This window comes from Lissotriton vulgaris, unplaced genomic scaffold (assembly GCF_964263255.1).
Source record: "Lissotriton vulgaris unplaced genomic scaffold, aLisVul1.2 SCAFFOLD_348, whole genome shotgun sequence".
Classification (NCBI taxonomy): domain Eukaryota; kingdom Metazoa; phylum Chordata; class Amphibia; order Caudata; family Salamandridae; genus Lissotriton; species Lissotriton vulgaris.
The window spans coordinates 501,200-789,557 of NW_028253059.1; positions in this window are offsets into that span (position 1 = coordinate 501,200).

The window sequence follows — 288,358 nt, forward strand, 5'->3', positions numbered from 1 at the left end:
TGAGAGCCATTAGGATTGCCTGTCTAATCTTGATTGTCCATGTTCATATGCTTATCAATGCAGAAAAAGAGGAAGTGGAAAAAAGGAGGGATCGATATCTAAATATTTGACTAAGAGGGGACTAAAAATTCTCCTATCTTTGTGACATTTGTCCACTGATCTATTACTATCAAATTACAATAACCATCACTACTATGAGAGGACGTGATTACATATCTTATTTGTTGTAATCACACGGAATTATTCTCCGCAAGTTTCTGTATCAAATTTTACACTATAAACAAATAAAGATAAAATACATCAAATGTATATAAAAAAATAATCACAAATAATTTCTTCTTCACCTTGCAAAGTACTGCTAAAGCAACGGCTAGATGTCCTCCTATTCAATCTAGGGGGTACACTCCGAGGTAGTCAGACACAAATGGTTCAAAAAGTAATTAAACAGAACCCAAATCAAAAAATGTGTCAATGGCAATAAATTCCCAAAACATTTCTCATATCAACAGTCTCATATCTCCACAATTATATGCTTAACACTGGTGTCCTTTGGCAGTGTGATTAGAATGGCATCCGCTTTGTCTGCATGCTCCAAATGGCATATCTGGACAATTAAATCGGTATGTCTTAGATGGATAAATGTTAGCTCCCCTCCAAGAGTCTCTCGTACTAGCAATATTATGGTGAGAGATCCCTGCCCTAAACTAGCAGCATTATTTTCTTCCTCCCTCAGTTATTACCCTATACCCAGCCCCCTTTGGCTCTCTTATGTTGGCAGGCCCATACCAAAGAGTGGACACACAGGCTGTGGCTTTCATGGTCTGCCTAAAGGCAGCATTAGCTGTCTCGCCAGCCTCATGTTTCCAAAACATATCATACAAAAAATACAATAAAAGGTGCTCCCAATCAGCACTCTTTTGTCATTGATCTGTTGACATTTCACTCAAATTATACTCCCTTCCATCCCAGCAGAAGGTATAGATCAACAAACCAGCCCACTCCAGCCATTGGATGGCTTCACTTTGAGGGACTGCATTTTCCCCTTGCAAATGTAATATACACCTAAAAAAATAGTTCAATCAAAACTAGAACACTTGCACTTCCCAATGATTGATACTCCCTATGTATAGTAAGGTTACATCAACTATTTTCCTATCTCTCAAGATATTTATTCCTCATTATAAACCAGATTTGGAATATTTATTTATCCTAGGGAAACGGAGCACGAGTCATTAGTGTAGCTAAAGTGTGTATGCCGCTTTTTAGGCTGAAATCACACCCCTACAGGTTTGTGATTGACATTTCAACAACTTGAGAAAGCCCTACATTAACTCTTGCGGAAACCCCTAATGGAATGTTGAACCTGCCCTGTTAGTATGCAGAAAAAACTCCTCTCAACTCAGAGACAAAGCTTAGGCCTACCTGGAATAAACAGCAAAATAAGCTATCTAAATGTACTTGTACTTACCAGTGAATAAACGTTGCTCGAAATAGTAGGGTGTGATCAGAAACTTTAAAAAAAAGTATTGAAATCTCTCATTTTGACTTGTTATTAAGACCAGCTTTGGCAATTAATTAATCAGATGGTTAACAAGCAGAATCGAGTAAAATTGCAAAAGTGTGCATGCAAATTTCTATAAGAAAGCCACACCCCCTCAGTTTGGTGCAGGTCATTTGAAGCAGTTTCTTCTGGCTTGAGCTGGACCTGTATAAACGACAAGTGGAAGTGCAGCCTCATGTAAAAACGTCAATGCTTTGATTTTGACCTGCAAGGGACACCTAGTAACTACGAGTCAAACTGCATCTTCATATAATAATTTCAATGCATTTGCATTCTGCAGTGGACGGACACCTAGTGACAGCTATTTTAACTGCAGCTTGATGTAAGAGTTTCAATGCTTTTGCATTTGACTTGTGAGGGACACCTAGTAACGACAAATTGAAATGCAGCTCCATGAATTCAGTTCAATGCTTTTGCGTTCGAGTTTGACTAACACATAGTGATAACTAGGGGAACTGTGGCTTGATGAAAGAATCTGAAAGCTTTTGGATTTGACTTGTGAGGGACACCTAGTAACTACTTGTTGAACTCCACCTTCACAAAAGAAAATAAATTATTTTGCATTACATTCTGCCGGGGTCTTGAGGAACTGCAGCTCTAGGCAGGAATTTTAAAGATTTAGCATTTGTCTTGATTTGATTTGAATTGATTTGATTTTAGGATTTATAGAGCTCACGAATGCCCGAGGGCGTCTTGACAGGGACAGCTAGTAACAACTTAAGAAATAGCAGGTTTATGTGTATGTATCTAGCTGTTGGCTTGCATTTTGCTTGTTCCTACCGCAGTCCATAGCACAAGGCCATGGCCTTTTTACTGGGACATAAATATAGAGTCACTCATAAAAACTGTTTTCCAGCAATACGGTACAAGGGACTTGACTTAACCACCGATTGCTAGTACCTATATATACAAGGTTGTCTTTATAAGTGTTTAATAGTAATCAAAACACTTATTGAAAGTTGCAATATGATTTATCACCAATTATAAGCTTTGCCATATTTACTTATCCTATTAAAATCAAGCACAATTTATCAGAGTAGCTAAAGGGGATAGCTACATTTTTATGTTGAAAACCGCACACCATAACCTTTGCACATGACATTTGAAGCAATTGCATCTTACCGAAGAGGGACATTTGGAAACAACATGAGTTATTACAGTTTTGTGACAGATATATTAAGCAGTTGCTTCTGACTTGAGAGGAAGGTCTAATAAAGTTCTGAAGGGCTGATGTCTTGTTAAAGACTTCCCACTGTTCCTGCTAACTCAAAAAGGACCTCCAATAATTACTTTAGTTACTGTGACTATGTTAAAGGTCAAACTGTAAGCTTTGCCAATGCTTGTTCTTTGATGGTTTAGTCTTGAAAGAATGCTGTGATTCTTCATGGCCAACTGCCAATTTTGAGTACAGCAAACAGACTGTGTGGGCTCTTTCTATTGACAGATCAGTTGTTGCAAGTCTGTCTCTACTTTTGTCTAAGAATAAACTTTAGAACATCAATAATCATGGAATCAAGTGTGCTATGGGCCTACTTTCTACCTTTTAGGTATCCCTACAATTCGAAGGATTTCTCATTGAGATCTATTCTCCAAATTCTAACACTTCCTATTTAGGGCCCGATTCTGATGCGGGTTGGAAAGCTTTCCCACCTAGGGCCTGATTCTGATGTGGTTAGGAAGGCCTCCTAACAGCATTTGCTACTTCCAAATCAGATCGGGAACGACCAAGGGCCCAATTAAGATGCGGTTAGGAACATATGCTCCCATTGAAGTCAATGGGAGTTCAACCAAATCGTATCGGGAAGCATCCGGATGCATTGTACTCCGTCGGTCAGACTGTCCCGATCCGAGTGGGTTGGAAACCATTTTCAACCCGATTCAGTCGGTAAGCATTTACAACCCGCATCAGAATCAACCCCTTAGTGTTTTAAATTGATTTTTGTTGTTGCTTTAGGTTTCCATCGTTGTCAGATTACATTTCAACACATATCTCAGTAATGGACTAATGGATATTGATCTCTCATCAGTTGCTTCAACATTTTGATTCAGTGCTACTTGCATCTTCAGGGTCAAATCTGCATTTATTTTCTAATAGCCTTAATGTTAGAAAGTGGGATATTTGTAGTGGTAATATGCAACTACCTCTGGAAATAAGGACACTGACACATTACAGTGCTCAGTACAGGTCTCAATAAAGTATTCCCATGCTCAGCTTGGCTGTGAGCAGGTAGGCTATATTTAGGAGACATGTATGTAAAGCATTTAAAAACACAAACTCAATAAAAAATTAAAACACAACACACAATAAAAATCCCACAACAATTTATAAAAATAGGAAATATTTTTATCTTTACACTGACACCAAAATAAAACAAATTCCAATGTAGAGAACCGGAAATATGAATTTGAAAAGATTTAGCACTATAAAGCACTTAGAGACCTATGGTGCCACATTCAATCAATCAATCAGGAGTTTATATAATGCGGCTACTCACTTGTGAGGGTCTCAAGGTGCTGAGAGGGAAGGCTACTGATCCATCTGGGTGTGGAGGTTCAGTCGATGAGCCAGGTCTTGAGGTCCTTCCTGAATTGGGTAATTGGGACATCTGGCTTCGCTTGACCGAGACAAAGTAAAAGTGTCAGGGTGACTAAGATGGAGCTCTGCTCTGATACTCCTCACGGTAGGCCACGGTCGAGATTTTACCTTCAGACTTAGTAACATTTCTGGAGCTTTATCTGCTGGGGTCCCTTGATGCTCTTCACCAGTCCGGGTTCGGTGAGGATTCCCCAGCTTCCTTTCTAAGGAGCTTCCTTCAAACTCTGGAAGTCAGACCCCAAGAGCTTTTAAGCATGATGAACCAGCAGGGCAGGCAGGCCAGCTCGCAATTGAAGGATGACGGCTTGGCTTTCGCCGTTGAGTCTGTCCCCCTCTGAAGCTTTTATTCCAAAGTTACTCCAAACTTCAACCAACTTCTGAAACTTCTTCCTGAAGTTCCTCTCAGAGTCCTGAAGTGTCAAAACACAATCCAAGGGTCAGAAATCTCCCAGATAGTCCTTGAAAGTTTGGGACTTCAGTTCCCACCATCTGTAGTACTGGGCCTCAGCAAGGCCTACCAGTGCTAGGGGTTCTCCCTTCTCTACACAGAGTCCTCAGACCAATAGGAAGACGTTGGCACAGAAACTGGAATAGAAAAGACAGAGTTTATTAAACCTCATGAGGTGAAACTACATTCACACAGCACCCTTCGGTAATGTATGAAATAGCACACTGAATGGAAGGAGCTTGGTCCTTTTATACCCACACAGGGGTTCAAATGAAGGCGGTACAAGTACAAAATGCTGCTTGTAGGTACATATAAGGTCATATAGAAAGTATACAGGCAACAAGTGGGAGGAGCTAACAGTTTGCTAATTCTGGTGGACACATCCTGACAGTTACAGATTACAGCAGCTGCAAGCTCAACTGAGCATGTGTGAAGGTGGAAGATGCTAAATACAGTAGTATACAAAGAATAGTCAGTAGCGTCCAGCCCCAAGTAATAAAGAGTGTCCATATCCAGTTCGAAAATGTCCATGTACCAGTCTCTGTGTGAAATTCTGCAGCAATCTTATGTAGTTTTGAGATTGCATCATTTACTGAAGGTGAGTGATTTGGTATAAATACGCAACAACTGCTACCGATTATGCGACATGCACCACCTCGATCAGCCAAAATCACATCAAGCACCATTCTGTTTTGGAGTGCTGCAATCCTTGCAATTTGCAGTTCCTCTGTAATATTCCCAAGTGCCATTGCTGTTTGATTGGTGACAGGTTCCACAACACGAGTCAATCGCCTTATCTTTCTGCTATTTAATGCAGCACCCACAAAGAAGAACAGTCCCAAATTGAAATCAACATATTGTTGCAAAGTGGTATCCATCTGATCGACCTCATCTGTACTTATTGTTCGTTTGTATCTATTCTTGGAAATGTCATTATACAACATTAAATTATGGTAATACGATGGAGGGGCCAAGAACACAGGTAGTAACAAAAATGATATGTAACATACCCCAGACCACCCAACCGGTAATTGATAGTATCCTTTATTACCACACACAAAATACGTGGTATGTGAAGATATGAAACTGCTTTTATTAGCACCTTCAATAGTCAATGTCAAAGTACATTCACTCCGTCCCACTGGAATTCTTCCAGCACTGCCAATACACAAATCTACTTTAGCTCTGGTCACAGAAATTACAAAAGGTCCAGTGTTCTTGATGTTCCTCATATTCGTGAAGACATATGGTGAAGGAATATTGTCCGGTTGATACTCTTCCCATTCCCATTTAGTCCCTTCAGCATGAGGAAAACCATCTTTATCCTGATAGCATACTTTATTTAAGTGAAAGATAATTCCAAATACTGAAGGTTTCCCGGAAGCAAACAGAAGTGCATACCAAGCTTGACAAGAACCATTATAGGAAAATGGTATAGGAATAAAAGGTGTTCCTCCTTTCTTTTGGTGTGCAGGTATCATCCCACACACCTGACAGTTGGTAGCATTCGTGGCACTGTGCGTATGATGCACCATCTGGATAAATGTATTATTTAGGTAGGATTGTCGATGCTTCTGCTCATAATAGGGAAGCGTGAAGTAATGATGTTCCACTGGAGCTGGAGTAGTGGCAACAAAAAGCTGTCGAGCAGGAGCCACTTTCTCAACAAACCAGGGGATTATTGCCATAACCACCAGAGTAAAAACAAACCCTATAGCACAAATGATTCTTTTGTTATTAATTTCAGCAACAGCGATAATTGATGTTTCTAAAAACTTGTTGAAAACAATCGTTGGAGCTCTTATCCCTGGGCAGCCATTGATTTCTTCACCACGGGCCAAGACGGGTGTCACTACACTACGCAGGACTGATCCCATCCTTGCCACATCGGCGTTCCGTTTCACTATCCCAGGGCAGTGGCTCAACCAGTCTTTTTTGGCAAAGCAGATTCTTTCCTTGGTCTCAGCTGATATTGGGATTCTCCAGCGATCGTGTGGTCCGGGAAGACTACTGCAGATTCGTCAGGTGAGATAGCTTGACCTTTCTCCATCTCCAGAATCTCTCGATGGTCGGTCAGCACAGCAGATTCCACCAAGGCAGGTGACACACGTTTGCAGTGTATGCTATGGACCTAATTCTTCTAGTTCGTCACTTGAACTGCTGTCCTTGTCGCAAGGAGCACCTGCTCTGGTCCTCGCCACCTCGGCTCCAAGCTGTTCGATCTGTCGAAGACCTTGACCATCACGTGGTCGCCAGGACGGAGTTTATGGGCCTCACCTGTAGACCTGTCAGGAAGCGCTTCTCGAACCTGTTGATGAATAGAGATCAAACTGTTGGTTAACTGTGCCAAATAATAATTCAACAAACACAAGGAACATCATGTATGGGGAGTGGTTTAGGAGCTCCCCAAATGTTCATCGGTCTCCCAAATACTATCTCATACGGTGTAAGCCCAGATCGTGAGTGTGGCACCGATCTTATGGACAACAATGCCAAAGGTAGTGCATCTGGCCATTTTAAAGACGTGGAAGCCAGTATTTTCGCCAACTTCAATTTTAAAGTAGCGTTGTACCTTTCCACTAATACTGCTGATTGCGGGTCGAAGACTGTATGGAATTTCTGTTTGATCCCTAATCATTTCAGGACATAATCTACAACTTGCCCAATAAAATGAGGTCCGTTGTCACTCCACAAAAGCTTACAAACACCATTTCTAGGGAAAAACTCCTTTAGAAGCACCTTTGCAGAGGTGAGAGCAGTATTATCCTTTATAGGGTATGCCTCTATCCATTTGCTGAAGGCACATACCATTACTAGGACATATTTCAAATTATTTCAGCGTTCAAGTTGAATGTAATCCATCTGCAAAACTTCAAAAGGTGCGGTTGGTGTAGCAAACCCTCATGTAGGAGTCCGTGTCCCTTTTCCAGGATTATACTGACAACAGATCAACCAGGACTGTACTACTATTTGAGCTGTGCTGGCAATTTCAGGATGCTCCCAAACTTGCGTAAGCAATTTAGTTATTGCTAGAGCTCCAACATGTGCAAGGCAATGTGCCATTTGAACCATAGGTTTTAAATAGGCTGCAGGCAATTTCCACTTATTCATTTCTTTGTTACGCCAACAACCCTCATCGTCCAATATTCCTTCTTTAGCCCATTGCTCAAGTTCTGCTACAGAAGCAGATCTCTGCATATCCAATACTCCTTCTCTAGCATCATGCCAATGCTCAGCTTGTGATTTTACTACGTACATGGATGTAGTGATTCGCTGCATCGCAGTCTCACAAGCTACGCGATCTGCAAAGGCATTGCCTTGTCCTATTTTGTCAATGATTTTCTTGTGTGCGCTACACTTCATAATAGCAACTTTCTTTGGGTATGTAAGTGCATTCAAGAGATTATGTTCTAATTCTCCGTGCATTATCTGCATCCCGTGGGATGTAAGAAAACCTCTTTCCTTCCAGTGTAGGTCAAAATCATGAACCACTCCAAAAGCATAGCGACTATCAATGTAAATGTTCACGCACAGGTCAGTGCGAAGTTCACACGCTTGTGTCAAAGCTATTAGTTCAGCTGCTTGAGCCGACTTCTGAGGTATGCGAGCTGTTTCCACTACTGTCTCAAGTGTGGTAATTGCATAACCAGCTGAAGTCGTGTCATCTGGTAACTTCAAACAGGACCCATCAACCCACAGTTCCCCATCTACATCTAAAATGGGCATATCTTGCAAATCGATGCGACCCTTTGTCTGTTCCTCAGTAAGGAATATACAATCGTGAGGCTCCTTTGAATGAGACTGAGTCGCAGGATATGGCAACAAAGTGGCTGGGTTCAGTGTCTCACACCTCTTCAAGGTAATAAGAGGTGATAACAATGTCAATTCGTATCCTGTCAGACGAGCACTAGTTAAGTGTTGTTTCTTAGTCTGATTCAAAAGGGCATCTACTGCATGGGGTACTAGCACCAACAGTTTGTGTGACAAAACTATCCCTTCCCTCTGACGTATGGACACAGCTGTCGCTGCAACTGAATGGAAGCACCCAGGCAACGCACGAGCAACAGGATCAAGGACAGCTGAAAAGTATGCGCAGGGACACTGCTTGTCCCCGTGAGTTTGTACTAAAACTGACAATGCACAACCATCTTTCTCGTGTACATAGAATGTAAAAGCCTTCGTATAATCTGGTGTGCCTAACACTGGTACAGAGCAAAGAGCTTGTCTTAACTGACGAAAAGCGTTTTGGCATTCATCTGTCCGTGGAAGGGGATCGGAGTGTTTTTAGTCAAAAGCGCTAGCAGCGGTTTAACAATGTGTGAAAAGCCTAATATCCATTGCCTACAAAACGAAGTCAAACCAAAGAAGACAGGGACATCTTTCTGTGTGGAAGGTACTGGGGTGTCTAAAATTGCTTGAATGCGATCTGGTGTCAATGCACGTCCCTCCTTAGACAGAAGGTGACCTAAGTACGTTACCTTCGGTCTACAATATTGCAATTTCTTTAGTGTTACTTTATGATGGTGTGTAGCAAGAAAAGAAAGCAAAGATAAAGTACATTTTTCACACTGCTCAGGCGTATCAGCTGCCAACAAGATGTCATTGACATATCGTATGAGAGCCACTCCTTCAGACAAAGTAAAGGAATTGAGTTGTCGTTTTAAGGCTTGACTATAAATACTCGGACTCTCAGTGTACCCTTGAAGAACTCTACAAAATCTGTATGATCGATTATTCAGAGTGAAATCGAACAAATATCGGCTATCAGGATGAACAGGAATCGAGAAGAAAGCATTCTTCAAATCGATTACAGAAAATGTAGTTGCTGTTGGAGGGTCCAGAGTAAGTAATGTTATTATGTCAGAAACCACAGGGTGCTGCAGTACAACAATCCTGTTGACTTCTCTTAAATCAATGATGAATCTATAAATCCTGGTGTCAGTATATTTTTTCCAAATGGGAAGAATCGGAATATTGCAAACATTTTAAGGAACTTCTTCCACAACGCCCACTTTAATCAAATCATGAACAAGGCGTGTAAGTGCTTCTTCTCCTTCTCTAGAAATTGTATACCAAGGCAGTCTTGGCAAAGAAGCACCCTCCTTAACACTAATATGCACTGGCGGAATAACCATTTGCCCTATATCGGTGTCTGAAGTAGCCCACAAAGTACTAGGTAGTGAAGCTAATGCAATGTCCCTTTTACCAATACAGGATTTCTCAATCACAGGGTAGTTGTCATTCAAAATAACCCGCACTCCTTCAGGAGAACATCGTATTGTAGCCCTGAAATATTTGAGCATATCAAGACCCACAATATTATCTGGTGTGTTTGGAGAGAGCAAAAACGGACATGGAGCAATAAACTTATTAACATGGAATGCAAGTGGTTGCGATAGTGGGCTAAGGGAAGGTGTTCCATCGAAACCTATCGATGTAATCGTTAAGCCAGACAGGGAAGCCCTAGGAACTAGTTGTTTAGACAAGGTGCTATGAGTAGTTCCTGTATCAACCAGAAATTGATCAGTAGAACCCAAAACATGTGCTGTAACATAGGGACCTCTCTGATCTACTGGAACTTCAACTGATTCCTTACCCCATCCGAGGCAATCCTATGCATAAGCGAAATCTTGTAAATCAGACGGCACATAGTTGGACATTTGATATTGGTTCCTTCTATCAAAAGTGTTAAACCCATCCTGCCGACATGCATTAGCATCAAACCTAGCATGATCATTTGTGCTTCCACTAGGCCCTGAATAGCCTGAGCGATTTCTCATTTGTCTCCGACCACGTGGACACTGCTGAGCACACAGTACTGGACAATCAGAAATCCAATGTCCACATTTCTTATAGTACGTACACTGATCAACAGACAAATTCGAATGAGTATAGGAAGGAAAGAACGAACCATAAGATCCACGTCCACCTCTATCATTACCTCTAGAAGGCGGGCCATAAGCTTGGGCCAACATAACCTTCGTTTTCAACTCTTTAGTCTTTTTATCCTCATTACTTTTAGCTTCTAATTCTTGTTGTTATTAATAATAATGAGACATTGTTAGGAGAGAAACCGGAGAAGAGGTAGTCCGTGAACTCTCACTGGCCTTCAGGCGAATAGCTATTCCTGGCAAAAGAGTTGCGACATATTTATCGACAAACAGATGCCTACCCGTGTCATCTGTCAATGACTGGCCACTAAATTAGTGGAATGCTTCTTCAAAGCGTGTGAAGAGGTCAGAAACTGATTCATCTACCTTTTGCTTGCAAATTGCTAACACTGTCCAATCTATCTTTTTAGGGGGAATGATAGTCTTTAACTTAACTAATATAGCTGCTGTAAGATTTAAAATTAACTGACATGGTTTCTGTGCAGGCTCTCTATCTTCAGATAACTGCTCTAAATCTTTCCACAATGCTCCAAATGTCGCACGATCATCAACTTTACGAACAGTTCTCCACATATCAGGCGGTAATATTAGTCCAAAAAACAAATCAATATCAGGCAAAGTCATAGTACAAGAGCTAATGGCACCCTCAACTTCCTCATAAAAGGCTGCTGGATTCTTTCGCGGATCAGGCAATGCATTTTTAAGGGCCATAACATCTGCTCTATTCCAAGAAGTGTGAACCCAAGTCTTATCATCACTTGTACCCGTTCCTTTAGGAGGAACATATAAAGGCGCTGCTTCCCGCATGGGTTTCACATTAATTACAACATTCTTATCTGTTTCAGGAGTAGAAGTTCGTGCCATGCTGATTTGGGATGTTTGTGCAGCTGCATCTGCTGCCTTTTTCTCCTCTCGCAAACGGGCTGCTTCAACACGCACTTTAACCAAGCGTCTGATCGTGTCAGCCACCTATGAGAAGACAAAAAGACCTTCACATAGTCTTTTACAAACAACTGCTACATCATCGGGCTCCATTTTTGCCGAATATTTTCTAAACCGTTCGATAACTTCTGCTGAAAATGTATCGGTAAAATATATTTGCTCCCTTTCCTGGCAACCTTTTATACTATCTAAAAGTTCAGAAGCAGTGGCAGTACTACGAACGGCTTTACGCGCAGCAGATCATATAAGGTCATACAGAAAGTGTACAGGCAACAAGTGGGAGGAGCTAACAGTTTGCTAATTTGGGTGACACATCCTGACAGTTCCAGAAGGTGGAAGATGCTAAATATATCTCGTCTCTAGGCAGATTTCAAGAGCGGTTAACAGAAAGGTAGGGCAGAGCACATGGCGTGCACATGGCAAACAAAAAGGCTGACAGAAATACAAAATGGATTCCACAAAATGGACAAGATAGTCTCTAAATACAGGATGTCTTCTGCTAATGTTTAACCTAATTGCTGCCAAATTACAACACATCCACTCGGACAAAACCCTTGAAAATCCACTGGATGTACTCCAGGCTGGAGATTCTTGGTGGTGATGGTCCAGGCGAGCTCTGTTAACCTGTAGCTTGCAGGGAGTTCACTCTTTATTCCTCTTGAAGCAAGGTACATCCAAAAGGTTGTTGTTAAAGATAATGGAGCAGGCACAGTCAGTCAGAATGCAGGGCCTGATGGTGCAAATCGAGTTTCCAGTTTGGCAAGCCTTCTTCTTCTCTTAGTTTCAAGCAGCAAATCTGCTGCACCTCTCACATATTTATTCTGTGGTTTCTCTGGTGAAGTAGGAGAGCACTCCTATCCAATAAGGTGCAGGGCAACACCCCAGAGCATGACCACTTCCTCCAAAGTGTACCATAATCTTCTCCTAGAAAGCACTATTTCTCCAAAATTCAATATGGCTGAACTTGCAGCTGAGGAGCAAGAACTATTTAAACCAACCACCAGTGTGGCCCATTTCAATAGATCTCATCCCCCTAACATCTGAAAATTCCAGACTTGGGCTTGCCAACTGGCTGGGTCAGAGGGCTGGGGGATATATGGACATGGTATTCTCTGCCTGTCCTATCCCCCTTTGAAACGCAATGGTTTACAACCCCTCACCCCTGCTCTGGCATTCCTGGGTAGCAGAGCTCTTTCTAATAGCTAGCCTCTAATTGGGTGAACCACTTATCACTTCATCAAAGCAGCGCGGCTAATACTCTTAACTCTGACCAATCATGGGAGACCACATGAATGCTGAATTTTGGCTTACTGACAAGAACGTCTTATTACTTCTTTTCTGTATACTTTATGATAAATTCAACAATAAAACATTGTTGGATTTATCAATACCATTCTCCTAAGTCATTGAATGATATTTAACTTCGATTCCTATCAATAGTTATGCATTAATAAACTATAGCCATGTTAACCTCCGTGGCTGGGGATCTACAATGGGGAAAATAAAATGTGTAATTTCTCCAAAATCAGGGCCTACAAAACATCTTTTGAAAGGACCCTGATTATAGCTACAGGATCCCCTGCCCCTGAGACACCCAGGTGAGACTTTAGAGGTCCTGAATATGCACAAATAGTGTAGATCGTCACTCCACAGTGCTCCGGGCACAATAGTCGATTTTGGGAAGCACTTTACTACAATAATGGAAGTGAAGTGTGCAATTTCTATGATTTCAGGGCATATAAAATTTCTTTTATAAGGGTCCTCCTTATAACTACGTGACCCGCCCCTACCCCTACCCCTGGGATACATAGGGGAGACTCGAGGGGTACCTAATATGCAAAACTATTGTAGTTTATCCATTTTTAAGTGCACCTACCACCAAAGTCGAATTTGGGCACAATTTATATTTAAAAGCAGTGCTGCAACACAGGGTTTTTTTCAAAATGGGTGAACAGTCACAATACCGAGAACAAAAATATCGACTGTACATAATATTGAGTTTTCAATATACAATGGACAGAATATCAAATTTAAAAAATATAGTGGTGCAGAAAATCGAAATTCAGGTAAGAAATATTTATTTTAATATTATCGAAGTTAGTAATATCGACAGTCATAATATAGTTGTTAAAAGTCTTGTGTTTTAACTGTTCGTATATGTGTTTAAAGTATGTATTATTTTTTAAATGTATGTTTGCATATTTTTTAACTAATGAATTTTATGATATTTAATTTTTGCGTAATTTAATTCTGTAGCAGTTTGTGGGTTTATAGGGGAATAGGGTGGGAAATAATTTAATTATAGTAAATTCAATATTAATTTTTAGGAATTATTAATTATTTTTAATTTAATTTTGCGTTTTAGTTCTGTAGTGCGTTGTGGGTTTACAGGGGAATAAGGTGGGGAGTAATTTAATTGTAATTAAGTAAATCTGTATTTTTATTTATTGGTATTGATAATTAATTTATTGTTAATTAATTTTAATTAATTGGTAATACATTTTAATTAATTGGTAATTCATTTTTATTGATTGATTAATTGATAGTTATGTTAATTGTATTCATTAATTATTTTGAGCGGGTTGTGGGTTTATAGGGGAATAGGGTGGGATGTAATGTAATTGTAATTAGGTAATTATTGAAATTATTTTTGTGTATTGATAATTAATTTATTGTTAATGAATTATTAATAGGTAATTAATTTTTAATAATATTTATTGCTATTTATAATTAGTTAATTATTAAATATTTTGTAATTGGTAATTAATTTTAATTAATTTGTTATTGGTATTGAAAATTACTTTCTTTTTATTTAAATATTAAATCATTACTTTCCCTATTGTTGCACTCACTAGAGAGGGAATAGTAAATGTTACCCCTACGCTATCCAACGCTTTCCCTACTGTTGCACTCACTGGAATGGGAATAGCAATTTTTACCCCTACGCTATCCAACGCTTTCCCTACTGTTGCACTCACTGGAGTGGGAATAATAGTCATTTTTACCCTCCCGCTATCCAACGCTTTCCCTACTGTTGCACTCTCTGGAGTGGGAATAGTAATTTTTACCCCTCTGCTGTCCAACGCTTTCCCTACTGTTGCACTCTCTGGACTGGGAATAGTAATTTCTACCCCTTCGCTATCCAACGCTTTCCCTACTGTTGCACTCACTGGAGTGGGGATAGTAATTTTCACCCTCCCGCTATCCAACGCTTTCCCCACTTTTGCACTCTCTGGAACAAGAATAGTCAATTTTACCCTCCCGCTATCCTACGCTAAAAATATTGAATATGTTTTATTAATATTAAGGTAATATAGATATATGTATTAAAAAATAAAAAGGCATGTTTATGTTTTTTAAACTTATATTATTTATTGATTTTTAAGGTTATTTAAGTATTTTTAAGTATGTTTTAATTAATTATATTTATTATTTCATTAATTTTACATTACTTTTAAAACATTTAAAAAATTTGATATTTTAACAAACTATATTATTTACAACAATATTTTGGATTCAATATTTTTGTACTTACCTGTTCGTAGATAGGAGTTCGATATTCTGGCATTCTATATTTTCTCCACGATATTTTGGCAGGTCGATATTTTGCTCCACGGTATTCTGTCAGTGATCCTACAAATGGCCTCGTGCTCTCAGCAGTGCATACATGCAAGTGCAGAAATGGCTGCTGTCCACTAAACTGCCATGCCCTATTATATACGATGGACCTAATGTTATACTCACCCTGCCCTATTTTGTACTAGGGATTTAAAGGGAAGATCATACCATCTATAAGTGTGCCCTAATATATAGTCTACCCACACGTATGTGTGGGTTTTACTGTGTTTTCACCATAGCACAGGCCCTGGGTCTGGTTAGGCAGAGCCCAGGGACAGTCAGAGTCACTTACCACCAGTACCAGTCAGCAGAAAATGGTAGTGCCCAGGGCACATGATGACTTTGCAACACTTAACCTCTTAGCAGGCTACTCTTAAGCATAGCCTTGATGGATGCCAATATAGAGGCTGAGGATCGAGAACTACAAATCTCCTCTTGGTCTTCTGAGTCCTCTATAAAAGAAGTGAGATATTTAATGGCACAATGAGTCTTCTGCAGATAACCTCCTCAGTCTTGCTGTTGAAAGAAATGTTTCAGTATTAAATGTTTTGTCCTCATATATTAACAATAACATGCCCCACACAAATATTTCTACATATTTACCATGCTTAAACTTGTTTGACATTTTTTATTGAGAGTTTTTTGTCTTCATAGTACAACATAGTGCATATGCAAGTTAGACGTTATGTCAGGTACATAAAGACAAGCAAATAATATAGACACATTATATACCCGCCATCCCATTATACATCGCCCACATCGACTGAGAGTTATCCCATCGGACAACTATATTTCTCTGCTAGAAAGACTGTGTGGGATGGAGTGGGGTGGCTGCCGCTGTGTGCCTGGCTGAGTGGGTTTCCGCGGTGGTGCGGGTTAGTATGTAGTCCCCTACTCCATATTAGTGCCCTTCCTTGCTTAATGACCAGTTGTGTGTTTCCAATGTATAAGTTTCCACTTTGCAGTGTCAAAAACGTGAACACGAAACTGTGAACAAAGAATGGGAATGGGGGGGCGGTTCAGGGCCTGGGGGGAATCTGGGGAATTTGCCCAAAAAAAAAGGGGGATGAGAAGCACAGAGAAAAGGGGGGATATGGTGTGTCCAGTGTTTATTCTGCATTAGGTACCAGTATATCCGTGAGATGGCTACAGTGTCAGAATCGGGATGGGGGGCTATCTACAGTGAGACTATGTTTCCCTGCAGTAGCCAGTGAGCCTATCGTGCGGGCTCCCGATACGAATCTATGACAGAATATTGACGGACACAATATCGACCTACAGAACATCGACGATGGAATATCGAAGGCAAGTATATCGACACCCTATCTACAACATGGTAAGTAAGTACAAAAATAGCAAAACAAAAATATCAATGTTAAAAATATCGTAATTAAAAATATTGGTTTTTTTTCTGTTAAATAAAAGTAAAATAAAGTAAATAATACTTATAAATAAAATAAACATATTTAAACATATTTAATAATGTTTAAAATTAATAAATAATACATATTTAATAATATAACTTTCATTAAAAATAAACATAACATAAAATATATACTTACCTAATAATACATGTTATTAATTATTTTAATTACTTATAAATTATTAAAGTATACTATAAATTACAAAAATATCTACACATAAAATAGCAACATAATAAAAATAAACAAATATATTTAATACATTAAAAAAATTAAATATACTTTCAATATTTTTAAACTTACTTAAATTCAACAGTATCAAAAATAATACAAAAAATATTAAATACATAAATAAATAAAACTACTATTTATGATTCCGTTCCGGTAAAAAGCGCTCCGAATTGCTGTTCGGAGCGTTTTTCCCCGTACGAATCGTACCTGAAGGCGTCCCCGTACGAATGTGCAAGTACGATCACAACCTAATGCGTCACTCGGTACGCCACGTAAAAAACGCCGTACAAATCGAAAGTCCATACGAATAGCAGTCGGCTGACGCTCGACGCTACGTCCGAACGTAAATAGACCGCGTCTCCCGAACCACAAAGTACGATCCGTGTTCTACACACTCCGTACGGCTCTTTTCCTACGAGAGCTCAAAACTACCGTAAAACCACACTCCAGCACGACCCGCACCCCGGTACGCGACAAGCAGGACATGGACGCCATCGTCCGTGTAATCCCTATCCTGTACGCCCACCACCTCGTACTGAGAAACCCACGACGGCGCAGAAGGTGAGTACAACGAAGTTTACATACCTGTACGTCTTGCAACACGCGCACATCTCCATTTCACGATTGTAATGTCTGGGCATGTTGCGCCACACACTCCCGCACATCACCAGTGAAATACGGTGACCGGACGCACCTACGTCATCGACCACGGGGTACGACTGGTCACCGCACTACACCAGTGCAATACGGAGACCGGCCGCACCTACGTCATCGACCACGGGGTACGACTGGTCACCGCACTACATCAGTGCAATACGGAGACCGGCCGCACCTACGTCATCGACCACGGGGTACGACTGGTCACCGCACTACACCAGTGCAATACGGAGACCGGCCCCACCTACATCATCGACCACGGGGTACAGTACGTCACCGCAGTACACCAGTGCAATACGCCGCACCTACGTCATCGTCCACGGGGTACGGTACGTCACCGCACAACACCAGTGCAATACGGAGACCGGCCGCACCTACGTCATCGACCACGGGGTACGGCAGGTCACCGCACTACACCAGTGCAATACGGAGACCGGCGGCACCTACGTCATCGACCACCGGGTACGACTGGTCACCGCACTACACCAGTGCAATACGGAGACCGGCCGCACCTACGTCATCGACCACGGGGTACGGTACGTCACCGCAGTACTGTTAAGTAAAACAAAGTATTCCTTTTGGGGGTTAGGAATAATTGCCAGCTGAAGCACTCACTACATGCAGTCACTTACTCACATTCGATTTTATATGGTCAACACATTTGGGAAAGGCTCTATAATGAAAACAAAAACAATTATACACAGTATACAAATTTATTTAAAAGAGACATATAAATTAATCAACAATTTCATTTAAAACAATTACATACATAATAAAAAAGCCACCTAATGTGGTGAAGGAGAAATATGAACCGAGACAGTAAACTTTGTCTTAGTGTTTGTTAATTCGGACACTTTGTTGGCAACAATGGGAAGATATACATTTCTTATACCCAACCGTTTGTTGACAACTCCAAATTTAAACGTTTTTGTTAGCGTCGACGCGTTTCGGAGACTTATGGTGATTATGGTCTCCTTCTCCAGGACAATGTTTTATTAAAATTTCTCCAGTTTGTAACGTTTCACCTAGTGTATATAAAATATTTATATTAGCTGACACATCTTCAACTCATATTTATAGACAAATTGCTAATGTCATAAACAGAGAATTCCTGTATGTTGTTAAAGCAACCACATTACTGTATGTTGTTAAAGCAACCTGTTGACTTTGTCAACGTTAATTTAAAATGCATAGCCCACATAGAGCAAATGTAACAACGCCCGGTTTGTTTGTATTTTATTTCACATGCAGCCGCGAGCATATATACCCGGATGTGCCTGAATTATAAACGGATCGAAAGCCGCCTGACAAGGTGAGAGCTTGTCAAACTTAATGTAATTAAGTCTGTTGATATAAACAAAATAAAATAACAAAACGGTTATCATTTCTGTTTTTTCACAGAATGGTTGATTTTAATTGAAAGACTTTCAAATAGACGGGATCTTTAAAAGACCGAGGAGCTAAGAGAGGTAACCCTCTGTGAACCTTTATGTAAACGAAACAGTGCTAACACGTATTTTAAATAGATAACAACTTTGTCACGTTTTCACTGCAGGAGCAGAACGAGGGCTCCAGAATCAATACGAGTGATAACTTGATGCACAATAATGGTCTTTTAACTCGTAACAATCGCGCTCTAGGTAAAAATAAGCTAGTAATTGGATCACATGGGTTGTTACTCCACTCATGTTAATATAATTTTCTAATAGGCCGTTTTTATGATTCTTATCCACTAACAGCGTGGGAGTCTAACCTTGAAGATAAAGTAGACTCGGAGCGGACGTAAATTACAGTCTTTTCACCCAGATGCTTTTGCATAGGTGAGTTAATATTGAAAACCCCTTGCCTTGATTGATTTATGAATGATATTTAAAGGATGTCTGTGAGAATGAATGTATGACAAGAGTTGGGAAGGGCTGTCACTAATGAAAATAAAACGAGCTGTTCTCCTCTTCCTTAAATATTTTTTTAACTGTTCCCCGATATGTTTAGAACACAAAGTATCTTTGAGAAATATTAATACAAATAATAACGAACAGAATTGTAGTTTCTATTGTCGTTTTATTTCCGTTTTAAATTTTGGTTTTTTTCTGTAACGGTTTGAAATGAAGAATATGTTTTGGTATAGATAAGATGCTTAATGTCAGTTAATGTCAACTATATGTCTAGTTTATTATGGTAAAAATGTTAAAACATTGACAAAGTCAACAGGTTGCTTTAACAACATACAGTAATGTGGTTGCTTTAACAACATACAGGAATGTGGTAGCTTTTGGTTTGTATTTTAGACTTGACGGATCAACAACTTTATAAAGGTTGAAGAACGAGTGGGTTCGCTCATAGGAATGCATTATTGTTAGGTAAACCTCTTTGAAAAGTGAGAAAAAATACTAATACATGGATAGAATATATGATATATAACGATAAAAAAAGAATCTGTAGTCGCAGTATATAGGTACATAGAGACATATGTTTGTTCTAACAGCATTCCCTGTTTATGACATTAGCAATTTGTCTATAAATATGAGTTGAAGATGTGTCAGCTAATATAAATATTTTATATACACTAGGTGAAACGTTACAAACTGGAGAAATTTTAATAAAACATTGTCCTAAAGAAGGAGACCATAATCACCATAAGTCTCCGAAACGCGTCGACGCTAACAAAAATGTTTACATTTGGAGTTGTCAACAAACAGTTGGGTATAAGAAATGTATATCTTCCCATTGTTGCCAACAAAGTGTCCGAATTAACAAACACTAAGACAAAGTTTACTGTCTCGGTTCATATTTCTCCTTCACCACATTAGGTGGCTTTTTTATTATGTATGTAATTGTTTTAAATGAAATTGTTGATTAATTTATATGTCTCTTTTTAATAAATTTGTATACTGTGTATAATTGTTTTTGCTTTCATTATAGAGCCTTTCCCAAATGTGTTGACCATATAAAATCGAATGTGAGTAAGTGACTGCATGTAGTGAGTGCTTCAGCTGGCAATTATTCCTAACCCGCAAAATGAATACTTTGTTTTACTTAACAGTTATTTGGAACTCCATTTCCTTTTGGGTTACACGGAGTCCCTCTCTTTGGTTTGAGACGTCACCGCAGTACACCAGTGCAATACGCCGCACCTACGTCATTGACCACGGGGTACGGTACATCACCGCACTACACCAGTGCAATAGACGTGTGGCACATACGCCTGCCATGTGATTGTAAGTGTAAGTGGTGTGCAGAACACCCACCAGTGCCCAGCATCAGAGTGTGTGGCTAACACCCCCCCCCACCAGTGCCCACCAGTGCCCAGCATCAGAGTGTGTTGCTAACACCCCCCCTCACCAGTGCCCACCAGTGCCCAGCATCAGAGTGTGTGGCTAACACCCCCCCACCAGTGCCCACCAGTGCCCAGCATCAGAGTGTGTGGCTAACACCCCCCCACCAGTGCCCACCAGTGCCCAGCATCAGAGTGTGTGGCTAACACCCCCCCACCAGTGCCCACCAGTGCCCAGCATCAGAGTGTGTGGCTAACACCCCCCAACCAGTGCCCACCAGTGCCCAGCATCAGAGTGTGTGGCTAACACCCCCCCCCCCACCAGTGCCCACCAGTGCCCAGCATCAGAGTGTGTGGCTAACATCCCCCCCCCACCAGTGGCCAGCATCAGAGTGTGGCTAACATCCCCCCCCACCAGTGCCCACCAGTGCCCAGCATCAGAGTGTTTGGCTAACACCCCCCCCACCTGTGCCCACCAGTGCCCAGCATCAGAGTGTGTGGCTAACACCCCCCCCCCGCCTGTGCGCACCAGTGCCCAGCATCAGAGTGTGTGGCTAACACCCCCTCCCCCCACCAGTGCCCACCAGTGCCCACCAGTGCCCACCAGTGCCCAGCATGAGAGTGTGTGGCTAACACCCCCCCCACCTGTGCCCACCAGTGCCCAGCATCAGAGTGTGTGGCTAACACCCCCCCCCACCAGTGCCCACCAGTGCCCACCAGCAGAGTATGTGGCTAACACCCCCCCCCCCACCAGTGCCCACCAGTGCCCAGCATCAGAGTGTGTGGCTAACACCCCCCCCCCACCTGTGCCCACCAGTGCCCAGCATCAGAGTGTGTGGCTAACACCCCCCCACCAGTGCCCAGCATCAGAGTGTGTGGCTAACACCCCCCCCCACCAGTGCCCACCAGTGCCCAGCATCAGAGTGTGTGGCTAACACCCCCCCCACCTGTGCTCACCAGTGCCCAGCATCAGAGTGTGTGGCTAACACCCCCCCCCCACCACTGCCCACCAGTGCCCACCAGTGCCCAGCATCAGAGTGTGTGGCTAACACCCCCCCCACCAGTGCCCACCAGTGCCCAGCATCAGAGTGTGTGGCTAACACCCCCCCCCCCCCAACAGTGCCCAGCATCAGAGTGTGTGGCTAACACCCCCCCCCCCATGCCCAGCTGTTACACAAAAAACACATACCATTGTGAACCGCATTACCATCTGGAGATTGACACATATGAACATACCTAAATTACAACTTGACACCAGCTCCCAGGCACACAGCAGTCACAGACATTATCACACAAAGTCAACTTCAGAAAATAACAAGAATTGCTTTATTCAGCTGCTCCAAAAAAGAAACGCAAATAAGAGTCCCTGCTCATTAAAGGCCAATGTCCAGTCCAAAAAAGTCTGAGCAACAGTTTGTACCTCCATGGGTGTGGGCACACCCAAACTTGCCTGCACATGGCGTTTAATCCGCAGTGGAAACGATGTGGCCACCATCTGTGGAATCCTCCGGCACCGCATGGACAGGCTAGGGAAGGACAGGCGGAGTGGGTGCAGGTCTAGTGGATTCAGCCACACTGGCTGGTGTATTGCCAAAAGTAGCTTCGAAAACCTGGCTGCACACCTCAGCCAGTGCGGAAAAACTACCACCTGAACCCGGGGACACATTGGGGGTGGAGGTAGAGGGCTGTGAGTCTGTACTCCTGGGTGTGTGGATGCGTGTGTGCGTTGTGTCCCCTCTCCCTGTGTGTGTGCCTACATCCCCTTAAGATTGGGTGGGTGGAGCTTTGAGCTTTTTCTGACATGTGGGTGTGCTGGGTGTGTGTGACCGGTGGCGTCTGCGTGTATGTTGTGTAGATATGCCAGAGGCAGAGGTCGATGGGTCTGCAGGATGGGGGGGAGACGGTTGCTGCTGGGTGTACATTGCTGCCATCAGTGTTGACTCTATGGCAGCCACACTCCGACGTAGATCAGACATGGCCGATGACATGCCCTCCATGAACGACACCAACTGTGTAATCAGTTGTGTATGTCCATGGAGGACAGTCAGTATGGATGTCTGACCTACTGCAATCTGCCGGAGTAGGTCCACAGTCTCAGCACTGAGGGCAGCAGGGGACACAGGGGCAGGGGCTGCGGTGCCGGGAACAAAGGAGACAAGGGTGCTAGCACGGACCCTAGGGACACTAACGACTGGGAGGGTGGAGATGGTACTGGAGGAGGGGAGGCCAGCCAAAGATGATGGAGTGACCATTGCTGCATATTCCCCCTCCTCCTGAGAGTCTGACTCGGAGTCGTCAGCATGGTAAGATGTGTCAGTCACATGTCGTCCGGCCTGCAGACTCTCGTCACCCTCCGTGCCACTGCCTCCCTCTGACTCCTCAAAGCAGGTGGCACTGTCGGTGTGTCCCTCTTCCTGGTCCGCGCCTCTGTCCCCTCCAGATTCAGATGATGATGCTGTGGCCAAGGAGAAGAATAAAAACATATCAGTCACCTGTACACATCAGACATGTCAGCTACAATTCATTAGGCTTCATTTCTGAACATGGCATGCATCATGAGTCACATGAGACTGAACACTGCACAATGATAAGTCTAGTTGTGGCCAATTGCGAGAGACACTACGCATAATGTATAGTAGGATACAAGCAACAGTGAAGGGAAAAATCTATCATGAGCGACACAATGATGATTGACTGCCTGACAACAGGATAGCTGATGAAGCATCACAGCTCATTTACACACCCTGCCACCCAAACCCAGACCTGCACATGTTGAATTTCCTTACACCTTGTGCCACATGGGAAAAGTCCTTCCTGAACTGACATGTGATGCCATCCTGGGACCTGAACCAAGTGTAACATCACCTCACACTGGCATCACAGCTGTTGACACCCCAAGCCTCATTGTGTGACTGACCATCAATAGTAATTACAAACAACATTCGACTTATGTGGCAACTATGCACACACGCACTGCCCAGTGTGAGTATGCATAAGCCCAAAATATTGCACATGTACATTGTGCACCTGTAGCCAACACATGACTATTTGAAAGAGTACCATGGACAAAGGCCACTGAGGCTGACTCGAGCAGGACACATGTTTAGACTCAAGATCAGTGCCTAAATAGGAAGAACGGCAGACACAGTGCACATGTGGTGCCACATGTAAGGTTCCAACAGGTGTCACAGACCCCCCTCCGACATGATGATGTGCAAAGGAAGATGCATACAGAGACATTGCACCATAGGAGTACATGTGAAAAACAAACATCATCCAAAGCGCAGGTCAAATGTGGATTAGAGCAAGGCATGTAAAGAAGCAGCTGCAGAAACTGGGACATTCTGATGCCAATGCATGGAGTGCCTGTCTGACCACAACACTCAAACTATGGGAGTGTAACCATGCCTTTGAGCACTGCAGGGAGCATGTGACACACATCACAGCAAACAGACATAAACCTACCCACTACTTGCTGCTGTCCCTCCTGCAACTGCCTATGGAGGTCTGGGAACACCACTTTCAGGACCCGGAGCATGTTGGGGGTGAGGTGACGGGTGCTGCCATGCCGGCGTGGAGCTTCCAGCTTTAGCTGTACTCTGGCGATGCGGCGGGTCCAGCACCGGATGTCCTGCCACCTCTTCTTGATGTTCCGGAGCCTCCTGCGAGGCCCCCCCTCACTCCTGACAGTCCTGGCGATGTCCAGCCAGATTTCACCCTTCTCATAGGCAGATACCTGTCACAAATGTAAAGTAAAACAGCATCAGTACACCTGGTCCATGTTCCAAACACACACATATGTGCACAAAAAACTTGATGATAACAGGGCATTGTAAGCTAAACACATTAGCATTTTTGGCCACGAGTATGTGGCCTGTGAGCAAACACCACTGCATGACATGCCATTGAAAGGCTACAGATGACATGACGGGTGCTAAACACTCTTCGAGCATGGCACTCACAGACCTATGTATGCAACATGTGGGTGCAGCACGTGACACGCTGTCACACACCCCACTGCAACAAAGAACCCTCTAGAAACAACACTGTACACCCTGGCACTCACTCCCAACAACATTGCATCTAGACACTATACATACACAGTGGCTATAATGTCACACACACACCAGGTGCACACTCCAAGGTATTGCACACATCACTCACCTGATCCTCTGGTCTCCCATACAGCTTGCTGTAGTTAGGCAGGAGGGCATCCAGCAGGGCCTTGTTCTCACCATCAGTGAATGCAGGTGCCCTCTCCATGCTAAGCCAATCAGGGTCCAGAGGATTCAGAGACAGCAGCTGTGGTTACCACACCAATATTGTGCAGGCAAGTGCCCTCCCACAGCCACATGCTGCATTATATCTGTGCTGCAGAGGGGATGTGAGTCCAAGGAGTAGTGTTTGATAGGCCACCATAGTTAGCATCCTACGTTCCATCCAATCACATCACACATAAGGACATGACACACATATGCATGGTTTGAAAACTGAGCCTGAGCCGAACAACAACTTTTGCAACATTGTATACTTTTGCCCAACTGACTTTTCTAGAACACCTGTAGGAGGCTCAAAAAAATCTGTATCCATGACAACCTGGTTGCATTTTGATCAGTCCACTGTTCCCCTAGATGTTCCCTATGTATTTAATCAAATACCCACACAAGTAAGGTGACATTGCCATTGCCAATGCAACCCATTCAATGGTGTAACGAGGCGTACACACGCACGTACCATTGGGGTACGCCTTGCTCGCGTATGGCTGAAATGCAATAGGGAAACGAGGCGTACACACGCACGTACCATTGGGGTACGCTTTGCTCGCGTATGGCTGAAATGCAATAGGGAAACGAGGCGTACACACGCACGTACCATTGGGGTACACTTTGCTCGCGTATGGCTGAAATGCAATAGGGAAACGAGGCGTACACACGCACGTACCATTGGGGTACGCTTTGCTCGCGTATGGCTGAAATGCAATAGGGAAACGAGGCGTACACACGCACGTACCATTGGGGTACGCTTTGCTCGCGTATGGCTGAAATGCAATAGGGAAACGAGGCGTACACACGCACGTACCATTGGGGTACGCTTTGCTCGCGTATGGCTGAAATGCAATAGGGAAACGGGGCGTACACACGCACGTACCATTGGGGTACGCTTTGCTCGCGTATGGCTGAAATGCAATAGGGAAACGAGGCGTACACACGCACGTACCATTGGGGTACGCTTTGCTCGCGTATGGCTGAAATGCAATAGGGAATCGAGGCGTATGTACAGTGCGTCAGACATGCTCAAGTGAACGATTGTGTAGGCTGCGTTCCTGACCTCCTTCATGTCACCATTGGGAGAGTGACTCCAGGAAATCACATAGCAGGGATGTAGTCTACCCTCATGTTGACGATGTGGATGCATACATCAGCATGGCATCCTCACATCAGCATACCCCGGGTGTGGCAGACATTGAAGAAGCACAGGGACTGTGACCTAGTGCCTCAGTTGATGTGTGAAGAGCTGGCAAGACTTATCATTACTCCTTTAGCACATGTGCATCACATGCATACAACACTTTGCACTGGCGTAACGTCTACAACTTATTGTGATGCACATCAACACTGGACTGGCACACCATTCAGTACAGGGAACTGGCACATGATGACAGCAACATGCCCACTGTGACAGAGGTGTAATAGACGCACAGCATGACCCTGAGTCACCACGTCATGTGTGTGCCATATGTGACATTGTGCCTGCTGTTTGCATATGAAATGTTCAGGACAGTATCATATTACTCACCTTAGAATATCCCTACGTGTCATCCTGGACATGGCAATTTCCGCTCAGTAGTACACTTGTGTGTCGGTAGGCATGTCCTGCGGCTCACTGTGTGCTGTTGGCGTTGTGTGTGCCGTGATGACCTTGTCTGGGTACTCATACGTGACCTCAGCGTGCTCACGTCAGGTCCTCTGTATTAACAACACCTGCGCTGGTCCCGTATAAGTGTAACCTAACTCATTTTTGAAACAAGATCATAGTACGATCACTTCTGACCATTTCACTTGGATTGTCTGACTCAGGACGGTGCCAATAGGGATATCCGTTTCAAAGCCTGTGAGGATTGCAACCCTCTCATGTTGGTGACTGACCCTCACCGTCGGTGTCTCCACAGTGTTCACGTCAAGCAAGACAAGTAGAGCTGCTCCGACTGCCGGGACCAGACATATGAATCCAGATGTGATTGGTCACACAAGCCGCTCAGACTCCAGCAGTTGTCCCTGCACCACAATGGCTCATGGTCTGGACGTAGGAGGAGTGCCTGGGCGTGGGTGTTGAGACATCATAGCCCCTGGATTTGACATCAGTCCTCCAGGGCCAAGTCGTCAGGTAACCCATATATGTGAAAGAGATGTCATCACACTTCCAAATCACCACAATGCACGTGCAATGCTGAATGGGATTCGGGTGACACCGCCCGCGCGGCTCTGTCAGATTTGCAGCCGTCGTAGCCTGCACCACGACATGTGGTCCTCATGTCCACGATGTCCCTCACACCACCAAAGGCCTACGCAGGGGATTCTGGCCCACCGGACCCGACTGGGGGCACTAGCGCGTCTGGTGATTTGCCCCTGACGCCATCACTCACTTTGTCCCTGACGCAGGCGGCGCATTTGTGCCAGACCCGCTGGGACAGAACGGATCTGAATGTTGATCATGGTCCTCGCTGGTTCACCTCACAACCTCACTGGCAACTGTCCCCCAGGTGCCAGCCTTGGCGCCGTTCTCGGGTGGTGGTGTCCCCGATACCACACCCTGTATGGCACTGGCGTGGGAACTGTTCGGCAGTATACCGCCATTAATGCTGCAGGGGGGGTTCAATTCCTACGAGCCGGGCACAGCTCATGACAAGCCTGATTATCAGGGAATGGGTGTCAATGAGTATTGGGAGGGTCTTGAAGACCCAATGACACATGAGTGTCGGTCCAAAGGTGACAGGACAGGTGGACTGGGGCATGCAAGTGGTCTGGACACCTAGCCAGACACTGGTGATGTCTCTACTCCAAACGTGTTAATGGATGAGCGGCCAACGTACAGTGTAATGTTTATGTGGGCGGCCAGAGCCTTGCCCATTCATTTCCCCGTTGCCGCGGTGAGGACCCACCTCCTCACTGAGGTCCTTCAAGTGCAGTCACGCTCCGCTGAGCCTCTGCAGGCCTATCCTGAGGAATGTACTGTATCTATATTGTTCTGCATGTACAGGCACGCTGCATGTTTGGCTGTAGATAGGCACGTTGTCAGACGACCACACCCCTCCCCGGACTGACCATGTTCCCTGTCCTCCCACCCCACCCCAGAGAGCATGGCCATCCAGCCCGCCAAATCACTGACCACATTCCCCGTAGCTCCGCTGTAGAGGGTATCCAAGAGGTCTGAGCAGTACGGACAGATGTCATCATCCTCCCTGAGTCTGGGACTGAGGTCTTCCAACATCACATGCCTCTTTGTCCGCTTCCCACACTGTCTGTGGGACATGGTTGTGTAACTGCTGGCAGAGTGTGCGTTGTAGGTACGGGCAATACTTGGCCAAGCACTTGTAGGATGCCAGTCAGCAACACCGTATTTCATCCAGTGATGGCTCAATATCCCTGACTCACATAGATGGCATCCAGGGAGGCAAATTTGTCTAAAGATTGGTATGTATTCAAAGTCAGGGATATGCTACTTACTACTGTTCCATTATGATATTTTGTTACAAAAGGTAAGTAACCAGTTCATACATTTCAGTACATCTGCTGTAGGAGCATCCATATTGTGTCCTTGCCGTGATTACAGGGTTTCTAATGTACGCACACCATGCCACTTGTGTTAATGAAGCCCTCATATGTGTGATTGCATCACAGACCATTTGTGACTAATCAAACATTAATGCAGTATGATGATGTTCATGTAATAGTTAGGGAAATATCACACCGCAACATGACTATGTCAGAGCTGTGCAAATGATGCCACATTTGGTGTGTGTGTATTGCTGTAAGCTGTCTGGATGTGCAGACAACCTCCTACTGACATTCACATACCGTGTGTCACTGACATGATACATTGTCATGCTCAATAAGACCTTTCCATCAGATATTTTGTATGCATGTCATATCCATTCCACAGACCACAGGTCTTTTACTGTTCACGGAGGAGTGGCTGGGAGATGGAACATGTTACAACAGTGTGTCTCCCACGCCACACTCACACTTGTCTAGATTTGTTGAAGCAGTGTTGCTTGTGCCATGTACATTGTTATTGGCTTAGTCAGACAGTTGAACACATTTTCTAATATTTGTGTATTGCAGGGCACCCCCTCTGGAACGGCCGTTACCTGACTTGGAAGCCATGAGGGAACGCAATTGCATCCGTCGTTATCGCTTCACCAGACAGATGATCATGGACCTGACGGACAGACTGGAGGCTCACCTGCAACCACGACACAGGTATCCAACGGCGCTGACACCCAAGGTAAAGGTGATGGCAGCCCTCCATTTCTTTGCCACAGGTATGTTCCAATTGACCATAGCTGATGTGGGAGGGATGTCTCAGACCATGTTCAGCCGTGTATTGACAGATGTTTTGGCAGCGATGTTGCTCCACCTTGAAGAATTCATCACATTCCCTACTCCAGAACAGTTGACAGATGTCAAGGGGGAATTCTATGCCCTGGGACGCATGCCACATGTAATTGGTGCAATTGATGGTACACATGTTATTCTGGTGCCACCACAGGCTCAGGAGCAAGCGTATCGCAACAGGAAACACTACCACTCAATAAATGCCCTGGTGGTGTGTCTTGCCAACATGATTATCTCACATGTCTCTGCACGTTTTCCAGGATCGTGCCACGATGCTTTCATCATGAGGCGTAGCAGGGTACCACAGATGATGCTGCAGCTGCACAACCACCGGGCATGTCTTGTTGGTGAGTATACTCTATCAGCTATGTATGTCAGTATGTCACACCTTCTTCATCTGAATCATATTACACACTCATTTCCATGATGTGGGTTTGCAGGAGGCGCTGGATATCCAAACATGCCGTGGCTAATGACTCCACTACGCAACCCCAGGACAGCTGCAGACCAGCGGTACAACAATGCTCATGGGAAGACCAGGCGGGTGATTGAGCGGACATTTGGAGTCCTGAAGAGCTGGTTCAGGTGCCTGGACAAGACAGGCTGAGACCTCCAATACAGCCCACGCAAGGTGTGTGACATCTTCACTGTGTGCTGCATGCTTCACAACATGGCAGTGGAGAAGGCCGTGCCGCTCTACCTTGACCCTGATGAGCTGGAACATCCGCCCATAGAGGATGAAGGCCTTGCCCAGGATACCAGTGATGAGGAGGTAGAAAATGATATCTGGAGTCACCTCATCCGCAACTTCTTCTCATAATGGGGAGTCATAGCTGCTTTTATGTAATACATGTACTACAGAGTTGCATGGGTAGCATGATGTGTATGCAGCAGACTGTATGCAATGTCACTTGGATGTCTGTAGTGCTGTGTCACACAGGTGCAGATGTAATGCAACACACATACGTGCTATGTGTGTACTTGGAATGTACAGGTGTACTACAACATCTGGATATTCAACAGGACATTGTCTGAATGACATTGTACAGAACTTGACCCCTTGTGTGCCACTCTCATCCACAGCTCACCCTGCCTGTTGTCCGTTTGGGTCATCGTGGTCACCCTGCTATTGCTCATTATGATTGTAACGTCAGCCTAATCAACGGAGCATGCATGGACATGTGGAGAAGTCATTTTGAGTAAGGACTCATACGAGGCTGTTTACCGTTGGTATGTGTTGAAACGTGTGGTACATGTTCATGTGCATGTAGTGCGACCATGAATACATGCAACAACAATATGTTACTTATTACATGTATGCCCACTCCCATGACAGGATAGTCACCCTATCTGACAGTCATCTGTTGTAGTTGTATACTCTGGTGGATGCATCAATGTGTGTAGACATTGACACTGCAACATTGCATATACCATGGTTTGACATTGTGTCAGAGGTCTCAAACACGGACTCTGTGGGGGATTGCAGCATCACTGTGTGCATTTGAATGTGACTGGATCCTCACCTCCACCTTGTGGGACAGTCCAGTTTGGTTGCCATTCTACCATGTCGTGTAGGTGTTGCCCACTGTATGTTCCACATGTCCTGAGAACTGTCCTGTGAATCTGTGGACATGGATGCATTGCCCCTTGTTGCCCTATTTCATGTCACTGTCATGTCGTTACCTCCGTGCAGGTTGAAAATACTGCTCCACCAGCCTTCACAGTGAGTAGCACTTCTGTATTGAATCACATGATGCCATGTATGTTTTGCTTGAGACATGACAATGTTGGGATGATGCATATGTTAATTATTGTGTTGCACCAGTGGAGTGCGGTCATTCACATGATTCTCGAGTCCCGTGCAGCATTTATGTGCAATGGTAGGGTATCATTTTGTGGTTTGGTTCAACTTCACTTGCAGTTGATATTTCTTCTAACAGCATCTCATGTTTAGCTTAGTAATGCTATGTTGATAGATCAAAAGACTGGCTACAGAGTGCCTTCATTGCATGTAGGTCATTAGCTTCCTCATCATATGTGATTCTTACAGCTGTTGTGGGTGAAGTAAATTTTGCCTACATGGCCCTTATGGGTACACATGATCAAAAACAGATATTACAGTCTGCGTAAGTAGCATTGCCAACTGTTTTCATTTGTTTGTGAGGTCCACCTCATCTGAGCCAGTGAATGATTTTTTAACAACATAGGTCTCATTGCATGGTCGCTCACTTGTGAGCGTTTCACAATACTCTAATGGATCACAGACTGTCCTAGGTTTTATGTGTCCGTGTCATAGCATCGGATCTGATGTGATAGCATGATGACTAATGTAATGTTGTCTCCAGTCATTTTACTTCACAGGTGTGACTGGTACAGTGTATCACATGAGGTTTTTGTATTAGCAGTGACATGATAATGTACTCCTAATGGTTATTTGCCTCTGTTTCAGGTCTCCCTTCCAGCAGTTCCCATCCTCTCCTTCCGTCGCCTGATCACCCTTTTGTGTCTGTCATTTGTACTCAGACCAAGGGGCTATTTGGAGGTGGAACCCTTTGAGCATCACACCACTCTGATGAAGAAAGGTACGGCCAGTCCTTGACAGGCTTGTACCCAATATTACTGCTGCATTACAGGTGACATCATTAATAGTGTCATTTTGAGTCCTTGCCAATGCACATGTATGTTTGACAGTGCTCCATGGGCTCACAATGTAAAAAACTCATGTTGTTCATGACGTGTGCTTTTTTTAAGATTCTGCCGCCTTCATGTCAACGGACATGTCCTTCTAATGTGCATGTTTACTATTTGGCATGTAGTATGCTTATGCTTGTTATGTGTTGACGTGTCCAGCGGGCACAAGCATGGTGTTTGGGAAGGCTGTAATACTATATTTTGTGTAAGGTCGATGGCTTTGTAGCAGCTGTTTAGCTTTCCACACACTAGCTGTAGTCTACACCTGCTGACGCTGTGTGTCCTGTGCCCCACTTGTCTGTAAGGGCCCTGATACAGTGACTGTGATCTTTGGTCATTACTGTGCCATTTTATTTGCAGTGACCCCGAGTGAGTCAGACACTCCTGCCTTCACATTCACATGTAACTATGTGGCTTGCAAATGTCCTTGCGGTATGTGCCCATTTGGCAAGTTGTCACACCCCTCCTGCCGTCATGTCTTCACTCATTGCTGCTGCTGCATGCACAGGCACGATGCAGCACACACGATCCAGGTACAAAGACACCTACAGGATGACCCTCCTTCCATCCTTTTGTAGAGCATACTCCTGCCACCCTACACACAGACAACACCAGACAATCACCCTCCTGGTATCACAATGCTTCTGACTCAGCCACTGCAGCTTATGTGTCTGTGTGTGCAGCACATACTGGCACAACTATGCAGATTCACATGACATTGGGTCTACGTATCACCAGGTCATGTACTGTGTACAGCACACACACACCTTCCATAGGCACAATATTGTACAGTGTTACCTTGTCAACACCACAGCAGGAAAAATCATCTTGCTAACAGTCACGTGGCAGTACACAACCTGGTCACACCACTTCAACATAGCTGTCACAGTCAGTCAAGTTGCCACAGGGGACACACACCATGACCACGTCTCTTGGGTGTGGTGTGATTTACCCAGTCTGGTGTAGGTATGTGTCAGACGTGGGTAGTTGTTCTGTATGCGTTGCTCCCATAACAGGAGTCTAGTACTTGTAGCTACATAGGGGTAGGTCACCTAGTCAGGTGTGCTTGTGTAGAGTGCAACAGCCCATTGCCCACAGTCTGTCCTGCCACCCTTGTCCTGTGCGCCATTCATGACATCCACAGTACTGCATCATGTTGATGATAGTTCACATAACCCTAGGACACAATTGTAGGTACTCCCTACGTGGACAACTAGTTTTGTCACAATGATCTGTACACCTCAATGTGACTCTCCTGGGCCTGGCTGTGATAGCAGTTTGGCATCCAAACCCCCTCCAGCATTTACTATCCCACACAGGTGTGTCTTGCCATCCATGTATGTAGTTGTTAGTGATTTCTGACCGATGTGTGTCCTCACATGGAATCTGATACAAGTGTGTGGATTGCTGCTGTTTGTTGGATACCCTTGCATTGTATACATTTGCACACACATATCATTTTATGCTGTGGTTCAAAGATAAATCGACAAATGCGTATGAGGTTCAGTGTATTTATTTGGGGATCTTGTGCAGGAAACGTGAATAGGTGCTGTACATAAAGGGGTTGAATCCAAAGTTCAGTGGTGGAGATGATATGCCTTACAGTTACTGTCAACATAGTCCAGGCCACAGTGCTTGGCATCATCGGGTAGACTGTGACCAGCAAGTCCATGTGGGAGAGTCGCATAGGGGATACTGTTGCACCCAGGGGCAATATGCCAGGTCCTGTGTCCTGGGAGGTGTGCATGGCCCACTGCCCCTCAACGTCTTAGCCGTGGACGACCCACCTTCCATGGGGGACCCTCAGGTGCAGGCCTGGACGATGCATGGGACGCTACGTCAGAGAGTTCCTCCTCCTCCTCCTCTCCCCTCCCTGCGGCTGGTGTCACACTTTGCCGTGATGTTGCTGGCCTTGTGACACAGGGAGGGTGCTGCATGCTGGCAGCTATCTGACGTAGCGATTGGCTCATTTCCCGATGCACCGTCAAGAGCTGAGCCAGACTTTCCTCCACCCGTCCATAATGTTGTTGTTGCCTGGCTATTTGCTCTGCCTGCTGTTCTTTCACCTGGTTGAGGACCTCCGCAAGCAGGCCTACCTCCCTGGTGTCCCGCTGGTATGCCTCCAGGATGTTAGTGAGTTCAGGCATACCGGGCCCTGCAGCTGGCTGGCCTGATTCCCGCCTCCGCCTTGCACCTCTCCCACCACCCTGACCCACATGAGCACCGCCTGCGCTTGTGGGCACATCCGGTCGACGGGCCCCCCGAGTGCTGGCAGAGTGGAGGTTGTCTGCCACCTCAGGGGCGCCCGACAAAGGGTGTCCCTCATCTTCAGACAGGCCCTCTGATGGATTATGTGCAGGGCTCTGACCTGTCTGCTGTGATGTGTTGGGAATGGTTCCGGTGGTTGGCAGAGATGTAGCTGGTACAGTTGCTGCAGGTGTTTGGGATCCAGAGGTGCCAGGTTGGTTGGGGTCATCCACAGTGCGTTGAGTGGCGTGGCTGTCGGTGGGGTCTGTGTCCGGCTGAGCCTGGGACTGGGATCCTTCTCCCCCCTGTGTGTGGGAGAGAGAGACACTGTTAAGGCACTATCAAGTGACATCTTGTTTATTTATCCATTATCTGCATCACAGTTCCACATGCTTTAGATTGTTGTCATTGTTCAGTTGTGCCTGTAGTGGTAGTAAATTGACATGTACTCAGGGGTATTTTCATTCTTCCATTCTCTTGACAATGACTGACACAGCCATTGCTGTGTCTTGTCTTGCCGGCACTACACATGTTAAGCATTGCTCAGGTTCACGCAACATCCAGGATACGGTGAAAATCCTTATGCCTGCGTCAAGCATGCACAGAGTTTAGATGCAGCATGTTGATGTAAGAGACAGGGCATCATTAATTTGCATGACATCAACTACTTTGGATGTATTTTGCTGTTCCGTGATGGCCACACAATGCCAACACCCCTGGACCTGTACACACACTTATTGATCATGGCTTTTGAACGTGTCACTTCTCTAAGACGCATCACCTTGTCAATACCCATGTCCATGTTGTTACTTACGTGCATCCACATCAGTCATGAGATGGGGCACGTGCATTGTTTGAGAGGCACAATGGACTGGAGCTTCTGCAATGTGCATGTATTACTTGTATGCGTATTCATATGAGTGAGTGTTTAGTTGTGATACATGACAATTGTGACATTGTTGCACTCCTATGCTTGTCCCCAGGGGATGAGTTTCTGTAAGGGGGGTGTATGACAGGCCATGTTAGTAGTTTGCATGTGATTTGCAAGCGTCCATCGTTCATTATTTGGCAGCCCCCTGATGTGGCATGCTGGCATATTTGTGATTTTGGGTTCATGCACAGGATGTGTGACCTTGTCCTGGTGTTTGTGTTTGCAGTGATCACATGAGAGACTTGTGGTGCCTACACCTGTGCCCATTGTGTACTACAGAGCATTCCCAAATGTGTGTCCTGACACAGTACATTGTCCACTGCAAATGGTGGGTGTGTTGCAGGCAATTAGTAGATGACTGCTATCCCTACACATTCAGCTCTATGGTGTTTTGAAGGCCTGTGCAGTGCTTGGGTGCAACTGTCTGCGTGCCCAGGGGGCTGAGGTGAGGTGACTGAGGCAGGTAGACAGAGAGATGGAGGGAGACAGAGGGAGGGAGTGCAACAGGGGGAGGGGGCGACAGGGGGAGGGGGCGACAGAGGGAGAGGGCAACAGAGGGAGTGGGCGGCAGTGGGATTGGGAGGGAGAGGGAGACAGGGATGGAGCCAGGTTGTTTGTGCTTGCTTGCTCGCTACACTTCCTTACTGTGCCACAAAATGTTGCTTCTCTGGAAGGTGTGTCCAACACATGAAATTGTTTGGCAACTGTAGTATACTATCTTGTGTGATATTTCCCTATCCCTGTGCATTGGGCATGGTGCTTGGGTGTGTCCCTGGGACATATGGGATGGGAGTAGCCTCCTACCCCCCACCTTCCACCCTTTGTGCCTCCCCCTTGCATCAATCCCCATGTTGTTTAGTCATGCTGGGACTCATGGCCACCCACCCCATGTTGCTGGGCACTGTTGTAAGTCCACCCCTGTAACATGTTTTTCTTGTACACTCACCAGGCTCAACGGCTCCTCCTATTCCGTGTACTCCCAACGGTGCCAGCAGCTCCATGACTTTCTGCTCCCAGGGATGGTATACAGGAGGTCTGCGGGGACCACCACCTCCAGTGTAGTGTGCATTGGCGTAGTCCTGGTCCATCTTCTTCTTGATCATCCTCACAGATCATACCACCTGTTCTGGCATTCTCCCCTGGTGCGCCTGATGGGTGCAACAGCATTGACCCGGTCTACGATCCTCTCCCACAGGCGAGTTTTTTGTGCCATGCTGGTCTGTCTGACCAATGCCCCAAACAGCTGTGGCTCGACTCTGATGATTTCATCTGTAAGGATCTCCATCTCCAGGTTAGTGAACTTTGGATTCTTGTGTGTGGTCATGGTGTGGGGTGTATGTGATTGAGGGGGTGATGGTGTGTATGGATGAGGGTGTGTGGTTCTGATTGTGAAGGGGGTGGTGTGGGTGTAGATGTGATAGGGTGTATGTGTGAAGGTATGTTGCTGCAATTGTTGGTGTGCTCTCAGTTTCTTCGCAATAATGGGTATGTTGCAAAGGATGATGGGTTGTATGTGTGGACCCTTTTATTGGTGAAAAAGTGGGTGTGGCTTATTTTGAATTGGTTGTGTGTGTCATATATGGGGTGGGTGTCAGTGTTGACCTCTGTTTGCCTGTTTAGCTGTGACCAGTATATTCTTACTCAATGGTCTGTACACAGGAGACATGTTTGGTGTTGTTGTGCTGGTTTGGGTGTTGGCGTTGTGTGTGTGCGGTACTTGTGGGTGCGATCGAGTTGTACGGGCCGTTGGCGGGTGGGGGGCTCGCGTACGCTTGTTGGGGGGGTGCGTGCGGTACTTGTGCGTGCGATCGAGTTGCTTGGGGTGGTGCGTGCGGTACATGTGCGTGCGATCGAGTTGTACGGGCCGTTGGGAGGGGGGGCTTGCGTACGCTTGTTGGGGGGGGGTGCGTACGGTACTTGGGCGTGCGATCGAGTTGTACGGGCCGTTGGCGGGTGGGGGGCTCACGTACGCTTGTTGGGGGGGTGCGTGCGGTACTTGGGCGTGCGATCGAGTTGTACCGGCCGTTGGCGGGTGGGGGGCTCGCGTACGCTTGTTGGGTGGGGTGCGTACGGTACTTGGGCGTGCGATCGAGCTGTACGGGCCGTTGGTGGGTGGGGGGCTCGCGTACGCTTGTTGGGGGGGTGCGTGCGGTACTTGTGCATGCTATCGAGTTGCTTGGGGTGGTGCATGCGGTACATGTGCGTGCGATCGAGTTGTACGGGCTGTTGGGGGGGGCTCGCGTACGCTTGTTGGGGGGTGGTGCGTACGGTACTTGGGCGTGCGATCGAGTTGTACGGGCCGTTGGCGGGTGGGGGGCTTGCGTACGCTTGTTGGGGGGGTGCGTGCGGTACTTGTGCATGCGATCGAGTTGCTTGGGGTGGTGCGTGCGGTACATGTGCGTGAGATCGAGTTGTATGGGCCGTTGGGGGGGGGCTCGCGTACGCTTGTTGGGGGGTGGTGCGTACGGTACTTGTGCGTGCGATCGAGTTGTACGGGCCGTTGGTGGGTGGGGGTCTCGCGTACGCTTGTTGGGGGGATGGTGGGTACGTTACTTGGGTGTGCGATCGAGTTGTACGGGCCGTTGGCAGGGGGCTTGCGTACGCTTGTTGGGGGGGTGGTGTGTACGGTACTTGGGCGTGCGATCGAGTTGTACGGGCCGTTGGCGGGTGGGAGGCTCGTGTACGCTTGTTGGGGGGGTGGTGCGTACGGTACTTGGGCGTGCGATCGAGTTGTACTGGCCATTGGCGGGTGGGGGGCTCGCGTACGCTTGTTGGGGGGGTACGTGCGGTACTTGTGCGTGCGATCGAGTTGCTTGGGGTGGTGCGTGCGGTACATGTGCGTGCGATCGAGTTGTATGGGCCGTTGGCGGGTGGGGGGCTCGGGTATGCTTGTTGGGGGGAGGGTGCGTACGGTACTTGTGCGTGCGATCAAGTTGTACGGGCCGTTGGGGGGGGCTCGGGTAGGCTTGCGCGAGGGGTACACGTGTGGTATGTATTGATTGCGCTTGCTGTGAGGCATGGGATCCCGTACGAATCCATCTTCATGCGCGACTACTTTGGCCCGTACGAATCGCGTACTGGGTTCCCCAACTGGATCGTACTTGTGTGGTTGTACGGCAGGTTTACAAATCGTACGGTTTGATTTCCGACGCTGAGTCGTACGGGGCTTCAACTTTTGTTCGTACGGATGGATGATATTCGTACGGGAATAGGCGCAAATGGATCGTACTACGCAGGTCGGACGGTTTTTTTCTATTCGTACGGATTCGGCTACAAATACGAATCGTACGGGGGATTTTTTTACCGGATCGGAATTGGCGCCTTAAAGTCCAAAAAAACTACAGTAATGAAAATATTGGATAGCGTAGAATGTAAAATTACTATTCCCACTCCAGAAAATTAAACAGTAGGGAAAGCGTTAAATAGCGTAAGGGTAAAAATTACTATTCCCACGCCAGAGAGTGAAACAGTAGGGAAAACGTTGGATAGCGTAAGGGTAAAAATTACTATTCCCACTCCAGAGAGTGCAACAGTAGGGAAAGCGTTGGATAGTGTAGGGGTAAAAATTACTATTCCCACTCCAGAGAGTGCAACAGTAGGGAAAGCGTTGGATAGCGTAGGGGTAAAAATTTCTATTCCATCACCAGAGAGGGAAAACATTGGATAGCGTAGGGGTAAAAATTACTATTCCCACTCCAGAGAGTGCAACAGTAGGGAAAGCGTTGGATAGCGTAGGGCTAAAAATTACTATTCACACTCTAGGGAGTGCAACAGTAGGGAAAGTGTTGGATAGCGGGTGGGTAAAAATTACTATTCCAACTCCATAGAGTGAAACAGTAGGGAAAACGTTGGATAGCGTAGGGGTAAAAATTACTATTCCCACTCCAGAGAGTGCAACTGTAGGGAAAGCGTTGGATAGCGTAGGGGTAAAAATTACTATTCACACTCCAGAGATTGCAACAGTAGGGAAAGCGTTGGATAGCGGGTGGGGAAAAATTACTATTCCAACTCCATAGAGTGAAACAGTAGGGAAAACGTTGGATAGAGTGGGGGTAAACATTACTATTCGCATTCCAGAGAGTGCAACAGTAGGAAAAGCGTTGGATAGCATAGGGGTAAAAATTACTATTTCCACTCCAGAGAGTGCAACCGTACGGAAAACTTTGGATAGCGTAGGGATAAAAATTACTATTTCAACTCCAGAGGGTGTAACAGTAGGGAAAACATTGGATAGCGTAGGGATAAAAATTACTATTCCAACTCCAGAGGGTGTAACAGTAAGGAAAGCGTTGGATAGCATAGGGGTAAAAATTACTATTCCAACTCCAGAGGGTGCAACAGTAGGGAAAGCGTTGGATAGCGTAGGGGTAAAAATTACTATTGCAACTCCAGAGGGTGTAACAGTAGGGAAAACATTGGATAGCGTAGGGATAAAAATTACTATTCCAACTCCAGAGTGTGTAACAGTAAGGAAAGCGTTGGATAGCGTAGGGGTAAAAATTACTATTCCAACTGCAGAGGATGCAACAGTAGGGAAAGCGTTGGATAGCGTAAGGGTAAAAATTACTATTCCAACTCCAAAGGGTGCAACAGTAGGGAAAGCGTTAGATAGCGTAGGAGTAAAAATTACTATTCCAACTCCAGAGTGCGTAACAGTAAGGAAAGCGTTGGATAACGTAGGGGTAAAAATTACTATTCCAACTCCAGAGGGTGCAAGAGTAGGGAAAGCATTGGATAGCGTAGGGGTAAAAATTACTATTCCATCACCAGAGAGTGAAACAATAGGGAAAACGTTGGATAGCGTAGGGGTAAAAATTACTATTCCCACTCCAGAGTGCAACAGTAGGCAAAGCGTTGGATAGCGTAGGGGTAAGAATTACTATTCACACTCTAGGGAGTGCAACAGTAGGGAAAGTGTTGGATAGCGGGTGGGTAAAAATTACTATTCCCATTCCAGAGAGTGCAACAGTAGGGAAAGCGTTGGATAGCGTAGGGGTAAAAATTACTATTCACACTCCAGAGAGTGCAATAGTAGGGAAAGCGTTGGAGAGCGTAGGGGTAAAAATTACTATTCCCACTCCATAGAGTGAAACAGTAGGGAAAACGTTGGATAGCTTGGGGGTAAACATTACTATTCCCATTCCAGAGAGTGCAACAGTAGGGAAAGCGTTGGATAGCGTAGGGGTAAAAATTACTATTCACACTCCAGAGAGTGCAATAGTAGGGAAAGCGTTGGAGAGTGGGTGGGTAAAAATTACTATTCCATCACCAGAGAGTGAAACAGTAGGGAAAACGTTGGATAGCGTAGGGGTAAAAATTACTATTCCCACTCCAGAGAGTGCAACTGTAGGGAAAGCGTTGGATAGCGTAGGGGTAAAAATTACTATTCACACTCCAGAGAGTGCAATAGTAGGGAAAGCGTTGGATAGTGGGTGGGTAAAAATTACTATTCCAACTCCATAGAGTGAAACAGTAGGGAAAACGTTGGATAGCTTGGGGGTAAACATTACTATTCCCATTCCAGAGAGTGCAACAGTAGGAAAAGCGTTGGATAGCATAGGGGTAAAAATTACTATTTCCACTCCAGAGAATGCAACCGTACAGAAAACGTTGGATAGCGTAGGGATAAAAATTACTCTTCCAACTCCAGAGGGTGTAACAGTAGGGAAAACATTGGATAGCGTAGGGATAAAAATTACTATTCCAACTCCAGAGGGTGTAACGGTAAGGAAAGCGTTGGATAGCATAGGGGTAAAAATGACTATTCCAACTCCAGAGGGTGCAACAGTAGGGAAAGCGTTGGATAGCGTAGGGGTAAAAATTACTATTGCAACTCCAGAGGGTGTAACAGTAGGGAAAACATTGGATAGCGTAGGGATAAAAATTACTATTCCAACTCCAGAGTGTGTAACAGTAAGGAAAGCGTTGGATAGCGTAGGGGTAAAAATTACTATTCCAACTCCAGAGGGTGCAACAGTAGGGAAAGCGTTGGATAGTGTAAGGGTAAAAATTACTATTCCAACTCCAAAGGGTGCAACAGTAGGGAAAGCGTTAGATAGCGTAGGCGTAAAAATTACTATTCCAACTCCAGAGTGCGTAACAGTAAGGAAACCGTTGGATAGCGTAGGGGTAAAAATTACTATTCCAACTCCAGAGGGTGCAAGAGTAGGGAAAGCATTGGATTGTGTAGGGGTAAAAATTACTATTCCAACTCCAAAGGGTGCAACAGTAGGGAAAGCGTTGGATAGCCTAGGGGTAAAAATTACTATTCCATGTCCAGAGGGTGCAACAGTAGGGGAATTATTGGATAGCGTAGAATTTAAATATTACATACTTATAAATAATTGTTATATTTAAAATAATGGGTAATTAAATTTTAAAATAGATCTACATCATTTACAAACAATTAATAATTATTAAAATCAATTACATTTGAATGATTAATTAACAATAAATTAACAACAAATACCAATAAATATTAATTAATAAATAATACTCTCCAAATAATAAATATTAAACAATAAAAAAAAATTCATTACAAAAAAATATTACTTAAAATTAATTCTCAATTAAAAATTATTAAACAATACAATTATTTTTTATACCGAATAATACTTTTTATAAAACATTGATTACCAATTAATTACAAGTATTTTCCAATTAATAAGAAATAATTATCAATTAAAAATATTAATTGCCAATTAACAAAATTATTTCCCAATTAAATAATTAATTACCAATTACAAAAATTATTTCCCAATTACAAACACAAATTACCAATTAAAAAAATTAAATAACAATTAAAAACATTAATTACCAATTAAAAAAATAAATTATCAACTTAACTATTTAATTGCCAATTAATAATTAATTATAAATAAAATAATTATCCATAACAAAAAAATTATAAATCATTAATTAATTACAATTAAATTACTTCCCACCAAATTTCCCTATAAACCCACAACCCGCTACAGAAATAAAAAAAATTAATTAAAATTAATTTATAATTCCTAAAAATTATTAATTAATTAAGTATATTTTAATTACTTCCCACCCTATTCCCCTATAAATCCACAACCCGCTCCGGTACTAAAACATAAAATGTACTTACAAATAACATTATTAATATATAAAAATAATACACATATAATTAAAAAAAATATTACACATACATAATTAAATACATAAAAATAATACAAATATCCATATTAGTAACATCGAAATTAGTTACATCGATATATATGCTATCGATATTACTAACTTCGATATTACTTACATCGATATAAATAAATTCAATATTACTTACCTAAGGGTCGATATTCTGTCCTCTGATATTCTTGACATGGAAATTCTGTACCTTCCATATTTCCAAATCGATATTTGTGTAGATCGACAATTAGGAATCGATATTTAGACTGCGTACCTCCCGATACATGAGCTGCTTTTTATATGGATCAGCTACTATGCCATGATATGTGCTAATTCTATCGGGGCAGGGGTGGGGTTTGGGACTGGGCTGGCGTGTTACTGGGTGAATCGACTTGTGTGGTCTCTTGCGTGAACTGGAACAGGAGTTGCACCCACTCCATTGAGATGGGGTGTTTACGAACCCCCATCACCCCTTCCTCTCTCAATACAGCTTCTCCTGCTGCCCTCCATTTTTTAACCCCTCCAATCCAGGCTGCCTCTGAGGGTCCTGCTGGTGCCCTCCAGTACCAGACTATCCCTTGCTTTGCCACGAGTAGGGCTAGGGACGCAAAGCGACACTGCACTTTTTCCGTCTTCCACCTGCTGAAGATCCCCAGAGCACAGGCCTCCCATGAGGTGATATGCATCAGATGGACCGTCGCCTCTAGAACCCGGTGTATACAGCCCCAGTATGATTGAATCACGTTACAGTCCCTGAACATGTGCTTGAAGTTTGCAGCAGGCGTTTGGCACCTGGGGCACTCAAAATGTGTGTCCAGGTAAAAACGGTGAAGCTTATGCGGTGTTAGGTAGGCTCGGTGTAAAATGTTAAATCGTATGTTTTTGAATCTCGCATTCCGCAACACTTTCTTTGGCTATTCTAGGGCCTTTTCCCATTCCTTATCGTTAAGCACTCAACCTATCTTGTCTTCCCATTTCTGACGTAGGGCCTGTAATGGGACCACTATCATTTCCTTTATTGCTTTATAGTGCCAGGTGACTAGGTGTCTGCCCCTGCCCATTCGGAGGATGGTATGTAGCACTGGGTGTGTTGGTGGTTCCCCCCCCAGTAAGGACCCAATATTGCCGCGCACTACCTACTAGCTGTCTGTGCAGCAGGAATTGCCCCGGGGGAAGATCATAGCTATCGTACATTTGAGCATAGGTTTTAAGATACCCGTCCTCAAACAAAGCCCCTATCTCTGTCACCTCGCATTCCGTCCACACCCGAAAGGCACCGGATGTGTAGTAGTTCTCATTCTGTGGGAATCCCACTTAAGGGAGCAATGGGGAGTATAGAGGCGTACCCTTTGAAAGGCGGTGTATGTGTAGCATGCATTTGCGGGCTATTTTCACCTGTAAGGGGTATGTGCACGTTGATCTGGTTCCCGGCATGAGCAGTCTATGGATCGCCGGAGAGGTATCCGGACGTCATTAGTAAATGTTTCCTCTATATAGCGTTCTGCCATCCAATGGGGTATCCACTTGATCTGAGTCACCAGAAAATAGGCCTCGAAGGATGGAGCTCCCAGGCCCCCCTGTGTTGTGGGCAAGTAGAGGGCTCATAAGGCCAATGTCGTGAGTAATGTTTCTAGTTTTTGGAAAAAGGCCCGGGGTTGTATCACCGGGAGATTGGTAAAGGAGTAGAGTAGCCTGGGAACCATTATCATCTTCGCCAAGGCTACTCGACCTATAGGAGCCAAGGGAAGGATCTTCCAGGCTACTGCCGCTCGAAGTCCAGCCAACGTCTTATGGTGGTTCCCCTCGTAGCGGTCTTCAGGCGAGTGATACAGTCTCACTCCGAGGTATCTGGGTGCCGCAGCGCTCCACTCAAGTCTCTGCATTCCTATCATGATCTCCGAGGGGGCAAGGCGGGGGCTGAGCGGAAAGACCGTTGATTTCCCCCAATTAACTTTAAGGCCGGAGACCTCTGCGAAGGTATGTAGTATTGTCCAGATTGATGTGAAATCACTTGTGATATCTCGCACATAAATCAACAGGTCATCAGCGTATAACGATACGCAATGCATCGTATCTGCAATTGGGATACCCCAGGCTTCACCCTCCTGACGCAAACGAATGGCCAAGGGTTCCACTGCCAAGGCAAAGAGCAGGGGGGATAAGGGGCACCCCTGTCTCGTACCCCTCTCCACCGTAAGCGGGTTCGAAATGTACTTTCCCACTTTCACCCTAGTGAAGAGGTTCTTATAGAGGAGTTGCGTATATGCCATTAGAGTCGGGCCAACTCCTAACTTATGGAGGGTCGCGAATAAATAGGGCCACGTGAGCATATTGAAGGCTTTTTCGAGGTCTAAAATAAGGCATGCAGCTCGCGGGAAGTGGTCCTGTATATGGAAGAGCATACGTATGTTCTGGGATACATTATGCCTGGGAAGAAAGCCATTTTGGTTTGGTTGGATCAGCTGCGGGAGGATCTGGATGTAGCGGTCTACTAGTATTTTCCCTAAAATTTTGCAATCTGCATTAAGTAATGTGATGGGCCTGTATGATGCCAGGAGTGTGGGATCTCTGTTAGGTTTGAGGAATGCCACCAGGGTAGATTCCCTGAGCGAGCTGGGGAGTTTGCCCCTCTTCAATGCGTCGTCGTACATGACCACTAGTTGTGGCGACAACTGTCTCGAGAAGGCGGAATAGTATTCAAGGAGAAAGCCGTCCATTCCTGGAGCTTTCTGGCATGCTAGCGCTCTGATGGCACTAGTAACATCCAGGGAGGTTATCTTTGTGTCTAGTGCCTTTCCGTCTGCCGGTGGAATGCCCGGTAAGGCAGTGGATTGGATGAATTGAGATAATATCTGGTGCGGTAATTGTGGCAGGGCACTGTAAACGCCTGTGTAATAGTCGTGAAAGATGCGAAGTATATCTGCTTGTGATTGTTTAAGAGTACCAGTCCCGTCCCGTAGTGCTGTGATAGGTGGCATGTCCGTGTTTTGTCTCGCGAGCCAGGTGAGAAGTGTACCTGCTCTATTCCCCTCTCTATGTGTCCTGGCAGCATATTCTCTGAAGTTGTATTTGCGAAGGTCACCTACGGTTTCTGCATATGTAGTTTTCGCAGTCGCCACCTGTGCAGGGGTAGCCTCCCCGGCATCTAGCTTTTTGGTAAGATCCGCTAATCGTATTTCTGCGGTCCATAGTGCCCGCTCTAATACCTGCCAAACCCCTACTATGTGTTGAATACAGTGTCCCCTTGCCTCAACTTTGAATGCGTCCCATTCCACCGATCTAGATGAGGCTGTGTTCGCGTTCAGTAAGAAATATTACTGAATATGTTCACAGAGTGTGTGACTGAAAGCCTGATCTGTGAGGCATTCCCGGGGTAGTTTCCACGTGGGCACCGGGGGATGTGGTGGCCTCCATCCAAGGACCACGGTGTGTGCATCATGATCGGACAAAACTCTGCCTTGGTAGTCAGTGTGTCGTATTTGAGGGAGTAATGCCTCTGAGCAGAGGAATCTGTCAAGTCGTACCCTAAGCTTGTGTGGGATGGAGTCGAATGAGTATATCTTAGCGTTTGGATTCCTGACTCGCCTGGCATCCACTAGTGACCACTGGGTAACCCAAGCTTTAAAAAGCTCTGTCTGTTTCCGTGCAGGGGAGTGTGTCGGAGGGGGATGCGATCTGTCTAGCCCAATGTCTAGGGTGCAATGATAGTCTCCACCCAGTAACCATGGTAGTGTAGTGTATTGTGCTAATACCTCAGTGAGGCGGGCCCAGTACAGCTCCTGCTCCACATTGGGAGCGTATATGCTTCCTATCAGTATCGCCCTCAAGGTGCCCTGCTATTAGGGAGTATCTGCCTTCCTTGTCTACTACCCTGGATTGTTCTTTAAAGGGGATCCGAGGCCTAATCCAAATTAGGGTTCCTCTGGCAAAAGCCAAGTATAATGTGGCGCATATTATACCACGCCATTTTTTGCAAAGGCGGTCCACCTCCGTTTTTGTACGGTGTGTCTCCTGGAGGAGTACTATCTGGGCCTGATGTCTTTTCATATATGCATAAATTGCATATCGCTTGTTTGCTGTTTGCATGCCCCTGACATTTAATGTTACCACTTTCAGGTCTGTGTTAGGGAGCCTAGCTGTCATAGTACCTGATGTCTAGGCAATGTTTTACATAGTGGGGCACCCCCTTCTGTGCCCGTGTCCTCCTCCCTCCCGTGTGATTACCTCTATGACTCCTACCGATGTCTTGCGTGTTGTGTATTCAGTTCCCCGGGGACATGTTTGGGAAATGAACCAGGGGGAAAGTAACATTAACAAACAGGAGACTATCCCAACTAAAAGGACATATCGCTCGGGCGATACGTCCAAACTGCACAACATGTGCTAACTTTAGTTCGTTTCACAGCAGCCGATCTGTTTCAATGTTGTCCTGGTGCCCAAATGAGTCTACAATAACCAGTGTTGTGTAGTCTGATGCGGCTATGGGTTGTCCAGCCGTCCCAACGCAGGACCACTGGCCCTGTCCTGATGTGGTGACCCTACGGGAGTAGATAGTTCAAGGATCTCAAACGGTTCCCTACATTTTCTTCGGAGTAGGCACTGGCAGCCCTGCAAGTTCAAATCAAAGTGTCCGCCGTTTGGGGGGGTCACTATTGTCGGAGTCATGGAACCATCCCCCGGTGTGTTCACGTCGCTCCCCTCTTCTTCTGACGTGAATATGGCGGGCCCCTTTCGCCGTCCGAGCTGTCCCCCGGGAGCCCCACTTCTGCAGCCGCTTGGAGTGCTTTTTGGCATTCTGCGATGATCTGGGCAAGATCTGGAGAGTTTTTATTGGAGGAATCTGAGCGTGAGTTGAGTTGGGTGAGTGTGACTCTTTTCTGCTGGCGCCGTTGGCGGCCCGGAGGTCTATTTGTTTGTGATTGTCTGGGGTTCATCACATTTGACAGGTGGTGTTCAACCTAGTCATTGGCCGACATGGGATCTGTGAAGAAATGTGTGGTTCCGTCGTGGATGACCTTAAGTCTGGCTGGGAACAGGAGCGCATATTTGACATTCTTCCGGCGTAGGACCCGTTTGACCGCTAGGAAGGTGGACCTTTGTTGTTGTACTGCCCTTGAGTAGTCCAGGAACAGCATGACCTGTTTGTCCTCCACTCTGATCATGCCTTGTTTCCTAGCCGCCCGGAGGATGGTATCTCTATCCTGATAATGGAGCAGTTTCAGGAGGAACGGTCTTGGGGATGACCCCGGTGGCGGTTTCCGGGCCGGGACCCTGTGTGCTCGCTCAATAGAGAAGAAAGGAGTCAATTCCCCTGCTGGGGTGAACGTCACAATCCACGTCGCGATGTAGCGGAGAGGATTGGTTCTCTCCACTCCTTCCGGTAAATTGATAATACGGATATTGCTTCTACGGGAACGTCCTTCCAAATCATCCGTTCTGTCTTCCAGAGTCTTCATCTGCCCTTGCAGGTTTTTCAGGACATCATGTTGTTGTTGCACTTGCGGTTCTAGGGTTTTCAGCGTTGATTCCCCTTGTTTCACCTTGTCCGCCAGTTTTCTGAGGTCGTCCCTGAGCAGGTTGAGATCCGTGGCCAGCTCCCTGAACTCGTGCTCCATGGACTCTCTTGATTGTTCAATCACCGCCAGGACTTTGTCTGATTTAGCCGACATCAAGTCTGAACTAGTCAAGTTCCCTCCTTGTCATGAGGTTTGCAGCGTCGGGGACGGCCCCCTTGGGGGTCGTGTGACCTGTGCAGTGATCGTCGCCCGTTGGCGTCCCATTCTTGTTGCGTCCTCCGTGGATCACCGACGGTGAACACCGCAGCACTCCCTCTGCGTGCCGGACCCGTTTGCGCTATCCGGGTGCCTGTCCCCATCATTACGATGTGCCAGGAGCGCCTCCCCCACCCAAGGCATAGCTGCTGCTTGCCGCTCCAACCTGAATCCCTCTCAGTCCCACCCGGGGTGGCCCCGGAACCTCGCCTCTGGGTCTCTCAAGGATGGTCGCCTATGGATATAGCAGCTATATCATGCCCCACGGGCCATGCACTCAGCTACGTAGAGATGGGGCATCACTGTGGCCAGGAGATGTTATAGGTTGTTGAGGTGGGTTGAAACCACCAGCTCCTGTTGTTCCCTGTATGTAAGCCTTCCCCCGAATGGGTGATTTCCTCGGGTGTCACAGGGAGGGGGTCCCCCCACCTCCCCGTGGAGAAGGGTGTCACTGCAGCAGTCCGCCAGACTGGTACGACATCAGCGTTGTGGCCCTGGGTGGTGTAATGGTGGTACGCTGAGTTGTTTAGGCTCTGAATGGCTCGGGGTTCCATAGATGGCAGAGGCTCATTTCCGTTCCCCCATCCTGGTCCCCAGGGGGCACTGGGACACACTCAGGTCTGCTGCTGGCACCGCTTCCATCCAGAGTGCTTCCAATGGTGAGTCGCAGGGCTCTTCTGGGATGATCACTGGCAGGGCATGTAATCAAACGATTCCCCCCAGGCTACCAGGGAGACCCGCTACATCTAGATGCCCCCTCGGATGATCCAGAGAGTCCCTGCGTGTCGTTCCATGTGGGCGCGCCTGCAGGGCCGGCCTGTTGTGCTCGTCACCTCCCCTATGCGCCTCGAGGCCCGGCGCTGCTGCAGGGGAGGGGTGCCACTAGTGCTCAGAAATTAGCACCCGTTAGGTGCGCCTGCCAGCTACCCACCACCGCTACACTCCCCGCTGTGCTGCCTGATGCATTACGGGGGGCTCCTGCTGTGTCGAGCAGCGCGAGCGGGTCTCTCCCGCCCGGCAGGGCCGCCATCCGCACTGGAGATCTGGTAGCTCAGGGGCTCGTTGTCGGCCGCAGCGGCGCTCTCACCTGCCCTCCTCAGCTGGGTGGCTCCTCTTGGAAGGTCTTCGGATCCCTCCCAGGGATCACGAGTAGATTTGGGGAGGAACCGCAGCCGGCGGGCCGCTCCCCCACCCCCGGTCTGATCTCAGGAGTGCTCAGGCAGTAACAGACGCTGCCATTTTGCGAGCCGAACCCCGAGCCACTCCGTGAGCTCCCACATGGTCATCCGAGGCTCCCGGGCACCCCAACGGGACCGGCAGACTCCTCCTGTCATCACCTGAGCTGTGCTGGGGCTTGCCGTGCTGTTTGGTCAGTTTAGGGCATAATTGGGGCAAGAATCTCGGGCTGCCTTACGGAGCACTAGAGGAATGCTGCCAACATCTTGGCCTGCTTGGCCATGCCCCCATGCCTAAACTTGTTATAGTTTATGTAGGCTAGTGTTATAAAAAGAGCTCTTGTTACTTTTCTTCTAAAACATGGACATGTATTTGTTTATTAAAAAGCTGAAGCAACATTGAAAAAACGTAATGCCTATTTTTCTCCTTTCTCATGCAGAGAAGATTGTTCTTTTGAGACTGTGGTGAAACTTAGTTGAACAGAGGCCTTGCAGAATGCAAGCAGGCCGTGTGACTTATCTGCTTGTTTGTAGGTCACAGTCAAAGCCTGTTTGTCAGAAACTTGTATAATTTATGGAGAAAGGAACTCTATCTCTCTGTCTTCACTTGATTAGTTGGCTGTTCTGAGAAGTTGCTTGTTAGTGATAATGTTAGAATTCTGATGTTTTAGGAATTTGCAGAACTTTAGATTCAGATACTCATTTAACTTCCTCTAGAACAGATTCCCATTTAGCTTCTTTCAGAACAGATCCCTTTCTCGCTTCCTTTAGAACAGATGCACTTTTCCTCCTGCCTGAAGGAGTTTCACCTACTCCTGGGCAGAGGCCTTCCCCGCTTGCTAAATGAAGCTTTATATGATTTTTATACCCTGCCTTTCAGAGGCTGTCCATGCTGCCACCCCCTGCCTGAGTTCCCCTAAATATTCCTTACTTTTTCGTAGCCGAGCATAGATTTCCCTTCATGGGAAAAACAAGTTTGCTTTGATTTATTTTGTGACAACTTTATAACAGTTTGAATTAGCATTTATGACTTTGAGTTGCTTTAAATTATATTGACTAATGAATCCAAGAATTGGCTATTGACTCACAACTAATTTGATGATATTAATTTGTAAATTAGCTAATCTTTTAATATAACCTTCATGGTTTGCAAATCCAATACTCTCTGTCAGCTTTGTGGGGGTCAAATATGCTTCACAATATTTAGTTGTATTGATTGCTGTGACCACCTCGGTCCAGAACTAAAGATCTATTGGAGCGTAGCCTTAATCTAAATTTACAACAGATATTGCACGGGGGAAAGTGCTGCATTGCTCTTGATTTTCAACTTCTATGATTTCACTTATTTTGACTGTGTAGATAATATTGATTGCTTACTCGTCATTGTCTCTACAGAGTTCATAAAGTTCAGTAGGTTTTCCTGTGAGGCCTTTACTCTGAAGATTTTCTGTCAAGGGCAAAAGTACAAGGCAGCAAGGAGTAATACATTGATTTTGACTCTTCGTTGATTTGGAATTGACTGGCAAATTTGCCACATTGTGATTCATTTGTTCAGATCTGGAATTGCCCTTCAGAAGTTTAGCTTACCCTCATCTCCATTGTGCACGATAAAATCGGATGATTGGCCAACACTGACCACTTGATTACAGACCCATCAATATTTAAACTTTGCCCACCTGTACACAAACCTGAAGACATAAATGTTTGGGACTGGCGCTCAAGCAAATTGCATCTGCCCCATCACAGACAACACTCATTATGATGCATGCTCTGGCTTACTACTTTGTGCCCCTCAATTTGCTGTGTTCACTGAGTGTATGCATGATATCCACCTCTCCAACATGCTATTTCTAACACTGGTGTGGGATGTGCACTTCCATAAAAATGAAATCAGCTCTGACAACCATCAACTACGAATAGCCCAAAACAAGAAAAGAAAAAAATACACAGAAATGAACACTGAAGAAGCAAGGTCACATTTGGGACCCGATTCTGATGTGGGTTGGAAAGCTTCCTGACCGAATCGGTATGGAAATGGTTTCCAACCCACTCGGATCGGGAGAGTCCGAACGACCGAGTACGATGCAACCAGATGCTTCCAGATACGATTTGGTTGGAATGCCATTGACTTCAATGGGAGCATATGTTCCCAACCGCATCATAATTGGGCCCTGGGTCGGGAAGACATGTTTCGATTTGGAAGGAGCAAATGCCATTAGGAGGCCTTCCTAACCGCATCAGAATCAGGCCCTAGGTGGGAATGCTTTCCTAACCGCATCAGAATCAGGCCCATAAATGTGAGCAAACAAATTGGACAAATTGAATCAAAGCCCAGAAAAACACACCTTTTAACCCAGAATTTAAAAGCAATATTAATTAGATAAAACAATTCCGTTATTAAAAAAAACATACATTTTACCTAAGTGAAAAAATACCTTACCTAGAAAAAAAGAAAATATTGTTTCTCTCTCTGAAAATGATTTCACAAAAATTTCCTACCACATAGTAAGATTTCGACTACCTCTAAATAACACAAATCATGTTTCACATGACACATAATTAAGCTCAAAACAAAACAAATATTTGCTGACTTTGTTGGATGGTTTCAATACTGACATTCTGCCTTGATATTGTGACAAAATATTCACAAAACTATTTTTCAAATTTGGCTTGGGATTTTTCTTCCATTGTGTTTTCATGTTGCTATTGTTTGAAATGTTGCAAAAATACTTTACAGATTGCCTCTAAATAATGTCTGAATGCTCTATGCCAAGCTACAAGAGGGTTGAGCACAGGTTAATGTGGGGCTTGCTTGTGACTTCGCCCTGACAAGGATTGTGGTTGCTGCTTGAATAGGGGTTCACCCCCTCAACCAGTAACCCAATTTCTTACTCCCTTCAATAGTCATGTGTTGTGATAGGTGGGCACATCAATTTGTGCACAGCTGGATTCTGAAAGAAAAGATAAACATTAAATACAGGCATGTTAAGTTGCACAAATAGTAACTGTCATCATAAATGGGACAAAATAGCTAAGTTTGGGAGGACATAACATGTTTTGAATGTTAGTCTGCTTTCAATGTTGATGTCCTAAGACCACCGGCTACAGTCTACCTTCTTGTCCTACTGTGAGCTAGTTTGGCTGCATAGAGCCTAATAAAAGCAAGAATGAGCATGAGACCAGGTCTACAGCTGTATAATCACTATTACAACTGCAGTTCTCTTAAAATAATAAAAGTTGAGCACAGTTAAGTATTGGAACAAATTACATACTAGGACTTCCATTACAAAAATTGTAAAGGAATCAAGGGACATACACTTTTCACCTGTGTTTAATACTGTTCCTGGTATTTCAACTCCGGCAACATTTTTCTGATAGTTTGTATCATAGCTGGAGTACAGAACTCAGAGATGTAGCACTAAAGGAAGAGAAATAAAGAGAACGAATGCAATTAAAGGCAATGTGGAGATGTGCTGTCATAATGATTAGATTACTCCAGTTATTGGATATAAAGCATTGCACTGAGGGGACGCCACCCCTGGGGTGGCGCTTACCACTACTATTCCAGGTATCATAAGTATGTGTAGAAACAAAGCAGGACACTCATATAGGTTCAATCAGGTAAATTTAATTCAGCAAGCCTGAAACACGTCTGGTGCATCTGACCTCTCAAAGCAACCTGCCTACTATACAATTAAACTGTCAGATGGGAATGTTGGGGATGAGGGAATGTGTGGAGTGCCAATTGGGACAGGAGAAGCTATGCACATCACAAAGGGGTGTCTTGTTCCAGGGGATGGCATGTGCCATCTTACGTCATTACAATACATCTTCTACTCCTAAAATATTATAAGCAACGGTAAGACCTATTTTGCTAATAACTGACATAGTCATCAAACTTTTTTGGTTTATTGATGAGTCAACCAAATCTTCCAGTGATACCATCACTAACATCTATGTCTTTGGATTGAGAGGGTGAAATAGGTCACCACTATGATCAGACATGTGATCGCTAGCAAGTTCAACAGAAGATGGAACATCATCAACATTGGTTTTGCTATCATTGTTAGACATTTCATTGCAAGAGTTCAAAGATCTGGGTATAGCATTATAATCAAGGCATAAGTCCTTATTGAGATGTGTTGGTTTCCATGAAAGGGTGGCTTTCCTTCCAAAGTACATTTGGCCAATCTATTCATGTGCCAAACTTTGCCATCGCTGAGTTCTGCAGCATTGTTAAATAAATTATAAATGCGTAAGGGGGTTTGAACATACTCTCCCCTATCTTGGCTTTCCTTTCTAAACAAACTTTGACCACATCACTACATTTGAATGAGTGATTTTTCACTCCATGTTTTTTATCATACCATTCCTTGTAAAACTCTTGTGCTGCAGCTATTTTGTTTTTAATGGTTTCAGGAGAGCATTCAACTTGTTTGGATGCTGCCATCCAACTGAGATCCTTGCCTGTGGTAGCACTAGGTGTAATTTTATACTCCCATATTAAGTTAAAGATGTATTCTTCCCAATTAAGATTACAATTTATAGACAACTGTATACTTCCTTTTAGAACTCTGTTGAAACGCTGGACGCTTCAGGATGGTAGAGGGACCTGGCGTTGTGAGTGATACAATTCCTTTCAACAAAAGATTTGAATGAAGCAGATGTGAATTTTGACCTATTGTTGGTTAGAATTGTTGGTTAGAATACATTTGGGTAACCCCTCACTCATAAATATTTTGTCTAGTAAAGAGATTCCACAGGCACAATCAGCATTGGGAACAATTTTGATCTCTGGCCATTTGGAGAGATGATCAATTACAAATAATATGCTTTTGATGTTGCCATCTTGACCTTCAACAGGTCCTACAATGTCCAAACCAATTCTTTCCCAAGACATACTGGGACACTCAATTTGGTTTAAAGGAACCTTAAAGGCTTTGAGACTTTTATCTCAGTCACTACAAGTCACACAGTCTCTGATTAATACTTCAATCTGTTTATCGAGTCATGGCCACCAATAGTTGCATTTAATTCTTTGCTAAGATTTGGACATGCCGAGGTGACCTTCATAGCAAAGTTTAGTCTTTTAATCCTTAGGGTGAAAGGTGGAAACACTTTGCGAAGCCTAATCAGTATGTAATTTTCAACACTTAACTCATTTCCCATTTCCCAAAAGATTCGTTCATCATTATCCAGATCCTTCTTTTCAGGCCAATGGCTGTTGATGAATTTGCAGATGAGTTGCAATGTGTTGTCCTTAAGCATGTGATCCTTCCATTCGGATAATGCAATGCCATTCAGCCCACCACAGAAAAGTAGTGGCACTTTGTCATTGCCATCGGAATCCTTAACTCCTAAGGTAATCTGCTAAGTCAGCAACCTTGTTCTTGACACCGGGCCAGTATTCCACTTCATAACTATAATCAAGTAACTTTACAGACATTTTGCATAGTCTAGGTGAGGCATTCTGTAAACCTGCAGTGGATAACATTTTGAACGAGGGGCTTGTGCTCTGAGCATAGTAGAACATGGTAGCCCCATATGTACAGCCTAAAGTGGTTAAGTGCCCATGAGCATGCAAGTGTTTGTTGTGATCACATCAGTCAAATCCGACTTTCGCCAGGCAAGCACACGGCTTCTCTCACCGTTTGGTGCCCCGATGAGTCACTGATGTCTACCCGCTTGAGCTCCAGACACCTCTGCACTGCGGGTACATATCTTCACCGTGAGAGGCTTGCTCACCAAATTAAAGATGATTGAACAAACCATGGACAGGCTCAACACCGCCGTGAGGGGCTTACCTGCTCATCCACACGCTACCGGTTATCACGCCACGCGTGCTGGATCCTCCCATCTATAAGTTCCAAAAACCATTTGTCACTATATTGCTGACAAAGAAATAAAGAATTACTTTTGATGCCATTTGTCACTTAGGACTTCCTCACTTTCACTATAATTGGAATTGTGAAATTATTTACCTATCAGACAAATAGGGAGGTTTATTGCAGTGCTACATAAAGCATATGACAAATAGCTGTGCCTTTGAGAGATTCTTATTGTACATACCACTTTTTAAGGCCTAATACATGCCCCCTGTGCTTGGATACTTGTAATATAGGAGCCCTGACGAAGTTCCCTCTGGCAAAGTTTCGGGAACGAAACACGTTGGCTGTGTGCCCGTTTTAAGAGATTTACTGAATCAAAGACCTAAAAAATAGAATTATTCTTTACGCTGCTTCTTTGACTCCAGAAAGAGTGCACCTTCCAATTTCTGTTTTCGATTTGGCTTTCATTTGACACCCCTGGACGGCGGGTGTTCGGAAGAGATTGCACCACCATTCAAATTGGTTGTACTTATGGACTGGATGTGGAGGGCCTTGGTCTGCCGTTTGTTCTTTTGTTAACACATCGGTCAAATCCAACTTTCACCAGGCAAGCGCACATCTTCTCTCACCGTTTGGTGCCCCGATGAGTCACTGATGTCTACCCGCTTGAGCTCCAGACACCTCCGCACTGCGGGTACACATCTTCCCCGTGAGTGGCTTGTTTACCAAATTAAAGATGATTGGAATGGTTGAAGAAACCATGGACAGGCTCAACACCAACGTGAGGGGCTTATCTGAACATCACCATGCTGTAGAAACGAAGCAGGACACTCAGAGAGGTTTAATCAGGTAATTTTAATTCAGCAAGCCCCAAACATGTTTGATACATTTGACCTCTCAAAGCAAACTGCCTCCTATACAGTTAAACTGTCAGAATGGAATGTTGGGGTGAGGGAATGTGTGGAGTGCCAATTGGGACAGGGGAAACTATGTATATCACAAAGGGGTGTCTCGTGCCAGGGGATGGCGTGTTCCATCCTACGTCACTTTAACAGTATGTTATAGGGAGGACCATTGTTTACCTTACATTGAGAGTCACATGTGCTATTAATGTCTCTAAAACTTAGGTCCCGTTACCCATGTGTAATACACTAGCTATCATGGGTGCTGTTGGTACAGGTTCCTTCATATGACTGTCTCTTCTAAAGTGTCTCACCTGTTGCAACAAGTCACCACCTAGGAACTGAAAGAAACTTCCTGTCCTCCCTTCCCTTGATGTTTCTTCCTGGACTCACAATTACTGTTCCCATTTCATCTGGACCCATCATGGTCCCCTTGAGAATTACCCTGTCCCTTACCTTCAGGTTTGGAACTAGTTTGTGGAGAGTTCCTATCCTCTGTTGCCTTAGAACTATGCTGCTCCAGCACCTTAGGGACTCACCTGTTAACCAACACTTAAGTTTCTCTGCATCATTCTCTGTCAGATCTGATAGGTATTGCCTATGTGGGGTACAGTATGTTATAGAAGCACACGAGGCGTAAAGCACAGAGGAATATTACTCCTGGGTTACATTTGCTGCTGCAGATGATGATACACAGATATTTCACGAATAAGACTAAGGCGAAATACCGTATGCATACACTCTATATGAGGAAATAGAAGTTCTTCTAAATTACCAAGAACATGCTAATTGGTTCAAAGGCGCACTCCCCCATAGTATACAAAATGTGAGACTGGGCCCACTCAGAAATGAGGGGGGCAAGATTGGCCAGTCCTAGCCGGTTACATACCGCACCCTGGTATTAACAACTTGATTGCAGGAAAGCTGTGGGGAACATATAATAATTTATTTACAATTTACAAAAGTCTCACATTATTTGTGATGATTAACATGAACTCTTAGACCTACGCAGACTGTTCAAGCGGTAACACCACAGTTAGCTATACCAGGCATTAGCTTACAAACATTGAATGCAGTATTGGGTTCGATATTAATTTGATATGCTTTTTAACTAAATAATCCCTAATTTGCAAAAATTTGAAAAACTGTGTTTGAGGTATACCATAGCCCTGTGTCAATAAAGAAAACTGCTTAAGATTACCAGTTTGATCATACAGAACCCTTTGATGGAGGCTCTAAAGGTTCATAGTAGAATTGGTGTATTATATAAAATCCTAAATTCAACAAAGAAGGATGATCTGGAAAAACATATGTTGTACTGGGTGGAAACCCTTGGAGAGAATGAAATAGATATAGCAATAGAGGAAGCAATTGGAAGAGCAAGGGAAGCACTTATGTCAGCAAATTTGCAGGTACAATACTATAAAACTGTATTTAGGTTATACTATACGCCGGCACAAATGAAAAAATGGGGTATTAAGTATGATGCTAAATGTTTTCGATGTGCTTCACCCGAAGCAGATATAGATCAAATTTTTTATACTTGCGATAAACTGCTTCCCTTCATACAAGCTATGGAAACATTTTGATCAGATGTTTTAGAAATACCTGTTCGGATAACCATTGCATTGATGTTGCTAGGGATGGGTCAAGAGGTTTCCAAGGGGGGTAGCTTATACAAGTTCAGATACTTTTTGTTTGTAGCAATGACTGAAGCTCGTTTATGTATAGCTGGTGACTGGCTTTGCCAGGAACCTCCAAGATTGGAGGTGTGGAGGGCCAAGTTATACAGAATTGCTAGTTTGGAATTTAGTCTATATTCATTGAAGGGGGCAAAAAAACGCAAATTGGGTCTTATGATCTGGGAACAATTTTTGACTTATTTGAATAATTAATGATGATTTATTTTCTTGATTGATGTATATGGACTAACTACTGTAGTAGTAATGTAGTAATGCACTTTACCAGCTATACCACTGCTTAATCAATGTTAAAAAGACCCACAGTTGTGCCTTTTCAGGGCTATTTTGTTTTTGTTTTTTTAATATTTTTTTTTATGGGGAAGTTTCGTGATATGACCCAGTGTGATAGCTGGATTAAAAAAAGTATGATTACTGTGTAAAAACCATATATGTAAAGTATGTATTGCTAAATGTCTACCATGTTTTGGAAGTGTGGAATTAAAATAAATTAAAAAAAAATAAAAAAAGAGAAAGCTAAGGGATAATGTATGTCAACAACATTGCTCCTATAGGGCAACATAAACAAATAGAAGTGGAAAAATAAAAAAAAGAAAAGAAAAAAAGAATGCAGTATTGGGAAAAGTTCCCACCAAAAGGGAAGAAATGCCGTTTTTGGATCGCACAGAAAACAAACCAGTGTGAAAGGAATTTTTCTCAATAGGGGCCCGCAGGACAAACACAGGATTCTACCAATTTGCTTGCCAATGGGGATGGCTTACCTGGTAAAGGACTGTGCCACTTAGGGCACAGTCTTCGCTGCAGTATAAACCAAAACACATGTCACTCCTTCTTTGGCGGTTCTACCTGAAGTATTAAAACAGGTCCAGAAGAAGCACTCGGCAGCACCTGCTCTGCACATAACGATGAAACTGATGGGCAGTTTTTCCACAGTTTCTACCATATTGTTGAGTAACATTAAAGGGGAAGCAGCAGCGTTAGCTATATGCCCATACTTAACACCATCGCTGCTAATGGTTTTCCCTCCTGTTCGTCATCAGCACAGCTCAACCGTGCCTCATGACGAGCTGAGCTCGTCATGAGCATCGAAGGGGTTAAGGGATTTGTCTCCTGCACAGCAGGGGGGCTAATGACCTAAAATTATCGAAGAAACCTATGCTACGCTGGGTAGAGATAATTTTGGAGTCAGACCGGGGAAACCACAATTGAAGAGTAATTCTGTAAAGGCTAACTCTAATCAAGCACCCAGTTCTCCAACAAAGAAGAAGTGAGGCAATAAGAAAAACAAGGATAAAACAAGATCACAGGGTGGGTCCCCTACACAGGAATCTCCAGAAAAACATTACAACTTACGTAACTGTGATAATGTTAAACCGTCTGATAGGTATCCGGATACTGATACACGTTCCTCTCGTAGAGAGGAGGACGGTCAGAGCGGAGATCAGAAGAGCATGTAAAAAGTAGGAAGAAGTCACAATGCTCGTCTGACTACATAATTAAACAGGAAGACAAGCCTAAAACATAAAAACCTCCATTTAAAAAACAAAAAAGAAGGTAGAAGAACTTAAAGTCAGGCATACCCGGATTTTGAGGTGTGTGCTTCTGAATGGGGTGTTGAAATGTACAATGCTGGGCAATGTGGCAGAAGTCAAGATAGTTCGCCAGAAGCTGATGGATTAGCTGGCGGGGTAGCCTGATTGAATATATCACCATGGAAACACCGGATACCAGGGTAAGTATTCCACATCATCAATACAAAGTTCAACTAAGGTTGGATGGGGACATGCCCAGATTTATTAATGTCCTCTTTAGAGAGGAACTTACTCAAGGGTATGACATTTTACTGCCCGAAAAAAGCTGGCCATCTGACTCCGAAATGGACTGCCCAAAGGGGGAAACAATGATTTACCAGCCTTTTATGACCTCGTTCTTCAATCAATTAAACATTCATACTCCAGGCTCCTGGAACTGGCTCCTGTGTTACACCGCAACCATGTGGGGTGGGAGGATAGTTCACCTTATCATTACATTCTATTGAGGACAACCTCACATCCTCAAAGACAATATCCAATAAAGAATGAAGCAAAACAACAAGTTAGGGACATCCTAGAGCTATTTGAATATCAAGGTGTGATTGAAAGTTGCAGCACTATATCCTCATATACAGTAATGAAACCAGATCAATCATATAATCTAGTATTAAAGTATAGACACCTAATTTCAGCTACTCGCACATTTTTCACAAAAAATACACACAGTGCTGAACTAATAAATAACATTGTGTGAAAAAAATACAAAACAACATTAGATATCTTGAATGGATTTTTCTGCCAAAAGATAGCACCTGGAAGCAGTTATTTGACAGCCTTCACTGCCCTAGGTTCTCAGAAACAGTTTTGCCATTCACATCAGGGGTATAAGAATAGCCCTGGGCTGCTCTCAGCCAGAGTCACAGAACTACTTGAAAGGTTTGATGATCAGGCATTGTCATATGTCAGTCATATCTCGATTACATATATTTAACAGACGATGACCTTATAGAACACTTGACGAGAGTAGAACACATAATTCTGGGGTTTGCTCACATGGGCTATAGAATACATTTTTTAAAAATCAAAAATTGCCCACCTTAGTGTCCTATTTTCAGGACACGAGCTGTGAAGTAAGGACAAGAGCCAGGCAACCCATTTTTTTTTTAGAAAAATGGGCATTGCTCCAACCTCCAACTACTCTGAAAAGATTACAATCCATATTAGGATTTCAAAATGTTGGAAGAACATACACTCCAGATTACACAGAATGGGTAAAACCATTCTACAGCTTAATCTGTTCAGGCTTTTCTAGTACACATTAGTCACAAGTACACATGGAAACTTTATGTTCCATCCAAGCCGACATGATACCTTACAAACATTTGCATACACGTGTAAACTCAACAAACCTGGGTATCTGTGTATTCGCAGGTATATTAGGATACACGTATGTCACGTTCAATCAAAATGACACAGTGCTGATTGTATATAAATCACTACACCAATGCAGAAATGAATTTTGCATCTACTGACACAATCCTGACAGCAGTTCAGACTGCTCTAATGAGAGAGGGTGCACTAGCTCAAGGGAAACAAATTATTCTCATGACCCTGTTACCAACATTAGAAGCGGTTACCAGAGCAAGCGTTCTGAATGCTAAAGCTGTACATCCAAGATGGATACAATGGGCAAATTCCCTCACTGCAACAGATGTACACTACAGATGTGACCCTACACTACAAACACAAGCATTTCTTCAGTACTAACAAGAATATCCTCTGCCTAATGAAATTATGCCTCTAGGTTGCTAAGACTACATCATTTACACTCATGACTCTGCTCGGGCGGCTGTAGGGACCAAATATCCAATATTCAGCCACATGCGCAATCGTAAAAGGGAATATGCATGATGGAACTTTCCATCCTGAAAAAATCTACACGCAGTCAAAGGTGATTGGGCGGCACAGCTGGCAGAACTTAGGGCTCTGGTACTGGCTCTACAGAATACGGATGCTGCATTCACCACACTTATTGTGTGTGCTTTGTATTCTTGTGTACAGTCGTATAATGTGTCTATTCATTCTTGAAGTCAGAATGGATTCAGGGATTTGAAAGGCTGCACAATGAAGCACAAGTTGCTTTGGGAACAGCTGGTGAAGCTGAATGAATGCTTGCCACAGGCTTATGTCATTCATACATTGAACCATCAATGTGTTGGTGTTAACGCGCTTTACAAAGCCGCATAGCAAGCATTTTGCAGGGAATTAATTGGCTGATGAGGCCGCAAAGGTGATGGTTCGAACTGCCACAGTTACTGCAATCATTTGTTCAAATACAAGATCATGGTGGCCGTCAATGCTGCAAGCAATGACACATACCTGCCGGAAGGATTTCCACTCAAGTACTCCTAAAAAAAGTTAGATACACAAAACAGACAGCATGCTCAGATTTCAGGAGTGTACAGAGTGATACAAAACAGTGATTTTGCAGACTAGCAAAATTTTGGCTGCACATGAGGGTCTGGCTTCTACACACGCAATGGTGACTGCTGCAATGCCACTAATTCAGCAGTGCCATTGGTGGCCGGGTCTTTACAAACAGACCAAGGACTTTGTACTGAGATGCGACATCTGTCAACAGATAAAGGGTTCCACTGTGGCACGTCCACCCCAGACCAGACACCTCTTTTCATTTCTAACAAGCCCTTGGGTTGTGTTGATTTAGACCATTGCAGCCCCCTATCAACTGGCAGGGTTTACAAGTATTATCTTAGTGGCAGTGGATTCTTGCTGTCAATTACTGTTGGTATGGCCTCAGCGATCGGCTGATGCACAAACTGTTAAGCATCTGGGAGTCTTTATCGGGACACATGCAGTTAGCACACTACATTGTGACATTCTGATCAGGTTCTGGCATTTAGCTCTCAGGCTTACAAAGAGGTCATGGGACTTTTAGGTGTGACCCTACGTTTCTCGTCTCTATACCATCCTGAGGAAAACGCAGTTGTGGAGAGGAAAGACCAAAACTTAAGGCAGTCCCTTGGGTCACAGTTGGGTCCATCACCTATATGGGTTCCAGAGGGCTTTGAACAATATGGCAAGAAACCTCTTGGGTGGTTGAACTCCTTATGAGATCCTGTTTAGGGTTAGGATGTAGGTCCCAGATCTCGATAATGCCAGCACAATGGCAGGGGAAACACCATTTTACATAAATGAATGTTTGGCTGTTTTAAAGGAATTGACTGATTTCCAGGATGAACAAAGCAATGTCTAAGTAAAACGCACCGCCACTGGTGAAGTGAACGTTGTTCCAGCAAAGGCCAGCGGGATCCTAAATAATGGGGAGCTGGTGACAGGAAAGATTTTGGACAAGAAAGAATTTGGGCCATCTTACAGACCACTTGTGCCTGTCCTGGCATTTGAAGGTACACAAACAGTACTTCTACCGCCCCTTTCCGGAAGATGAGACAAATGATTGGTCTCTTTTGATCTGATCAAACCACACAATGTGGCCAATTCTCAACAGTAATCAGGTGGACTCCTGGGTAGCTACCAATGTCCTCTCATTGGCATACAGGAGGTTCAGATGGAAGCTTTACTTACAAATGGAGCATATTCTCTTCTACATTATTAACAAAAATGAAGTATGTGTTCTACCTGTTTCAAAAACAATGAAACTGTGCAGTCAACAAGTAAAGAAACACAGATTTCAATTTGGAATCCTGAAAAGAACAAGGTCTACGTCAATGTACCACAGATCGAGTCTTCATCTAATTCGAACCAACTTGCTGAGCTGCCTAAGATAGATCGGTAGACAAATGACTTCTGAATACTTCATTGACTTTGATGTTTTCTCTTCTTATGCATCAGAAGCACCAACGCCCCCGTCTTCTATCTTTGGCTGAAAAGAACATACTTTGTTTCTCCATGTTTATACCTTTGAATTGCAATTGCATTACTTTTCCTGGTCTTTTGGATTGGATTTGTTACTGTGTCCTTACTTCTCCTGAACAGACATTTTGTCCCGGAACGCTCTGCTGTACACATAGTAAATGTGGTTCTAAAAAAACACATGCATCATCACACCGTGAGCAAAGAGACTTATCCCTGATGAACATTTCGGCTGTTCCAGTTCCAGATGGAATTGTATGGGAAAAGGTATCATTTGATGTGTATGGTCCCACTGAACTCTTGCAAATTCGCATTTGTTTAAAATTTCCTTAAATGATATTATCACCGCTAGTTCTATTTCTGAAGATCAGGACATTGGTATGGTGTATGAAATGTTAGAATATCTGGAACTTTCAACTGTATTTTTTTCTGATGAGTTATATGATGGTATAGCTAATTTTGATGAGATGTTCTGTTTTTAACATTATGGTCATCATTTTCAACACAAGGCTAGTACACCGTGTGAAGTATTCACCTTTACACAATCTGAACATTGCTCTACACCACAAAGGGGCAGTTCAAAAGCATTGCACAGAAGTTTGACTATTTTTCTGGTTATGACACTTCTGAGAACCTGCAAAGAAAAATATGTTAACTGACACCAAGCTAATTACTCTACTTTCTTTTGACTTTTGGCGCGATACAGCAGATATAAAATCTACCTGGGGTACTAAAGATTGGCAGGTTCTGATGCTCTATTTAGGGCCTGTTCAATACTGCAACAAATGATTTTCTTGAATAAACAGTGCAGCAGATAACATGCTTTGGCGTGGCCGAAATCAAGAATTTGAACACACCACGGTTTCCCACTCTTACATGATTTGAAAACTGGCAGCCATTAACACCATACGATGAAAACACTAGTAACAATATGCTGCGTAAAAGCAAACATAACTCATCAGATCTCAATTAGAAAGGATGGTTAGTCTGTCCACTAGACACTAACAAATGTCAGAATAGTTTCCTAGGTAAAAGAAAAGGATTTATAGCCAATAGGGCTTACATGCGATATGTGCAGAGTGAGCATTTGCGGGTCGTAGCAACTTACAGTGTTGGCAAGTTGTGCCTTGAGTGGCTTAAAACCTTGACACTGTCTCATGTACAACAGCACTTGTCCCTTCTATCTGACAACCTGGATTTATGATTTGGATTTATGATAAGGATTTATGGGCCCGTCAGGAACCACGTAAAATGTGCTTTCTTTATGCCGTCTATAATGAAATATGGAAAATATTACAACAAGAGGCTGCTGAAAGGCTGCATGAGATTGATAGGGGCAACTCAGTAGTGAACAGTGGTATGACTAGCCTATCTTCTATGCTTTACTCCTTATGTAACATTGTTTCATCCACAATAGATGTGCTGCATTACAACATGGGCGGTCCCAACTTACGCCGATTATATTTTGTTCTGGCCACGTGCCATGGCAACACATAAATATCATGACTATGTTTTCACAACCCCACCTTTAACAACAGATAGCAAAGGCGCGTGAGGATTCTCAATGCACTATGTTACATATTAAACGACTGGAGAAATTTTCTTTTACCATTGCTGAGATGGTGTCCTCGAATTGGATAATCCATGAGTAAATTACACTACCAATCTTGAGTTTCTACTTTCAGTACTGTCTACAACACCATCAAGTGGGCAGATATGAAGTGTTGGGAGAAGGGTATATACATGAACAATGGGAGCTTGCTTTCACATTCCAGTGTCAGAATGAAGATACTGAAGATTTTCTCAGCAGCTCTGACTGCAAGAATACTTTAAGTGGGTCCCTTCTAAGCAAGGACTTTTTATTGCACGGAGCATGCACTGTTATGTTAATACATCTTACTATAGCGCAAGCATCACCTCCGAAGAGGTATCCCTGTGCTAATGATAAACACAAGCAAAATCTAATGCAGAAATTTTAAATTAGATTGTTTTAAGCAGTTTTCTAAATTTGATGTAATCAGGGCAGATGTGAATATGATAGGGCAAAGCATTCCAATAATAAGGGGCTAGGTAAGAAAAAGACCTGCCCCCACATCTAGTCAATTGGACGCAAGAAATGAAAAGCAGGGCTTTGCCCTTGGAGTGCAGATCCCTAACTGGACAGTAGTAATTCAGTTTCAGGCGTAGGTCCCTAGGCTTGTTTCTTGTTAGTGACTTAAGCGTAAGGCAAAACATTTTTTAAATTGTCCTTTTCTTAATGGGTAGTCAATGTAAGGTAAAGGTTCAGCCGAGGAGCGGGAAGGAAGATTACATACAAGTTGTGCGGCTGTGTTTTGGACCACTTGGAGTTTGGACATTAAGTAATCATTAGCTGATGCAAGTAAGGCATTGTTGTGGTCCAATTTGCTAATAATAAAGTCCTGAACAAGGCTTTTCTTAACAGAAAGAGGAAGATAGGAGCGAGTTTTCTTCAACAGATGCAAAAAAAAATTTAGATCGCGAACTTGACCCGGTACAGGGTATCAGAGCGCTTTACTTAGCACCAGTTGCGTTACATGAGGACCCATTCATTTTTGTTAGGCACGGCATGTTGAAGCAACTGTCACTGGTGGCAATGAACTAGTCTTACATGGACAGAGACTGATGTATTTTAAGGTCAAGATTCTTCACTACCCTCTTGGGTATAGGAGCAAGTCCTACTTCTATAGGCCACCATTCAGAGGTCCAAATCTGCTGTGCCTTTCCAAATAGCATATTCTCTGTTTTCTCTGTAGTCAGTAATAGCTTTCAAACCGCTTGAGAACTAATCTTTGATCCTTTACAGGTCATCCACAAGGAGATGACCAGTTGACTATCATCCACATATGATACAATTTCAAATCCCAAGGATCTAAAAATGGTAGCTTGATGGGCCACATTGATGTTAACCAGCATTGGGCGTAATGTGTCTCTGGAAAACTTGTCATGCTACTTGAAAGGGTCACCTGTGGCCATGATATGTCTGACTTTCAGATTACTCTCAAATGGGAGTTGCCTGTTGTTGAACTGTCAAAGTTGCTGCAGGATGAAGCCAGGGGTTGCTTATGTGGTGACCATATCTTCCATTGTTATATGCTGTACACTTTTACTGTTCCCACCTGTCCATGTAGTTAGGGAGGATACACTGTGGCCTTCAAATAGTGAGTAAAGTAAAAGCAAAGATGTGGCTTTAACTTTGGCCAAGGAGACGTTAAAATTAGGATTTTTCTCAATTTAGTAGTACTAACTTTACTACTACTAAATTGAGAAAAATCGTAATTTTAGGACTTTCGGTATTCACAGAAGGCATTTAGGAGTCCTAAAGTTAGTAGTCCTAACTTTACTACTACTAAATTGAGAAAAATCCTAATTTTAAGACTTTCGGTATTCACAGAAGGCATTTAGGAATCCTAAAGTTAGGAGTCCTAACATCTGTGAATACCGAAATGAGTAAGTTCATTCTGTGAATACCAATAGTATTAAGTGCATTCTGTGAATGCCAAAAGTAGTAAGTTCATTCTGTGAATACCAAAAGTAGTAAGTGCAATCTGTGAATACCAAAACAGTAGTAAGTTTAGGATTGAGTCTTAAGTTCATTCTGTGAATCGGGCCCAACATGTTTTCTCTGCTTCAGAGTCTTTTTTTGCTTACATTTACCACCTGCTGTAAATGTCAGCGGGGCTGCTGCATGTTATGGGGTGGATGCCATCGTGAGCGAATACCATGTCTAAGCAATGGCAGGCTTTGGCCTGTGTAGGGAAAGCGTAGTGTGTTCTCTCCATGGTGCTGCAAAGGGTCAGGAAAGGGGTCAGCTGTTCCCATTCCTAGACCCTGACCGCTGGTCTGCAGGTTTTACTGGGTACGGATGTGTACCAAGTAAAACGTGGGTCCTGTGTGTTGGAGACCTAGTAATTCCAGGTCTGGAAATACTGAACTATTCATCGTCTGTGTGAGATCAAAACAGTACCTCAAAATTTGGACACCTAAATATTTACCTCAATTGATTCCCTCACAGTTTACTGGATTAGTAACAGAATTCAGCACAAGTCTCATGAGGCAATGTGGCCCAGCATTAACCCCTTCCATGCTCATGACTGCCACCGGCAGCCATGAGACATGGTGGGCATGTGTACACGACGGCCGGGGGCTGTCCGAGCCATGCCAGCGAATGGAATGTCTAGCACCGGGGCGGAATTCGCGCTGCAGCCAAGGTGTTCAGGCACATCCCCAAACATCAATTAGCAGAGTAAAACCTGCCTATTAAATATTGGGGTCCAATCAATAACTAAGTCTTAGATCAATGAAGAGCTAAAGGGTTTTATTACAAAATTTCTAATAAAGTAGTACAGAGTTAATGACATAAAGGCTCTCAGATGCAAAGTTATACAGAGTATGAAACTAAATCAGAAAGTATTCTAAGTCTTAACCCTTCCCTGCGGGGGTAATTCCCCCGCATTGCGGGAAGACCCCCACATTGCGGGAAGAGTGGGGAGTGAGTGCGGTGTTCGTGACGAGACCAGCTAGTCATGAGTCACGGTGGAGCTGTGATCACGACAAGCTAGTCTCATCATGACCCCGTCCTCTGATTCATTCGCCCACACAGGTGGGGAATCAATCGCGCGTGGGCGGAGTGGAGCCGTTATGACGAGACCAGCTCATCATTAGCACAGCTCCACTGTGACTCATGACGAGATGGTCTCATCATGAGCACCGACGAGATTAATGAGTTGCAAAATTATAAGAAAAACGGGCAGCATTCCTAGTAGCAAAGGAAAGCTCAGGAAAACCTCTTGCTCACCCCCAAAATTAAGGGGTTCTAACACAAAATTCTTGCTTAGTGAATTAGGAAAACTGCAGCATCATTATGGTATGGTATGAGCAAAAATATAATTTCTTTTAACACATCAGAGAACAAGAATAATAGACATCATTACCTTAACACATAAGCACCATCCCAAAATGTATTCAGCACTCTCTATGCTAACGTCATCTGGAGATGTTCGAACAAATATGAAACATTTAGCCAATAAGACCTTATCCCCGTGTATACACTGATATTTAGAAAGAGTTTGATGAGTTTGAGAATCGCTCTAGGCACTCGAATCAATTCTTTATAGGCATCTCGGAAGGACAGGAGGTTGGACAAGTTCCCAAAAAATGTATTTCTGACTTAATCCAGAATCACATCCTGCCCAGTGGTGCCTTCAGAGAGGATCAGTTCTCATACTTTCTGTTAGAAAACAACTGCACTTGGATGCATAATGCAGACCTTGAGGTGCCTCTGGGTGAAAATTAAGAAGGTGTTATGGTGTGTCTCCTGTTCTGTGAAGACGAGAAAGGGATAGAGAGTTAAAGAAACAGACCTTCTCACCAAAGTGCCTGCTACCTGAAAGAAATGTAAATGTGTGCAATTGGTGAATCACCAAATGCATAGGCAGTTAGGGAGCCCTTATAGACTTTAATCGATGGAGTCACTTAGAACTTGATGGTGACAAAGATATATTCTGTTTGGGAGGTTATCAGCTGAAATGCTTGAACTAAGTACATTTTGTTTACGTTTTACTATAATATATACACTTTGAAAGCAATTATTTTATCTCAAACACTAAACTATTTTGCAACATCCTATCTTATATTGTGTGTAATGCAAGTTTAAAATAATGACATATATTCACAGTGCTTTCTGTTACATGCAGGGACTTTGTATCACTATAACGATATATGCCACTATTTCTCACTGCACTAACCAATATTCAAATATGTTACTCTCTGGTCACACACACAGACATCTGCTGTGATCTCATTAACCAAATGAAGCTTCATAATCCCAAAAATTTGTTTAACTTGCAATTATTTTTCAATTAGGGTGTGTGCCTTAATTTATATGCTTTAACCTAAAAGAGAAAAATCTAAAAAATAGTTACAGGATATGTTGTTGTTTTTGACACGTTTTTGACACTGCCACCAAATCACTGACCCCACCCACCTCCACGGCACTCAGTATCACAGTTCAAATGCTTTTTTTTATGCGTTTGAGGTTCTGAAAATAAAATTAGCGGGAATATCTCACAAATGAAGAAAGATGCGCTTCCAGTCCATCCTTCAGACTTCAGAGGGACCCCAACTCATCTGATGGCTAATTACAATTTATGAGACTCAGGGGCCCCTGACCTCATTCTGCAGGGGAGGGGGGCCATGTCACTTTGCGCTACACCACTTGGCATTTGCGCCCCCCTCTCCCCCCTTGGAATACAGCGACGTATCCCTAAAAAGTTGTGCTCCACAGTTTGAAGACCTGTGGACTAGAGTGATTGATTTCAATTGTTGGTGCATTTGCTTGTTTGGGGTTAACAACAATACTTTCTCTAATTTTTATTATTTTAGACATAAAGGAACCATTTGATTGTGTGCATAATTCTTACTAGGAATCAGTCTTTGAGAGACTCTGTCAAATTATGAGAATTCCTTTATGATTTTAAAAGCCTCTTTCTGTGTATTTGGTGCTTCTTTAATTTTGTTAGAGTGCTAAGTCGTTTTTTATCCTCACATTTCTAGCCTGTCTTGCCTGATTTGTATGTGTTTTTATTTCCTTTCTTTATAATCCTGCATCCATTTTCTTTCAAGATGGCAAAGTTGAATTTTGACTTCTATTAATTCTTGGAGGACCAAGCAGCACGTTTAACAATTTTTTTTACATAGCCCGTTTTTGTGGTGCATGCAAATTGCCTGCTTCATTTAGCTAGGATATAAATTCCCTTTCCGCTTCGTCTACTCAAGTACTCATTTTAGGTAATGCATTTTGAAGCGTTGCTAGCACAGCTTCTGAGTTAATGTGCTGCAATCTGTGGGTTGTTCTGAATTCTGTTTGGTTCATTTGTCTTCATTCCGCAAATGGTAGGTCAAACCTAATCAAAAAATGTTCTGACCAACTACACAGAGAGTTGTTTAATTTGAAGAGGTAAAGATTGGATGTACAGATTAAAATGTAATGATGACATCAATTTTGTAAACTCTCTCTTGTAGCCAGCCTTATGTCATTTACCCAATAATTAAAATCTCCAATTATCAGTAATTGAGAGTAGTTAATCAACAAAGAACATATTGCCTCGAAAACTTGGTTTTGAGAGTCCGCAATATAATGTATACATGATACACATGTACACAAACTATTTACACAAAATCACTCCTCAATAACAAGATTTCAGAGTTGTGCATTTGATCCCATGCGAGAGTGGGGACCAAGGGATATCTGGCGACTCCACCGCCTTTCCCATCATTCACTCTATTCTGATTTATTATCTAAAATTCAACGGGAATGGCTGGTAACATTTCAAGGGTCGAGCATTCTGTAATCCATGTTTCTGTGTATATGTTTGTGCACTAATAATAACTTTTTATATGAAGTTTTACAAGTGATTTTGCATAAATAGACTGGAATAATATAGTTGCAATTGATTCGAATTTCATATGATGGATATAAGTGAAGTTAATAATGGGTTTTAGTTAGGTTACATGTGTGTATAAAACTTTTTTTAACTAGATGTATGTCATCACTGTCACTCACTCCTGCTCCCCCTCACCCCCACATACATCCTCTCCCCACATGCTTCGCAGAACAGAGTAAGCTGATGACACAATGGTTATTTCCACTGCAGTAGTTGTCTTGCTAGTGCTGAACTTGCACTGTGCAGATGTAAGATTGCAACAAATACCTATCTCATGTGGATACTTCACTGGGAGTACGTCTTTTTGTCCAAATGTTTCATATTTGTTCGAACATCTCCAGCAGACGTTAGCATAGAAAGAGCTGAATAAGCGTTGGGATGGTGCTTATGGGTTAAGGTAATGTCGTGCATTCATTCACTTGAAATGATTCAGAATTTTTCTGGACATCTTCTAAATCTGATGTGACTGTTCTGTCTGCATGAGTCTCTGATTTAGATGCAGAATGTTGTCATTAATGGTATAGAGCTGACTCTTGACCCCTCCATGGGCCTTTTCTTGTGCATTTTTCATCTCCCTTATTTCTTCTAGAATTGCATGAAGAATCTCTCCCAGCTGCGTTTTATTAACTGAGGCGTTCACAGTGCTCCCTCTTAATTCACTCTGTGTACTCTTTTGAACTTAAAGGGTTAAAAGGCTGTTGGCAGTTTGAGATGTTAGTATTTATTTTACGATATTTGCTACTTGTAATGTGTGGGATATTTAATCTCTTTCTGGTGCTATGGAAACTGATGGCGACAGCTAGTATCCTGGGACCTGTTTCGGGGTATTACCCTCATCAGCCAGGCTAGTTCAATCCAGTGGCACAGGGAGCAAGGGACCCAAGTCTGAGATGAATGTAGCACTGATGATATCCATATATTACAGGTGAGTGTTTAAATCCATCCGCTTTCCCTCTGAGGATAATAATTCAGTCCAGGCTAGGAAAAACAGGTTGCCGAAGTTTCGACCCAAAAAAAAAAAGAGGTAGCTATACACATTATGTGCCTGGTCTTCATCAGGACATACAAGAACATGAAGGGGAAATCTGAAGTTGTGCAAATTTTCATCGGAAAAGTGGGCAAAATCAAGAGCTCCTGGGTTCAGGATAACCAAAGTGGTTAAATCCCTGAAAAAACCCTGCCATCCACCCACACACACGGACTACCGAAGATCTAAACAGACTGGGAACAAGAAAAATCAGAAAATTGTACTTACCCAGCACGACATCGCCTCGCCAGCACCGATCCAATTGGCACATCTGAGGACACGGGCCGGAGAGCTCATGAGGAGGGTCACAGAGTCAGGGAATTCGAAGGACAAGAGAGGACAGACTGTGCCGTGGCATTGTCCAAGAACAGGAGCTACCGGGAGGCTGATCGTTGTCCCTGAGACAAAGCTGCCTTGGCCGATGCGCTAGCTGCGTCTCGAGGATCGACGGACCGGTTCCTCGCACTGACCCCCCACAGGGTGATGTGGCCACGGCAGACAGAGGTAGGGATCCAGATCCTCAGCCCGTGGCGATCCCAGGTGATCGATGCCCCCAACAAAGTGCGCACTGCTGATGTCTCGCCTCATAGACAGTGAGGGGGGTGGGAGCGAGCTGGTGAGTCCCGGCGTGTGTCTGAGCTGCCTGCCACCGGCGGCGATACCATGTGATCGATGCCCCCAACAAACTGCGCCCTGCCGATGTCTCGCCTCCATAATCAGTGAGGGGGATGCAAATGAGCTGATGAATCCGGCTGCGGGCGAAACAAAGAGGGCAGGGGTTAGCCCAAATACATGAGGAGAGGCACATTCGGACCGCCGCAGGATTGGATCGGGACACATGGACGCTGAGTCAGACTGAGGCGCCGACAGGACAATGGCACAGAGATCCATGGGTATGTTTTGCCCGATCACCAGTAATCCTAGAAACATCCCAGCGCGGACCACAGCGGACCCCCTACGGCGGAAAGTGCATATCCCAAGGTTGCCAGAAAATATATTAAACGGAAGGAAGGACAATAGACACTGGAAAGGGAAGAAAAAGCAGAGGAGTCAGGGCCCGGCATGCCTGGCCTTAAAATGGCAGCCGCCGAGGACATCCAGTTATGTGGACAGTTACAGCAGTCGCCTCCTCCTCACTGATGTTATGGCAGTCTTAATCTGCATACAATGTAGGACATCGTCTACTGCTGTGGATCCGGCCATCTTGAGTGCAGGATGATAAAATGTAGACTATCTTTTTGTAGATTATCTTTCCAAAATGGGAGACACAAGTAAGAGCAAGGGAAAGAGGACTACTAAGGACTACTAAGTAGCATCATGTAAAGGCAAGGGAAAGAGGACTACTCAGAAGAGAAAGGCAGTCAGATCACAGAGAAGGCTGACAAAATTGGCGGCCATCTTGAAATATTCTTTAAATCAAGGAAAAATAAAAGAAAGATCACCGAACATTGGGCTGGATACACAGAATAAGCAGAAGGTAAACAAAAAGACAATATAAATCTAGCTAGACAAGGAGATTACTTTAAAATGCAACACTGTTAGTAATCGCAACTCTCCCTACCAATCAACAAATATGGCGGACAACTACTTAGAGCCAGTAAGCATGAACGCCCACATTATAAAATATCCTACCAAACTATCCGAGAATGCAGCTAAAAAATTCAAGCATAACCTAATGAGGAAAAACCCAGACACGCTGATCTCCGACCCCACGTTCAACATAGTTAAAGGCATTATCGTGAATGACATGATATTCTTTACAAGAAGAACGGCTAAATGGTGCAATGCCATTACTAATATGCTCAACATAAAAACTATGACCAATATACCTCATGGCACAAAAATTATGACCAAGTCATCACCAAGATGCAGAGCAGACCTCTGCATAACTATGTACAAGAACGGAATAGTGCTGATACAAGCTACTAACATCAAATTTGAAAAATTTGACAACGTATTCTCAACTTTAAAAAGGTATGCAGAAAACACAAGATCTGAACAACACCTGAGTCAGCAAGAAGTCACTCCAGACTACGGGGACACTACCACCACAGACAGCACACTAACTAGAGAACCTCAGGAACCACAACAGTCTACGCAATTAACAGACACAATCGGAATAGGAAGCACGTCGCTCAAATATGATACAGATAGAACAGAAATATCTACACAATATACGAAAAACAACATAGAAAGTCAGAGGGAAGAATCAACACCCCGCTTCAATCACGGAGCACCTCCGACGATTAGGCTACTATCTGAAAACTGGGAAATACCAGATATAGAAGACTCCACCCCAGCTATACCCCACTCTACTCCAGCTAAAGGACATCTAGAACTGTGAGAAATGTATCTCACCCAAACATAGTATTAAGTGCACAAAGTTTGGATAGCGCATCCAACAATGCAAATAAAGGTGGAACAGACAAGCGAACTAATTTCAGAAAGAAAAGGATCCCGATGAAGAGAACAGAGCAAAAAAACGGGAAAGCAAAATGTGAATCCCGAAATAAGCGGTGGAAACACTCCCAATACATCAACCCAGACCCTGAAAGAAATCAAAGAGCTTCAAACAAAAATGGACAACATGTCGCAAGACATACTAAGCTCTCTGCAAGCGATGGAAAAGTTACGTGAAACTACAGAAAGCACCCACACCGAAGTCGAGCACATCAAAGAACTAATATATAACTCTCAAAGAAAGAGTAATAAGATGGCGATGCCATTATCAAATAGGCATAATCGACCAGACAGGAAACGTACAGACTTAACAGAAGAAGAAACCCTATCCTTACTCCGGGAGTATGAAACGACAGACTGCAGTAGAGGGGAGGAAATCAGAACAGTCCAGATCGATGCTAATAGAACATCCAGGCAGAATGAAAGGAAACCCAACCTTAATAACTTACAACAAGTCCAGATAATCACCGAACCGCAAAATCTGAACCCAAACAACGCTGAGAAACCTCTGAAATGCCTTCTGATCAACTGTAGGTCCGCAGCTAAAAATTATTCAGACATAGCTGACCTCATCATTAGCCAGGAAATTGACTTGACAATTCTCACGGAAACATGGCTATCGGAATCATCATCTCTCGTCATGGATCTACTAGTGCCCCCTCAGTATAGCATTGTGAGACTGGATAGACTAAAAAAGGGAGGGGGTGGCATAGCCTGCATCCACCGTTCGGATATAGAAGTAGGCCAAATACAATCAGAACCACTCAAACCCAGAAACCTAGGTCTCAATATAAGATCGGCTAACAACCAAAGATGCATCATGCATGCACTTTCTCACCCACCAGGCAACAATATGTCTTTCATAGAACAACTAATGGAGATCATCACTGCAAACTCTAACACTGACGCAAATAATATATTCCTAGGGGATTTTAATCTACATTGGAACAACAGCAATGATAAACAGGTCAACGCTTTCAAAGACTTTTTAGCGGAGCTAAACCTCTCCCAAGCATGCACACAGCCAACTCACTCGAAAGGAGCTTTGTTGTACTGGATAATTTTAAAAAACGAGAACACTTCAGTCCTATCAATAGAGCCGTGCGACTGGTCAGATCACCATGCCATAACCTTCCTGATTCCCACATGGAAAAAGAACAAGAACTCACAACCTAATAAACTCAAAAAGTGGATGCGGGACACTAAAGACTCGAACATTGAACTTCTATTACAAAGCTGTGAGAAGGACCTATATCCACCTAACAACTTGCAGAATGTGAAGGATCTAATGGACCACTACATTACATCAATTTCGGATATAGTTAACACCACAATGCCTCTAAAACTGAAAAGAGTTACAGAGAAGGTTAAAAATCCATGGTTTATGGGGCACTGAATGAGGAACGACGGAAACTGAGACTGGCGGAAAGAAAATGGAGAACACACCCATCATCCCCCGAACTGAAATCCCTTTAGAAAAACTAGAAAAGAATACAACAAAAAGATCCTCCAAAAAGGAATACATTAGATCAGAACTGGATTTTGCCAAAAACAGACCACAGAAACTTTTCGAAATATTAAAACAACAATCCAACAAGTTAGCCAAATCGGCACAAGAAATCACAAAAACACAACTAAGTTGTGAAGAATTCGCAACATTCTTCACCGACAAAGCCAACACATTGGAAAGTGCGCTCAGGAGTGCAGCGGATAACCTAGACAACCAAAAACCCACAACGAGCAATACCAACTCTATAATTAAGGAGGATAGGGCAAAAAACAAGGCACATTGGAATACTTTCAAGTTGTTGGACCAGAATAACATCGCCAAAACGCTATTAGATATCAAACCTTATAACCACTATAATGACCCACTCCCATCAAAATGCATGAAAGAAATCAGCCATATTGTGATTCCTATATGGACGAAAATTATTAACGCCTCTCTTTCATAAGGGATACTTCCAGAATGCCCTCAAACAGGTCAAGTTGTCCCCATTATCAAAAAACCTACAGCGGACCCAGCAGATCCGAATAACTTTAGCCCGGTAACCAACATTCCTGTACTAGCCAAACTAATAGAGAAATGTGTACAAAAACAACTTATCCAACACATAGACAATTTCTCTCTACTGGATGACTGCCAGTCAGGTTTCAGAACAGGACACAGCACGGAAACAGCGATTCTACATATAGTCGATGATGCTCTGCAGGCCCAAGAACACAATAGAACATGTCTACTCATCCTCCTAGACCTGTCATCTGCATTTGACACTGTAAATCATGTAAAAATACTGAACAGGCTCCACGACAGGATAGGAATATCAGGTAATGTGCTGAAATGGTTTGAATCCTTCCTCCAGAATAGAACGCAAAGATTCTTGTTCAACCAATCTCTTTCACCTTCATGCCCTAACACGATTGGAGTCCCTTAAGGATCTACACTATCTTCATCACTGTTTAACCTGTATGTCAAACCGTTTACAGAAATTCTCCGAAATTCGAAAATATCCTTTCATATGTACGCGGATGACACACAGATATACATCAAGATCGCGTCTCTGGAAGACATCAGGTTAATGAATGAGGCCTTAAAAATGACATTACAATAGTTAACAATCAATCATCTGAAGTTAAACGCTCAAAAAACAGAATTCCTACTAATCTCACCACCAAAGAACCATACAGAGGTTAAGGAATGGTCCAAAATGATCACAGCACTTAACTACACCCCTACCTTAGTTGACTTGGCTAAATCACTAAGAATCACACTCAACGAGAACCTTGATATGAAAGCCCACATCAAATCAATGGCAAAAAGTGCCAGTTTTCATTTGAACTACATTAGAAAATTGAAACCTTTCATCTCTAAGGCGATCTGAAACTAGCAGTCCAATCATTGGTCATCTCGAGGATTGAATATGGTTGCACTACTTTAGCAGGTTTATCAAAAATTTCCACAGCACCACTAAAAGCATGCCTCAATGCAGCTGCAAGAATTATCACCGGCTCGAAGAAGTTCACCCATATTTCTCCACACCTGAAAGCATTAAACTGGCTACCGTACAAAGCCAGAATTCAGCTAAAAATGGCATGCATCACCCACAAAGCGCTTCACTACAATACACCAAGATACCTTGCCCAGAAAATTGAAGTATCTGGAGGAAATAGACCAGCTAGGAGTGCCAAGGAGATGGTTCTGAGACCCCCCATTTTCCGGAAGAAGAGAAGTTATGATAAAGCTTTTTCAGGAGCAGCCCCCAGAATCTGGAACTCTCTTCCGCCAAACATGACAAAAATAACAAACACAGCAACATTTAAGAGGGAAACGAAAATATTTCTAATGAGCAAGTTCCTCCCATAGACAAGACGGCTCATCTTTTGCACCGTGACATAGTTCTGACCAAGACATATACTCAAGGGAAGTGAAAAGAAATTCGCCAGCTGAGCTGGGGATACTCGAGGGCGGTACTACATGAATCCTGACCCGGGGTTGGAGAAGATGGAATATACAGGATAAGTCAGCTAAAATCGTTTTCCCAAATCTACCTCATATCACTGTACATACTGTGTTAACCCGTTACTTCCAGTCCTACAACTATATGGGGGATAGCCTCGACCGGTACTATACTAATCCTGGACCCAGAATTGTAGAATATAGAATGCACAGGAAAGGACACTTAAAAACTTTTTGCAATCAGGAAGTCGCAATTTTCACCATATAGATAGTTATATCCCAAATCGAACTCATGTCACTGTATATACTGTGTTAATCGTGTATTTTTTTTTTATCTTTATGGATGTATACTTAACTACGTCATATCAATGTGTATAGCTTTACTATACAAGATTTGTCTCTATTCTTCCTCATGCAATGTAAAGCGCTCTGATACCCAAGGGTCTTGTTCGCGCTATACAAAACTCTTTAAATAAAAATAAAATTAAAATAACATATATTCCCAATGGAATCACAGGGTCATATTTAGCAGCATCACACCATAACGGAACATGAATAGGTAAATATCTAGAGTAAATCAGCCTAATGGAGGGTGGGAGAGCCCCTTGTTTTGTATTCATCCAAACGGGAGCACACACTATAGTGTAGCAAGCTTCTCCAACTTCAAGCAGCATATCCACCATGGGTATGAACCTTTGGCCAGGCTTCCTACATCACCTTTGATGATATGAGCAAGTCTTACATGTGGTTTACAGAGTCACTCGGGCTGAAGTAACTTTTAGCTTCCAAAAGTGGCAATGGGTTTCAGGTGAAAGCCGACGGGAAGGAGGTCTGCCCCCCGGGTGATTTTTGGGAGGTTCAGCCCAGCTACAGATGATTATTTTTGGGCTTCACACGTTTTGTGGTTATAGCCCAATATATATATATTGGCAGCCATTTTATGGCTGTCGACCTCTTTCCCTTTTGAGAAGTGTCCCAGTAGTAGGATCCAGTAAATAGTTTTAGGAGTTGTTGCATATCTGTTGCAGGTAGGTAAGTTACCCCTACCTCACCATGGAGGATGACCGAGTGCGGCAAGCAATGCGTCTTCTGGAGGAGAAGTGGCAATTGGATTTAATCACACTGGGTGCCCGCAGCCCGGCCCGGTGTGCTGCTGAATGGGTTGCAGCAGCAGTATTGGCTTGCTCGCCGCCACTCAACACCTGAAAGGTCCAAAACCAGCAGGGGCCGCCTCCTTGTCCAGAGAACAGCTTCCAACTCTGTGCATGGCATGCGCAGTGCCCGTCATGCATCATGGCGGCCTGCACTGACATTTGTTGAAGGGTGGGGCGAGGAGAGAAGCAGACGCATCCATTTATGCTCCTACTGTCCTGCGGACCCATACAAGGGCTAGGGGGCCATTTTAAGTGGGGCACATGCTGGAAGGTCGGGGCGGGGGATGCAGGTGGAAAGAAGGCTATTTGTGGGCCAGTGGGCCTATTATCAGCAGGCAAGGAGACTCGCATGGCTGGGGGTGCAAAGAGAACTCACGATGGCCCAGGGAGCAGGGGCAGAGTGTTGAGCCTCAGTAAGAATGCAGGCCCCTGTGCCAGGGATGGCCTCAATGAGGTTGAGAGCACATGCGCACACCTTAACAAGATCGATGTGGGTGGGGAGATGTCTACAGCAAGGTCTAAAGACCACATTTAAAAACAAATATGGCCAAGTTGAAGAGAGAGTGGGGTAGGGATCTCCTTACAGCATACATGGGGATGATAACTTAGTACAGGACCAGGCCCTGGTGTGGGAGGCCAGGCTGGGGGGGCATAGCGGGGAACTGGAGCCCTCTACCCTTCCTCCAGTATCTATGGACAAGAGAGGGTGGTTGGACAGGGCCCGCAGAGTATCAGGGCACACTGGTCGGAGTAATCTGGTTAGGGAAGACTGAGCCGATCGGCATGTCTTTGCGGCATGGGACGGGACTGGGCACGGGTGACGCCAGCGGACCAGCCAACGGCAATGAGGTCTGCCCCCCAGAGTGATTTTTGGGAGGTTCAGCTGCGCTCTTGAAGGGACTACAAGAGGAGAAGGTCATCATTTCGCGCAGCAAACGCGAGCAGCGAGGGCGCCTTAGCCGCGCCGGAGTCGAGCCTGAGTCTAGCTCGTCTGCGCACAGGCCGGGCCTAGGGCCACCTTCAATACCCAGGTGATGCATTATTCAAGAGATTTTCTCCTCTCCCTGAATTCTTCTTGTACCACCTGCTACCATTCTCTTAATGTCGACAAATGGGTGGGTCCAGTTTGCTGCATTACTTGTCGAAAATGCTTAGTACCCTATCATCCTATGGACAATTGTATGTCAGCCAACTTTTTTAAAAGTGGGCTTATAAATGCCCGATCTATGTGCAAAAATGCACTTCACGTATTCGATTTGGTTAGTGAAAACGAACTGGACTGTTTGTTTATAACTGAAACCTGGCTACGGGATTGGTCTAATCCTGACCTTGCTCAGGCTGTTCCCCCCGGTTATGCCATCTGTAGACAAGATCATGCGAAACAGCGTGGTGGCGGTTTAGCAATCATCTATAGAGATGTCCTCAAATGCACCATCAGAGAACTTCCTGACATTATAGAAGCTGAAAGTATGTTTTTTAGTATCCAATTACATGACACTTTCACTTTTTCAGGAGCACTGCTCTACCGTCCCCCGCAAAATCCCCAGCAGTTTCTTACCAGTGTAGGGGAGGTTCTGAGTGATATGACTGTCAGATGCGCCAATTTTACGTTATTGGGCGATCTCAATCTTCACTTAGATAACCCTACTGATAAATATGTTTCCTGTTTTAAAGAAACTCTGCAAATTCTAGGACTGACACTTAAGACCTCTGGAGCTACCCATAAAGCAGGACACTCCCTCGATTGTATTAGTTCCAATCTGGATACACTGGTGGTGAAAAATCCCTTACCTTTGACCTGGACGGACCATTATTTTATTGAATTTGACTTCAAATTTTTAAGAAGTCAAACACTGTCCAAGAAAATAACTAATAAAGGGACCCCCTCACCCAATTGGGGCAAAATAATGAGCCATCCTGATCTCATTAGCTGGGCTCAAGATAGCAAACCCCCGTTGTCAGGTAATACCCTCATAGACTACCAAAACTTTGTAGGTTGGATGACAGAGATTGGCAGCAAACCTAGTCATCTACAAAAAACAAAATTTCCCTCAGCAAATTGCAAAAACTCTGCTCCTTGGTTTTCAGATACCTTAAAAGATCAACTGGCTGCAGTCAAAAAACTTGAACGTAAATGGAGGCGAAATTATGGTATTGACTCCAAAACCATCTACAAATCAGCTAGGAAAGCGTACCACATCTCCATTAAAGCTGCAAAAACTAACTATTTCACTTCTCAAATTGAAGCAGCCAACAACAAACAAAAAGAAATTTTTAAAATTGTTAATATCTTTACGAAACCTAAAATATCAACCCATGACATTCCCCCGTCCCAAACCCTATGTGACAATATAGCCAACTATTTCACACAAAAAATTGACACGCTCATTAAGGATTTTCCTCATCCTTTAATAGTAGAATCTGACATTGAGACAGTGTCTACTTCCCAACTTTCCAGATGGGAAAAATTTAATCATATCACTCTTGAAGATTCCTTACAGGGAATCTCTGCACTTAAATCAGGTTCCCCTTCCGACCCCTGTCCCCCTACTTTTTTAAAATCCATTGCACAGGAGGTTAACCCCTATATTAATGCTATCATCAACTCTTCTTTACAATCAGGAGAGATCCCAGCCCAGTGGAAGGTAGCGACAGTAAAACCATTACAGAAAAAGTCATTACAGGACCCCACCATCTTATCTAATTTACGCCCAATTTCTTTACTCCCTGCCATCTGCAAAATCACGGAAACTTTTGCCAACAAACAACTGATGGCATTCCTTGAAAATAACGACATTCTCCATCCATGTCAAGCAGGTTTCAGGAAAAACCATTCTACTGAATCGGCGCTTTTATCATCTACTGAAACCATACGTGCCGCTCTGGATCAGGGAAAATTGGCTGTTCTGATCCTTTTAGATCTCTCAGCGGCTTTCGACACCGTATCCCATGCTATCCTTTTACATCGCCTTACCAATGCTGGCATAGCAGGAACCGTGTTCGAATGGTTTAAAAACTACCTTGCAAACAGGCGTCAGATTGTTAGGCTGGGCGACCACTCCTCAGAAGAAAAACTGATAAAAACAGGAGTTCCTCAGGGCTCTAGTCTAAGCCCTACCCTGTTTAACCTGTATATGGTCCCCTTACTTAAACTAATAACATCCTTTAACATCAGTACTGTCGCTTATGCTGACGACACTCAACTTGTTCTGACTCTCGATAAAAATCACATTAACGCAGAGCAAGTACTTAAAGACTGCCTGTCAGCAACCTTCAAGTGGATGCCTCTTAACCACTTAAAATGCAATTCTTCCAAGACGGAGATCATCCCTTTCGGCCCGAACAACTTCTTTACACCCCAAGATTGGTGGCCCGAAAAAGCAGAACCCCCCCCAATACTATCATTGCTGCACGAAATCTTGGAATAAAATTTAACAGTGCCCTTACTTTCAATCAGCAGGCTAAGGAAGTAGCAGGTACTTGTTTCGGTATCATCAGAAGCCTGAGAAAGTTCTTTGATTTCCTTCCCCTGAGTGCCAGACGCACGGTAGCTGTAGCCCTCATAAATTCCAGGTTGGACTATTGCAACAGCCTCTATGCAGGACTCAATAAATCTGCCCTGCATAAGCTTCAAATGGTCCAACACGCAGCTGCCAGACTGGTCCTCAGACTACCTAGGAAATCCTCAGCCTCCGCAGCTTTGAACACACTACACTGGCTTCCTATACACAAGCGCATACTGTTTAAAGTGCTCGTCATTACTCACAGAGCCTTTTACCATCAGGGCCCACTTTATTTGCGTAAATACTTTAGACATTATCAACCTCTCCGAGCACTTAGGTCCTCCAACGCAAATCTGCTGCATGTTCCCAGGTTCAAAATGGCAACAAGAGGAGGCAAATCCATGGCGGTCATTGGAGCGAAAGCCTGGAATAAGGCACCTCCCTGTCTACGTCAAGCCACTACTGAACCCAAGTTCAGAAAGCTGCTAAAGACTTGGATTTACTCATTGGCCAACCCTGAATGTATGAGGCTTTTAGGATATGCTACGTAGCCAGGTGTATCTCTCATCCACCTTATAACACCTCTTCTGTCTTTTCAGAAATCTAAGCGCCAAGATACTCCCTGGAGTGGTAGCGCGCTATATAAGTATTTTTTCACTTCACTTCACTTCACTTCACTACAGATGACTATTTTTGGACTTCACCCCTTTTGTGGTTATAGCCCAATACATGTAGGCAGCCATTTTGTGGCTGTCAACCTCTTTCCCTTTTAATCAATCAATCAATCAATCACGACACTTATCAAGCGCACTACACACCAGGTCTTGAGGAGTCTTCTGAAGGCAAGTAGGTCTTGGGTCTGTAGTAGGTTGGTGGGGAGGGTGTTCCAGGTCTTGGCGGATAGGTGCGAGAAGGATCTGCCACCGGTGGTCATTCTTCGGATGCGGGGGACTGTGGTGAGGGCGAGGCTGGTGGGGAGGAGCTGGAGGGTGGGGGTGTAGAAGTTGAGTCGTCTGTTGAGGTATGCTTGGCCGGTCTTGTGGAGAGCTTTGTGTGCGTGGATGAGGAGTTTGAAGGTTATCCTCTTGTTGACAGGGAGACAGTGCAGGTCTCCCAGGTGGGGTGTGACGTGGCTGCGGCGGGGGATGTCGAGGATCAGATGCGCTGACGCGTTCTGGATGCGTTGCAGTCACTTTAGGAGCTTGGCCGAAGTCCGTAGTCCAGCCTGCTGGTGACGAGGGCCTGGGTGACAGTTCTTCTTGTCTCGGTGGGGATCCACTTGAAGATCCTGCGGAGCATTGAGGGTGTTGAAGCAGGATGAGGAGACGGCGTTGACCTGCTTAGTCATGGAGAGGGTGGAGTCGAGGATGACTCGTGGTCGGTGGGTGTTGGGGCTGTTCCTAAAGTTGTTGGCCACCAGGAGTGGTCCCAGGCTGAGGGGGTGGAGCCGAGGATGAGGACCCCCGTCAGCTTCAGTCAGCTGTTCTTCATCCATTCGGCGACGGTCTTCATTTCTTCATGGAGTTCGGTCCTGGTGGTGTGAGGGTCTTTGGTGAGGGAGATGATCAGCTGGGTGTCGTCGGCGTAGGAAATGATGTTGAGGTCGTGCTGTTGAGCGACGTGGGCGAGGTGTGCCATGTAGATGTTGAACAGCATCGGGCTGAGGGAAGAGCCCTGGGGTACGCCGCAGATGATTTCGGTGGCAATGGAGCAGAAGGGGGGAGGCGGACGCTCTGAGATCTGCCGGAGAGGAAGGATGTGGTCAAGTCCAGGGCCTTCTCTTGGATCCCGGCGTTGTGTAGGCGTGTTCGTAGTGTGCGGTGACAGACCGTGTTGAAGGCGGCTGACAGGTCCAGGAGGATGAGGGCTGCTATTTTTCCAATGTCAAGCAGGGTCTTGATGTCATCGGTGGTGGCGATGAGAGCGGTTTCGGTGCTGTGTTTGCTGCAGAACCGGGACTGGGACGGGTCCAGGATTCTGTTCTCCTTGAGGAAGCGGGTCAGTTGTTTGTTGACGATTTTCTCAATGACCTTCGCTAGGAACGGGAGCAGGGAGATGGGTTCGGAAGTTCTTGAGGTCCTTGGGGTCTGCCTTGGATTTCTTGAGAAAAGCGTTGATCTCGGCGTGCTTCCAGCTTTCCGGGAAGGTTGCAGTATCAAAGGATATGTTGATTACTTTCCGGAGATGGGGTGCAATGGTTGTGCTGGCTTTGCTGAAGATGTGGTGAGGGCATGGGTCGAGCGGTGACCCGGAGTAGATGGTGTTCATGATCTCGCTGGTATCCTCGTCATTGATGCTGGTCCAGGAGAGCAGGCGGTTGGTGCAGGTGTTTTGTCGTGGGGGCATTGGTTGTCGGGGCGGTCGTGGCGTTGAAGCTGTTGTGGATGTCTGCGATCTTGCGGTGGAAGAAGGCGGCCAGCGAGTCGCATAGGTCTTGCGAAGGCGAGATGTCATTGCTGATGTTGAAGAGCTCTTTGCTGTTGTGTGCGTTGTTATCCAGGCGGTCTTTGAATGAGGCCCTCTTGGGGGCTCTGATGAGTTGATGGTGTCTGCCGGTGGCGTTCTTTTGGGCTAAGTGGCTGTCCGGTGTTCGTTCGCGGAGCCAGTTCTTCTCCAGTTTTAGGCATGTCCGTTTGGAGGCCTGGAGGTCTTCGATGAACCAGGTTGCTTTCTTGCTGGTGTGGCTGTCCCAGTAGTCGGAGCCAGTAAATAGTTTAGGAATTGTTGTGTATCTGTTGCAGGTCCGTTGATTACCCCTACCTTGCCATGGAGAATGACTGAGTACGCCAAGCAATGCAACTTCAGGAGGAGGAGGGGCAATTGATTTCATCACACTGTGTGGCCACAGCCCTGCCTGGTGTGCTGGTGAAGGGGTTGCAGCGGAGGTATTGGCTTGCTCGCCGCCACGCTGCTTCTGGAAGAACTAGCAGGTGGGAAGCAGGGGCCGCCTCCGTGTCCAGAGCACTTCTTCCATTATTATTATGATTATGAGTTTAGGGAGGTGGTCTTCCAACTGCTATCACCTCTAGGTGCACTCGGGGTGGGGGGATGAATGTTGACTGTCATGAGGTTTATGTGTCACTCACATGCCTTGTTTTTTCAGGTGCTGTTGCGGGCCTGGAGGCTGTTGTTCTGGTGATCTGGATTGTAGGGCATTCATTTATTAAATATGCGGAGAGAAACAAAGCTTAGAGGAATCATGGAGTGAATTTAGGCCTTGACTGTGGATTGTATAAAGTGCATGGAATGGTAGAGGGGGTATGAGACAGAAAGAATTATTGAGGTGTTTGAATATCTTGTTGAGACGACATAGATGTCTGGGAGAGAATAACATGGTGGTGTGCAAAGGATTAGCATTGCTCAAGAAGATGAAGAGGGATCCTAAGGACATAAAATGACAGTGGGTAAGATGTCACGTCATTTGAATGGAGTCTGTTCCGCGGAGGAAATGGAGGGGGTTAAAACAGCTCTCTGCGTCTGACTAGGCTAGAAGGAAGATAAACAAGCAGATGAGTTACTTCTGCAGGGGGAAGGTTTTGTCAAGGGTACCATCCACAGTTGAGAAACATTGCGGTTGAATTCTTTTGGGGGGATGGAGTGCATTTGTCTCACTCCAGGATAGAGCTGTACCTGTTGCAAGTGAGGGAGGGCCTGGATAGGACTTTCAAGAACATATTTACAATATTTTGACGTAGGGCATTTCTGCAAGCCTTCTAACTGTGCTGCTCTACATCAAAAGAGAAGGGCAAGATACGGCGCATCCTGTCCTTTCTGCCGTGCACAAATTGCAGCCGAGCTCCAGCGCAGGTAACCTTGCTTCATGAGACACGGGTGTCTGTGTTGTTGACATGATTGATTTTGGGCAGGAAGGGACACCTTCCTGCATAAAAACAATTAAAGAAAGCGTTTTCCTCGTTCTATGTAACATTTTTCCTCATTACGCCTGCTTTGGGAAGGTGTTAGTTGTGGTGCTGCTTCAGATTTAAGCTATGTTGTAAATCAGGGACAGTGTCAAAAAACAATGGGCTTATACATAAGCACCTTGCTCCGCCGGTGCGTCACTTTTTGTGATGCTCCGATCGCGCAGGAGTCTGCTCCATATTTAGAAGGCAGTAGCCACTTTTTTGGGCTTAATACTGCCTTGTGAATATTCTTCCATTTAACGCAGTTTTCTGCATTAAAGGGCATGAAATGGGTGTTGCTGGGGGCGTTCTAGCAACATCCATTGCTTTTTGATGGTGCCCCAGATTGACGAGAAATCGTAACTTTAAGGCAGCGTTAAAATCCAGGCATCCCCAGGGGAGGCGTAAGGGAGGCACAACGAGGAGAAATATCTTTGTTTCTCCTCATTTTTCCTTTTTCTATATGTGCTGCATTCTGCAGCACACATAGAAAGAGGGAAAATCCTCTTGTGATTGTTTTCGTGCCGGAATGCTTCCCTTCCTGCACAAAAATAATCATCCCCCCACGCAGGCACGCTTGCACCATGGTGCAAAGGTGTCTGCGTTGGCACACACCAGCCCTTTCTGCACCAGCACTAGAGAGAAGACTGGTATGTGCCATATCTCCTAGATATGGCACATTCCTGTCCTTTTCTTTTGCCATAGGACAGCGCAGCAGGAAATCCTGCGGCACTGCCCTACGGCAGAAACTCATAAAAGAGGCCCCATAGGGGGTGCATGGGAACACCCACAGCCACACCAATCGAAAGCCGCTTCCATGCAGAGTAAGGTATTCCCTTACTCCATAATTACAAGGCCATGAAAAGCTACGCAGGGTTGCTTTGTGTGGCATTGTAAATTATGGGTCGGCACACTGCAACTCCAGAGCATCACAGAAGTGACTTTCTCGCATCGTAAAAGTGCGGCTGGGGCATTGTAAATATCCTCCTGAATGCGCGCAGATGAAGTGGAGGACCCTAGGTGGGAGGGGTCAGAAAATTCCAGGGCTCTAGTGTGGGAGGGGGGGTCAGAAAATCTGGGGGGTTTCTGCGTGGTGGTTGACCTTTAAGTTGGCATGGTTCTACAGCAATATTACTATTGTTGCCATAGGTGAGCAGGAGAATTGCGGGGTTGTCAACAAAAAGATAAACGTGGATGGTTTAATCAAACGTTATGCTGTCGGAATGTAGATAGATGTAGGTAAAGTGGTACAAGAGTTACAGTCCAAAATATCAATAGCAGGATAGGAGTTAGAAATCTGTAGCAAAAATATGTGACCGGGCTGGTATTTTAGGGGTGGGAGTCAGTTTCTTTAGGCAGTTTGTGTATAATTTAATTTAATTGCGGGTTTCTAACGCGCTAGAATCGACTCCCGAAGGAGTATCTCTGCGCAATAGACCGCTGGGGAACCCGTCCTGGCTTTTCCTGTGATATGGTCCCTACTGGATATCTCCAAGGTGAAACCAGGCATCCCCGGCGTATGTGGGGGGCCATTGTGGAGATGAGGCAAGCTATTGCCCAGAGTTGCCGAGTGTGATCTCTAGTTAGAGTAGGCACCGAGGTTAGAATTATCGAGTCCGCTGACCCTGGTCCACAACCCTGCTGCGTCGGGAATTGAACCTTGGTCCCGGGCCGTCCTCTGCTCCCGGGTCTGCCGCCTCTAACCAGTGAGCCACAACACTCCACTATAGAGTGGTGTAGTTTTGTAAAGGCAGGTTTTAAATGTGATGTGCACCTGTTTTCAATAAAGCTGCCTTTTTTACACCAAAAAGAGTAGTATGTGATCTGTGCTGCCCCCTTTCACCCAAGGCAGAGCACAGTGACAAGAAAGTGGATTCAACAGTGGGCTGCAGGCCCGAAAATGGTGAGCCTCCCACACTGGAATATAATAGACAGAGAAGAGTTCCGTCTGCGTAAGGTGATGGTGGGCGTGGGGTTCAACGTGACGCACAGGAAAAGATTATGTATAGGTAATGTTAAGTCAATGCAGAGCTATCAATGTAGCTACCAGTGAGTCATAAAAGGGGTAATGTCGGTGAAAGCAATTATCAGGATCAATGAGTGGGCAGCAGGACAAAGCAAACTGGAGTGGGTTGAGGATAAGAAAGCTGAATGGGAGGAGAATTAAAATTTCTTTTTTGCATTTTTACATAGCGCAAAGTCGACCGAAAGCATTGGAGTGCTTTACATGAGCACCATTTACATTACACACAGTTTTGTCATGGGGAGATTAAGCCATTTGCCTAGAATCACCGGTCGTTGAGCGATGTGAAGTCTCGAACCTGGTTTCCCAGTTCCAAAGTTGTAAGCTCTGGTTGTAAAGCCACATTCTAGTTTAGTTAGAAAGAGAGGGAGAAAAAGAAAACAGTGCTCAAGAGAACGATGAAGCCGAGAAGATGTGAGAAGGGATAGTAGAGATGAGCCAGACAGAAGTCTGGTGGGGTATGAAGCAGGTTCAAAGGAAGCAGGGGATGAATGGAGGAAATAGGGCAAAGAAGAAAAAACTAAGAGGCAAAAAGGGCGAGAGGGAACAAATAGTTGTGCCAAAGAAAGCAGATAGCATAGGGGTGAGAGAGAAAGGGGGTGTTGGAACAGGCAGTGTCTGGTGGCTGAAGGGGTGCCCCCAGTCAGGCAGAACCTACCGTTCCATCAAGGGCAGGTGATTACACTCAATGTACAACCAGTGCTCTCCCTGGGGTAGCTTGGCACTGAGCAGTCAGGCTTATATCACAGGCAATGTGTAAACCAAAGGCACAGCAGTCACTCGCAATAAATACACTGAGCGTCACAAAAGAGTCTTCACACAGAATGTAAGTGAAAACGTTTATTCAACACATATTCAGTCATTATCACGTGAATATCATATACTTTTTGGGCATAAAACACATTTGAATATATTAGGAGCAGTAGTAGGCCCACTCGTATTGTTATGATATCAATAGTATGCACACTGTGGACAATTTCTAATCCCCCCCCCCAATTGAGAGAGAGCACTCCTACTTGGTGCACAATATCAACAATACCTTCATACACGAAAGTACAACACTTTTTAGAAGCACCGTGGGCGGAGCCAGGTGGGTAAACCCAATGTCAAATATACTGTGCTTTGGTATACAATCAACATATGAAGTAGCACTGCCGGCTAGTGTTGTGAATTACAGACGGTCCGCGCACGATCACTTTTAATCACAGACACTCACTCTGCACCGCTACGCACTGCGGCTAAAAGGGAGCAACCAATGAATGGAGAGTAACGCAGGGGAGCCTCTCGATAGGAGGAGGCACCCCGATCAGTATATGATGATCCGGGTTGTGCCCAGGCAATCTAGGCACAGCGTCTAGTGCACATTAGGTTGAGTCATACCAGGTACCTGAGATTTCAAATACGTGGAGATGCAAATCTCGCACCTCCCTGGAAATGAGGCACAATGACTGGTGCACATTGAGATGGGTTGCACTAGGCAATTCCGGTACCACACACAGCGAAGAGTTGAAATTACGTACCTCGCTGGAAATTAGGCACAACGTCTAGTGCACAAACATACAGGTTGCACCAGACCAGTCTAGACACACACACACATGCACAAGTTCAGCAGAGCCACATGAGGTAGAATGAGGCACTACCACAGGTACACCCCCACCTCCGAGGGTAGCATCCTGTGAATCGGACAGGGTGCCATACTTCAGCAGGTCCTTGGCCCAGGCCAGCCACTATGCTGACAGGTATCTGCAATGTGCACAACAGAATCCTCTGGCAATGTGCACCACACAGGCCAGGCTCTCTGATACCTCGTCCCCACAAGCGTATCTCACTCTTTGCTGAAGGATGGCACCCGAAGATATACTGTTGTGTGTTTTTGAAGTTAGGGGTGGTTTAAGATGTTTCCCTTTGAACCACAGATATCTCCCCTAAATTGTAGCCATATGGCCTTGGGATGCAGATCTTATTTTAAGTGGGGTCATGATCCGGCACCTAGAGGCTAAGTTTCAAAACCTCTCTCTCCAATCTATACCATTCGGACCTCAAATGGCAGAGGTCTGCTATTCTCGTGGGATGCCCATGGTTTGTGACTTCCACTTGGGGAATGCACAGATGTGCTCCCCCAACCATAGTGTCCACTAGAGCCAGGCACCTCAACACACAAGACTCAGAGCATAGAAATGTCCATAGTCCATAAATGACATTTCTAAGCGAGTTATGCCACAAACCCCTTTACCAATAGAAAGGGTATGGCATGGTGAATCCATTGATAGGAAACATCAGGAGGCTGCTCCACTGCAATCTACTATTGCAGCCAAAGTAATGTCAACCACTTCCCCATGTTAACCTATGGGCATAGCAGGCCCCATAGGTAGAGAAAACACATATAGGCATTCCTCACTACCTGGGCACACTTGCACATTGCGCTTAAAGATTTGACACATAGTCCACAGCAACAGGGATGCAAGTGACCATGCCCGAGTCTGCACAGGACTAATATGTGTGTCTGTGCTAATACACAAGCCTGAGATGGCATTCAACACACTCAACCACATGCACCATAGGTGCAGCTGCACACTGACAGTGGCCTATAATGGCAAGCTGCTTATGGGTTTACTCACGATAGATGCCAGTGCACACCCACCAGTCTGCAGTGGCAGATGGGGCCATGACCTTACCCTAGGCCCTAACACCTTAGGTACGAGTGAGTGCTCCCTACCCTGCCTGGGCCAGCTGGAATCAGTTCAACCCCCTTATGGGTGTGACTGAGCACACCCAGCCTGTGACGGCAGACAGGGCACCTTGCCACTAACATCATAGGTGCAAGCATGCGGACACAGGACTGCATCAGCATGCCTGACCCAGGTGTTAGAACACCGGAGATACAGGTATGCACTCGCCGGCCCATTTTGGCAGACCGGACACCTATCCACAATGCCATAGGTGCCAGTGTGCTTCCTCTAGCATGCCACGGCAGGCTGGACACAAATTCAAAAACAGCATAAGGGCTGGGGCACGCCCAGGCACATAGTGAATTGTCAATAGGGCACAAAATAATGAAGGAGAATGGCAGTAGAGAGAGAGGCATACATGAGCACAATAAAAGAAGGGATAAGGAGAAGAAAAGAGAAAGGTGAGGGGCGAAAATGTAGAGGGTTGAAAGGGCACAAGAAAGAGATAAGATCAAGAAAAAGAAAAATCAAGAAGATGAGGTAGAGAGGATTATAAAGGGGAGCAGCAGGGAGAAATACACAAAGGGGGGAATTAAATGAAGGTGTTGAACAAGAGGTTATAGAGAGAAAAGGGGAACAAAAAGGAGACTAAATAGAAAATGAATAGCGTGATAAGAAGAAAGAAAAAGGTGCAAAGAAGGTAGAAAGATGGGGTTGCATAGGGTGCAGAAAGGGAGAGGAAGCAGATGAGGAGACTGAAATTAAAGCAGGGAAATAAGAAATAAGAAATGAGAGAAGGAAGAGGAGGAAGTGAAAGAGTACAGCAGCCAAAGACACAGGGAGGAAGGCAGGTCAGAGTGGGAAATAGAATTTAGTAAGAGGAAAAAGCGGCAGGGGAGAGGTGGAAAAGGAGAGGAAACTAAGACGTACTAGAGAGATGGATTGAAGAAATAATCAGGGCGGGAAAGAAGATACAGCCGGACTGAAGGAAAAGCAAGGAGGGAGTGTCAGGACATCTTCCTTACAGGTGTGAGTGTGTCCAAAGACCAAATACGGTGTGTTTGAAATGGAATCTCTGGTTGGCTAAGGCTTGCGCCAAAGCCAGGCAGAGACCACCACTCTAGCCAGGGCAAGGGAGTTACACACCAAAGATAACCCCTGCTTACCCCCTTGGTAGCTTGGCACGAGCAGTCAGGCTTATCCCGGAGTCAATGTGTAAAGAGTTTGCGCAACACACACACACAGCAGCAACACACTAGGCACACCACAAAAAGGAACTCCACACAAGGTTATATGTAAAAATAGCCTTTTTATTACCATAAACACATTGGATCATAATCACACATATACACTGTGCCAACTGGCACTGGACAGTATTTACAGGGGATTATATACACATGACAGGGCCACATGGACCACTGTCAGAATCAGCACTTAGTAGAAATAGTAGATGTAGAACATAGAATAACTGAAGCACAAAATACTAATTGTAGGGCACAACCAGTAACTACTGGTAAAAGGTAGGAACACACTACGCAATACTAATCACCTTAGGCATAGATCACGCAAGAAAACATAAACTCACTAGCATAAACCATACTACGCAAAGCAACCTCCTAATCATAAGACATTGGTAGAGGTATCAGGCAGGATACATAAATACATTACGCATAAATCACATTAGGCATTAGTAATTACTATCATGAGCACAGTATGCAATCACCTTGCGCAAGAATCACATTAGGTACTGACCCCAGGCCAACTGGCCTTCCATGGGGCTCAAATGCCCTTTGTCCAAATAGTCAGGGCTGGCTGCCTAGGCAGCGAAAGCAAAGATGCGCAAGAGTTTGAGCCTAAACGGGGCAGCTGTCCACTAATTGCCAGGCAGCTGTAAAATGAGCCCTGGCACCACTGTGAAATGAAAATAAATTTATAAATGAAATGAAAATAAATTTATAAAGCGCATGGCTGCCCGAGAGCGTCCCAGCGCTGTAGAACAGAGGACAATTGAGGAGGAAACCATGATTTAAGAGTCCTGGGGAAAGGGGAGGGTTTTAAGGAGCTTTCGAAACCTCAAGTAACTAGGTTCGGTTCGAATCCTGAAAGGGAGTGCGTTCCACAAGGTCGCCGCATTTACCGAGAATCTGTGTCCTCCTGTTCGAGCCCTCTTCACTCTAGGAACATTGGCAAAATGCCCGTGGTCGGAGCGGAGGGCCCTATTGGCCTTGTAGGGGCAAACCAAGCTCCTTAAGATAGGGGGTCCCTTACCCAGTAGGGACTTATGTACAATGCACAGGGATTTGAACTTGATCCTCTCCCGGATTGGCAGCCAGTGAAGGGATCTCAATGCTGGTCTGGCTGAAGATCTTGCCGGTGCGCCAGTGAGCAACCTGGCTGCACAATTTTAGACTCCTTGGAGGATGTTAATGGTAGCTTCTGGAGCACCCAGGAAAAGGACATTACTATAATCCAACCTTGAGAGAATTAACCCTTGGATGAGTAGCTTTCGCGAATGGGGCGGTAATAGGGGAAGAATTTTACAGGCTGAGCGAAGTTGGCCAAAGCATATGCCGGCTGTTTTTTTCGCTTGGGTCCTAACTGAGAGGTCCTGTTCAAGCCATACCCCTAAACTTTCAGTTTCGTTTTTAGGGGCAGGAAGCACCCCCAGATAGGACGGGGCATATGGAGTCAGGTAAAGATGTTAATTGGTGGCCTAGGAGCAAGAGCTCAGTCTTGGCTTCATTCAATTTAAGTCGGGATTTACTCATCCAGGCATGTATTTCGGATAAGCAAGAGTGATGGTTTTCTGTGCACTGATTCTCTTGGGTGAGTAAGACGACTAGTTGGGTGTCATCTGCGTAGGTGACTACTTTAATCCCAAAGGGCATAACCACGTCTTCCAGTGGGGACATATATACGTTGAACAAAGTCGGGCTCAACGAGGAGCCCTGTGGGACACCACACTGGAGAGGGGTTGGATTAGAGCGTGCATTGCCTTCCCAAACCTGAAAGGTTCGTTATTTAAAAAAGATGTTAGCCATAGCAAAGCTGTGCCCGACACTCCCATATTAATGAGGCGCTGGGTTAAGATCCAGTGGTCAACCGTATCAAAGGCTGCACTTAGATCCAGGAGGATCACAACAGCTGATCCTTCCGAATCCAAGATACACCTCGCCTCTTCGACCACCGCTATGAGGGCGGTGTCTGTGCCCTGACCAGGGTGAAAGCCTGTTTGAGAGCTACGCAGCAGCTTGTTAGTTTCCAAAAAGGAGGACAGTTGCTGGTTGGCCACTTTCTCCGCAATCTTGCTGAGACCTGGTAGCAATGAAATAGGCCGGTAGTTGGCCAGATCGGACGGATCCAGCTCTGGCTTTTTTAGGAGGGCTTTTACCATGGCCTGCTTCCAACTAGGAGGAACGATGCCATGAGAGAAGGAAGCATTTATTAGGTCGGTGGCCAGGGGGAAATGGTAGATTGAATACGTTTCAGGATGTACATTGGCGCAGGATCACTGGGAGATCCACTTTTCATGGATGTCAAGATTTTTTGAAATTCTTCGCTTGAGACCGGCGCAAAGGAGTCCAGGAGAGGGCTAGATGTAAGGGCCTTGGAACTGCCAGGATCGACTGCACCATCACTTTGCGATCGAGTTTTTAAGATATTTTGAATTTTGCTGTCAAAAAAGCAGCTAGTTGGTTGCATTTGGCTCCTGAGATATTCGGCACAAGCTGAGGATTAGATACCTTGAGGAGTTCTCTCACTATCCGGAAGGTTTCCCTCGAGGAGTTAGAGGAAGTTCTAATTTTCTCCTCAAAGAATACAGCCTGGGCAGTTTTCAGGGATGTTTTGTAAGACCTAATAGCTGATCTATGGGAAGCTTTATTATGAGTAGTCCAGTCTTTCCTCCAAGTGCGCTCTAATTTTTTACATATTTTCCTTTGGTCTCTAAGTTCTGATGTGTACCACTGCGACTTAAAAGCGCTACTCTTCTTTTCGACTCTTTTCCTGGGAAGGACGAAATCAAGAGAGCTATCAAGCCAACTTGCAAAGTTTTTGTCCTCCACCAAGGGGTCGGGATCAGGAAGGGGAGCCGTCTGCTCCAGTCTGTGGGACCAATTTTCAAGATAGAGCTTGGACCATGCTCTTTCTAGAGTGCGTAAGACTGGGGCTCGAGGAGTATCAATGCAAGTTTGCCAGATGAAAGGAACCAGGAAGTGATCGGACCACGGGAGGGGAAGTGGGGGACTGGATTCGAGGTGTAAAATGTTAGAAAATATGGGGTCGAGAAGGTGCCGTTTACTATGAGTGGGGCCTATGTTTTTTTGTGTCAGCTCATATGATTTTAAGTCGAGCTGAAGATCCGCTGCCGCTATATCGTCAGGGTCATTGAAGTGAAAATGTAAATCCCCTAATAAGATGAAGTTAGATGCAGTAGAGCCTAACGCGATAGTTGTTTCTAATAGCGAACCACCAAATTGACCTGGACTGTGCCCTCTGAGCCCCTCTCTAGGACTCTAGCTGAAAATAAATGTTCCCCCAAATGTTGCAGCTGCCTGCGTGCTCGGAGGGCAGCTGGGGAACTGGGGAAAAACAAGCACTGGCACTGCAGGGGCTTTTAGGAGTCCACACTGGGACCCTGTAATAGGTATGGGCGGAAAATCCGTTTCGCTCGCGGATTTTGCGGATTTTCGGGAAATCCGCAATCCGCGAGATTCGCGAATCTCCCGCAAAATCCGCAAATCCGCGAGCAGCGGATTTTGCTCGCACTGCTCGCACTGTTCGCGTGAGTTCGCGGCTTCCCAGTACAACTTCGCGCCCCGCGAATAAGTGCTAAATTGCAGAAATACGATCTTAGCAAAACTGAAACTACTTGCCAGGTTCAAAAGTTCAGGCTCATCATTAGTAGCCATTTCCTGTAGTGCTTCCTGAGGGGCCCCTCCAGAGTTCAGTTGCCAGTTGCAACTATTATGTGACCCTGCTTTGAACCTCAGAATAGTTACACATATGCCACAAAGGTCCTGAATTACAGCTAAGGGAGACAAGCAGGAGCCAGGCTGGAAGTTAAAATCCATTAATCAGCCCCTAATTCATTATTGTCAGTTGGGGCAGGGCAGGTGTTGTAACTAATTTTGCAACAATGAAAGCACTTAGCAAGTGCAAAAGATCACTAATCAGGGCGCACTAAGGAAGCAGGTGCCAGCTAAAAAAATATTCTGTGACACATTAATCAGCCCCAAATTAATTCAGGTCACTTGAGGCAGGGAAGGTGTGCTTTGCTTTGCCGAAAATAATGTACACTGGACAACCAGAGGGTGTGGTGATGAAACAGAGGGTGGCATGGGTGGGCCAGAGGGTGGCATGAGTAGTCAGAGAGTGGCAGTGGTGACAGAGAGTGGCAGTGATGAAGAAGAGTGTCCCAAACAGGCTGGACACGTAGAAACAACAAGTTCGCGAAACTTGCGACCCGACAGGTAAGTTCGCAAATTGCGAAATTGTAAAAACCCTCGCGAACTGGCAGAAACACGGGCGAACACAAAAAAAAAAAATCCGCAAATTCGCGGGAATTCGCGGATTTTGCGGATTGCGAATTCGCAAATCCGCAAAATTCGCGAACGCGAGATCCGCAAAATTTGCCCATGCTTACCCTGTAACTGAAATTGCCCCCAAGTACCACTGGGACTCTTACAGTCAATGTGCCCCCAACGAAGGTAGTACCGGCAGGAAGGGGGCCAGGCACCGGCAATGTGCCCCGATGCCCCTTCTAACAATGAACAAAGAAGCCCTACTCACCGGGCTAGACTGCCGGGGTTCTCGCTCTCTCTGGCTCTGCCCAGTCCCTCTCTATGGCCATGGGCCTTCTCAGTGGAGCCCTCGAGGCTCCGGACGGTCGTGGCTAGGCGGGGCTCCCCTCACTCACATGGGAGCCCCGACATGAGGCAATCAGCCATTTTCTGCGTCCCGCTCTTCCTCCTCATGTCAGTGGGTCAGGCTCAGCTGCAGGCAGGGCTCTCCCCTAGCACGGGGTCCCCGCTGGTTCACACGCTTGCTTCTTGCTTCAATTTACTGGAGCACGGGATAGGCTCCCGTCCACTTCCTGTTTCTGATGGCAGCCCCGCCCACGTCTTCTGCGGGGTTGCCTGACTTCCTGGGTCACGGCAGTGATCTCAGCCACATTACAGGGTAGGCACCCGTTATTTCCACGCACGGCAAAGTCCCTGGTGGGGTGGGCACCCGCTAGGGGTATTCAAAAAGCACAAAGTCCCTGTCGGGGTGGGCACCCGCTAGGGGTATTCAAAAAGCACAAAGTCCCTGGCGGGGTGGGCACCCGCTAGGGGTATCTAAAAACAGCAGATCTTCGGGGTGGGCAAATAAGCACAATTGTAGGGGAATCTCCACACCGGGGATCCCCCCACCCCCACCCAAAATAAAGCGCTCCCTACCTCAGCAGTAGAAAGTCAAGCGCTCATCAAGAAAATAAAGCACTTCTTTAGGAATGGAAATTAAGCACTTCCCAGGAGCTTAAATGAAAAATTCAGAGAGAGTCTGTCAAAATGAAGGGGGGGGGGGGCAACGGCTGGGCCCAAGGGACAGCTCACAGGGCCCGCCAGCAGGGAGGCAGTCCCCAGTGGTGGTACCTCCTGGAGCCCAGCAGCGGCAGGCCCGCACAAATCAGGAACAGCAGAGAACATTTTTCATGGGGTCACAGCCCCTTCTTATACACAGATTTCCTTTGTCTAAAATTGTAGGGCAAGGTGAGAACCAGTTACAACTGGTTCTGAAGCACTTTGTTTTGCTCAGCCCCTCTCCCTATTCACAGGACAGGCCAGGGACATCGGACGCACCACAGGAGGTGGAGCCGCATTGTTGAGGGAAGGCACAGCCCTATTCAGGTCCCAGGTGCAACTCCTCCCTCCCATCTACATGCAGATCTTCCTATTCACCACCAGGCAAACTCATCCTGGCTTCTGAAGCCAACCACACCAGCCAGCCACTGTCACTCACAAGCCAGACAGGCAATTCACATCTCACAGCACACAGAAATGCCAACTTCTAAAAGCCCCCTTTTCTATAACTTCTAAAAGTGGCATTTCTCCACTAGACAGAATAAATCTGCACACACCATTGCGCAGCATTTATTCTCACGAGTTCGCACATACCAAACTCGCCCCTGCACTCCTCTCACACCAGGATTTACCATGGACACATATACCCCCCATGCATTCCTATGGGAGGGCAGGCCAATCTCACCACACGCACTCAGATTGCGCACGCACTTTACACTGTGACACAGTGCTAAAGTGTGCAAAAGCCAAAAACAACTAACATCAGGTCACATTAAAAGGCAAAAAGTTTGGGGGTGAACTTGCTAAAAGGGCCAAGTCACCCGGTGAGGAGCCCACATCACATGGAGGGAGACAAAGTAAGCAAGAAAACTACACTGAGAGTGGGTTTCCAGGTTGTGTGAAGAGCCTCCGCACGGCCAATGTCTACTGGGGTTTTGAAATCTCCCCAGGACATTGGTGGTAGCCTCAGAAACACTTACTTTTTTTTTGTTTAAGAGCGGGATCTGTGACTGTTGACAAGCGTAGGCAGAGTCACGCCTCCTTGCAAGCCTACAAAAAGACATGGCAGGTCACATCATAGGCTTTCTTTCATTTCTCTTCTTTAGCCAGGTTGCACAGCATTAGGGATGCTGTAGATCATTGCACACAAAACAATTGGGATAGTTAATAGGTCCCAAAGGAGAGATCTGTTGGCTTTGCCAGTGCTTGCTTTTTTGTGGTCAGAAAAACTATCACTGCTGAAATCCGTCTGTAACACGGTCCTTGGCTGTAATAAAGACCAGAGCATGGCACAAGGCCAACCCCGTTGCAGCCTTGATTTCAACAACTGTGCAGTGCTCTCGCAATGGAAGAGCCTGGCGGTGTCACTGTGATTCCAAGGGATGCTGTCTGTCTGCAGGGACAGAGCTCTGACACATGGACGCACAGAGTCCGCCTGCAGCTCGGCGGCGTCGGCACTCTCCTGTGGGAAGATTATGCTGGATACTAAATGGCATGTGCTGCCATGCATGGCTGCTACCACAGTGGGGAACAGCAGACCACAGGAGGACGAAAGGACCGAGAGGAAGAAAGAAAAGCAAATAGGCAGAGAGTGGGTGAAAAGAGGATGGAGTGAGAGTGAAAGATGGAGAGAGCGAAGAAGGAAAAGGAAGATGAGACAGGTGAATAGAGGAAGAAAGGAGAGGCAGAGAGAGGGATATAGAGGCACAGCCATGAGTGAGGGGTAGGGAGGGAGATTGGCTTTAAGAAAAGGCAGAGGGAAGAAAAATAAAAAAACGATGGATTGGAAGAGCGGCAGAGAGGGGTTGACGAGATAGTGGGAGGAATGAGGCAGGCAGGGGCAGAACGGTGGGAGAGGGTAAAACAGAGCGCGCGCGAGAAAAAGATGGAGGGAGAATACATAGACAGGGAGTGAGGGAGGAGGAATGCAGAGGCGAGTGAGAGATAAGAGACAGTGAGGACGGAGAGGAAGAGGGTAAGGAACGAAACGGGGAGACGCTGGAAGAAGAGGTAGGAGGAGAGGCAGAGAGATAAGGAGTCCGTTTGGAAAGGGAAGGACTGGAATGCAAAACAGAGTGGGGTCGCTGGGAAGGGCATTCTGCATGAGAGGCCGAAAACATTAGTTCTCAGTTTCCCGAGGTTTCACTGTTTTCAATAAAGTGTGCTGCAGAAATACAGTACAAATTCAATTTGCATTGCTTTCTCCACAGTGGCAGGCAGAGGTCACATTCAGTCTCTGGGCGGCAGCTGGGAGAGTAGGCAGGACACGTCTGGTGTGGGCTGTGTGTGGCTGGTGTCAGAGCGCATGCTGATGCGTGGGTGCCGCCTGCAGGTGAGTGTGGGCATTGCCTCGCCCATAGAGCGAGCATTCATTCCTGCAGCAGCTGAGCCTCGAAGAGGTAAGAGAGGGGCTGTTTCCACAACACCCACATGGACTATCATTGCATCCTGAAGAGCTTGAGCTGAGCAGCAGCCACAAAACCAAGGAGCTGAAGTTTCCCAGCTCCATTCACGAACAGTTAATGCAGTCTGGTACTTGTAGTCTTGTTTAACCCATTCTAATTGCATAACTACCAGTAACAGAATACAAAGAATAATTCTGCAGTGTATTGATTAATCATGTGTGGAAACGACTTGAGTATTCTGCAAATGCTTGGGCTAAGACAGCATGTCACCCCAAAAGGGAAGTGAGCAGTGTAATATTGTGGGCCCTATGCCCACTGTGCAGGAGGAAACACACAGAGACCCGAGTACTGGGGATAACTGGAGAGAGGATAGCCACCTGCAGCCCCTTTTCATTAGCAGGGTCACCTGGCCGCTGATGCCTGTGGTGGATGGGTATATGCACAGTGTAGGGTCAGCCCCTCTATCCTCAGGATTCTACTACATTCATCCCAAAATAAATAGGAAAAGTCTGAGTTCATCAGAGGAAGATTGAAATCAAATAAAAATAGACACCACTATGACTCTATTGGTCCCAGAGTCAAGGACAGCAGCGGACAACTGGACGAGTGATGCCAGCTGCAACAGAACATCATTGTTCATATAACCTGATGGTGAGGTAGGGCATGAACACTGATGCGGAGGAGTCCAGAATCTCTTGACAGCCTCTCAACAGGCTCATATATGGAGACTAAAGAGTTGCGCCACCTTGCTGCTGCTCAGGACAGCCTGTGGTTATAGTCTAAAATTGAAACAGTGCATCAGTATCATGGCTGGAGTCCTGTGGAGCCCATTCTAAAGCTTGCTTTTGTTGTGTTACTTGAGGCTCTGAGGACAGTCGTGGAGGACCATGAAAGGTTGTTGAGAGGCTTCTGAAATCATCTTCTGGACCACTTCTGACTCTTTTCTGATTCGTTGGTGCTGCGCCAAGTCAATGTCTCACTTGTGAAGGGTGCTTGGATACGTTGCCAAACAGGACTGATTGCCTGCATGCTTTGCTGGGTTTGCATGTGCTCTAGCTGACTGTTGCTTTGGAGAGTCGTGATGCGCCTTTGGTGTGATGCTGACAATCTTGCTCCAGTCAGGTTGTATGATGCTGTACAAGTGGCATAAGTGATGCACTGGCAGAATGGTGTTATCAACCTTGAACTACATAGATTTCTAGATGTCCATTAGTTGATATCCGTAGGACTAATTTCCTGTGCAACAATCAGGATGGCATTTTATGGGTTACAATCAGTTGTCAATGGTTTGTCTCCGGGTTCACAGATGTCCTTTTATTGTGCGTGGAGGGTTGATGTGATAGTAGCCTGATGGACTTCATATACCAGTTGTTGGAACTGGCACTTGCTGGTTGACTGAGGTGGTGCCCTAGCCAAGCAGAACCTATCACTCCTGTCAGGGGAGGATGATTACACCCACTGTATAACCTGAGCTCACCCTTGGGTAGCTTGGCACTGAGCAGTCAGGCTTATCACAGAGGCAATGTGTAAAGCATTGGCACAGTATTCTCACACAATAAATACACTGAGCGTCACAAAAGAGACTTCACACATGGTGCATGTAAACAACGTTTGTATTCAACACACACATTAATCAGCAAAACATGAACATCATGTATTTCTGGGCATAAATCACATTTGGAAATATCACTAGCATTACTAGGCCCAACCATGTTAAAATGACACCAGTAGTATGCACACATTGGGAAATATCCTACTTTACCCCCGAGCACCCTTATGCAGTGCAAAACATTGTCATAACTAGGCCCACCCTGGCAATTATTACAATTCAATACTAATCAGTTATAGGGTGCACCCAGATCACAGCGATATTAGAATGTTTACACACATATAATTACAACACTGTAGAGCAGCACCATGGGCCAAAGCTGCATGGGTAAAACCCAATGTCAAACATAGTATTCTTTCGGCAAGGAATCAACATGTAGAGCAACACCACCAGGAGATGTAATAAATAAGAGGCTGCTGTCATGCCGTCACTCCCACACACTTAGCACCGATATGCGGTGCCACGAATATCAGTCCGGTCCATATGGAGCGCACTTGCGCACATACAATACCGTAATGTGGTGCAACTGATATCTGGCAGGTCAGTTGATAATACAAATGCAGACCCCATGGCTCAAGCCCCCCACCACCCCTCAGCTACACTCAACTACCCTAAGCCCACGGTTTGGAGATAAACAACCCTCTCACTGATACTAGGCAAATTGCGGCCAGAGTCACACTTAGGGTCCCAGGGAAGAAGGTGGGAGTATGTAGCATGCTTATTGGGAGGAAATTGACAAAGGGGGGTTTGGCCACCACTCTGGAAGTTTGCCCACAGGATGCAGAGCAGAGGCGGACTGAGGGCGATAGTCATTCAATCAAAGGGCCCCACAATGTACCTTCTAGCAGGAGCCCAGATCTGCAAAGCACAGGAGGCGAGGGTCCCGCAGTATCTTGACCCACAAGCGTTCCTCAGCCCACACAGCTACTCTTACCACCCAGACCGGAGCTGGGCAATACTACCTGGCAACAGAAAGTCATCGGGCCGGGTGAGGATAGGGCAGTTAGTCTGATGCACTGAGGGCACAAAAGGAACAAATGATGAATGGGGGATGAAGCAGAGGAGCCTCTCGCAGGAAGGAGGCACCCAGCCAGACACACGTTAATCAAAGTAGCTCCCAGGCATTACGGGCACAATGGAACACAAATCAGCTCCTCCGCATCTCCTGGGAAATGAGGCACAATGCCTGATGCGCACTGATATGAGTCGCACCAGACAGTTCTGGTCACACACAATGAAGAGTTGCATACTCAGTACCTCTCTGCAAATGAGGCACAACGTCAATTGCGCATTGTCCGAGACGCCCCAGACAGTTCCTGTCACACACAACAAAGAGTTGCAAGTTCCATACCTCCTGGTAAGGAGGCACAATGTCCGGTGTGTGGTGAAATGGGCTGCACTGGACAATACCAGTCACACACAATTAAGAGTGTAAATTCTGTACTTCCCTGGAAATGAGGCACAGCTCCTGGGTGTGTTGATATGGGTCACACCAGACAATTTCAGTGACACACACAAGTGCTGCATGAGGTAGAATGAGGCACTGCTATGGGTACGCACTCTGTCCGAGTGTTGCAACCTGTGAATTGGACGCTGCACGCAATGAGCATGCAGTCGGCATGTTGCCTGAGAGAGATACAGCACGATCGATGAGGCGGCCCATGCTGGATCCCAAAATCGGTGAATCTAGTCACAAGATGCAGGCAATACTTTTAGGGCTCCGCACAAGGCATTGAGATCTCCAGGCACAATGCTTAGTTCCTCACTCAAGCCACGCTACTAGTTGGGATTCAGTAGACGATGTGGGCACTTAAGAGGCAGCACTCTCCAGGTGTCATCCCTCGCGGGCGGTCTTTGATGTCCCTGAGAGCTCCACAAGAGAACAGGGGCAAAGCCAAAGAGTACTTGGAGAGCACACTTCAGGGTGTCACACAGCAGCAGGTAGTCAGCCCAGGCCAGCCACTATATAGGAGAGGTGCACGGTCCCTTCCAATGGCAATAATCCTGCTTGTGCACAACAGATTTCTCTGAGAGTATGCACCACACAGTTCCAGGATGTCCAGTTCCATGTCCCCACAAGTGTATCTTTACCCTGCTGAAGTATGGTACCAGTAGTTATACTGTAGTGTCTCTTTGAAGTCGGGGTGGTTCAGAGACTTTCCCTTTGAACCACAGATGTCTCCCCTAACTTTCAGTCCTGTCTATCAGGGGGCCATGGAATGAAGATCTTAATCTTTAGTTGGGTCATGATTTGGCTCCCAGAGGCCAAGTGTCAAAACTTCTCCCTCCGATTTATCCAGCCAGGCCCTCAAATGGCAGAGGTCTGCTGTTCCAGTTGTATGCCGAATATGTATAGCTATCACTGGGGAATGCGCAGATGTGCTCCCCAAGCCTCAAGTGTGGACTAGAGTCAAACCAAAAGACACACAAAGAGTTTTAGAGCGGAAAAATGCCCACTTTCTAGAAGTGACATTTCTAATCTATTAATGACAAAACCACCTTTACCATAGGAGAGGGTTTGTCATTGTGAATCCAATGATAGGAAACATCATGAGGCTGCTCCACTTCAAACACCTATTGCAGCCTGAAGTCATTTCAACCATTCCCCCTAGTTAACCTTTGGGAAGAGCAAACCTCATAGGTAGTGAAAATCGACATGGATATTCTTCACTACCTCGGCAGGAAACACACATGTGTACTTGCCCTGCCTTTCACCTACCACTTGCTTCACCCCTTAAGAAGTATTTGAGGGGTGCTTTTAGTTGTAGTGAAGGGTCCCCTCTGGATTGGCCAGTTGTTTAGAAAGGCCAAACTGAGTATAAGTGGACTTGCACACACAGGCCTGCAATGGCAGGCAGAACACATGTTTAAAAACATCATAGGTGCACTTGCGCACATGCAGTTCTGCTATGGCAGGCTTGGGACATGTTTAAAAACATCATAGGCGCAAGTGCACACACACAGGCCTGTAATGGCAGGCTTGAGGCATGTTTCAAAACATTATGTAAGCATTACTTCCTAAAATGTGTAGAAAGTGTGCACGCACTTTCACATTGCATTTACAATGGGAATAGCAGAACCCTAGTGGTGTCTCATGGGAAAAGCCGACCTCCTAGGTAGGGAAAATCCACATGGGGTTTCTTCACTACATGGGCACGGAACACCCATGTGTACCTGCCCTGCATTTAACCTACCACTTACTCTGCCCCTCAGAGCTTACCTTAGGAGTGCTCTAGAGGTAGTAGAAGTCCCCCTCAGGGTTGGATAATGAGTTAGAAATGCCAACCTGAGCATAACGCCACTGCGCACCCACGGGTCTGCAATAGTAGTCCTGATACAAGTTTGACAGTCTATGCTGGTGGGTGGCACAATCAGTGCTGTTTACCACTATTAATCAGTGCAGTATCTTCCCTGGGTATGTGGTGCACCACAGCCACAGGTACAACACCTAAACCAACCTAATAAGCACCACTTCCTAGCATGTGTAGGAAGGGCGTGCACTCTTTCACACTGCATTAGAGTGAGAAAGAGCCCAGAGTCCTAAGGCCATGAAAAGAGAATCTGCAAAGACCAGGAGGAAAACAAGTAAATTGTTTCCCCCAAAAAGGTAATTGTCCCTACCCAGTGCATATGTGAGTTGCTGGTGCCGAACGTCTTAGGTCTGTGCAGCACATTGATGTGCTGATTTTATAGTGCACTGGGGGACAGCAGTACTGTGGATTTAACTAGTCTGTAACTAGCCTGTGCCCCTTAGTTGCTGAGGCCAGATATTATAGAATGTACAGGTCGAGTGAGCATTCAATAATGTCCAGCAAATTTTGTATTAAAGTGTTTTGTTCATTGTTTCTCTAGGTTTGTCCTGCACTTAAAGCAATTTCTTGATGTTAAAGTGCTAGTTTGGCAAGAGTTAGTTTGTACCACAGTTGCCAGCCTCTTACAGCAGTTATTTATTGTGATTTGTTCTTGGTGAGGATAAGATGGTTGGTTCTTGTGGCTGTGTCCTTAACACATTCTTGTTTATGGGAAAATGTTGTTAGCCTTGTGCCCAACCCCCAGCTTTGAAGACCAGTGGATCACGCATCTTTTGGTGTTTACCCTTTGACCTCTCCGGCTTGAGCGACCCTGCCAAGAGACAAGCAAGCCACTTGAGCACTTCAAGGTGGTGATCCTCCGAGTAGTATGGCGCGTAGGGTGGTTATGTTCATTTAGCCAGGGCCCCAGTCTTAAAGGAAAGGACACAGCGTGGTATGTGGATACATGGCACATCCCGCTCTTTGCCTTGGAGGTAGCAGTGTGGCAGACAGCCTATGATTGGGGGCCTAGTAGGGCCTTGATGCGCAGGGGCAAGTCTCATTTTCTACCTCACAAGGTCTTTTTTGGTAAACAATGTTTACAACGCATCGTTTACAACGTGTTGTTACATCGCATGCCATTACAACACAAGTCGTTACAATGACTTGCTGTAGGGGACAGAAGGTGTTGGATTTGTTGGTTTCCAATCAGACACCTTCCGTATTGTGGCACACAGTGGAGTTGGATTAGTAAATTATACTATTCCAAATTTCAGGGCCCCCTACGACTTGCATTGTAATGGCATGCCATGTAACAACGCATTGTTGTAACGACTTGCGTTGTAATGGCATGCGTTGTAAATGTATGCGTTGCAACAAGTGCTATTCATTCTTTCTTTGCTGCAGCACTTGAAGTGAGGCAATATAGTTTGCTTTGGGGAAGGGTTTGTAACCGGAAGGCCACTAAAATTGACTCACCTGTGCAGCTTTCTTGAAGACAGCTGTGGCTCACAAGTGGATACTACGACTCTGGCCTGAGAGAAGCACAGGTGTGAGGTTCCTCGAGTGATCTTCTTAAAAGGCCAGGCTGTGGTGCAAGTGATGGAGCAGGGAGCCACCATTTAGGAGCAGCTGAGTTTGGGAGCCAGTGTGGTACTCGAGTCTGGGACTAATATCAGGTGCCTTGCATCCGATGCCCTACATGTTTCTTAAGTTATCCTTTGGCAGATAGGCAGCTGCTTGCTACACCTGGCAAGGGCCATCTGTCCCTCCGTCCAGCTTCTGGCATTCAGGCATTGCCGTTTTGTGGCTGTCCTCCCCAAGAGGTACGGTTACCACAGCAGGCATCTTTTTCTTTTCATGCCGGGAAGGAAAAGCAGGTTGGAGTCCTCAGTGATGGGTTGCCACACAGATATGAGCTGCAAAGAGGGCAGGTAGTATCCAGTGACAGCCACAATCACTTAGGCTTGATCAGCATTGTGGTTGGTTGGGATCTTTGAGTGTGAGTGTTTGGGTTCACAACTATGGAGTGGGCACCTGGGCGCCTCATATTTATTTAGGATATGTGGGTGGGGTGACTCTACAGGCAGATATGCATTTGTTTCTATTGTAGACACAGCAACGTCAGTGCCAGTAGGGCTGAGCGGGTTAAGGCTTCTTCTCTTTAAGGCAGTACTGAAACAGTTATTTTGGGGACCAAGTCGTCCAGACAGATCCTCTCAAGGGACAGATTCGTATGTGCCACACTTACCCTTCCTCCAACAACACAGGGAAAGCTTTGGGCACTTCATCACCTGGTGGGTAGAAGACAGTGTGCTTATAAGGGCAAGAGTTGAAGTGGCAGTTGGGGTTCAGTCTGCCTCGTCGCCATTGTAATATTGTGGGTCCTAGCCCGCATTGCAACAAAGGAAGACACAGAGACTAGAGTCCTGAGGATAACTGGAGTGAGGGCATATGTGCCCAGCTCTTTTTTATTAGCAGGGATACATGGCATTTGGTGGGATCCTGTGAGTGAATGCATGCATGCATAGTGTATGAAAGGCAGTGCTTAATTTCAGTGGTTGCTGGTAAGTACAGCTTAGAGGGGGTGGGGATACCCACACATACAAGCACACTCTCACCCATGCATTTACATGCAGACACGCGCAGACACGCCCATTCACAACACTCATAAATACATTCCCACAGACATGCATGCACCAGTCAATTAAAACACAACACTTACCTGCTGTAGCTCTCGGGAGGTAAGCCTTGGTGGAGCCAGGAGGGTTGGAACTGCTGCCTCCCCTCAGGGAGGCAGCAGTCCCTACCTCGTCACAGTGTGGAATTGGGTCACTGAGACTGCTGACCCCAAGAAAACTCTGTGACGAAGCGTCAGTGATGGAAAAAAGCAGCAACACCTGATTAGGTGTTGTCCCCCTGAGCACAGCTATTGAATACACAAGTGCTGTGTATTAAATATTTCTTCGAGACTGTATCACCAATTTTTCAAGATTCAGTTGAAGTAAGTTAAAGTTATTTATTGATATTTTTCAATCAAAATATTCAAAAACATAATCCAATGTTCCAAAAGATAACGGTGTTATCATCACAGCATCATGTCAATCATTTAAAATCCCTATGCATTTCGGGCAGGGGGCCCTTCATCAGGGGAATGATCTGCAAACAATTAAATGCAAAAGATGCCTGAGTGTGGGCACACACATTCAAAAGTAAGATAGTGCAGTATTAGTTTGTGCATCGCATCTATATCACATGCCGGTGTGAAAAATACAAGTATATCACATGTTTAGCTGGGTCAGAGTGAATGACAGTCAGCGTCAAATGGGAACGGAGCGTAAACCGTAGGGCGTGCATGTTAGAAGTGAGTGGGTATTCATAACGGTATATCGAGCTTCGGTCAGTACGACCGGAAACAAAACCATGCCGAAAAACTAAATAAAAAACGTGCGTTGTTCAAGACTCAAAATAAAATAACCAGAAACCAAGATGTGTAGCATTAAGGGGCCGTGACAAACAGAAAACTTCAAGGTTTAAAACTAGCTTACAAACGTGTGTTACTTCAGGTTACTCAACGATATGTGCCGACAGGTAAAAGGCGCGTGTTGCATTAGAAAAATAAGCGGCTGCAGTTAAAGTTTACAACTAACTAGCTGCCACGATAAAGCCGTCTCTGTAGACTCAGCGTGCAGAGTGAGTTGCATGCGAGTGACGCGATGTAGAACTAAAGGTCAGTACGATGTGCTGACACAAACGGGGGACAATGCGAGTGCTTGGGTACATAACATAATGGAGAGCAAGGGCCATATTGGAAAGGGATCATTGGGCGATGAAGTATGTAAGAAATTAGATGAAAAAGAAAAAGAAAAAGTTGGCAAACTATTAATAAAGAATGCGTATAGTAAAGGATAAGAAAAAAATAGTAGTAAAGAACAGCTGAACAACATGTATAGCGAGTAGAATGACAAAAAGAGTGTGAAGAAACGATTTGTGCACAAGAGTGAAAAAGGAATAAAGATGTGAAAGGAAAAAAAGGGAGCGGGTGAATGATATGAAGTTACAGAATTAAAGATAACAAAGGAATTCAATTCGTTCATTGAGCCCGTGAGGTCTCATAGAGTTCAAGTATTTTATCCAGTGATTCTATTGTTGCCGAAGAAAGTTGTTATTGTTCCGGCCTTCACGTTTGTCCATCACTTCAATCACGGCAAACTGCAGTTGACTAATGTTATGTTGATGTTCAGTGAATTGCAGTGCAATGATGGATTTAATGTTACCAGTTCGAATATTGCTTTTATGTTTGTTGCTGCGTGTTTTTATTTTTCTCTCAGTTTTCCCAGTGTAGACAAGATCACACAGACATTTCAAGATGTAGATGACATTGTTGGTATCACAAGTGGCATTCAGTTTGAGGTGGATATTAGTTCCTTTCATGGGATGTTTGATGGTGTGTCCTTTTATCATGTTATTACAATTCTTGCAGTTGTGACGTGGAAGATTTCCTTTGTATGTCTGGATGGATGTATTGGTCAGAGTTTTGATGATAGTCTCTTTGACATTCTTTCCACGGTTGAACGCAAAACGAGGCGGACCTTCAAATATGTTCTTGAGATCAGGTTCCAAAGCTATCATGGGACAGTGTTTGTTGATGGATTACCTGTAAGCATAACTGATGGTAGAAAATTTGGATACAACTACAGGACGTTTTGATTGGATCTTGTGCTTGGAACTGAGAAGTTCAGAACGTGTGAGGTTGTCGCATCTAGCTTTAGCTGCTTTTAAGATGTCAGGGAGATATCCTCTTTGCTCAAATCTGTTCAACATATCCGTGGCCTGTTGTTCATATCGGATGGGATCAGATAGAATCCTTCTCACACGTAGCAGTTGTGAATATGGTAAATGATTTTTCAGCAAAGTATGATGAAAGCTTTGGTAGTGTAATAAGTTATTGCGATCTGTGGATTTTCTGAATAAATTAGTTTCCAAGATGTTGTTGCGTCAAGTTATTTGGACATCCAGAAAGGTGATGGTGTTGGCATGGTATTCATAAGTAAATTGATTGCGTTCATTGATGTGGTTGAGTGCAGTTAATGCATCAAGTGGTGAATCTGATGAGCCTCTCCATACTACAAAAATGTCATCAATATATCTCAAAAAAGTTGTAGCGAGTGACATCCAAGATGGCTGCTTCAGGATATTGTTTTCTTCAAAAAATTTCATGAAAATGTTCGCGTAAATAGGAGCGGCACAATTGCCCATAGATGTTCCAGACATCTGTAAATAATGTTGGTTCTCCCATTGAAAGTAACTTTGATAGAGGGTGAAATGTATCAGCTGCATGAGGAAGACTTGAAAATCGATGTCTAGTTCAGAATATAACAGAGTGTCCTCAATGGCCTCCATCCCTAGGTCATGGGGAATGGAGGTATAGAGGGATTTGATATCAATAGAACTCAGCCAGATTTGTTCATCGTTGGTAAACGTGATTTTGTTCACATGGTTCAGAAAATCTGTGGTATCTTTGACGCAGGTACGCATTTGTGACACAAATGGTTGTAAATATTTGTCAATCAGTTTTCCCACCGGTTCATGGATACTGCCTCTAGTAGACACTATAGGCCTGAAAGGAGGGTGTGTAAGGTTCTTGTGAACTTTTGGTAACATATAGATGTTGGGATTTCTAGGATCAGGTTGTGTGAGATACTTGGCAGTTTTGGCGTTGATAACCCCTGTCCCCACTGCTTGTTCAATGATGATTTTCAAGATTTCAGAAAATTGTTCAGTGGGGTTGAAATCAATAGTGCAATAAATGTTGTGGTCGGATAAATGTTCCAATACTTGTTGGCTCCACCTTTATCGGAGGACTGGCAGGTAATTTCAGGATTGTTAGCCAAATTTCTCAAAATGGCATATTCCTTGTTGGAGAAAATCTGATGTTTTGAAGTTCGTCTAGAGTTGAATTTTTGAAGATCAGCTATCACTAATTTTTCGAAGGTATCACAACTCTTGTGGCTGATTGGTGACAGATAAGTGCTTTTTGAACGTAAGCCTCTGAGTTGATCAATTTGAGTAGGGTCTGAATCAGTCACCACATTTTCAAAAACGTGTCTTTAACGTAAGTCTCTCTAAAAAAGGGACCAACATTGATTTGCTTGTCACTGCATTCCCTTCTTGGCTAGTTGTAGGACGTTCAGGTATGTTACGCTGCCGTCCCCTCCTTGAATCATCTTCGGAAGAGGATGTTTCTGTCTCTGTGTTGGATATGTATGGTTTGTTTTGACGGACTTTGGCATATATCTCAGCCCATGAATAAACTTCTCCGAGTTTATAATCAATAGTGTCACGTCGGTATTTACGGAATTTTCGCTCATTGATCTTCCAGTCTGTTTATCAAGTTGTTGATTGATGTCCTCCAATATATTGGACCATTCATCATTGGTAGTCATGTCAGTTAGATATTTTTTACGCTGTGTTATGTTGGTGTTTAAATCGGTCAAGGGCTCTAGAAAGTTCTTCGATAATCAAAAGAATAAGATCAAGCGAACACTTATTCAAGATGGAATACCATATTTCAACAAATTTAGAACTGTTTTTGCACAGTAGTGGTGTCAACGGAATCCGGAGGCCTCTGGGTATTCTCTGCGCCCGATGATAACGAATCAACGTGCTGGTGTGTAGTCTCTGACTGATTTCTTTCTTACTAAGATATAGTAGTTGTCTGATGCAACTTTCTTTACTTTTAGTAACAGTAGGGTGTGTGGACACCTCTGGAATCAACAAGGGATTTATTAAAAAACCAAAGGTTTGCAGTGCGAATAAGTATATGTTATTAAGACTTGTCAACTGAGCGAAACAGTCACTGTTCTGTATATTACTGTCTGTTTTCAGACCCTATAGGAGCTACCACACTAGCCCTATATAAGTCAATCAATTTTAAACAGTTTTTCAACACTTTTTGTAATTTTGCTCAATAAATGAACTTTTGAAAGAAGAATGTAAAGCAACACGGAAAAGTTTGTTTTTCAAAGAAAATTATTATTTATATTCTTTTGAGTTCAAATTTTCAAGGGTACACAATCAATAGTAATTGCACATAAATCTTAGGTAAACGGAAGTGACAAAACAATCCATTAGTACATAAGAAAAACAATCCAGTCTAACAAACATATATATATAAAATTGACTTCTTTTAAGAATAATAAATAGAAAGTCAAATGCAGGGTGTAGACATGGACTGGTGTGTCGACGTTTCGGTCTCAAAGGTTATATCCAAAGACCATCATCAGGACAGTGAATTTAATGCAATGTAGATGACCCCTATAAAAAAAGTTATAAAATTAACATACATTCTTACCAAGTGTTGCTAACATACAGTCATTTATGTGCATATGTTTAAACTATTGACATTGCAAAAATAAATGTAAAAAGAGTAGCTTAAAAAACTGGTCAGTGTGGTGACAAGAGTGCTGGCTTACGAAATTACATTTGAAACTTAATCTAAGATATTCCACAAAATGAGGTAAATTAACTTACTTATAGTAAAATTAGAACTCGCTATGAGTAATCAAAGCTGCAGTTCAACATGAAGGTTCATAACCTGTGAGAAATGAATATGAATGAGGTAAAATTAACCTACAGTGCGTAATATTGATTACTGAGTTTGTCTCGGTGAGTATAAGAGTGACCAAATTAATTGGTTTTTACCTCAAGGGATTGCCAAATATCCCCTGTAGTTTATGTCCATACAATCAAGTCGATTGATGTCTAATCCTTATACGTCAAACCTTTTGTTCTTATTCTCAGGATTCCAGTGTGCTGAAGTATATAAAATTTATTGTGTAGCGTAAAATTTGAATGAGTTCGTTTGTTTATTTCTAGGTAAACGAATATATAAAACATCATTTGATCTTTAGTGGGAATCCGTACATGATGTTTTAGCAGAAGTTGGCCGCGTAATAGAACGAACCTGTATTGGCCCGAGCTTAGGCAGATATTAAGTAAAACATAGTGTATCTACTAACTAGTTGTAGGCGAGAAATTAGGCCATAGCTTATTGTCTATCACGAGGCCGGCCATTCTAAAGTCGACGTATGCGGAACACATATTGAGCTCCGAGTTAAACTTGTGTAGTATCGACCCAACCAAAAATCTCTGTTGGTGTGAGATTGATTACTATAACATATTATGTGGAACTTATTTGAAAGACATGAATTTGTATGTTTTTTATAGTCGCTAGCATTATGAATGGCTTTGATGCTATGGAATCTCCGTGAACGGACTCAGAGAGAAATGTACATATATACAGTGCGAGCATAACACAACGCAACACCTACATAGCGGGGCTGAGTTTTAAGTCATTATGTATGGCTTCAATTCTAAAAAATCTCAGAGAAAGGTCGCAGAGAAAAGTACATATATAAACAGTGTGAGCATATCAAAACGCGACATCTACCTAGCGTGGCTGCGTTTTGAGTCCGCTGATCGGGATTCTGTACTTACTATTGAATAGCGGTGTAACAGACGTGAAGGCTCCTCAGCGTCACGTCAAAGGTGATCTGAGGGCTAGGCCAATCAAAGTGTATTTATACTACCCTGACGTTGTACGTGGTAGTCACGTGTCCTGTCTGTGAACGAGATGGATATTGATTGTGCAAACGGCCCCCATTTTAGAGTGGTCAAATCGCTGTATTGTAACAAATGAAACCATAACGGTCAATTAATCGTATTTTCAGAGTGACATCCATCTATGTATCGGCATATAACATACTTTTTATTAATACCTTTAAATAAGAGTAAGGTGTCATCGTGTGCACAAGTTAAATCGAGAATCAGTAATCAGTGACACTAACGGATGTTTTGCTCATGTTGGTTAAGTGTAGGTATCAAGTTCCTATATAAAATAAAACATGTAAATTGCCCAAGCCGGTATTTACAAGATCATACACTTGGGGTTTGTCTATTTCTTCGATTGTATTAATCAGTTAGACCCTCTATTTACTAAATGTCTAAATATAGAAATATGTGAGACACATAATATTGAAAGTTCTTATAAAACTGGCGCATTTCTGAGGCGCGCACATTCTTAGGATTCGTGACATTATAAAACATTCAAAACATGATACATGCATTATCAAAACAACATCTTTATACATTCATGTACAAAAATATATAACAAGATATATTGTGCCCTGAGTAATAATATAGTATGGTGTAGGCTTAAGATACCTCATACTATCTGTCGCAGTAAAATAGTGCACACATTCTCTAGATAATCTCAAGGTTTTACTCTTGCAGGAGATTATATCAGCTTAGTGGAATAGTATCAAGTTATGCAGGCTAATGTGTGCCATTCAGTGGAAGAGTTTAGTCCATTTCTGACACTGTTGGTAAGCTCGATCCATTGATTTTCTTTTAAGGTCAGAAGCCTGTCTACATTTGCTTGTCTGATAGTTTGTTTAACGACTTCTATGACCCACCATTTTATCTCTTTTTCACTGTGGTTAAACTGAAGAAAATGCTCCACCAGTGGTGCATTTTCTGTTTTACACCTGATCCTGGACTGGTGTTGTAAGATTCTTTGTTTAATCATCTGTGTGGTTTTACCTATGTATATCATGCCGCAAGGGCACTGTATACAGTAAACCACATTCTGTGTACGAAAGTTGGGGAAGTTCTTAATTTGCATTGTTCTACCATTGAGATTAAATGATTTGATGTTGTCGGTGGTCTCACAGGCAGTACATTTATTGCATTTATAATGCCCTATCACAGGGACCAGTTGTCTCATATTTTCGACAAGGTTTTGATTGTCATTTTCGTATGCATGCACTAGCCTATCTCGTAGGTTTCGGCCACGTTTGAATGAAAAGAGGGGTTTATCTTTGAATTCTGGTAGCTCTGAGAGCAGTGGCCAGTGTTTAAGTATAACCTTCTTGAGTTGGTTGCTGAGGGTACCAAAGGTAGTGACACAGACTAGGGGATTGCTTTCATTACGTGTATGGTTGGTAAGTAGCAAATCCTGGTTGTTGTACCACGCTCTCTTCAAAGATTGTTTAAGGAGTTTATTTGGATAACCCCTTTCAGATAGTTTGTTCTTCAGAATCTTTGCCTCTCTAAAGTAATCTGTTTTCGTGGTACAGTTTCTCCGTAGACGGAGAAATTGTCCAAAGGGTAAGCCATCTCGCAAGGCCTTGGGATGATGGCTACTGTATTTGAGGAGGGTATTTCTGGACGTGGGTTTAGTGTAAAGTGTTGTATACAACGTATTGTCCTCGCTAACTTTGATTGTGATATCAAGAAAGTTCATCTGAAGATTGTTGCTTTCTAAGGTAAATGATAGGTTGGAATTTCTTTCATTGAGCCACAAATGGAAACTAGACAGAAGGTCTTTGCTGCCTCTCCAGATCATAAAAACATCGTCTATATACCTGAGCCAACAAGATATGTTGGCCAGGTAAGGATTCTAAGGGTGGTAGATGAATCTTTTTTCAAATTCAGCAACATAAATATTAGCGATGTCTGGAGCAAAAATTGCCCCCATGGCCACCCCTTTAAGTTGTTGGTAGTAGGTTCTTTCGTAGAGAAAGAAATTCTCACATAAAGGGATTCTGATGCATTCCAGTATGAAGTTGGTTGGTACCTCATGTGGTCTACTGCGACTGTCTAATAGATCTTTCAATATATCCAACACCTCAGATTGAGGGTTGTTCGTATAAAGGCTTTCTATGTCCATGGTTACCAAATATTCTTCATCAGGATTGAAACAGTGGTTTTCCAATTTGTTAATGACTGATGTTGTGTCTTTGATGTAAGTATTAGACCCTATGGCGAAAGGTCGTATAAAGTAATCACCATATTCGGCAAGGGGTTTTAGTATCGAATTACACCCTGACACTATGGGTCTCCCTGGTGGTTCAGTGGTGTTTTTGTGCACCTTAGGGAGAATGTATAGCGCCGGTACTGTGGGCGCTTTGTTGGTTAAGAACATTGCTTCTTTCTCACAAAGCCAACCTCCTTCTATACCGTTTTGGCCAAACATGAAATCTCTTTTTGTAGTTTTGATGTTGGGTTGACAGAGAGTCGTTTGTAGTTCTCTGTAACTGAAAGTTGTTTTAGGACTTCATTTTTGTAGGCGACCTTGTCCCAGAGGACAATGCCTCCCCCCTTGTCGGCTGGCTTAATCAGGGTACCCGGTAATGATTCTAGATTTTTCGCCCTGTTCTTCTCCTGTCCAGTAAAGCAATGTTCTTAACCAACAAAGCACCCACAGTACCGGCGCTATACATTCTCCCTAAGGTGCACAAAAACAACACTGAACCACCAGGGAGACCCATAGTGTCAGGGTGTAATTCGATACTAAAACCCCTTGCCGAATATGGTGATTACTTTATACGACCTTTCGCCATAGGGTCTAATACTTACATCAAAGACACAACATCAGTCATTAACAAATTGGAAAACCACTGTTTCAATCCTGATGAAGAATATTTGGTAACCATGGACATAGAAAGCCTTTATACGAACATCCCTCAATCTGAGGTGTTGGCTATATTGAAAGATCTATTAGACAGTCGCAGTAGACCACATGAGGTACCAACCAACTTTATACTGGAATGCATCAGAATCCCTTTATGTGAGAATTTCTTTCTCTACGAAAGAACCTACTACCAACAACTTAAAGGGGTGGCCATGGGGGCAATATTTGCTCCAGACATCGCTAATATTTATGTTTCTGAATTTGAAAAAAGATTCATCTACCACCCTTTGAATCCTTACCTGGCCAACATATCTTGTTAGCTCAGGTATATAGACGATGTTTTTATGATCTGGAGAGGCAGCAAAGACCTTCTGTCTAGTTTCCATTTGTGGCTCACTGAAAGAAATTCCAACCTATCATTTACCTTAGAAAGCAACAATCTTCAGATGAACTATCTTGATATCACAATCAAAGTTAGCGAGGACAATACGTTGTATACAACACTTTACACTAAACCCACGTCCAGAAATACCCTCCTCAAATACAGTAGCCATCATCCCAAGGCCTTGCGAGATGGCTTACCCTCTGGACAATTTCTCCATCTACGGAGAAACTGTACCAAGAAAACAGATTACTTTAGAGAGGCAAAGATTCTGAAGAATAAACTATCTGAAAGGGGTTATCCAAATAAACTCCTTAAACAATCTTTGAAGAGAGCGTGATACAACAACCGGGATTTGCTACTTACCAACAATACACGTAATGAAAGCAATCCCCTAGTTTGTGTCACTACCTTTGGTACCCTCAGCAACCAACTCAAGAAGGTTATACTTAAACACTGGCCACTGCTCTCAGAGCTACCAGAATGCAAAGATAAACCCCTCTTTTCATTCAAACGTGGCCGAAACCTAAGAGATAGGCTAGTGCATGCATACGAAAATGACAATCAAAACCTTGTCGAAAATATGAGACAACTGGTCCCTGTGATAGGGCATTATAAATGCAATAAATGTACTGCCTGTGAGACCACCGACAACATCAAATCATTTAATCTCAATGGTAGAACAATGCAAATTAAGAACTTCTCCAACTGTCGTACACAGAATGTGGTTTACTGTATACAGTGCCCTTGCGGCATGATATACGTAGGTAAAACCACACAGATGATTAAACAAAGAATCTTACAACACCAGTCCAGGATCAGGTGTAAAACAGAAAATGCACCACTGGTGGAGCATTTTCTTCAGTTTAACCACAGTGAAAAAGAGATAAAATGGTGGGTCATAGAAGTCGTTAAACCAACTATCAGACAAGCAAATGTAGACAGGCTTCTGACCTTAAAAGAAAATCAATGGATCGAGTTTACCAACAGTGTCAGAAATGGACTAAACTCTTCCACTGAATGGCACACATTAGCCTGCATAACTTGATACTATTCCACTAAGCTGATATAATCTCCTGCAAGAGTAAAACCTTGAGATTATCTAGAGAATGTGAGCGCTATTTTACTGCGACAGATAGTATGAGGTATCCTAAGCCTACACCATACTATATTATTACTCAGGGCACAATATATCTTGTTATATATTTTTGTACATGAATGTATAAAGATGTTGTTTTGATAATGCATGTATCATGTTTTGAATGTTTTATAATGTCACGAATCCTAAGAATGTGCGCGCCTCAGAAATGCGCCAGTTTTATAAGAACTTTCAATAATATGTGTCTCACATATTTCTATATTTTGATATTCAGTAAATAGAGGGTCTAACTGATTAATACAATCGAAGAAATAGACAACCCCCAAGTGTATGATCTTGTAAATACCGGCTTGGGCAATTTACATGTTTTATTTTATATAGGAACTTGATACCTACACACTGAACCAACATGAGCAACAACATCTTTTAGTGTCACTGATTACTGATTCTCGATTTAACTTGTGCACACGATGACACCTTACTCTTATTTGAAGGTATTAATAAAAAGTATGTTATATGCCGATACATAGATGGATGTCACTCTGAAAATACTATCAATTGACCGTTATGGTTTCATCTGTTACAATACAGCGATGTGACCACTCTAAAATGGCGGCCGTTTGCACAATCAATATCCATCTCGTTCACAGACAGGACACGTGACTACCACGTACAACGTCAGGGTAGTATAAATACACTTTGATTGGCCTAGCCCTCAGATCCCCTTTGACCTGACGCTGAGGAGCCTTCACGTCTGTTACGCCGCTATTCAATAGTTAGTACAGAGTCCCGATTAGCGGACTCAAAACGCAGCCACGCTAGGTAGATGTCGCGTTGTGATATGCTCACACTGTTTATATATGTACTTTTCTCTGCGACCTTTCTCTGAGATTTTTTAGAATTGAAGCCATACATAATGACTTAAAACTCAGCCCCGCTATGTAGGTGTTGCGTTGTGTTATGCTCGCACTGTATATATGTACATTTCTCTCTGAGTCCGTTCACAGAGATTCCATAGCATCAAAGCCATTCATAATGCTAGCGACTATAAAAAACATACAAATTCATGTCTTTCAAATAAGTTCCACATAATATGTTATAATAATCAATCTCACACCAACAGAGATTTTTGGTTGGGTCGATACTACACAAGTTTAACTCGGAGCTCAATATGTGTTCCGCATACGTAGACTTTAGAATGGCCGGCCTCGTGATTGACAATAAGCTATGGGCTAATTTCTCGCCTACAACTAGTTAGTAGATACACTATGTTTTACTTAATATCTGCCTAAGCTCGGGCCAATACAGGTTCGTTCTACTACGCGGCCAACTTCTGCTAAAACATCATGTACGGATTCCCACTAAAGATCAAATGATGTTTTATATATTCGTTTACCTAGAAATAAACAAACAAACTCATTCAAATTTTACGCTACACAATAAATTTTATATACTTCAGCACACTGGAATCCTGAGAATAAGAACAAAAGGTTTGACGTATAAGGATTAGACATCAATCGACTTGATTGTATGGACATAAACTACAGGGGATATTTGGCGATCCCTTGAGGTAAAAACCAATTAATTTGGTCACTCTTATACTCACCGAGACAAACTCAGTAATCAATATTACGCACTGTAGGTTAATTTTACCTCATTCATATTCATTTCTCACAGGTTATGAACCTTCATGATGAACTGCAGCTTTGATTACTCATAGCGACTTCTAATTTTACTATAAGTAAGTTCATTTACCTCATTTTGTGGAATATCTTAGATTAAGTTTCAAATGTAATTTCGTAAGCCAGCACTCTTGTCACCACACTGACCAGTTTGTTAAGCTACTCTTTTTACATTTATTTTTGCAATGTAAATAGTTTAAACATATGCACATAAATGACTGTATGTTAGCAACACTTGGTAAGAATGTATGTTAATTTTATGACTTTTTTTATAGGGGTCATCTACATTGCATTAAATTCACTGTCCTGAGGATGGTCTTTGGATATAACCTTTGAGACCGAAACGTCGACACACCAGTCCATGTCTACACCCTGCATTTGACTTTCTATTTATTATTCTTATAAGAAGTCAATTTTATATATATTTTTGTTAGACTGGATTGTTTTTTCTTATGTACTAATGGATTGTTTTGTCACTTCCGTTTACCTAAGATTTATGTGCAATTACTATTGATTGTGTACCCTTGAAAATTTGAACTCAAAAGAATATAAATAATAATTTTCTTTGAAAAACAAACTTTTCCGTGTTGCTTTACATTCTTCTTTCAAAAGTTCATTTATTGAGCAAAATTACAAAAAGTGTTGAAAAACTGTTTAAAATTGATTGACTTATATAGGGCTAGTGTGGTAGCTTCTATAGGGTCTGAAAACAGACAGTAATATACAGAACAGTGACTGTTTCGCTCAGTTGACAAGTCTTAATAACATAGACTTCATCGCACTGCAAAACTTTGGTTTTTTAATAAATCCCTTGCTGGCACCCTCTGCTATAAACATATTGATTGCCCAAGCCCACAAGGGTATATTGGGTTACCCACCCTTTTATCCACCTCTGGAATCAAAGCATACATTTTATCAATGTCGTCCGTGGAAAATGCAAAGGTTTCAGTTCTCAAATCGGTCAAGGCTGTTATGTCATCGTAAGCCATTTTTGCATGAAGGTTGAAGATGGGTGCAGTCTCCCTGGTCAGTGAGGGAACTAAATCAAAAAAGTGGTAGGTTGCGCACTGTAACGGCCAGATTCTCGGACCAGATAGGATCCGCTCCTCAGAGCACCTCCAACCCAGCCGGAACGTAACCACCTCCCTCCTCAGGACCCATCTGTCCAGGCACCTGGGTACCTACCTGAGGATGGGGAACTCACAATATACCAGCTCATATCATCAGAAACACCACTAAATCTATAGGGATTACTAGGAATACTCACTGATTACTAAGGACGTCCATGCCCTACACCACACTCATACCTCATAGTCTCGCGACCACATGGTTCCAGACTAATCTACCCTGGGGCAGTTCTGATTATTTACAATTACACACTGACCACAGTCAGTGCTCGCTCGGCAAATCGCAATCCTGCGTGCCTACACACTAGTCTGCAGCCCTAGTGCTCTCTCCCTCACAGCCCGGTCCACAATCCGGTGAACCTACACACTAGTGTTCCTCCCTAGTGTTCTCTCACTCACAGCCCGGTCCACAATCCGGCGAACCTATGCACCAGTTTCCCACCTGGTGTTCTCATTAACGCCGCTTACCAACGACGATCACTTTCCTATGAATACCTTCAGCTCTCTCTCTCTCTATGTTGGGAAGTTTCTCTCACTATTCACTAAAGGTTCACTACTACAATAATATTATGGAATGGCCGAATTACTTAGTCTATAAATATTTCCCTAGCTCAAGGGCTCCTCTCTCTCCCTAATTATTCAGTGGCTACTTACCTGATCAGGGGCAGCATCTGTTTTGGTTGTAACACCTGACTAGAAGGAAAGGTTACCTGCGCTTTAAGAACAAGAGACACACACTGTATGCAAAAGTTATTCCCTGATTTAAGCGCTCCTATTTCCTTTTGAGAAAGGTTAGCTCTATCATAAGAACAAACATGCACACTGGTTCACTAAGAACTGGGGTATCTTGATTACAATAACAATAAAATGGGAATAGACACATACACAGATCTGCGGGGTCTCTATAACTAACAGGAACTGTAAATAGACTTCACACCGCTGAAAGAAAAAGGATTAGACATATAGTGTAAGGACAAGGTTAATATTTGAAAATAAGGAAGGGTATCACCTGAGGAGTGTGAGGTCTTGCTCTAGCTGTCATCTGGGCTCCTCTCTCGTCTGTGCCTTAGCTCGTCTTAGATCCTCTCCTGCACTCTTGGACACACATCTGCGCTGATCACTCTGCACTGGATTCCTCTCCCCCACAAACTCTCTCCACCTTCCAACTTCAGTCTATTTGTTTCTGCCGCTCTGATAACCGTGCGCTCCACTAGCTTCTTCACTCTGTCTGATTGTCTCTGTGCCAATGTCCAATTCACTCCAGCTGCTCCCACTAATTAATCCACGATATAACTTCCGTCTCTTCCAAAAGGCATCACTTCAGACTCCAGCTGATCACAACTCCTCCTGATAAGTAACTGCTTCTGACTGCTTCCTCCAGTTCCAGCTCACTGACTGTCTGTCTGTCTTCTCTCTCTTCCAAGCATCTTCTGTCTCTTCTCCTCCTGCAACTGCACTCCTCTCCTCTGCTCCAATTCAACTCAAACTCTTTCTGATTCTCCACTCCTTCTGCAACTCCACTTCTCTCCTCTGCTCCAATCCAACTCATCTCTGTCTGCAACTCCAGCTCAACTCCTTCCAGCTCAAACTCTTTCTGCTCCTCCAACTCAACTCTTTCTAACTGACTCCGCCTCTGCACTTCACTAATATAGAATGCTCTTCCCTCATGGAAATTTCCAACAGAGGGCTGCCTCCCACCGAATTCCTGTGCCAGCTCCAGGGCCCCTTGCGCAACCGCAGTGGCCATCCGCATGTTACGTCTGGGCCCAAGAGACAAACACATTCTTCGGATAAGAACCAGTCCTGGCTGGTTTTCCCCTAGTAGACAACAGGCTGAACTATAAACATTACTTTTACCCTGCAAGCATCTCAGCTCTGCAGGGACAGAAAGCAAAATGGAGTCTCTCTAGTTCTGGGCCTTGTAGGCCTGAGAAGGATGAAATAACCCTTAGCTCTGTCAGAGTACCTACACAAACCATACCAATATGTAATATAAAGTCAGGACTACAAAGGACACATAATTATGTCAAAGCCAATAGGCAATAGATGGATTAGAGTCAAGAATGAGGGATCTATCATCATATTAAGCAGCTATCCTCTTCTAGGTCTGGAAAAAAGGGCTTAAAAGGACCAACACAAAGCAAGAATACAGATTATAGATGTTAGCAAGCTTAAAGTCATCATTACTCCGAAATAGAGCCAAAATCCATGTCAGAACACGCACCCAATACTTAAATGCACATTTAAGTATTGGGTGCGAACCCTATCACTTTTTTGCGTCAGTGATGGACACACTGCACTGTGCACTTCAGGGCTTAAAACTGAAGCACCTAGATATGAGGCTAGCAATAACAGTACAGGGGCGTTGCATCCTCATCCCAGCACAGTTCAGCTCAAACAGCCAGGCCTTCTGCATTAAGTGCGCAATTAAAAGTGTGCATAAGACTTGTGAGGTGTGGCATCCCAGGACCCAGCAATGCTCCTATGCCAGAGACAGAGAAGGACCGTCCGATGTCCGTCACCGGCCATAATTTAAATTATTACTACCCCCTGCCTGGCTAGCCTTGCCCTGCCTTCTGCTGCCTGCCCTGGGCCCGCTCGCGCCTACCACTGAAGCTGCAGGCCTGGCCAGGCTCAGCCCTCAGGTCAGGTGAGTCTGCGTCCGAGCCGAGTAGGCAAGAGTGGCCTGTGGGTGGCATTACCCCCTCTTGCCTTCCCCAAGCAATAAGCATTTCTCCCCCTCTCTATCTGTGTGGCGCGTGTTTTCAGAAGCTGTGCATTCTCCGATTGTGTTTGTTAGAGCGGAGGTCAGCATACTAAGGGAAGTTAGTGATTTTTTTTCGGTACTGAAGGAGATTTGGTACTCTCGGCGCAGAAGACAGATGTGATGGTTACATTGCGCTTTCCCTAAAACGCTTTATTTTGCAAGAACCAACCAAAGTTCATGACCTCTTTTAGGCCCTATTTAAGTTTTTCTTTCCCCTCCATATCGACAATGCCAATTCCTCGCTAAGCCCTATGTTCCAGGTGGATGGTGTGGTGTAGGGTTTCTATACACAATTATTACTGCCTAACTGAAATCGATATTCATGTTATCGATCTTGGATTGGAATGAAAGGCTGAGTGTATCTTGCTGAGATTCGAACGGACAACCTGCAGATTAAACTCCATAGCTCAGCAGCTGGTTGCGTTGCAATGCTGGAGGCACCGACCATGCACCGTAAGTACAAAATGGAGCCCTGGGAAGCATCATTCTGTCAGTGTGAGAGAGGGAATGCATTGACAGCAAATATAGATGTGCTTCTTTCACCCAGATACACCACTTGGTCTCCACTCGCCTACCTCCCTTAGTAAACAAACAACTTCCTGAACGCTGTTCTTAGCTTTTGCAATCCTCGTATTCTGTGTATGTGTGCATTAGTCCAATGAAACGATTCAGAAAAGGGGGTGGTGATGAACAGAGTGTCTGAATTAAGCAGACCACTCTTACCCAGTCCAAAGATCAGGGCGTGATCCATCACCGTTAGTTTTCTGCTTAATTCAGAAACTTTGTCCATCACCATCCCTTGTTGTTAAATATTTATTCCAATGAAAAGCACTGATATGGCCACTGGATTTATTTTGGGGGTGGGGTTAACCTGGCAATAATCTCTTGGCATGTGCAACCACTAATGTTGAAAGTGCTGGAGATATTTTCTCAGACCATAGGTAACTGGTGGGTTGCTGGAACTGATTATGGGAACACCACTATGTTTTGGCACTGATACCATGGCAAGTACTAAGCATTGCCTCTATATGATGCAGGAGCTGACCCATGGGACTGTGATAATACTGACACATAAACTGGAGCTGCTGGCAATAATACCAGTGAATAGCAGAAGACATGGTGACTTTGTTGATGGAATTTAAATAATGCTGCCATGGATCATGAGGGAATCCAGGAATAATAATAACGATTCCGCCATAAGGAGGCTCTGACACTAGTTGGGGTAATTTGGGACCCTGACAAATATACAGAAAGCAGGTAGTTTGAACTTTGATGTTGGGCTCACTAGCCATGCTCACACTGATAGGTAGCAATGTAGAGCCCTTGGAAATGGTAGGTGGAAGTTAAGTGTTTAAGATGCAGAACCCAAGAATGCTGTGGGGTTGGTCCTTTTACTCAAGGCCCATTGTGGGTCTTACCCACATTCTATTAATGGGCTGGGGAGTAATGCGCGTCTTCAGTGAATTCTCTGGAGGTATTGTACACATACAAGCACCGAGAGGGTGACAAAATGTTCTGTTATTTTGGGAGAATTGCGTGCGGGGCCCAAGTAGAACAGAAAAATAAAGAAGATGGGCCTGATGACTCTTTCTCCATAAAACAAATGATAGGAACGTCCAGCCTTCATTTGGAACAATCAGTAGCTGAAGAAGGAAAATGCAAGAGTATCTATGAAAAAAAGAATAGCATGATAAATTCCTGTAAATAAAGGTTATACTAGTTAAACCTTCTTCAACTAAGATATTAGGGCTGACACCTTCATTTTACCGCATGGAAAGTTGACACCATTGGCCACACACTCAGGGATAATGGAGCAAGTGAAGGTGATAATGCTATTAGAGGAAAAATAAGCAAGAGTGATAGAGGAAGCCTGAGCTATTCACTGTAGAATTGTCTAGAGGCATTTGAGTGAAAGGAGACCTACAAGTATGCAATAACGATTAATGGTTCATTTGGATAAAAGAAAAAGGATCCTAGGCCGAAGGATAAGAGATAATATAATTGCCTGCTCCGCAAATTAATAAACATGATATTTTGCTCTCTAACCCCTGAAAGCAGGACTCAATCAATACAGTTGTGTTTCATGTCCAGCAGTGGTGTAACATACACCCCTGAAACCCTCCCGGTGCAGGGGTGGTGGGCCCTCAGCACAGTACCCTGGTATGAGAGCTGCTGATTGATTTTGGAGGGGGCCCCTCCATGTACTTAGCAGGGTGGCCCCCTCAAGTTTCGTTACGCTACTGAACTGATAGAGGCTCTTTATGTCCAAAATGTGCAAGTGTGGCGCCTCTGCCCTTGTGGAAGGGTTGCTGCTGAGTAATTTGTAGGAAAAAGAATTCTGGGACCCAGCGTTTTGCTCAGAAGCCCGTAGCCAGCATTATCAAATGTTGAAGGTTCGAATACCAAGGCTGCCTAGTATTGACTCCACTTCATGCCTCTTTCATTCACTACTAGACCCTTCTTGTACTCTTTCAGATTAATTTTCATCCCTGTTTTCTTTATTACTCTTTTTCCTTCTCTCTTCATCTTTCTCCTTCAGTGGCGTAGCAAGGTCAGGTGGTACCCGGTGCCGAAAATTTCTTGTCACTCCCGACTTGCAAAAATGTAAAAAATATTTGTTTAAAACACATATTTTTGCCATTTTGTCACCCTCCTCAGTGATGACACCAGGGGCGGCCGCATCCGCCGCATCCCCCTTCCTATGCCCCTGTTCTCCTTGTGTGGTTTTCTCTCTCCTGCTCAGGGAATGCAATTTATGAGAAAAAATAAGTGCTGGTCCCCAGAAAGAAGTGCCACTGACTGCGCCTGCAACTGCTGGCTCACATTAGGTACGGGAAACATCGCTCTGGGAGGAGGGGCTGCAGCGATGTGTCCCTAGAAAACTACAAACAGGTCAGTTTCCAGTCCGCATAGCACCTGGGCACTGTATCCCTATATCTGGAAAGACACATCTCTCATCACACCTTGTGTGCTGGGTAGTAGGATTATGTTTCGGGATACTTTTTATCCATCTCTCACCTCTATTGTATAGCGCCGAGGAACAGTTTTGATCAACTCATATCTTCCACCAATAGAAACCATGAAGCTAAATTACAGATGTTTATGGCCAATGCTTAATTTGAGCTAGTGGTTTTCGGTGCTCAGCACCGACACCTATTTGCTAGCACCGGGGTTTATGACAGTCTTCCACATGGTGGCGCTGTCTGGCTAATTTAGGTATTAGCATAACAACAGCTGTGCTGTTATGCTAATATTCTAGTAGTTGCGTTTTTACTGTCATTGGCAGCTGGAAGGGCCAATATGTGGTGCAAGGTGCAGTGGCATCCCGACAAGAGCCCTGGCACTTACTGGTTTACAAATTAAGCACTGTTTATTGCTGCCTAATTCAGTAGTAGTCATTTTATCAATCTCAGGGTGAAGAAATGCCAAGTTAACCACGGATTCAAACCTGAGGCCATAAGTTCAAACACAGATCTCTGAAGACCATGCATTTATCTACTGAGCCATCACACTGTGCATTCTGCAGAATGCTAATGTGATGTCGTGAAGCTTTCAGACCTGGTGTTGGAGTCAGCGTGGAGGTGACATGTTCTGATGCCAGGGCCTATGTCATCAGAGATGCTATTCTGAGATCCTTAATAATACAATGCAAATATGGTCCAATTAATGATGTAAACAGATCTGTAATTCTTCTCTCCAAGCAACCATAACTATGTGAACGGATTCCTCTCTGATCATGTAGAATTGATGACCATCTATTTTGTTTGATTATTGTGTTTCCAGCTGTGCAATCCACACCTGCAGATGGATTTCACAGTACTACAAAATCTCACTCTTCTGAACCATTTTCCAACCATAAGAAGGGACTCTATTTTCACCAGGCAGGATAGATGCTTTCAGGTTGGTCCATATCTATCTTTACCTTGGACGGACCATAGAGGAGTCAGCTTTTCCATCGTACTTCCCAAACATGGTCACAGGACTGAAATAAACACTGTAACTTGTGCCCGACAGTCAAAATTAATTACTATTGAATATTTTAGGAAGTCACTATCAATCTCTGACCAAGTCACTACAGCTAGTGAAAGGGTGCAGGAGAGGTCTGCCTCTAAGAAGGAGGTGGGCGTCAATTCTAAACTGGTGAAAACAGCTAATTCTGGCCAGAAGTACATGGTTCTGTGAAAAGCTTAAGAAACACAAACTGAATACCACACAAGCAGAATGCCTGGCACCCAACATATAACCTGAATGTGAAATAGAACTTCAGAAAGGCCTATCTGAGACCTATCTGAACGGCCTCAGATTGGCCTTCTCCCTCAGAAGGCCTATCTGAGGGAGGTTAGAGCTAGCAAATTAAAATATTTTTTTGGGGGGAGGGGGGAAGTTTTAGATAGCGCAAACTTGACAGAAGGCATCGGAGTGCTTTACATGAGCACCAGTTGCATTACATACGTTCATTTTGGTAGGCACTGGGAGTTTAAGTGATTTGCCCAGAGTCACAGGATGTTGAGCGTCCCTTCCGAGACTTGAACCCGGGTCCCCAGCTTCGAGGTTGACCGATCTAGCCGTTAGGCCACATCCTCTGCCCAGATGCAAGTGCAACTATTTATTCCTCTGAAATCCCCACTGCGGTTACGCACCACAGGGATTGTTCGGAATCGTTAAGCAGCTAACTGCCCCATGAGGTAGGCGTGCCTACTAACTATCCAGTAGAGAATATCGTGGGACCTTAATATCGTACACAGAATATCGAGGGCCAAACTATTAAAAGGTAAGTCTGTATAGATGTTCTAAACCTAACTTCATATAGTTGTACCTTGATGGTGTATATCTCTTCAAGGTAGTAGATGTGGAGTTTAAAATAGTACAATCAGAGGGAGGTATCACCTGGCAACCTCTATGTGAAACTCTGTCTGAACTTTTCATCATAAAAAAACCAGCAGATAATTCTAGGTGCCTACTTGCCACTCAGGTGGGATCATGGCAGGGGTCGTTAATGACATCATTTTTTCCTTTTCTGCTATTTTAAGTGAGGCAGTAATAGAGGCCATCTTCATGCTTAAACCCCCGGGTTGTCTTCTGATCTATGCTCAGCAACTATTTTATTTTTTTTTTTAATTTTATGTAGCGTAAACGCGACCCGAAGGTATCAGAGCACGTTACATGTGCACCTGTTGTGTTACTGATGTACACATTAATTTTTGTTAGGTATGGGGAGATTAAGTGATTGGCCCAGAATCACAGGATGTTGAGCGTCCCTGCCGAAACTCGACACGGTTCCTCACCTTCGAGGTCTATCGCTCTAACCATTAGGCCAAATCCTCCCCCAATTATCAAACTGCAATTTTCAGTCTTTTTATACACAGTTGGGCGGTACCTGAAGTCTAAAAAAGTGGCTAAAAAACAACATTGTCTCCCTTACACCGCAGTATTTACTGTCTTACCTCTCTTCTAACTGGTAAATCTTTTTTTAAAAGCTATTATTCATCCAAATGCAGCAATTTGTTGGTGCTACTAAATTACTTTTTTTGTCTACAAAAAAGGGGGGGAATAGGCGAATTCTACCACTCGTCAGGAGCGGAAGGTCCAGCTGCAGTGTTCGCCCAGGGGGACAGCGTGAACAACAAAGTACTGAGCTGTTCCTAATAAGGTGAGTGTCAGGGTCTGGAGTTCTGGACTTTTTGGTTCCGTCCAGAGGTGTCAGGGAACAACACCCAAAGACCCCGGAGTTCCACCTGCCTTGGTGCACAAATGAACAGAAACACGGGCTTCTCGATGGTGGCGTCAAAGACCAAAGGTTTATTACTGCACGGACACAGAAGTCACAGATACTACACACGGGCAGAATCTAGGAGCCTGTTCCATTTGTACAAAGAGGGTTGCTCCTTATATACTGAATTTTAAGCTGGGGGCAAATTCTTTACATGTAATACATTCCCAAAACCTTTGTGTCTAAAACAATAAATATTTAGCGTTACACAGGAACCGTCGATAATATCTGAGGCCAAACATTACGAAAAGAGGGGTTCCCACTAGTTTGTCACAATTCCCTGTCAATATTGCATTCAGGACCCGGACCGCCTCATCGTAAAGTTCGTTACCTCCCCCTAATAAAGATTCAGAAAGAAAGAAACAGAGCCAGGTGTGGAAGATAGAAAAGTGGGATAAGAGATGTTTGTGGGTTGTAAATGGGCAAGGCTACCGGCTTCGGCCGCCTAATCATGATCAGGACAATGGACACAGAGACCAGTTTGGCAGGACTGGCCTCGGGCAGAGGAGGCAGCCTTTGTCGAGTCATGCAGCTACAGCGTGATCTGGTTTAAGGTGCACGTGTCATGAAAGAGGTGAATCTCCGGCTAAGGTTACGTGTCCTTAATCGAAATGAAGTGATCAGAGGTTATTGCGTATGTGAGGGCAAGAAACACAAAATGGCGGCCATGATCTAAGATGGATGCCGTGGGTAGATCAGAAATGTGTTTATAAAAGGAGTGCTCTTGCTCGTAGCGTAGCGAAAACACCAGGATATACTAAATGGATCATTTGCGGTTCGCTGATACCAATATTATGTATTTCCGACAATGTTGAAAACACGGGTTCAAATCGTCACGGAACCTCAGACCCTCCTTTTGCCCTTACATAGGCAATTACTCAGTCTATGTCAGAATCTAATTCTATGCTCATCAGGTCAGTGACATGCTGTTGTATCATCATCCTTTCTCGTGTCTTTTCTCCAAACGCAGGTGGTTTCCTGAGACAAGTTGCAGCACAAAGACTACACAGAGCAGGACCACACTGGATAATCAGACAACATGAGAATAGGAATACTAAGATGACACCACTGACCATCAGAACCTTCCATCCCCACGCTGATATCAGAGTCCAAAACCACTCCATGAAGGACCAGTTTCCCTTGTCTACATGTATGGAGTCGGAAATCTTATGTAGCTTAGAGATCGCCTCATAGACTGTTGGAGCATTATTAGGAATAAAGACACAGCAGCTCGATTGGATCATTCTGCATACCCCACCTCGATCTGCAAGTATAACGTCTAGAACCATACGGTTCTGCAACGTCATTAGTCTATCCGCCTGAAGCTCAGCTGTCAAGTTGCTAAGGGCACCAGCAGTTTCGGTAATAGTAGATTCAACTACCCGTGTTAGCTGACGTATGTTTCTACTATTGGCCATAGGCCCCCAGAACGGAAGGAAGCCTTTGAAGAAGTCTCCAGCTTCCTGACCAGCGGTATCCTCTTTGCTGAAGACACCTCTCGCTACTCTGGTTCTGTGGTAATCAGATGAAGCAGTGTATGTCGGAGGCAACAATCTAGCAATATAACATGATCCTGAAAAGTCGGCAGGCAACCATGTATAAGCTCTGTCTCGACAAATGAAGTAGGTGCCCCTAGCAGTGAGAAAGGCAGGGGAAGAGTTAGCCGGAAACACATAAGTCTCTACGCACTCACTCCTCCCTAGCTGAGCCCTCGGATTTCTCCCATTACCTTGCAGACAGACTTGACCTCGGTGAGGTACGACCCAGATTGGAGTTGAGCTTTTACGCTTGCTTTCTCCTAAACTAAGGCGATACTCTGAAGTATTCCAACTTAAATACACTCGTAATTCGTCTCTAGGGTATGATGGAGTATTATTGACGTCCTTGACCATGTCAATAATTCCCTGGACTAAGGCTTTGTTGGCAGAGTTATATTTAGTGGAACGCGGTGGACGTGGAGGATAGGTTTCAAGGGCATAAGCAAAAATGGTTTGGAGGGCCTGAAATGATCCATTGTAGCTGAAAGGCAAAACCAGATAGGGAATACCTTTATCCATAGTGTGGGGTATCAAGCCACACACCCAGCAGTCTGTAGTGTTAACTACCAGTTGGTGTTGGTGCAAGAGCTGTACAAAAGTGTTGTTGGTGAATTCTGAGCGTCGAGCTTGCTCATGTTCCGGAAACGAGTGGAAAGAGTGTATAGAAGAAACAGAAGAGATGGCAGGATCAAGGGGAGGTACTGTAGTAACTGGCACAAAAATCAAATTTATACTAAAGACGATTCCACCCACCAATGTTGCTAAAATAATCAAGAATGTAATGGCACATTGCATCAAAAAGCATTTGCTATGAAGAATTCTGTAAAGTCTGTTTCTGCGAACATAAATCACATTTTCTCGTTGCAGCGCAGGAAGCTCCATCTTCTACAATCCGCTCGCGACCACTGATGATGTGTACGTAGGTGAAAATGCCTCTATCAGCCCTGGGAGTTCCCAGAACCAACAGAAAGATCGACCTTGTGTCAGACCCCTGCAGATTCAACTAGGCACACAGCCACGACCCTACGGCTACCCAGACGGCAAGGCAATTTAAAAAAAACAATAAACAATAGCAAACTTCCTGGCTGAAGGCAAAAGTTCAATATATCAAAATCACAATATGCAGTTGCCTGCTTTATTTGTCCATTTTACGGCTTCTTAAGTTATATTTCTGTTTCGCTGGTACTGTCTGATCGGCAAATAGTGTATCACTAGCAGCTGTTGCAGTGTTTAAGTTCGCAGATGGCAAAGTTTCTTCTGATGCTGGAGACAAATGTTCAGTGTTCAAAGGAGTCTTTTCAGGAGGAGAGTCAGGTTTTAGAGTGTCAGTAATCAATTCGGCATCGCTGAAAGAGATGAACTTCGGTGTGCTTTCAGATTCGGAGGCACCAATTCCCTTCTTCACCCAGTCGTCGTAAGGGAGCGGCAAAGGGACACGCTTAACGTGGGATGCGTGTACCCAGTGCTTGCGGCCAGCTACACGAACTGCTGTCCTCGTTGCAAGTAGGATTTGGAAGGGCCCCACAAATCTCGGCTGAAGGTTCTTCGTCCTCGCGAAGTTCTTGATGACAACGAAGTCTCCCGGTTTCAGCTGATGCCCTGGACTCTCCGGAGGTTTTGGCAAAGCATCGAAAACCTGTTGATGAATAAGACTCAATTTAGCAGTCAAGTCGTAAAGGTAGTCTATCAACATAGGATATTCTATGGAGCAAAATTCTTTAGGCCTTGGCACACCCCAGATATTTGCCGGGCGACCAAAGATTATTTCGTAAGGGCTAAGCCCTATTCTAGAATGTACCGTTGCTCTCGTTGATAACAAGGCCAAAGGAAGTGCGTCTGGCCAGGCTAAACCTGTGGATGCTTGTATTTTAGCTATTTTCAGCTTGAGGGTGCCATTGTAACCCTCCACTAAACCAGCAGACTGGGGATGGTTTGCACTGTGGAATTTCTGTTTCAACCCTAGGCCGGCACACACACTCTGCATAACTTTCCCTATAAACTCACTTCCGTTATCTGACCATACAATCCGTGGCATTCCAAATCTAGGGAAATATTCTTTGAGAAGAATTTTGGCAGTCGATAGGGCAGTGTTGTCCTTTAGTGGATATGCTTCGATCCACCTGGAAAAAGCACAAACTACCACCAGGACATACTTCAAATTATTGCAGCGCTCCATGTGAATGAAGTCTAACTGAATCACTTCAAAGGGGCAGGAAGGAGGAGCGAAATGACCAGCTGGAGTTGGAGTTCCCTTGCCAGGATTATGCATCAAGCACACCATACAATTTTTCACCACTCTCTCTGCACACTTACTGATTCCCTCATTCCTCCAGACCGGAGCCAACATCTTACAGATCCCTTTAGAACTTATATGCGCTACTCCATGCGCCATCGTCACTACTGCAAGCACATACGCATCGGGCAACATCCAACGCTGCTGTTCCGTCAAATCAATCCAACATCCATTCGAGTCCAACTTGCCCGTACTTTCTCTCCATACACGTTTCTCTTCCTCAGTTGCTTCTTTCTGAATCTCTTTCACACTTTCCATAGTATCCTCGCACATTCCAGACTCAGCAATCCATCTTGCAGACGTAGCAACATACATTCTGCTCATCGTGTCTCTAGCTGTCTGTTTAGCAATTTCATCAGCAAAAGCATTCCCACGACCAACATCATCCGTGATTGCTTTATGAGCACTGCACTTCACAATCGCAATTTCAGTCGGCAAGGTTAGAGATTCCAACAAGTCATTAACTAGCTGGCCATGTTGGATCTTAGTCCCATGGGACTTAATGAAACCTCTTTCTCTCCACAACCGGCCAAAACTATGGGCCACGCCAAATGCGTACTGACTATCTGTAAACACATTCACTCTCTTTCCCTCCGCTAAAACACACGCTCTTGTTAGAGCTATTAATTCTGCAGCTTGGGCAGAATTCTGACTCACTCTTGCAGTCTCCACAATCGTCTTCAAAGTCGTTACTGCGTAAGCAGCAGTCACATCACCATTCTCCAATTTAAAACATGATCCGTCCACATACAGCGTACCATCCGGATCGGATAACGGAGTATCCTTCAAGTCAATGCGTCCTTTTGTCTCTTCCTCCGTTTTAAAACAGCAATCATGTGGCTCGGAATCACTCGACTCTTGATCAGTCGGCAACAGTGTTGCTGGATTCAATACATTACATCTTTTGATCTGAATATGACTCGCTAGTAATGTCAGCTCGTAACCAGATAATCTCGCACTAGTAAGGTGTTGTGTCTTCGTTCGGTTCATGAGCGTATCCACTGCATGAGGAACCATGACCACTAGCATGTTGTTCATCACCAAACCAGCAGATTGTCGAATGGAAGCCGCAGCTGCCGCTGTAGCTCTCAAACAACTAGGCAACGCTCTGGCTACCGGATCTAATGTTGATGAGAAATACGCACAAGGGCGTTGTTTATCACCAAACTTCTGTGTCAGAACACTCAACGCGCATCCTTCTCTCTCGTGAACATAGAGCGTGAATGGTTTGCTGTAATCAGGTGTACCCAGTACAGGAGCTGAACACAAGGCTTTTCGTAATTCAGTAAAACTCTCTTGACATTCATCAGACCATGGCACTGGACTCGGAACATTTTTCCCAGTCAAGGCTACCAATGGTTTTGCTAAAAGAGAAAAATTTGGGATCCACTGCCTACAGTAAGAGGTAATACCTAAAAAGGCACGTACTTCTCTCTGTGTGCGTGGAACACTCATCTGTGTAATTGCTTTTATTCTCTCTGGGGTCAACTTCCTTCCCTCCTTTGACAAGAGATGACCTAGGTAGGTCACTTCTTGGCAGCAGTATTGCATTTTGGAAGGAGATACCTTGTGATTCAAATTGGACAAATGATGCAATAACGAAATCGTAGCTGCTTTGCAAGTTTCCTTGTCATCGGCAGCCACTAAAAGATCGTCTACATACTGTACTAGAGCAGAACCTGGAGGAAGGACAAAAGAATCTAACTGGCTTTTTAATGCTTGACTATAAATGGATGGGCTCTCACAATAGCCTTGTGGAGCGCGTTTAAATCTGAAACTGCGACCTCCTAGACAGAAGCCGAAAATATCTCTACTTTCTTCGGCTATCGGAATGCTGAAAAAGGCATTCTTCAAGTCGATGACTGAGAACCAAGTAGCTGTAGCAGGAATCAATGTTAACAAGGCAGTAATGTCTGGCACTACAGGAAACTGCGGGACCACAAACTTATTAACTTCTCTAAGGTCTATGACAAACCTATAAACTGGAGGTTTTGTAGGATCAGTTCGTTTCAAAATCGGCAATACAGGGCTGTTGCAGACATTTCCTCTCGTTTCTTCGACTACACCTTTCTTAATCAAATCTTGCACAATCAATAGAAGTGCACGCTCACCTTCACTAGATATTTTGTATTGAGGAATTCTTGGAAATTTCACATTTGCTTTCAAAGTCACTACATATGGTGGTATTTCTAAGAGACCTACATCATTAGGACCAGTCGCCCAAAGAGAATCAGGGAGTGAACGCAGCTCTGGCGGGAGTGCATCCATTGACAAGTACATCGGAGAAGTGATATTTTTACCCAATGTAAGCTGTACTCCTTCCGGAGAACAGTACAATGTCGCATATAGTCGTTTTAACAAATCTAAACCAAGCAGATTTTCATTACAACCTGTCGTCAAAATCAGGGGTGCTTTCAAGTGACATGGTCCAACAGAAATAGACAAAGGACCAGATATCGGGTTGTAAACAGGGGCGCCTGAAAAAACCTACGGAAACATTTGTTGAGCCGGACAAAGGTGCGCCAGGGAGTTTCGCATGAATGATAGAACTTTTTGCGGCACCAGTATCCAATAGAAATGGTTCGACTATACCTGATGTTGCTACTGCGACATAAGGCCCACTCTGATCCACTGGAACTGATACTGGAACTGATACTACTCCCTCTCTCTGTCCATGGCTGTCCTAGTACCCATTTTGTTGAAATCCCTCATCCACTTCACAATAGTCCTCAACAAGATATTGTTGAGATCTGCTTTGCTGAGTAGATTGTCCATTTCGTTGATCAAAGTGATTGGAAGGACGATCATTCGTTTGTGGAGGCATAGCACCTCGTCCTCGACCTCTAGAATTTTGCACGAAACCACCACGACCTCTCTGAGCTGCTGCTGCATTATTTCATCATATTTTATCAAGGTCTTCATTAGATCAATTATTCTACCTGGTAGATTAGCAATTAAGGGTTCAGGTTTTGCACCACCTATTTGCTGACCATCTGCTGCAGTGATAGCTGCCCAATCACCACCTAAGGCAGCTTGATGATCCTCTCTACGAATTTTAGCCCACACTGGTTGCGGAACTACGTTACCAAACAACATATCAATGTCCGCTAGGTTCATTATACAAGCCTCAACTGTCTGTGTTAATTCCTTGTAATATCCAGCAGGATTCTTACGCGGAGCCTGTTTCACTGCTAGCACTTCAGCTCGCTTCCATGGAATGTGTATCCACACTCTTTGGAACTGCGCTGGAGCACCTACAATACCAGCATTATCATCACGTGCTACTGCTTCGCGCCAGATTGGAGGAACTTCCCTCATAGGATATTGGCGACTTAGCTTCATTTTTCCCCTTTCTAAATCTCTTGGCGAACGAAGAGATGGATCATTCCTAAAACTTAAAATAAGTTCCATCGCTTCTTTTATATTCTCACCCACTATCATTCCAGCAGCAAACTCTTTCTGAACTTTAATTAAATCTTCCAAATCTGATTCAACATCATCTTCTTCTATTTCTTCACGTAACAACGAGCACATCTCATCAAAGACATACCGTTGCGTTGGTTCTCCCCACTGCATAAATGTGTCTAGCACATCTCTCGTACTATATCTTCTACTCTTCGAAATCCATCTGAGAGCCGTGGAATCTAAAATTCCCCGTTCCTCAGTACTTGGAAGCTGACTACGTCTCTGAACTGAGTCAGGAGTAGGAGTCTTAATTAAAGTTTTATATAAAGGAGATAGCATATTAGTAACAGAATCAGTGATTCTTCGACGAACAGAAAGTGGAGTTAGCACACTCGCAGACGTGGAGAACGCAGTAGAGGTAGGAATAGATAACGAAACAGTAGGAGTATCGAGAAAAATAGTTTGTGGTATAGTAGGTACAGAAGCTGGCAGTTCAGGAAGAGGAGGAGCTGTAGGAACATTCACATTCATCACAGGAGGTACGGGAACTTGATTCTGAGGGACAGGAGCAGGAATACCAGGTTGTCCAGCAACCGGTAATTGAACATTCGGGACAAGTGGAGCCGTAGCACCTTGTGCATACGGTGGAGGTGACCGTAACAGATAAGATAACAGAGGATCGTTTTCGGAATCCTCCAGTATCTTAGCCATTTTCGATGGCAAGGCAGGATAGCACTTGTCAATCGCTAAGTTATGTTCTCTAATGGCTACATCTATGGCCTTCTCACACTCGTTAGCCTGCAACTGCTTAGCCGCTTGCTCTAGAGTCTACTCTTCTTGTTCTTTCTGTTCTTTCTTCAACCTTTTCATTTCTCTCTGTTTGGATTCCTTTCGCCAATAACGGAAAGAATCAAACATTGCCGGCCGGGCTTTCTTCCTAAACAATTTCGCTTCTAAGTTGTCGAGAATCTCGGGTTCAAAACTACCATGCAGTGGCCAACTAAGGACACCATCCTTCTTACAGTAACGGACCCACACCTCATTATAAGATATAGGACCCACACCAAATTTACAATATAACTCATATAGGGGAGTCCCAATCGGAGGAACCAGACATGAGTCCTCCAATCGTGAATCACTGTTGCAACTAAAACACGACAACATTTTTCGACTTACCATTTTTCAGTCCGGAACACAAAACAAACAAAACACAAAACAAATATGTGCACTCGAACCAAGAACTTAGGCCTATTAAAACGAACTGATGTATCGATACCCAAACTAAACCAAATAGATTATCGTAACTAGAACAACCAGTGATAATCTTACAAAACCAAACCAAACCAAGAACCGATCAAGGATTTTAGCAACCCTCACAAAGTAACCAGCTAGCTATCACTAAATACTTAACTGAGGCACTGAAGACGTCACCAAGGAGAAACCCGTCACGTTTCGCCGTACTAAGGACTGCACCTCGGGTCCAAGACAGGGCGACGGTCAAGGCAACGGCCCACTGCAGCCGTCCTGAACGGGAAACCCTCGTGGAAGAGAACTTCGGGCCACTTTTGCGATATGCCGGGATCGATGAAGTGGGGCGCCTCCCTCAGGAATCTTCACACGAAGCTTCTCGAACTCTTCAGGCTTTTGGACCGGTACCGAATGACGTCGCCACACGTTGGGCGCCAATTGGAGTTCTGGACTTTTTGGTTCCGTCCAGAGGTGTCAGGGAACAACACCCAAAGACCCGGGAGTTCCACCTGCCTTGGTGCACAAATGAACAGAAACACGGGCTTCTCGATGGTGGCGTCAAAGACCAAAGGTTTATTACTGCAGGGACACAGAAGTCACAGATACTACACACGGGCAGAATCTAGGAGCCTGTTCCATTTGTACAAAGAGGGTTGCTCCTTATATACTGAATTTTAAGCTGGGGGCAAATTCTTTACATGTAATACATTCCCAAAACCTTTGTGTCTAAAACAATAAATATTTAGCGTTACACAGGAACCGTCGATAATATCTGAGGCCAAACATTACGAAAAGAGGGGTTCCCACTAGTTTGTCACAATTCCCTGTCAATATTGCATTCAGGACCCGGACCGCCTCATCGTAAAGTTCGTTACCTCCCCCTAATAAAGATTCAGAAAGAAAGAAACAGAGCCAGGTGTGGAAGATAGAAAAGTGGGACTGGCCTCGGGCAGAGGAGGCAGCCTTTGTCGAGTCATGCAGCTACAGCGTGATCTGGTTTAAGGTGCACGTGTCATGAAAGAGGTGAATCTCCGGCTAAGGTTACGTGTCCTTAATCGAAATGAAGTGATCAGAGGTTATTGCGTATGTGAGGGCAAGAAACACAAAATGGCGGCCATGATCTAAGATGGATGCCGTGGGTAGATCAGAAATGTGTTTATAAAAGGAGTGCTCTTGCTCGTAGCGTAGCGAAAACACCAGGATATACTAAATGGATCATTTGCGGTTCGCTGATACCAATATTATGTATTTCCGACAATGTTGAAAACACGGGTTCAAATCGTCACGGAACCTCAGGTCAAACAGTTATTTTGAAGCCGTAGGGTCTCAATGGAGTCCAACAGTTGGGAATCCATTTGGTTGGATATAATGGCCTCACACACCTTTACAGGTGTCATGCTTCATCATAGGCAATGCTCCTCGTTGGGTCGGCGGTGCAATATCCAACGGGCAACACCTCAAAGAGGGGCTCTTTGGCGGAGATCTTCAATCCAACTGCAGTATGGGTGGAGTGAGGGTGTGGGGCCAGGAAGTTGTAGACGTTATAAGTGAATTAAAATGAGGCTAGGAGTACCAGGATCAGGTTTATTCTGGGGGTCCCCTGCTTCAGTTAAAATGAAATCCTAGCCAGTACTCGGAATAATATGTTCCTTTTTTCGGGACTAGGCTAGTGTGTGCAGGCATTGGTCGACATGTTTCACGCAAAAGTACAGTGACTAGCGACTTTTCAGGACCTGTATCAGAAGTTAATCTTCATAGGGAAACTGTCTACATTAAATGTTCTCCTAAAGAAAGTACATATGATTAACTAATAAGTGAAAACGATGTGGTACCTGTGTTGAGCTGTATCTGCCTAAATGGTCAGCAATAAGTACAACAACAGTACCAGGCGGGTAGTACATCGGGTAACGACCTCTGTAGTATAAGGTTGTGAAGTCCCGTGTCTTCTCCGAACGACCTACCCCTCTTCCGCCGGGTCCGGGTGGTGAGCTACTAAATTACTACATCCTCTGCACGTCTGGTTCAGAACCGGACACAGAAGGTGAATTAGCGGTCCTCTGTGTTCTGAATGATCTTTGCCTTCTGGTAGACAGGGGAGAAAAAACAATCCTGGTCCTGTTGGACCTCTCAGCGGCATTTGACCCCATTGACCAATGGCATCTTGTTAAGAAGACCTAAGAACCTAGGGTGTGACTCTTGCACAGTCCAGTGGGCACATTCCTTTCAGGAAGAACCAGATCTACAGGAATGCCACCTTTCATCGAGGAACTGAAGGCTATTCCTTGCTGGGTTTTTCAAGGGACATATCTTATTACCACTGATTGTCACTGTCGATGTCAAGTTGACAGCACTGGCAGAGAAGCTAAGTGAATTAGGAGTTTGCCATGATAAGTAGGGTGATGACATGCAGCACATATTTAACCAGCTTTAGCAGAAGCCATCTAGTCTGCCTAGCTCAGCCTCAGAGCTCAACTTAGCCAGCACTCTGCTCAGTGGCGAAATGAAACTTGAGCACCCCCCCTGCAAAGTACATGGAGCCCCCCCCCCCCCCACATAGCAAAGTACATGGAGGCCCCACCCTGCAAAGTACATGGATGGGGCCCCCCCTTGCTCCAGACCCAGTCAAAAACTCTCAGGTCAGGAGACCGTCGCCTGCGCACAGTCCCTGGAGCTTGGGCCCAACCCCTCCCCACAATGCGGGTGCTGCGGGGGCTATTGTTACACCTCTGATGCTGATGAGGAACGACAGTGGATGTGAACCAACTGTTTACAGTTGAACCCTGGCACAACCAATCGGGTATTTACTAAAAATAACATTGCAAAACTGGACTCTTCCACTTGTTAAGAGGTTATAGGCCCCGCCCACCCCGTCAAATATGTACTTAATATGGGCATTTAAATAGACTCCAAGTTATTTCTGGGGCAGCAGGTGACTCAAGTGGCCAAAACATGTTTTTGGGTCTAAAGTTGGTCAAACAGAAGCTCACCCATATCGGCCATCCCTCTCAGGTGCCTATCATCCAAGTTTTGGTTCTACCTCTCTTCACTATGGAAATGCCTGTTATCTAGGAATGGCTGGTAAGTCTTTGAGACACCTACAGATGATCCAAAATGCAGCATTCCATGTGTTAACTTCCTTCGAGATGTTAACATAGCTCACCCATTTTGTACCAGCTACATTGCTTATCAGTAAGAAAGTGAGATCTCTTCAAGGCCATGGTACTGCACGGCACAGGCCCAGACATTCTAAAAGCCAAAATCATTCGATACAGATCATCCAGAACCTTGATATCTAGAGGCCCTTGCATGCTTGCTTTCCCTAAAACCCAAACTAAAACATTTGGTGGGATGGCCTTTTCAATTATGGCTGCAAGAGAATGGAATAGCCCTCAAAAGGTATTGGGGAAATGCTTCAACCTTTTCCTTTTTGCAGGAACATAAAAACGTCCTTGTTTAAGCTACAATAATCAGCCCCCCGCCTATTTGCACAGGTTCTGTTTTTTTTTTTTTTTGATTGATTTTATTGTTTTCAATTCTTACCCTTTCGCCAAATCGATGCAGTGACAATACACAGCATGCAGGAACTTTGACCCATCCGGCACCAACAATTATCTGCCAGTTATCCTCGTGCCTAGCAGTTGGTAGCTAAGTAACTATCCACCCTTCAACTAGATGAAATCTCTCTTGTGTGAGGGGGATGTAGCAGTATGGATCTTTTTGGATACAGGAAATCACAATGTCCCACTCTGAAGGCCGAGTGAAACTAGCATTGAGACAAATTCTTGGAGTACACAACAGTTTTTGTCTAATCACTTCCTGGCACGGTCTCTTCCACTGATCAGACAATCCGTCGGTGAGATGTGGAGTGCAGCCCTTTTCCCTGTATTCATCCTATGTCCCTCCATTGGCTGCTCTAATCAGATCATTAGGATGTAGAGTCATGTCTTATGCTGATGACACCCAGCTAATCTTCAAAATGGATGCACATGCTCTATCCTTTATTTCGTATTGGAAAGGCTTGCTGGTGGCTGTTCATCAGTGAATGAGCCATATTTACTCAATGTGCAAAGCCGATAAAACGAAGCATCTGCTTTGGGAAATAACAAGTCCCTTTGAGATGACATCTTTTAAATGCCCTGTAAGACAGCCTCTGCTACACCAGCTGCACAAGTAAAATCCCTGGAGGTACTGCTGTATTAGGAGGCATCCCAAAGAAAACAAATCAGTTTGGTAGCTATGTTAAGCAGGTATCAATTGCTTGTTTCACACTCTTCATCTGATCAAGAAGATTCTTTCTTATCTTCCTATAAACACATATGCAGATGTGGGGCATGAGGAGGGGCCTGTTTGCTGTCACAAATTTGGGGGGCACCCCAAAGCCCTTCCATCCCAGGTGGCTCCCTGTATGTGGGATTACCCTCCTATGTGCTAGAAGTGGGCAAGGTCCTCTGCCTGTTCTTTTATCCACTAGAGTCCAGCGTGGGTGGGAGCAGGCAGTTCAGTGGTGCCCGCTGCTGCAGGAACCGTAATGTGGGGGTGCCCTCACCCTTCAGACATATGCACGAGGGGCAGAAAGACAACCCAGCCAGGCCTGGCTTCGGTCCCCCAGAAATTAAGGCCTGGGACCAGGAGGAAACTGTGGCACTGGATTGCCTTTTACATCGGCCCCAAGTGATGTTGTCCCAGGAGTCAAGAGGGAATAGTTCAGTAAAGTAAAGCTGTGCCTTCCAAAGTTCTTCCACAGCCAATAAGCAGAACTCTTTCCCTATTTCCCAATATGATGCTGTTGTCTGTGTTTGCTAGAAGTCGTTGCAATCTGTGCTAGCAATATTGTTGGTGGCAGTGGGTCACGCATTCTTACATAGTCAAGTAGTGGACTTTCCTTACTAGGCTCCACAAACAGGCATTCATCATGGCCACTCATACTAGTCTTTGCATATATCCACAAACATCACAACAGAGGGATGCGTTGGGCTTAAATAATCCCTGTGCATTTAGTCACTGGGTAACCTCAAAAGTGAGCCCCTCTGTTTCGTCACTGGGTAACCTCAAAAGTGAGCCCCTCTGTTTCGTCACTGGGTAACCTCAAAAGTGAGCCCCTCTGTTTTGTCACCAGGTAACCTCAAAAGTGAGCCCCTCTGTTTTGTCATCGGGTAACCTCAAAAGTGAGCCCCTTTTGTTTTTCTTGTGGTTGAAAAACTACATATGTGGCAGTGTCACTTCTCCAGACTGCCCATAAGTATATATGTATACCCAATAGTACATACCCAGCATATGGTCGTCTCAGGCAGTTCCAACCACAGTTGGTACTAATGTCATTAAGAGGATAGGCATAATCCCCCTCGGTACACCAGTCACGGTAGGCATACTCTAAGCGACAGATCTACATATTGAAGACCCTCCACTAGAAGTTTGATGTCTGCCATTAACACATGCATATTGAAAATGACTATCGCGCTGGTTACCAGCTCTAAGCCTCATAGGAATTGTAAGTACCTGGGCGGCTTTTATCAGTGTTGGGGCATAACTAGGCTAGTGTGCTGCTCTCACTCAGGAGTCTTCTTAAAATGTATTCTTAAAATGTTGCTTAGCATAATGTGGATTGTGCTCACCAAACTCTATGAAGAGAGGTGTGTAATTTAATAATGTCTAATATTATTCATTGTATTCCTTTTTTATGGAATCCACATGTAATCACACATGAGCTGCTTATAGCAGCCATATAGCGCCCAAGTGCTCAACTCCGTTATGGAAAAAGGGGGTACCTGGTTTAATAAAGTTTTGAATATCATACCAGGGTGTTGATTATTGGCTGTTTCTATATTCTTGATGCAGTCTTCAGTACCCCACTGAATATCAGGAGAGCTATTCTTTAAAGGAGAATTTTGTAGGGGTGGACAGAACTCATGGAATTTCACTTTTCGGAATTCCGTGGAGTCGCCTAAAAACTCTGTGAGATTCCAATGGGTGGAAATAATGCACAATGTGCTGCAATTTAGCACTGGCATCATGTTCCGTACTCAAAAATCAGTAGGAACGGCAGTCAATCAATCAATCAATCAGTGATCTGTAAAGTTCGGCTGCTCACCCGTGAGGATCTCAAGGCGGTGGTGGGGGAGGGGAGGGAGAGCCATCTGGGCGCTGGGTTCATTCGAAGAGCCAGGTCTTGAGGTCCTTCCTGAATTGGAACAGCGATGAGGATTGCCTGAGGTGGAGGGGCATGTTATTCCATGTCTTTGTGGTGACGTAGGAGAAGGATCTTCCTCCAATTCTGGTCCTGCAGATTCGTGGGAGGCTGGCCAGTGACAGCTGTGCGGAGTGGAGGGGTTTGTTGGGTGCGTAGTATGTCAGGTATGCTGGTCCAACATTTGTACATGTGGGTGGGACCTTGAAGGTTATTCTTTTGTTCACTGGGGGCCGGTGGAGTTCACTCAGGTGTTGTGTGATGCGGCTGCGGCAGGGGAAGTTTAGGACCAGTCTGGCTGCGGCATTTTGAACGTTCTTGAGCTTCCGACGGAGTTTCTGGGTGACGCAAAATGCTGTGTGCAAGAGTATGCGGCCATTCAAGTTGATTTTGCTCAAGTAGAAAATCTACTCAAAAAGCAGTGCTCTGACCACGACTGCTCAAGTTAGAAAATTGAGCCAGAAGGCTTCTTAGTGACCTGAAATTGTACTAAGGGATGTTAAATATTGCTCAGCAGAATTTGGCTGGAACTCTGCACTAAAAGAGTAATGCGGAGTCGCAAAATTCCTCAAAAAACCAGAGCAGAATTTAAAATTCCGCCTGGGCCTAGTATTTTGGTGCTCTTTGAAACCACAGCATCATTTTTCTGTGCTCAACCAAATATTCCATGTAGAAGAAGGACAAGTAGGTAATATGGTTAAAAGGCAAAAGCTATGTAGCAAGTTATTAAGTGTTCATCATTCAAAGATCCGCGTTTTATTTGGGCCCAAGGTATGTCATTGTTCAATCTGTTAACATCTGTAGGTAATCTGTAATTCCAACATTGTTTGTAAAATAAGAGGGCTGACGTAATAAACCGCTGTAAAGGTTTCAGTTTTTCAATCACAAACCATTCCTGTAGTGCTTAGACAACCTTGTGTTTTCTGATTTACACCTTAGAGTACCTCTGTGTTCACTAATGCAGATCTTTCTTGATGTCATGCCTATGTATTTTAAATCACAGGGGCAAATAATGACATAGACAACTTGGTAGAATTGCAATTAGTTCATTTCTTGAGATGCCAAGGAGTGGGTAAACCCAGTGCTTAATTTGCGCAGGTGGTGTCCAGTGCTTCACTCTGGCATTTAATTCCCAATACCGGCAATAATGACAGTCTACCAAATGGTTGTGCAGACAGCAGTCTAATTTTGAGATTAGCACAACAACGTTTAATAATCCAAATCATTATACATTAAAAATGAATGTACATGCCACTACACCCATCTTATAGCTGTGGGTGGTCATGAAAAGTCTGAATTGCCACACTTGTAGTGGTGTGACGGCTAGCAGTTGTGCCGGTACTGTCATTGGCAATGCACTTACCCAAATTTTGGGGGTGTTTTGCCACTCACAGGACCAAGGGTAGCGGTGTAATGGTCCTAATCGTATAGTGAAGGAATGACGGACAATATTATAATGGGGTGTTGTGTATCCGAGAGATAGAATACCTGGCAGTATCGAAAGAAACACCCCAATACAATGGGCTGATGCTTCGTGCTGTTTATAGCATCAGCAATACCCAGTTCACGTGAAGATACATCTGAGACTTACTCGATTTGAGGCCTCACCGTCCTAGTAACCTTCGTTCCTCCCGGTCCCCGGCTTGTATACAGAAATGTGCTGCAGAGTGAACGATCTTGAAATGAAGTGCCGGTCGCTTCCATCGGTTTGCTGGGTCCGCGTAACTCTGACGCTTGACCCGGAAATGACGTCATGACGTTGCGCCCTTACTCTTGGGATTCCGGTGTTTTGACTCAAGTGCAGTGCCACCTACATATAGATTTACCGATTCGGTACATTTACCGAATCGGTATTTTACAGAATCAGTAAATTTACCGAATCACAAAATTTACCGATTCTGTTAATTTTAGGCCTCCTACATCTCAATCACCAAATACCGGTCGGTAACGGCCGAAAGCGGCCGTTACCGACCGGTATTTGGTGACCTACATCTGGCCCCTATTGACCTAAGAATATCCAGTTGTCCTCAGCCAATAGCAGTGGCGTTACTAGGGGAGTGCGGGGGGTGCGGACCGCACCGGGTGTCATCCCATCATGGGGTGACACCAATCTGGTTAGTTACGCTGGCTGGCTCGCTCTTGCGCTGCACTGCACAGTGCTTTTATCGTGCATTGTGCAAGCCGCCGCAAGCGTACGCCACGGTGCCCAGTTGCGCACCTGCTTACAAAAGTGAAATACTCTGCAGTTAGTGTGTGCACTGCAGTACGTCAACACGCATGCACCGGTGTGATGTGACGATGCTGGTGCGATGAGGATGCGCGCGTACTCAGTTTGTGGGTCCCAGGGCCGTCAATCTTTAGTGCTACCAATGACGGCCCTGGGACAGCCCCTGCGTGCTGTTGTTCTGCTCTGACGCGTCGCGGTTACGCGCCAGAGAGGAGACTTGACGGCAGAGCAGGGGAGTGCGTGCAGTGGCTGCTAGAATAAAGAAATAATGTGGTCAACTGCCACCATCTTCTTTGATATCACGATCGGAGCGCCGTTGTCTCCCCTTCAAATTTTGGACAGGACTGCTGGACCACCGGTGGAGCCCAGAGGTAGGCGCAGTGTGGGGTGACTGGACTGGCATTGGATGCCCGGGAGCTGTCCGTGTTTGTGGAAAAGAGTTACGTGCGGGTGAGTGCGCGTGATCTAAGAGTTTGTGTGCTGTGCTCTGAGTTACACACTCAAACACTTTCATGGAACCAGAAGTGGATGTCTGGGGGCACAAGGGCTTGCTGGGGGGCACAAGATTGTCCCCGGCCCGAAGCACCATTTGCTAAATACAGCGCCTTGTATTAACTTCGTCATTCTCCTAGCGCCTAGAGACACCTTTGTTTTTGAATTCGTTGTATAAACTATGTTAAATTCATCCATTCCCTCATTGGATCGTTGTCCCAGTCTGACCACTGGACTTTTACTTCAGTTGTCACATTTCCGTAACCCCAACTTTTACCCACACAGTCGTAGAGATCTTACCAGCGCACACCAGACTACCCGGTCAACGCTGAGGTGCGGAGATGTCTAGAGTGCGTGCCAGGCCCTGATCGCTGTGTTCGCACCCTGTCCAGGCGCTGCGGGGGAGGGGTGCGGCTGTGTGTACGACCTGCTGTGTGTGTCCTGACACTTTGGCAGAGGACGGTGATCTTTCCGCCTGCTCGTCAGTAATGCGTCAGTGGGGAGTTGTGATGAGGCACCCCCGAAGAGGCGCTATAGAATACCCGTGCCGCCAGTTATCCCTCTGAGGATGAACCCTGCGAGGGCCTGTCCCCCAGCCAGGCTGCACCCAGCCGCCGCAGTTGTTGCAAACTTCAGCTTCTTTTCAAATTGTTTTTCTGGTCCTGTGTTTTTACTACAGTCGACGGTGTTTTTGATGAGGGTATTCAATTTGTTTGCGCCAGACTTTTTAATAGTGCTGTGGGGAATTTCAAGGCTAAACACTACGTGCATGTGACATACTGCAAAACTTTATATGCTAATCGAGGCGCCGTTTGCATTTTTCTTGTGTATGGGTTGTTTGGTAAACAACAGCACAACAGTATATTCTGTCTAAAAAGTGTTGTTGGTCAGCAGGCCTGGGAGTAGGAGAATCCCCACCCCCCACTCTCCACCACGCAAATATGTATTTTTCAAGTTATTTAGGTTTGTGCGCAGGATGTCAAAAAGCTCCAAAACTCTGCGTGTTACCCTTCGCCGGTGCCAATGTGGCTGGTAATAGTAACATTTATTAGCACAGCAGCGCCTCGATACCCAGGTGTTTGACTTCTTGGGTCCGGAGGCAGTCGGTCACGGTGAGAGAGAAATATATAATTTGTTAATGAACTCAATAAAGTTAGAAATGTGGCAGTGCAGGCACACAATCAGATTCAGATCGCGGCAATCACATTACTCCCAGACAGTCCCCAAGACCGGCCCAAGAAGAGACACACAGTCACACACACAGTGCTATAAAAAAGGAGAGCTTCAGCTTTAAAGAGATGTGTCAAGGAGCGATCTCTAATCACGATTTATTTCAGAGCTGGTGTTCACTACATTATTTATGTGTGACTGCACGAAATGTTCTAAAAAAACAAGCTCTCTTGCTTTGGCTCTTTCTTAGAAGGTTTCCCACTGATCTGTTAAACGTGGTACTGGTACAAGAAAAAAGGGAAGTCTAAAAACAACGATTTTCCATTTGAAATTCCAATTGGAAACTGTTCTCTGATACTGAGACAAAAAAAAACAACTTGGCAGAAGTTAGGATTTTACTCAGAAAGAATGCTATTACGTACGGTAAATCTGTTTAGTAGTTTTAAGAAATATTTGTTGAAATAAGTCCTTGGTGTGCTTATGAAGGGGTACATTTTTCAGAAAAGGTAGTGATATCTGGATCATTATGCAATAAAAATAAAAAATTACTTCCTGAGGGAGCATTTTTTCCAGTCAGCCAATGGGATACTGCAAAACCTGGTATGGTACTGCCGTAATTGACGTTCTGATTGGCCAGCCGTAACTTTTCATGAAAATGCTGTGGTGGTCATGTCAGTACTCTCGGAATTTGCCATCTGTGTCCAATGGCAGACTCGGAGCGGAGGAGGTCCAAGCGGTAAGTCGTGAGGGGGTGACACCATGAGTTACCCGCACCGGGTGACACCAACCCTAGTGACGCCACTGGCCAATAGTTTTCCATGGAGAAAAAAAGATTTAAAAATGATCTGGTCACATAAGCCGGCTCTGTAATCCGCGACGGGTGTATCATCATTTGTATCCTTGAAAGGAAGAGAACCTGGAAGAAAGGAAGAAAGGAATGTCCTGTGTGTTTGAGAGGGAAAGAGAATATGTGGGTCAATCATGAGGAAATTATGAAACGAGTAATGGGGATTCAGGTGAAAATTTTACAATATTATAACAAAAGGAGAGGTGTATACAAGTCCTGTGTGGAGAGTAGAGATTGGGTGGTCGTGAAAAAAGATTCCATCCATAAGGGTGACAGTAAGTATTCAAAGTTAGAGAGGTCAAACCCAGTTTAGGGGTTTTGGAGGATGGGTCCACCACAGTGGCAGGACTGAAACATGTTTTAAAAAGCTAATTGGCTGGGTGGCACATTGAGTGCCGCAGACCCCCTTTTGTACCGCTTTTGGCCGCCATAAGTGTGGCAGGGTATGCTCAGACATAAGTCCCTTGCTCACTTTGCCACTGGATTCAAGCAAGATTCAGCTGAAGAGGGCTGGAATGCCAGAAACCGGTCCTCGGGAGCTTGTTTCCGGTCCAGGGGAGACATGGCTTGGCAGTTCGGGCTGGACTGTTCCCATGAGGCACAGGGTCAGACTGATTTGCATATAGCCATGTCTAAACTGGGGGTGGCAGAGTGGGCTAAAGACCGGTGATGGATTAAACCCAGATCTTTTGACTGGGTGTGAGTGTTTGATTGATTCAGATGCTCCGTCCATCACCACCCCCTTTTGTACCTCTTCTGCATAGCAGCAGCTCGTTCCACACTTATGGAGTGATGTAAAGAAGTCTTTATCACCGGATCTAGTTTTCCTTATGTGTGGGATGACTGCATGTAAGAGCCCCGATGAGCGGAGGTGTCTTGAAGGTTTGTGAAAGCAGATGCAATAGTCGAGGTATGCTGGGATAGTTGTATTTAGTGCCTTGAAAGTGTGAGTGATGAGTTTGAGTTGTACTCATTTGTGTATGGTGGAGCTCCTTCATGAGTGATGTGATGTGAGTACAGCGTGGGAGGATGAGAGTGATTCTGGACATTGAAGCCTGAATGGTCTGCACCCTTCGGAGTAGTTTTTTTGTTTAGCCCATTATAGATGGTGTTCCCCTAGTCCAGTTTGCTTGTGACTAGGGCGTTTATGACGGGTTCCCGATTGCTGATTGGAAGCCATTTGAACAGCTTTCTCAGCATCTTCTGGGTATGGAAACATGAGGAGATGACAGCTTTGACTTGGGCGGTCACGGTCTTGTTTGCTTTTGAGGACTGTCCCGAAGTTCTTGGAATGGGGATGGTGTTGAACCTGACACCCTTGGTGTGGTTTTCCCTCAAATGTTTGCATTCTATCCTCATGTTTTTGCTGACTTCATTTTTGCTGACTTTCGGATACTGAGCACTTTACCACTGTTAACCAGTGATAAAGTGCTAAGGCTTTCTCCTTTAAACATGGTAACATTGACTTACACCCAAATGGCACAATTAAATTCCTTAAATGTCCCTAGTGCAGCAGCACTACATGTACCCAATGCCTGTAAATAAAAAGCTGCTAGTAGGCCTGCAACACTTTTTGTGCAAACCACTTAAATAGCCTCTTAAACATGCCTCAGGCCTGCCATTGTACATTGTGTATGCAGTTTTAAACTGTCATCAGATCTGGCAAAATAAACCTTTTGCCACGCATGAACCTTCCTTTTAAATACATATAAGTAACAACTTAGGTAGGCCCTAAAAAGCCCATATGGTAGGGTGCAGTGTATTTAAAAAGTTGGGCATGCACATTTCAGCGTTACATGTCCCGTAGCAAAAAAATCTTAGCTACTTTTTTCACAAGCGCAAAGCATACATCTCTTATAGGAGAACATTGGGCTTCCTTTTTACATTTATTAAGTGATAACTTTCAGTTGGGAGCAAGTAGGAATGTTGAGTTTTGTGACTAAAGAATTTTAATTTAAAACCCCCTTTAAAGGTGAAGTCAGTTTTTAAGCAGGGATGGGCGGAATTCGTGGAGTTTCATAAAAACTCTGCTAGATTCTGCAGAGTTACACCAGTGGGTGGAAAGTGGCATGTAGAGCTGATCTAGCTGCAATATAGCACCAGCAACACTGAAAAATCGGGATGAATGGCATCAAGCGGTATGCAAGAGTGAGCGGCCATTTAAATTGAGTTTGCTGCCGCTCGAGTAGAAAATCTACTCAAGAAGCAGCCCTCTTATTTCGACCGCCAACGTTGGAAAATGGAGTTAGGGGACACCAAATCTCACTTGCGCTCACATTTCTGGAGCCTTGTGAAATGAAATCCACCACACAATGATTGGCGTAATTTGGTCGGAACTCTGCGTTACACGAGTAACATGGAGTCACCAAATTACGCCAATTCCATGGGTGGAATTAAAGTATTCTGCCCACCACTCATTTTAATACACAATTCTGAAAATGCAAATTTTAGAAAGTTAGCATTTTCTTGGCTTAACCATGTGGTGCCTCTATCCTGGGTCACATGGCTAGGTGTAGCTGGAAGTTGGTCTTTTAGTATTTCTCCCAGACAGTGAGACAAAAGGAGAAAAGGTGCTGGCAGGATGGGCAATCTCTGACATGATAGTGTGAAGGAGCAGTCACCTATCACACTTGCACATCTCATAATATCTGCCCCAGCACACTCACAAAGGGTTTCACACTAGTCTTTTGTGCCCCCAGATCATCTGTTGCCAGGGCAGGGAGGTAGGAAATTCCAATCACCTCTGAGGATGGAAACCTACAGAACTTTCCTCTACTTCAAAGCTGGCACCAGGAATAACTATTGAACACTCAAACCTAACTCTTCAATACACCTCTGGACCTGTGGAAGACTCAGAAGGATTAATGTGCTGCTCTGCTACAAGAAGTGTGAATGCCCGTTTGTGTGCACGATGATACCAAAACCTTGATTTTATTCAAAAAAGGGGTTGGTGATGAACAGAGTGTCTGAATTAAGCAGACCACTCTTACCCAGTCCAAAGATCAGGGCTTGATCCATCACCATTTTTCAGCTCACTGCACCATCCCAGCTCAGAACTTGGCTATATGCAAATTAGTCTGACCCTGGCCCAGTGCATCATGGGAACAGGGCAGACCAAACTACCAAGCCAATTCTTATACTGGGAAGGAAACAAGCTACCGGGGACCGGTTTCTGGCATTTCAGCCGTCTTCGGCCCGGCTTGCTTGAATCCTGATGGTGCAATGAGCTAGGGACTCACATCTGAGTATACCCTTCCACGCTTATGGTGGACAAAAATTATTCAAAAAAGGGGTTGGTGATGAACAGAGTGTCTGAATTAAGCAGACCACTCTTACCCAGTCCAAAGATCAGGGCTTGATCCATCACCGTTTTTCAGCTCACTGCACCATCCCAGCTCAGAACTTGGCTATATGCAAATTAGTCTGACCCTGGCCCAGTGCATCATGGGAACAGGGCAGACCAAACTACCAAGCCAATTCTTATACTGGGAAGGAAACAAGCTACCGGGGACCGGTTTCTGGCATTTCAGCCGTCTTCGGCCCGGCTTGCTTGAATCCTGATGGTGCAATGAGCTAGGGACTCACATCTGAGTATACCCTTCCACGCTTATGGTGGACAAAAATTATTCAAAAAAGGGGTTGGTGATGAACAGAGTGTCTGAATTAAGCAGACAACTCTTACCCAGTCCAAAGATCAGGGCTTGATCCATCACTGTTTTTCAGCTCACTGCACCATCCCAGCTCAGAACTTGGCTAAATGCAAATTAGTCTGACCCTGGCCCAGTGCATCATGGGAACAGGGCAGACCAAACTACCAAGCCAATTCTTATACTGGGAAGGAAACAAGCTACCGGGGACCGGTTTCTGGCATTTCAGCCGTCTTCGGCCCGGCTTGCTTGAATCCTGATGGTGCAATGAGCTAGGGACTCACATCTGAGTATACCCTTCCACGCTTATGGTGGACAAAAATTATTCAAAAAAGGGGTTGGTGATGAACAGAGTGTCTGAATTAAGCAGACCACTCTTACCCAGTCCAAAGATCAGGGCTTGATCCATCACCGTTTTTCAGCTCACTGCACCATCCCAGCTCAGAACTTGGCTATATGCAAATTAGTCTGACCCTGGCCCAGTGCATCATGGGAACAGGGCAGACCAAACTACCAAGCCAATTCTTATACTGGGAAGGAAACAAGCTACCGGGGACCGGTTTCTGGCATTTCAGCCGTCTTCGGCCCGGCTTGCTTGAATCCTGATGGTGCAATGAGCTAGGGACTCACATCTGAGTATACCCTTCCACGCTTATGGTGGACAAAAATTATTCAAAAAAGACATGAGTCCCTTGCTCATTGCACCATCAGGATTGAAGCAAACCGGGCCGAAGACGGCTGTAATGCCAGAAACCGGTCCCCGGGAGCTTGTTTCCTTCCCAGTGTAAGAATTGGCTTTTGTAGTTTGGTTTGCCCTGTTCCCATCATGCACTGGGACAGGAACAGACTAATTTGCATACAGCCAGGTTCTGAAACTGGGATGGTGCAGTGAGCTAAAAAACGGTGTTGGATCTAGCCCGGATCTCTTGACTGGGTGAGAGCTTTCTGCTTAATTCAGAGACTCTGTCCCTCACCACCCCTTGTTGTAAATATTTTTGTCCACCCTAAGCGTGGAAGGGTATACTCAGACATGATTCCCTTGCTCATTGCACCATCAGGATTCAAGCAAACCGGGCCGAAGACGGCTGTAATGCCAGAAACCGGACCCCGGGAGCTTGTTTCCTTCCCAGTGTAAGAATTGGCTTTTGTAGTTTGGTTTGCCCTGTTCCCATCATGCACTGGGACAGGAACAGACTAATTTGCATACAGCCAGGTTCTGAAACTGGGATGGTGCAGTGAGCTATAAAACGGTGTTGGATCTAGCCCGGATCTCTTGACTGGGTGAGAGCTTTCTGCTTAATTCAGAGACTCTGTCCCTCACCACCCCTTGTTGTAAATATTTTTGTCAACCCTAAGCGTGGAAGGGTATACTCAGACATGAGTCCCTTGCTCATTGCACCATCAGGATTCAAGCAAACCGGGCCGAAGACGGCTGTAATGCCAGAAACCGGTCCCCGGGAGCTTGTTTCCTTCCCAGTGTAAGAATTGGCTTTTGTAGTTTGGTTTGCCCTGTTCCCATCATGCACTGGGACAGGAACAGACTAATTTGCATACAGCCAGGTTCTGAAACTGGGATGGTGCAGTGAGCTAAAAAACGGTGTTGGATCTAGCCCGGATCTCTTGACTGGGTGAGAGCTTTCTGCTTAATTCAGAGACTCTGTCCCTCACCACCCCTTGTTGTAAATATTTTTGTCCACCCTAAGCGTGGAAGGGTATACTCAGACATGAGTCCCTTGCTCATTGCACCATCAGGATTCAAGCAAACCGGGCCGAAGACGGCTGTAATGCCAGAAACCGGTCCCCGGGAGCTTGTTTCCTTCCCAGTGTAAGAATTGGCTTTTGTAGTTTGGTTTGCCCTGTTCCCATCATGCACTGGGACAGGAACAGACTAATTTGCATACAGCCAGGTTCTGAAACTGGGATGGTGCAGTGAGCTAAAAAACGGTGTTGGATCTAGCCCGGATCTCTTGACTGGGTGAGAGCTTTCTGCTTAATTCAGAGACTCTGTCCCTCACCACCCCTTGTTGTAAATATTTTTGTCCACCCTAAGCGTGGAAGGGTATACTCAGACATGAGTCCCTTGCTCATTGCACCATCAGGATTCAAGCAAACCGGGCCGAAGACGGCTGTAATGCCAGAAAGCGGTCCCCGGGAGCTTGTTTCCTTCCCAGTGTAAGAATTGGCTTTTGTAGTTTGGTTTGCCCTGTTCCCATCATGCACTGGGACAGGAACAGACTAATTTGCATACAGCCAGGTTCTGAAACTGGGATGGTGCAGTGAGCTAAAAAACGGTGTTGGATCTAGCCCGGATCTCTTGACTGGGTGAGAGCTTTCTGCTTAATTCAGAGACTGTGTCCCTCACCACCCCTTGTTGTAAATAAAACCTTGATTTTAGCACCCGAGCCACATGAAGGGTCCAGGACCTGAGAGGCCCCACTTAAGTGGGTTAGGAACGTGCTGCAGCTAGGTCCAGGGATTGATGCAGGATGTTGGGGAGCCTTTTATGTCCTGAAGCTCAGATCAAGAGGCTGCAGACTAGCCCTGGGAAACACTCTAGTGTCCTGGGTTCAAGATGAAGTTGAAGGTCCAGTTCTTCTCTCCCAGGTAAAAGGGCAGCAGGAAGCAGGTCAGCACAACACAGTACAGCAACAGGTCCTTCACAGCAGTAGTCCAGCAAAGTGACATTCCCGTCTGAAGCACAGCACTCCTTCTTCCAGGCAGAGAATCCACAGGCCATCCATGTACTGAACAGATAGTGTCTGAGTTCCAGAATTTATATACAGTTGTGACTTTGAAGTGGATATAAGCTTCTAGAGGCATGCCTTCAAAGTGCATAGATGACCTGACTGCCTTACCATGGTCCCAGATTAACTACAGGGGGTATGCAGGCCTTTGTGGGGGCCCAGGACACAGACTATTCAATTGTAAGTGGGGCTGTGCCCAGCTACACCCATCCATTTTGCCTCTGATGGCCCATCCAGTCTCACCAAAGCTCCCCATTGTGTGGGCTGTCTACGAGGAATACACAAAACCCAACTCCCAACTACACCCAGTCATGTGACCCAGAGGCAGGCTATAGGCACCAAATGGCCAAGGTAAGAAAATGCCAACTTTCTAAAAGTGGAATTTTCAGAATTCTTTAAATATGACTTCACCTTAGGTTAGGAGGATTTTAAATTGTGATTCCAGTGACACCAAACATGAATTGGTTACTTATTTCCATTTGGAAATTACACAAAGGTAGGAGTTTTTCACTACCAGGACATGTAAAACTTAGAGCCAAATGTCCAACTTTTTAAATACACTACACCCTGCCCTCTTTGCTGTCCAAAGCCTACCCTAGGGGTGACTTAGATGTATTAAATAGGAAAGTGTGGGCCTGGAAAAAGATTTTATTTGCTAGGAACACATTGTATTTTGAAAACTGCACACACAGGCTGCAATGGCAGGCCTGAGACATGTCCAAAGTGCTGCTTAATTTGGTGGCACAAACAGTGAGAAGGCTCACTAATAGTGTTTAATATACAGGCCCTGGGTACAGGTAGTGCCCCTTTACTAGGGACTTATAAATAAATATGCCCATTGGGTATAAGCCAATGTTACCATGTGTTAACCAGAAAGCACAAGCGGAGTCCTAAGGTGAGCAAAAGTGAAGTTAGCAAAAACAGGAGGTCTGAAGTCAAAACGTTAGGGGTAAACCGCGCCCAGGATGCCTGGTCTTACAACCCGAATGACGGCATCCTCAACGATGATGCAGGACCTTGCATCGCAGCCCCTCAGCTCATCAGAACCGCTACTGCACAATGCAAACTCGGCTCAAGATCTCACAACGCTCTGCAATTAGGATTTAAGGTACTGGGTGCTCCATCACAGTCGGCCTGAACTTGTGACTTTGACCCAGTCTGGCGCGACCAGATACCCACAGTTGGAGCTTTGCACTTTAAGGCACTATTTTCAGTTAAATCATTAAAATGACTGCTTTTGTGCCAATCTATCAGAATGTTGAGCACAGGTTAATTTGGGGTTTGCTGTGTTTCACTCTGACAGGAATTGTGGTTCCTACTTGAGTAGGGTTTTCTACCCCCTCAACCTGGGACCCTATTGCCTACAGATGGGTTTTGGCAAATCCATTGGAGTGCTGGTTGTGAAAGTGCCGGATGAGGATGGAGTGGAAGCCTGTGTGAAACACTGAGGAGAGGCCCAGGAAGATTAGGGCCTCCATGTCTCCTCCATCAAGAGTGACGTGAATGTTATCTGTGGCGATAATGAGGGCAGTTTCTGTACTGTGGTTGGGTCTGAAACCAGACTGAGTGGAGTTGATGAGTTGGTGGTCGGTGAGACATCTGTTGATTTACTTCAAGACCTTGGCCGGGAATGGTAGCAGAGATTGGTCTGTAGTTGTCGAGCATTGAAAGGTCTTGAATGGGAGGACAGTTGCGAATTTTCAAGCATTCGGAAAAATCACGGAAGAGGTGGGGACATTCAGAATGGAGATGAGCATGTTTCTGATGGGTTGCAGTCCTATGGAGAAAGGGTAGGTGTCCGATGGGGTACCCTGAGTGGCTGGATTTCATGGTTGCGACAGTTTCTTCAGGTGTGATGACAGGCCATGTGGTTAGCATTAGTTCTTTGGATAAGAGTGTACGGATTTTGGCAAGGTTTGTTTTGTGTGGTTGTAGGTTGAAGTTGCTGTAAATGGTGGTGATTTTGTTCCTGAGGAATTGAGATTGTTGTAGATGTCCTGTAAGGGTGTGGTTGAGTTGGAGGCGCCCACTGGTGAGGTAAAATGATTCACAATGGCAAAGATATCTTTGCGTCTGGTGGTGCTGGCATTGAAGTGGTCTACTTGAGCGGCATGTTTGGTGGTCTAGTTAGTTTAATGCTATTGCCTCAAGACACATTTAAAGGGCTCCTTTCTGCATTGTCCTGGCTTATTCTCCATTTGCTTAATATGTATAATATGAGGTACTTTCATTCATGTGCCCGGGCATATGTTCTGTCCCAGTCTGCATTACTGCTTCCTCCCCATGAGTTCATCCAACACTAATCAATTATCACCTCCTTTGAAATGTCATTTACTGATCTATAGTTTTTAACCACAATTACAGAAATAACTGTCATATATAATTGCGACTTGCCGTTAGGAGGACATCCCATTCATGCCCCCTCCAAATTGTCTTTTGAAATGTATTACAAAAACTATTTTGTGAGTAGGAAGATTTTTCTGTTTTGCAAATTTTTTTTCGTACATTGCTCAAAACACTTTTTTATTCGGAAACTGCAGTTTTGCAATTTGCAGGGTTTGCAAATGAAGAGGAGTTTAGTACAATGGCCCCCCAATTCCCAGTGGATCACTCTGCCCCTTCAGTTAAAGGAGACCGAAAACTATCTGTGTTTCCATAAGGCCCTGAAAACATTTGTATTTTGCTCGAAGTCATCAGTTTGTTCTGGTCTGTGGGCCTTTTTTAGGTCTCGCCTATGCAGCGCGCATTCGCTGCTTAGGAAAAAGACCTTTTGGAATCGGTTCGCTTTTTGCCCTATTTTTATTCATTCATGGCAATGCGTGCACGTTTCGCGATTCCCTTGGGGGAGTGAGCTATGACGCCATGTGTTAGCAGTTATCGCTCCTGACGCTGCTTGCTCCCGCAAGGGAAATACTTTCACTTCTGGCAATTTTTTTTTTTAACTTTTAGCACGAGGCGCGCGCGCTTCTATTGTATTTATTCACCACAATCTGGGTACTGGATGGGCCTCATTCTTAGATCGGTGTAGGCCATAATCATGTATTTACGAGCCTTTTGTGATGGTGGCATGTGGGTGAGGTGTGAGTATACAAAAGAAAGTAAGAGGGTTTGAAGAACGGAGAGCGATGAAGGAGAGGCTAGGCAGCAAGACAATGGCGTGAAAATCCTTGAAGAATCCGAGGCTGGCTCTCACTCCTCTCCTCTCCAGCACCAAGGAAATTCTTAAATTATTTAGCAGAAAGGCAGTAAATTATAGAAGGCGCCCGCTCCTTCACTTTAATGGCTCCTTTAGCACAAGTGCAGCCTCTAATTTATTCAGCATGCCCGCCCGGGGGGATATTATGGTGTGCTTTCTGCTTTATGCCTGTCACTTGTTAAAAATGCCAGCACTCTGTCACCGGTGCAGGGTGTCTCCCAGAGTACTCCTGGCACCGGCCGTGGACGGGCATCGGCCCTTGTTGCTGGCATCGGGAACCCACTCTGGCCATCGGACCCCTCTCCTCCCGCCCGCTCCTTTTATCCTCGCATTCCTCTCTCTGCCAGCTATAGAGATTAGGCAAGGCCCATCACTGGGAGAGAGAGGGTTGGGGTGATCGTTATACGTGTTCCTTGCAGCCCTCTCTGCCCTGGGAGCTTCAACCTGACACCGGCCCGGCGGTCCGGCTCTGGGTGAAAATGCGTGTCATTTTCTTTCATACCAGCTCAGATGGGCACCAGCCCCGGCCTGCTCCTACATGCTGGCATTAGGATGGTATACCTGTTCCTTGCAGGCCTTTACGTGTCTCGTCGGCTCAAAAGGGCACCAGTGCCAGCCTGCTCTTGCCCACTGGCGCTAGGTGCCCATACCTGCCAGCCCCAGAGGGGCAGCTGCCTAGACTGTTTGCAACCTGCTATGGCGCTCTCTGGAGTATCCCATTTGTGCCAATTTGTCCAATTTATAATACTTAGGAGCCTGTAATCACAATGTAAAAGCTTCCAACCTACTTATTACAGGTGAGTTGTGATGTCTCTAGTCAACCGTAATAAGAAAATGACCTAGCTGCTCAAATATAATGACTTATTACAGTTGAGTTGTGACATCCTAATGCCAGCAGCCATGTTAAAAGGCAGGTTATGTAGCATTGTTGCATAGCCAATAGGTCTCGTTTTTAGTGTATTTGGCAAGACACTGGTTTTAGTAGACAGGAAGTAATGGCGCTCCAGCACTATTAATGTTTAATCAGTATATGAACAAAGTAAAGAAGGTGTTGTCAGGGAGGGGAGACCCTAAAACCCCTCAATCAGTGTAGTCAAAGATCACACAATCATGAATTAACAACAGCCCTGCGCACTCATAACAAATAGCATATCATGTAGATGAATATTCTTTAGTAAAAGAACCAATCCAACGTAGGAGTCTAATCTTGGTAATTTTCTCTTTAATTGGTCATCCGGCATAAGTTACACACAGCCAGCCGACACGTTTTTCATTGTAGAAAAACAATGTTCTACAAATCTTCAGGGCTTAGTGGCTGAATCCAAAATTGAAAATCCCAATTCCGGTGATATTTCCAACCCGGAAGGGTAACTAATCTCTTGACAATCAGATGAGAAATGGCCGAATTTGCAGCCAGTAGGCAGATCAGTCAAAAATCGGCTGTAATGCCAGAAACCGGTCCCCGGGAGCTTGTTTCCTTCCCAGTGTAAGAATTGGCTTTTGTAGTTTGGTTTGCCCTGTTCCCATCATGCACTGGGACAGGAACAGACTAATTTGCATACAGCCAGGTTCTGAAACTGGGATGGTGCAGTGAGCTAAAAAACGGTGTTGGATCTAGCCCGGATCTCTTGACTGGGTGAGAGCTTTCTGCTTAATTCAGAGACTCTGTCCCTCACCACCCCTTGTTGTAAATATTTTTGTCCACCCTAAGCGTGGAAGGGTATACTCAGACATGAGTCCCTTGCTCATTGCACCATCAGGATTCAAGCAAACCGGGCCGAAGACGGCTGTAATGCCAGAAAGCGGTCCCCGGGAGCTTGTTTCCTTCCCAGTGTAAGAATTGGCTTTTGTAGTTTGGTTTGCCCTGTTCCCATCATGCACTGGGACAGGAACAGACTAATTTGCATACAGCCAGGTTCTGAAACTGGGATGGTGCAGTGAGCTAAAAAACGGTGTTGGATCTAGCCCGGATCTCTTGACTGGGTGAGAGCTTTCTGCTTAATTCAGAGACTCTGACCCTCACCACCCCTTGTTGTAAATAAAACCTTGATTTTAGCACCCGAGCCACATGAAGGGTCCAGGACCTGAGAGGCCCCACTTAAGTGGGTTAGGAACGTGTTGCAGCTAGGTCCAGGGATTGATGCAGGATGTTGGGGAGCCTTTTATGTCCCTGAAGCTCAGATCAAGAGGCTGCAGACTAGCCCTGGGAAACACTCTAGGGTCCTGGGTTCAAGATGAAGTTGAAGGTCCAGTTCTTCTCTCCCAGGTAAAAGGGCAGCAGGAAGCAGGTCAGCACAACACAGTACAGCAACAGGTCCTTCACAGCAGTAGTCCAGCAAAGTGACATTCCCGTCTGAAGCACAGCACTCCTTCTTCCAGGCAGAGAATCCACAGGCCATCCATGTACTGAACAGATAGTGTCTGAGTTCCAGAATTTATATACAGTTGTGACTTTGAAGTGGATATAAGCTTCTAGAGGCATGCCTTCAAAGTGCCTAGATGACCTGACTGCCTTACCATGGTCCCAGATTAACTACAGGGGGTATGCAGGCCTTTGTGGGGGCCCAGGACACAGACTATTCAATTGTAAGTGGGGCTGTGCCCAGCTACACCCATCCATTTTGCCTCTGATGGCCCATCCAGTCTCACCAAAGCTCCCCATTGTGTGGGCTGTCTACGAGGAATACACAAAACCCAACTCCCAACTACACCCAGTCATGTGACCCAGAGGCAGGCTATAGGCACCAAATGGCCAAGGTAAGAAAATGCCAACTTTCTAAAAGTGGAATTTTCAGAATTCTTTAAATATGACTTCACCTTAGGTTAGGAGGATTTTAAATTGTGATTCCAGTGACACCAAACATGAATTGGTTACTTATTTCCATTTGGAAATTACACAAAGGTAGGAGTTTTTCACTACCAGGACATGTAAAACTTAAAGCCACATGTCCAACTTTTTAAATACACTACACCCTGCCCTCTTTGCTGTCCAAAGCCTACCCTAGGGGTGACTTAGATGTATTAAATAGGAAAGTGCGGGCCTGGAAAAAGATTTTATTTGCTAGGAACACATTGTATTTTGAAAACTGCACACACAGGCTGCAATGGCAGGCCTGAGACATGTCCAAAGTGCTGCTTAATTTGGTGGCACAAACAGTGAGAAGGCTCACTAATAGTGTTTAATATACAGGCCCTGGGTACAGGTAGTGCCCCTTTACTAGGGACTTATAAATAAATATGCCCATTGGGTATAAGCCAATGTTACCATGTGTTAATCAGAAAGCACAAGCGGAGTCCTAAGGTGAGCAAAAGTGAAGTTAGCAAAAACAGGAGGTCTGAAGTCAAAACGTTAGGGGTAAACCGCGCCCAGGATGCCTGGTCTTACAACCCGAATGACGGCATCCTCAACGATGATGCAGGACCTTGCATCGCAGCCCCTCAGCTCATCAGAACCGCTACTGCACAATGCAAACTCGGCTCAAGATCTCACAACGCTCTGCAATTAGGATTTAAGGTACTGGGTGCTCCATCACAGTCGGCCTGAACTTGTGACTTTGACCCAGTCTGGCGCGACCAGATACCCACAGTTGGAGCTTTGCACTTTAAGGCACTATTTTGAGTTAAATCATTAAAATGACTGCTTTTGTGCCAATCTATCAGAATGTTGAGCACAGGTTAATTTGGGGTTTGCTGTGTTTCACCCTGACAGGAATTGTGGTTCCTACTTGAGTAGGGTTTTCTACCCCCTCAACCTGGGACCCTATTGCCTACAGATGGGTTTTGGCAAATCCATTGGAGTGCTGGTTGTGAAAGTGCTGGATGGAGTGGAAGCCTGTGTGAAACACTGAGGAGAGGCCCAGGAAGATTAGGGCCTCCATGTCTCCTCCATCAAGAGTGATGTGGATGTTATCTATGGCGATAATGAGGGCAGTTTCTGTACTGTGGTTGGGTCTGAAACCAGACTGAGTGGAGTTGATGAGTTGGTGGTCGGTGAGACATCTGTTGATTTACTTCAAGACCTTAGCCGGGAATGGTAGCAGAGATTGGTTTGTAGTTGTCGAGCATTGAAAGGTCTTGAATGGGAGGACAGTTGCGAATTTTCAAGCATTCGGAAAAATCACGGAAGAGGTGGGGACATTCAGAATGGAGGTGAGCATGTTTCTGATGAGTTGCAGTCCTATGGAGAAAGGGTAGGTGTCCGATGGGGTACCCTGAGTGGCTGGATTTCATGGTTGCGACAGTTTCTTCAGGTGTGATGACAGGCCATGTGGTTAGCATTAGTTCTTTGGATAAGAGTGTACGGATTTTGGCAAGGTTTGTTTTGTGTGGTTGTAGGTTGAAGTTGCTGTAAATGGTGGTGATTTTGTTCCTGAGGAATTGAGATTGTTGTAGATGTCCTGTAAGGGTGTGGTTGAGTTGGAGGCGCCCACTGGTGAGGTAAAATGATTCACAATGGCAAAGATATCTTTGCGTCTGGTGGTGCTGGCATTGAAGTGGTCTACTTGAGCGGCATGTTTGGTGGTCTAGTTAGTTTAATGCTATTGCCTCAAGACACATTTAAAGGGCTCCTTTCTGCATTGTCCTGGCTTATTCTCCATTTGCTTAATATGTATAATATGAGGTACTTTCATTCATGTGCCCGGGCATATGTTCTGTCCCAGTCTGCATTACTGCTTCCTCCCCATGAGTTCATCCAACACTAATCAATTATCACCTCCTTTGAAATGTCATTTACTGATCTATCGTTTTTAACCACAATTACAGAAATAACTGTCATATATAATTGCGACTTGCCGTTAGGAGGACATCCCATTCATGCCCCCTCCAAATTGTCTTTTGAAATGTATTACAAAAACTATTTTGTGAGTAGGAAGATTTTTCTGTTTTGCTAATTTTTTTTCGTACATTGCTCAAAACACTTTTTTATTCGGAAACTGCAGTTTTGCAATTTGCAGGGTTTGCAAATGAAGAGGAGTTTAGTACAATGGCCCCCCAATTCCCAGTGGATCACTCTGCCCCTTCAGTTAAAGGAGACCGAAAACTATCTGTGTTTCCATAAGGCCCTGAAAACATTTGTATTTTGCTCGAAGTCATCAGTTTGTTCTGGTCTGTGGGCCTTTTTTAGGTCTCGCCTATGCAGCGCGCATTCGCTGCTTAGGAAAAAGACCTTTTGGAATCGGTTCGCTTTTTGCCCTATTTTTATTCATTCATGGCAATGCGTGCACGTTTCGCGATTCCCTTGGGGAGTGAGCTATGACGCCATGTGTTAGCAGTTATCGCTCCTGACGCTGCTTGCTCCCGCAAGGGAAATACTTTCACTTCTGGCAATTTTTTTTTAAACTTTTAGCACGAGCGCGCGCGCGCTTCTATTATTTTTATTCACCACAATCTGGGTACTGGATGGGCCTCATTCTTAGATCGGTGTAGGCCATAATCATGTATTTACGAGCCTTTTGTGATGGTGGCATGTGGGTGAGGTGTGAGTATACAAAAGAAAGTAAGAGGGTTTGAAGAACGGAGAGCGATGAAGGAGAGGCTAGGCAGCAAGACAATGGCGTGAAAATCCTTGAAGAATCCGAGGCTGGCTCTCACTCCTCTCCTCTCCAGCACCAAGGAAATTCTTAAATTATTTAGCAGAAAGGCAGTAAATTATAGAAGGCGCCCACTCCTTCACTTTAATGGCTCCTTTAGCACAAGTGCAGCCTCTAATTTATTCAGCATGCCCGCCCGGGGGGATATTATGGTGTGCTTTCTGCTTTATGCCTGTCACTTGTTAAAAATGCCAGCACTCTGTCACCGGTGCAGGGTGTCTCCCAGAGTACTCCTGGCACCGGCCGTGGACGGGCATCGGCCCTTGTTGCTGGCATCGGGAACCCACACCGGCCATCGGACCCCTCTCCTCCCGCCCGCTCCTTTTATCCTCGCATTCCTCTCTCTGCCAGCTATAGAGATTAGGCAAGGCCCATCACTGGGAGAGAGAGGGTTGGGGTGATCGTTATACGTGTTCCTTGCAGCCCTCTCTGCCCTGGGAGCTTCAACCTGACACCGGCCCGGCGGTCCGGCTCTGGGTGAAAATGCGTGTCATTTTCTTTCATACCAGCTCAGATGGGCACCAGCCCCGGCCTGCTCCTACATGCTGGCATTAGGATGGTATACCTGTTCCTTGCAGGCCTTTACGTGTCTCGTCGGCTCAAAAGGGCACCAGTGCCAGCCTGCTCTTGCCCACTGGCGCTAGGTGCCCATACCTGCCAGCCCCAGAGGGGCAGCTGCCTAGACTGTTTGCAACCTGCTATGGCGCTCTCTGGAGTATCCCATTTGTGCCAATTTGTCCAATTTATAATACTTAGGAGCCTGTAATCACAATGTAAAAGCTTCCAACCTACTTATTACAGGTGAGTTGTGATGTCTCTAGTCAACCGTAATAAGAAAATGACCTAGCTGCTCAAATATAATGACGTATTACAGTTGAGTTGTGACATCCTAATGCCAGCAGCCATGTTAAAAGGCAGGTTATGTAGCATTGTTGCATAGCCAATAGGTCTCGTTTTTAGTGTATTTGGCAAGACACTGGTTTTAGTAGACAGGAAGTAATGGCGCTCCAGCACTATTAATGTTTAATCAGTATATGAACAAAGTAAAGAAGGTGTTGTCAGGGAGGGGAGACCCTAAAACCCCTCAATCAGTGTAGTCAAAGATCACACAATCATGAATTAACAACAGCCCTGCGCATTCATAACAAATAGCATATCATGTAGATGAATATTCTTTAGTAAAAGAACCAATCCAACGTAGGAGTCTAATCTTGGTAATTTTCTCTTTAATTGGTCATCCGGCATAAGTTACACACAGCCAGCCGACACGTTTTTCATTGTAGAAAAACAATGTTCTACAAATCTTCAGGGCTTAGTGGCTGAATCCAAAATTGAAAATCCCAATTCCGGTGATATTTCCAACCCGGAAGGGTAACTAATCTCTTGACAATCAGATGAGAAATGGCCGAATTTACAGCCAGTAGGAAGATCAGGCAAGGCGCTTGAAAACAGGACGCCAGAAAGTGAGGGCCAGGCCATTTAAATTAGCCGCAAAGAGCACGTATCCATGCTCAACCGGGACTGAGCCGGTTTTCCGCCATTTCGCCTTGCCGCACTATACGTGAGGCGCAATAATTGACACCTTTATATTCATATTCTGGACTTAATTTGGAACTGGCGTCATGATTTTTGACTGATCTGCCTACTGGCTGCAAATTCGGCCATTTCTCATCTGATTGTCAAGAGATTAGTTACCCTTCCAGGTTGGAAATATCACCGGAATTGGGCTTTTCAATTTTGTATTCAGCCACTAAGCCCTGAAGATTTGTACAAAATTGTTTTTCTGCAATGAAACACGTGTCGGCTGGCTGTGTGTAACTTATGCCGGATGACCAATTAAAGATAAAATAACCAAGATTTGACTCCTACGTTGGATTGGTTCTTTTACTTCAGAATATTCATCTACATGATATGCTATTTGTTATGAGTGCGCAGGGCTGTTGTTAGGTTTAGCTTTTAGGACCTTATAGGTATTTAGTTATGCAACAGTTGATGTTATTGCACCAAGGATATTGTGCTGCATAACTAAATACTTATAAATTCCCAAAAGCGAGACCTATTGGCTATGCCAATGCTTGTTTGTCTTTAGCGCCATGATGCCTAGTAGGTAGCCATGAACTTTATTTTTAGATAAATAACATTAAGTTCGGCTTCATCATCCTAGTAGCATTGTGCCTGCATTCTGTAGGTACTAGGCTGCTAAAAGTGGGCGCGCATGTATGGTTCAGCGATAGAAAAGCGTGAGTGAAAGCAAAAGTGTGTTAGTTCTGATGGTTTATAGGTCTAAATACAAAATTATTGCTGGTTATAAGTACCACTACTTTGCATTGTTGCTCAGAAAGGGAAGCTGCATCGAAACATATATTCCAGAAGCCCTACAAAAGATAATTTTGCATGACATTTGATCTCGAAAAGAATGGTGCTCTGCGAATGGTGTTCCAAAACCCTTAAATAATCCGACATGAAAGGTCAGCCGGTGACTGCCTCCCTCAAGGGTGGAAGGGGCACCCGTGTCCCGACGCACCGGGCCCCCCTCCTCCCCCCCAGCTCTGTGCCATCAGCGTACGGGCGGGGCCCTGCGAGCAGCAGCGGTCGATGCACCGTCGTGACAGGCGGCCTCCCGTCCCTAACGCGGCCTGACGCGCCTGCCATGAGAGCTCCTCAGCCGTCGCCGCGCATTAATATTCCCGTCAGCTAATGCGCGCGGAGAGGCACTTCCCACCGACGTCTCCTCGGATGAATACCAAAGAGGCCAGGGGTGACCTGCGGCCCGGGGGATGTTAATAGGACCAGAGAGCGCGCTAATCCGACGGAGTCCGGCGGGGACCGGAGCGCTGCTCTACCTGCCACCCCGCCAGCCCCGCTCCCTAGTGGGGGCTGGACCTGTTAGAGCTCACGAGTGGATCGGTGGCGACAGCTCCGGCTGTTAATAGACAGGCCAGATGCCTGCCTCAATGTCTCCTGGTTCCAACGAGCGGGCCTCGACTAATTTCGGAGAAGCAGATAAGATAACACATTGCGACAGCTGCACAGATCTGCGTGTAACATGAAGGTCACGGTCTGCATCCTGGCAGGGCCAACTCTGCATCGCATCCTTCCTAGTCGAGTAAAAGTGTGTTGAGCTGGGTAATGATGAATCCTAGCAGGGCTGGCTCTGAATCACATATTTTCAAGTTTATTGAACTGAGGAATGCTGCGCTAGGGTGATGAATCCTAGTGGGGCCGGCTCAGCATCTCATCCTTCCAAGACAAATGAAATTATATTATTGTATTGTATTGTATTGTAATTGCATTTATATAGCGCTCACTACCCCTGACGAGGCGTAGAAGCACTTTTTTCGGCGAGTAGCACGCTACTCCGGGACCCATAGAGGATTAGTGTTGAATTAGTATAGTGAAACATGCAAGTACATTTTAAGTGGTGAATAGGTTAGTCAGTTATTTGGATTTGGAATGATAGCAGAAGGATAGAGGAGGAAAAAAGGTTTGTATTTATATAGCGCTTGTTACCCCTGATGAGGTGTTGAAGCACGCTATTCCTAGGAAGAAAAACTCTATCACATCCTTCCAACACAAATCAAAATGAGTAGTATTAAGCAGTGCTTAATTTGTATAATAGTGAGCGCCTGTGCCCAAATCTCTGTACATAGCCCAGGTGGCGTTATTAACTACCAATGCAGTGCAGTTCTGAATACACCTCAGGCCTCTGTAATCCACTGCCACACACTCCCTACCTGTTTATCTCACTCTTGAACGTTCCTGCTTTCTCGCTTGGGGTTGGTTTTTCGTTCCTTTTCTTCCTCCTCCTTTCCCATTTATGCATTTTTTCCGTCTTTTGTTCTCTGAAAAATTATTGATGAGAGATAAGTGCCAGTCCCCAAAAATAAGTACCCATGCCCACCCCCACACTGGCTCAAATTAAGCACTGGTATTAAGTTGGGAATTATGAATCCTACCAACTAAAACCGGCAGGTAATCTCATCATTTTGAAACAAATAAAATGAGAACCGTTGTACTGCATGGTGATGAATCCTAACAAGGCCTCCTGGGCAGCACACCCTTCCAAGACAAGTTGAATAAAATGAGTATGTGTTGTTGAGCTGGCTAAAGATGTGCCAGTTTACTTGGTTCCCGTTCCCTGTTGACCGTGTGGCGGGATCTTTTGGGATCAATGTTGCTAGATGATTGATACCAACCCAGAAGTGTCTCTGGCTGAAAGGGGAGAGAGGGAGTCTCCTGTATTGTGAATTCAAGGGAGAGGCCGGCAGTGAAAGAAGAAATCTGTATACTACCTGGAAAAAATGTAAATGTGTGCAATTGCTTTATTGGCAAATGAAAAGACTACCTGGGAGCCATTTAAGGTTTTTTTATGGGGACATTTAACGATTCATGGTAATAAATATGTATTCTTTTTTGAGGTAATGTAAGGTTGTTATCAGCAGAGTTTAAGGTGTGCCCTTCTAAATCACACTAATAAAAAAAAGGTTTGTGCTAGGTACAGTCTGATTGCCTATTACTAAAAATGTATTATGAAACCAATAGTGTTTCTTAAACACAGGCAGTGCTATTCACAATGGTGACCTTCACTTGTGAGTACATTTACATGTGTAATTTACTCTTTTACTTTCAAATAACTTTGCTACTTTTGGCAATTTACAAAATCTGAGTGTAAAGTTACTCAAAAAGTGTAAGTTACATGTCTCCACCCACTGAAAAAAAAGAGGTGGAGCATAATTTACAAGTGTAAGTTGCTACTAAAAAAACTAGTAAGCCTAGCCCTACATATGGCCAACCCCTGGTACTGCTACACCCTCGCATAGAAAATAATGGCAATATGAAATCTAACCCCATATAACATATTAATGAATTAAATATTAGAAAATGTAAAAAAAATATAAATAACTCCAATTAAATATAACAAAGAATTTAAAGAAATAGTACATATGTTACTGTAATTCGAAAATATTTTAATGACTGGTATTTAAAAATAATGAAACAAATGTTATTAAAAGTATAATTAAATTACATTTAATTAATTCTATATATCACTTTTAATAATTACTAATGCATGATAAAAAATATTTTTACTTAGTTTTGAGGTAGTGGAAGATTGGATCTGGATTTGGGCGTGGTTGCTGCAGTTTGTTCATTTGTGTTTGTGGCGACGATGCAGGTCATAGTTGCTGGTGATGATGGGGTTTCAATAGGGCAGAGGAGGTGGATGATGGATCTGAAATGTATGAGAGAAGAGTTTTTTGATGGAACTGATGTTGTGCACTCATGTAGTTCTGCTGGAACACGTCTGTTGTTGTAGGGTATGGATTTCATGTAGGAGGTAGGTTGCCTTATGTAACGTAACGTTTGTTTTTGTAACACGCTCACATGTAATTTTTCCTCATGTTTCACTACACCTTCGGGTAAAGTCTGCGCTATATAAAAACGCATAAAATAAAATAAAATACATTTTTTAAAAATTTAATTGCAAAGGAGAACGTCTTGGACATGAGAGTATTTTTTTGAGAGGTCATCAATTTTGGTATGAAGGGAGTTGATGTCAATCTCGATCTCTAAGGTTGCGTGTTTGTTAAAATGAGTGGGACTGGAGTGTTTGTGGTGGAGAGTGAATTTGAGATGTCAGGGAGGATTGTAGATTTGGGGTCATGCAGTGAGGAAAGTCGGAAGGAACTTCCTAGGAGTATGTTTCTTTTAGTCTACGTTGTGTGGGGGTGGATGGTAGGGATGAGAAGGTTTGTGAGGGAGTGCTGATGAAATTGGTTAGGTTCATGGAAGAAATTGAGAGTCTGTTCGGGCGAGGGGTGGGTGAGGGAAAACAAGGCAGGGGTTAATGTTGAATCCAGCTCGCTGAGGGAGTAGTCTTCCTTTGGGAATGTTTTGATTTGTAGGCGTGAGACTGGTGGGATCAGTAGGTAGTGATGAGTAAGTGTGACATGAGATGGGCTAGGTCCAGTTTTGAGCTAGTCTCTGTTTGAGATTGGAAGTGAGTGTAGTTGTGAAGAGAGAAGAGGAGATGTGGCTGTAAGGTTGTGGTTAATAATGGATCCAGTTGTGAGGCGCGTGAGTTTAACGTTCAAAAGTGAGTCCTTACCAGTGTGAGGAAGCAAGAGTAGAGCCTAGGGAGGCAGGAGCGCAATGGTTAGGGTCATTTGCAAAGGTACTACAAGAGTAGTAGAAGGCTCTTGAAGAGATCAGATTATGATATGTTTATAATTATGATATATGTTTGAGTCATGACTCATTATGTTCCCTTTATTATAGGTGGAGATGGTCATACTTCCCGGCCACTTCGGGGAAGATTTTATGGTCAGTACTTTTTTCCATTGGGAATATATTTCCAGTAGGTGGTCTTTAGCTCCATGTAGGAGACGGAGTGACAAGAGTTTGTGTGTCTTTAGTAGAAAAGGATATTTGTTTTGAGTGGACTATTCCTGCTATTGATGTATTGGTCTGAAAAAAAAACGTGGTTCAGGGTATTCTTTATTTGTGTTTTGTGGCATGTTTGGAGAAATTGGCAGGATAAGATTTTGTGAGTGTAAAAAAATGGGTTGTTGGTCGACAGGAGTGTAAACCCTGGTCAAGCAGCTATCACAATCCTTGTCAGGGTAAGGCACGAGGAAACTGCAAATTAACCTATGCTCACCCCCTTGGTAGACTGGCACAGCAGTCAGGTTTCAACTCAAAGGCAATAAGTAAAGTATTTGTGCAACACTTCAAACAATGATAAGAGAAAACACACCACAAAAAGAGCCCACAACTGATGTAGAAAAATAGAGTAATTTTTAACAAAACAAGAGCAAGACAACAAATATCCAATTAGTAGAAAAGGAGATATGGAGTAGTGGTGAGCAGAACTTATGGAATTTGACTCCACGGAATTCCATAGAGTTACAAAAAAACTCTGCAAGAGTTCCACCAAGAGGTGGAAATAGGCATGTTGCACTGCTCCGGCTGCTCACGCTGTGATTTAGCACCAGGAGTTTGTTCTGCACTGAAAAATAAGCACAAACAGCACCATGATGCACGCCAGAAGGCACAGCTACGCGAGTTGATTTTGCTGCCCCTCGTGTAGATTTTCTATTTAGGTTGCAGCTTTCTGACTGCGAATGACTGCATTGGGAAAAATCTCGCCAGATGTCCTCCTAGCGGCTGAGAATCGCTCCAAGGGATGTCAAATCTCGCTCGCCAACTTACGGTTTTGGTGTGCGTACAAGAAAAAAATTCAGTCATATAGCGATTGGCAGAATTTGTTGGAACTCTGTGTTGCAAGAGTAATGCAGACTCACCAAAATTCTACCAACTTCGTTGGTGGAACAGAATAGTTTACCCACCCCTAATATGGAGCTTTAAAGTTTCTATTGAAAATACTTCTAAAAAGCACAAAGCGCTTCTTGGGATATCTGGTCGCACTAGACTGGGCCAAAGTGACAAGTTCAGGCTGACCTGGATGAAGTGAGGGTCAGCTACAGGCACCCAGCTAGGTCTTAAATCCTGGTTGCAGAGCCTTGCTTGTATCCACATCAAACATGCGCCTTGCAGTGAAGCAATGCGTGAGTTCTGAGAGGCAGTGAGGCTGTAGTGCGAGGTCCTTTTGCATCGTCGTTGAGGATTCCGTCGACAGGGCAGGCGATGCAAAGTCCGGTGTATGGGATGCAGCGCATAGCTGGTGATGCATCAGTACTGAGGAGCTGTCAGGCTGCAATGCAGAGTCTACCATTGTAGTTGAGGCTGCTGTCGACAAGAGGTGCTAGGAACTGCACTCTGGGAATGCACCGCTGGGCCGATGTGTTGGTTCCAAAGACTACAGCCGATCAGGTCCTTGTGACAGGTCCAATCCACACAGCAGTTCTGATACATCGGTTCTGCTCGGGGATGTGCCGCTCAGCCGAGGAGTTGCATCAGTTCGACTCGGAGATGCATTGCTCAGATGATAAAATGTTTTGGTTCCACTGGCAAGCACCTTAGCCCCACTTCCAGGGGTCCAGGACTGGTGAGCACCAATTGGCAGAGCAGACTCACAGATGTCAAAGTCCAGGTGCAGGTCGAGGTGGTTGGTAGCCTGTTATGTCCCTAAAGCTTTAGATCAGGAGGCCAGTCAACTTGCCCTTGGAGTCACTACCGGTTTAAGGGATGAAGGTCCAGTCCTTCTCACCCAGGCAAGAGGGAATCAAGTACTAGGTTAGCAAAGCGGGCGTCCAGCAGGGTGCAGTCTGGCAGAGTGGAAAGTCCTTCAGCAGCACAGCAGTCCTCCTTCCTGGCAGAGTATTCACAGGCCCAGAAGTGTACGGAAGTGCTGGTGGCTGAAGTCCTTCTTTTATACACTGTTGTGTCTTTGAAGTGGGGAGAAGTTTCTAGACGCATGTCTTTGAAGTGCACTTATGCCCTGTCCTTCCTGCCCTGGCTCCAGACCAGGGCCGGACTGGGAACCAAAACCGGCCCTGGCAAAGTGCTTGTCAAAAACGGCCCTGTAACAACAACGGCCCCCGGGGCCCCAAACCGCCCCCCCAACCGTGTGGCGCACCGGGGGATTGCCCGGTGCCCGCTATGGCCAATCCGGCCCTGCTCCAGACTAACTACAGGGGGTAAGCGGCTCTTTGTGTGGAGACAGGATACAGCCTATTAAGGTTTAAGTGAGGCTGTGCCCAGCTCCTGCCACCCATCTTGCCAGTGATGGTCTATTCAGTCACGAATCACTGACAGAATGTCGACGTTGGAAATATCAACATCAAAAATATCGGAGGCAGAATATCGACATTAAAAATATCAAAGTCCTATCTACATTAAGGTAAGTGCAAAAATATCTATAAAAAATATTGTAAAAAAGATATTTTTTTTCAATGTTTAAAAATAATATAAAGTTAAATAAATTGATAAAGATACTTAAAAAATATATTTAACTTTTTAAATAATACATATAATATAAAAATAAATAAACATATATAATATAATATATACTGTTTACAATTAACTACTCTAATAACTTATCAATTGTTAAAAAACATTTTATAATTTATAAATACATACATACACATACAACAATAATATAAATAAAAATATCACAACTATATGTAACAAAGTTTAAAAAATAATTTTAAATACATTACACACTAAATTAACTAAAACAATAAATATTGTATAGCGTAGGGGTTAAAATTACTATTCCAACTCCAGAGGGTGCAACAGTAGGAAAAGTGTTGGATAGCGTAGGGGTAAAAATTACTATTCCAACTCCAGAGGTTGCATCAGTAAGGAAAATGTTGGATAGCATTGGGGTCGGTTCAGACGCCGGCTACGGAGCACCGACGGACAGAGCGGTGCTTCACTCTTCCCCTGAGCCACTGCCAGGTGGGGTGAGGTTGTCCTACCTTACAGACTAAGTGAACAACACTAGCTGTAATCGTATTTGGAACTTTCAGGTGACTTTTTGCACTTGTTTATCCCACACTCTCTGTTGTCACTTCTTTATTTCTTCACTATTGTGCAGTAGCACTGGTTTTATTTATATGGTCCTGATGAAAGCAAGGACGAAGGAGTCCTGTATTGCTGAAACATGTCGACCTGGTTCTACCTTAGACAGTCTACCTAACCTGACTGTCTTAGACAAAACAATTTTAATCTTGGTCCAGTGAGCATCCATTGAATAAAGTTTGTTCTGTGCTCTCTTAGCCAATTTTAGCACACTTTGTTTATTGTTTTTCACTCACATTTATTCGCACTGCACACCCCAGTCCCATGATTTTTTCCACTCATTAATTAATATCGAGTGGCAGACCACACTGTTGTTGGCACAGCAAAAGAGACTTTTCAACCATCAGGTCTCTCTTTGACTGGAATAAAAACATTCTCATACGGGTGGGCCGGACAAATCCCAAATGATGAAGGGCGGATCCGAGTGGTGACTGATGGGTTTTTTCCTCATCCACTTGAGATGTTTTTTGCGCACTACGCTACCTTCTAGTCAGTTTAAGGGCTTTGTACTGTTGGGTGGGTGTCACCTGTGGACTCTTCTCTTTTTTAGACCCTCTGGTACTTCTGGTAGTTGTTTGGATAGCATTGGGGTCATAACAACTTACTAATAATTAAAATAAAAAAAATTCGTAAAAAATAACAATTTAATTATTAATTTATTTACAACAAATTAATTAACAATACCAAGAATTAATTAAAATAAAAATTACCAATTAATAATTAATCAACAATTAAAATAAATATAATTAAATAATAATTATTAAAAATATCTTAACAAATAAAAATAAAATAAATAATAAAAAATATAAATAGCAAAAAACAATAATGATTAAAAAACACATTTAGTGATTAATAATTAATTGACAATAATGTATTTATTAACACAAATAAATGTTTAAAAAGAAAATGTAATTACCAATTAATAATTAGTTACCAATTCATTGATTAACAATAATTTAATAATAAATACTCAACACTAATTTTCTTTTTTACTTAATTACAATTAAATTACTTCCCACCCTATTACCCTATAAGCTCACAGCCCACATCATTAATAAATTAATACACTTAATATAATTATAAATTAATCAAAGTTAATTTACCAATTAGAAAAATATTTACCAATAAGAAAAATGAATTACCAATTGAAAAATGAATTATCAGTTAAAAAAATTAAGGACCAATTAATAATTAATTAAAAATTAAATATTTATCAATACCAATAAATTAAAATAAATCATTACATAGTTACAATTAAATTACTTCCCACCCATTTCCCCTATAAACCCACAACCCGCTACAGAACTTAAATGCAAAAACTAATTAAAATTAATTTATATTTCCTAAAAATGTATAATTAATTTAGTATAAATAAATTACTTTCTACCCTATTCTCCTATTAGCCCACAACCCGATCCGGTCCTAAAACCCAAAAATGACTTAAAAAAACATTATTAACATATAAAAATAGTATACATATAATTTAAAACAATTAGAATACTTAACAAAAACATACAACACATACCTATTAAATACATAATAAAATACATAGCAATAATATACATGTTGATATTAGTAACATCAAGATTAGTAATATCGAGATATTTTATATCAATATCACTCACTTCGATATTACTTACATCGATATAAAAAAAATCGATATTACTTACCTTAGGGTTGATATGCGGTCCAACGATATTCTTGACCTCGATATTCTTTACCTTCGATATTTCCAACTCAATATTTCTGTAGGTCGATATTTAGGATTCGATATTTAGACCTTCAATCACACCTAAGGTCCCATTGTGTGTAGCTGTCTAGGAAGAATACACAAAGCCCAGCTGTCAATTTCACAAAGTCATGTGACCAGAGGCAGGCTGCAGGCACCAAATGGCTAAGGCAAGAAAAGGCCAACATTGTAAAAGTGACCTCTTCAGAATCCATCTTAAAATAGGATTTAAATTAGGATTCCAGAGACACCAAACTTGAACCAGTTGAAATTACACTTATAAAATATAATTATGTAATCCCAATGTTACACAATAGGAGACATAGGCCTTGAAGTTAAGAGTTTTTCACTACTAGGACATGTAAAACTAAAAACTATATGGGACCGGTTACGATGGCGGAAAATCCGCGACCGCCAAATTAAGATGGTGGGAATTGGAAAGGCACTACGGTGGACGGAAAGACCGGCGGAAAAAGGGGTTTAATATGGTGGCAGTGTCTGGAAGACACCGCCACCCATATTATGATGCTGGCTCAGAGCAGCCAGTCAGTCAATCGGCTTTATTTCGATAAAAGATATCTTTAAAAGCATTACATAGAACAACAATTTAAAAAGCCACAACATATTAAATACATCACCTAGTCAATTAAAATAATGTTCATTTCAATAAATTACATAAAAAGGTCTAAGTAAAGTGACCACAATTAAACAATAACATTAAGCCGTTTAAATCTGATCGACCAAGCCCATCCTAAGTATTTGGACATGCCACAAACATACAAGGGCCGGGTGTCAGATATCAAATTTCGCAGAGCGACTATATGCTGTCTGGTACCTAGCTCCCTGCATAGTGGTTTTAACCACCTAGATCTCGGGGATTTGTAAGTTGGGCATTCGAATAGGAAATGGGCAACAGACTCCACTCTAGAGGTACAAAATACACAAAAGGGAGAGGTTTGCTCCGGAATGTTCCACCGAGCAGACAATTCGCCAACTGGAACCAAGCCCACCCTAAACTTTAAATACAAAGCCCTATCAAAGGATTTTGAAATCAAGTCAAGGTAGGGTTCACAAAAGGCCACGTCCTTGATCCTGAGGAACTCAATGGTTGACCTGCTTTGTTTGGGGTTGGAGCTACTTTTACTAGCTACCCACCGCCAGTAGGTAGTCTTGAGGACAGCTTTGGGGGGAGCAGATCTAGACACCCAAGAATCCCCAAGCCCCAATTCACCAAGCAAAGATTTGACATCTTAAAGCCACCCTATTTTGGACCAGCCAGGCATCAACAATATTTCTAGCAGCCCTTCCGCATAACTAGCAAGTTCGGGAACAATCCACAGGCGAGCCCATAGTGATAGCCGGTGGAGCTAGGCCTGGTCTTTAATTGAACGGCAACCCATATCAAGTAACAGGGGCAACGTCAGGGTACTCTGAGGGAGGGACATCAAATCCTTCAAAAATGTATTCTCGGATCTGGACAGATGGTCAATGTTGTTTGATCCCCAGAGTTCTGCCCCATAAAGTGCTGCGCTAACTCCTCTTGCCTTGTAGATGTCTAGCGCTGGGGCAATTGGTTCAAATGAGGATGAGTGCTGCTCTTTAAGAAGTACCCCCACAACCCTTTTGTGGCTCAACAACATTTTCTGGAGATGAGGGCCCCACTGCATGGTATCAGATATGCGGATGCCCAGAGCAGCCTTTCCATGGCTGCATTACCGCCATGGAAAGGCTGGCGGTTCCTGCTGATGGGGGCCCGTTGCGAGCCCCCAGGGTGTGGGGTGCACATGGGGGGGTAACTATGGTACCTCCCTGCTTTTACATGTACAATGTGGCAGGCACCACGCGGTGCCTGTCACGTTGTGCATGTAAAAGCACAACATGCATATTTTACATTGCAGAGGGTGCTGCTAGCAGCAACGCCCACCGCAATGTAAAATATACAGGATGCGCCCGCCACACTGGCGGGCGCATCATAATTGAATTGGTGGGACCGCTGCAACTATTGCCGGCGGTACCTTTAGGAGGTGTGCCGCCCGCCATCTTAATCGGCCCCTTTGTCCTGCTTTTTAATTACATTGCACCCTGCCCTCTGGGCTTTCCTGGGCCTAACCTAGGGGTGACTTATATGAATTAAAAAGGAGAGCTTCTTTTGCAAGGTCGAAGTGGCAGTTTAAACTGCCTACACAAGCCCTGCAATTGCAGGCCTGAGGCATGTTGAAAGGGTTACTTAAGAGGGTGGTACACCAGTGCTGCAGGCCCAGTAGTAGCATTTAATTTACAGGTCCTGGACATAGTAGTACCACTTTACTAGGTAATTCTACGTACATTAAATATGTCATTTGGGGAAAAGCCAATATTATTATTGTTTAGAGGAGAGAGCACATGCACTTTAGCACTGGTTGGCAGTGGTCAAGTTTTGCAGAGTCCTAATACCAGCAAAAGCAAGGTCAGAAAAAGTGGGGGAAGAAGGCCAAAAGTTGGGGGGTAGACCTCCCTAAGGCTGACAGGTCTAACAGTGAAAGATTGGGCCAGCTTCAATCAGGCATTTGAGCATAGGTTTCGCGTTGACTGGATCAATTAGGGAAATTCCGGGAGTGTAGGTGAATAGTGGGTTTAGAAGTTGCGACTGATAGTCACTTTTTAGGGGAAAGTCAGTGTCGATTAGGAGGAATGGCTGTAGGGCTGTATGTGGGGTTCAATGCTCTGTAGTAAGATAGGAGAGATGATCCGGTAAAATGTTGAGTGAGGAAAGAATGAGTGTGTGGGTGGAGTTTGTCTGTGTATAGGTTCTGACCTATCAGCATTGTAGATCTGATTTACACTCATATGGAGGAGGAGAAAGGTTCCTATGGGGGACAAATATGGGAACTTCAGGTGCAGGAATTCATAGTCCCTAAAGTGATAGAGCCTGGGTACATGGATTTGTCTTCTGTTTTTGGGGATAAGTGAATTACTTCATCCTATAGTCCTTCACTAGTTTCTGTGTTAGTGAGGTGGATTCAACCTACTGTCCTTACATTCTTTCCGCTCCAGTGTCAGTGTATTTCAGTGTACCAGAAAATAATTAGCGGTCATTCCTCTCTTACTAAGGACTTCGGGGTGTTCTTTTGGGGAGGCCAAGGATCCATGTTAGATGTGTCACCTGGTTTACCGGGCAGTGATCCTCCCCAGGGTTAAGCAAAGGGCATGGAGTATGGCCTTCAGTTTGGGAGGTGGTGGGGTGGAGTCTTGTGCCTCAGGGTCATAGGAAGCCACATGCTCTGTCTTTTGCTCTGGAGCTGGTGGGACAGAAAGTGGCAAAAAGACCCTATGGTGGTGTGGAAGGCAGGGGGAGAGTGAGGGTGTTCCTCAGGTGGGTTCAAAATCTTTTTTGCCTTACACCTGGGACCAGCTTGAGAGTGAGCAGTGCCACAGATATGCTGTCCATCCTGCCAGGGTCCAAGCCAGGGAGAGAAAAGACCTGTTGCTGCTCCTCCCACCCGGGTCCTGCATTCCCTCCTCCTCCTTACCATATGATGGTGGGGGAGCACTACACTGTCCCAGGTGCATATAGGTCAATTAGCATTTGATGGGTGCCACCAGGCAGGCAAGCTCACCCCAGCATGATTTCTTCTGTGCCCAGTGTTCAGAGGTCAAGATCTGGAGTCCACAGGCCCAGGTACCGCAGCAGACTGCTACTGACCGTGAGTCCAGCAGGATTCCAGGGTTCCATCTGTCCCATATATGCCAATAGATCCGATTCTGGCGGGCTCCTAATTTTTTAAGAAAAAAACGCTTTATTTAGGCTTTTTCCCATCTGAATTTGCTTCTGCGTCAATAGAAGTCAATGAGGAAAATTCATTTCCCCATTCTTTTATTTCCTAAAATGCAATTTTACTTGCCTAAATGTTGGCATGTATGCTGTCGGCCTTCGCCAGGTGATCAGTACAAAGTCACCAGCGTCTTCCTCTGTGCCGGTCAGTCGATGTAGGGAGGTGTGGCGGTACCAAGGTGTCCTCACTGGGATTGTTGCTCATGGCCCAAACCATGGCCCGGTGGCTGGTTTGGATTTCAGGACCAAGCAGAGATTTCCACCAATGGTGATTCTTGGTCCAGAGGAGCTCGTCTCCTGTTCAAATACAGAAACATCAGCAGTGACCGCATTACCCAACTGAACGTTCATAGCATAAGAGTTATTTTGAGACAACAATGGAGCTGGGCACTCCCAGAGAACTGTATAGTTTAGTAATGAGGCGTAATCTGTTTCCTCGTAGACATCATCTTTATTAAAGTACATCCAAGTTCATTGGTATAAGCAACAGCCAACGCGTTTCATTCATCAACTGAACTTCGTCAGGGCTGGAAAAGACATGAATATCATATATGAGTGTATTGCACTATTGTGGCCTTGATTCCACTTTTTGTATGTAGTACCCTTTGTTGTATGATTTTTGTAAATGACTGTGTTAGTTAGGGTACTTTACTTTGTACATATCTTGGCACTCATATATGTTATTCATGCCTTTTCCAGCCCTGACGAAGTTCATTTTGTTTCCTGGTCTGACAGGTTGCATCCCCCAACGGATTGCACACCACGCAATTATTGAATTGCCATACCTTAATTTTGGGGACTACTTGGGAGATTGTGTGGCATTTGGAATCCGCCGTTGGTTCTCTGCTGCCATAAGAGTTATTTTCCCTCTGATTAATTTAACTTTCAATTAATATATTGTTGATGCATGCACCTAAAGGTGAAAGGCCAATAGAATAATTGCAGAACATTTTGTTCTGTGTAGCCACGTCTTCGGCCCTGCTGCTATTGCACTCAGGATCACACATGCCATACTATTGAACACACTTCCACTGCTGGGTGCATGCTATATAATCACCTGTCATTATTATTACTCATATCTGCTTCAGACTGCAGCTCCTGCTCTGTTTGCCTGGTGAATCACTCAATCTCTGTGTGCTTTACAAGATAAACCTAACAAATGAGGGTGGATGATTCAGATCTGGATTTGGGCTCCCTTGTGACTTGTAAGACACCACTATACTTGGTTCTGTCAACACACCTGCACAAAACCTCCCAAGCATCCTCCATCGCTAGTAGCCCCAGTTGTTATAAAAACCACAAATAGGAGGCCATGTGGCTTCAAGGATGAATTGTTGACTGTATTACGTAATTCAGTTGTTTTAAAGGAGTCTCTTCTATTGCTAACCTACGATCGAATACATCCCACGCTTTTCAAACTGTGTGATCCTTAGAAAATTATCTCCCATTGGTGCAGTTTTTTTGTGTGCTGAAAATAGAAATGCTGAGACGCAAGCAGTGCTTTAAATGGACAGACCATTTAAAGCAGTGGAAGTGGGCAACCCGTAGAAGGCATACAATGGTTAAACTTTATACACACATACCAGAAGCCTCCTAATAGTGTAATTTCACACCCAAGGACTGTCTGGAATCAGTGCTTAATTTGAGCCGGTGGTTTCTGGAGCTTGGCACTGGCACCTATGACAGTCTGCACACAGTGGTGCCATTTGTCTACTGTAGAGATGAGCACAGCAACAGCTGGTAATTCAGTACAGATTTAAAATGATTAATATCTGCCACCCAAGCAATTGTTTTGGCTTTGGGTGGCTTGGAAGAGTCTGAATTATCACTCTTTTTGGAGTGTGATGGTTAGTAGTTGTGTTGATACTGTAATTTGCAGCGCAGACAGGGGCAATGGGTGGTGCAAACTGCAGTGGACTCTTAATGAGGTCCCTGGTACTTTTTACAAATATAGCACTGCCTGGAATAGATGTAGTGGGAACAATTTAAGAATTGGTACAAAACAATCTCCCTCCACCCAGACCCACTAGCATCCCAAATAGCGAAGTCCAAGTCACCCAGAAAGGCGCAACTAGAGTTGTGGCAGAAAAAAAGAACTACAAAGTTCCAACACCCCCCTTTGTCTGAAAGCATATTTTTGTGATTGCCTGTGAGTACCCGAGTAACCATCAGGCACTCAACCTCAAACATGACCACATCAAAGCAAAGGCCACAAGTAAGCCTAGGCGAAATGTTAAATATTTTGGTACTTTTGTAAAGTGAAGTCTATGTGAAATTACAGAGATTGTGCTATTACACCACATCATGGAATTTCAGGGAGCAATTCTAACTCAAGATGTATAATTCGGGAATTTTTTTAATACAAGACCGTTAGGGTAATTTGAGCACAAAACTACAGATATGATCACTGTTATACTTGGCCCTTTTTGCAGGGTCATCCGTGAACCTTTTGCCTTCCTCCTGGTATTTTTTTCTGACCTGGTGTTGGTGGTTTTAGGACTCTGGGCACTTTATTACTGATGTCCAGTGTTAAAGTGCATGCGCTCTCTATGGTAAACATGGTAAGATTGGTCTACCCTTGTTTGGCTATTTAATTTACCTATCAGCCCCTTGTAAAGTGGTATCTCATATACCCAGGGCCAGTAAATTAAATGCTACAGGTGGGCATTCAGCGCTGCTTGCGCCACCCACCAAAGTAGCCTTTCAAACCTGTCTCAGGCCTCAGCCATTGTAGGGCCTGCGCGCACAGTTTACTGCAGCTGTGACTTGGCACATAAAGTGGGTGCCACGTCTGCGACTTCCCTTTTACTACTTATCAGACACCCCTAAGGTAGGCCCTAGCTAGCCATGTGGGCAGGGTGCGCTGTAGGTAAAAGGTAAGATATGTGCCTTAACTGTGTGGCATGTGCTGGTAGTGACAAACACCTTTTTTGGTTTCTCACTACTGTGAGACTGCCCTCTCATAGGACTGCACTGGGGATTCCCTGATATGTGTGTCAGTGGTAATTCCTGACATGAGAGGAATAGCGCGATCAAGTTTAGTATGTTTGGAATAGTGGTAATAAATGCTGCGTAATGGTGTTTGCAGAATTATTATTACTATTTTAGAAATGCCACTTTTAGAAGTTGGCACTTCTGTGTGCTATGTGTCTTTGTGCCTGCCTGCTGTGTTTTGCATGTCTGGCTCTGGATTGACAGAGACTGGGGAGGTGCAGTGGCTCCAGAGGGCCTGGGTGAGTCAGTGCTAGGCTGAATAGGCCAATCTGCATTTGGAGCATTGGGAGGAGTAGGACATGAACCTACATAGGGTTGTGCCTGCCTTCCACAATGCTGGCTCCGCCCCCCGTGGTGTGTCTGGGGCCAGAGCCTACACTGAAAAAGAAGGGTGTTGGTGCACTAAAAATATGTTCCTAAGTGCCCCCCAGAACTGGTTTGGACTAGGTTCAGTGCCCTGTGCCGGGGCAGAACAAAGACTAAACCTAGTATAAATATTGGGGCTGTGACCCCATGAAAGGGTTCTGCTGTACCTGTATGGAGCTGAAGGACTGCTGGGCACCAGGAGGAACCGCCACAAAGGACTTACGCTTGGCTAGAGGGCCCTATGAGCCGGCCTGCCTAGGCCCAGGCTCTGCCCCTTGTTACTTGGGGTGCACCTCATGGTGAGTGCTTGACCCGTCCCCCTCAGGGCTTGGGTGATCCTGCCCTGCAGTACTAAGCAGGCTTACCGCTTAGAGGGTGCAGGATGCCTTAGAAGGTGCCTCCCCTTTGCTTTAGGGACATTCTATCCCTGGTTCCCCGATCCTTTGGGTATTGTGCATCAGGAAACTGCCAAAGGAGCGCTAATTTTGCGGGAGAAATCTGGGCTGAGCCCCCAACACCAGGTGTGCAGATCTCCGTGGCTGCTCGGGAGTAAACTGGGAAGTCAGGCAAAGAGAGGCTGACCTGGGTGAGCCGGCCGGAGGAAACAGAGCCGGAGCAGGAAGTTTGTGGGCAGGGCTCCCATGGTATTGAGGAAAGCCCTGCGTGTCTTCTGAGCTAGGTTGTGGAAGCGGGGGCCGGTGGCGAGAGCGCTGGAGCCCCACGGGCTCCCCAGATGGTCCGAAGTAAGTGGAGAGGTAAAGACTTCACTCCGTGCCTTCCGAACCCCAGCGAGTTGCCAGCACTTTCGTACTCGACTGCTGCACCGTGGGCAGCTCCGCTGATTGTTTCAGCGGCAGAGGACCCAGAGAGGTCTTGCCGCAGGGGTAGGCTGTTTATGTCTCCCCCACCTTGTTCTTTGCTGTGTGGCGATACCGTGGGGGGCCTAGTAGAGTGGAGGCAGGTAGCAGGTCAGGGGTTGCAATCCTCAACGGAGGTCCTGGTCCTGCTTAGCCTTCTAATTGCGGTCATTTTCCCTGTGAAGGCAGTGCAAAGGAAGCCCCGGAATATTTGGAGTGCAAAGTGGTGATTGAAGCTCTATTAGGCCTGGTGATAGGCAGGAGCGTATCACAGTGCCATTATACTTATGCCCTGATGTGCTACAGGCAGTCTGTGGGTTAATGCACACAGTAATGATGTGTACAAACTACAGGTGTTCATTGTACTGCACTGCTGATGATGTTGTGTATATATAACCTACTGTGATGCTCAAGCCTATGAGATACATGTTAGGGGTACTGCAAGTGTTCCCTTTGGTGCACTATTGATGATATTTTCTGTCTAATATTTTGCATATACAGAGTGCCCTATTGCCAGTAGTTACTGGTTGTTTTCACTACTTGTGTGTTCTCATGGTGATGACAGTGGCTTGATTGGTCGAATGTAGATAATTCCCTGTAAAGTCATACCTAGCGCCAGGTCGCACAGTGCACATATGTTCTAATGTGTTTTATGAGTAATAATAAGGCTATTTGTATATAACCTTGTGTGGAGTTTCTTTTGTGGTGTGCCTAGAGTGTGCCTGCTGTGTGTGTTGCGCAAATGCTTTACACATTGCCTCTGGGATAAGTCTGACTTCTCTGCCAAGCTACCAGGGGGTTGAGCAGGGGCTATCTTCAGCGTGTAACTCCCTTGCCCTGACTAAAGTGGTGGTTTCTGCCTGGATTAGGTTCTTGCCCTAGCCAACCAGAAATCTCATTTTTAACAATCACTAACAGCTGTGTTTTGAACATGAACTACACCAGACCTCACAGGCACTTTTTATTCCACTCATGTACACAGTGTGCAGGACTACGAAAGGAACATCCCACCTTGGACACTATATGAATCCTACTCAGGATGCCTGAGGCACTCAAGTCCAATGCTGATCAAGAATAAAATAGGTCCATGTTTACATCTGTGCTAAGTGATCATACCTGACCTTAAGAAAAAGACATCAAAATGATATACTTAATAGACTACTTTAAAGAGTAGATGCCTAGAGGAGATTTTTTTGTATTTCTGTGGAATGTGTAACTGTCCTCATTCATCCATTTAGTACAACCAGTAAACTGATATTATAATGCCATGCAGGAGTTACACGGGATCTACAAAGATACTAAGGGCCTTTTTATGAGTTAGGCGGTCCGAGGGTGGAGAGCTCGTTGGTCCAACCACCGTATTACGAGTTGTGCAGATTGACTTAGGGAAAGACCAACACTGGACAGCCGAGACCCCTAGTGGACCGCCGACCACTGGGTTCGCAGTCGGGGAAAGGCAGCCACCATAGGATGGTACAGGGGAGCTACTCCGCAGTGCGTATTGTGAGTTGCCTGATTCACGAGTGGACCGCGGCGGTCCGACCGCCTGCTTCAAGGTGGCATGACAAAGGATTTGGGGTGCGTGCTCACCCCTTTCTTCTTCTTCCAGGCAGTATACGAAGTGGATCCCTGTTTCCATGCCCACCTACACAGCAGGATCTTCACCCCGAGGATTACGACCCTGAGTGCAGCGAAATACAGGTGAATCTTTTTCATATCATATACCCATTGCCAGGACTGCCCACATATGGGATGAACCCTGGTAATGGGTATATGGTATTTTTCAACATATGTCATACGTATGTGTGCATCTGACACATATGCAGTTGAAATGCACACAAAGGTCTCAATATATTTGGAAAAAATACTCACCCACTTTCACACCGCTGGTCCCATGGACAGTTCGTTATAAGGCAGTCTTAGGACACCAGTGCCGTGGGCTGCTGTTGGGGGTGGACACGTGTTATGGCTGCCTTTTTGCTAGCTCTTTGGAGAAGGAGAATGATGGAGAGTGACTCCAGCCTATCACCCCCATAGTATAGGGATTAGGCCGATAGACAGGGACCCTATCTTACATATATTAGGGCATTTTCGTACTATTTTCCTTAGAGTAAGGCTTATGAATTTAAGTTAGGGGATAGATATATAAGTATTAGTCATGATTCGCTCATTTGCTAACATGCTGGGCTATTTTCCATGGAGCTATGCATATTGTGGGCTCCGTAGGCCTTAAACGAGACAGACTCCATTTTGCTTTCTGCCCGGTAGCTCGAGAAGGCTTTCTAGGTGAAGTGTAATGTTTTAGTTTCAAGCTGTTGTTCGCTTGGAGAGAACCGGTTCAGGCTGACCCTTATCGAAGGAATGTATTTTTCTCCACTCCGAAGACACAACTTCAGGCCGGCCGGCTGGGAAAGTGTCCTTGGTACGGGGAGGTACAAGAATTTGGTGGGCGGCAGGTTACTGGCCGTGAATTTCCATGAAGGAACGGGCTTTGATATTAGCGAAGGTGTTAGTCAGTTTGTCAGTTAGTCCGTAGGCGGCATCTAGCCGTTAGCATCTCTGCCATCATTCATTTTCATGGTGGACAAGTCGCCATCTTTGAAGTCGGAGAAAGATTTAAGACCGAAACTCTCTGAGAAAGACTGAACGAGAAGTAGCGCGGAGCGCACTGATACAGAGAGAGAGAGAGAGACGGTAGCTAATAATCAGCAAGGTTCCGGTGTCCTGAGGGGAAGCAGACGAGGTTGAGCCTAGCGGTGCAGACGTGTACTTGTGACGGCTGAGGGTGACTGCAAGGCGAGCCAGGATACAGAGACGTGAAGGGAACCTAGATGACTGCCGAGTCCAGACTTCCCACTAACAAGGTGATATCTGTCTACCTTAACTAGGATGTGCACTCTAATCTTTACCTTTTTCTTGCTAAAGTTATGCTGCATAGTAATGTGATTTGTGTCTATTGTTAATAAATACCCTAATTCATATAGAATTATTGTGTACCTGGTGCTTATGTTCAATCTCGGTAAACTGCACTTCTAGTCGAAAGCTGTTTGGGTGAACGGATGAGAAATCCCGATCAGGTAAATGGTGATCGAATAAAGAGGGAGTGAGTGGACCTTTGATGCCAAGGGCAGGGAGTACACTATTCAATCTGGAACTATATTCAAAGTTATTATTGTAGTTTTATTCCGAGTAGGTAACTGAGATATTCCTGATAACTGTTCATAGGAATGTGGTCGTCGTTGATATGCGGCGTTAGTGAGAGCACTGGGGGGGAATTACCAGTGTGTATACCCACTGGATTGTGGCTTGAATAAGTGAGAACACTAGGAGGTTGAACTAGTGTGTAGTTTCGCAGGATTGCGAACAGTTTGGAAAAGGGAGCATTGGGTTCTGCAGGCCCATGTGTAGACACACCGGATTGTGTGTCAGATCTGCCCTAGGGTAGAACGGTCTGGGTCGGGGTGGCCGCGAGACCAACTGATGTGAATAAGATATTGTAGAAAATCCGTACATACATATATTGTCATTCCCCATCCTTAGGTGCGACCTGTATATTTATCTGTATATCTACTCATTGTGAATACGATCTGAGGAGGGAAGGTGAGTACGTTTTGGCTGGGTCACAGGGGCCCCTGGGGGCTGATCCCATCTAAACAGAAAATCCAGCCATTACATCTGGCGTCACGAACTGTTTACGAAGCCTGTGTGCATTGTGTTGTTTTAATTTCGTTGGTTTGCGCTCGGCTGGTACGTATAAAATTTTGTTTATAATTGTGTATATAAATTTTTTGCGTGTCATTATGTTTGCGAAAAAATCATCGTCGGTTTTCAAATTACCGATTCAGATTCCCGGCTGGGAGTCTACGCCTTACGAGGCTTTGGCCCGTGAGTGGGCTGATTCTACTGGTTTGAGTGAAAATTGGTCTTCATGCTTGGAGCAGGCGGAGCCTGACGATGTGGTGTCGTGCCTACAGAAAGCGCCAGTAGTGAAGGGTGATGAGCTTCCTATTTTAGGACGCAGAGGGTGGATTGTTCTTAATGCATACAGAATATTGCATGAGAGGTTTGTTCAACTACAGAAACAGTTTAAAGATTCGGAAGGACAGTGTGTTGAGTTGCAAAATGCGCATACTTTGTTGCGTTGTCAAAATAAATTGCTTGCCGACAAACTTGAAACATATCAGACCATTGCCGAAAGAGCTGCGGTCCGTATTGCACGATACAAATATAAACATCGTCGTGGACGTGTGTCTTCCCGCAAAGTGCGTATGGTTGTAGCAAAAGCTGGAATGGATTGGAACCCCGATGAGTGGGACGGTAATATCTGGGATTCTCATACTTCTGACTCCTCGGCAGAGGAGGGTGACAAGCGCGAGTCTTCTCGCTCCGGACGTGATTGTAAATCTGCTTCATGTATTGATTCAACTCCCGATTGTGACCGTGCTCGTTCCTCCCGTGCGGATGACGTAGCTTGCCCTGATTGTGCTGTTAAATCTAAATTGCGGGCTTCCTCAGAAGCTCTTCCCGCAGTTTCCGCTCACCCGATTTTTCGGCGAAAATTACAACAGGCCCCTGGTAATCCGGGTGGTATAGCTCTTGATTGTATTGAAGATTTTACTCAGCAGGAGGTTAGTGACATTCTGCAACGATTTCGACAACGGCCTGGTGAGGCCTTGCTTACCTGGATGGTGCGTCTTTATGAGCTTGGCGCTGCCGGTATTATGCTCGATGCTGTTGATTGCTTACGTTTTTGTTCTTTGAGTTCTGATTCTACGATTCAGGATCATTTTCGGAATTATAATGGTGCTGGTCAAATTTCTTTGCTCCAGCTTGCGTCTGATGGCTGTAATCATAAATATCCAACTGAATCTGATTGGCCTACTGATGAAAAACTGTGGTACACTCTGCGCGATGCGTCGCAACGTTTAAAAGAGGAAGTCATGAAAACGTGTATCTTCCTTAGTACTGCTGACAAGTTATTGGATGGTCTTTTAACATCTTCTGTGCGTAATCGCATTATCCGTTCTTCTCCTGTTGCTTACAAGCAGGTCATGATGACATTATTGATTAATCAAACTGGCAATCCTTTGTCTGTTGTGCTTGAGTCTGTTCGTCAGCTTGGTGAGCTGGGTGAATGGTTTAAACCTGAAAGACAATCTCGACCTGAGGGTCGTACTGGTGGGGACTATAAGTTCTCTAGACGTGACATGTTTCTTGCTCTCATTGCTGATGGTGTCAAAAGGGAAGACATTGATGGCGAGCCTAATAATCGCTTATGGGACATGTTTCGTAAGCGTGGTTTGGATCGAAAGGAGGGTGCCCGTCGTGTGCGAAAGAATGAGTATGATCGTGGTTCGGATGACAGTGGTGATGAGAGACGACGTGTGAATTCTGATCGCCGTGATGATCGGCGCTATGAACGTGATGGATCCCCTCGTCGTCATGATGGGAGGGGGAGAGAGGATGATCGTGAGAGGGGAAGAGATGATCGTGTTTCTAGCAGACGACGAGATGCAAGGAGTTATTCCCCTGACGTAAGAAAAAGGGAGGATCGTAACAGACTCCCTGACCGCAATTCACAACTTTTTGAACCTGACACTAATCCGTTTCGTACTGGAGACGGATATGAACAAGACATTCTAATACCAAAGAAAACTGAGAACATTTACCCTGATTTGTCTTGGTTGACAGAACGCAGGAAAAATGACTAGGAAATAGGTCAAGCTCCGGTACGCAAGTGGGCCCACAGAGATTACAGACCCTATGTAGATATTGAGATTTTTTGGAAACATCGTAATATCCAAAGGGCCCGAGCGTTGGTTGATACTGGGGCGGAGGCCACTTTAATTCATGGTAAGTCGAAAAAATTTAATGGACAGTCTTTTACAATTACCGGTCTGGGTGGTAAAGAGACACCCGCGGTTCAAACTGCACTCGAAATTAAAATTGGTAGAATTCCTCGTAGAGAATACTCTGTGTTGGTTGTGCCACTTTTGGAATACATTATTGGAATTGACATTTTGAAAGGTATGACTTTGCATCTGGATGATGGGTATTATCAATTTGGTACACGACAGTACATTTCGACCAGACCCGTACGGGTTGGCCGTTTACGCATGCCACCTATTAAAATACCTTTAGCAACGAAAGTGATTTCACAAAAGCAATATCGCATCCCAGGTGGTCATGAAGAAATTACCGCTACGATTCAGGATTTGGTTGACGCAGGAGTCATTACTCCGGTCACATCTGCTTGGAATAATCCCGTTTGGCCCGTGCGCAAAAGTGACAACTCTTGGCGCATGACTGTTGATTATCGAGAATTAAATAAAAATACACCTAAATTGACTGTTGCTGTGCCTGACATTGTTACACTGATTCAGAGAATTCAAAAGCATCCTGGTACGTGGTATGCTTCTATTGATATTGCTAATGCGTTCTTTTCGATTCCGATTGCCCCCGAATGTCAGGAACAATTCAGTTTCACATGGAATGGACGTCAAATGACGTTCCGAAGTCTTCCTCAAGGCTATGTACATAGTCCTACGATCTGTCACCGGCTGGTGGCGGAGCATTTGTCTGAAGTACCCACGAATCCACAAGTTCAGATTTGTCATTATATTGACGACATTTTGATTCAAGGTGAAACGCAAGACCAGGTACAGTCCCATTTAGATCAAATCATTGACTGTTTGCGAGCGAAAGGCTGGGAAATTAATCTTGACAAATTACAAACTCCATCCCAAGCTGTAAAATTTTTAGGAATTAATTGGCATGAGGGTCACAGAGAAGTGATTCCACAGGTTAAACGAAAAATACTTGATTTAGCTGTTCCCAGAAACAGGAAAGAAGCTCAATGCTTTATTGGATTATTTGGATTTTGGCGTCAGCATATTCCCCATTTGAGTCAAATCTTGGCTCCACTGTATCGAGTCACTCGTAAAAAGAATGCGTTTGAATGGGGTGAACCTCAACAGACTGCTTTTAATTTGGCTAAAGAAGCTATTCAGTATGCTTTGGATTTGTGGCCCGTGAGTGAAGGTGATGTGGATTTGAATGTGTCCGTGGAAGGCCTGTATGCCAATTGGAGTTTGTGGCAAAAGCAGGGCAGACAAAAAGTGCCATTAGGTTTTTGGACCAAAAAGTTACCCGAGGCTGGTGAGCGTTACTCACCTTTTGAAAAACAGTTGCTTGCTTGTTATTGGGCTCTGGTGGATACCGAGCAATTGACCCTAGGCCATGCTGTGATTTTGAGGCCTGAAATTCCCATTATGCAGTGGGTTTTGAGTTCACCAAAGTCCCATCGAATTGGACATGCTCAGGAGGCTAGTGTGATTAAATGGAAATGGTACATTCAGGACAGGGCACGTGTGGGTCCGAAAGGTGTGGCGGTTTTACATGAGCGAGTGGCGCAGGCGCCCTCCAATGAGGCTGAAAGTGAGTGTTCGGTTCCCGTAGTGCAGGAGTCTCCCGTGAAGTGGGGTAAATCATTTGATGATCTGTCCGCGGAGGATAGAAAACATGTGTGGTTTACGGATGGTTCTGCGAAGTTCATTGGTGACAAAAGACATTGGAAAGCTGTCTCTTTTAACCCGATTACAAAGAAATTGTTAAGCACAACTGGAGACGGTAAGAGTAGTCAATATGCTGAACTCTATGCAGTTTACCAAGTTTTGAAACAGGAACTACCTGGTACATGTCATATTTTCACTGATTCCTGGTCCACTGCAAATGGACTAGCGGTGTGGTTACCTACATGGCATTCTCATAATTGGGAATTGCATTCCAAGGAGCTGTGGGGCAAAGAGCTCTGGCAAGAAATTTGGGAATTGCTCCCGCAGAGTACTGTAACAATCTTTCACGTGGATGCTCATACTCCAATTGACTCCCTTGACAAATTTTTTCATAATATTGCAGATGAACAGTCTAAAATTTCTGAGGCAGTGGTTGACATGCAAGATTCTGATTTGGCGGGATTGGCGAAGTGGGCCCATCAGAAAGCAGGACATTTTGGAGAGAAAGCCACTAGCAGGTGGGCTGCCGATAGAGGAATTCATATTCCCTTTTCTTTAATTAAAGATGTCATTCTACATTGTCCCATTTGCCAACATTCTAGGAAAAAAGAGGTGCCTCAGATTGTTCGAGGCCACTTACATCGAGGTAAATTGCCCGCCCAAATTTGGCAGATTGATTACATTGGTCCGCTCCCTATGAGCAGAAATTGTCAATACATTTGCACAGTGGTTGATACTTATAGTGGCCTTTTGGTCGCTTTCCCTTGCAGGAACGCTACCCAAGTGAATACTATTAAAACCCTGGAGCTAATCACTCTGTACTATGGTGTCCCATTCCAGATTCAATCAGACAATGCATCCCACTTTCGTGGAAGATTGGTGCAGGAATTCTGTACGGAAAATAATATTGATTGGGTGTTTCATATTCCATATTATCCACAAGCTTCAGGATTGATTGAGAGAATGAATGGCTTGTTGAAAGAACAGTTGCGCAAGTTGACTGATGACCGTTACAGCCAGTGGAGAGATGTCCTACTTCAAGCTTTGTTAATTTTAAATAATCGCCCTTTGTTACATGCTGAATCTCCTTTGATGCGTTTATTTCCTCCACATGTTGATGCAAAACCAAATTCTATAGCAAATACTGTAATGTATTGGGAAATTACCCCCGGTGCTTTGGCTCCATGTAGAGCGACCCCAGGTTCCGCAGGCCTCGACCTGCATGCTTTAAATGATGCAACATTTCCCGGAAAAGATCGAATCATTGTTGAAACTGGCATTGGTGTCTGTATACCTGCCGGTAGTTTTGGATTAATTGCCCGTAGATCTGGCCTGGCCCTGAAAGGTGTACAAGTACTCGGAGGAGTAATTGACAGTGATTACCAGGGAGAGAATAAAGTTCTCCTGCTTAATAGCAGTGAGACGGATTTGTTCATCAAAAAGTCTGACCGTGTTGCTCAGTTATTGATTATGCCTGTCTTCAGTGGTGAGATCAAAAAAGGCTCTGCCCCAACGTTGCTAACTGTGCGAGGACAAAAAGGCTTCGGATCGTCTGACCTTCCTGGAGCTAAAATATGGGTGCAATCGCCTAAAAATCCTCCTGAACAGGCTGATATTATTGCGACCGGTCATGACAACACCGTTTTGGTGATGAAGCCAGGGAAAGATGGCTGGGAAGCTGTCCCAGCTGATAAATGTTACTTACGAGAATGATTAAGGCCTGTATTTGTATTCTTTCAGATCATTCTTTGGATTGCTGCTGCAGGATGTGTCGGCGTTGGACTCCTTTTGGCTTGCTTTGCCGGGAGAGGAGAGGATCCACCGACGCCGGTTGATGGGATAATAAGAGCCCCGCGGTCCGCGTGGGAGAAATCTTCCAATTTCTGGATCACACTCGCAAGGCGGGTGACGAACTCTCCGCATTTTTGCCTTACCCCCATGAAGAGTGTTACTGACATTTTAGCGACCTGTTTGGTAGCTGTCCCTGCATCCACTGAAACTCTTCATCATATCTTTAATGTATCTAATGCCCGACCTAATGTTATTCTGGGTGATTTCGCGGCCCATGAATTCTGTCCCTCATGTACTCTTATTCCAGACCTTGATGTCCCTATTAATTCCAGAATTACTACTTTTAATATTACCCCTGGAGACCTTTGCTTCATTATGACCTGTAACCCTAAAGCTATTACTGAGTGTTTGCGGCTGAAGCTCCAAGCCGCTACTACTTTTTCATCTCATCAACGTTTGTTATGTTTGAAGAGACTTCCTAATTCATGTCTTTCAGTTACAAATAACATGACATGTAAACGTTTATTAGTAGCCACTAGCCATTATCGTTCAATGCTATTGCCAGCTGGATGGCTCTTTTCCTGTGGGAATTCATCTTGGCCCTATATTCCTGCGAATATTTCTGGTGGCCCATGTGCCATCACTAGATTAAGTTTGCTAATGTTTTCCTCACATCCTACTTCACATTCCCGTATTGTACGTGATTCAATGTCATTGCATGAAGATTGTGATTCCTCTGTTCACCTCTATTCTAGATCAGAATATCTTGGTTTAGCTTTTTCTATTATTGGAGTGCCAGCATTGGCCGTTTATAATGCCAAAACAATCGGCAAAATGGCCTGCTGGATGGTCAAGTCCATTAACCAAACATCTACTGTTTTATCTGATTTGTTATTAGATTCCCAGGGTGAACGTAGAGCTATTTTGCAGAATCGCGCCGCTATCGATTACTTATTGTTGAAACATGGACATGAATGTTCTGATTTTGAAGGTCTATGCTGTTTTAATTTGTCTGACCATTCTAAAGCTATCCAATCCCACATTAACAAACTCCACGATTTGACTGCAGAAATTAGGGAACATATAGATCAGGGTTTCTTTGACTGGCTTTTTAATTGGCTCCCTGACATGCATTTCATACGACAAATTTTAGGGGGGGTTATTGTTACTATTTGTATCCTAATAGCTATTTGTTGCTGTATTCAGTGTATCCCTTCCCTGCTACAATTTTTTAGACTTAGTAAGGGTCGTAGATCAGTTAATTTTGTTTCATATTATTCGTCTACTGACGTTAGCTCCATTTAGTTTGTGGTTAATAGACTGGAGTCAAGGGGTGTAATGTTATGGCTGCCTTTTTGCTAGCTCTTTGGAGAAGGAGAATGATGGAGAGTGACTCCAGCCTATCACCCCCATAGTATAGGGATTAGGCCGATAGACAGGGACCCTATCTTACATATATTAGGGCATTTTCGTACTATTTTCCTTAGAGTAAGGCTTATGAATTTAAGTTAGGGGATAGATATATAAGTATTAGTCATGATTCGCTCATTTGCTAACATGCTGGGCTATTTTCCATGGAGCTATGCATATTGTGGGCTCCGTAGGCCTTAAACGAGACAGACTCCATTTTGCTTTCTGCCCGGTAGCTCGAGAAGGCTTTCTAGGTGAAGTGTAATGTTTTAGTTTCAAGCTGTTGTTCGCTTGGAGAGAACCGGTTCAGGCTGACCCTTATCGAAGGAATGTATTTTTCTCCACTCCGAAGACACAACTTCAGGCCGGCCGGCTGGGAAAGTGTCCTTGGTACGGGGAGGTACAAGAATTTGGTGGGCGGCAGGTTACTGGCCGTGAATTTCCATGAAGGAACGGGCTTTGATATTAGCGAAGGTGTTAGTCAGTTTGTCAGTTAGTCCGTAGGCGGCATCTAGCCGTTAGCATCTCTGCCATCATTCATTTTCATGGTGGACAAGTCGCCATCTTTGAAGTCGGAGAAAGATTTAAGACCGAAACTCTCTGAGAAAGACTGAACGAGAAGTAGCGCGGAGCGCACTGATACAGAGAGAGAGAGAGAGACAGTAGCTAATAATCAGCAAGGTTCCGGTGTCCTGAGGGGAAGCAGACGAGGTTGAGCCTAGCGGTGCAGACGTGTACTTGTGACGGCTGAGGGTGACTGCAAGGCGAGCCAGGATACAGAGACGAGAAGGGAACCTAGATGACTGCCGAGTCCAGACTTCCCACTAACAAGGTGATATCTGTCTACCTTAACTAGGATGTGCACTCTAATCTTTACCTTTTTCTTGCTAAAGTTATGCTGCATAGTAATGTGATTTGTGTCTATTGTTAATAAATACCCTAATTCATATAGAATTATTGTGTACCTGGTGCTTATGTTCAATCTCGGTAAACTGCACTTCTAGTCGAAAGCTGTTTGGGTGAACGGATGAGAAATCCCGATCAGGTAAATGGTGATCGAATAAAGAGGGAGTGAGTGGACCTTTGATGCCAAGGGCAGGGAGTACACTATTCAATCTGGAACTATATTCAAAGTTATTATTGTAGTTTTATTCCGAGTAGGTAACTGAGATATTCCTGATAACTGTTCATAGGAATGTGGTCGTCGTTGATATGCGGCGTTAGTGAGAGCACTGGGGGGGAATTACCAGTGTGTATACCCACTGGATTGTGGCTTGAATAAGTGAGAACACTAGGAGGTCGAACTAGTGTGTAGTTTCGCAGGATTGCGAACAGTTTGGAAAAGGGAGCATTGGGTTCTGCAGGCCCATGTGTAGACACACCGGATTGTGTGTCAGATCTGCCCTAGGGTAGAACGGTCTGGGTCGGGGTGGCCGCGAGACCAACTGATGTGAATAAGATATTGTAGAAAATCCGTACATACATATATTGTCATTCCCCATCCTTAGGTGCGACCTGTATATTTATCTGTATATCTACTCATTGTGAATACGATCTGAGGAGGGAAGGTGAGTACGTTTTGGCTGGGTCACAGGGGCCCCTGGGGGCTGATCCCATCTAAACAGAAAATCCAGCCATTACAACACGGTTCTGCAATGAACGGACCCCCAAACTCATAATAAGGCTCTTAGACTCAAAGGGGCCCATTACGATGTCGGGTGAATTGCCTCCGCCAGGCTGGCGGTGGCCCTTGCCGTCCTGGCGGAGGCAATCCGCCCGACACCGTATCCCGAATTCCCCCGCCATATTAGTATGGCGGGGGGTACCGCGGCGGAAGGATAGACCGTCTGCCGCTTTTCCGCCCGGCCGCCTTGCGACCGTGGCGGAAAGGGCATAATATGGTGGCGGTGTCCAATGGAGACCGCCAGCCATACTATGATGTGTGGGCATAGGTGCCTTTCTGCGGCGGCGATGCCGCCACAGAAATGCAGGCGGTCTTTGCTTTGGGGACCCCCTGCGGGGCCCCTGGTGAAGGCTGAGGTGGTGGGTGCAAAGGTGGTGTACCTGTGGTACCCCCCAGCATTTGCATACACCAAGCAGCAGGCACCGCGCGTTGCCTGCCTCACCGTGTATGCGAATAAGTGCATTCATTTTTAAGATTGTGGCGGGCGGTGCAGTGAGCACCGCCCGCCTCAATGTTAAATATGAGGGATGCGCCCGCCACAGTGGCGGGCGCATCCTAATTCACACAACGGGACCCCCGCCCTTTAGGCGGGCGGTCCCGTTTACCACAAGGGTGGCGGGCGGGCCATCCTAATGACCCCCAAAGTTTGCAGATGAGCCCTTTTTTATGTCAACAAGAACCTCTGTGCTCCTCCATTTATGTATGCATGTGTTGGAGTTGGTAGAGTGCTTGAAAGCAACAAAGTACTAAACAGGAGGCCTGCCCACTAGGAAGATACAATTACTGGGGAGGTCAAGGGTAGACTGTTGTGTCAGGAATATTGCTCATGAAAGATGTATCTTAATTCAAGTTAGCCCCTACCTAATATATGCAAGATGTTGAGGTATTTTAATATTTGTATGCTCATTGCTTTTCCCAATCCCTGCCTGTAATTTTATCAGAGTAAAGGCTATATGACATCACTTCTTGTAATTATTTTCATCAAAGGTTGTGTGATATGACTTTCTATATTGTCATCTGGGCCATGTGTGTCGCTACTACTGTGTCTATTAATAGTTTGCTGAAACTTGTGACATAGGAGAGATCAAAGTAATCATTGAAACTGAAAAGATAAAAAGATCAGGAAGGGAAATTGATGTGTTCATAGCCATGCATGTAAACTATGAAGCTGTCCCTTTAAGACACAGTGACACAGTGAGACAGGAAAGTGTAGCTGCTGTAATAGATGCAATAGATGGTAAACTGCAAAACTCAACCTTTCAGCCACAATGAAGCAGGAAAGAAAAGTTGTAGAGAAACGTGCATTCAAACCAAAGAAGGTAAACTGTGAAGGTGTGCCTTTAGGAGCCTATGTAACTCGTTTTACTTTTCCTTAAAGTGAATAGTGCCATCTCTTTAAGAATGGTAAAAGGAAATAGGATTACTTTGAAAACCAATATGGAACCTGGGTACACATATCATTTGACCATCTGATTGAGGACATTTGTGTCCACATTGAGTTCAGAACTTCAGTGGTGCTTATCAATTTCAACAAATGCCCTGATGCTTACCTGTAGAACTTATGATTGCCAGGGTTGAAACGCTATTATGATCAAGTTGTGTTACAAGCCTGAACAATCTATCAGCACAGCAAAATTACGACCTTGACATCAACTGTCAGATATGTTTTTCTCACCAATGTGTTACCTTCACTGAGCTGTGCATAGCATTGCTTATTTATACATATTTCACAAACTTACTTTATCAGTATAATAGTAGTTACTTTCCTTAATCACTTAACATTGCGGTGTCTCTATTCACTGTCTGTTACTATGCCATTTGCTACTATAGGTGTGAAGTATTTGCTACTATTGCAAAGTAAATTGTATATTACTTTAAAACATATGCCAATCCTGGGGAACAAAACAGATTGAAGCATTAATATATTACAAATTCCCTTTAAAATAGCTATGCACACAGCATTACCTCTTCTCAAGCAGCAACCGCAATTCTTCTCAGGATAAAGTCACAAGCAAACCCTAAATTAACCTGTGCTCAACCCTCAGGTACCTTGGCAAATAGCAGTCAGGCTTAACTCAGAGGCTATTTGCAAAGTATTTGTGCAACACTTCAAACAGCAACACAGGGAAACACACCACAAAAGGATACCACATTATTTTAGAAAAATAGAGTAATTTTTAATAAATAAAGTAAGACCAAAACAACAAAAAGTCAATCAGTAGAACCAGAGATCTTCAACTTTAAATATTTCAGTAAGAATAGCACCAAAAAGCACAAAGACCTAACTGCGGACATCTGGTTCAACTGTACCTGGCCAAAGTCACAAGTTCAAACCGATCGTAATGGAGGACAGGCCGGCTACAGGGACCCAGGCAGGCCTGCTGATCAAAGTACCTTAAATTCTGGTTTGCATAGTGGTGCAAGGGTCTGCGTCAATGATTCATCATGCAGTCAAAGCAATGCATTAGTTCTAAGATGCAGCAAGATTGTGGTGCGAAGTCCTGCATTATCGTCAATGATCTTATCGACGTGGGCTTGAGATGTGAAGTCCGGTGTCGAGGATGCATTGCACAGTCAGGGTGATGCTTGAGTTCTGAGGGTCTGCAGTGCGGAGTCAGGGGTGGTCACCGAGACTGCCGTGAATGAGGGATGCGTTGACCTGTGCAGAGAATGTGGCATGCAGTGGTGATTTCGATGTGGCGACCGACTGCTTTGCGAATCTGGTCTTTGTGCTGGAACTAATCCACAGATCTGTGGCGATGCATCAGTTTGACTTAGGGTTGCGCCTCACACCTGAGGAGATATGTCAGTTCTGCTGGATCCACAGAGGTTGGCAGAGCATTGTAGGCCCACTTCCAAGTGTCCGCGATTGGGGTGGCACCACTTGACTGGGTAAATTCACAGAAGGCAGAAGTCCAGGTGCTGGGTTCAAGGTACTTGGAGCCTTCTGTGCCTGGGGCTCTAGTCAGGAGGCTAGCCAACTGGCCCTTTGAGTCACTTTGGGGGTCCATGGTTCAACAGATGCAGTTCCAATTCTTATCACTCAGTCAAGAGGGCAGCAGGTCAGCACAGAAGGGCAGCAGTCTTTCAGAGCAGCAGTCCAGCAGCGTGCCAGTCCTTTCAGCAACACAGCAATACTTCTTCCTGGCAGAGTATCTACAGGTCCAGAAATGTACTGAAGAGTTGGTGTCTAAGGTCCAGTATTTATACCCAGTAGGTTCTTTGAAGTGGGGGAGAAGCTTCTAGAGGTTTCCCTTTGAAGTCACCAACATCCTGTCTTCTCTATCCTGATTCCAGAGGACACACGGTCCTTTGTGTGGAGGCAGGACACAGCCTATTCAAGTGTAAGTAGGGCTGTGCTCAATTCCGCCCTCCCATCCTGCCAGTGATGGCCCATCCAGGCGTTCTTAAACTCTCTATTGTGTGTGGCTGTCTAGGAAGAATACACAAAGCCCAACAGTCAGCCACACCCAGTCATGTGACCCAGAAACAGTTGCAGGCACTAAACGTTTAAGACAAGAAAATGCCAATATTGGGAGTAGCATGTTAGCTGCTCCCCATATGGAAAAGCAATGCCGGCTCCTGCAGTATGCGGGGAGCTGGCTGGGACCGTGGTGCGATTGGGGACCCCTCCACGGTCCCCAACGGAGTGGGCCAGCCCCAGGGGATGATGTCCCCGGGGCTATTAGTGGCCCGGGAAGGGGGCCAACCGTGCCCCATCCCCCAACGGTAAATTAAAAAAAATGTTTAAAGGGCCTGCCCCGGGGATTGGGTCCCCAGGGCCTCAAGTGGCCACAGGAGGGGGCAAGGAAGCCCCCCTTCAAATAAAAAAAAATAATAATAAAAAAGGCCCATGCCCCGGGGGATGGTGTCCCCGGGGCAGATTATGGCTTTAGGAGGGAGGCCACGTGGCCCCCTTCCCAATTTTTAAATAGATTAAAAAAAATTGGGGGCAGGCCCTGGGGGATGGGGTCCCCAGGGCCAAAAAATTTGAAGAAGAAGGGAGGCTACACAGACCCCCTTCAAAAAATTAAACAAATTAAAAGAAACTGGATCGGGCCGGAGGCCACGCCGCCTTATTGCACCACTCTGCAAATGCGGCCCCTGGTGCGTTTGCAGATGGGGAACAAATTCCCCTTGAATACTGGGGTCCCTGGGGGCCAACTAGCCCACCAGGTACCTCCAGTATGCACCAGGGAGCTGTATTGCAGAGAGGATTTCTGAGGCCACGCCCCTTTGTACACCTCTCTGTAACGCAGCTCTGTGGCACTTACTGGAGGTAGCTGGTGGGCTAGTTGCACCCCAGGGACCCTCAGTATTCAAGGGGAGTTAATCCCCCAACTTGAAACGCGCCATGGGGCATGTTTGCACAATGGTAAAGGGAGGGGCCGGAGCCTGAGTTCACATGTATGCAAACATACCCTGTGGCCCGGTTTAAGTTGGGGAATTAATTCCTTGTCAATACTGAGGGTCCCTGGGTAGCCCACCAGGTACCTCCAGTAAGCGCCATGGAGCTGCATTGCAGAGTGTAGTAAAAAGGGGCTTGGCCTCTGAACACCTCTCTGCAACGCAGCCTCCTGGAGCATACTGGAGGTACCTGGTGGGCTAGTTGGCCCCTGGGGACCCACAGGATTGAGGAAGAATTAATTCTCTAACCTAAAACGCGCCACAGGGTGTGTTTTTCAGAGATGTCACCTCTGGCCACGCCCCCTTCCTTCAGAACTGTGCAAAAGCGCCCTGTGGCGCATTTTCAGTTGGGGAATTAATTCTCTTTCAATACTGAGGGTCCCTGAGGGCCAAATAGCCCAACAGGTATCTCCAGTATGCGCCAGGGAGCTGTGTTGCAGACAGGTGTTCAGAGACCACGCCCCTTTTTACACCTCTCTGCAAAGCAGCTCTGTGGCGCTTACTGGAGGTATCTAGTGGGCTAGTTTGAACCTAGGGATACTTAGGATTGAAGGGGACTTAATCTCAACTTAGAACTGTGACAGGGCGCGTTTACACAGTGGTGAAGGGAGGGGACAGGGCCTGACGTGATGTGTGCAAACACGCACTGTGGCGCGTTTCAAGTTGGGGAAAAAATTCCACTTCAAACCTGAGGGACCATGGGGGCCAAGTAGCACACCTGCGTTGCAGAGAGGCGGTGCAGGCCGTGCCCCTTTTTAGATCTCTCTGCTACGCAGCTCTGTGGCGCTTACTGGATGTACTATGAATTCCGATTTACTAACCTGTTATCAGGAGAGACCTCAGTGCTGCATCTTTGAGCCCAGTACTGGTCCTGAAAAGTAATTCTAACCATACTTACCAGTAACTTAAATTTCCTTTCATAGGCTAACATTGACTGGTTTCACTTGGAAATTCTTTTAAGTGTGGAGTTTTGGAACTTTAAAATCATCCGAACAACGAATTTCGATTTACTCACCTGTTATCAGGAGAGAACCCAGTGCTGCATCTTTTAGCCCAGCACTGACCCTGAAAAGTAATTCTAAGCATACTTACCAGTAACTTGTATTTCCTTCCATAGGAATCCATTGTCTGCTTTTCACCAGAAAAGTTTCTGTCTATTTTTACAAACTAAAAATATTCCTTAAAAATCACCTGTATGACTTAAACACATTTTTTCAACTGTTTACAGGAGATGCACCAGTGCTGGATCCAGGATCCACCACTGAGTAAGAAAAAGTCACGATAACACTACTTACCTGCTTAGTGAATTTTCTCCCATAGGATAACATTGGTGATTCTATGTGAAAACGTTTCTGTCAACTTTTAAAATACAATAATATTCCTTACAAATCACTACTGTAACCAAAATGCTTTTACTCAACTGTTTACAGGTGATGTCTCAGGACTGAATTTAGGATCCAGTCCTGCGGTTAGAAAAGTAATCCAAAACGTAACTAATTGCATTTAACTAGAAATTCACATTGACCTCAATGTTGCATTGTGTCTGAAATTAGATTGATCATTACAACAACTGTAATTATTGTACTTAGAAGTCTATTGCCTACTTACAAAGTATTTAAACTAAAGTAATTCATTCTGAGAAAGTATATTTTGTAATGCAATGTATAATGTAATTATAATGTAATTTAAAAAATAAAATATCTAAAAATAAAATGTTTAAAATTTTTTAGAAAATCAGTATAAAAAAAAAAATTGCTACATTTAAAAATTGTCATTTACAAAACCTTTGAAATTCACTGAAAAAACCATAGGTTTCAGACATGTTATAGTTCAGAATTAGCATTTAAAAAACCTTTGAAATTCACTGAAAAAAACATAGGTTTAGTTATAGTTAGGAATTTCCATTTAAAATACCTTAGGAATTCACTGAAAAAAACATAGGTTTTAGGGGTGTTATAGTTAGTGGACATTTCACTCGTACAAAACCATTGAAATTCCCCCGTTAAAGTTAGTTGTAGTAACTATAGCTCGCACGCCCTCAATCCACTGATGATGATGTCACATATTACATCATTCATGACATGGTCAGTGACATCACTGATGACATCACTGATGGCATCTCAAATTACATCACTGATGACATCACTGATGGCATCATCCATGTGACAATCTGATACATCTTATCATACACTAGTATAACTTTTCAACACTCATTATGATTTACGAAGTACCATATTTGAAATCATTGACACATCAATATAAGTTTCTAAAAACCCACTATGTGATTCCTACATCTACACACACATCTAAACACTTACCTATAGATTTACTCATACATGCTAACAAAGATCAATAGAACACTATTAAATATACTTACATCAACATTACACACCGGCACACATCCTATTCACTTATGCAGTCATCCTACTCACTTATGCAAACAATTGATCATACTTATATTTACTAAGCTACACGCTTACACAAACACCACTTTATTTATTGATAAAGATAGTAACTCATACTTAGGGGCCCATTAGGATAGCAGACGGTGGCACCACTGCGGTGGTGGCGGGGCGGAATAACAGCTTTTTCCGCCCGCAAGCAGCGGTACTCACGTCCGTCACATTAGGATAGCAAAACATAGGTCATTTCCCGTCCGCCGCAGAGGGCCGCGCACCGCCATCAAAGTGCGCCCGCAACCGCGGCGGTGTGACCCAATCGAGACTCACCGCCGTACGGAATGACGTCCGCCCGCTACAGAAATTAGGACGGCCCAAACAAGCAGACGCACCGCAGCGGAAACACCGCCCAACCTGAGCAGGCGGAAACTCGACAGCGAAGCAAGATAGCCGTGACCCGGTCATGAACGACATATGCATCCGGTGATGTACCTCCTACAACACTACTGTCAGATGGGCCGCTGCGGAGGCCGCCGCAGGTAAGCAACTACACAAATACAGCTCACAACACACAGGCCGGGACAGGATCCAATCACCACACAGTCACCCTCCTGCGGGTCACAGCACATCCACAAGGGTACCCACACATGACCCACCTGACAACAAGGCACCCCTCAGCATCCGGGACACACATTGACCGCCAACCAGCAGCAACGTCCCTGTCCCGGTCACGTCACCGCCGCGGTCAACACATGCGCAGAAGGCAGGGTCACTCCAAGGCATGGGCAGGGCACAAAGACCACACCACCCCCAACCACACATCAACACACACAATCAAGTCACAGGCCAGATGCCCATCCTGTCCCCCCATGTACACCAACAAGCAACAAGCTCTGCAGCAAGCAAGCACAGTACACACCCTGCACCACACAACACACAACCAGGGAGACAGCCACTGCAGGAGTGGCTGACAAGGAACACACAACACTAGTGCCACACACACTGAAGGTTCACAATCCTTGCCAGCACACACACACACAAACAAACACACACCTTGGGTGTAGCCACAAACACAATAAACACACAGGGATGCCTCAACAGATGCTGCACAAGAACAACACAGCAACACTACAGGAACACATACTGAACCCAACAAAAACAGACATACCCTGTCAGCCAAACTGGGGAAAGGCAATGGGAGCACAGACACAACAGGAGTTCACAACATCATCACTCAGGAACAAAACACACACACCATAACACATATCACACAAGAAGTGCATCAGGACAAACCCACACTGCCACATCAAACCAACCACAGATGCACATGAAACACTAATCAACAAACACCACAGGACATCAGGGTATGCACATTAGGCAATGCCAAGGCCACATACACTCAGCACTGCATGCACAAACAAGCAGCGTGTGCATAACAAGCACAACAGCCACACACAGACATGATTGACACAACCTAATCACACACACCACAAACCAGAACAGCACACCCAGGAAGTGAAGCAATACCACAGCCAACACACACACATCCAACACAACAACTACACGTGCCCCACTCTGGGATACAAGAGCCAAGCCATCTCCACCAAAGCACTGGGCAGCACACATAGCTGAAGTGCACATGACCACTACAGATTGACTAATAGCACAAGGACAGCACACATACACCATTGTGGCAATGTCCAGAGTGCAACAACATTCATGGCCCAAGAACTGCACCACAAAGCACACGCTCACAAATGAAGTGATGGGGAGGCACACACACATGAAAACAAAGAGGACAGCTGACATCAAAGTGAAATACCCTGCATGTCAGTAGAAGACATGTAAGGGTTGTACCACACACAAATAGAGGGAGGGAAGATCCACAATGGCCAGGCACAAGTGCCACACATAGGGAATGGCTTTACACCACACATACCATGCCATATAGGAGGAGAAAAGCCACCATGTGCCTGCAATGCATGACAAACACAAACACAATGCCAGTGTGGAGCATCAGGGCCACACAGCCTACACAAACACTCAAAGACACATTGAGGATCAAACAAACACAACACTGATGTGCAACTCACACACTTTGCACACTTCTAAGTTACCAAGAAAACAAGAAGAAGTCACACACAACAGCATGGAGACACCAACACACAGCACAGTGCACAACAAACAGCTCACACAAGTGCATACAATCTTATACACAGGGCAAGACAAAACAAACAACAGGCACACAACTCCTGGGTGACACATGTGTGTCTCTCACAATCCAGGGACACACATATATCCACTACAAATGTACACCCTTCCCACTGCACACCTCTACTACACCCAAGACCACGCATCTCATGTAGGCCATGGTACCAGGACTAAGGGCCAACACAAGATGACCATACACATACACGGCTGGGCACACATAAAGGAATCCACACACATACATCATTACATATCCCAGCCTGCTTCCAAACCTTTGCACAGCATCACACCCTGTGCTGGCAGTGTCCCCCAACCTTCCATGTGAACAGTGTAGCCAACAATAGCAAATCACCAAGAAGAAAACTGCATGGCAGGTAAAATAGCCATCACAGATTACACAATTATCAGCTTCAGAATGGACAGAAGACCCTGTCACCCCTGTCTAAAAACCTGATGTGTGCAAAGAGCTTCACAATGTTGAAGTGATACATAGAGCATTTAATCAGAAAGGACATTGACAAAACACACAACAAGAGTAACTGTATTTATTCACATATTGCACAGCTGTAGCAGTAGAACAATAGTAGACAAAAGCAGGGCACAAAATGATGATCATATGCGTGATACTATGCACAGGTTAAATACAAACAGGAAGGCCAGTGTCCATAGCACAGGGGAGAGCCCAATACAGCAGAGCAACAGGGCCAGTGCCCATAGCACAGGGGAGAGCCCAACACAGCAGAGCAACAGGGCCAGTGTCCATAGCACAGGGGAGACTCCAACACAGCAGAGCAACAGAACCAGTGTCCATAGCACAGGGGAGAGCCCAATACAGCAGAGCAACAGGGCCAGTGCCCATGGCACAGGGGAGAGCCCAACACAGCAGAGCAACAGAACCAGTGTCCATAGCACAGGGGAGAGCCCAATACAGCAGAGCAACAGGGCCAGTGCCCATGGCACAGGGGAGAGCCCAACACAGCAGAGCAACAGGGCCAGTGTCCATAGCACAGGGAAGAGCCCAACACAGCAGAACAACAGGGCCAGTGTCCATAGCACAGGGGAGAGCCCAACACAGCAGAGCAACAGGGCCAGTGTCCATAGCACAGGGGAGACTCCAACACAGCAGAGCAACAGAACCAGTGTCCATAGCACAGGGGAGAGCCCAATACAGCAGAGCAACAGGGCCAGTGCCCATGGCACAGGGGAGAGCCCAACACAGCAGAGCAACAGAACCAGTGTCCATAGCACAGGGGAGAGCCCAATACAGCAGAGCAACAGGGCCAGTGCCCATGGCACAGGGGAGAGCCCAACACAGCAGAGCAACAGGGCCAGTGTCCATGGCACAGGTGAGACAGCAAGTACATGAGAGGCTGCACAGGGGAGAGTACAGCACAGCAGAGCAACAGGGCCAGTGTCCATGGCACAGGGGAGAGCCTAGCACAGCAGAGCAACAGGGCCAGTGTCCATAGCACAGGGAAGAGCCCAACACAGCAGAACAACAGGGCCAGTGTCCATAGCACAGGGGAGAGCCCAACACAGCAGAGCAACAGGGCCAGTGTCCATAGCACAGGGGAAAGCCCTACATAGCAGAGCAACAGGGCTAGTGTCCATGGCACAGGTGAGACTGCAAGTACACGAGTGGCTGTCCCGGTGGAGAGTACAGCACAGGAGAGCAACAGGGCCAGTGTCCATAGCACAGGTGAGAGCCCTACACAGCAGAGCAACAGGGCTAGTGTCCATGGCACAGGTGAGACTGCAAGTACACGAGTGGCTGTCCCGGTGGAGAGTACAGCACAGGAGAGCAACAGGGCCAGTGTCCATAGCACAGGTGAGAGCCCTACACAGCAGAGCAACAGGGCCAGTGTCCATGGCACAGGGGAGAGCCCAACACAGCAGAGCAACAGGGCCAGTGTCCATGGCACAGGTGAGACAGCAAGTACATGAGAGGCTGCACAGGGGAGAGTACAGCACATCAGAGCAACACGGCCGGTGTCCATGGCACACGGGAGAGCCCAACACAGCAGAGCAACAGGGCCAGTGTCCATAGCACAGGGGAGAGCCCAACACAGCAGGTCAACAGGGCCAGCAACACACCCAGGTTGTAAACAATGGTCAGGACTAGCACACCTGTATGAGGCACAGGCGTATGAGGTGGCATAGTGGCACGTGGAGGTGGAGTCATGCCGACCTCTGACACAGTGTGGGTGGGAGAGGTTTGATGGGTGCCCTTCTACTTTTTGGGAATATGAAATGGCTTCCCTGTCTTGGGGTTGATGGGAAATGGTGATGACAGAACAGGCACACACACCAACTCTCCCACATCAGGTGCAGACACTGGCACTACCTCTGGTGATGTGCTGGATCCTGCGGAACGCTTGGTCTGGTTACGCCTCTGGACCACCTTCCCCTCTTTGCCAGGTGTACCCCTACAGTGCCCTCCTTTGACTTTTTCCCCAGGTGTACCCCCTACAGTGCCCTCCTTTGCCTTTTTACCAGAGGGGGCTCTCTACAGTGCCCTTCTTTGCCTTTTTTCCAAGGGTGGTCTCTACAGTGCCCTCCTCCACCTGCTTCAATGGTCTTGGAATTGGGGTTGATGTGGTGGGTGGATGTGTCCCTGTGCACTTTGTAGGTGTACCACTGATATGCCACACCTCCCCAGTGAGCACAGACACTGCATGGGTAGGTCTGTGTGTTTTCTTAGTGACATGAGAGTCCTTTGCTGGTGATGCCTCTGCGGCATCTGAGCCTGATGTCTGCCTCATTGCTCTTCTAGCCTTGCTCTTCCTGACTGGCTCTTGTCTGTGCATTTTGGGGTGGCCCTGCTCTTCAGTGGGGATGGTATCTGTGGGCGGGAGTGCTTGGGTTGTGTCTGTTGTGTGCTCCTTGTGCTGTATCATTTTGGTGACGCAGGTGAACCGTGGTCACTGTCATCTGATGTGGCCACTGACTGGCGGGTGGACAAAGGCACCTGAGCTGGAATGGGAGCATGTGCCTGTTGAAGGGCAGACGTCACAGTGGATGACAACGCCTGGACTGTACGGTGTAGCCCACCCACGTCAGAGTGTATGCCCTCCAAGTATGCAACCACCTGGCCTAATTTCTTGTCATGGTCACTGAAGGCATTGAGCAGGGCGGTCTGGCCCACTCAAAGCTGGCGCAGGAGCTCTACACACTCTGCACTGAGGGCAGCAGGGGTGACTGGTGCAGGGGCAGCTGTGCCAGGTGTGAATGTGACTCGTCCCCTCTTAGTGACACGGATACGGGCAGCACCAGAGGAAGTGGATGAGAGGCTGGGCACTGGCCGCTGGGTGGTAGATGGTGATGCAGACTACCTATCCCCTATGCCTGCCAACATGGATGCATCCCTGCTGGCATCAGATGATGTGGTACTCTGTGTCTCAGCCACGAATTCCTCCTGCATACTTCGGTTCCCCTCAGATGCGCTGGTGGGCTCTGTGTCACTGGCCTCCGTTGCAGCTGTTCTGCTACTCTTGCCACCACTGGTTTTTGGCTCATGTTCCTCCGTGGTCTCCTGCAAATCTGCATGAGAGAGAGAGATACAGGGTTGTGTAAGTGTCATCATCTGGTCACACAAATTCAAATCAATGCAGTACAAGAGAGGCCCAAATCTACATGGTAACCACCACACCCTGCAATCACTGTGCATCAACACACAACATAGACCACAACAGTGCCTGTAACGCAGAATATCTGCCATGAGTGAGCCATGTTGATGCCACACAGCACTACACCATGCCCTTAGATGGAGTGCACCACACACACAACTTGCCCTGCCCTCACCTAGGGACTTGATGTGGGTACAAAACTTATTACCACTGACAGACCTTCAGGGAACAGGAGGGGACAACACACACATCTATTATGACATTACAGTTCACAGTGACAAGTAGGCCATAGCAAGCATCATATGGTAATCTGGGGCACATTGTTTTCAGATGTGTGGGCCTCAACGATGATGGTGCATGCAAAGTTGGCATTAATGAAGTCACACTTAGAAAGTGGACACTGCTGTTCACCTCAGAATAGATTCCCCACACTATCCCAATGATGAATGACCATGTGGAGCCTAACACATCTGGCAATGCGAAAGTACAGCATGGAGGATCAGCTTAGTAAGGCCAGGGTGGCCCGATGCCTCACACAGGCACACATCACAGCAGCCACTAACATTACACAGCACATCACATGGGTCACCGCTGCCACAGGCCCTGTACACATGCATCCACTCCCAGCAAAAGGCACCCTCCCCAGATACTCACCACCCCTGCCTTGCTGGCGATGCTCCTTCAGACGTGCATCCAGGTCTGGATGAGTCACTGCCAAGATGCGGCCCATCAGTGGAGTCATGCTGTGCCATGCCAAACGCCCTGTGCGTGGTTGCATCCCCACGGTCATCTCTGCCACTTGCTTTGCCAGCCGGCTGATATCGTCCCACCTCTTGTGACAGTGGTTGCATCGTCTGTTCGATACCCCCAGGGATCGCATCTTTGCTGCAATGGCCCTCCACACGGCCTTACGCTGGTGTACCTTGAGCTGCAGGTATGAGAGAAAAGAAGGGTGAATGACCAGTTACATAGTGTGTGGTACCAACATCTATCTGTACAGTAGCGAGACACAGACTCAGGACCAATTATAACCTCCCTCCCCCCAAAACTGGGGCACCCCTCACAAGGGCACTCTGCATGGCCCAAACAGATGTGATTGCATGCACGCATTGGGGCATTGAGGGTCCATGACAATCTCACAAATGCAGGATGCATCAACACAATATGCATCAACAGAAGTGTGTACTTGTGCAATTATACAGGGCACAGATGGGCCATATCTACTATTCACTGTGAAGGAACTGGAGCAAGGAGCATGTAAGTCTGGTGATGTTTTCTCGTTTGGGTGGGCAGGCACTGGGCCTACTCTCTGGGTCACACTGAGGCAGACAAAAGGGGAACACTGAAATATTCACACAATCAATTACTGTCCTGGCACCTACATGGCTCTGTATGGCTGACAATGTAACACACCCCACTCACACATACAAGTACAGGCATGGAAAAGAGTGACTTTGGGACACATACACTCCCTCGCCCTGGAGACAGCTTGTCTGTCAGTGTTTGACACAACCCCAAACCCCCAGGTATTTACTGCAGCAGCACAACTACACATGTGACACCCCCCTGCCCTACAGCTACCTTCATGGTGACTTACCACTACATTGGGACCACCAAACAGCCTTGGGTACTGTGCCAGCACCTCGTCCACAAGGACCAACAGCTCCTCACTTGTGAATTGACTGGCACGGATCTTCTCTGTCCTTGCCATCGCTGTGGACATGGAAAACCTGTGGTGGAAGTGACGGGTGAGTGGTACCAGGCACCAGGCTCTTGAGGCAGTAGCAGGAGAGGGTCCCAGGCAGCAGGCTCTTGAGGCAGCAGCAGGAGAGGGTCCCAGGCAGCAAGCTCTTGAGGCAGCAGCAGGAAAGGGTCCCAGGCAGCAGGCTCTGTGAGCAGTGGAAATGTGAGGCTCACTCCCACAGATTTATAGCCCCCTGGGCTGATTTGTAAGCTGAAAAGCTGCAACAATTGGTTGTCCAGGTCTGCCTCTTTCAAAAGCATCCAATGACCGCCTCCGCGGTGGCGGTGCACACCTTCCGCGATTTTCAAATCTGCATCATGCCACCGCGATCATCGCTGCCATTGGCTGTAGGCAATGCTCCATGGCGGTGATGCACCGCAGGGGCCCTGGGTGCGCTACCGTGATGGTGCATCTTTCAAAAGCATCCAATGACCGCCTCCGCGGTGGCGGTGCACATCTTCCGTGATTTTCAAATCTGCATCATGCCACTGCGATCATCTCTGCCATGGCTGTAGGCAATGCTCCATGGCAGTGATGCACCGCGGGGGCCCAGGGTGCGCTACCGCGATGGTGCATCTTTCAAAAGCATCCAATGACCGCCTCCGCGGTGGCGGTGCACACCTTCCGCGATTTTAAAATCTGCATCATGCCACCGCGATCATCGCTGCCATTGGCTGTAGGCAATGTTCCATGGCAGTGATGCACCACGGGGGCCAGGTGGTAGCTACCGCCTTTTGTGTGGCGGAGCATGCCCACAGCCATCTACACATGCCTCCATGCCAATGGCTACCGCACTTGTTAAGGGGGTGGTGCTGGTGTCACACCGCCGGGGCCAGGCGGAAGCTACCGCCATTTGGGTGGCGGAGCATGCCCACAGCCATCTACACATGTCTCCATGCCAATGGCTACCGCACATGTGAAGTGGGTGGTGCTGGTGGCACACCACTGGGGCCAGGCGGTAGCTACCGTCAGTTTAGTAACATTTACTGGCTATGTCCATCGTGAACACTGCATCAGTACACAGCAGCAACATGGCGAAGGGCACATCATTATACACACAATGCCATTCTTTCATTTCATCCACAGGTGGACGCACTTTCTGTGTGACGCATTTTGGTCTGTGATCCCTGCCATGTCACTTATGCATTTGATGGTTGAAGATGCTTGACACTCTTAAGCTGGTGTCAATGATGTTGAAGAAATCAATGTGGTGTGGGTCAGTGCTGAGCTTGTCAAGGCTTGTCTCACTGTATGGTATCGTACCTGACTGGTGCTTTTACATCAGCTAATGCACACAACTGAAATATTTCCGTCTACTGTGATCATCGTGTTGTGGATGTGTGCAGAGTTTACATGATGCATTGAGGTGTGACAGGTACAGCAGATGGGTATGATACAGTCATGGTCGTTTTAGACACATTGGCGGATGATACAGCACCAGGCAGGCACATGTGAAATGTGTGGTTCAGTATGTGTGCATTCACATTGACCTATGTGTTGTTTGCGGCACTTGTGTATTGTTAGTGGAGAGGTGTGCCTTCTGTGTGTCTCAACTGGCCACCCATGTAACCTGGTGTGCCATGCATCTCTCAGGGCAGTCTTTCTTTTGCCATGACATCGTTGATGGTGAGTGCTGTGGCCATCTCATGATGGTTGTCACTGACATTTGTATTAATACAAATTTTTCCTAGGTCACAAAAAACCTGTTTGAATTCAGGTTGCACTCGCAAATGGATGGACAACTGCATCAGTACAGAAGATTATCGCAAAAAACGTGAGGTTTTTTGGATTTTCACTCTTGCGGCTCACACCAAGGGATTAAATAATGAGATCCCGTGGGAGAATGCAATCAAATACAACAATCTCTGAGGAAGATCTGTATTATGTGTCTTGCCTCATATACTTCTTAATATGAGGTATGCCCTTTACTGTACCCTCATTCATCCTGTATAAATGCTGTTACTAGAAATTAGATAGGTTAGTTCATTATGTATTAGTTTTCTTTTAGCGAGGTATTTCACTGATATCATCATTTTTTTGTTCTTTTCTTCTCTATTTGCAACTCCCATTTTTATCAAATTAGGGTACTCCACAGCCTTCATTTGTTTTCATCTTGTTATTGCGGATATTTATCATTTATTTACAGGCATTATCGAGATTTCATCTCTAGACCGATTTATATACATTTTAACCTGGATGATTGGACAGGGGTTTGAAAATGTTGTCCCTTTTATGTTCACTCACATTTTTGAGTAGTATTAGACACCGGCATGTTCCGTATTCTTGGAAACTGAGTGATGCAATGCTTGGCTAATATGAAATTTGCTTGCATTACCATAGTTAGTAATGAACTTAGAAGGCACATGTTGTGTACGCTGTAGGTGTTCGGTTTTACAGTTTTTGGAACTAGCAATGCAGTGCTACTGCAGGCTCTGCTAAACATTTTTACGTATATCATATGGTTATCCCGGAATTTAAAACGTAATCCGCAAGCTATTCATCGCCTATTACACATGGAAGGCGTTTTGTATGAACATTTTCAACGTCCGCTAACATCGGCATCTCATAGCCTTTAAAATTAGCAGTGCGGCGCTACTCAGGACTACATGGTACGCTAGTTCTGACATCACGTGGCCTATGGGAGACGGCAACGTCATACACCGGTAATTGACTGCCTATTTAAATCGCGTTCATTTTACCCGCGTTTGTTCCAGCAGAATCGGGCCCCAAAGACGATTTGAACGCGGTTATATGAAGTAAGTTTGTATGTGCGAATGTCCTTCAGTCTTTTAAGCGTACATATGTAATTTTTAGGGGAGCCTATTTTGCCTGCCCCTCGCTCTTATGAGGTTATTCACCTCTAAATGTATTTAAATACTTAAGGTGAGCGCATTATGTCCAGCATTTCTCTTGTGTCCATTACCGCCCACTTAGTCTCATCTAATCTTATTCGTTTGGGGTTTAAGATGTATGTTTCTTCATTTTCAGTTGGGCAAGATTAGAAAAGCGCTCTGTTTAGCGTTTATGTTTACACATTATCTTCATCTTTAGTAGTACAGATTGAATCGATTTTTTCTGATACATTTATTTCAGATCATCACAATCCAGGTGATCTGTATATTATTGCCTTCATCATATGGCAGAAACTTTGGAGTTTAAATAGCTTTGAACCACAACGGGCTACATAAAATAAAGGTAAATTACCTGATAATATGCATTTCCTAGAGAGCGTTGGTCTATATAAATAGAGCAATTGCGTTGTTTTTAAGTAGCAGCTCTTTGAAGTATAGCTCGCATTTAAATATCTGATGAGTACTTTGTACTTTGTGATTTTTGCTTTGCAGATATATATACATACACGGTTACCTTTGCCAGTGTACTTATTATCGAATAATCATCCACCTCTTCATACATCTTTGATTTGCTGTGATATTATTGCATACAGGTAAAGAGAGACATAACCCTCGCATTACTGTGTTTACTCCAGTATCACGTGTCAGGTCCTATATATCTGTTTTCTATTCCATGCAGACTTTTTCATACGTGCGGTTGATCCATCTTTTTAACACTAGTAGCTGCGTCCCTCTCTTATCAGGTATATGTCTGTACTGACAGATTGTTTACACGCCAACCTACTTCCATTTGTTTTTAGGAATACGTGTATGATTAATATATAATTACTTTTGCAGATCCTTTTCTCCTTGAGGCCTAGTTCCATTTTTTATTGAAATATCATCAATCGCATGTCTTCTTGCAAACGATCTTGTTTTTATCAGGTACTTGTTCTACTTACCAAAAAATCATCTACTACTTTATATGCTTGTTAAGTGGTAACATGTATTTAAGTTAGTATGGATGCTTATTTTCTCAGATTTTCAAGATTTGTCACGTTGAAATTCTGGGCCCGATTCACAGAATGAACTTAAGACTCAATCCTAAACTTACTACTATTTTGGCATTCACAGAAGTTAGGATTTTGTCTTAAGTTTGTCTTAAGACAAACTTAAGACAGACTTAAGACAGACTTAAGACAGACTTAAGACAAAATCCTAACTTAAGGAGGGTTGTGGTGGCCCAGATAGGTCCCAGAGTAGTGGGAGGGTTGTAGGGTCCCATGTCCTTTACCAGAGGAGCAGAAGTGGGAGTTGGTTGTGTCCCGAGGTGCCCGAAACCCAGCCTCAAGGCCTGGTTGGTTCCATGAGGGAACATCTGAAGTGGGCCTGGTCTGTACTAGGAAGCCATCTCCTGAGGGGGATCTCAAGGTGTCAGTTGAGCTGTGGGGGGCTGCTGTAACAAGCATCCCACCTGTTCTGGTGTCTGGCAGCACTTCTCCATTTGGGGGGGTGCATGACTCCAGAAAGAGGGGTGGGGGGGGAAGTCCCCAGTGGAAGGACCAGTGGGTTAGGCATTGTCTGTTCTGATGTCAGAGCACCCTAAGACTGGTCCTGGTAATGCCACTTCTGTCCTGGGGGTCTTCATGCTCTGTCAGGTGGGCAGGAGTCAGGAGACCTGTGTCAGGTAGACTCCTCCAGAACTCCAGAAGAGTGTGCTTCCCTTGGAGGTGGGGGGGGTTGGTGTACTCCCCCGGAAGTCATGGGTTGCCAGGCACAGGTCAAACCTAAGGGTGCAGACCCTGGGTTGGAGGGCTGGGCTTAGTGTGTCCCTCCTGTGCAGAGGAACAGGAGACTGCTAACAATGCCCCTACAGGTTTATCTTCTGGGGCATTGCTGCAGGTAGGAGGGTGAATGGCCCCAGTAGGGGGTGGGGGAGCGGGAGAGGGCAGCCTCATCCCTGACCCTTGCTCAGTCTAAGGTTGCAGACCCTAGGCTGGGATCCCAGTTGCAGGATAGCACTCCTGAACTGGTGGGTGAATTGTGTAGGATACCTGACACAGGTGCCCTGACATATCTGGTAGGGGGTACCGCTCCAGGTGGGAGGGTGCAGAGCCCCAAGGAGGAGGACCGGGTTTGGGAGAGCCCACCCCTGTCCCCGGTCCAGTCGCAAGGTACAGCCCTGGGCTGATGGGTCAGTGTCAGGATGTCATCCCGGAACTGACAGGAGGGAGAGTGGATGAACGGTGCCATAGAGGTTAGAGAACCACAAAAGACCGAGGGCCTGGCTCTCATCACTGACAGCTCTCAGTGGCCACTGTGACTTGCTGTCCTGTCTTCCTGCTGGGACCCACCTATGAGCAAGATAAGGTTAGGTGCTGCATTGAGGGGTTCCCCAGGTTAGAAGGAGGGTTCCCCATGAGTTAGCTCAGTGTGCCCTGAGTGTATGATGGAGAGATCCAACTGGGTTCAATAAGGCATAGATCCAGAACGTGCCCCTGCTGTTGTGGGCCAGGTGCAGGTTCTATCACACCAAGCAGGGAAGTCCAGCAAGGGATTGATTAGGCTACTCTGGCTTTAGGCTGGAAGGGGGTTGTGTTAGACCTGGCTTTTCCAGCGGGTTTATCCCCAGACTTTTTGGCCTCCTGTTTCCGACCCTGTTATTGTTGCCTTTATGACTCTGGGCACTTGCCCACTGCTGACCAGTACTAAAGTGCATATGCTGTCCCTGTAAATTGTTTTGATGGATTGGTGATTCCATTTTTGGCATATTTGATTTACTTGTAATTCCCTAGTACTGTGTCCAGGGCCTGTAAATCAAATGCTGCTAGTGGGCCTGCAGCACTGATTGTGCTACTCACATGAGAAGCCTGTAAATGTAACTCAGACCTGCCACTGCAGTGTCCTTGTGCAGTTTGGTACTGCCATGTCGACCTGGCAAGTGCACCCACTTGCCAGGCCCTAACCTTTCCTTTTATTACATGTGAGTCACCCTTAAGGTAGGCCCATGGTACCCCTGTGTGCAGGGTGCAGTGTAAGTGAAAGGTAGGACATGCCCTGATGTGTATGCATGTCCTGATAGTGAAATCCTACCAATTTCGTTTCTCACTATTGGAAGGCTATCTGCCCCACAGGATAGAATGGGGAGTTGACTTACAACATCTTATAAATATAACTTCACACTGGGACAAGATTGGAAGTTGGAGATTAGTGTGCCTGAAATCAGAATATAAAAATGCATCTTTTAGTAAAGATGATTTTTATATTGTGTGTTTCAAAATACCACTTTTAGAAAGTGGGTATTTTCTTGCTTAGCTATCCTGTGTGCATCTGCTGGTTTGTTGATTAACTGTCTGGCTTTGTAGTGACGGGGGCTGGGAATGTGCATCCGCTCAGACAGCCACGGGGGTTGATGTGTGTCCTGCCTTACCTGAATGAGTCTGGGTTGGGCTGAATGGACCTGGGCTGCATTCAGAGACGGGGGAGGCAATTTTTTTCACACCTGAATGGGCCTGGTCTGCCTTGAATAATGCTGTCTCTACCTCCTGCCAGGCAACTGCGCTAGAGGGGATAGTACTGGTTGTGGCTGGGCAAATACCTCACTATCCTTCTATACACCATTTCTGGAACCGCTGGTTTCATCTTCCGCAGAAGAAACGAGCAGCCAACTCTGTCACCGAGACTGTTGCAGGGTTCTGTGTCGTAAAGGCACCGCAGAAAGCCCCGCTGCACTTCGCACTGCATCCTTTGTCTCACCGACACCATTTGGAGGATCATTACTGAGCCGTTGCTTGCACCGCGTCCTAGAGGCAGCTCAGTACGCACCGCCTCACCCTGTCTGGACATCACCGACAACATCGCTGCATGACCTAGACTTTCACCACCTCGGTCGCCTGCACTGCAACCTGCCTGCCCTGCATCGAGCACCATCTCACCCTGCACCGTAAGCCTTGGCCTCACCAACACCATCTGGACGATCATCACCGAGCAGCTGCCTGAACCGCATCATGAGTGCACCACACCCTGTACTGCTTCCATTTTTGCAAATCAACCGCGCAGTAGCCCCGACTGACTCGCACCAACGTGTCGGCTGTAACGAGAAAGGTACTGTTCACTAGTCTGTCAACGCTTTAACTGGCCCGTACCGACACAGTTGGCTGGAACTGTTAGGTTCTGTTGTTTTCAGCATTGTGGAAACCCCAGACTACCAACTCGGAAGAGCTGTGTTTTGTGCATATTTCTACAATGTTAAGGTTTTTTTGCAACACTGCATATTTTCTAGAACTGTATGTTGGATTTTTGTCGTATTTGGTCTTGTTGGTTTAGATAATGTTTTGCTTATTTTTCTAAACTGGTGTGGTCTCCATTTGTAGCGTTTTCACTGTGCATCTGTATGCATGCACAAATCCTTTACACACTGCCTCTGAGATAAGACTATCTGCTTGTGTCAAGCTACCAAGGGGGTGAGCAGGGGTTAATTTGGAAGTGTATCCCCCCTACCCTGACTAGGAAGAAGGGACCCTACTTGGACAAGGATGCACACCATTGCCAACTAGAGACCCCCATTTCTAACAATGCCATATAATAAAATACCTTATCCATACAAATATAATAAAGAGAGAGCCCAAACCTTTGAGGCGGGTAATCTCAGGAACCACAGCACCAAACACAACACCCAATACAGCGTTGGAAAGGGCAGTTGCAGCAGAAGGACATGGGCTATGCAGATGCCCACCATATACATTTAAAAGGTAAAAAAACCATGCCAGCAAAGTAGTCCCTTGTGGGCTTGTCTGCGTTGTGCTGTGGGCGTGTGCTGTGGGCGTGACAAACGCTGGGGGCGGGTGGTATGTGCCGCCCTTCATGCCATGTCTCATATCGTGTGCTAATCCCACCCTGCTCCCTTTAAATACCCCTGCACCCAATAATCATAACCCACCCATACTCCTTAAAATACCCCAACACCCTTAAACACTAACCCATTAAATGTACCCTGTACCCCAAAACCCAAACCTATCCCTAAACCCTAAAAATACCCCTGTGCCAAAAAACGCAGAACCTACCCCTGAACCCTAAAAATACCCCTGTACCCCAAAAACCCAAACCTAGCCCTGAACCCTAAAAATACCACTCTACCCCAAAACCCAAACCTACCCCTGAACCCTAAAAATACCCCTGTACCCCAAAACCCAAACCTAGCCCTGAACCCTAAAAATAACCCTGTACCCCAAAACTCAAACCTAGCCCTGAGCCCTAAAAATACCCCTGTACCTCAAAACCCAAACCTAGCCCTGAACCCTTAAAATACCCCTGTACCCCAAAACCCGAACTTACCCCTGAACCCTAAAAGTACCCATATACCTCGAAACCCAAACCTATCCCTAAACCCTAAAACTACCCTTGTACCCCATAACCCAAAACTATATCTGAACCCTTAAAATACCCAAACACCCCAAAACATATACCTCAGTACCCCAAAACATATACCCCTATACCCATACTTACCTTATCCAAACATTTTTAAAAAACACGGTTTTACCATTCATGCATTTACAACGAATTTCGTTGTAAATGTATGCGTGGTAAAAGCATATAAAATGTAATGCCATGCGTTATAATGGCATTGCGGAGTAATGGTACTTTCGTAATGAAAGTATGCGGAGTGATGGTATGCGGAAAGAAAGTTGCGGAATAATGGGTGTTTACCCTCCCCCGGTAAGTACATTGGTGTCACGGCGGCCCACATCTCCAGCAACATACTCATATTTTTTCAACACCCATTTGAAAAATGCACAGGTCTCTCTCATTGGAGAAGAGTCTTGCCGGTGGCAGAGGCGGGCTCTATCTACTTAGCGCTCTGATTTCAGTTTATCACACTGCTCGCGCTGTTGTTATAGCGGACTGTTTTTAACTTAGCGAGTCAAGGCTAATTTTAAAACTTTCATTGTGTGTCACCTAAATTGTATTTCATGTACTGCACCTCACCTCCAGGCTGAGTTTAGAGCTTGGGGGACCACGCTTTCCGCCCACTCCCGCCCCGGTCCGCCGCGTCCAATCATGGACGTTTGAAGCGGAGGGTGAGGAGGAGCCAAGCACTTCCAGGCTCAGGGCTGACAGGTCAGCGCTCTAGCGACGCTGTGGGTGGTACTTTACTTAAAGGTCAGTTAATCGCCTCGCGCTGTGGAGAAGAGTCTTGCCGGTGGCAGAGGCGGGCTCTATCTACTTAGCGCTCTGATTTCAGTTTATCACACTGCTCGCGCTGTTGTTATAGCGGACTGTTTTTAACTTAGCGAGTCAAGGCTCATTTTAAAATTTTCATTGTGTGTCACCTAATTTGTATTTCCTGTACTGCACCTCACCTCCAGGCTGAGTTTAGAGCTTGGGGGACCACGCATTCCGCCCACTCCCGCCCCGGTCCGCCGCGTCCAATCATGGACGTTTGAAGCGGAGGGTGAGGAGGAGCCAAGCACTTCCAGGCTCAGGGCTGACAGGTCAGCGCTCTAGCGACCCCTTCCTCCCCTATAAATGTGCTTTGGTCAGCGACCGCGCAGCGGATGCGTGCAGCGGGCGCGCCGGAAGCGCTCCGAAGTCGAGCCAAAGTCAAGCCCGTCTGCACCCGTCCGCGGCCGGACGGGGCGCGGGGCCATAAACCCTGGCTCTTCTCTGCCCGACAATATATGGTATGATAGACAAGAACTGCTGGATATGCGTCCTAATATTTCCTTATCATGCAAACACTCTATGGAGGCGATATCGTTACATAGCTGTCACATATGTCCTTTTACTCCTGAGAATACTCTTACTAAAATAAGTACGGTAGGGTTACTGAAAGCGGCACTGCTAAACTGCAGATCCCTTAGAAAACACTGCACTCAAATCTTCCATGTACTTGAGGATGAGGATCTCAACATCCTGTTTCTTACTGAAACGTGGTTGGACGAGTACTCTGATCCTGATATAATACAGGCTTTGCCACCCGGCTACTCCCTCTCCAGACTTGATAGAAAGGATGGCAGAGGTGGGGGTATCGCTATTGTCACCAAAACCCCTTTAGAATGCTCCCTCTCTCCCATAACGATTGATCATAGCGAAGCTGGCTCTTTTACCATCATCACAGGGTCGAAACACTCTCTGTCAGGCATCCTTGTGTATCGTCCCCCTGGAAGGCTCTATGACTTTACTTCCAGCCTTATGGAGGCTACAACTCATCTAGCACTAAGAAAAACTAGAGTGTTAGTATTGGGGGATTTAAATGTCCACTTTGACGATCCCCTTGACAAAGAGGCGGCAGACATTAAATCTGAACTACTCTCCTTACAACTAGAGCTAAAGAACCACGACCCATCACACCAACTGGGTCATCTATTGGACCCTATATTTGGGAACTGGACTGGAGTACAGACCTTATCTCCTCAGCCAGTACCCTGGTCTGATCACGTTGTTATCCCCATGCAAATTCAACTAGCTGATACTGAACATAACAAAGATAGTGCACAACGATATCAATGCAGGAAATGGAAGAATTTCTCTCTGGACACCTTTATAAAATACCTTGAAAATGCTGGTCCTCCTGGAGGATCTGACTGTGAGACAGCATATAAACGTCTGCAGAATTGCATCACCAACGCTCTAGATATCACTGCCCCTATTCGCACCTTAACCAACTCCAAGAGGACTAAAAATACGGCCCCATGGTTCACCCAGGATCTTCAGCTAGCTAAAACTGCTTAAAAAAAACTCGAGAGGGAATGGCGTAATAACTTCTGCCCTAAAATCAAAATCCTATATAAAACGGCGCAAAAAGAATATAACAAAATGATACGAGTTTCCAAAGCATCCCACTACAATAACCATATCCTGGAAGCTGAGAACTCCTCGAAAGAGCTTTTTAAGATCTTCAAGGAAATCTCTATAATAACCACGAACCCTACTTCCCACAATGACTCAGTGGACACTTGCAACAAAATTGCAAAGTATTTTTCCGGCAAGATCACGGATATCTATGCCAATTTCTCCAGTAATATAAAACCCGGCACTGACTTTGTTGAGAGGGAAGATACCATCCTTACAAAATCCTGCCTTCGTGCTTTTACTGTTCCTCCCTCTGAAATTTTCATGAAGACTTGTCAAAGTATCAAATCTGGCTCCCCCCGAGATCCCGCTCCCCCTAAAGTGTTAGGAGCTAGTCTTTCTGTCTTAGAGCCCTACTTTAGACATGTGCTCCAAGTCTCTTTTGATACAGCCTGTTTGCCTGTAGAATGGAAGAAAGCAATTGTACTCCCCATCAAGAAAAAACCTACTGTGAGCCAGGATATCCTTGAGAACCTTCGTCCAATTTCTCTGCTACCTTATGTAGCAAAACTTGCCGAAAAAATAGCAAATACCCAACTCATGGCCCACCTAGAATCTCATAATGCCTTTCATAGCTCTCAGTCGGGCTTTAGATCGAGCTATTCCACAGAGACAGCGCTCCTGAGAGCGACTGAAACTCTGCGGGAAGGAGCTGATGAGGGTAAGATCATGGCACTCATCATGCTGGACCTCAGTGCCGCGTTTGACACTGTAGCACATTCCATCTTGCTACAGTGTCTAAACACAGCGGGGGTCACCAAAGAGGCACTGGGGTGGCTGAAAGCCTTTCTCACCAACAGGTGCTTTCAGGTTCAGAGAATTACAAAAAAACAATTTGATGGACAGAATGTAGATCAATGTCTTACATTCACCCCAGTACAAGGATCTGGGCCTAAATCCATCGTTTTTTGCACTCCACACCACCCTGGGTCAGATAATGGCTTTATGCAAATCAGCTCTGACCCTGTGCCCCATGGGAACAGTCCAGTCCGAACTGCAACAGCCATATCTTTCCCAGACCGGAATCAAGCATCCGAGGACCGGACCGGTTTCGAGGTAACACCTCTCATCAGCCCGGCTAGCTTGACTCCAGTGGTGTGGAGGCTCTGGGACCCACGTCTGAGCTACCCCAGTACACTCGGGGAGAAAATTACAAAAAAACAATTTGATGGACAGAATGTAGATCAATGTCTTACATTCACCCCAGTACAAGGATCTGGGCCTAAATCCATCGTTTTTTGCACTCCACACCACCCTGGGTCAGATAATGGCTTTATGCAAATCAGCTCTGACCCTGTGCCCCATGGGAACAGTCCAGTCCGAACTGCAACAGCCATATCTTTCCCAGACCGGAATCAAGCATCCGAGGACCGGACCGGTTTCGAGGTAACACCTCTCATCAGCCCGGCTAGCTTGACTCCAGTGGTGTGGAGGCTCTGGGACCCACGTCTGAGCTACCCCAGTACACTCGGGGAGAAAATTACAAAAAAACAATTTGATGGACAGAATGTAGATCAATGTCTTACATTCACCCCAGTACAAGGATCTGGGCCTAAATCCATCGTTTTTTGCACTCCACACCACCCTGGGTCAGATAATGGCTTTATGCAAATCAGCTCTGACCCTGTGCCCCATGGGAACAGTCCAGTCCGAACTGCAACAGCCATATCTTTCCCAGACCGGAATCAAGCATCCGAGGACCGGACCGGTTTCGAGGTAACACCTCTCATCAGCCCGGCTAGCTTGACTCCAGTGGTGTGGAGGCTCTGGGACCCACGTCTGAGCTACCCCAGTACACTCGGGGAGAAAATTACAAAAAAACAATTTGATGGACAGAATGTAGATCAATGTCTTACATTCACCCCAGTACAAGGATCTGGGCCTAAATCCATCGTTTTTTGCACTCCACACCACCCTGGGTCAGATAATGGCTTTATGCAAATCAGCTCTGACCCTGTGCCCCATGGGAACAGTCCAGTCCGAACTGCAACAGCCATATCTTTCCCAGACCGGAATCAAGCATCCGAGGACCGGACCGGTTTCGAGGTAACACCTCTCATCAGCCCGGCTAGCTTGACTCCAGTGGTGTGGAGGCTCTGGGACCCACGTCTGAGCTACCCCAGTACACTCGGGGAGAAAATTACAAAAAAACAATTTGATGGACAGAATGTAGATCAATGTCTTACATTCACCCCAGTACAAGGATCTGGGCCTAAATCCATCGTTTTTTGCACTCCACACCACCCTGGGTCAGATAATGGCTTTATGCAAATCAGCTCTGACCCTGTGCCCCATGGGAACAGTCCAGTCCGAACTGCAACAGCCATATCTTTCCCAGACCGGTTCAGAGAGGCAACTTTCTCTCGGACAGCATGGTCTTAGAACCGGGGGTACCCCAGGGCTCTGCCCTGAGTCCCACCCTGTTCAACCTTTACATGGCGCCGCTGGCTGAGGTGGTCCAATCGTACGGCGTAGAGCTTGTCTCTTAAGCCGACGATACTCAACTGTTGATCTCCCTGTCCCAAGCCCCCTCCTTTGATGCTGATAACTTCAAATTATGTATGAGCAACCTCGCAGATTGGATGACCAAACACTGCCTCAAACTTAATGGCACCAAAACAGAGGTACTCATAATAGGAGGTAAGGATACTAACTGGACCAAAGACTGGTGGCCACCCTGTCTGGGGCCACTACCCACCCCCAGTCGGGAAGCGAAGAACTTAGGCGTCTGGATTGACAATAAACTTTCGTATGATAGCCATGTTAATAAAATTGTAGGGAAGTGCTTTGGAGTCATAAACTCTCAATCGTACCCTGGATCTTCTCCCCTTAGAGTCCAGGCGTACCATGACTCAGGCACTTATAACCTCCCGTATAGACTACGGCAACGTGCTTCTGCTGGGAACCTCCGAAAAGAACATCAGAATACTGCAGGTACTACAAAACTCAGCTGCACGATTAGTTCTGAGACTTCCCAGAAGAGCACCCTCTAAACCTACCTTGGCTACCCTTCATTGGTTGCCTATCAGGAAGAGAATCCTATTCAAAGCACTTCTATGGTGCTATAGGATCATATCTCAGAAAGCACCATCTTATCTGCTGATCTAGCCGTGCCCTACGAGCCCAATAGATCCCTTCGATCCATGGGAATGGGTCTGCTCAAGACTCTGCGCACAAAAAAAGCTAGAATGGGAGGCCGCTCTTTCCGTTCACTAGCAGCCAACAAATGGAACACCCTTCCCACCAACATTAAACTAGCGAATAATGAGTCTTCTTTTAGAAAACTGCTGAAAACATACCTATTTGCCCTATAGTTCCCCTCCCCCCTCCTCTCTTCCCTTGACTCTTTCTCCACAGCGCGGGGACACGCCGGGAGGCGTCACCAGGCGCTTTACAAACCCCTTTAATAATAATAATAATTGATGGCCAGCACCGACATACACTTTTAGACACACCTCCCGCCACAAGTTCTAGAATTGTGAACTTTAGAGCTGGGGAGCTACGTTCGAATCTCGGCATCAGCTCAACATCCTGTGATTCCAGGCAAATCGCTTTGTCTCACCATGCCTACCACAAATGAATGTGCTCTTCTGTAATGTAAATTGTGCTCATGCCATGTTGTCGAGTTCGCACTATATAATATTGCAAGGAAAAATAAAGTAGGGAAACTCGAGTTCACACACTACTGAACGCTCACTCTTAAGTGCATCAGCAGTGCACTGTGAATCGGAGTGTTTCACAGGCCTGTCACAGATAAGAAATTCTATCAAAACGAAATCCTACAAAACAATATACTACTGTCCGGCAGCAATTCATACCCGGACAACGTCGGGATGGGCTGCTAGTTTGATATAAAGCAATATTCCTTAACACGTTCACACTACTACTCAACATTCTATGCCATAACATTCCTACCATTCCTTTGTCAGGATTTAACAAGACCAGCTGACTACTAACTTCTTGGTCTGTGTCTCAGGCCCAAATCCGCGGGCAAACTTCCAACAAATCATTCACTTGCGGACTCATTGTTTTAAGCATGAGGTCAGCCAATCAGGATGACTCTTCTAAAACCTATAAAAAAGGCACTTTGTGGCTATAAATCCACCAATGTAATCCTTCTTCACAAAAACACTGAGTATGAACAAGCAATCACTAATTCTCCTAATCCTGGAAGTGAAGGTAATCAATTCTACTCTCTGGTCTGTTATCCGGGCCTGTTCATAAACAATTAAATCACCTGATGTGTCGAATGGAAAATGCACCCTTGCATATATATTTTGTCAATGTAATAACCATTCAGACTCCTGGGTCTCAAAAAGTTGTTGACGCCTGAAACCCTAAATTACCATTAAAAGTAGGTGGTCAGGAGCATCCCGACCAAGAAGTAATAATGCATAGTAATGCGTAACAATAAGTTATAACACATCCAAACGTCACAAAAGAGTGTTTAAAGTATGTGCTCACGTAAGATTAGAAAAAACATTGTTATAAACCAATCCCACTAAATCGATAAAAGGTATATCTATACTTTGCAAGTTCCCCTTCCGTTCGTCACATTTTGAACCAATAAGAAATGTGCAAACCTCACTAAATATAAAAAGGCTAAATGAACAGGGAACACAAATCATCATCGTATTTACTCATCGTGTACTACCCATATCAATATTTTGCCAAAAAGATCCCTAAACAATAGCCTCCTTACCTCTTGACCATCCTTCTAGTATCCTTTGTCCCAGGTCCCCTGCCAACGGCACATAGCTCCAAGAAAGCTTGCCCATGAGGGCAATTCCTGCCAGATTTCCTGTAATTGTGATCCGAGATAACCCCTTTTCAATCAATGCTAAAATTAACTGAACAACATCCTCTTCCCTGCCCCAAACCTCAGACCTCCGTCTGGCCTCACCTGATAGGCACAATCTGTGCTGCAGGCCCACCAGTAAAATTTGATTTACAGGCCCTGGGTACAAGTAGTGCCACTTTACGAGGGACTTACAAGTAAATTAAATACGCGAGCTGGGTGTAAGCCAATTCTAGCATTTTAATATGAGAGAGCACAAGCACTTTAGCACTGGTTAGTAGTGGTAAAATGCATGGAGCTTTAAAAGCCAACAAAAACGGGTTCAGGAAACAGGAGGGTAAAGGCAAAGCGTTTGAGGATATCCCTCCAGAGAGGGACGGGTCCAACAGAAGGGTTTACACCCCTCTCAACCAATAACCCAATTTATTACAGGCCATAATATATTTTACTTTATGAGTGACTGTGTTGAGTCGTTGAATTGGTGTATTCTCTAACCATGAACCAAAGTATTGACTCAGCTACAGTCAGGGTTGGAATGGCCTGCTGGGGAACCAGGCAGAGCCCGAAAGGCTGGTCTCACAGATCAGAGTATTGGCTGCCATTTTTGGCAGTTTGTGGGCCTGTTTTATGATTTGGTTGTCTGGTTTTTACTGTCAATTTCTCTATTACTACAAACAATGCATGCAGGATGCACAAATGCACGCAGTCTCCCATACCTTTCAAAACACCTACACTGCTTGCTTATCTTTATAAGTTTTAAAATGCCCTGATTTGCAAATGTGGAGCACTTTTTTAGCAATCTTATTATTTTAATTTGGTACCCGGACCTATTTTCTGTCCCAGTCCAACCCTACAGTCCTAAAAAATTGTATTTGGAAGGGTCCAAAGTTGTTCCTAAAACCCCGCTTCTAGTGCTGTCAAATGCCAAGATTAGTGAATACTAAACCTGTTTCGAAACCACGTCATGCTTCTTTTGACCATCATTCTGCACATCCTATTTCTCTCTCGCTCGTGCAGGCTTTTTCATCTCTGCTTTTTCTCTTTTATTCATTTTCCTCTTTTTCTGCACCTTCGTTCTTCTCACAGTCTGCCTTCACCTCTTTTTCTCTTACTGAATGTCTGATGATGGAATACATTTTTATCTAAATAAGTATGGATGGCCACCTACAACCACCACCACAAATTAAACAGTGCAGATAGCAGGAGGGCCCAGTATGTTTACACACTTACTGCTGCAGAGACCTGCATTAGGAGAGGTCAGAGGTTGGACTTCCAGAGAGTTGACTTAGGTTTTCATTTTACTTAGGTCAATATACTAAGCACACCGGATTTGAAGACTTACACCAGAGAGGCAGGTGCCATGTACTGAAAACGACATACTTATTTCCTTCGCCACTTTCAATAACAAGCGCTTTAATAGCCCAGCCTACTGATACTCATTTTACCGACCTCACAGGGATGGAACCCTGAGTGGGCTCTGCAAATGTTCGAGCTTGGTACCCGCAGATTTCCGGAGCTGGCGGATTAAACCAATGAGCTGTCGTGCTTACTCCAGACCCCAGAGGCACCGCTTCCGCTGCAGGAGAGGTCAGCCGTGAGGAAGGCAGGATGGAAACAGATTGTTCCCTCACCTTGACAAGTGCTAGCCCGCGGCAATGAGAGGAGGCGCCCGAGGGCGACCCAGATTTAGCTGACTGTGTCCCGGCGCGCCGTCGACGCCATCCCAGCAACCAGGACGGCTTCAGACAGCGCCATGAATTGAAATGCATGGTGGGCAGCGCGCGAGCGCGAGGTTATTTATTGGGTGCAACTGTGCGAATGACTAACGTCTAGAACACACTCCAATTAATTCAAAGAACATATCCAATAACACACATGACAGGAACAGTCAGAAAACCTCTTGCTCACTTGAATTGCGTTTTATATGTTGAATTAAATCCCCATATGTCGCGCCTCTCCGGCCGGAGGGTCTACATTCAGTGGCTGACCCCTGGCCTTCTCTGACAAGTCACGTGACAGGCCGAATTATTTAAACTGACGCAGTTTCTCAGTCAAGCGGCGCGAGCAACGGTCACAGGTAGGTGTCCCGGGTTTGTAGGGGCAGCCCCGGTTTTCGGCGTCTTCCCTGGCAAATTTTAGTTGACGTTGTTCCAAATTTCAGACAGAGCCAATTGAACACACAGGGAGGCAAGTTTTCATGTCCTCGAGTGCAGATTTAGTTATCAGTCTGAAACATAAAACAGTTTAGACAACAAAGGTGATATTCTGTGTGTACTCTGTGTTTATCTCTTTCTGCCACATTCTGTTTTTATGTTAGCAAGCGCTGCCACACTGAGGTCATTTTTTGTGCCCTTTGGTTAATAGAAAATTGTAGTTATACTTCTCAGTTAGTGGAATGTTGCAGTGACTGATTTCAAAATAGGGCCACCCTCGTAAAAGGTCATAGCTTAAACACTACAGTTGCTACTCTTCTCACTTAAAGTAGTTGGTTCACCTTCGCAGCTTGCTTTCAAGCTCAAATTCACTTATAGATTGTTATTCTAGCGCACAAAGCCCTGCACGCAAACACCCCCAGGTGCCTAGCGCAAAAGCTCGAATTTATCCTGTGTCGAGAGAGCCTCAAGAAGCGCTAACAATTTCCTCCTGAAACCACGGATCATGAACAAAAAGAGAACTTGTCATCGAGCCTTCTCAGGGGCTGTCCCAAAGATCTGGAACTCTCTTCCTCCTGAATTAAGCAGCATCTCCTCAATAACTGCTTTCAAGCTTGAGGCCAAACGATTCCTAATGAACAGATTCTTACCTTAATTTGGGCTATGTGCATTTGCTCGTAACCACTGGTCCTTCAACTAGTGCACCAACATGTGTTGCATTGACCCTACAACTTTTTTATTTTTTTTAGTTTTTTACCAACTTGTGTTTCTGCTCTCTGCTCCTTTTGGCTGTAAGGTGTGCCCACACCCCCTCGCCCCGTAGCAGCCTGTTATTTACCTGTTAATTGTATTACTCGCTGTGTACCATTTGTCTGTGATCATTGTGACTACAACTGTTTGGGACTTTTACTTGATATCGTTACTGGCGTCTTATTCTCCCTTTCATCCTTGTGTAAAGCGCTGTGATATCCCTCTGGATCTTGTTTGTGCTATATAAAACTTTATAAAAAAAAATCTCATCCTGTGAACTTAGAGACCCTTCCCTCTAGATTTTACTACACCACCCTTCACATAGCTAGGGTGACCAGATCGTGCGACCCAAGTTGGTACATTTCGCAAAAACAGAGGAAGGTCTACCATTTTTCATCAATAAAGTGGCAAAGAATGACAGCCCTCATCCTCATAGAAACACAGAGGCACTAAGAAAGTAAATAAAATATATTTTTTTTAAACCAGCATCATACCTGTTAATTAAATTGCTTACTAATAACAATTGCTAACTAGCCCTGCTTTGGAACACCTAAAAAAGTGCCTCTCACAGTTTTCAGTTTATCCTCTCAAAAAAATGGAACATGAGCCAATTTTACCCAAATCTGCCGATACAACTGTTGAAACACAGGGACGGTCCCTGCAAATCAGGGACGCCTGGTCACCATATCCGTCGCTGTCTTTCTGACCTACTGGTTGCTATTTTTTTTATTAAATTATTAAATATGTTTTTGGAACTCCGTGGAGATCCACATATTATACAATAACAAACAAAGTATGAAAATAAAACCGTATATAACAACTCATGCAGGCAGTAATTATACAAAAAAAACAGTGTACCGTTCTACTAATAAAGTTCTAAGAAACATTTAAAAAAAGTAAAAATTTTGTTACAAAAAATTCCATTTGGGGGACTGAGGATAGCGTCCAACAAGGCTGTTGCGGAAGAAATACCAAACTGGGCACAAGCCGGTTTTATCCAGAGGCGACGGTAAGTCAGTAATGCTGGACAAACTAGCAAGACGTGTTTAGCATCTTGAATTGCAAGGTTACAGTAATTGCATACATTGGATATGCCATACCATTTGGCCAGCAACTTATTCAGGGGGAGCAAGTCCTGCCTGAGGAGTAGCCAAAAGCGGCGTAGGCCGTGAGGGATGTTCCATGATAGGTAAGGTTGTACTTGTCTAATTATGCAGGAATCAACAACTTGTGTGGCCCCCTTTTTTTGTATTATCAGATTCCGGTCCCTCTCATAACTTAGCTTCCATGTAGCTTGTTTTAATTGTAATTTTAATTGATTCATGGAAAGCTCTAGGAGAGATGCTTCCTCCAAGTCCAAGAGAGTGATGGCTCTCCTATAGTTCTTTATGAGGGTCGAATATTAGTTTAGAGGGCCCATCAACTCTTTTGTGATAAGAGATCTAAGAGTAGTTGGCTTTCCTTTAATCAAACAAGTAACCCAGCGAATCACTCCTGCAAGACCCTGTGCCCAGCTGCTCCTTAGACCGAGTTCTAAACGCAGGGTTGCAACACTACAACTGTTGTTAACCGAGGATAAATTTCTCAAAAGGGAGCCCTCAACTGTGTCCAAGAAGCCCCATTCCGCTAGGTCAATTAATTCAACTCCATAGAGCAAAGTCGGGGGGACTTTTGCCCGAAAAGCCTCCAGCAAGTGAACAAAGTGTCTTTTGCCTGTTGATTTATACAAGGCTCTTAGGCAGTTACCCTGAGACTTTGCTTTTCGGGAGCTGTTTTCAATATGTGATTTGTTACTCAAGCTACTGTTGACAACCATACCTAGGAAAACATACGTTTTTACTCTTTCTAATTTTTGACCTCCCAATTCCCAACTGATGTGGTCCAACTTTAATTTATTTCGTCCTTCCAAGCACATTATCTTACTTTTGGAAATGTTTATTTTCAAGAAGTGCTCTTCGGAGAAGGTGTGTAGTGCATGTAGACGATTATTAAGACCCTTAGGGGTGAGATCAAGAATTAAAATGTCGTCCGCATACATTAGACAGGAGATGTGTCTTTCGCCTAAGCGTGGTGCAATTCCTACGCATGTCGATAAAGTGAAGGGAAGGTCGCTAACATAAAGGGAAAATAAGAGGGGAGCTAATAGGCCGCCCTGTTTGAGGCCATTTGCTGAAGGAATGAGCCGGGAGAGGCCCCTTTCTCCCCCCAGCAGTACTTTACACCATGTGTTATCATGCAGATCCTGGACCAAACATAAGAGTCTGTGTGGCATTCCTAAGTTGTGTAGCTTTCTCCACAGTACCTGACGGTCGACCTTATCAAAGGCCGTGGAGAAATCTATGAAGGCCGCATAGACTCTCCCTTTTCTTGCTCCTATATATTTGTCAATTATTACCTGGAGGGCGGTTAAGTTGTCCATGGTCCCGTGGTTTTTTCTAAAGCCTGTCTGTTCGAGTGGGAGGACATTAGAGGACTCCACCCATGCATTTATCCGTTTAAGCAGGCATCTAGTAAAAACTTTGCCGATTGCATCCAGCAATGCAATCTGGCGATAGTTCTGGGGGAGGAGACGGTCGCCCTTTTTGAACAATGGGACCAGGATGCTTCCCTTCCAGGAGGGTAGGACCTTTCCGCTTAATAGGCAGATATTGAAGATTGGACATAAGAGCTTGCTCCATTTGACCCTGTTCTGCTTTAACACATTGATGGGTACTTCATCGGGGGCCCATAGCCCCTGAGCGTCTCATTTCCCCAATGGCAAGGTCTATGTCTTTTTCTGAAAAAGGCTCTAACGGCGGACTCGTTTCTATTGGCCGTGCTTGGGGTGATGCAGTATGGTTACTAGCATAGAGGTTTGAGACAAAATCCCTCCATATATGTTCCTCAATAGGGATGGGTAGCGGGCTAGTTCTCGTTCCGCACCCCTCACCTATAAGGGACCAAAATTTTCTCATTTCCCCGTTGGTTGCTGCTTCCCTTATTTTTACCCAGATGGCGTCCTCTTTTTCATTGCGAAGTGAGAGTAAGAGTCTTCTCCTTTTCCTTCTTAGCGTTATTATTTGTCGTGATAGGGCGTCAGTTCTATTTAAATATTGGGCCCTTATTAATTTATTCAAATCAATGTTGAGCAGTTTCAGGGGACAGGGGATTGTGTTATTGGACTTTTTCTTATTCTGTTTTTGTGCCCCTGTTATTACCGACTTCAGAAACAAGGAAAAAAGCTCGATCTCACGACCATACCAGGAGGGGAGCTCTGAAATTGCTATATCGAGCATAACCTCCAGGTTTCGCTGAGCCCTTGCGTTCCAGTAGCATCTTCCTGAACTGTTACCAAAGTTTATTTGGTTACTGTTCAAAGTCCATTGATCACATTTGGGAGGGTTTACGTACATCGAGATGGATAGGATTCTATGATCGCTAAATATGGTATCGATTACAGCGATATCCTTTAATAACTCAAATGATTGAGACCCTATTATGACATAATCAAGAATCGATTCCCCTTGATATGATTTGTGAGTAAAATTTGCTGGGGAATCCGAGGGGAGTCGCCCATTTGCGATTATCCCATCTGTTTCTGCCAACTCATTCAATAATAGTTTACCCCGTTTATTTGTTACTATGCTTTCGGGGAACGTTGCTCGAGGAATATGGAGTGTTTCTTCTCTTATTTTATCGCAGAATAAATTTAAACTAAAATTGGAGATCTTACAATTCAAGTCCCCGATTAGGATGATAGCCGTTGTTGGGTCTTTCTCCTTAATACCCTGTATATGGAGGAAGATTTTGTTTAAAATTGCATTAAAACCTGCTTCAGGCGGTATGTAAGCATTTATCAGAGCCAGGCGAATTCCGGCTAAGTGGTTGCCTGGCCCAAATAGAGTTACTACCTGAAAAAGTTTACTCGGGTCCATGTAGTGATCATAGTCCCAGTTTATACGGTTTGATAGGAGACAAGCTATGCCCCCACTGGCGTGGCCTTTTTTATTTGCAGTGGCGCTACCTTCCAGTACGTAGTAGTCCTTCCCTATTTGGATATTTCCGCTGCACCATGTCTCCTGGAGGCATATTATATTGGCCTCTAGCGACAAGAGAAGTTGTATTTTCTCCGGATTAGTTTTTAGACCTGCTATATTCCAAGATATTATAGATAGATCTGTGCTAAAGGTACGGATTAGATGATGGTTTACTTGATGATTTTCCAGCCAGTACTTTGGGGAGCCAATTCCATTGATCACTTTCCTCTCCCATAGTAGTTTGATAAGTTAAGAAAGAGGGTTTAGCATAGGATACTACTCGAGAATCATTAGACTTGCTTATTTTTAATTCTTTGATTTCCCCTAGTTTATTTATGTTACCTGTTGCAGCTTGCAGCAGAGAAGAGGGGGGATTCTGTTGGTTTAAAGATTTGGGGACATTATTCCGTCTAGTGTGCATTAATACAGGAATTACGTCTATTCCTCTACTCTGTAGATCTTCTGCCCGTTGAAGAATGAGGTTAGCTACTAATTTGGAGTGAAATTTCACCCTCGTAACCGTTCCCACTTCAGATTTTAGTTGTAGAACTATGTCTAGGTCGGCTGATTGGATAAGTTTCAAATTGGCAGATTCTTGAAAGTATTTCAACAAGAGAGATCTGTTCAGGATGTAATCAGCTTCAAAAAGGGGAAAAAATTCTACCCATACAGTATCTATATTATCTTCCTTAGATTCTTTACCCAGGGTGCCCTTTATAGGTGCTCCCAAAGAGGCAGTTATAAAGGGATTGAATGATGAAATTTTTTGGGCAGAGAAATTTTGCTCATGCCCTAAGGAGATTAGTTTATCTGCCTCAATAGCACCTTGTGGGGGAACACCCAGGGAGGTTGCTCCCTGGAAGACAGATGCAAAAGGATTGAGTAATAGAGCAGCTTGAGTAGGTGGATTTTGCACCTGACCTGGAGAGGTCGATTTGTGTACCGCTTTTGTATCCCTATTATTGTTACCTTGCTGACCAAAGGTAAATATGTTAGCTATTGCAGATAAGGGGGATGTATGGATGGGTAAGGGGACTGACGCTGCCTTAGGTGGAGAGGCAATGTTTTCTTTGGCTGGCATATTGACAAAGTTTTTATTTTTTCCCACTGCCGTCTGTACTTGGTGTGTCGCTTTCGGTAAGGGAGAGTTTAGATGTTTTCTAAATAGAATTTTCCTCCGCCTATTTTTTTCTATCCGTCTTAACAGTTTCCTCTTATTCTTTCCGTTCTTTTTTATTGACTCAATTTTCCCTCTATTATCAATTTCTCCCAGGATAGTTTCCTCCTCTATATCTCCATCTCCCTTCTGCTTCTTAAAGATTGGGAACAGTTCATTTCCAGTTTTTAGCGGGATTTCCCCATAAGGTTTTGTTTCAGAATCGTTACATGATGAACCATTTAGGCGGGGTGGGGGCTGGGAAACACATATTTTTTCCTCTTCCTGTGCTTTTTTTGTAGTGTTTTTAGCTACTGGGGAATGATCTTTTATACCTATCTTGTCAGAGGCCGAAAAAGGAGAGGTGGGCACCTTCCCGTCCACGTCCTTCTCCCTTTGGGACCTCAACAGGACTTTTAGAATTTGAGTCACTGTATCGAGCACACAATCGGATCCCCCTACGAATTTTTCCAATAATTGTAAGATGGATGCCAATAGGTGTTCTAAAATGTGGAGGGAATCAGAAAACGGTTTATCGGGCCCCTTACATTGGAAGGTATTTATTCCGGTCAAGTTTAAGTTAGGGCTAGAGGAAAAATGTGAGTGTGTGGATTTAGATGGAGTACTACTGTAGAGATGTAAGCCGGCCTGGTTTGACATTATCGGGGTATTCTGGGGTATCTCAACTTTTGTAGGGTCAGATTCTAAATACCGTTGACATAGGTCTTCATCTAAGATCATTGGGGACAACCCATTGTGAAATGACATTTTAGTTGGTGAACTGTTAGCTGGCTGAATGGCATCATCGTGAGGTGTTATCATGATGTTTAAATTATCTTGCTCTATGTCTTTTTTTGTTTTTATGACTACCTCTGGTACGAGGTCAATGTTGTTTTTCAGAGTTGAAAATAGGGGGGGTGAAAACTCACTCTTGTGGGGAGATTGTGACACCCTTGTTGTCCCTGGACTCATGTCTACAGTTACCTTTTTAATTTCAGGGCTCTCTCGCGGGTTATTGGGGACAGAATCTAAGTGGATAACTTCAGAGTCCTTTGGGTCCTTTGCTTTATTGTCCACCCCTGAAGCTTTGTTTTTACCCTTTTCCCAGAAATTGAAGAGCTGACAAGTGCTTTTCAAATTAGTAGCTTGGCTAAGTTTGTTTCGGAGGGGATTCGATTTTGTTTTAGTGCCTGATCTTCCTACTATTATTTTCCCAGATCGTAGTTTCTTTGTCATCATCGCAGACAAACAATGTCGCGGTTGAGCAAAGAAACAACGTGGTCGAGATAGTTATAAGAGCTCTGGGATTACGCTACCAGGAAATATTTCTAGGGTCTGTTGCTTATTTACAGAACCTGCAATAAACCGCCTATAGCTACAGACTCACAACTAGTATGTGACAAGAGTAAGAATGATTTACCAGGAGTAAGAGAGCTGGCCTAGCCTGGCCTTCTCGTGCCTCTGAGGGCCTCAGAGGGCCCGCCCTTGTCCCGGGCTTCTCCCGGGCGCTACCCGCGCGCTACCGCGCTGCGGTATGCTGACACTCTATAAGTACGTCACGAAGTTACGGGGGCGTGGCCTACAGGGAGAGCGTCACCGGGTGTAAGTGGTGATTCACACTGCTAGGACTCTTGGGAGATTGAGTCCAGCAGTGCACACGCTTGCAGCCCTGTTAGCCTTCAGCCCAGAAATGATGATGGCAAATAGCAGCTGTGAAGCGGGACCCGCGGAGCGGGTCCGGCGAAGAGTAGCGCCTTGCAGAGCGCTTCCAAGGGGCCGTGTAGCGCTTCCTCTGACCACCAGCGCCAAAGCACAGTCACGAACTCAGCACACAGGTACAACAGGATAGGTATCCACAAACTGGACAGATCCGGAGCCTTTTCTCCACACAGCTGGGGGCGGGGCCTACAGGGAGAGCGTCACCGGGTGTAAGTGGTGATTCACACTGCTAGGACTCTTGGGAGAATGAGTCCAGCAGTGCACACGCTCGCAGCCCTGTTAGCCTTCAGCCCAGAAACGATGATGGCAAATAGCAGCTGTGAAGCGGGACCCGCGGAGCGGGTCCGGCGAAGAGTAGCGCCTTGCAGAGCGCTTCCAAGGGGCCGTGTAGCGCTTCCTCTGACCACCAGCGCCAAAGCACAGTCACGAACTCAGCACACAGGTACAACAGGATAGGTATCCACAAACTGGACAGATCCGGAGCCTTTTCTCCTCACAGCTGGGGGCGGGGCCTACAGGGAGAGCGTCACCGGGTGTAAGTGGTGATTCACACTGCTAGGACTCTTGGGAGATTGAGTCCAGCAGTGCACACGCTCGCAGCCCTGTTAGCCTTCAGCCCAGAAACGATGATGGCAAATAGCAGCTGTGAAGCGGGACCCGCGGAGCGGGTCCGGCAAAGAGTAGCGCCTTGCAGAGCGCTTCCAAGGGGCCGTGTAGCGCTTCCTCTGACCACCAGCGCCAAAGCACAGTCACGAACCCAGCACAAACTACTGGTTGCTAGAGAACACAGGCGCAAAGGACTCACAGATTCTGCTGAGCTGAGGACATTGAAGACAGATAAAGCGCATCCCTCCAGACATCGGTTACCTTCCCTTCGTTTTCACCCAAAAACTCTAAAACACCCCAGGGGTTTATTAGCTGCTCTTTGCACAAATACAAAACAGTAAACATTACAGTACTATGTTTATCATACCCCACATATCCACGCCAAAAGCATTGTTAAACAAGCATTTGCAATGCAATATGTCTCGCATTCAGGTGAGTTTGAGCTATTGGCATTGTAAGCGACAATGCCTTTTATTTATGTTTTGGGTTTTAAAACATAAATAAAAGGCATTGTCATTTACAATACTAATAGCTTAAACTCTTGCAAATGCGAGACCGATTGCATTGCAATAAAGGGCCTTCTCGACCGCTGGTTAGATTGTAAATGTCAGAGGAAGAGACCAGCCTACGACGTCTTCAAAGTAGTGATAAATAGTGCAGGGAAGAAGATGTGTAAGTTTTGTAAATTACACAGAATATGTGAAGTGAGAGATACATATGAGCCGAGCTATAAAAACTAACAAAGCGCTCCAACACCTTTCGCTCTGTGATTACATTGTTACGGCTCAGGAGGAAGAGTGGGGGGAGGCTTTTTCCTGTCCTCTCCATGATTTAAGTGTGCAGGGTGGCATTAGGTAATGTCATTGCTATCTAATAAAAACACTCCAGCTGTAGTAGGGCCCTGGCTTCACCTCCTGGTGCAGGGCGGGCTGTGCTTTATGGCAGGCATGGAGGGAGGGATGGTCTTGGCTGCAGCACCGGCCTCGTACAGCGCCCTTGCTAATACTAGTGAGCGAGGAGCGCCAAGGTGGTAGTATTGGTGGTGGTAGTATTGGTCGTAGTGGTATTGGTGGTGATGGTATTGGTGGTGTTGGTGGTATTGGTGGAGGTGGCGGTACTGGTGGTGGTATTGATTGTGATGGTGGTATTGATGGTGATGGTGGTATTGGTGGTGGTAGTGGTATTGGTGGTGGTAGTGATGGTGGCAGTGCGTAATTTGAGACAGTGGTTCCCGCCCTTAATTGTCACCAACACTTTGACAAACAGCACCACCATGTGGCAGACTGCCCTAATTTAGAGATCAGCACAACAACATTTGTTTATTAATTTGATATACATTAAAAATGACTCTTACCTGTAGCAGAAGCCTAGAATATTCTGAATTGTCACACTTCTAGGTGTGTGGTGGTTATTAGATGTTACGATACTGTTAATGGCAATGCCGGTAGGAGCAATGCATGGTGAAAGCTGCAGTGGCCTTCTGAAGAGAGCCCTGACACTTATTATTGTACAAATTAAACACTGGGTTGTGGTGTTATTGGTGGTGGTGGTGGTATTGGTGGTGGTGGTGGCGTGGCATTGGTGGTGGTGGCATTGATAGTGGTGTTGGTGTTGGTATTTGTGGTAGTGGTGGTGTTGGTATTGGTAGTGGTGGTGAAATTGGTGGAGGTCGTGGCATTGGTGGTGCTGGTGTTATTGGAGGTGGTGGTGGTATTGGTGGTGGTGGTGTTATTGATGTTGTTGGTAGTGGTTGTATTGGTGTTGTGGTATTGCTGGTGGTATTTGTGTTGGTATTGGTGGTGGCGGCATTGGTGGTGGTGTTGGCATTGGTGATGGTGGTGGCATTGGTGGTATTGGTGTTTGTGGTAGTGGTGGTGTTGGTGGTATTGTTAGTGGTGGTAAAATTGGTGGTGGTCATGAGTGACATTGGTGATGGTGTTATTGGTGGTGGTGGTGGTATTGGTGGTGTTATTGGTATTGGTGTTGGTGGTAGTGGTAGTATTGGTGTTGTGGTATTGCTGGTGGTATTTGTGTTGATATTGGTGGTGGCGGCATTGGTGGTGGTGGTGGCATTGTTGATGGTGGTGGCATTGGTGGCAGTGGTGGTGTTGGTATTGGTGGTGGCATTGGTGGCGGTATTGGTGGTGGTATTGGTGTTGGTGGGAGTGGTAGCATTGGTGTTGTGGTATTGGTGATCGTGGTGGTGGTAATGGTATTGGGTGGTGTTGGCATTGGTGGTACTGGTGAGGCGGTATTGATGGTGGTGGTGGTATTGGTGGTGGTTGTGGTATTTGTGGTGGTAGTGGTACTGGTAGTGGTATTGGTGGTGGAAGTGGTATTGGTGGTGGTATTGGTATTGGTGGTGGTGGTATTGGTGGAGGTGCTGATATTGGCGGGGTGCTGGTATTGGTGGAGGAGTTGGTATTGATAGTGGTATTGGTATTGGTGGTATTGGTATTGGAGGTGGTATTGGTATTGGAGGTGGTGCTATTGGAGGTGATCGTATTGGAGGTGGTGGTATTGGTGGTGGTATTAGTGGTGGTATTGGTGGTATTGGTGCTAGCATTGGTGTTGTGGTATTGGTGGTGGTGGTATTGGTGGCGGTGGTATTGGGTGGTGTTGGTATTGGTAGTGGTGGTGGTATTGATGGTGGTATTGATGGTGGTGGTGGTATTGGTGGTGGTATTGGTACTGTGTCAGTGTAAGGATTTTCTAGTAATGACAGGAAAATTGACGCTCAAGCTACTTCTGCGTATGTTAGCAAAGCTACGTGTATGTACGGTGCTAGCAGGTCGGGGGAGCAAAAAACCTTAAAACCCCCATAGTTATGTGAGTCCAGAACCCCACAAAACTGAATGAGCAACAAAGTCCCGGGCACATGTAATTGGGGTCAGAGTATGGTCATGAAATGTCCAGTGTCAAATAACAGAATCTGTGGTCCAAACCAGAATGATAAGTTGAAATAAATGTAATTCATGTAATATGAAAAAGCAACCAGCCATGGTGGTATTGGTGATGGAGGTGATGGTGGTAGTGGTATTGGGTATTGGTGGTGGTGGTATTGGTATTGGCGGAGGTGCTGATATTGGTATTGGAGGTGGTATTGGTATTGGAGGTGGTATTGGTATTGGAGGTGGTATTGATATTGGAGGTGGTGGTATTGGAGGTGGTAGTATTGGCTGAGGTGCTGGTATTGGCGGAGGTGCTGGTATTGGTGGAGGAGGTGGAGTGGCTTGGTGGTGGTGGTATTGGTGGTGGTGGCGTGACATTGGTGGTGGTTGTGGTTGCACTGGTGATGGCATTGATGGTGGTTAAATTGGTGGTGGTGGTATTGGTGGTGTTGGTGGTATTGTTAGTGGTGGTGGCATTGGTGGTGGTGACTGTATTGGTGGTGCTGTTATTGGTATTGGTGTTGGTGGTAGTGGTAGTATTGGTGTTGTGGTATTGCTGGTGGTATTTATGTTTATATTGGTGGTGGTGGCATTATTGATGGTGGTGGCATTGGTGGTGTTGGTGGTGGTGGCATTGGTGGTGGTATTGGGTGGTTTTGGTATTGGTGGTACTGTGTGGGTGGTATTCATGGTGGTGGTGGTATTGGTGGTGGTTGTGGTATTTGTGGTTGTGGTAGTGGTAGTGATATTGGTGGTGGTAGTGGTATTGTGGTGGTATTGGTGGTGGCGGTACAGGTGGTGGTGGTAGTGGTATTGGTGGAGGTGCTGGTATTAGCGGAAGTTCTGGTATTGGTGGAGGAGGTGGTAGTGATAGTGGTGGTGGTATTGGTATTGGGGTTAGAATTGGTATTGGAGGTGGTGCTATTGGAGGTGGTGTTATTGGTGATGGTATTGGTCGTATTGGTGTTGGTGGTAGTGGTAGTATTGGTGTTTTGGTATTGGTGGTAGTGGTAGTGGTTGTATTGGTGGTGGTAATGGTATTGGGTGGTGTTGTTATTGGTATTGGTGGTCCTTGTGGTGGTGGTATATGTGGTGGGGGTGGTAGTGGTACGGGTGGTGGTATTGGTGGTGGTGACATCGGTGGTGGTGGTAGGGGTATTGGTGGTGGTATCGGTTTGATAGTGGCATTGGTGGTGATGGTATTGGTGGCGTTATGGTGGTGGTGGTATTGGTGGTGGTGGTGCTATTGGGAGGTGCTGGAATTGGAATTGGCGGAGGTGCTGGTATTACCGAAGGAGGTGGTATTGATAGTGGTGGTGGTATTGGTATTGGAGGTGGTGCTATTGGAGGTAGTGCTATTGGAGTTGGTGCTATTGGAGGTGGTTGTATTGGAGGTGCTGGTATTGGTGGTGGTATTTGTGGTGGTGGAGGTAGTGGTTCTGGTGGTGGTATTGGTGGTATTGGTAGTGGTATTGGTGGTGGTGGTGATTTTGGTGGTGATATTGGTGGTGGTGTTGGTAGTGGTACTGGTGGTGGTGGTATTGGTGGGGTGGTGGTAGTGGTATTGGTGGTGGTGGTATTGGTATTGGCATAGGTGCTGGTATTGGTGGAGGTGGTGGTATTTATGGTGGTGTGGTATTGGTGGTGGTATTAGTGGTTATGGTTGTGGTATTGGAGATGGTATTGGTATTGTAGGTGGTGGTTTTGGAGGTGGTGGTATTGGTAGTGGTATTGGTGGTGGTGGTGGTACTGGTGGTGGTATTGGTAGTGGTGGTGGTATTGGTAGGTTGATGTTAATAAAACAGAATTTTGAAAACAACCAGTCAGGTGACTTTAGTATAGATGACATGTAACACAGCTGTCCTGTAAACAGCTTCAGCCCATTACTACAGGATTATGCGCTACCAGGAATTTAGATGAGTTAATTCCCTAATCATGTCTAAATCAATTTTACTTGGTTTGAGCCGTTGAAACTGACATGAGATAAAGCAGGTGTTAAAGTCACTGAAAGCAGGCGCCCATGTTACGGGGGCATCCGTGGTGCTTTGAAAAAACACAAGCGGTTTCATCTGAAGCAGTGCTTGTCCGGCCTGCAGTAAGAGAAACTCAATAAAGTAAATAGTGCTTACAGACTAAATAACAGGTCCAGTGTAACAACCGAAGTAAAAGGGCCAGTCGCCGTAGGAGGGTACAAATGAAGACAAGGCCGTATTAAGGAGGGACTAACAAGCCTATTAACAAATCTGAAGGCAGCATTTTTGAAAGACAATGAGACAAGCCAAAGGAAAATGTGGGAAGAGAGGGGGCACGGTTTCTCTCCCCTACTCTACTACAGCAGTCTCGCAGAGCAAGCAGTGCATGCACGCTACCGCTAGGCTCGACCTAACAATCATACATGCATATTTGCTAGAAACAACATTAGCAAAACCAATTTTTTTTATTTTTTTTAGAGGCATGTTATTTTTTTGTTATATGTTTGAATGCAAAAACAGAAAACTCAGAGTGAAATACCCAAATAGTGGCCAGGGTACAAATTGACCAAGACAAAGGATTTTAGTTCACATGCTATAGGTGACGCCTCTCCGACAGGATTCCTAGCTTCTTTGACCACACCTATTAGGAGACCCCATCTCACTTTCTTCTGTTTTTGTTCACAGCGCAAACTCAACCTAAGATACTTGTGCACTTTACTTGAGCACCGGTTACATTACACAAGGCCACATTTGTTTATTAAGCACAGGGAGATTAAGTGACTTGCCCAGAATCACAGGGTACTGGCCTGGCGCAGAGACTCGAATCTCGTTCTCCAGTCCCAAAGCTGGCAGCTCTGGTGGCGGTAACGTCACATTCTCTTCTGACTAAAAGCCCTTGCTAAGCAATTTGCAGACTACAGCTGACTAGCAATAATGCACAACTACACTCTTATAATGAAAGGTTCCCTGCACTGTAATAATTCTTAAAGAATGGAGACGCTCACATGAAGAAAGATGACAGGGGACGAGTTATCTCCTAATCCTCCTCTAGTCTCCTTCCCAGGTAGAACTTTTATCTGCAACACATGTTCAGCTCTGCCATACCTTTTTAAGCCCTAATATCTCCTTATTCCTTTCTACCTGACACATGTTCTGCCTTAAGTAGTAGCTCCCATCTCAAAGTAGCATACCTATCTCTGTTCTTCTTCTCGCGGGGGGCGGTTCCCGGGCCATTTTCCTCCTCTAACTCTCTCTGCTGTTCCCTAGCCTGGCGCAGGATGCGTCCACTCAGTTTGTCATCCACATAGCTCTCCTTGGGACCAGAGGGCTGGGCCCTACGGCCGGCGTGCGGTTTCACGCAGACTGTAGGCCTGCACTGTCTGCTGGGCGAGACCTAGGTCTGGGCCACGCTGAAGAACCGGGTTTTAGAACCCAGCGGCGCCAGGAGAAACGCCCGAAGTCTTCGAGTTCACCCGTCTTAGAATACAGAGACACAGGATACTTCTTGGTGGGGTCAAAGATCAAATTTATTGGCTGCAACCACGAACAGAAGTCTACGAAGTACAACACAGGTAGTTCCCTAGAGACTGCTCAATCTTCGTATTACGAGACATCGTCTTTTATGCTAAAAATCACATTCCTGACAGACACCAATTATTTACAAACTATCCAATCATAGGTGACATTGCAAAAGGGTATCGCATAACGACAAGCCCACTTTCCAGTTGTCCAGCCCATCATCAATTACACAGGAAAACCCAACATTCTTGCTCGGACAGGCCAGACAAAGAAGGAACAGAAACAGATGTGAAACAAGATAGAAGGGTGTGTGCGTGTACCATAAACTCAGCAATGTCCTGCTCCTTGATCTCTATCTTGGCTAGCTGTCGGACAAGGAACTGGCTCAGCAAGGTTGGCTTCAGGCAACAGAGTCAGTTCGCTCAGGTCATCTAAAAGTCAGCTAAAGGTGTACGTGACCCAAAGACTCGTTCGGCCGCAGTCATCGGCCTATGTGAGGGCAACCACAAAATGGCTGCCGTAAACAAAATGGAACCTGAAGGTTCAGAACGAAATCCCTAATTACATAGTGAATCCATCAATCGAACATGACGAAAACACTCGTACTTGCCGCACTCTTTTTTTGCCGTTCGCTACTACCAAAATCGTAACGATACCATGACCTTTATGAAAACAGGTCATGGAATCACCGAACCTCAACGCATGGCTGCGCTGGCCCGTGAGCCTCCTTGACCCCAGGTACAGCCTTCCTTCAGCATCTCCGTTAGTCTCAGTGAAAACACGTGCCCTACACTCTCTGACAATGTCACTGTCTGCGACCAGCAAATCGTACCTCCCTTCCCTCCTAATCCCGCCCACAGCACTGCCATTAAGACAAAAAACACATCCCTGCACGTCTACCACTCTTGACAAAACTCTCAGAGTTCTAATAAAAAATATATTTGCGATGCTATAGGTATCGTACCTCCCTTCCCTCCTAATCCCGCCCACAGCACTGGCGTCAAGACAAGAAACACACCCCTGCACATCTACGACTCTTGACAAAACTCTCGGAATACTGATAAAAAAAATATTTGCAATACTAAAGGTCTCACATTTAAATGCAAGACTTATGGCATTACAAACAAACGGCGGCTCTTGTCCCAACTGCTTTGAAAGTGAAAGTGTGCGTGGTGCGCTGAATGTAAGCAAAGCAGGTCGTCGGGCCTACAGCAGGAGAACCTCAATAAAGAAAAAATTACATGCACCGTTTAATAACCACGTAAAGGGGCCAGTAACCATGGGAGGATACAAATGATGACATGGCCGTACTAAATAGGGACTAACACGCTTATTTAGCAATCAGAAGATGGCATTTACGAAGGACATAGACACATCTCAATGACAAATACGGGTGGGGTAGTGGGCAGGGCTGCTCTCTGTACTGTACTACCACAGCTCTTCGCAGAGCAGTGCTTGGGCGCTGGCTCCCGCTCAACCTAAAAAATATCCATAGTTGGGCTAAGCACATAGCAGCAGCGGCTCCTTTGATATGGCGTAGGAGTGTTTCCCCTCCAAAAACAGCTGGAAAGGAGAAAAAACCAAAACTCGTTTTATTTCTCCTTTTTCGCCAAGCCTTGTTGCGGGCCTATGGAGTGAGTGAGGGGAGTGGTAGTGCACTCCTTTCACTGTGCATGATGGTTTGGCCGGTTGTCTCAGTCCAGCCAAACCATCCTACGCAGTGAACCTCTCTCCAACCCCAACTGCATTGCTGGGGTTGGAGAGAGCATGCACGGACTCACAGTCTGTCCTTTTTAAAAAAAAAAAAAAATGTTTGTCCTCATATATGCCACCAGATTTTGTATGCTCTAGATGGGTCTCACTGTCGCCTTTTATACTGACATTTCTGTATCCGCCCCGGGGACAGTATCCTAGCGGACAGGAGTATCCTAGAGGTAGGTTGTTTCCTTATCCAACTCCCCTGACCTATGATGGAATACTTCAGGCCAGGGGAGGACAGGACCAACACAACCTCTGGCATAATCATCGGACCGTTTACTTGTTAGACCAGACCCCCAGTTTTGACCAAACATTCTCAGTATTTCCATTGCGACCGACCATGTCCATCTTACAGACTTCCATTATATTTTTTAGACACTCTGCAAATCTGGGAGGGGCAGCTGACTTCCATTCTTTACATATTTCTCTCCTGGCGATAACCACTACATAGAAGATAAACTGTGAATGTAGATTATTAATATTATAGTCATAAGGTAGACCGAAAAATACAAATCTGGGTGTACATAAAATGGTTGTTGTTAGTACCTCGCCCAGGAAGCCAACTATCGCTCTCCAGTACTCCTGGATCTCCGGGCACTCCAAAAACATGTGGATATCATCTGCTGCTATGAGATTACAGCGGGGACAGTAATAATTATTTTGCGTTATCTTGTATAATTTTGCCGGGGTCCAATATACTCTGTAAGCTGTAAATAAATGATTACGCCTTAGATTGGCTGGTTTAATTAGTCTCTGGGATAAAGTAAAAGAATCTGACCAGATTTTACTGCGCTCTTCAGGGAGTTCAGCTATTATGTTTCCCCAGAGGCTTGTCAGTTCAAGATGTAAATTATTCTCTTCATCAGTAGTTAACAGTTTATACCAGAATGAGACTTCTCTAATCCATCCCCCCCCCCTACAAATTGCATCTAGAAGTCCAGTATCTTTTTCCCGCTGTAAGGTCTGACTTGACTACCAAGAAGATAATTGGTAGAATTTAAATCTAGTCAGTAGCCCGTTTGTAAGTAGTGTTAGGGAGTTCCAGTCCATAAGGCCTGAATCTACCCATAAGTCCCCCCATTTCAGTATTCCAGCTATTCTCAAAGGATGTGAGAGCTGATCTTGAAGACACGCAGGAGTTCCTGGAGAATCCTATACTGGAGTGTACGTGTGATAGTAGGGAATTCCCAATACCTTTCGAATAAACCCCCAGTTTTTAAGTGCGGTCTGTAGGATCTTAAGACAAATTTTTTTAAAGAATTTCTGGTCGCCGAACTTAAATAAAAAAGAATCATGGCCATATGGTAGATCGTACAATAAAGCCTGGAACAAACGGCCCTGTGAAGATGCATCTAGTGTGTTTGCAAGTAACCTAACATTTTTAAAGTGGAAAGCATGACAATATAATAGTAAGTCCGGTAGAGCTAGACCTCCGATTTTTAAACCCCTCCTCAATTTTTTCCAGGCTATCCTAGAGGATTTACAGGCCCAGATAAAAGATCCAATCTTGCCCTGAAGGTTAGTAATATCTTTTAATGAGAATGATAAAGGGATGGAATTATAAAGAAAGGTCAGTTTGGGGAGTATAGTCATTTTAATGAGATTAACTCGTCCATATATATTTAATGGTAGATTGCCCCATCTTGTTAATGTTTTAGTGATGTCTTTAACAACAGTCTGCCAACTAATTATTGGTATATTCTTTAAATCTTGAATAGGGCTCCCGGTTTTCCGTTTTTACGGATTTATACACATAAATACAGACGGAAAAGAATTTTTCCATTGTCTGTATTTATATGTACAAACAGAAAAATACTAGTAAAACTGTGTATGGATGATATCACCTTCTGGTGCTAATCAGCAGTGAGGAAGCACACCTCGGGCGCACTTTATACTACTGCTACAATCTACTGGCGCCAAGCGAGTCACTCGCCTCAAAGACACTTGCAGTGCACGTTATGTTAAAGGCACGCGGCGGCCCATTGTCATTCTAAATGTGGTAATCATTTGCAGTCAGAATGACAATGGGCTGTCCACAGCCTGTGCAAGGGCGGGGAGGGGCGTTTGAATCCCGTGGAGTTCCAAAGAAGTGCGAAGTGCGATCTGGCCCCAATAACTTTTTAACTCCTGGGGCTTATCGCAGCTAAGCTCCCCAGGTGCTCTGAAAAACGCCGAACAAAGCAGGGGCCTTGAGACAGCGGACACCAACCCTTTGTGCCTGCCTCTGCCACCAGGCGCTGGTGCGGGGATTGCCAGGATCTGTTACACTAGAGCTGAGGATTCCCGCCTCACCCTCCCGTCCTGAACTCGATGTCATGAAAGGCAGGCAAGGCCCAGTCTGTTCGGGGAATGCCAGGTGAACGCTGGGCTGGATCGAGACACAGAGAGTGAGTCATTCTCCTTTCCACCCGTTGCAATGCTTCAAAGACACGGCAAACACAAGCTACAGAGATGTGTTTTCCTGCACACAGTGTAATGTGACAATGTATTCATTTATATAGCGCTTGCTGTTTCAGGTTTGCAGCTTCCCAGAGCTACAAATAACTACTGCCACTAACACCCAACTATATCTTACTCATTTTATTGCACTCAGAAGGATGAAAGCCTGAGTCTGCTGAGCCGGGATCCAAACAGAGCTCTGTAGATTTTAGCACTTGCTCAGTGTTTTCATTCGGGCTGTTTGATTTTATTTTTAATCCAATGACAAGCAGATTAAAGGGAGCAGGGGCCCTGAATGAACTATGGCTACAAAAGAACTGGTAAGTAAACATTAAAAAAAAATTACTATGAAAAATGCAGCTAATGTATGTAGCATGGCACTCAAAATTTGGATCAATTAATACTGTGATACTAACAAATGCAATGCATTTCTTGTATCTTATAGAAGTAGTGCAGCACTAAGTTTACTCAATTCCTTCAACTTCAAGTGTAAAAAGGAATTTTATTTTAGCTGTGTTTTCAGGTTAAATAAATGTGGAAAAATACTAGCTGTAGCGTCGTCGTTTGCGTGTGGCAAAAATAAATGTGGATAAATACAGAAAAAATGCCCAAAAATTAAATACAGATAAATACAGACGGAAAAGGCAAAAAAAATAAATACCATAAAACCGGGAGCCCTAATCTTGAGTTAGCTAAATTCCCAAATATCCCATTTTTTGTTTCGCCCCCTGTATAGGAGTATTATTATTCAACCCCATTATCTCTGTCTTCTCCTTGTTAATTTGGTAACCTGACAGTTTTCCAAATTCTTCTGATAAGTGAAATAGCCTGGGTATAGCTTCAGTGTGGTTAGAGGTGTATAGGAGGAGTTCATCCGCATATAGGGCAGTTTTTAACTCCAAATTAGCCATCCTAAAGGGTTGAATTACATTGTCGCTTCTAATACCACAAACAAAAGGCTCCATATCAATATCAAACAAAAGAGGAGATAAGGGGCAACCCTGTCTGGTACCTCGAGATATGTCAAACCAATCAGATAATGCCCCGTTAACCAATACTTTTGCCATTGGGTTATGATACAGTGATTTAATACCCTTAATGAATATTAGGGGGAACCCAAATACAGTCATTGTGGCCCAAAGATAATTCCAATTGACCTGATCAAATGCCTTGGCCGCGTCTATCGCGACCAAGGCTAACGGGAGGCCTTTGTCTTTAGCGTAGTCTATAGCCCCTATCACTTGAAAAGTTAGTTAATTTAATTGTCTCCCTGGAATGAAGCCTCTTTGATCAGTATGGATTATAGATTTTATTATCTTCGCGAGTCTGGTCGCTAAGATCCCAGAATATAGTTTCATATCCGTGTTTAGAAGAGAGATTGGCCTGTAAGACTCTATTTTCTTGGTGTCTTTATGAGGTTTTGCAATAAGCATTATTGTGGCTTCAGCCCAAGAAGGGGGGATACTGTAGCCATGAGATAGTAAATGATTAAAGAGTGTAATGAGTGAGGGTGACAGTTGTTCTAAGTAATCTAGATAGAGCTCGACCGGAAGCCCGTCTGAACCTGCCGCTTTACCCCGCTTCATTTTCTTTAATTGGTTTGATATTTCCCCCTCGCTTACTAGATATCTTTTATCCAATTCAGAAATTTGAGGTAGGTTTTTCTGGAGCAACCAGGTTTCTATCTCTTCTAACTTTGGGTCTTTATCTTCAGTATAGAGGCTTTTCATTAGGCTCCTGGCTTCATCTCAGATATCAGCATCTTCCTCGATCAGGTCTCCTGTCTCTCTTTGTATTAAAACTTTGATATTGTTCCTAGTTCTTTCCTCTCTAGATTTCCAAGCAAGGAGGGCTCCGCATTTTTCACCATATTCAAAGTTCTTTAATTTGCTGCTCTCCCATTTTTCTTTGATAATTTTCTCATCACAGACTTTAAGCTGAAGTTGTAACTCTATAAGCTCCTTCTCTAACACCTGGACCCTCTCGGAGTTCGATAAGATGGCGTTTTGTAGCTCAGAATCTTTTCTAGTTATTGCCGCCAGATCTTCCCTTCTCTTGGCTTTTATAACCTTTCTTTTGTGGGCCATTAGGGAACTCAAAACCCCTCTCAGAAAAGCCTTATAAGTCTCCCAAACAACCTGAGGGGTGGAGGAGCCAATATTTATTGTGAACAATTCTGTGTTTTTTTCTTTAACTTCTCTTTTTACCTGGTCACTTAGTAACAATGACCTTGCCAAGGTCCATCTTGTTTTTAAGGGACTCAAGTTTAGTAAAATTACCATTTCCAAAACTGCATGGTCTGACATCCCAACGGGTGTAAACGAGAGAGAACTAATGTCTGTAAGAAGATGCTGATCAACTAAAAAGTGGTCAATCCTTGAGTAATTTTTGTATTTTTTACTGTAGAAGGTAAATCCCCGTGTAGATCTATATTTCTTCCTCCATACATCTAAAAGGCTGAAGTCTTTCATTATACCGCCTAAGGTAGAGAGTGATTTAGTGGGAGCGTGATACTTGGCTTTGGAGGTTCTATCAAGTGTCTGATCGAAAACCAAGTTAAAATCACCTCCCAAAATTACTGGCCAGTTGTCCCTAGTAAAACGGTCGCTAACTTAAGAAGCGGGCCGGGGTTATCGTTGTTTGGACCATAATATACTGCAAGTGTGTAGGGGACATTTTGAATAGATATAGCTGCTACCAACCATCTTCCTGTCTGATCTGTCTCGTATTTTTTCAAACTTATCCCACTATTTGCGCGAATTATAATGGAGACCCCCCTTGTTGTTCCCGTCTGCCTAGAGCATATAATTTCCTGCACCCATCTCAGTTTCTTAAAAAGTGAGCTACAGACGTCTGCCTCTAGATGGGTCTCCTGAAGCATTATAAGATGCGCATCTGAGTCTCTTAAAAATTCACAGATCCGAGTCTGTTTACATTTATCCCCCAGTCCATTTATATTCCAATTCCATGAAAGGGCTTTAAGCTTATATGCCTTACTCATAACCTGACTATGATCTCATACCCATCCTGAGCTGTGTGTAAATGAATTTTTTCTATATATGAGGATTTTTTTTGTGTCTTTTCTCCCGCTGCTCCCTCCACCCAGTGTACTCCCTCCCCCCAGAGGAACCCCCCCAACATACCAGACGATGGCATCACCTTTGGAGCTCCTAGGAGGATCCTCTGACTGAATCCCAACTAAAGCTAATCTTTTATAGCGAGTAAAGTATAGTGCGGGTGATTTCCCTTCCCTCTTCAGTGCATTGGTGCATTGTGTCACGACATATGTTAAATTAAAAAAAATAAAAAAACTTTCCTTTTCTTTTTTTTTTCTCCTTTTTCTTTCTTTATTTTGTTCCCTCTTTCCCTTTTTCCCTTTCCTTTATCCCTTACCCCATTTTTAGACCCAAGTATCTTGTCTTATTCTTCACTAATTTTCTTGATTTTCTCTCATACGACCTAAGAGATTATCTACCTCATCAGGCTGTGAGAAGCTGTAAGTCTTATTTTTCCACATAATTCTAAGTAGAGCGGGGAACCTCATCTGCACATGAGCTCCCAATGATCTCAATTCAGGCATTCTAGTGCAGAGCTCCCATTTTCTCTGTGCAGTTCTGGCTCCTAGGTCTGACCTGATGAGGTAGGGGTTAGACCGATAACGAAGATCAATTTTTGACAGACATCTCCCTAAAATAAGCTCCTTGACACTGAAAGTTTGGAAATTTACCAATATCTTTCTAGGGGCTTTCCTATCTGTGTGTCTCTTGAAGGGGTCTCTGTGTACTGTTTGGATTCCCGCCTCCAGATCTATATCAGGACGGTCTTTTAAGACTCCTTCCCTGAGAAGCCTACAAACAAATCCCTTAATGTCTTGACAGGGACCTTTATTAATGTTTGCTCCATATAACCCTGCCTCATTAACAAAGGCGGGGGACTTGTTAATAATCCCCCCTTTACTCCCCACCTTACTGCAGGAGTGTAATTATGCTGTTCGCCGGGTGAAACATACTGGGAACCCTCACACGCCGGTCCTCTGAGCTGGAGCTGAATGAGAGCAAAGCGCGACCTGATCCATAAACTCCGCCGGCGTTCTCCCGGTGAAAGTGATACCTCCCGCGTCATGCGGGTCTGGGTGAGCACAGGTCCTAGCGCCGTCTGCTGAAATCCCAGCGGAAACAGCCGTTAACCTCGCAAAAGAAAGAGGAACCGGCTTAGTCTGACCTGGGACAAATTTGGGGCATAATACATCTGCTGCTTACCTTGACATAGGGGAACTCGCGATCTCTCGCTAATGCACAACCTTAATCCCAGTCATAGGAAAACTCCTCGGTGCTGCCGCGACCGGCTCTCAGCCCGCCGCCATGTTCCTCGTGGGCGTGACCCGACTACTCCTAAGTCCCTCACAGTCTGTCCTGGAGCGGTGATCAAGGGTGCTCAGGAAAATCCTGAAGGTGCGGTCATGTGAGAGCGTGTTGTAAGCAGGGGAAACCAATCAACCCTTGTAGGCTTGGGCACTGTACGGTTAAGGTCAAGGTGTGCTACAAGGGACTTAATTCAAACAATAATTGAACTTAGTTGTGAGTTGTACCAATGTAACACACTCCAAGGAATCCACAGGATATCTAACTAAGTATACAATTGAAATAAATCAATGGAAGGGTAAAAATAGAACACACAGAGATGGAGATTCAAAGAGATTTATATTTACTCAAAAGACATATGGTTGGGGAGACAAATACACAAAATGAATTAGAGCAATAGTGGATTAAACAGACAACCAAAATTAATTAATAAAGAGTGGTCGTATGTTAGTGCCAAAGCAAAGTGACTTCCATCATCTCCAGTCACGTTGCTTTGGCACTAACATACGACCACTCTGTATTAATTAATTTTGGTTGTCTGTTTAATCCACCAGGAGTTGATGTTTTTAGTTGTGAATTGTAGAGAAATTATTGTTTACCTCTGTTCATAACTATTGCTCTAATTATTGTTTGAATTAAGTCCCTTGTAGCACACCTTGACCTTAACCGTCATGTGAGAGCAGCTTCTGGATTGGCCACAGGGCATTCTGGGATCCTGTGCCTAAAGCAGTAGAGCGGGAAGCGGTCACTGAAGGTTAGTTAAAAAAAATTGCATTATTATTATTTATTATTTTTCCCTCACACTTCGCGACCCCTATTCCCACGGAACCTCCCCCCACCCCGCCCACCCTGACACTCGTCCCAAACACAGCCCCTATTGGCATATAGAGTTGAGGGGAGTTAACGCTTTCCCTCACACAAGGAAAAAGTGAGTGCTCTCTGCCTAGCCCACCAACAAAACTTTACATTCCCCTTCCCTGAGTTTCCTAAATGGTTCTAGAACTCCCTATGTCTGAGTTCTAGCTCTTGTGAGAACTTGGTGGCTTTTCATACAGTTCCTCCGGCCCAAATTAATCTGATTCTTATATCTGATTACAACCTACTGCACACAATATGTGCAACTACATTGTGGATTTTCCGCATTTGCATCTCATGACACAATAGTTATCCCATACGTTATATTTGGTATGTATGATTAGGTGTAGGCCTGGGTGAGATTCAAATTATGCCAGTGTAATTCATATAATTTCAGGAATTTCACATTACACTTTAATGCAAAATTCTCGAAATTACACCATTACACCATATTACATAATTACACGCCATTCACAGTAAAAATGTACCTCAAACGCATGAGAACAGAATGGAAGCAGCTGCTGTTTGCGGGGATTTGATTAAATGCATCCTCAAGAGAAAAATTGATGCAAGGAAGGATTGCACGCTAAAATACAGTGCGAAATGACAGATTTTCATTTAATGAAACTGCACTTAATTCACATAATTTTGCCAAAATTGCGCATAATTATGGAAAAGCAAATTACTCAAATTTACACCCCCCTAACTCAATGTTGATGTAAAATTGAAGATTTTAGGATAAATAAACCCCCAGACCATATTTGTTTTGAGTACCTTCTATGGGCCCAATTCACAGAATGAATTTAAGACTCAATCCTAAACGTGCTACTATTTTGGTATTCATAGAATGCACTTAGGACTTTTGGCATTCACAGAATGAACTAACTACTTTTGGTATTCTCAGAAGTTAGGATTTTGTCTTAAATTTGTCTTAAGACAGACTTAAGAAAGACTTACGACAGACTTAAGACACACTTAAGACAGACTTAAGACAGACTTAAGACAAAATCCTGACTTAAGTCTGTCTTAAGTCTGTCTTAAGTCTGTCTTAAGACAAACTTAAGACAAAATCCTAACTTCTGTGAATACCAAAAGTAGTAAGTTCATTCTGTGAATACCAAAAGTAGTAAGTGCATTCTGTGAATGCCATTAGTAGTAAGTGCATTCTGTGAATACCAAAATAGTAGTAAGTTTAGGATTGAGTCTTAAGTTCATTCTGTGAATCGGGCCCTATATGTATACTAGAAATTGTTGGGGGCACCAATTTAATAACTTCTGTTTGTAGTCAAGGGTATTCACATCAGAATGACCGGCTGTATTGATATAATCCTCAATGTAAATCAGACATCATCCAAAGGACCATGGGGCATACAGGGCTACTAGGTCTCAGCGGTGGGGACTGTGGTCATTTACCTCTGCTGTTCCAGGGTTCATCCTTCCATGACTCTGCTCACTGGATGAAGTACTCCTCTCCAGCACTTGGCTCTCAGTGGCAGTGATGGTGAGCAGTCACAGCTTCTCTGGGAGATAGTGTGGGGGAGGGGGGTGCAAACTCAGCACTTAAGAATCAACCAGCAGTGATGATAGTCCACAGTCAGTCAAATGAGGACTTGATAGGGGCACCTCTCCATGTCACAGTACCACACGCATGTCAAGGAACAGGCATAGTACTTTACATTCACATGCGATAAGTGTGAAGTTTGGGACAACATTATTTTTTTAAACACAGGGTACCAGATATGCAGAGTCAGGAGTCTAGGCAGTGGAACATAGCTATAAACCATGCAGGGGGCGTTCTCAGCCCAAAATCACATAATGATTTTCCAAGAATCTGTCTCATGTGCACTTTAACAGCTTGTATCTTTAATCTATATTTAAAAGTAAATAGTTACTATGCCACAGTTCTTGTTGTGAATCACGTTAGGAAATAACCAGTCTCTTGGCCATAAAAATTGCAGTCAACACATTTGTTGTGACCATTTGTACTTCCTTAGGGGTTCATAAGTCAGATTCCTCAGTTTTGGTTTTCAATACCCAATGGCCAAAGGTTTTATCACGAAAAGGTATGTTATTGTGGTCCCTGTTGGAAGGCACTTTACAGTGGCATACATTTAACTTCATATTCTCCATACAAGTGCTCCTTGGTATCCCCTTGGTGCGATTAGATTCTTTATCATTCTTATATTAAGTGATCAGTCTATCCATGATGACCCCCTGTAGTCCAGAGATTTGAGGATTTGCTGATACTGACGTTCAAAGACTGTGAACATAGACATCATAACATGTGTTAATGAGGCAGTCAACTGCGAATTATTACCTTAGTGTAACTGTAACTGCTGCAGACGTGTTTTTGTGCTCTAGTTAACCATGTTTAAAGAAAGTGTCTTTATAGTGTCTTATATTATAGCTCCAGAGATATGAAAACATTGATTTGTTTGCTAAACCAAAAAACGTTATATTCCCAGGCACCTGTGTATTCCCTTTATTTTATGGTATCATATTGTTCCGATTGAAAGTCTATATATTTGTTCTTTGCCTTTGATTGGTGAGCACGCATTATTTTGCAGTTGCTGGAGAACCCAATGGTTAGCTGAATCTGTGATTCACAAATAATCCATTTTGTTTTTGCTAATGATTGAGCGGGGGTATTTAAACGGTAATCTGTTGGTGTAGTCATCAAACCGAATCCCCCATTGGTCATATGGACCTTTGGTAGTTTACTTGCAGCGTTGAGGGAGAGCTTGCATTCTGAATCCAAATTCATTACATTAAACAAACACAGTTTCAATATATCTGCAGAGAGGGTAGTGTGTAACCATGAAGGTTTTTTCTTGAATGAGTAAATCATAACAAATCAATACATTGGAAAAGATTGATAAGATGTATTATTACAGTAAAAATATTATGGCTTAGTTTGAGTATTGCAAAGTACAGAATGCAAATAGCTAGTATACAGACAATGCGAGTTATCCAAACCAAATGTTTCATAGAGAAACTCTCTTTAGCTAAGTTAAGTAATGAAAGTGCGGATGGGATTTCGAAAGGGGAAATGAGAAAGGTAAGTATGGGCGAAATTTGCGAATTCGCGTTTCGCGAATTCGCGCAAAATCAAATTCGCAATCCGCAAAATCCGCGAATTTGTGCGAATTAGCAGATTTTTGTTTTTTTGCGTGTTTGCAGGGTTTTTTGCGTGTTCGCAGGGTTTTTTGCGTGTTCACAGGCTTTTTGCGTGTTTGCGGGCCGCTTGCATGGTTAAGTTACCCATGCAGTCGTGTATGGGCACAGCACCCTCTGGTTCACCACTGCCACCTTCTGGTTCACCACTGCCACCCTCTGGTTCACCACTGCCACCCTCTTGTTCACCCCTGCAACCCTCTGGTTCACCCCTGCCACCCTCTGGTTCACCACTGCCACCCTCTGGTTCACCACTGCCACCCTCTGGTTCATCACAGCACCTCTGGTTCACCATTGCCACCCTCTGGTTAACCACGGTCACCCTCTGGTTCAGCACTGCTACCCTCTGGATCAGCACTGCTACCCTCTGGTTATTTATTTATTTATTTTTGATACTTGTAAAGCGCATGCAATGGCCCGTGGGCGTCTCGGCGCTGAGTATCTGAATATTTACCCTGAAGAAACTATGGATGATTTATTGATTAAAGAGCCAGGTCTTAAGTTGTTTACGAAAAGACCATAGAGATGGACTGGCTTTAATCATTGGTGGCAGAGTGTTCCACAACTTAGGGGCTGATACCAGGAATCTTCTATCGCCCCATGAGACCGTTTTTGTACGGGGTATCACAAGATCTCCTGAACAAGATGAACGTAGTGTTCTGAGCGGACGATAAAGAGTCAGATTGCGGATGAGATGTGCTGGTCCTTGGTTATGCAACGCTTTATACACAATGCACAGGGTCTTGAACTTTATCCTGTTTTTAATGGATAACCAGTGCAACTCTTTGATGGTTTTAGAGGCAGAGTGATGTTTAGGGATATTTCCCAAAAGCCTCGCAGCAGAGTTTTGTATTTGCAATTTATTCAAGACTCCTTCCTGTGCATTGAGGAACAGGGCATTGCAATAATCCAAAGTGGACAGCACAAGGGAGGTGACAAGAGTTTTACCAGCTTTTTCAGGTAGAAAAGGGAGGATTTTTTTGATAAGCTTCAGTTTGTAAAAGGCTGAAGAGGTAATCTGGTTGGCATGTGGGTGGAACGTAAGGCGGTCATTAAAGATGACTCCCAGATTCCTCACTTTGCTGACAGGCTCGGGGGGAGAGCCTAAGGAAGAAGGCCACCAATTAGCTGACCACTCAGGTGTTAATGGTCCAAAGATGACCACCTCCGTTTTATCGGAGTTCAACTTTAAGCAATTGGAAGCCATCCAACTCCCTATTACTATCATGCTAGTTTTGAGGTCATCTGCCACTTTATAGCCATTGTTCTTGATGGCTAGAACCAGCTGGGTGTCATCTGCGTAGGACGTAAGGCTTATCCCATAAGCCCGAATGACATTGGCTAAGCCCGACACGTAGATGTTAAAAAGTGTCGGGCTTAGGGATGAGCCCTGAGGTACTCCACATGGCAGTGACATGGTGGACGAATGAAATGGTCCTGTTGTAACTACTTGAGTTCTATCAGCCAAAAAGGAGGCCAGAAGTTTGCTGGCAGTCCCTTGTACACCCAGGCCCTCGACACGGTCAATCAGGGTGATATGGTCGACCGTGTCGAAGGCTGCAGATAGATCAAGTAGTATCAGGACCGCTGTACCCCCAGTGTCACGGATGAGTCTGATGTCGTCAGCTGCTTTAATCAGAGCTGTCTCTGTCCCATGACACTGGCGGAACCCAAACTGAGTTTCATCAAGTAACTGATGTTGTTCCAAAAAAGCAGAGAGTTGTTTATTCATAGCTTTTTCGGCTATTTTGGCCAGGACTGGTAAGTTGGCTATAGGTCGGTAGCTTTTAGGTTCGTCCTTATCCAGATGTGGTTTCTTTAAAAGAGGTTTTATAATGTTTTTTTTTAAACTTTCAGGGTAGATACCTGTTTTGAACATGGCATTGCATATGGAGGATATGGCCGGAGTAATCTCATCTAGGACTGGCAATAGGACTTTAAAAGGACAAGGATCAAGTGCTGAGCCTGATCTGATGGTAGTAATTATGTCCATAGCTTGAGCTTCCGAAATTTCAGCAAATTGAATAAGCGTGGGACCAGTCAGTGTATTGGATGTGTTCTCGGAAGAATTTTTAATTTTGGTAGCAAATGCAGAATATATATCATTAACTTTGCTGAAGAAGAAATTAGCCAATGTGTCACAGAGAAGTTGAGATGGGGGTGGGGTCAGGTTGGGGGAGTGACCGGCTAGCTGTTTTGCGGTCTCATACAACATTTTATGTGAGCTTTTTGCAGTTTCTATTTTATGACTAAAAAATGATTTCTTGGCTTCATCAATCATTTGTTTGTATGGCTACCGTTTCCTTATATTTGGTTTTAGCCTCTTCGGCATAGTCTTTCCGCCAAAGCCTTTCTTTCTGCCTGCATTGTTGTTTCTGCTGTCTTAAGGCAGCTGAGTACCAGGGGGCTGAGGGAGTAGATCTATTACGGGATAGTTGCTTAGTGGGAACCAGCGAGGATGCAGCTGCATCAACCCAGTCATAGAATTGAGAGGTGGCCATATTTGGGTCTTGTGAAAAGGAAGGCATGGAGGCTACTAAAGAGGTTTTAAAGCTGGAGCTGTCTATATCGTTCCATGCCTTGAAAGTTTGATTTGTATTGGTAGGTGTTATATTGAGAGCTTTCTCTCCTTTCCTTGCCTCCTCGTGCTTGCCAGCACGAGAGCTCTCTCACCTGATTCTGGAACCCAGTTCTCCAGTCGTGAGGATTCCTAGAACGTCAGATCGGACGTTGGCTTCCTCACGACTGGACGGCTCTGGCAGTGGGTGCTTTTATCCTGGAAATAAGCTTTAATAAACCAAGCTTCAACCTACGCAATTTCCTGAGTTCCTTATTTAACATATTGGCAACAATCGGGATTTTGCCGCACCCACGCCAATCAACTCACCTGAATCCGACTCTTCGTCTCCTCAGCTGAGCCTGCCTCCAGTCCATCTTCCTCAGCACCAGGTCGTATGCTTTCTGGGCAATTTTCCTGTCCATTTCCTGGCTCCAAGTGTGGGAATTGACTAATTTCATCGCCTTTCTCCCTGGCGCTACGTCTGGCAGTTGCTTTCTCGCGCCCAGCCGCGCGCAACGTTCCGACTTCCTGCTCGCGCTTCCACACGCGCGCCTCGCTTTCGTCACATAGCAAGCTCCACCGCCCTTAGAGACTTGCGTCTCTCCGTCTCCCTGACGACGACGCCGGCGGCCATTTTAAGCCTGCTTCAAAGCCTCCTTTCCATTGCGCTTTGTTTCCACGCAACACAGTGCGTTTTACACGCTTTTTCTTCAGCGTTTTAAATCTCTTCACAGCGATAGGCACGCTCATTGCCTACCACGCTCATATTTCACAGCGATAGGCACGCTCATTGCCTACCACGTTTATTTATCACAGCGATAGGCGCGCTCATTGCCTACCACGTCCATCTGCCACAGCGATAGGCACGCTCATTGCCTACCACTTTCATTTGTCACAGCGATAGGCACGCTTATTACCTACCACTTTCATTTGCCACAGCGATAGGCACGCTCATTGCCTACCACGTTTATTTTCATCAGCGATTGGCACGCTTCATTGCCACCATATTTATTTGACTTTCTTCATTGGTTTTCCAAGTCATCAGCGATAGGCACGCTTCCTGCCTATCACTCATTTCAACCTATCATTTTTACAATATTATTTCACGCTTTTCTTTCATTTCATCAATACAATGACTTCTGGCCAACAGTTTCAAACACCAGCTCCTTTCCTACAAACTCCTGGCAAACCTACTCTCGCTTGGCGCAACTGGCTAAAAGGTTTTGAAAATTATTTAGTAGCCATTGATGCCACTAAGTACGATCCTCCTCGCAAAGTTGCCATTCTCTATGGTTGTCTGGGAGTTGCTGCTCAACAAGTCTTTGAAAATTTACCGCTTGTTGCTTCTCCTGCTGGTGAATCCGGTGACAACTGGGATGCTTTCCAAGAAGCCATTGCTCGTCTTAATAAACAATATGATGATGAACCTAGCATTGTACTAGAACGCCATAACTTCTTCAAACGAAGACAAAGTATTGATGAATCTGTAGAGGACTACATCGCTCAACTTAGAATTTTAGCTTCTACTTGCGACTTTGGTGCTAGTACAGATACCTCTATCAGAGATCAATTTATATTTGCTTGCCATTCAAAAAAAATCCCGGAACGTCTCTTGAGTTGCAAAAATCCTTCTTTAACTGAAACTATTGATATTGCCAAAGGAATTGAGCGTGCAACTTATTCTTCTAGGATTTTACAAGAGAGCATTTCTCAACCCTCTGTTCATCTAGTTGAACAATCCTCTGGTTTCACTTCCATTGACCTTGTTAACAGTTCTTCAAGACAACCAAATAGAAAACCTCTTATTTGTTACAGATGCGGATCCAGGAACCATCTTGGCAATTCTCCTACGTGTTCTGCCTCTGGCAAAAAGTGCTCCTCCTGCAAGAAAATTGGTCATTTTCCTTCTGTCTGCAGGGGTCGTAAGAGATTCACTAGAGTCAATAATATTGAGATCCAGGAAAATATAGAGTCTTGTTCCTCCAGACTCAATGATGTCATGTTATCGATTGAATGTGATTCTCTTGAATTTACCAAAATTAAGAGTCCTTTGTGTGAATTGCTAGTTGGTACAATCACTATCCAGGTTAAAGCTGATTCTGGTTCTCCCATCACCATTTTGTCTGACCTCACATTTTATGCAAATTGGCCTAAAGTTGTTCTTTCTAAATCCGATCTCCATCTCAAAGCATTTGGCGAAAAAGACATTGATATGTTGGGCTTCTTTTATTCCAACATTGCTTGTCTTGGTAGATACACTTTCACCAAAGTTTATGTTGCCCTCAAGGGCAGGGATGTCGTTGGCTGGTTCGACTTAGCCAGAATGGGCTTGATCCTCAGGCCTGGTTCTGACCAACCCATTGCCTTAGGTGACATCCCTCATGACTATTATACCAGTCATGATTCTGGGAACTTTGACATTTCTGATCTCTCCTTTCCCATTGTCAAAATTGATTGGTTTTAAACATGAAATTCGTCTCAAACCCAATGCTCAACCAGTTGTTCACAAGGTTCGCCCTCTTCCCTTGAGCGCTAGAGACGAACTCAAATGTGTTCTTAAAAATCTTTGTGACGAAGGAATCATTGCTCCCTGCGATTCTTCCGAATGGGTTTCCCCCATTGTCCTAGTTCGCAAGAAGACCGGAGAGGTTAGGTTATGTGCCGATTTACGCTCCCTAAACAATAATATCATTGTTGATTGTCACCCCCTCCCCAAAATTCACGACCTTTTGGCTAATCTGGGTGGGGCTAAATTCTTCTCCCTCCTTGACCTTAGATCCGCCTATCACCAAATTCCCTTATCCCTCAGGTCTCAAGAGTTAACAACATTCGTCACCCCCTTTGGTGCTTTCAAGTACCTTAGGCTTCCCTTTGGCTTGGCCTCTGCAGCCAGCATTTTCCAAAAACTAATGGACAACCTCTTTCAAGATATCCCCGGCGTACAAGCCTACCAAGACGACATCTTGGTCTACGCCAATGACTCTTTTCAGCACAATCAAACTCTTAATACCGTGTTACAAGTCCTAGAAAAAGCTGGCATGACTGTTAGACAAGATAAGTGTAAATTTGGCGTCCAAGAGTTGGATTACTTGGGTCACTCCCTTTCTCCCAATGGCATTAAACCCAAGTTTTCTTTAATTAAAGCCATTCGTGACGCTGTACCCACCAAGGATCGTGATGCACTTCGCTCTTTGGCTTATCTGAATATTACGCCAGGTTCGTTCACGGTTACGCCCAAATTGTTGAACCTTTAAGAACACTCTTAAGAAAAGGTGTAACATTCGTTTGGTCCCAAGACTTGCAAAGAGTTTTCGAGCAAGTCAAAAAGATCATCGAAGACTCACCTGCTTTGAACCCCTTTTGCGACGGCTCTATGTGCTTTATCACTGTAGACGCCAGTCTTACCGGTTTGGGTGCTGTCCTGGGTCAGTGGGTTGAGGGCAAAGAACACACGGTTGCCTTCGCTTCCAGAACCCTTCTTCCCGCTGAAACCAGGTACAGCACAATTGAAAGAGAAGCCCTGGCTTGCGTCTGGGCTATTCAAAAGTTCAAATCCTACATTTGGGGTCGCGAGTTCGAAATCTACACAGACCACAAGCCACTCATGCATATGCTCTCTGACAGTGCCTCCAATAGAGCTTCCGCTAGACTTGTTCGTCTCCTTTCTAAGCTTCACGAATTTCACTTTGTCATCAAACACATCTCCGGAGGTAAAAATTTCAGGGCCGATTGCCTCTCTAGAATGTCTCTAAATGATGATTCAATTGTTAATGATGATGTTGAGTGCGTTGTTGCCACCATTGATGCAGTTGCCGAATGTCAACCCATTTCTGAAGCAGAATGGAATACAGCTTATGCCAATGATCCTGTTCTCTGTAAAGTTAAGAATTTTATTGTCAACAAATGGCCCGAACGTAGAACCTTATCCACTGATCTTAAAGGTTTTGCTAATGTTTCTGAAGAACTTTCTTTGGTCAATGATATGGTTATGCGCAATGATCTATTTGTTCCCCCTCAATCTGTTCGTGATCTTATCATTCGCTCTGCTCATCAGGGTCACCTCGGCATCTTTAAGACCTGTCAACGCATCAAACAATTTTACTGGTGGCCTTGTATGGACTCTCATATTAGAAAGATGATTGACAATTGCACCCAGTGCATCCTTTCTGATAAACATTGGAAGACCCTTTCCACACCTTTATGTCCTGTCTCTCTACCGGCTGGCCCGTGGGACAAAGTAGCCTTGGACTTTTCTGGTCCTTATGATATTTTACCCTCTGAACACAAGATTCTCATACTCCTGGTTGATTATTATTCCAAATGGCTCTATTATTCTTTTTGCAATTCTGCTTCTACTGACAATGCCATTAATTTCTTACAGTCTGTTTTTGATATTGAAGGTTTTCCCAAATCCATCGTTACTGACAACGGAACTCATTTTGTCTCTCAAAAGATGTGTTCTTTTCTCAAACGTAACGATATTTTTCATCACAAAGTTGCCTTGTACTCCCCCTCCTCAAATGGCCTTGTTGAGAGATGCAATCGCATTATCAAGGAGGGTGTCCAAACCGCCATTTCCTCTCGGCTTGACCCTCTACCCTTCGTTCATGACAAAGTGTGGGCCTATAATACTTCTCCACATTCGCCCACCGGGGTCTCACCCTTTAGCTTACTTAGAAAAAGAAGAGTTCATTCTGTTCTTAATCCCAGTTGGTTACATAAGAATGTTGGTTTATCTAATTCTTCTTTTTCTGTTCAAGATCGTGTGTCTGCCAAACAATTGTCTATGAAATCTCGTTTCGATCAAGGTAAACATTCTGTTGACCAGCCATTACAAAAAGGAGATATGGTTCTTATCAAAAATCCCAAAAGAGTTTCTAAGGGCATGTCCAAATTTTCTTCCCCAAATTTGGCCACACAAGTTAGTAAAACCTCAGCCCTTCTTGATGACAGTGGATGGTGGAACAAACGAGTTCTTGTCAAGATCTCTCCTCTTCAAGCCAACGTCATCAAGGAACATGCCACTTCAGATTCTGAGCATTGTGATTGGTTTGACTTTCTTTACCCCCAACCACTTTCCAACAAATCTGTTTCTGAAACTGTACAACCTGTTTCTGAAATTGTTTCTGCAACCTCTACGTCCACCACGGACACCTCTCCCACTCCCTCATCCCCTACACCTGATGCCCTCCCCACCATCTCCTCTTTGCCACCCTCCTCTGCCTCCGAGGAGTTTTCCCTTCCACACGTTTCGTCTTCTCATGAAACTTCTGAAGTGGCAACGAAAAGGGCATTTCGTTTGAAACAGCTATCCTGCAGGTTGAGAGATTATGTTTTAGAATTATGTTGCTTAACTCTGCACTTGCTTAAGTTTATTTTTTCTGCCTAATCTCTTGTTTGCTTTTGTTTGTTTGCATTGTTTCTCTTCTTAGTGGGAAAGATGTTATATTGAGAGCTTTCTCTCCTTTCCTTGCCTCCTCGTGCTTGCCAGCACAAGAGCTCTCTCACCTGATTCTGGAACCCAGTTCTCCAGTCGTGAGGATTCCTAGAACGTCAGATCGGACGTTGGCTTCCTCACGACTGGACGGCTCTGGCAGTGGGTGCTTTTATCCTGGAAATAAGCTTTAATAAACCAAGCTTCAACCTACGCAAGTTTCCTGAGTTCCTTATTTAACAGTAGGTTTCGGGGGGACAGCTGATTGGTGAGGGTTGAGTGAGGCCATGATAACATGATGGTCTGACCAAGTGACCGGAAAGGTTTGGGTTACATGGAGGTCATTAGAATTGGAAAAGATGCCATCAAGAGTATGGCCCCTATCATGCGTAGGGGATTTGACCATAAGAGATAGACCAAAAGTAGTCATATCCCCAAGGAACATAGCAGTGTCCTTATCTTCAAGTTTATCAAAATGGAAATTAAAATCTCCAAGGACAGTGAAGGAGCTGTCAAGAGCGAATGATTCCAAGATAGGTCTTAGCTCAGTGATAAATCCTGTTCTTGATCCCGGGGGACGGTACAGAAGGATCCCTTTAAAATTGTCAGAGGGGGACAATTTGACAGAGAATTGCAAAGCTTCACATGATGGCAGAGGGATAGCATTGGTTCTAACCGTGTAGGAATCACGCACAACAAAAGCAATCCCCCCACCTCTCCCGCGTGGTCTATCCATTCTGTGGATAGAAAATCCCTTAGGAACCGCAATGACAATATCTGGGTCGGATGAATTGTCCATCCGCGTTTCTGTCATGAACAGCATGTCTAGGTTATTATCTTCCATTAGGTCGGATATGTCCTGGCGATGTTTTCCAAGCGAGCGGACGTTTATAAGTGCAAATTGAAAAGGTTTGGAAGGACGAGTCTTGGGTTTGAGACCCCAGCCACCCTCTGGTTCACCACTGCCACCCTCTAGTTCATCACAGCACCCTCTGGTTCACCACTGCCACCCTCTGGTTCACCACTGCCACCCTCTGGTTCATGACTGTCAACCTCTGGTTCATCACAGCACCTCTGGTTCACCACTGCCACCCTCTGGTTAACCACTGTAACCCTCTGGTTCAGCACTGCCACCCTCTGGTTCAGCACTGCCACCCTCTGGTTCACCACTGCCACTCTCTGGTTCACCCATGCCACCCTCTGGTTCACCACTACCACCCTCTGGTTCACCCCTGCCACCATCTAGTTCATCACTGCCACCCTCTGGTTCAGCCCTGCCACCCTCTGGTTCAGCACTGCCAACCTCTGGTTCAGCACTGCCACCCTCTGGTTCACCCCTGCCACCATCTGGTTCATCACTGTCACCCTCTGGTTCATCACTATCACCCTCTGGTTCATCACTGCCACTCTCTGGTTCACCACTGCCACCCTCTACCGAGACCATTTGTGACGCAGCGGCAGAACAAAAGATGCGCCATGGTGCTGGGTATTAACAACGTGACACATCTGAGAGATGCGTCACGTTGTAAAGCCCATCAGGAGGTGTTCCGCGCCATCAGGAGGCGTTCCGCGCCATCAGGAGGCGTTCCGGCGCAGAGGAGGGCGTTCCTGCGCAGCAACGCCTCCTAAAAGTGGCTAAGTGAAATCTACAAGATTTCACTCAGTCACTTTTAGGCCAATGCTGCGTCAAAACCCTGCGCCTGCTTGAAGCAGGCCCAAGGCTTGATGCAGCATTGGGGAGATAGGGCCCCCCAGAACATTGCTGTAGCTGTGTTGCAAGCGCGACGCAGCTCCAGCAATGCGCTGCTTTTACGGCACAGATGCGTGACATATCTGTGTCGTTTTTGCCACATGGTTCGCCGCATTGTAAATGCGGCGCACCATGGGTGGCGGAGCTGCGGCGCACAATAACTGGTGCATCACTGGGGATGTGCCAGTTATTGTAAATCTGCCCCTATACATTTAGCCAACGAGGGATCACTTACTGATTAGACTGTAGAAAGTACTCCAGTTGAGTAGAGGTATTGCACAAAAAGGTGGCATCTTCGTGGACAAACACGCAGGGCGGGATTCATTCTACCCTCTGCTATACTCGTTTTTTGTGCCCTTCTGCCCTCTGTTAGACTCGTTTTTCCCTTGTTTTTCTGCCCTTCTGCCCTCTGTTAGACTCGTTTTTCCCTTGTTTTTCTGCTCTTCTGCCCCCTGTTAGACTCGTTTTTTGTGCCCTTCTGCCCTCTGTTAGACTCATTTTTCCCTTGTTTTTCTGCCCTTCTGCCCTCTGTTAGACTCGTTTTTTGGGCCCTTCTGCCCTCTGTTATTCCCTTGTTGTTGTGCCCTTCTGCCCTCTGTTAGACTCGTTTTTGTGCCTTTCTGCCCCGTTAGACTCGTTTTTTGTGCCCTTCTGCCCTCTGTTAGACTCTTTTTCCCTTGTTTTTCTGCCTTTCTGTCCCCTGTTAGACTGGTCTTTTGTGCCCTTCTGCCCTCTGTTAGACTTGTTTTTCCCTTGTTATTCTGCCCTTTGTTAGACTGCTTTTTGTGCCTTTCTGCCCTCTGCATCACCACATTATCACTCAGCGCTACCCCAGCATCACTCAGCACCACCACAATATCACTCAGCACCACCACATTATCACTTAGCACCACCACAGCACCACTCAGCACTACCACATCATCACTCAGCACCACCACAGCATCACTCAGCACCACCACATTATCACTCAGCACCACCACAGCACCACTCAGCACCACCACAGCATCACTCGGCACCACCACAGCACCACTCAGCACCACCACAGCATCACTCAGCACCACCACAGCATCACTCAGCACTACCACAGCATCACTCAGCACCACCACAGCACCACTCAGCGCCACCACAGCATCACTCAGTGCCACCACAGCATCACTCAGCGCCACCACAGCATCACTCAGCGCCACCGCATTATCACTCAGCACCACCACAGCACCACTCAGCAGCACCACAGCATCCCTCAGCACCACCACAGCATCACTCAGCACCACCACAGCACCAATCAGCACCACCACAGCATCACTCAGCACCACCACAGCACCACTCAGCACCACACCAGCATCACTCAGCACCACCCCAGTATCACTCAGCACCACCACAGCACCACTCAGCATCACCACAGCACCACTCAGCACCACCACAGCACCACTCAGCGCCACCCCAGCATCAATCCGCGTAACCGTTCAACAACAACTGGTTCAAATATGTTCTCTCAATGTTTCAAACTTTATTACAAATGTCACAAAAATATGTTAATATTTCACTTCCGTTCTTGGATTCTCGTCACAATAAAATACACTGAACATAATCTTCACAAAAGATATTTACAAAAGTTTAAGCTATTGCCATTATAAATTAAAATCACTTTTATTTAAGTATTAATTATTTAAAAAAATTAAAAGCCATCGTAATTTGTAATATCAATACAGCTAAGTCACGTAAATACAAAACATGTTGCATTACAAATGCTAAAGGTGTCACATTTGCGAAAGTTATAACTATTGGCATTGTAAATGACAAAGCTATTAATTTAGCTATTTTCAGAACCAACACATAAATAAATAAAATTGTCATTTACAAGACCAATAGATCAAACTATCCTAATGCGAGACCTATTGCATTGCAAATGCTTGTTTTTATATCTGTCAGTGCTTCCTGTTGAGGTTTAATTTTCGTGACAGGCACCTCATTGGCTACTTGTAACTATTCTCTGACCCTGCTTCAAGGGTCAGAGCAGGGTCAGAGAATAGTTGCAAGTAGGCAACGAGGCGCCAGGAAGCACTTACAGGCTAAAAGCAGCAGGTGCCCAAGTTGAAGTTAATTTCTTTGTAACCCTTTTGTAAAAGGTTACAAAAAATTAGCTTCAACTTTTGCACCTGCTGCTGTAACCTTGTAAGTGCTTGGCTGAAAATTCGTCCCTGCTGATTCGCGGATTTTACCGCGATTTCGTGAGATTCGCGGAAAATCCGCAAATTCCGCAAGCGGAACGAATTTTCAGCCCATGCTTAGAGAAAGGTGTCAGCATCATTTGAACCTCCGTTGAGGTTCATAAAGAGGCGAAAGAGTATTTAGCATGAAGCTTTAGGCTCAGGGAAATCAGAAAGGTAAAGAGGTCTACTCTCATCAAAGTTGAGAGAGGGTCACTAGTCTGGCTGCTATAGAACACAAATTAAAATCATAATCGAAAGTCCCAGAATATCCATATCTCACTTCCACAGTCCAGATCCAATTCCCTGGCGACATTTGCCGAGAGCCGGCCACCCCCTAAAGTACCATCCCAATACAAGTAGGTACACATATGTTCATCCTTGAGAGTTTCATCTCCCAAGTACACCAGGTACAGTGGGCTCCTTAAATTGTAATTTCTCCGTCTTTGCTTCTCCGTCCTTGCTGCCAACTTCTCATCTTGGCGTCTCACTATCAGTCTGGTACAGAATAATCCATCTTTATCTAGCGAACCAGGGACTTGATAACCCACCTGTAAAGAAATGAATACGCAGTATCCTAACAATTCAAAATAAGCAACACTCAGCTAAGGCCTAAGGTCAAGCTAAGTTAGCTTGAGAATCAAAATTGAGGCGCTTTATGGCATTATTAACCATAGGGAAGCAAATGAACTCATGTAAATACATGGGTGAATTATGTACTCCAATATACTACATATGATCTCTAAATATGCACCGCAATGTTTATCTGCGATAATGCAAAAAAGGTGAAAAGCACGGATTAATAAATAAATGCATACATTGAATGTATGAATTATATATAATAATCATATAAGTAGAGCATGTGTAGAGGGTGGAGTTCAAATGACGCTGCTCCACTGATAAACCCTTCAAGGCCTCGAATGGCATGTGCACAGCTTTTCTTGTAACAATCCTAGTGCTTTTGTGCAGGGATGTGACAGTACTTGCTCGTAATTGGAGAGTGGAGCGGTACTGGACTGCACACCACAACTCCAGACATCACTAAGGTAAGGTGGATGATTCACTGGGGGACTTGCGTGTAAGATGGCCCAGTGTTGGACTCACCAATTAACCATGGAAAGATTAAGAACTAAAAAATAAAATTTTCATCTTGGCAGATGATGTTGAGGTAAACTGGTTTGAGGTAGCTGCAGGCAGAGTGCCAGGTTGTCAGATGGTAACAGTTTATATGTAATTCAAGTCTAGGGTGCAGAAAATGGAGTACAAGCATCCCGAGCACAGACCACAGCTGGTGAATGTGTGAGATGTGTGAGTGAAAAAGGGGCACTGATCTAGGCTCCAGACTCTCTGTGAGCCCCAAAATGCTGTGATTGGTTGTCTCAGAATGCATGGGTCAAAGTACAGGTATGAACAAATTGGTTGTCTCAGAATGCATGGGTCAAATTAGAGGTGTGAACAAACCCTCATACTTACCTCAACAAGAACAGACTAAAAAGAGCTATAGACCCACATCTACCCTTTTCCCATTCTACTGCACTTCATTCAGGTTTTCAGCTGTAGCACAATGCAGCAGTGTTTGCCTGGTTGTGATGAGGGTGCAGTAAAGATATGAGGACATCAAAACAAAGATTGAAAAAGTCCTAGGTAAAACAACCCCTGGTCATGTAATGCACCACTGGTATTTTTTTTGTGTGTGGAGTTTTATATAGCGCGAAGTAGACCCGAAGGTATCAGAGCACTTTACATGAGCACCAGTTACGTTACAGACGGGCACATTCATTTGTTGTTTTTTTGGGGGGGGGGGGGGTGCAGTTTTGGCACTGGGAGATGATGTGATTTTTCCAGAATCACAGAATGTTGAGCGTCCCTGCTGAGACTTAAGCCCAGTTCCCCAGCTCAGAGGTTGACCACCCTAGCCCTTAAGCCACATTCTCTCCCCTAAATAGTATGTGCTTATTGAATATTGGGTCAAGTGCACTAGTGGGGTAGAAAAAAACATATTCTGCAGAAGAAGGTACTTTTGATATTGAGCACTTGAGTAAACTTAAGAAATGATTGAATGACCCTGAATATAAATCTAGCCTGGAACTTTGGATAGCTGTTCTAAAACTACAATGCAGAAGCTATGAAACTTAGGAAAGAATTTTGGTTGGAGAGAGTGGAACGCACCCATAAGAAACTGAGATATCAAACAGGCTTCAGCCATGTTCTGTCCCTTTACCACCTCCATTTGTATGTTTCCCTAAATTCCTAGTGAGAAAACAGAACTGCCAGAAGAAATGGAAGAGGATTTGCTAGATGCTTAGGGTGCACCACACAGCATGCCTGTGGACAGAGAAGCACTGGTCAATGGACTGGTGGGAGTGGGACTGGCAAATCCAGCCCAAGCTAGTGTGTGGTGATTGTGGCAAGAGATAATGTGACAGGCATGAGTATGAGACGATAAAGCTGGCATGACATCCCAGTTGCCACCCCAGAGGCGGTCTGGCTCAGTATCTCACTATTCCACATCAAAACATTGGTGCCGTTAGGCTCGCAGATTGACTCTCGGTTGAGAGAGTCCAAAAAAGTCCACATGGGGTTGAGCCAGGAACACTACAAGGCTGTCCCAACTAGAGTGGTGTTCCTCCAAAAATAGCCAGGAAGACAGTGATGACCCGATTATACAGCATCTGCCCAACCTAACGACCTTCTGCTCCTATGAGAATACTATGGACATGGAGTACATGCAGGGCCAGACTGGTCGTACTGGGCATCAGCTGTTTTCCCGGGAGGCTGGAAGCGTGGTGGCCGGTTTTGGAGAAGTGCTGCAATATCTGCCCTCGTTAACAAAAGCAGCAGGCCAGCAATATCTACTAACTTTTGTTTCCAGCCTCCCGGGACCGGTCAGTGCCTCACACTTGCACATTGCCCCCCACTGCCTCCATGCCTCATGCTCCCGTTTGTAGTAGTCAGGCTCACTCATTATGCACTGTGCGCGGTCTGGTCTGACAAAATTGCCAGGGCCGCTTTGGGTACCCAGTCCAGCCCTGAGTACATGGTTTAGTCACCACCCATGTTCCTTGGTCCACAGCTGACCTAGCAAGCATCCAGGGCCAATTCCTCAACATAAGAAATAAACCCCAAAAATTCCATGAAGAATTGCAAACCTGATGCCATAAAATAAAATCAACTAATGTTAATCAACTGTTATATATCATTATCTGTTAGAAAAGGATACTTGGGCAAGAAAAAGCACCTTATGATGATGCTGCTCTCATTGATTATGAAGAGACTCTATTGAGGTATCTCTAGTAAAAATAGACTGGACCAAGATGAAAAATTACAGAACAAAGGTGAAACCCCCGCTCATTATCTTGATCATTTGAAAGGTTTGCTTGATCTTTATTCTGTTATTGCTAATGAAATTTCTAAGAAGCTGTTGGTTCTATCAACCATCTGCATAGGATTGCAGACTAAAGAGTATTCTGAGTTATTCTTTGTTTTATTTAATTTAAAAGTTTTATATAGCACGAACATGACCCCTGGGGGTATTAGAGTGCTTTACAATTTCGCAATCATGAAAGGTACAGGAAGTAATAACAGTAAACCAACAGATCAACATACAGTCATAACCGTCAAATATAAACAAGCATTTCCTAGAGTGCCTGGGGGGCTGGGGATCTAGGGCACAAGTATCCCTTTAACTTCCCTTTTGAAAGAAGCAGTCAAATTATTCAGTCTGATTTCATGGGGTGGGAATTTCAGATTCTCGATTTGATACCCAAGAATTCTTGATTGTAAGTTTTCTTTTATGGAATTTCTGTGGCTTGAGCAGTAAGGTGCTGGCACCTCTCGATGATCTAGAGCCATCAGTGAGCTCAAGTTTTTGTGCGAGGCATATTTGGGTGTTGAAATGTAAATCATTGTGTTGCTGTACAGGAAAGAAATAAGGAATCTGCTGCATCTAAGCTAATGTCTTTGTAAACGCCATCTCTCCAACAAATGGTCTGGTCTGAGGGAGGGGCCGAGGGCAGAGTGGGCCGGGTAGGCCGAGAGGAGGAATTCTTGGACAATGCCAGGATCACAGAAAGGGGGATTCTGCTCTGCCTGATGATATCTCATGTTTCAGGTGAAGGCAGATGGGGAAATCAATATACTTATAAAGTGCACTACTTACCCATGAGGGTCTCAAGATGCTGAGGGAGGAGGTGCCGCTACTGCTCGAAGAGCCAGGTCTTTAGCAGTCTTCTGTAGGCAAGCAGGTCTTGGGTCTGCCGCAGGTGGGTGGGGAGGGTGTTCCAGGTCTTGGCAGCGAGAAAGGGGGAGGCTCTGCCGCCGGAGGTTGCTCGTTGGATGCCGGGGACAGCGGTGAAGGCGAGGTTGGCGGAGGGGAGCTGGCGGGTAGGGGTGTAGAAGCTGAGTCTTCTGTTAAGGTAGGCTGGTCCGGTGTTGTGGAGTGCTTTGTGAGCGTGGGTGAGTAGCTTGAAGGTGATCCTCTTGTCGACGGGGAGCCAGTGTAGCTTTATCAGGTGGGGGGTGATGTGTCTGCGGCGGGGGATGTTGAGGATCAGCCAGGCGGAGGCGTTTTGGATGCGTTGTAGTCGTCGCAGGTGTTTGACTGGGATTCCTGCATAGAGTGCGTTGCCGTAGTCCGCCTGCTGCTGATGAGGGCCTGGGTCACCGTTCTTCTGGTTTTGGTGGGGATCTACTTGTAGATCCTGCGGAGGGTGTTGTAGCACGAGGAGGAGACAGAGTTGACCTGTTTTGACATGGAGAGGGAGGAGTTGAGGATGAATCCTAGGTTGCATGCGTGGTCGGTGGGTGTAGGTGCTGGTCCCAGCGTGCTCGGCCACCATGAGTCGTCCCAGGCGGAGTGGGTGGGTCCGAGGATGAGGACCTCTGTCTTGTCTGAGTTCAGCTTTAGGTGGCTGCTCCTCATCCAATCTGCGAGGGCCTTCATTCCCTCGTGGAGGTTGGCTTTGGCAGTGAGTGGGTCCTTGGTGAGGGAGAGGCTGAGCTGGGTGTCGTCGTAGTAGAAAATGATTTTGAGGTTGTGTTGGCGGGCCACTTGTGTGAGGGGGGTCATGTAGATGTTGAACAGTGTTGCGCTGAGGGATGAGCACTGGGGTACTCCACAGATGATGTTGGTGGCTTCGGAACGGAAGGTTGGGAGGCGGACACTCTGGGTTCTGCCGGAGAGGAATGACGTGGTCCAGTCGAGGGCCTTCTCTTGGATTCCAGCTTCATGGAGGCGAGTCTTGGCGGCTGACAGGTCCAAGAGGATAAGGGATGATATTTTGCTGTTGTCTAGTTGGCATCTGATGTCGTCTGTGGCGGCGATGAAGGCTGTCTCAGTGCTGTGGTTTCGTCTGAATCCGGACAGGGATGGGTCTAAGATGTTGTCCTCGAGGTGGCAGGCCAGTTGCGTGTTGACAATTTTCTTGATGACCTTCGCCGGGAACGGGAGCAGGGAGATGGGCCGGAAGTTCTTGAGATCCTTGGGCTTCTTGAGGAGGGTGCTTATGTCGGCGTGCTTCAAGCTTTTCGGGAATGTAACTGTCTCGAAGGAGATGTTGATGACCTTCCGTAGTTGGGGTGCGATGGCTGCATCTGCTTTGTTGAATATGTGGTGTGGGCAGGGGTCTGATGGTGAACCTGAGTGGATGGAGTTCATGACCTTGCATGTCTCGTCATCGTTGACGTTGGTCCAGGAGGTCAGGTGGTTGGTGCGGGTGGTGTTCGACGGGGGGGGGGTGGAGTCTGGCGTGGTCAGGGTGGACTTGGTGTTGAAGCTGTTGTGGATGTCAGTGATCTTGCAGTGGAAGAGGGTGGCCAGTGAGTCACCCAGTTCTTATGATGACACAACCTGAGAACCTGAGAAGCACAACCTGAGAAGCAAAGCGCCTCCAACTTTGTAGCCTGTATGCAGAAGGTGGCACTCTGGATGGCAGACAATTGCCTACGTCTGAATGGCAACAAAACAGAGGTATTGATCATAGGCAAAGCTCCATCAGTATGGACTTCAGCGTGGTGGCCGGAAAAGCTGGGTGATCTGCCCACTCCTAGCCATTTAGTAAAGAACCTAGGGGTCTGGCTAGACAAAAACCTCACGCTCGACCACCAGACCAAACAGGTAGCAGGAACCTGTTTCGGGATACTGCGAGTCCTCAGGAAAACGCTCGACCTTATGCCTGTATCGGTGCGCCAGACCATAGTCCATAGCCTAATAACATCTAGACTGGACTATGGGAATGTTCTGTATCTTGGAGCCAATGAAAAAAGTCTTTCTAGACTCCAACGAATACAGAACGCAGCGGCCCGGCTGATCCTACAACTACCCAGGAGAGCTTCATCTAAAATAGCTCTGAAAACCCTCCACTGGCTCCCGATCAGGGAACGGGTGACTTTTAAGGCCTTATGTACAGGTCATCGCATTCTGCATGACAAAGGCCCAAGATATCTCCGTGGTCTACTGAAATGGTATGAACCCACCAGACAACTGAGATCATGTGGGACAGGACAGGTGCATGTCCCGAGGGTCCAGACAGCCAAAATGGGCGGAAAATCGTTCAGAGTCCAAACGGCAAAGAAATGTAACAAACTGCCAGTGAAACTGCGCACCGAACCTTCAGAAACTAAATTCAGGAAAGACCTGAAAACAATACTCTTCCCCAGCAACTAAAATCGAAAGAAGCGTTAGCAACAAACAACTTCTATTAGCATTTACAGTGCGGGGACACACTTGCTAGTGTAACCAGGCGCTTTACAAAATACTAATAAATAAATAAATAAATAAATAAAAGATGGTGGGATGTCGTTGGCGAGTTCCTTCACGATGCTGAAGAGTTCTTTGCTGTCGTGTGCTTTGTTATCTAGGCGTGTTTTGAAGGAAGATCTCTTGGCTAGTCTGATGAGGTGGTGATATCTGCGGGTGGCGTCCTTGTGCGCTGCTTGGCTGTCCGGTGTACGGTCGTGGAGCCATTTCTTCTCCAGATTCCGGCATGCACGCTTGGAGGTCTGGAGCTCTTCGGTGAACCAGGTGGCTTTCTTGCTGGTGCGGCTGTTGGAGGGTTTCTTGAGTGGGGCGAGGGTGTTGGTGCAGTCGTCGATCCACTGTCTGAGGTTGCAGGCGGTGGCGTCTGGGTCAGTGGGGTCAGTGGGTGGGTTCTGGGCGAGGGTGGTCGACAGCTGGTCTGCAGTGACTTTGTTCCAGCAGTGCCGTGGTAGCTGTCTGGTGCGGTGGTGCGTGGTGGGTTTCTTGAAGGTGAAATGGATGCAGCAGTGGTCCTTCCAGTCGAGTTCGGTGGTGTGGTTGAAGGCAAAGTGGGTGCTCGTGGAGAAGACGGGGTCCAGCGTGCGTCCTGCGGTGTGAGTGGGTGCGATGACGAGTTGTCTGAGGCCAAGGTTGGCGAGGTTGTCGATAAGGGTGGTGGAGTTTGCGTTGTTGTTGTTATTGAGGTGGAAGTTCAGGTCTCCGAGGAGGATGTAGTCCGTGGAGGCGAGTTCGTGTGTGCTGGCGAGGTCGGCAATGTGGTCGCTGAACTGTGCCCAGGGACCTGGGGGTCTGTAGACGAGTGTTCCTATGAGGGTGGTGTTGGGGTCGATGTAGATCCGGAAGTGCAGGTGTTCGGCGGTGTTGAGGGTGTCGTCTGCGTTGGTGGAGACCTTGCGGGTGGGTTTGTGGACTATGGCTATTCCTCCTCCGATACCGTTGGTGCAATCCCTGCGGGTGATCTTGTAGCCGTCCGGGATGGCTATGGCGGTGTCGGACTGCAAGGAGTCAGGTCTCGGTCAGGAAGGCGACGTCCGGGCCGAAGGTGTCGAGCAGGTCCCAGAGCTCGACGGCGTGTTTGCATGCGGAGCGGGCGTTGAGGAGTATGCAGCGAAGGTGGTTGGGTCCGGTCTTTGGAGGTTTGGTGGCTCTGTTGCAGGTGAAGCTGCAGGTGCGGCATGAGAAAGGTCCGTGGGTGCATTTTGGGGCGGCCAGGAAGCAGTGGTGATCTCGGTCGACGTTGAGTGCGTGGAGGGTGCTGGCATCATAGCGGAGTCTGGTGTTGCGGCGTTTGCAGGGTCCAGGGGTTCTGGCACTGGACGCGGTCCAGGCGCGTATGGGCCTCCCTTTTCGTCAGCCTTTGGGGAGATGACTGCTCTGTGACTGCTTTAATTCCTGTAGATCAGAAGAGGCTGAAGATACAATGCATCATTAAAGGAAATCCCATTCATGACCTATTGATACTATTGCTAAAAGGCCTGCATTTAAAAGCTCTGAATTCTCTTTATTACCTCTTAGGTGAAACTTTTAATGCAATTGACATTTCTAACACATGTGTTCCTCACTATGTTACTAATCCTTTGTCTGTCTCTTTGGGCCGTTTCCCTGACTGACATCCCTATTTCTTGACCCCAGGGTCAAGAGCACTGTTCCCGCGCTGCCGCTCCTGCTAGTTCACAAGCACTGTGACTCTGACACAGTCCTCGAGCTCTCATGCCTAGAACTCGCTGTTCGGAGGATTGCTTTCTTGTGACTGAATTTGTTGTAAAACTTGTGCATTGTGTAGTGCCCGCATTTGTCTTACTCTGTTTTCTGCATTTACTATTTGAATTTGCTTTTCCCACCATCTTGTTTTCCGTCATTACTGTTTTTCTGCTGTTTCTTTTCCTGCTGTTTCCTTCTCCCTGCCCTCCTGCCTCCCTACTAGCCCCTCCCACATCCCAAGATTACTTATGGGGCCACTGCCTGGCAGCACAGCGTACACATGTACTGAGCACACCGTGAGCCAAAAGCAAGCATGAATTTTCCCATCCGCTCCTGCTTTGCACCCAGTGCCAAGACCCCTGGCTCTTCCACCCTACAAAGCTACGCTGCTGCTGACATGCGAGCCCTGGATGTAAGACACACCAACAACCCCTGCTGCCGCACATCCCCAACGCATCACCAGAGGACCGTTCTCCTGCTGACACTGCAGTCTCACCTTCAGCACTGAAGCAACAAACACTAGAGACACCGTAAATGCAGCCACATCCACCAAGTCAAAATCACGACCACACAACTCCAGTGCATCCAACTCTATGCATGATCACTCTGTAAACACGCCACGGAGGTCTGGAACTAGATGTCATCCCTCACCCTGGACGTCATCTTCCTCACAGAAACAAGGCTTAAGCCCGCCTCCTCACCAGACATCGCCATCCCAAAGGCTACAAGATAACACACCGGGACCGAACTAACAAACACAGAGGTAGAATCGCCATCATCTACAGGGACACCATCCACTGCACAACATCCCCAGACGACCCGACTTCTATAATGGAATACTTCAAGTTCCAACTCCACACAAACCGAAAAAGCACCATCAGACGCACCCTTGCCTACATACCACCAGGACCACTCCTCAGCTTCTGCAACACCATCTCAGACCTAATTGCACGGTTCGCTATTGATTCTGAGAACTACATCTTCGTAGGGAACCTCAACTTCGAACTCGATGATGCCAGCGATGCCAGCACCACCAATCTCTTGGAGAACATGAGCAACCTCGACCTCAAGCAGATTGTCACCGACCCTACCCGCATCTCAGGATAATAATAATAATAATAATCCACATTTGTAAAGCGTGAACCATCACCCGTTAGGGTCTCTAGGCGCTGGGGGACATTGGGAAGATTAAGTAAGCTATTGCCCAGAGTCACATGGTGCTGGGTTAATCTGCCGCCGGCCCCGGGGATCGAACCGTGATCCCCAGATTCCGGATTCAGTCACCCTGGCCGCGGCGCCACACCTCTCCCTCTAGGATTCATGCTTAACCCCATTTTCACCTCCAGCGACAGTCCTTTAAAACCATGCTACACAACTCACCTAGTTCGACCACTACAGCATCCACTTCACCTACTCAAGACACACCATCTCCAGCACTGTGACCCCAGATCCATGCACAGAGATTGGAAAAAGGTATCAGAAGACTAGAGGTACAACACCCTCTGCTCCCACCTCCCAGACTCACTACCTGTAAATGTAAATGTACATGTATTTATATAGCGCAAATCACCGACCCGGTATCTAAGCGCTTGCTTAGGGAACCCGTCCTGGTATTCCCCTGTGAGATAACCCCGGCAGGGTATCCACAAGGTAAAAGCCAGGCATCCCGCCGCGAGGGGCCGTTGTGGAGATTAAGCAAGCTATTGCCCTGAGTCGCAGAGTGTGAACCCATGAATCGAGTAGGCACCGGAGGGAAGCATTGTGAAGGACTTCGCCAATCCCGAGGCCACCAAGAACACATTACACCCTCCCAGGAACTGTGCAACAACCTTGCTGACTTTTTCAACAACAAGATCTCAGTCATCTATGAAAACGTAGAACTCCAACCCTTCGAGGGCAACAGCATTAACCAGCTCACACCTACGAACACAAACCCAGAACATATGATCACCCACTAGAACCTCCTCACAATGCAAGACACTATCTCCATCATTAACTCTGTACACTCGGAAGCACTCACGGGTCCCTGCCCACTCTACAACTTCAACCTCAGAAGCAAGACAATTGGTGGCGAGTTCAGAAATTCTTGAACACCTCCATCACTGCGGCCTCCTTCCCTGTTGAATGGCAACACGCTGAAGTGAGGCCCCTCCTGAAAAAACCATCAGACAACCCAACTGAGTGAAAGAACTACTGGCCCATCTCTCTGCTCCCATATCTAGCAAAAGCCCTTGAGAAAGCGATCAACCAACAACTCACCCAACACCTAAGAAGACCACAACCTCAAGAACCCCTCCCAATCTGGATTTCGAGCTAACCACAGCACAGAGACAGCCCTGATCACAACCACTGATGACATCAGATCCCTCTGGAACCACAGAGAAACGGAAGCCCTCATCCACCTCGATCTGTCCACTATGTTTGACACAGTCTTCCATCACATCCTGATCAACAGGCTCAACCACATTGGGATCAAGGGATACATCCTCAAATGGATTGCCTCGTACCTCACCAGCACAGCCCAGAGGACCAGTCTCCCACTGTTCACCTGAGATCCGGGGACAATCATCTACAGGGTCCCCAAGTATCGTCGATCAGCCCCCTCTTTCTCAGCACCTAATGACCCCCTGGAGGACACCGTCAGATCACATGGAATCAACATCATCTCCAATGCCGACAACACCCAGCTCATGCTCTCAGTGTCTGAAGACCTTTCCAACACCAAAGCCAACTTCCACAGAAGCATCATGAACGTTGCAGACTGGAAGAAGGACAACTACCTCAAAATCAACATGGACAAGACGAAAGTCCTCACCTTCTGGAACAACACCTCGCCATGGTGGCTTGGGGAACTTAGCCCACCCCTGACCCAACAGATCCCACCCACAACCTTGGCATCATCCTGGATAGCAAGCTATCTATGTGGAAACAAGTCAATGCAGTCTCTTCTCATCCACCTGCTTTCACACCCTTCGCATGCTCCGTAAGATTTTAAGGGACTTCAAGTCAACACTAGAAGGACCGTCATGCAGGCCTTCATCACCAGCACACTGGACTACGGAAACACACTCTACATAGGAATCACTACACACCTCCTGAAAAGACTCCAGACAATACAAAACTCAGCGGCAAGACTTATCCTCGACCTCCCCAGAAGGACTCACATCAAAAACCATCTCAAGAAACTACACTGGCTACCGATTCAGGAGAGATGCCGGTTAAAGATGCTGACCTACGCTTACACGGCCTTGCACAATGATGGACCAGCATACATCAAAAAAGGGCTGACCTTCCACCATCCAACTTGCAGGGACCCCTACAGTTCCGCCGAACCAACAGCAGAGGATGCTCCTTCTCGCACCTTGCAGCCAAAGCAAGGAACAGCCTTCCCCTGCACCTAAGGACTGCACCGTCAATCCAGCAATTCAGGAAAGATCTACCTCATTGTTTCTGTTTTCTGTGTGTGATCTCTGAAAAAGCTAAAATGGAACACAAGCATCTAAAGATGAAATAAAATGTGTGTATCCTATGTTCGAACTTTAGGTCAAAACATCTTAGTGGAAAAACAACACTTGTCTGCGGACTGCATTGAAGCCATGCCTAAACTAGCCAGACATGTTACCAGCTCTCAGGTAGACTACTTTAAGCAGTGTGTCTTGTATTACACTAATATTGCCAAGAAGAAAGATATCCCAGTACCTTTGCATTCATTCAAGGAAGCAGAACAAGCATTTGTATCCTTGAATCAAGCATTTGCTTCTGCAGCTGCACTTGATATATCTAATTACTACTGTAACATTGTTTTACACCATGAGAGGGACAGTTTTGTTCTAGGTGTTCTGGTTGAGGACCATAGTGCTAAAACAAAACCTTTAACTTACTATTATTTTATGTTGATGCTGTAGGTGCAAGGCTGCATTTATTGTTTTTTGTTTTGGCTGCAAAGATGTGATGTGGGCAGTAGGCAGGCTTGGAATGCTGCACTGTTTAGACATAATGTCTTTGTAGGCATACATAAAGGTATGTATTAAATATGTGAAAGTGTTAGGAGCATACATAAAATCTACAACTTGATCAGTTAGAAAATAATCTGGTTTGGGGAAATTACTGGAAAATAAGAATTCCCCCGGTACACCAAAAAGGTACAGAGTGTACCCACATCTCTTCATGGAACAGATTTTTCACCAAATCATTGATTTAGTTAGTCCCAGAGCCAGCTTAATCACAACCAACACCCACCAACACCCACATAAGATGGTAAACATACCCATGAGGCCAATGAACGGAGCAGGGACTGCAGAATAAAATACAAAGAAAAGTGCATTAAAGCTACAAGGGAGAAAAACAAAAGTACACCTGTGGAAACAGTTCTTTTAGGATACAAATATGAAGAAAAGTATCTGAAACGGTAATGTTGAAAGCCAGTTGTAAAAAATGTCAGTTTAAGCATTTGCCATGCTGACTAAAAAGGCAATCACAGGCTTCATCTCTACCAAGTATTAATCAGGAAACAGTTCAATAATAAATCAATTAGCATACATAAACTTTTTATAATATTTCCAGTTCTTAGTTTCTTTAAATAAAATGGTGGCCTCACCAAAAACCCTGCAAATGGCAACACCTACTGGCCTTGGCAGTGCTGCAAAATATCAATACAAAGCCATCTGCAGACCATCACACTCCTGCAAAGTGACATTGTTGTCTATTACAGGTCACCCAAGTCTTTAGGAATAACCTGGACATGCTGGTGTTGCTATTTCTCCTATATAACTTGAATTATTAAAGTTCCTGCTGTTGTACTTTGAAAGTAGACAGACATCGCCACCATGTGGTCGAATGCCATAAAATATGTGCCTGTGGTAAGAAATAAGTGCTGTGCCAAGCCCCCAGAAACACCAGTAGAAATTAAGCACTGATATCTTATAGTGTTGAATTGCATACCAGACGCTACACAGGCACCTTTCACACTATTCACAAAATTCATTTTAAAGATATAGAATCCCTAACACAAAAGTAGAAACATTCATGTTTTTATACTAGCAAGAAAGTTCACATTGTGATTGAAAGTTATCTGTTTCCAACTTTATTCCTCTGAACACAGAAACCTAGGCCACTAGCATAAATCCGATAACCACGCATTGTGCAAATCACCATGGATCTGTCAGCTTACCTTCTTGATGATAGGTTTCGTATACATTATGCCCACTCATGGTCACATAAAAGTGAAGGATTGAGTCCTCCTTTTGCTTAAGATATCCTTCTGTGAATATTTTAATAACCAAAATCTAAAATGTGGCCTGCTCGCAGACATCCCTCCTCTGCGGTAGAATGTGGGTACGCACTGCAACATGCTGAATTCCGGGGTCACTGCTTGAAAGAAAAACTATAAAACATTTCAGTCCTTCGATCCTTAGGTTTGACAGAGCCCCTTACTTGGGTTAACATTCAAGCAACATTTATTTTATTTCTTGTATATTATTTCAAATGTTTACTTAGCGCTCTCAACCCATACTGGATGTTGTGAGCCTTACAAGTAAAAGATCATTGGAGAACAGGAACTCACCTTACAAAGAAACTGAAGAAACACAAAAAACTATTTGATGATATCAAAAAGTACAATTGCCCAAAATGGAGTAGAGTAAGAAACAGATGAGCAAAACAGAATGGACAGATTGGTATGATATGGAAGAGTTGAAAATCAGGTTAGATGAGCAGAAAAAAGGGGGGGGAGATTTGATGAGTTCTGACGATAAAGACAAGGGTGTAGGAGAAAACAGACGCAACCGTGGATACAGAAGTGGCTGGACTATGAAAATGAAAGGGATGGTGTGACAGTTAGTAGGAAGGGAGAAGGATGACAATAAAGAGAAGAGTCAAATGAACTATGAAATGTGAAAAGAGGTTGACCAGAAATTGGGAAATCTGGAACTCAAACTTGATCTATCCTTATTCCCTCTTGCAATTATCCTCTAATGTGTCCCGGTGGTCATGCCCAAGACCGGCAGTGATTTTAAATTTATGGAATTGTGAGTCACATCATACTTATTATCTTAATACTCCAAAAATCTAATAAAAATAGTTATTATGCAAATTATCGCTATTCCATTACTTATTTTCCTTTCCTGCTTTCTTGTCTGTGCCAAATGTAACATTGTACACAGTTCTTTTTTTGTATCACCTTTCTTTACTACATTTTGTGATCAAAAGTACATAAACATTGAATAATTTACAGAAAGCAGTCAAAAACCAGAAAAAAACATTTTGTTCATGATAAAATATGCAGTAGCAAAAAAGCAAAAAAAATAAAAATTCAATACCAGAATCTCGATTTCAAACATTGATAGAGTGAATAATACAAGAAAAACAGAACATGCATAATCATAAGAAATAAAGAAATCTATCCATTCAAGACTAAAATCCCTAGTGTAAGTTCAAGGACATCAAAAGTTTAAAACCCAATCAAATCAGCGTGGATTTATAAAAAGACCCCAGACATGGGGAAGGAAGCAAGACATTGGGGGAACATCCAGCAATAGCTGAAAGGAGACAAAGCCGAGAAGTACCTGAGCACAAATCCTTTGTATGGTATACAAGGGTTTGCTTTGGGAGTAATCTGCGTCCTTGGTTAGATAGTTTGATGCTAATCCTGTTTATCACTTTTCTTTGTCTCCACCTCCCATGCATCACCCTAGCAGGTACGTATCCGTCTGGAGTACCAGGACCAAGCGGTTAGATTACTTGGTAACAACAGAGTTTACTTTGTATGGTGGCTGCAACAATGTCAGTATGAACTGTATGGGTGAAACATGGTGTTACTAACCAATTGTTACTTTTGTATCCTACTAATTTAATTTGTATCCAGTAAGTAAAGATATAGGGGGCATTAGGATGACAGGCAGGTTTAGTCCGCCCGTCATCCTATCGGGACTAGGGACCTGCCGCCATAAGGGCGGGGGTCCCGTGGGTGGAATTAGGATGCGGCCGCCACAGTGGCGGCCGCATCCTGCATTTATAACATTGTGGCGGGCGGTGCTCTCTGCCCGCCCGCCACAATGCCATAAATGCATGTATGCATTTGCATACACAATGCGGCAGGCACCCCGCGGTGCCTGCCGCATTGTAATGCATATGCAGGGGGGTACCATACGTACCCCCACGTGTGCACCCCCCACCCCTCCTTCACTTTGGGGGCCCACAGGGGGCCCCCAAAGTCAAGACCGATTGCCTTTCCTTGGCAGCATCGCCTCCACGGAAAGGCATCTGCCCAGGCCCATCGTAATATGGCTGGCGGTGTCTAATAGACACCACCACCATATTGTTCCTTTTCCGCCCTGGCTGCAAGGCAACCGGGGCGGGAAAGCAGCGGACGGTCTTGCCGTCCGCCGAGGTCCTCCCCGCCATACTAATATGGCGGCGGGGGGAAACGAGCGTGGATGTCGGGTAGATTGTCGCCGCCAGGCTGGCGGTAGCCACCGCCAGCCTGGTGGGGGCAATCCGCCCGACATCATAATGGGGCTCATAGTGTAGCTCTGGTCTATACTCTATACGGGTCTATGGAAATGAGTAGGGCACTGCAGGCGATCCTGCAACTCCCTCACTACCAACCTAATATGGTTGCAAATTTAGTCAGAAAATAGAATAAATATGGGTAGTACTCAGCAGCGCACCTACAACATGCAAACCAATTCATGATAACACATTAATCCATGTCACACCCACTGATTTTTGAATGTTGCGTTATTTTGGAGGGATTTACAATTTTTTTTGTTCTGTCATCCAATTTTGGTATGTCAGGGACACCAATACACTCCATTACTTTGTTCACCTACTATCTTAACAATGCTAACCATCTCTCACCTTAACTTGCCATACCTTGTGACACTGGGCAACTTCACTGTACCCTTTAATTCACTCTATTCTCATTTTAAATATCGATAGAAGGAATGTGGCATTTCGACACTTTACCTATTTAAAACAAATAGGGGCTGATTCACAAAGGGCTTCTGCACTCGTGGCGAGACCTCCACAATGTGTAACTGCAGTATGGAGGTCCCTCCTCAAGTGCGGGACCCCGGACTCGACTGTGGGGCCTCCGCCACATGTGCGGAAGCCCTTTGTGAATCAGGCTCAAAGTGATAATTTCTAAATCCATGCTCATCAAAATGTCATATTTTTCTAAAGGAAATATTGAGATTTGTTTCAGGGAATTTTCTAAATGGGTACAGATAGAAAAAGGGATGCATGATATTCTTTCTTTCCTCTCTACCCTCGGCATAAGAAGGATAGATGATGTCATGCCTATCTGTTCTGAAAACCACTGTAAGAGAGCGCGAGAGGTAGAAAGGGTGAACTAGAGAGACACAAAGAGTATGTGTGTGTGTGTGTGTGTGTGTGTGTGTAGTTGTGTAAGTGTTACGTTGGCACTTTCTCCGTTTGCCTTTTGTCCCTCTTTTGCTCCCGTCCCTGCGCGCGACTCTTGGCATTTGCATGCGTTACGCCAGAGAGCTATCTGACAGTTGTGTTGACAGTTGAGAGGATTGATTGTAAGCTGGTGACCGGAGCGCTCTTACCTACCGGTGTGTCGTATTTACTTGAAATAAAGTGACACTTTCAAAAGCACTGTGTGTCTACTTTACAAACTTGGCGACGAGGACGGCACACCGGAGAACCCACCACTGAAGATTATTTTAAATGATGACATCGTGAAGCGTGTATTTCCACACACGAAGAATTCATGAGTTGAGGAAAAAAAAGAGCAGCCTCCGCGATCTCCGGCAAATTCTGACATTTGAGTGAATTGAAATGAATTCCCTTGGACTTACAGAGAATTGATGAGGCATGTACTGAAGGAGAAGGATTTATTGGAGAGGAGAGTACAAGTGACATTGGTACAGAGTACAACAAGAGAACTGACGCGAGACCTAACACGGATAGTGAAAATGCGAGGGAAACCAGTTGTATGAGTAGGCGTAGACGCAGCGTAATATGGTCCAGGAAATATCCCAAGAAGAAGGATCCTAAGGCTGTTGTCTCTCACCGAGATGGAGAAGTTGGTACGAGGGATAACAGACAGGAGCACAATACCGAAATGGATTGCCGAGGCGGGTTGAACTATGAGGAATCGGAGGAAGAGAATAAGATGGCACACAAACCCGTACCATGCCCACATCAGGTGGAAATTGACTAGATGCATACTGGACTTGTGGGTCTGCACGAGTGCAGTGGATCAGAAGACTCTGCGAGTTTTTATGTGAAGTTCATTCATCCACTTTGGGAAATGAACAGAACCCAGTGTGGGCCTACATGAAACAAAGGAGTGTTATACTATGAAGAGTCAGAGAATGAGGAAAAGGTCACACTCAAACACCTACAACGTTCACACTCAGAAGTGTACTCGGGAGCTAACTGGTTGCACATAGAGTTTTCAGTGTGCATGAGTTCAGCGGATCATAGGACTCTGTCTTGTCCTCTTGTGAAATTCATTCATCCACTTGGAGGATGGACAGGACTTAGTGTGGGCCAGTATGGAATACAGACATTGTTGACAACAACACCACCAGTTGGTCTAGAACTAAGAACAACCAAAAGTCCGCAGTTGGACTCTCCCCAGATGATGCCAACGGGGATGAAACCAGTTACCAGAGGCGACTTGCTACCTTTTTAACTGACCCATAGAGTACTAAGATGTTTTGTTTGACTTTCAGTTATATGTTCTTTTCTTTTCCTTTCCTTTCCTCCCTTCGGAAGGAGATGTGTTACGTTGGCACTTTCTCCGTTTGCCTTTTGTCCCTCTTTTGCTCCCGTCCCTGCGCGCGACTCTTGGCATTTGCATGCGTTACGCCAGAGAGCTATCTGACAGTTGTGTTGACAGTTGAGAGGATTGATTGTAAGCCGGTGACCGGAGCGCTCTTACCTACCGGTGTGTCGTATTTACTTGAAATAAAGTGACACTTTCAAAAGCACTGTGTGTCTACTTTACAGTAAGGGGTCAATATCCCTCCCAAAAATGTTATATCTTAAAAAGTGTGAATTGAGGGAAAGCTGGAAAAAAGTGGGGCTGATGAGTTCCTTTTGTCGGAGGGAGGCCGGGCGATGGAGTGACTTGTGTTTCCAAAAGAATTTAAAAATAATTTAAAAATAATATTAATTTTAGGTAAAGTTAGGGCGAAGTACCAGAGGAGGTACTGGCTGGGGGGGACGGACATGTGGTCAGGTGAAAAGGGGTCTAAATGATGGTACTGGCAGATCTCAGATGATAACCTTTCACTATTTGCAAACCTAGAATATGATTGATGATGAATAAGACTCATAACTGGTATGCCTGACCAACGTGTTATTTCTTAAAAGATGGACATTTGAAGCCTGTCCCTCTAGCTGAGCATATTTTACAATTCATGGCAGTCAACGTAATCCTGTCACGCTCTGCGGGCCTGCCTTATGATTCACAGCAGGCCATGAAACCATGTCACACTCGCTGGTTGTATTCTCAGACAGGTAATAAAAGCTGGCCTTGCCCGCTAAGCATGCAGCACACCATGACATCTCTCAATATCCATTCCCACTCACTGAACACGCTCCAAACCAAATAAAACTAGAGGTGTGTGAAGTTGGGCGATTTTGCTTAAGCCCATTTTTTGTTTTATTCTATTTCTTTTCTTAAACTGTGGTAATTTTACAGCGTTGTACACGTTTTAATAAAAGCAGTTAAAAACTCCCCTCGGGAAGTGGATTTTCCAGCTTAAAATCCCAATAACATAGACTTTCATTAAGAGACTTATCATGCAGAACAAGTTTAAGTTGGAACATTTTCTTATGGCACTTTTTTTCAGCTGAAACTTTGTCCTTCAGCAAAGATGAGTAAAATTCTCAACCTTTGCAACTTCAAACAGCAGAGAAAATAATATTAGAGTCACTGATTTTCATACAACCAGAAATCACTCATTGATATTTAGAACATTGGAATGTTCAGAGCTCCATTGAAAAGAATGGAGTGGACCAGGCTTCTAATGGCCGGTAGAGGCCTAGTGCGCCAACATTCCAATGTTTGCTCAAAGCTGTTGCGGTGAACAAAAGGCCTCATGGAGTTTGGTGAGGCCTCTGATTTACAAATTAGAACATTCTGCCCTTAACTTAAGTGGCAGAATGTTCTATTAGCCATTTGAGCTCTCTGTAGCGGGCTCTACCGGCCGGTGACCCAAGCCCTTGTCAGCAGCCAGCTGGACTACGGCAACGCACTCTATGCAGGAATCCCGACCAAACACCTACAGCGACTACAACACATCCAGAACGCCTCGGCCCGCCTGATCCTCAACCTCCCCTGACGCAGCCTCATCACTCCCCTCCTTAAAGACCTGCACTGGCTCCCCATCAACAAGAGGATCACCTTCAAGCTCCTCACCCACGCTCACAAAGCACTCCACAACACCGGACCAGCCTACCTGAACAACAGACTCAACTTCTACAACCCTGCCCGCCGGCTCCACTCCGCCAGCCTCTCCCTCAACGACGTCCCACGAATCCAGCATACCACCTCCGGAGGCAGATCATCATCCTTCCTCGCTGCCAAGACCTGGAACACCCTCCCCACCCACCTGCAGCAGACCCAGGACCTGCTCACCTTCCGGAAGCTCCTGAAGGTGCTCTTCGAGCAGTAGCAGCCACCATCCCCCCCTCAGTGCCTTGAGACCCTCACGAGTGGGCAATGCGCTTTACAAATTCAGTGATTGATTGATTGATTTAAAGGTCCGCTCCCTTGTTAAAGTCCCTCACAGAATGCTGGAGCGGGCCTTTAATTGCCAGTAGAGCCCACTATGGCAGGCTCTAAGACTATATTAGCACAACAATCAGTTTCCTCAGAAAGTAATTCAAATCACTGTGTGTGGTGTACATTTATGCTAGTATACATAGGTCAAACTCAGCACATACTACATCACACTGGACTTAATGAAAAGAGTAATCCAACACATATAACATGCAACAAAGTATCACTTGAATTGGAAAATGTCTTAGTGATGTAAGATTGGAACACTAGTACTTCAACTTTAGGCACGCAAATACCAAAGCATGTGCCCTAAAGGCACAAAAGAAGGAAAGACATGCAAGACCACTCAAACCCTCGGAATGCCAAAAACAGCAAGTCCCCCAACTGCAACTGACCAAAGGCAACCCCTGGCAATGCACACAACACCACGGAAGGTCCCTCAAGGAGGAGACAACACAGGACAAGGTCATAGAAGAGCCAGAGATGCGAAAAGAAGAGCCCTCAAAGGCCCCACAGGTACAAAAGGTAGACCAAGAAAAAATCTCCAAAGGCAGCCCCCCCCCCCCGAAAATGGAGGGCAGAAAGGGCCAAGCCCAACCAACACCGACCCCCAAAATATCCAGGACCCGAACAGGAGCCAAACCAGAGTGCAGACACAAAACAGTAAAGGAGACCCAATGCGTAGTGACAGACAACAAAAGCAGAGGGGCGCCCGCACAGCCGGAAAAGACCCGCAACCCCAAATGAACCATCATTCAGGAACAGGGAATACAGTACTAGATCCAATCCCAGATGGAACACAGACCAGAACACCGGAAGAGGAACCAGAGGGTCCAAGAAATAGAGACAAAAGGCACGGCAATGTCCAACCTGGACGCAACGCCGTCACCAAGAACAGAGAAAACCACGGGGGCGAAGCCAACCCGGAACCACCAGAGGCACTAAAGCCCCATCACACCCAAACCCCAGCACAATCACCGGAATCAAGGGAACCAGAGAAAGGCAGACAACAGGCCCCTCGGTCAATGGAAGTATATTGCATCCATCCTAAAAGCCCATGGAAAAAGCCCAAATGCGTAGAAACAACAGAACGGGCCATGGACCGAAGAAGCAAACAAGTCCACCATCGGACACTCAAAACATCCCATCAATGGCTGGAACACCATCTGGAACAGACAAAAAGACCCCCAGGAGGGAAAGAACCCAAACAGACAGTCCTCCTATACATTCCCCCAGATCGGGAGAGAAATCGCAGACAGGGAGGCCAACCATGACCCTAGCCAGGAACCATGGAGGCGACAGAGGAAACTGAGGGACCGAACATCGCAACCCTTCCAAGAGAGAGAAGCAGAACATGACAACATGAGAGTCCGCCCGAACACCAACACGTCGAAACACCAGCAAGGCCGGTAAACGTCAAGCGACCCAAAAGAACTGCCTTCAGCACCACGCAGATGGAGGAACAAGAAATCTGAGCCACCGACCACCAGACAGCATCAAAGAGTCATCCAGATCAGCCCCCCAGGGTAACAGACAGGCACTCGCAGTGACCATCCGAGAGGGAACAAACAGAAACGGCCGACGTCGGAACACAAGACCGACATCCAGCCACCAACACAGAACCACCCTCACCAGGGCAGGCACAGGAACCCCCAGACCGAAATCCAGACCAAAGGGGCATCAATGAGAAAAAAAAGATAACTCATCATATGAGACAAAGGGAGAGGAGCCCAAGGCACTACCAGCAACCAGGCGGACAGAATACCCGAACCCCCAACCAAAGTCACACTGGAGGGCAAGTCCCCGACACCAGGAACCGAAAACAGGCTCCA